Source organism: Elephas maximus, chromosome 6 (assembly GCF_024166365.1).
Source record: "Elephas maximus indicus isolate mEleMax1 chromosome 6, mEleMax1 primary haplotype, whole genome shotgun sequence".
Lineage (NCBI taxonomy): Eukaryota > Metazoa > Chordata > Mammalia > Proboscidea > Elephantidae > Elephas > Elephas maximus.
This window is the reverse complement of record NC_064824.1, coordinates 135,169,241-135,457,598: the sequence shown is the minus strand read 5'-3', so window position 1 is coordinate 135,457,598 and position 288,358 is coordinate 135,169,241. Positions and strand designations below refer to the sequence as shown.

At 47.7% G+C, this 288,358-nt stretch overlaps 4 protein-coding genes and 2 non-coding genes across 15 annotated transcripts in view; all 6 read right to left on the bottom strand.

Moving 5' to 3' along the window:
- The window catches only part of SAG (S-antigen visual arrestin), a 40,947-nt gene extending 11,438 nt beyond the window's left edge, over nucleotides 1–29,509 (bottom strand). For all 4 annotated transcript variants that reach the window (XM_049889028.1, XM_049889030.1, XM_049889029.1 and 1 more), the window contains exons 1-11: nucleotides 29,208–29,509; nucleotides 25,797–25,899; nucleotides 22,870–22,930; nucleotides 17,632–17,676; nucleotides 15,207–15,400; nucleotides 12,860–12,919; nucleotides 10,944–11,020; nucleotides 9,839–9,974; nucleotides 7,645–7,729; nucleotides 4,511–4,583; nucleotides 58–195 (exon numbers count right to left, since the gene is read on the bottom strand). In XM_049889028.1, coding sequence (XP_049744985.1) covers nucleotides 58–195; nucleotides 4,511–4,583; nucleotides 7,645–7,729; nucleotides 9,839–9,974; nucleotides 10,944–11,020; nucleotides 12,860–12,919; nucleotides 15,207–15,400; nucleotides 17,632–17,676; nucleotides 22,870–22,930; nucleotides 25,797–25,871 — 944 coding nt within the window. In that variant the 5' untranslated portion in view covers nucleotides 25,872–25,899; nucleotides 29,208–29,509. The remainder of the gene's footprint in view (nucleotides 1–57; nucleotides 196–4,510; nucleotides 4,584–7,644; nucleotides 7,730–9,838; nucleotides 9,975–10,943; nucleotides 11,021–12,859; nucleotides 12,920–15,206; nucleotides 15,401–17,631; nucleotides 17,677–22,869; nucleotides 22,931–25,796; nucleotides 25,900–29,207) is intronic.
- A 14,775-nt stretch (nucleotides 29,510–44,284) lies between these two features.
- Nucleotides 44,285–82,768, bottom strand: ATG16L1 (autophagy related 16 like 1). Of its 4 annotated transcripts, none has more exons than XM_049888473.1 (18): nucleotides 82,500–82,768; nucleotides 78,854–78,947; nucleotides 73,396–73,501; nucleotides 72,317–72,390; nucleotides 71,163–71,414; nucleotides 65,713–65,778; nucleotides 62,422–62,508; nucleotides 61,262–61,318; nucleotides 60,303–60,405; nucleotides 58,098–58,203; nucleotides 56,251–56,321; nucleotides 55,064–55,135; nucleotides 48,831–48,951; nucleotides 48,462–48,567; nucleotides 47,543–47,692; nucleotides 47,388–47,435; nucleotides 46,614–46,715; nucleotides 44,285–45,724 (listed from the first exon to the last, which is right to left on the bottom strand). In XM_049888473.1, the coding sequence occupies exons 1-18, from the start codon at nucleotides 82,612–82,614 to the stop codon at nucleotides 45,631–45,633; spliced, it is 1,824 nt and encodes a 607-aa protein (XP_049744430.1). In that variant the 5' UTR covers nucleotides 82,615–82,768; the 3' UTR covers nucleotides 44,285–45,630. The 4 variants fall into 4 exon arrangements, 2 of the variants coding, with proteins under 2 accessions (XP_049744430.1, XP_049744431.1); XR_007517994.1 differs by having other exon boundaries at nucleotides 45,643–45,724; nucleotides 45,833–46,715; XM_049888474.1 differs by lacking the exon at nucleotides 61,262–61,318.
- LOC126078645 (small Cajal body-specific RNA 6) lies at nucleotides 49,479–49,737 on the bottom strand. Its single transcript, XR_007518125.1, has one exon. It is a non-coding gene; the product is annotated as a small Cajal body-specific RNA 6 (non-coding RNA).
- LOC126078646 (small Cajal body-specific RNA 6) lies at nucleotides 59,140–59,409 on the bottom strand. The gene has a single exon (XR_007518126.1). It is a non-coding gene; the product is annotated as a small Cajal body-specific RNA 6 (non-coding RNA).
- Nucleotides 82,769–121,804: 39,036 nt separating the features above from the next.
- Nucleotides 121,805–258,689, bottom strand: INPP5D (inositol polyphosphate-5-phosphatase D). 4 transcript variants are annotated; one of them, XM_049888468.1, is made up of 27 exons: nucleotides 258,412–258,689; nucleotides 238,043–238,106; nucleotides 201,359–201,635; nucleotides 198,120–198,291; nucleotides 190,707–190,847; nucleotides 181,214–181,301; nucleotides 174,483–174,563; nucleotides 174,244–174,315; nucleotides 173,166–173,289; nucleotides 164,325–164,431; nucleotides 163,326–163,428; nucleotides 160,363–160,559; nucleotides 159,825–159,942; nucleotides 157,089–157,185; nucleotides 156,456–156,594; nucleotides 153,893–154,001; nucleotides 153,029–153,117; nucleotides 152,210–152,291; nucleotides 145,943–146,032; nucleotides 143,805–143,918; nucleotides 142,429–142,511; nucleotides 140,225–140,312; nucleotides 135,907–136,056; nucleotides 133,700–133,796; nucleotides 131,207–131,488; nucleotides 124,034–124,635; nucleotides 121,805–123,058 (listed from the first exon to the last, which is right to left on the bottom strand). In XM_049888468.1, the coding sequence occupies exons 1-27, from the start codon at nucleotides 258,543–258,545 to the stop codon at nucleotides 123,009–123,011; spliced, it is 3,750 nt and encodes a 1,249-aa protein (XP_049744425.1). In that variant the 5' UTR covers nucleotides 258,546–258,689; the 3' UTR covers nucleotides 121,805–123,008. The 4 variants fall into 4 exon arrangements, with proteins under 4 accessions (XP_049744425.1, XP_049744426.1, XP_049744427.1 ...); XM_049888469.1 differs by having other exon boundaries at nucleotides 124,044–124,635; XM_049888470.1 differs by having other exon boundaries at nucleotides 124,091–124,635.
- Nucleotides 258,690–285,404: 26,715 nt separating this feature from the next.
- Nucleotides 285,405–288,229, bottom strand: NEU2 (neuraminidase 2). The gene is made up of 2 exons (XM_049888854.1): nucleotides 288,029–288,229; nucleotides 285,405–286,334 (listed from the first exon to the last, which is right to left on the bottom strand). The coding sequence occupies exons 1-2, from the start codon at nucleotides 288,227–288,229 to the stop codon at nucleotides 285,405–285,407; spliced, it is 1,131 nt and encodes a 376-aa protein (XP_049744811.1).
- Between the last annotated feature and the right edge of the window lie 129 nt (nucleotides 288,230–288,358).

The following is a 288,358-nucleotide window of genomic DNA, read 5'->3' as shown; positions in this document are numbered from 1 at the left end:
ACAAGAAGGGGGAGCAGGCCACTGCCACTCCCAGCCCCGGGCCAGCCCCACACTCACATGGTGCTGGAGGCCAGGTTGGTGTCCTCGTGTTTGATTTTCCCGTCCAGGGCGATGCCCCGCCTCTCGCGGTTGTTGGCCAGCAAGGGCACCAGGGTCAGCGTCTTGGTCAAAGTGCTGTTTGGGGGCACTTTCTCTCTGGAGGGAGAAAAGCAGAGCAGAGAGTTAGTTCATTGCCTCTCAGAACCACAAAAGCTGCCATCAACCCCACAAGGCCCTATTCGTCATCAAGCATTTTTCCCAAAGCTCCCAGAAAAGGTGAGCTCAGGTGCTTGTGAATCTGCCTTACAAGAAAAACAAAAAAACAAAAACCATTGCTGTTGAGTTGATTCCAATTCATAGAGACCCTCTGAGGCCCTACAGGAAGTTTCTAGACCATCACTAGTGAAATTTCAGAGCTGGCTGGCAGCAACCCTGGGACATTTCCTTAAGCTCCGAGTGTGTCCAGGTTCTGCAGCAGCGTCTGGGGCTGGAGAATGGGTGCTACCACTCACACATGTGCCTCTGACCTCTTTCTCCTCCACCCCGTGACGGGTAGGGCTCTCGGGTCCCCATTTACAGACATGAGTCATGCCCGTGGCTGCTCAGCCACAAGGGCAGGCCCAGGTCTCTCTGCCCGCAGAGCCCAGTGTTGCAGCCCAGGCCAGTGCTCTCTGGTGTACCGTCTCCTGCCCTTGGCCAGAAAGGAGGACGAGGTCCTGAAGACTGCCCCGGGGTCTGCACCAGGGCCATTCCTTCATCTGTTCCCAGGCAGGCTGCAAGTCTGAAATGCCATCTCAGGAGCCAGTTGCTGGAGTAGACCTTGATTCATGGTGCCCGTGTGTGTCAGAGTAGAACTGTGCTTCGTAGGGTTTTCATGCCCATTTTTTGGAACTAGATTGCCAGGCCTTTCTTCCAAGGCTTCTGGGACCTGGGACTGGATGGTGGACGGTGGCTGGGAGTCAGGTCTGACCTGATTTTGTGAAGTGTGCCCACCAGAGCCTGGGGTAGCCATGGGGTTCTGGGGCCTGGCTCCTGCTTTGTAGCCTTCTGAGGGGCCTCTAGTTTGGGACCCCTTACCTGATCCAGAGCTGCTTCCACTCTCTCCCCCACCCTTGGGGGACCCTACAATGGCTCCCAGTTTCCTGGAAACACTTTGGTTCAAAATGCCTCTGAGAATTGGAAAGAAGACCAGATAATGAGGTGTATGTTAGGGGGGAAAAAATGTCCCTGGGTGGCGCAAAGGGTTTGTACTCGAGTATTAACCTAAAGTTTGGCCGTTCAAAACCACCCAGTGGTGCCAGGAAAAAAGGCCTGGCAATCTGCTGTCATAAAGATTACCGCCAAGAAAACCCCTATGGTGTTGGAGTCAACTCAAAGGCAATGGTTTATCAGGGGGAAACCTGCCCAGAGACCGTCTGCTTGTCACTGCTGAGCATATGCAGAAAGGGGAGCAGGGCCAAGACCAGCCGGGCACCAGGGTGAGCAAGGGTGCACCCTAGAGGAGGACAGACCCACGCCTGGCACGAAGGAGCCAGTCAACATGTTTGGTTTCCTTCTGTCTTCCCTCCCCTGTAGACCTGGACTTAAACTTAGGTCTGAATCTGCTGAGTAATACCTCATCCCAATGTTGCCTTTTAAATGTTAGCTTGTCTCTCCTGATGCCCACCTTCCCCTAATTCTGGCCACAGGAGTGGGTTCACCACGGAAATAGAGGTGAAACAGGTAAGTCAGAGAAGGAGAAAAGAGCATGGTGGTTCACGGATTGAATTGTGTCCCCCCAGAATAAGTGGCATAAATCCTAACCTCTATACCTGTGGTTAAGGAGCTCTGGTGGTGTGATGATTAAAGTGATTGACTGCTAACCAAAAGGTCGGCAGTTCGAAACCACCAGGGGCTCCACAGGAGAAAGACACGGCAGTCTGCGTCCATAGAGATTTACAGCCTTGGAAACCCTATGGGGCCTATGTGAGCCGGAATGGACTCAAAGGCAGTTGGGTTTGGGTGTTTTTGCCTGTGGTTATAATCCCATTTGGGAATGGGTTGTCTTTGTTATGTTACTGAGGCAGGATTAGTGGAGGGTGTGTCTTTTGAGATAAATAAAAGAGGTTAAACAAGCCATCAAGCAGAGATGGGGGAAGAGAGATGCCAAGACACATGGAGATCTCCAAGGAACCAAGAAGCAGAAGTTGAAGAGACGAGGCCCTTCCTCCAGAGCCGACAGAGAGAAAGGCTTCCCCTAGAGCTGGCGCCCTGAATTTGGACGTCTAGACTTCTAAACAGTGAGAAAATGAATTTCTGTTTGTTAAAGCCACCCACTTGTAGTATTTCTGTTATAGCAGCACTAGATGACTTAGACAGGTGGTATTTTTAATCTCGAGGCTTTTACTGAATTCTTCATCCTAATCCCTTTACCTGGGATTTTTTTTTCCCCATGTAACAGTGTCTAGAATATGCCAGCTTTACAAAGAGGGGGAAAGTGTACAAGGTTTCCTTCTGAGTTGATGAAAATGTTCTAAAACTGCCTGTGATGACGGTTGTACACAACTGAATGGTACACTTTTTAAATGGGCAACTTGTGTGGTATGTGAATTATAAGTCAATAAAGCTGTTTAGAAAAAAATAAAAACAAACAGCTTCCAGAATTCTCCTCTGAAGGTGAAGGTGGATGGGTGGGGGGTGCATAATACCCAGAAGCCTGTATATTCAATGAACCTATCTGACCCATGGAAGCAGCAGTCAAAAAATCAAACGATGCATTGCATTGGGCAAATTTGCTGCAAAAGACCTCTTTAAAGTGTTCAAAAGCAAAGACGTCACTTTGAAGACTAAGGTGCATGGGAAAGCTGGACAATGGATAAGAAAGACGGAAAAAGAATTGACACCTTTGAATTATGGTGTTGGTGAAGAATACTGAATATACCACAGACTGCCAAAAGAATGAACAAATCTGTCCTAGAAGAAGTACAATCAGAATGCCCCGTGGAAGTAAGGGTGGCAAGACTTCATCTCACATACTTTGGACACTAACATTATCAGAAGGGACCAGTTCCTGGAGAAGGACATCACCCTTGGTAAAGTAGAGGGTCAGCAAAAAAGAGGAAGACCCTCAACAAGATGGATTGACACAGTGGCTGCAACAGTGGTCTCAAACATAGCAATGACTGTGAGGATGGTGCAGGTCCAGGCAGGGTTTGTACATAAGGTTGCTACGAGTTGGAACTGACCCTACGGCACCTAACAACAACATCTGACCATCTTGCGCAAAGTATAATGGAGCAGGTCTCTCAGTACAATCCGAAGGAGCCATCACAGTATTCTCATTTGCTTTTTATTCTAATCAAGGGAGAAGAGCCATTCCTGACAAGGGGCTAAAAATGCATACATCCTTCTGATCCAGTTGCCATTGGTACAAGAGGTTCACATTGATGAGAAGATCAAAAGACAGAGAACCCTTGCCTGGGCTGGCGGGTGCTTTGGTGATCTGCCAGGGCAAAAGTCGTATCTAATTCCTAACAACTCCAGATTGACAACCTCAACTTCAAAGGCTACACAGGAAGCTTAGGGAGAAGTGAGTTTATGTCAACAGAGGAGGAACATCTCTGAAAAGGAGGGTGTTGTGGATTGAATTGTGCCCCCCGCAAAATATGTGTTGTAAATCTTAACCCCAATCCCTGTGGTTATAATCCCATTGGGCAATGGGTTTTCTGTGTTATGTTAATGAAACAGGAATAGTATAGGGTGTGTCTTAAGTGAATCTCTTCTGAGATATAAAAGAGATTAAACAAGCAAGTGAGCAGGCAGAGATGCAGGAAGACACATGCCAAGCCACAGGAAGATCACCCAGGAGCAGAAACTCAAAGAGACAAGGACTTCTTCCAGAGCTGACAGAGACAGAGAGCCTTCCCCTATAGCCAGCGCTCTGAATTCGGACTTCTAACCTCCTAAACCGTGAGAAAATAAATTACTGTTTGTTAAAGCCATCCACTTGCAGTACTTCTGTTATAGCAGCACTAGATGACCAAGACAGAGGGTGAGAATGGGTGCACAACTCAAAGAATGTAATCAACGTCACTGAGTTGTACATGTAGAAACTGAATTGTTGTACATTCTGTTGTGTATATTCTCAACAACAAACAAAATAAATTAAAAAAAGGATTTCAACGACAACTCATTCCAAGGCTAAACAGTAAGGCACAGCTGTTCCCACACGTGACGTTTCCATCTTTACTTCTCTCACCTCTGTCCGTTGGGCTGATTTCTCAGAACTCTGAGGAGATGGGTGAGGCAGGGTAAAGTGAAGACGGGGTTAAGATGCTAAGATTTTTGGCAGCCCCTGAGGTGGGACAAGGGAAGACCATGCAGAGCTGGTGAGCCAGCTGAGCATTTGAGTTCCCTCATCAGCGATCAGCAAAAGGGGAACCTGACCGGAAGGAAGGGCAGACCAGGATGCAGAAGTGCGACCGCTACTCACTGCGTTTCCTCCGTGGCCACCGGCTTGACGTAATAGTCACTGGAGTAGAGGACCACATTTGCCACTTGTTCCACTGCAGAGAAGGAAGGGGTGGGGTGAATTAGCACGGGACCCTCCACACCACACTCGAGCTGTGTGCCTTCATGGGACACTGTCCTCATGGGTCACCATTCTCATCTGCCTCCCAGGTTTGTCTTTCTCAGCCCACAGCTTAAATGCAGCGACTTCCAGGTTCAGTCCTCAGGTTGTTTCTGTTCACCAGTAACTCCCACCCATGAGCCAGAGCCCCCTTCTCTCCTCCGAGCTCACCTATTTCCAGCTGCCCATGAGACATCCCTGGGTATCCTTCAAAGGTACACAGTCTTCCAGCACTGGATCTTTCTCCAAACCCCACCTTCTTCCAACACCCTCTGTCTTATTTACTGAGCAGCCTCCTTCTGGTTCTCCACACTAGAAACCATCTGGAGGCAGCACAGGATTGATTCCTGGGGGTAGCAAGGTGGCTAGGAAGATGGGGTCTGAAGCCAGACTACCAGGAAAACCTGTTACTGTGGAGTTGACTCCAACTCATGGTGCCTCTATGTGTGTCTGAACAGAACTGTGCTCCATAGGATTTCCAATGGCTGTTTTTTCAGAAGTAGATATCCAGGCCTTTCTTCGGAGGTGCCTCTGGGCGGATTCAAACCTCCGCCTTTCAGTTAGCAGCCAAGCGCATTCATCAATACTAGAAAATCCTAAATTTTAGTGTTTACATTATGGTGACTCAAGGTCTATTTGTGCCAACCAGGGACTCCAGAGCCAGACTTGTTGTTGTGGGCCATTGAATCAATTTTGACTCATAGAGACCTTAGTTTAGTTGTTAACTGTGGGGTGAGTTATTTAGCTCCTCTGAGCCTCAGTTTCCCACCAGTAAAATGGCAATGGTAACTGCATCTAACTAACCCTATGGAGCCCTGGCAGCATAGCGGTTAAGAGCTTAGCTGCTAACCAAAAGGCCAGCAGTTCAAATCCATCAGCCACTCCTTGGAAACCGTATGGGGCAGTCCTATAGGGCTGCTATGAGTCAGAAAAGACTTGACAGCACCCAACAACAATAATAACGACCCTACAGGATCTTTGAAAGGATGAAAAAGATGACCTTAAACCTTTAAAATCAAGTTTGAGGATTGAAAGAAACAACGGATTCGATGCACTTAGCACATTGCCAGGCCTATGGAAACCTATCACCGCTTCATTTCGGAAATTCGACAGCTTCTTTCCCGAGTTAGGGGCTTTGATGTTAGGACTCACTAAACTCTCAGAAATCATTTTATACCATAACGATACCTTACCAATCCCCCTACTTTGTGGAACATGGTATTGAACACCACAGACAGTGTGCCAAATAACTCCAGGTCCTGCAAAGCCCTAACGGTGTATGAATTAAATCAACAGAAAACAAAACCAAAATGTTCAAATTAAGCATTCCTGTGAGGAACCTGGATAGCCTGAACGGTTTGCATTTGGCTGGTAACTGAAGGTTGTTGGTTCAAACCAACCTTCGGAAGAAAGACCTAGAGATCTGCTTTTGTAAAGATTATGGCCAAGAAAACCTTATGGAGCAGTTCTACTTGGTAGTACGTAGGGTTGCCATGAGTTAAACAGACTTGATGGCAACGGGTTTGGTTTTTCCGTTTTTATCAGCAACACAAAATCTAGGATTTTCTGGTATGCATACATCTAAATTCCTGCACCTCATCTATGATGGGTAGAGAGGAAAAAGAGGAAAGTGGTGTATGATATCATGGTGACCGATCATCCTGGTACACCTGGGACTATCGCCATTTTAGCACCGAAAGTCCCACTTCTTGGAAAATCTCTGTCCTGGGCAAATAGGGACAGTTGGTTCCCTAAGACACTATGACATTGTCTTGGCCATTAAACGTTTAAGTTAGAAGTGAACCTAGAGGTCACCCTCCTAGGCCATCCCCTTGCATCTTTTTATGCAGCCCATTCTTTGGTTTCTGTTCAATCAGTTTTAAAAAAACACTTCATTTAAGACTGTCCCCTGCACTTTGATGCCCTTCCAGCCCTGCTGGTGCAGTGGTTAAACACTGAGCTGCTTAACCGAACACTTGGTGGTTGGAACCCACCAGCCGCTCCTTGGGAGAAAGCTGTGGTAACCTGCTTCCAGGACGATTACAGCCTAGGAAAACCTATGGGGCAGTTCTACTCTGTCACATGGAGTCACTATGAGTCGGAATCGACTCGACAGCACCCAGGAACCACAAGGGCATTTTGATGCCCTTCAGGCTGAGGAAACATGTAGCAAAAGCCTGCAGGAGGCGCCTTTCCTGCAGTCCCACAGCCCTGAAGGCGAGGCTCGGCCATTACACCATGGTGACTCAAGGCCCGACAAGAGCATTTTACCTTGCACAAAGCACATTCCCTTAGAGGTTTACAAACCTGAGAAAGTAGACAGGGAGCCGCTCCTGGGGGCAGGAGTTAGGACTTACACTTTCCATGCCCACAGTTAGGCCCAGGGGTTTCAAATCCAGTGCTTTTCCCCACTATGTGGTGCATTGGCAAACAAAATTAACCACTGATCACAGAAGGAAAAGTCCCCCTGTGACTTCCCCCACCACCATCTGGCAGGGTAAGGCCCTTCCAGGAAGGCATGACCATGGGAAGACAGGAAGACAACCTGGCAGGGATGTTGTCCTAAGACAGAAGTCAGTCCTAAGCTGGGAAGGTCCTGGGTGGTGTAAACGTTTAACACACTCAGCTGCTAAACCAGAGGTGGGAGGTTCAAGTCTACCCAGAGGCACCTGGAAGAAAGGACTGGTGATGTACTTCCAAAAAATCAGCCTTAAAAATCCTATGGAGCATAATTTATTCTGACATGCATGGGGTCGCCATGAGTTGGAGTCAACTCCAAAGCAGTTGGTAAACTGGTGATAAACTGGGCAGGGTGTTGACTGAGATGACATTTATAAGGCCTTTCCTCCATCTAAGATCCTGCTGACTACGACAGTCGAGACACATAAGCAATCCAAGGGCCCAGAAAAGCTGACGAGAGGACGGACCCTTAGGAAACGGGACAATATTGAGAAAACCTAGATGACTGCTCTCCACTTTTGAAAGGAAGGTCTTACCTGAGGCTTTAATCTTCTTCACTGTTTTCTCTGTGTTATTGGTCACAGTCACTGTCACAGGAATGGGCTCCCCATGGTAATAGATCTGAAAGGTTAGCAGATCAGTCAGAAGGGGAGTAGGGGAGAAAAGACTCATGGCTTTCTAAATTCTTCATCTTCATACCTTTACCTATTGGGAAAGTGACTGATTTCCCACACTGATAAGAAAGGTAAAGTGATAGTGACGTGTTTCCTTTAGAGAAGGACCCAGAACATGCTCTGCCCAGTAAAAGCTGGCAGGATGCTGACAAGGATTTAAGGGTGAACAAGGTGGGGCAAGGGTGTTCTCTGCCTGGAACACTGAGTTCTGAGAAAGTTGTGCCAGGGTAAGCCAGGGGGTCTTAAGTAGAATTCTAAGGTTATTTGAGGCAGAATGAGCAAAATGAAAGGAGGCCATTAGAAAGCCCGGTGACAAAGGTCTCCTCAGCAGAGTGCTCTAGGCCCAGGGGGCATACCTTTGTACATGTACGCACACACAAACACATACACATGCCCATATGGTACACTGAGTTTTGACCAACATGTGTGTACCACTGTTGGTAGCCAAAGGGATCAGAGACAGCCTTGGCCAGTGGTTCTTCCCCTTCTTCCACCATGACACATCACATACATAACATTCACACGTAATGCACCAGCCCTGTGTGCTTTTTGTGAGACCTAACGTTTTCAGGAAACTAAGTAATTTTTAATAATCACACCTATTGATCAGGAAAGGTATACATCCAGGTTGTAGCCTTTCACCAAGCTTATTCAACCTGTATGCTGAGCAGATAATCCGAGAAGGTGGACTATATGAAGAAGGACACGGCATCAGGATTGGAGGAAGGCTCATTAACAACCTGCAATATGCAGATGACACAACCTTGCTTGCTGAAAGGGAAGAGGACTTGAAGCACTTACTGATAAAGATCAAAGACTACAGCCTTCGGTATGGATTACACCTCACCATAAAGAAAACAAAAATTCTCACAACTGGACCAATAAGCGCCATTGTGATAAGCAGAGAAAATATTGAAGTTGTCAAGGATTTCATTTTACTTGGATCCACAATCAATGCCCATGGAAGCAGAAGTCAAGAAATTAAATGATATATTGCATTGGGCAAATCTGCTGAAAAAAAGCAAAGATGTCACTTTGAGGACTAAGGTGCGCCTGACCCAGGTCATGGTATTTTCAATTGTCTTATATGCATGTGAAAGCTGGACAATGAACAAGGAAGACCAAAGAAGAATTGATGCCTTTGAATTATAGTTTTGGTGAAGAATATTGAATGTACCATGGACTGCTAGAAGAATGAACAAGTCTGTCTTGGAAGAAATACAGCCAGAGTGCTCCTTAGAAGTGAGCAAGGTGAGACTTTGTCTCACACACTTTGGACATGTTATCAGGAGGGGCCAGTCCCTAGAGAATAACATCAGGCTTAGTAAAGTAGAAGGTCATCAAAAAAGAGAATAGAAAGACCCTCAACAAGATGGATTGACTCAGTGGCTGCAATGATAGGCTCAAACATGGCAACAATTGTGAGGATGGCACAGGACCAGACAGTGTCTTGTTCTGTTGTACACGGGGTCACTATGAGTCAGAACCAAGTCGACAGCACCTAACAACAACAACAACATTGATGCTACAACGTCCGTGGGTGGGGCAAACGGTTAACATGCTCAGCTGGTAACCAAAAGGTTAGAAGTTCAAGTCCACCCAGAGACACCTTGAAAGAAAGGCCTGTAATCTACTTCTGATAAACCAGACATTGAAAACCCTGTGGAGCACCATTCTACTCTGACACACATGGTGTCACCATGAGTTGGATTCGGCTCGACAGCAACCAGTTTTATTGATGCTACGTTAGTAAACGAGTCTCCCGGGTTGCAGAGAGGGCAAAGGTGGGGGGATACGCCAGGGGAGCTATGTGACAATGCCACCCTTTCTCTCCTCCAGGCAATCAGGCTGCCAGTGAGTAAGATGCAGGTAAGGTTGACGCTATCGTAAGGATCACACAGAGCAGGTGCAGATTAAGACGGGCAGCCCATTGTTCACCAGCTTGGGGCTTGAACTACCGCTAGAAACAAGATTGACTGCAACCAGCAGAGGCTGGTGACGTGAAGGGGCACCAGTCACAGTGATGCCTGGGCTGCCTCCCCCGGCCCGAGGTTACCTCTTTGCTGAGGGAGACTGCAAGGTGCAGGGGCTTGTCCGACATGAAGAACTGCCAGGCCGACTCAGCTTGGGGCTGAGGGCCCATCTCCGTCGGAGCATGCTGTACTTTACGGATCAGCAGACGCACAGAGCTCCTGTGGACGGAAAGCCACGGACATGTCCTGGGATTAGCACCCAGACGCCTCAGGACGGCCTTCCCCATCTCTCTCCCCATGTTCATGCTGGTATCCTTCCAGGAGGCTCCCAATGGAGACTGGGCGAACTAAAGAGCACTTGGACAATGGTCTGATTCTGAGGCGGCCCTGTAAGCGGAAGAACCTGGAGGGCTTGGTTCCGGGCCCTTCCACTGTGGTTTCATGGGCTGTGGGGCGTGAGCCGCCAGCTCCCCTAACTGGCCGTTCTGTCCTGTCAAGAGTCGGCTCTGCCTCATCCTGGTGTGCAGTTGATGTGTGAGTGGGTTCTGTGTCTTACGTGAACATGCTTCAAACGCATTGCCATCCAGACATTTCCAACTCATAGTTACCTTACAGGACAGAGTAGAGCTGCCTCGCAGGGGTCCCTAGGGTGGAATCTTTACACAAGCAGATTGCCAGGTCTTTTCTCCCGTGGAGCAGCTGGTGGGTTAGAACCACCAACCTTTCCATTAGCGGGTGAGTGCATAACCACTGCGCCACCGGGCTCCTTGAACATACTCAAAGCCCCGTGTAATGTGACTTGTTTACTATCATTTATTATTATAATTGTGTGCGGAGAAGATGTTGAGGGCGTAGCTCAAAACCTTGTTTGGGTGCAAGAAGGAAACTGAAGAAAAAGGGCATCTGGGAGCTGGTGGGGGCTGACGGGAACCCCTAAGTTACTAACTGCTCGACAACGTTTTCTTTTGCTTTTGTTTTTTTTTCTCCCCAAATGATCAGCCACTTGACCACATCCTGTTTGCAGAAGGTTCCGTCCTTAATTACCCTGACCTGGGTGACTCCGCTACCTTGGGCCAGGCTGGCCCTGTAAGGAGAGCCCTGTCACACTGAGGCAAAGTGAGCGGCAGTTTCTCACCCCACCTCCTTGCCCCCAAGCCCCCACATCTATGCCCACAACCACGCTCTTACTTTTTGGGAATTTTGTCCTCTTCACCATCTGTGTTATCTGCGGCAAATGCTTTGACCTCAAAATCGACCCCACAGGACTGTTAAGGGCAAGAGAACAGACAGGACAGCGGTCAATGGCTCTCTTCTCAGCAGAGACTTGAGGCAACAGGATGGAGGTTTAAACCTCAGGGGTGGGGGGTGTTAGGAGTCACGATCTTTGTTTTAACCATATCCTTTTTAGGATCTGAAACGAGAGTCTGAGTGAACTAACAATGAAATGATGACATTAGCGTGAGGAGAGGCTCTCAGTCCAAAGCCCCCAGAGAAGGGGACTCAGCATGGTGGACTCGTCCCCTGCACGACCCACAAAGCCTGGCTCGCCACTGGTCCTCTCCTCCCACCATCTCCTTTCGTGTCCGGCCCCCTCAAACACGACCCTTGTGGACATTTTACTGACTTCTCACTGCCCACAGCAGGGGTGACAGACCCTCACAGGGGTGGCAGCGGGAGGGGCGGACAGGCATCCATGAGGGTCCCATACTGGGGCGCCAATGCCTTGATCCCCATGGGCAGCTGCTGTCCAGCTGCAGCAACCATAGGATGGTAAGAGGGGATCCCGGTGCTGAGGAATCCCCCATTTTTAAAAAGAAGTTGAAAATGGGACTTGAGGTGAAATATCCTGATTTTTAAATTAACTAAATAAAAAACAATGTAAACATGGCATGGGCCCAACAAAGGCAACTGCGGGCCCTGTCTCCTGCCCTCAGCCCCAGGGCACGCTTCCCTCAGCCTTGAGCGCCAAGCCCCCCATCACCTCCTGGTGTCTCCCTGGTAACGCACACATGGGGAACACAGGAGGTAAGGCACCAACTGACTGGATGGAAAAGGTATAATTGGCAAAAGGCCACAGAATCATCTGGGTCAACGGTGGCAGAGAAGCCACAGTTTTCTGTGTTCTGCTGCCATGGAACTGCAGAAATTCTGAAATTTAGATGGAAATTTGTATACACATCATTACCCACCATCATGCTGACATCGTTTAGCGAAGCTCCACCTCTGTTCACCCATCTCATTTCTGCCCTCCCCCACCACTTTATGTTCCAGTATATTCCAGTATGTTCTGGTATGTTCCGGGCAAACTTGCTCCCTGAACATGCCATGCACTTCACCATTCTACCCTGGGTATGTGCTGCTCCTTCTACCTGAGACACTTGTCCCCTTTCTCCCCACTTGACAAACTCCATCATAGTCCTTTGGAAACCCGTCACTTCTTTGCTCAGAAGCCACCAACGGCTTCTAGCTCAGAAAATACACCAAGTCCCTACAGTGGTCTACTAGGTCTCCTGGCTGCCTGTCCCCAGACCACTCTGACCTCAGCTTCTACCATTCAGCCCTTGTTCCTTCCCACTCAACACACCGGCCTCCTTGCTGCCCCAGAACATGCCAAGCACAGCACTAGTGTTCCCTCTGCCTGGGGGGCTCTTCCCAGGTAGAGTATGGCTTTCCCCCTCTCTTCCTGTGGGTCTCTACTCAGCGTCAGGGCATGAGAGAGACCTGCCTGGAACGTCCTGGACAAACATCCCCCCGGGTCTCTCTGAGCCCCTCACAAGCCTTTGTCCCCTAGAGCACCCATTCGCATCTGCTGTACTACATTGTTACTCGTGTGTTTTTGTCTGTTGCTCTACATTAATGTGTGAGATCCATGAGAGTGGGGAGCCTAGTGTTTTGTTCCCTAGGCTGGTCACAGTTAAGAATGATAAAGACAAGTGATAGCTTCACGATGCTTCATCATACTGGCCTCTCTACTGCTGTGTATGTGTGAAATTTTCTTTGATAAAAAGCTATTTTTAAAAGTTTATTGAAGGAAGGAAGGGAGGGAGGGAAGGAGGGAGGAACAGAGGAAGGAAGGAGTCCATTCCATTTCAACTTTAACTAACCTTTCCCACATCTTGTGGAGCTGGCTGCAACATCACTGAGCAGGGCAAATAGTCAGGAAACTGTGGGAAGAAACAAAAACAAACAAAAAATTTCTTTCAGAGGGGGTTGTTCCGTGTGTGATATATATCCATTGCACAAAAATTAGGAAATGGAGATGACAAACAAGCAAAAGAAAGACATTCATCCAACATCCAGGGTAACGCTGTTAACATAACCTTCCAAATTTTCTCATGTGCACATACACACACAAAAATGTATATATGTGTGTGTGTTCCAGAAAAGGGATCACATGATAAACATGTGCTGGTTTAATCATTTCACCAGCCTTAACCCTCTTCAGGGGACCCTGGTGGTGCAGTGGTTAAGCGTTTGGCCACTAACCAAAAGGCCGGCAGTTCAAATCCACCAGCCGCTCTTTGGAAACCCTATGGGGCAGTTCTACTCTGTCCTTCAGGGTTGCTATGAGTGAGAATCAACTCGAAGGCAACAGGTTTGGTTTGACTTTTTGGTTTAACCCTCTTCAGAGGAGCCCTGGTGACACACTGGTTAAACGCTTGGCTGCTAACTGAAAGGTCAGCGGTTCGAACCTACCAGCTGCTCTGTAGGAGAAAGATGTGGCGGTCAGGTTTCATAAAGATTACAGCCTTGGAAACGCTATGGGGCAGTTCTACTCCGTCCTACAGGGTCACTATGAGTGAGGATTGACTCGATGGCAGCAGGTTTGGTTTGCTCTTGAGTGATCCTCTTCATCGTGCATTCTGAACATTTTTCCAAGTCATAAAACAGAGTTCCGCACCATCACTTTTGGGACTTCTAGACCACCAGCTTCAAGTTAACCAGTCCTCTGTGTTGGCTACTTATATGGTTTTTACTTTTCCAGCTGTTCTAGGCACTGCTGCAATGGATATCTTTCTTTGTATACTTTTGTACCCTTTTGTCCAATTAGTTCCATAAGATAAATTCCTGGAGATGGAACTGCCAAGTCAAGTGTACATCCTAAGATTTTGGGGGCATGTTAACATGCTGCCTCCAAAAGCTTACATCAGTTTACACCCCAGCACCAGCACAGGGGGGACCCCAGGACTGGAGAACTGTTTTTCTTTTCTTGCAAGATTATTTTTATTTTCCCTTTCAGTAGAGTAACACACCCTTTTGTATAACTATGGAAACTGTGGTGGCGTAGTGACTAAGAACTATGGCTGCTAACCAAATGTCGGCAGCTTGAATCCACCAGGCGCTCCTTGGAAACCCTATGGGGCAGCTTTACTCTGTCCTATAGGGTCACTATGAGTTAAAATTGACTCGACGGCAAAGGGTTGGGTTGGGTTGGGTTGTACAACTATACAAGTTGTTGTAGTTGCTGTTGAATTGGTGCCGACTCATGGAGGCCTTATGTGTAACAGAACAAAACATTGCCTGGTCCCGTGCACCATCCAGAGAAGTAACACAGCTTTCATGCCCCATCAACCATTGAGAAGCTCCCCTTTCTCATTAATTCTTCTTTGAAAATTATTTTTCAGAACCGTACCACTTTTGTTGCCGTCATTAGTTGCCAATGAGTTGACGCTGCGTCATGACGACCGCATGCGTGCAGAGCGAGAACTCTGGGCCACAGGCTTTCCAAGGCTGCGACCTTTCAGGAGCAGATCACCAGGCCTGTCTTCTGAGGGGCCTCTGGGTGGGTTCAAAGCGCCCACCTTTTGGCTAGCAGTTTAGCGCTTAGCCAGTTGCACACCCAGGGACTCCATGTAACATTTAAGGAGAATAGAATTTTGAGACAAAAAAAAAAAATACTAGGAAAGAGGGTAGCAGTAGCTTTCTCCATATCGAGTTCATGCTTAAGACTTCAAAGAGCATGCGTTCTGGCACTATTGGTAGCCAGGGTTCCCCAGGGGAGACTTGGGTCTCGAGAGAGATGAAGTGATTTATCTACCCTGATCCTCCGAGCGTTGACAACCAGCTTTCCTGTCCCGCAGGGTGCACTTTCTGTTCAGAGCTCCTCAGAGCCAACCGAGGGGTATGTCTGTGTGCTTCCTTTTTATAGTTGAGTAAGCAAAGGAATAACACGTGTGCATATAATTAGGAGGTCGGATCAGGGGAAATATTTAAACAGTCGGTTGAAATGGTGCCTTCAAAGACTGAGAGGCTATTTTCAAGGACTTAAAAAAAGACAATCATGGACCATGCAATCTAGAATTTCCTTCAAGCGTGCAATTTAAAAGCCCACAAATGTGAAGTGATTACCCCATCCCCTTTCCTCTGCTCCCGCTCACATTATAAGGGGCTGTGGGCCGGGGAAGGAGGGCTGGAGAGGTGAGGGGGCGGGGAAGAGGGATGCACACCCACCGTGAGTAGAAAGGGGTAGGTGTTGGCCCCCAGCTTCTTGAGCAGACTCTCCTGCAGTTTTGTGGGGGCGTTCGCAGCCCCCACAGGAGGGTACACCTGCACCCGAGAGAAATACAGGTCCCTGCGGAAGCTCAGGCCAATCACGTCGATGTCTTCCTGGCCGTAGCGGAAGGCGCAGGTCAGAGAGACATAAACTGAGAAGAAGACAAGAGAAGGTTAAGCCTTAAAATGTCAGACTCTCCTCCCTGACCGTTGTCATGATGCCTGTTGCCACTAGACTGAGTGTGCAGAAGGCAACTCACTCACACCCTCACTCAGGGGCTTCCAACCTTTAGCATCTGGAAGAGATGGGGTTTGAGAGAGTCATCCTACCCAGCTGGGCTACACATATTTGGAAATAGGCACTTTCCCTAGGGCTTGTGTTAATTCCTCTAAAGGGGTGTATCAGAGGAGTGGGAAGTATCTTCCTTCTAACCACCTTATTTGGGCAGAGTGGTGGGCATATCTGTGGACAGAAAACATGGTACCTGCCCCTTGGTGCACCGTTTCCTCCATCCTACCCTCCTTTCTCTTGGCCAACCAGCTCAGGGATTTGGAGAAGGCTTTGAAACAGTACTGGGCCCTGGGGGGAGGCTTTCTGGATGGAGATGAGGGTGACGGTAAGGAACAGAGGAAACATTGCTTAGAAGCAAAATAGATCTAGAAGAAAGCTGGATGTGGGGCTAAGAGTGGAGCTAGGATGAGGTTGAAGTCCCTGGGTGGTACAAACTATTAATGCGTTTGATTGCTAGCCCAAAGGTTGGCAGTTCAAGTCCACCCAGAGGTGTCTTGGAAGAAAGACCCGGAGAACTACTTCCAAAAAATCAACTACTGAAAACCCTATGGAGCACAGTTCTACTCTGACACACATGGGACCATCATGAGCCGGAATCGACTTAAGAGCAATGATTACTGGTACTGGTAAGAGGGGGTTATGGACCATAGGAGAGAGATGAAATCAAATCAGGGAAGGTTGGAGTTATGTCCTTCTTTTCACATTGCTCTGAGACATAGTAGATGTTCTCTAACTCACCACTTCTGAAAACTCAATTAAAATAAACAGATTTAAATTGTGCCCTAAGTGAACCAAAGGAATTACGGAAAAGTTCAGCATGTGTCTTGGGGTGATGGACTGTGCATAACTAACTCTCTTTAATGTTGGAGTCCCTGAGTGGAGCAAACAATTAACATGCACTACTGATAATTGAAAGGTTGGAGGTTTGAGTCCACCCAGAGGTGCCTTGGGAGAAAGGCCTGGCAATCTACTTCCAAAAGACCAGTCACGGAACCTATGGAGCCCAGTTCTACTCTGACGCACATGGGGTCGCCATGAGTTGGCGTCAGCAACTGGTTTGCTTCGGTTTCTCTTCAATGTTGTAAATGTAACAATATGAAGCATGTTATTCGTGAATGTAAAGCATGCTGGAAGTGGCCCCTCCGAGTAGTTGGTACTGTTGGTTGAGGACTTCATCTATATCTGCCCCACAGCCCTGAGCTCAGAAGAACCTGCGGTCACTTACCCACATCCTCACTGGTGTTAGAAAGAGGAAGACGCCCAGAGGACCTGGTCTTACGTTTGCCCTCGCCAGGAGTGGTGCCCCTAAGAGCCTAAGAGGAGGTGACTTCTCTAGCCAAGGGCGGGGATTTCAGGGCTCAAATCACTCTCTTCTTGGTGCTAGAGAGGAGCAGTTACTAAGTGGGAGACCACGGAAGGGGCGATTTCGGCCCCACGTCTGCCCCGAACCCCTCGGAGCTGACGCCCACACCTGATGCTTGCCCTTGGGCGTGTCCAGGGTTATGAACAATTCTTTGTGGTTGCCAGTAGCAACCACTCAAAAAAGCATCTTTAGCACGGGACTGAGTCACAGTGACATTCTCATCAGGACAACTTCAGTCGGCTCTGATTTTGTTTACCTAACTGTTATTAGTAACGGATTGTTTGCCATACACATGGCGACTGCCAGCAATCTCCCAGGATGCTGTGACACTGTGGTTCAGAACCACCGCAGGAAGCATAAAAATACATTCTGGTTTTTACTTGCCCTGCCTCCCCACAGGCTCTATTTCCCCCTTTTAGGAGACCTCCTTCTGGATTTGCCCCCTGTGAGGCACTGTGTAACAAAGAGGCAAGGACCCAGTCCCCGTGCATTGGTTACTTATCCTGCCACTTTGGACAAACACTTCTCAGTCTGAAAATGGGACAGTGAGCTCGGGCGTGAACAGGACCGTGTGGCGAGGCTTATCTGAGGGAACGTGGGTGAATGTGTAACAAGACGCCAGCTGCCCTCCCTTCCCTCTGGACCAAGTGCTTCCGCTTCCGAAGCCTCAGTCCAGGACCAGCGGTGGACTAGAGGTTACTCCACCAGTACGAGAAGCTCCGCCTCACCTTTCTTCCCCTTGACCAGCTCGGGATCAACCAACACAACTCCATCTGAAACCAGAAGAGGGAGAGAACGATGAGCCGGGAGCTGCCTCCTGAAGACACTGTATATATTTAATTGCATGTGTAGCCCATGTTCATTATAGGAACATTAGAAAGTCAAGTTAAGCAAAGAGAAAACAAAGTCACCCAAATTTATGCTACTCAGAGATAGCCCTTGTCAAGATATTGGTGCAGAATAATTACATAAATGTTTTATACCCCAAAATGAGATTCTACTGTACATACTATTCACATAGCTGCCTCTATCACACAACTAAATATTGCCAGGAGGCTCTGGGTGGTGTAAACGCCTAGTGTGCTTGGCCGCTAACTGAAAGGTTGGATGTTCTAGCCCCACCCAGAGGGGCGTTGGAAGAAAGGCCTGGTGATCTACTTCTGAAAAAACAGCCATTGAAAACCCTAAGGATCACAAAAGGACAAATACGGCGTGCCAGCACTTTTATAAAACATCAAGAATTGGTACAGACACAGAAAGCATCGTTCTTGGAAGGTTACCAGAAATGGGGGGCGGGGGCGGGAGGGGAAATCACTTTCCAGATAGTAGACACTTGTTATTTTGGTGATGGGAAAGGCAATACCCAACAAAGGTGAAGTCTGCACAGGTGGTCCAAGGTAAACGAAGACACGAAGAAGTAGGTAGGCGCTAAGGGACAATTTGGTAAATGCGGTAACAGACAAGTTGGCAACAACTAAAATAACAACCAATAAAATGTATGTGTGGTCACAAAGGTAGACATGTATGCAGGTACAGGTGTATGCGTGTACAGGTTACCTGGAGGCATGTGTGCACACGGCTATGTGTGCTGCATGTGTGTATATTCACGTATGGAATAGAACGCATAGGGGCACAGTTAAGGAAAGTTCTAGACGCAGCCCATCATCTCGTGCGACTGAGTAATTGGGTTTGAAGGCGCAGGACCAGAGTCTTGGGGGACATCTAGGACAAATGGCAGAACACAGTTCACAATGTTCTGCACCCTAGATTCGTGAGTATCATCTGGGGTCTTAAAAGCTTGGGAGTGGCCATCTAAGACACAGCTATGGGATTCTCTGGGAGCAAAGGAGATTGAAGGAAACCAAATACTCAAGGAAGAAATGAGTCCCCAGGACTGATGGCCCGAGAGAACCACAGCCTCTTCTAGCCTGAGGCCAGAACTAGATGGTGCCTGGCTACCACTACCGACCGTTCTGACCAGGGACACAGTAGAAGGTCCCGGTTAGAAGGGGAGAAAATTGTAGAACAAGGTCCTGGTTAGAATGGGAAAAAAAAAAAAATGTAGACCAAAACTCAAATTCCTGAAAAAAGGCCAGGCTTAAAGGATCAATAGAGACTAAAGGAACCCCTGAGACTATCACCCTAAGATACCCTTTGAACTTGGAACTGAAGCCACTCTTGGAAGTCACCTTTCATCCAAGTAATAGATTGGCTCATAAAATAAACACTGTGACTACCGTGTTTCCTTAAATTAATCAACCACAAGAGACCAAATGGTCAACATTTACTCTAAAACAAAGACAAGGAGCTAAGGAGGGGCAGGGAAGCCAGATTAGAGGAAACAGAACAGAGAGAATGGAAATAATGAGAATGTTGACACCTGCAAAAAATGTAATCAATGTCATGGAACAAGTTGTGTAAAAATTGTTAAATGGGAACCTAATTTGCTATGTAAACTTTCACCTAAAATACTAAAAAATAAATAAATAAAACACCAGGTTGACACAGAAGCAGAAACAAACAAACCCTATGGAGCCTAGTTCGTTTCTGAGACACATGGGGTCTCCATGAATCAGAGTCGACTTGAATGAGTATGTATTGCAAACACATATAGACGCGTATACACAGACACATACACACATATTTATGCACATGAATATATAACAATAAAACAATAGTATATACTAATCATTTTAATGGCTACATATTATTCCATCGCGTGGATGTAACATAAATTATTTAATCAATCTCTCATTGTTAGGGTACTTAGGTTGTTCCCAATTTTTTCCCATTATAATTAACATTCAGTGAACATCTTTATAGATAGAGCTTTACATCTATCCATTTTTTTTATTGTGGAAAAATATATATAGCATAAAATTGGCCATTTCAATAAGTGATAACTTTGGTGAAGGGTAAGACAGTACACCATACTGGGGAAGCCAGCACAACCTGTACAAGGCAAGGTCATGGAAGCTCCATAGACACACCCAAACTCCCTGAGGGACCGAATTGCTGGGCTGAGGGCTGTGGGGACCATGGTCTCAGGGAATGTCTACCTCAACTGGCATAACACAGTTTATAAAGGAAATGTTCTATGTTCTACTTTGGTGAGTAGCTTCTGGGGTCTTAAAAGTCGGTGAGCAGCCATCTAAGATATTCCGGTAGTCTCACCCCTTCAGGAGCCAGGGAGAATGAAGAAAACTAAAGATACAAGGGAAAGATTAGTCCAAAGGACTAATGGACCACATCTACCACAGCCTCCACCAGACTGGGTCCAGTACAACTAGATGGTGCCCGGCTACCACCACCGACTTCTCTGACAGGGATCACAATAGAAGGTCCCAGACAGAGCTGAAGAAAAATGTAGAATAAAATTCTAACTCACAAAAAAAGACCAGACTTACTGGCCTGACAGAGACTGGAGAAACCCCTAGAGTATGGCCCCGGGACACCTTTTCAGCTGAGTACTGAAGTCACTGTCGAGGCTCACCCTTCAGCCAAAGATTAGACAGGCCTATAAAACAAAATGAGACTAAAAGGTCACACCAGCCCAGGGGCGAGGACTAGAAGGCAGGAAGGGTTGAGAAGAGAGAGTGTTGATATGTTGTGGGGTTGTTAACTAATGTCATAAAACAATATGTACTCATTAAACTGTGTACTGACTGTTTAATGAGAAGCTAGTTTGTTCTGTAAACCTTCATTTAAAGCACAGTAAAAAAAAAAAAAAATCAACCATTTTTATGTGTACAATTCAGTGACATCAATTGCGTCCACCACGTGTGACAATCACCACTGTCTATTTCCAGAATTTTTTCATCACCCCAAACAGAAACTCAGGCCCTACCTACTAAGCAATGACAATCCATGAGTTTTAGAAAATATAGAATTGGATTTGGCGTTTGAGAACGTGCTGCCGAATGACCTTCTAGAAAGGGCTTTGCCAAGGAACACGCTCATCCTCAGTGCCTAAGAGTGCCAGGATTTCCTCATTCCTTTTATTGTTTAACTTTTTATGTTGAAATAGTTGTTACAGATTTACAAGAAGCCACAAAGATAGCACAGAGAGGTGCCATGTGGCCTTCACCCAGCTTCTTCCGATGGTTACATTTTACAATTTGTAGCACAATATCTAAACCAGGAGGCTGACATTGGGACAAAGTGTAGTTCTCTGTGGTTTTATGGCATGTGTAGACTTTATCACCACCAGCACAATCAAGACACAGAATTAGTCTGTCAGCACTAAGCTCTCACTCAGGCCACCTCGTGTGGTCACACCCACTGTCCCCAGCACCTGGCAACCACTAATCGGTTTTCCACCTCCATAATTTTCGTAAATGGAATCATAGAGTATGCGACCTTTTCAGATTGGTTTTTACTACTCAGCATAACCCCCACGTGTCTGTCAGTTTGTCGTCCTGTGGGGGCTTGATTGTTGCTGTGATGCTGGAAGCTATGCCACCGGTATTCAGATACCAGCAGGGTCACCCATGGAGGACAGGTTTCAGCTGAGCTTCCAGACTAAGACAGACTTGGAAGAAGGACCCGGCAGTCTACTTCTGAAAAGCATTAGCCAGTGAAAACCTTATGAAGAGCAGCAGAACATTGTCTGATATAGTGCTGGAAGATGAGCCCCCCAGGTTGGAAGGCACTCGCAATACAACTGGGGAGAGAGTGGCGGCAACAAGGAGCTCAGGAATAACAACGATTGTGAGGGTGGTGCCGGACTGGGCAGTGTTTCGTTCTGTTGTACATAGGGTCGCTATGAGTCAGAACCAACTCGACCGCACCTAACAACAGCTCAGCATAAGGTCCTTGACATCCATACATTTTTGCATATATCAATAACTGAGTACTACTCCATGATAACATGAGACATTGGTGGTTCAATGGCAGAATTCTTGCCTCCTGTGCGGGGGACCGGGGTTTGATTCCCAGCCAAACTACCTCATGTGCAACCACCATCCATCCGTCAGTGGAGGTTTGGGTGTTGCTATGATGCTGAATGAGCTTCAGAGAAGCTTCCAGACTGAGACAAGGAAGAAACGCCTGGCAATCTACTTCTGAAAATCAGCCAGTGAAAACCCTATGGATCACTATGGTCCTATCTGCAACTCATCACGGGGATGGTGCAGGACCGGGCAGCGTTTTGTTTAGTTGCACGTGGGGTTACCATGAGTCAAGGGTCTACTTGACAGCAGCTAACAACAACCACCAATTCCATGGCGTGGATGTACACTGTTTAACCTTTCGCTCTTTGAGGGACATTTTGGTTGTTTTCAGTTTGAGGCTGTTATAAATAAAGCTGCTGTAAACAATGGTGTAGAGTGTTTTGTATGTGAACGTAAGCCTTCATTTCTCTGAGATAAATGCCCAGGAGTGCAATTGCTGGGAGGTATGGCAGTTGCATGCTTAATTTTTTTGAGAAACTGCCAAACTAATTTCCAGAACGGCTGTACCGTTTTACATTTCTCCCAGCAATGTATGAGTGATCCAGTCTCTCCGCATCTTTACCAGCATTTGGTGTTGTCACTTTTTTTTTTTTTAATTTTAGCCGTCCTGATAACACGTGTCGTGATATCTCATGGTGGTTTTAATCTGCATTTTCCTGACGTCTAATGACATGAAACATCTCTTCATGTGCTTATTTGCCATCTGTAGATCCTCTTCAATGAAATGTCTCGTCATATCTGTTGCTCATTTTCTAACTGAACTGTGGGCTTTATTTTACTGCTGAGTTTTGAGAGTTCTTTATATACCCAGATACTTATCCCTTGTCTCCCTCACACTCTTTAAAATTGTTTCAAATCAGCTGGGGCACCTCCCTGATGTTTTAATTTGTATTTCTTTGATTAGATTATTTGTGAGGGCAGTTTTTAAAAACACAAAACTAACAGACAGGTGCCTAATGAATTAAAACAATAACAACAAGTTGGCATTAAAGTTTCAGTCCATACTCAACTTACCCACAGGTTCTACTTGGTTGACATGGTCTATGTAGTCTCTCTTCCCCAGGTAGATCGTTACCTGTGGAGACAGCAGGTGTGAATTCTAGATGATCCAAGAACTCTTAGCTAAACTGTTCGTGTTAAAAATCAGCAACAACCCAAATATCTTGGTTAGTCCGGAGGAGAGGGGCCACCTGGCTCTGCAGCCACTCTATCACTTCCTTCTCTCCCGCTCGGCTGTAGGTGGAGAGCATAGATTCTAACAAGGCATGCTCCATCCTCGGCTTCATAGCTGTCTTTCTTGTCCCCTTACCTCTCCCCTGCCCCCAGTGAATTCTCCCTCCCTTTGGGATGGTCAGAGGCTTCCTGTCCACCCCACCCTCCCCTGTGGAGCCCAGGTCTTATATCAACCAGGTACATTTGTTAAATTAACTGATGATACATTAGTGGAAGCAGCAGTCAAGAAATCAAACAACACATTGCATTGGGCAAATCTGCTGCAAAGGACCTCTTTAAAGTGTTGAAAAGCAAAGATGTCACCTTGAAGACTAAGGTGCACCTGACCCAAGCCATGGTATTTTCAGTCGCATCATATGCATGTGAAAGCTGGACAATGAATAAGGAAGACCCAAGAAGAACTGATGCCTTTGAATTGTGGTGTTGGCAAAGAATATTGAATATACCTTGGACTGCCAAAAGAATGAACAAATCTGTCTTGGAAGCAGTGCGGCCCGAATGCTCCTTAGAAGCAAGGATGGTGAGACTGTGTCTTACATACTTTGGACATGTTGTCAGGAGGGATCAGTCCCCGGAGAAGGACGTCATGCTTGGCAAAGTACAGGGTCAGCGGAAAAGAGAAAGAACTTCAACGAGGTAGATTGACACAGTGGCTGCAACAATGAGCTCAAGCATAACAACAATTGTAAGGATGACGCAGGACCAGGCAGTGTTACGTTCTGTTGTGCACAGGGTTGCTATGAGTTGGAACCAATTCGGTGGCACCTAACAACATTAGTGGAAAGTTATACCTATGAAAACGAGGCTTCTACCACCCATTTGCAAGTTAAGCCTTTTCTTCCTGGCTATGGAATGAAAGGTTTCCCCCTTTGTTAAAAGAATACTGGACTGAGCAAATAGGTGGGAATTCTGGAGGAGTCCCTGAAATCCCACCAGGTGTACTTCCACACAGGTAAACCTGCATCCATGCTCTGAGGAAGTCCGAGGAGCGTGATAAAGCAAGGGTCAGTGCTGGATACCAGTGGGCCATATCGGTTGCAGCTGAGTCGACCCCAACTCATGGCGACCCCACGTATGTCAGAGTAGAACTGGCTCCATAGGGTTCTCATTGGCCAATTTTTCAGAAGATCACCAGGCCTTTCTTCTGAGGTGCCTCTGGGTAGCCTCGAGCCTCCAACCTTTTGGTTAGCAGCTGAGTGAGTGTGCTGACCGTTTGCACCCCCCAGGGATAAATATCAAACAAGTCACAACACAGCATTGGCTCTCGAAGTTCTTACTGTTTTGCTGGGAGCCAGGCAAGTGAACTGATGGTCATGAACCCGTCAGGTAAATTCCAGGGCAGAGGCTGGCTGGACCCAGACTCTTGGGATGATGGTGAGGAGGGGAGGAGAGGGGAAGGCTGTTGGAGGAGTCTCTACCTGGGCTGAGACCTGAAGGACAGAGTAGCCAGGTGATGGGGATGGTCGAGGAGGATGTGGGCAAAGAAAAAAAAAAAAAACACAAGAGCAGCGTATGCAAAGCTTAGAGCCAAGAAAATGCTCCATCTGCAGGTGAACGGCCAGTAAATGGAGATGTAGGCTAAAGCCAGAAAGGGTCTTGTGGAACCTGACCCTAAAGATCTAAGCAGACATTGAAGACCTGACCCTAAAGATCTAGGCAGAATGAAAGACCTGCAGTTACATAGTATTTGGAGCACCTCTCATGCACCAGGGGCCAAGCTAAGGACCGTAACTGCATTATTCTATTTAATCCTCACACGACTCCATGGAACAGGAATTAACCCCATTGTACAGAGGAGAAAACTGAGACTTTGATCACGTCAGCAGCAAAGTGGAGAATGGATGGGCTAAGGGAAGCCAGTTAGGCAGCTGGATTGGAGGAGGGAGGATTGAAGAGTGAATGGGAGGGGTGTTTTCTTCTCCTTCAAGAAGGCTTGGCTGTGAACGATGGAGAACGATAAGGAGGTTAACAGAAGTGGAATAGGGTTAAGGGAAGCTTTTGCTGTTGTCCTTTTTAAGATGCACGAGGCTGGCACTTGTGTTTATGCTCAGGGAAAGCACGGGTACAGAGGAAGAGGTTAAAGATGCAGCCAGGGAGGGCCTGATGGTTGAGAACCTGAAGAGGCGGTGAACCCTGAGATCCAGGTGGATGTACAGTGGTGAGTCTCCGATGGGAGCCAGGGCACCTCTCTCCTGCAACTGGAAAGGAAGTGTTATGGGTTGAACTGTGTCCGGCAAAATGATATGTTCAAGTCTTAACCCCCAAAACTGTGAATGTGACCTTATTTGGAAATAACATCTTTGCAGATGTAATTGGTTAAGTTAACGTGAGGTCATTCTGGAGTAGGGTAGGCCCTAATCCAACATGATGTCCTTATATGACAAGGAGACACAGAGAGACGCAGAGTGAAGATGGCTGTGTGGAGATGGAGGCGGAGATTGGAGCGATGCGGCCACAAGCCAAGGAATGCCTGGAGCCACAGAGGCTGGAAGGGTGAAGGAAGCATCCTCCACTAGGGCCTTCAGAGAGAAAATGGCCCTGCTGACACCTTGATTTCTGACTTTCAGCCTCCAGAACTGCAAGAGAATAAACTCCTATTGTTGTAAGCTACCCAGTTTGTGGTATTTGTTATGGTGGCCCGAGGAAACTAATAAGAATATATCTTTTTCACACCCTTCCATTAAGCCACTCACTCCTGTGCCACTTACCGACTTGTCCCGGGAGACCTTCTTGAAGATGACATGGTTTTGGGTAGACTTACTTGTCTTCCCACTGGCTGCCATGTTTTCTGTCCCTGGCAACTTCTTTCACCTTGGGATGCACAACAGGGAAAAGGTAAAAAGATCCTAAATATAAAGCCAAGAACATGCTGGGTGTAAAACCCAGTCAGGGGATGCTATATATCCATTGATCTTTTCCTTCTACCTGCTCAGCTCCCATGTTTGACTAAATAAGGTCTTTGTTTAGTTTGTATTTTGCTGTGGTGTGCTTTTATTTTTTTAATTGTACTTTAAGTGAAAGTTTACAAATCAAGGCAGCCTCGCATACAAAAAGCTATACACACCTTGCTGTGTCCTCCTAGCTGCTCTCCCCGCAGTGAGACAGCACACTCCTCCTCTCCACCCTGTATCCCCGTGTCCATTCAGCCAGCTCCTGTCCCCTCCGACCTCTCACCCCGCCTCCAGACAGGAGCTGCCCGCATAGTCTAATGTGTCTACTTGAGCCAAGAAGCTCGCTCCTCACCAGGATCGCTTTCTGTCTTATAGTCCAGGCTAATCCTTGTGTGGAGAGCTAGTTGGCTTCAGGAACGGTTTTGGTTTTGGGCTGACAGAGAGTCTTGGGGCCATGACCGCCGGGGTCCCTCTGGTCTCAGTCAGACCGTTAGGTCTGATCTTTTTACAAGAGTTTGAGGTCTGCACCCCACTTTTCTCCTGCTCCATCAGGGATTCTCTGTTGTGCCCCCTGTCAGGGAGGTCACTGGCGATGGTGTGCTTTAAAAAAAATACGTATATATTCTTTCTTTTTCTTGGTAAGCCTCAAATACGTCTTAATCAACATCCTCAAAAAGCCCAGCTAGATTCAAGCGAGAGGGTTTTACTTCCTGACGACCCTCCGACGAATTCACGTTTGTTGTTGTTAGTTGCCATCGAGTCAGCTCGTGCCTCACGGCGACCCCATTCACAACAGAATAAAACGCTACCTGGACCTGTGCCGTCCCCATGATTGGTTTCGGATCCAACCTCTGTGATCCATAGGGTTTTCTTTGGCTGATTTTTGGAAGTAGGTCACCAGACCTTACCTCCTAGTCTTTCTTAGTCTAGCAGCTCTGCTGAAAGCTGTTTAACATCATAACAACACACAAGCTTCTACTGACGGATGGGTGGTGGCCGTGCATGGGGAGTGTTGGCCGGGAAATCGAACGTGCGCCTCCCGAGTGGAAGGCAAGAATTCCACCCTTATACTAGCACTACCCTCCACTTCACACTTAGCCAGGTTGAATTTAAAATTCTATCATTACAGTGTCTTATGGCAAGTAAATAGAAAAAGTTGCTGAAAACCACAAGACAACTACTTCAAAATATATTACATCCCCAGGCGTTCTGTTCCACCATTCCCACTAAGCAACGCTTTCCTTTTCTTGCACTCTCTTTTGTCACTCCCCAGCTGCGCAGACAACTGGGAGACCGTCTTAGCTGTCTGGAATTAAATGCTTTCAGATCAGAGATTCCTTAACAAGCAAAGTCCCGTACACAGAAGGGTGACACAGAACAGACCGATTACCCGGAAAAGCCCATTAGGCTGTCTACTCGCTTTTTTTTAGGTTTACAAAAAAAAAGAAAACACAAAGAAAAGAAGAAAGCACAGAGGTTCCCATATACACCTTTCCCATCACCCTCCCCAGCTCTCTCCTCCTATTGACATCTTGCATTCCTGTGGTACATTTATTACAACAAATGAACATTTACTGATAGTTTATTACTAACTAGAGTCCCTGGGTGGGACAGCTCAGCTGCTAACCAAAAGGTTGGAGATTCCAGTCCACCCAGAGGTACCTTGAAAAAAAGACCTGGTGATCTACTTCCAAAAAATCAGCCACCGAAACCCTGTGGAACACAGTTCTACTCGGACACAGATGGGATCACTGTGAGTCGGAGTCAACTCAACACCCACTGGTTTACTATTAACTACCAAAAAAGAAAAACCCTAATTGCCATTAAATCGACCCTGACTCATTGCAACCTCAGAGTAGAACTGTGCTCTGTAGAGTTTTCTTTGGTTGTGGTCTTTCAGAGACGATCACCAGGCCTTTCTTCCAAGGCAACTCTGGGTGGATTCGAACCACCATATCTTTTGGTTAGCAGCTGAGCACGTTAACCATTTACACCATTCGGGGACTCCTTAAGGTCCATAGTTTACCTTGGGGTTCACTCTTTGTGTTTTGCAGGTCTACGGGTTTTCACAAACGCATAATGTCATGGACTCCCTGCTACAGTATCACACAGAATAATTTCACTGCCCTAAAAAACCTCTTTAAAGTGTTGAAAAGCAAACATGTCACCTTGAGGACTAAGGTGTGCCTGACCCAAGCCATGGAGTTTTCAGTTGCCTCCTGTGCATGCAAAAGCTGGACAATGAACAAGGAAGACCTAAGAATTGATGCCTTTGAATTATGGTGTTTGCGAAGGATACTGAGTATACCGTGGACTGCCAGAAGAACAGACAAATTTGTCTCGGAAGAAGTACAACCAGAATGCTCCTTAGAAGTGAGGATGGCAAGGCTTCATCTCATGTATCTTGGACAAGGACATCATGCTTAGTAGATGGTCGGTGAAAAAGAGGAAGACCCTTAACAAGACAGATTGACACAGTGGCTGCAACAGTGGGTTTAAGCATAACAACGATTGTGAGGATGGCACAGGACCATGCAGTGTTTCGTTCCGTTGTGCATAGGGTCCCTGTGAGTCGGAAGCGACTGGACGGCACCTAACAACAACAACAACAACAAAATGCCAGTGCTTCACCAGTTCGTCCCTCCCTTCTACCCACAAGCTCCTGGCAACCACTGATCTTTTTACTGTGTCTACAGTTTTGCCTTTTCCAGGATACCATATAGTTGGAACCTGCAATACGCAGCCTTTCAGCCTGACTCGTTCCACGCAGCTATATGCGTTTTGCTGTGAGTCGGAATCAAATGGACAGCAACCAGTTTGGGTTTATATGCGCTTAAGGCTCTCCCATGTCTTTCCCCGGCTCGAGAAGTGCTTTCTTCTCTCTAACATTCCACTGTCTGGCTGCACTGGTTGGCCTGTCCGTTCGCCTACTGAGGGATCACCAGTTAACCGGTTGCCGTCAAGTCAGTTCCGACTCGTGGCGACCCCACGTGTGTCAGAACAGAGCCATACTCCACAGGGCTTTCAGTGGCTGACTTTTCGGAAGTAGAATGTCAGGCCATTCTTCTGAGGTGCCTCTGGGTGGGCTTGAACCTCCAACCTTTCAAGTAGCAGAGCAGCTGAGCACCCTAACCGTTTGCACCACCCAGGGCTCTTGTTGAAGGATGCTCTGTTTTTCCCCGGGCCCCCGCCAGAGTTTCTGAGAGGCCTAGGCTGGCTGTCACATACCTTGTGATTTCTGAGCACCTGCCAACCGGCCCAGGCAGTGAGGACAGGTCTCCGCGGGCTCCAAGGATGAGGGGCTAGCAGCTGCCTCCGCACGAGCCGGGCCTGACGGCGACCCCCAGGCACAGCGATGTGTGTGGGGATTTGTAGTGGGTCTGAGAGGAGGCCAGGCACCCCGCTCGCAGTGTCTAGAAGCCAAATCCCACTTACAGAGCTGGATGGAAATTGGATTAGTGCGGAGGTGGGCAAACTGGCCGTTTCAGCAATTCTGAGCATTAGGCAGGGGTCACACCCGTCGCCTCAGATTGGGGCCGCACAGACGCAGGGGCTGCCATACCAGCCTGGGGAAGTTGGGGGCGGGGGGGCGGACGACAGTTAGATGGAAGCTCCTTTTGATCCTAAACCTCTTTGGGTTCTGAAAATAGACTGATTATCCCTTCCTCCCCCCCAGTATCACCAGGACAGGGGATTTTCAAGTGCTCAACAAACTTGATTAAACACAGCTGGCAGCTAATTCAACCTTGAGGATGGGAACGTAAACAAAAAGGTCAAGGAGAAATAGCAACCTCAAGAGCAGCCCTGGAGCCCTGGCTTTACACAAGCCCTGCTGGGGAGGCCCCTCTCCTTCCCCCTCAAGCCCCGTCTGTCAGGATCGCTGTCAGTTTCTCCCCCATGGCTCCAGAGTCAGTCTACTGCTTCCCACCTCTACCACCTTATCTTCTCTCTTTCTCTCTTCCTTCCTTCCTTCCCTTCTCTGTGTTCTTTTTTAGGGGGAGGGGGTGTGGGGAGAAAATATGTGTTTTTATATTATCGTCTCTGTATTATTCAATTTTTTTTTTTTTCTATACATGTATTGGAAACTCTGGTGACGTAGTGGTTAAGTGCTATGGCTGCTAACCAAAAGGCCGGCATTTCAAATCCACCAGGCACTCCCTGGGAACCCTATAGGGCAGAACTGCTCTGTCCTACAGGGTCGTTATGAGTTGGAATCGACTCCAGGGCAACGCGTTCGGTTTTTATACACGTATTGGCCTTGGTGGTGTACTGGTAAAGAACTCGGCTGCTAACCAAAAGGTCAGCAGCTCGAATCCACCAGGCACTCTGTCTGCTAGGGTCGCTATGAGTCGGAATCCAGCCACGGGTATACCTGTATTAGGGTCCCCGGGTCTTGCAAACTGTTAAGCCCTCGGCTGCTAACTGAAAGGTTAGTGGTTCAAGTCTACCCAGAGGCTCCTCGGAAGAAAGGCCTGGCAATCTACTTCTGAAAAATCAGCCACTGAGAGCCCTACGGAGCGTAGTTCCACTCTGGCAACTCAAGGAGTTGCCATGAGTCAGTCGACTCGACGGCACCTGGTTTGTATACACATATGACATTTTTTTATTATGATAAAATGTAGGTAATGAAACAGCTGCCATTTCCATCATTTCTCTGTGTACAATTCAGTGACGTTAATTGCATTCACCATGATGTGCGACCACCACAGGTTCCAATTTTTTTTCTCACCCCTAGCAGAAGTTCTGTGCCTTTTCGGCAATCGCTTTTCCCTCCTGCCCACCCCTGGTAATAAACTCTGTGCTCTGCACATTTGTCTACTCTACATGTTCATATAAAACCAAACCAAACCCACTGCTGTCGAGTCGATTCCAACTCGTAGTGACCCCATAGGACAGAGTAGAACTGCCCCCTAGGGTTTCCAAGGAGCGGCTGATGGATTCCAACTGCCGACCCTTTGGTGAGCAGCCAAGCTCTTAACCACTGTGCCACCAGGGCTCCAGTGTCTGACCTGTTTCACTCAGCTTGTTTCCAAGGTTCATCCACATTGTAGTAGGTATTACGACTTCATTTCTCTTTATGGCTGAGGAATATTCCACTGTAGGGATGGACCACATTTTGCTTTGTCCATTCTTCTGTTGATGGGCACTTGGGTTGTTACCACCTTTTTTGGCAACTGTGAATAATGCTGCTGTGAACATTGGTGTGCAAATATCTGTTTGTGCCCCTCTTTCAAGCCTCCTGGGTATGTATCTAGGAGTTAAATTGCTAAGTCATATGGTAATTGTGTGTTTAACTCTTTGAGGAAACACCAAACTACTTTCCACAGTAACTGCACCATTTTATCTTCCCACCAGCAAGGGACGTGGGTTCTAATTTCTCCACATCCTTATTGTTTTCCATTTTTCTGACGATAGCCATCCTAGCTAGTGTGAAGTATATCTCACTGAGCTTTTCATTTGCATTTCCCTAATGACTAATGACATTGGGCATCTTTTCCTGTGCTTATTGGCCATTTGTAGATCTTTGCTGAAGTGTTTAGTCATATTCTTTGCCCATTCTTGGATTGGGTTTTTTGTCTTTTTGTTCTTGAGTTGCAGTACCACATCCTCTTGAGTCCATGTATCCGTCATGGTTTTCCTAAACCATAACTTCCTGGCTGTCTGACAGCACCCATCTCACCCTCCAGTCTGGTCCATGTCGCAGCAGGGAGACCTGCCAAGCCCGGATCCATCGCCCTCCTGCTCACAGCGCCCTTTGCTCTCAGTTTACAGCAAAGAGATCACAGTGCTTGCCTCTCCATACTGAGCTGCACCACGCTCCCCTGCTCCCTCCCCACTTGCCTGGAAGGACCTGTCTCTCTCTTTACCTCCGTGCCTCTTCTTTGCCCTAAGATGTCCGCTCCGGAGCCACTTCTTCAGGGGAGCCTTCCCCAACCTCCCAGATGAGGCTGGAGGCACGGCTGCATGTTACTCTTACTTGGGAACTATTTTACGGTCTCTGTCACCTGGTGCTGCTGTAACAGGAATACCACAGGCAGTGGCGTTAAGGAGCAGAAATTTATTTTCTCACAGTTAGGAGGCTAGCAGTCCAAATTCAGGGTGCCGGCTCTAAGGGAAGCCTTTCTCTCTCTGTTGGCCCTGAGGGAACTGCCTTGTCTCTTCAGCTACTGCTCCTTGGCTCCTTGGCAATCTTCATGTGGCATCACTCTTTCTCCATTTGTGCTGCCTTCTCTGTGCCTGAGCGGCCCTTTTTATATCTCAAAGGTGATTGGTTTAGACACACCCTATGTGGCTATTGCCTCATTAACATAATAAAGAAAACCCTATTCCCAAATGGGATTGCCTCCACAAGTATAAGGGTTAGGATTGACAACACAGGCTTTTGGGAACACAGCTCAAGCCGTCACAGCAAACCTGGCTCTGGACGGTGCTCAGGGTTAAGTGGCTGGGATGCTGTGGCCACTGGTATATTGGCGACCAGAGCCAGTCTAAGCCAAAAGCCTGGTCTCGTCGTCGGCATGCCAGCACCTGCTGGAAACACTCTGCTGCTTCCATCTAGTCTACATGCTGCCGGCGAGTTGCCGCGTGATCTGGCTCTCCTGTTGTTGTTAGGTGCCATTGAGTTGATTTCAATTCATATCGACCGTGTGCACAACAGAACAAAACACTGTCCAGTCCTACACCATTTTCACAATCGTTGCTATGCTTGAGCACATTGCTGCCGCCATTGTGTCAATCCGTATCATTGAGGGTCTTCCTCTTTTCCACTGACCCTGTACTTTGCCAAGCATGATGTCCTTCTCCATGGACTGATCCCTCCTGACAACAGGTCCAAAGTATGTGAGATGCAGTCTTGCTATCCTTGCTTCTAAGGAGCATTCTGGCTGTACTTCTTTCAAGACAGATTTGTTCGTTCTTTTGGCAGTCCATGGTGTATTCAATATTCTTCGACAACACCACAATTCAAAGGCACCAATTCTTTCTCGGCCTTCCTTATTCATTGTCCAACTTTCACATGCATATGTGGTGATTGAAAACACCATGGCTTGGGTCAGGCACACGTTAGTCCTCAAGGTGACATCATTGCTTTTCAACACTTTAAAGAGTTCCTTTGCAGCAGATTTGCCCAATGCAATGCGTCTTTTGATTTCTTGACTGCTGCCTTCATGGGTGTTGCCTGTGGATTCAAGTAAAATGAAATCCTTGACAACCTCAATCTATTCTCCGTTTGTCATGATGTTACTTATTGGTCCAGTTGTGAGGATTTTTGTTTTCTTTATGTTGAGGTGCAATCCGCACTGAAGGCTGTGGTCTTTGATCTTCATTAGTAAGTGCTTCAAAGCCTCTTCACTTTCAGCAAGCAAGGTTGCGTCATCTGCATAAAGCAGGTTGTTAATGAGTCTTCCTCCAATCCTGATGCCCCGTTCTTCTTCATATAGTCCAGCTTCTTAGATTATTTGCTCAGCATACAGATTGAATAGATATGGTGAAAGGATAAAACCCTGATGCACACCTTTCCTGACTAAACCATGCAGTATCCCTTTGTTCTGTTCAAAGGACTGCCTTTTGATCCATGTACAGATTCTTCAGGAGCATGATTAAGTGTTCTGGAATTCCCACTCTTCACAATGCTATCCCTAACTTGTTAGGATCCACACAGTCGGATGCCTCTGCATAGCCAATAAAACACAGGTAAACATCCTTCTGGTATTCTCTGCTTTCAGCCAGGATCCATCTGACATCAGCAATGATATCCCTGGTTCCAAGTCCTCTTCTGAATCCAGCCTGAATTTCTGGCAGTTCCCTGTTGATACACTGCTGCAGCTGCTTTTGAATGATTTTCAGCAAAATTTTGCTTGTGTGTGATATTAATGATATTGTTCGATAATGTCTGCATCAAATATGGATCTTTTCCTGTCATTTGGCCAGGAAGCTGTCTTCCATATTTCTTGGCATAGACGAGTGAGCACTTCCAGAGCTGCATCTGTTTGCTGAAACCTCTCAATTGATATCCCATCAATTCCTGGAGCCTTGTTTTTCGCCAAGGCCTTCAGTGCAGCTCGGACTTCTTCCTTCAGTACCATCGGTTCCTGATTAGATGTTACCTCCTGAAATTGTTGAACATCAACCAATTCTTTTTGGAATAGTGACTCTAAGTATTCTTTCCATGTTATTTTGATGCTTCCTGCATCATTTAATATTTTCCCTGTAGAATCCCTCAGTACGGCAAGTCTAGGCTTGAATATTTTCTTCAGTTCTTTCAGCTCGAGTAATGCTGAGCGTGTTCTTCCATTTTGGCTTTCTATCTCCAGCTCTTTGCACATGTCATCATAATGTCTTACTTTGTTGTTGTTAAAAATTAGGTGCCCTCAAATCAGCTCCGACTCACAGTGACATAATATATATCAACACTCATCTGTCAGTTTGTCATACTGTGGCTGCTTGAGTGTTGCTATGATGCTAGAAGCTATGCCATTAGTATTTCAAATACCAGCAAGGTCACCCATGGTGGACAGGTTTCAGCGAAGCTTCCAGACTAAGACAGGTTGGAAGTAAGGCCTGGCAATCTACTTTCAAAAATCAGCCAGTGAAAACCTCATGGCTCTCCTGTTACCTCTGACCTTATTTCTGATCACTGTTCCCTTCCCCCTCTTTGCTCCAGGGCACCGGTCAATTGGCTTTTCTTTAATGCTAGGCACCACCCTGCCCCAGGGCCTTTGCAGTTGCTGTTCCCTCTTCTGGATTATTCTTCCCACACAGAGCTACATGGCCCACTCCCTTACTGCCTTCAGGTCTTTACTTCAGTGTCACGTTTCCACTGAGGTCGTCTCTGGTCAACCTGCCCATCCTATTGTTAATCACCCCTCCCAACACTTCTATTGCCCTTTCCTGCCTTCTTTTCTTTCATGGTACTTATCACCATCTAGCATACAAGGTAGTCAGCTTCTCTGGGTTACTGCCTGCCCCTCCTTCCTAGACTGTAAGTTCCAGGAGTGCAGAGAATTTCACCTGTTTTATAGCTCTTCCCTCCCCAGCATGTAAAATGGGGACTTCATAAAAACGATGAGTCAATCAATGAGTCGTTGGGTTGCAACAACACCACAGCTGGTGCTTGTTCTTTAGTTTTAGCTAAAATTGGGGGAAACTTTTTTTTTTTAATTAATTTCTAAGAGAGAATGCTTTTCCTTAAAGAGGGTGGCCGGCTAATAATTGCAAAAGGAATAGTGCCAAACAAACAAAAAAAACTCACCGCCGTCAAGTCAATTCTGACTCATAACAACCCTACAGAACAGAGCAGAACTGTCCCATAGAGTTTCCAAGGAGCAGCTGGTGGATTTGAACTGCTGACCTTTTCGTTAGCAGCCGAGCTCTTTACCACTGCGCCACCAGGGCTCCAAAAGGAAGAATAGAATTGGAAAAACATCACTGGACAAACCCCAATGATGTTATTGACTCAAACAAGGATGACTGATTGGTGCTAAAGCCAGTAGATGAAGAGTGGATGGGGAAATGGCTGTCCCTAGAGCACCAAGGTGGCGCCATGTGGATTTCATTCTTGTCACAAGGTGGAAACCCAGCCACACAATGGAGGGCCAGTTGGTGCCAGTGGCCAATCTTAGCATTGCAGAGAGCGTGTCTACCAGATGTGATGTGTCACCTCTGTTACCTCAAGCCCACTAAGCCTTTAGACATGGGTTCTCGTTTATGGGGAATAGAGAGGCTAGAGAACAAGCTAAACGACACCACAAGAGAGGTACTGGACAAATCTAGAAAGTGGCTGGCGTCTTCCACAAGTCAATGTCACAAAAGGGAGCGTGCTGGCTTAAAGCACACTTAAGGGACTTAGCAGAGCCCTGGTGGCACAGTGGTTAAGAGCTTGGCTGCTAGCCAAAAGGTCGACAGTTTGAACCCATCAGGCATTCCTTGGAAACCCTATGGGGGAGTTCTACTTTGTCTTATAGGGTTGCTATGAGTTGGAATCCTCTTGACAGCTGTCAGACTGGTTTTGGTTTGGTGAGGAACTCAGCATCCAGATGCAATGCGTGGGGTCCGGGTGGATGTCTACTCGTTGGGTTCAACTGGGAACATCTGAATATGGTCTGGGTAACTGGCCAGAACAGAAACCCTGGTGACACAATGGTTAAGTGCTCAGCAGCTAATCAAAAGGTTGGCAGGTTGAACCCACCCAGCAGCTCCAGGACAGAAAGATATGGAATTCTGCTTCTGTAAGGATTACAGCCTTGGAAACCCACGGAGTAGTTCTACTCTGTCGCATAGGGTCGCTATGAGTCGGAATCGACTTGACAGCACACGACGATAACAAAGGGTAAGATGAAAATTACCAGAAGAGAGATTGCGACTGAAAAAAGAAGGCTGTAGAATGTACAACTTTTCTAGACCTCTCAGTGGTAATATGATCGCATTTTGCAAACACACACACTATGTGTGTATACATGTGTATAATATATACATATACGCATATCCATGTATAGTTACATATATATGCATACTTATATACTTGGGCATCATCTGTACGCACTAAGGACCTAATGTCGGAGATTGCTATGTGGTGGGAATGTAAAGTTTTAATTGTTTTAAAATTTTTTCCTTGTCTATAATTTTCAAATTTTCTTTACTAATCATGTACTGCACCTATGATAATAAATCAAAAACTAAACCCATTGTCAACTCGTGGTGAGCCCATGTGTTACAGAATAGAACTGCTGCTCCATAGGGCTTTCTTGGTTGTCATCTTTACAGAAGCAGATTGCCAGGCCTTTCTTCTGCAGTGCCACTCACTGGGTGGGTTCATACTACCAAACTTAAGGTTAGCGTCTTCTCTAGTGCTGCTGTAACAGAAATACCACAAGTGGATGGCTTTAACAAACCAAAAACACACATTGCTGTTGATTTGATTTGGTCTCATAGTGACCCCACAGAACAGAGTAGAACTACGCCATAAGGTTTCCAAGGAGCAGTTGGTGGGTTCAAACTGCTAACTTTTTGGTTAGCAGAGAAGCTCTTAAGCACTGTGCCACCAGATCTCCAGCTTTAACAAAGAGAAGTTTATTCTCTCACAGTCCAGGAGGCTAGAAGCTCGAATTCAGGGTGCTGGCTCCAGGGAAAGGCTTTCTCATGCTGTCAGTTCTGGGGGAAGGTCCTTGTCATCAATCTTCCCCTGGTCTAGGAGATTCTCAGCACAGCGACCCTGGGTCCAAAGGATGCGCTAATCTCCTGGCTTTTGTTTCTTGATGGTATGAGGTCCCCACTTCTCTGCTTCCTTCTGTCTTTTACATCTCAAAAGAGATAGACTTAAAATACAGCCTAATCTTGTAGATTGAGTCTCGCCTCATGAACAAAACGGCTGCTAATCTCATGTCATTAACATCATAAAGGTAGAATTTACAACACATAAGAAAATCACATCAGATGACAAAATAGTGAGCAACCACACAACACAGGGAATCATGGCCTAGCCAAGTTGACACTGGGTGGGAACCCCAGATTTTATTTTATTTTTTTGACCCCCTTTGGCCAATAAATGAGAGACTGAGGTGGGAGAACAGGAAAGACACCTTTATTTCGTTGTACAAGGAAAAGGAATCGGTTGGAGCTACTGCTGCCAAGACTGCTTGCCAAGGGCGGGCTGGCAGGTTACTCCTAAAGGGGTTTACAAGTAGCGAGTTCATACAAGTTACGTCAGCAACACTCTTAATCGTACTACACAGGCGCAGTGGGGTTTACATATAACCTTAAATGCAAAGCTGAGGGGAGGGGAGCCCAGCGAAGGAAAGGGCTTTTCAACACAACACTGTAGGGGATGAAGCCAGGTAAAGAATACAGCACTGTGGGGGCTCTGTCTCATTGGGGGACACGATTCAGTCTGACAGTTAGACAAGTGTAAACCGCTTGCGCCACCCAGGGACCTAAGGTTAAAATATAAAATTGTTATAAATCCAAAAGAACATTTGTTTTCCCTTAAGAAATCCAAAATTTGGAAGAAGAAAAATGACGAGGGCTTTGAGCGTCACCATCAGAGGGCTGAGGTTCCAGGACCAGTCTGTGGAGTGGCAGGGACTCTGGGGGTGCCCTGTCTTCATGTCCCATTGGCCCCCAGGCCCCGGGAAGAGGGGGGTCTCAGCCACCAACTGCCAGTGCCTTGGGGGCAGGGAAATCAGGGTGGCCTGGGTCCGAGGTGTCCCTCTTTTTGGAGACAGTCTCTGGCAGTCATTCGCAAACCTGGCCTGTGCTGAATTTTTCCCCGTTTTGTGGAGAAATGAGAGAAATAGACATTGCTGTGAAGTGTTTCAGAGAGCCAAACTTCTTCAACATAAAGGCTCGCCCTTTATACTAAGATTTTGAGTTTGTCTGGTTTTGGTTATTAAAATGTCCTTTTTCTTCGCTGGCTTTATTGAGGTATACTTCATATACAAGGAAACCCTGGTGGCGTGGTGGTTAAGTGCTGCGGCTGCTAACGAAAGGGTCAGCAGTGTGAATCTACCCGGTGCTCCTTGGAAACTCTATGGGGCAGTTCTACTCTGTCCTGCAGGGTCGCTAGGAGTCGGAATTGACTTGAAGGCAATGGTTGGTTGGTTGGTTGGTTTTTATATACAAGGAAACTCGCCCCTTTTAAGTGTACAGTTTGGTGGGTTTTTGGCAATGGCATACAGTTGTGTAACGACCACCTCACTAAAGTCATAAAACACTTCCATCACCCCGGAATCTCCCTGGTACCAATTTCATTCACCCTTGGCCCTGACCACCCCCCACCGCCCCACCCAGCACCAGGCAACCACTCATCTGCCCTGTGTTCACTATGGTTTTGCCTTTTCTAGAATTTTACTATGAAAATTCAAAATACAGAGAAAAGTAGGTGTTCCTGGGTGGCGCAAACGGTTAAGCACTCTACTACTAGCCTGAAGGTTGATGGTTCAAACCCACCCAGAGGTACCTCAGAAGACAGGCCTGGCAATCTACTTCACAGCCTTGAAAACCCTGTGGAGCACTGTTCTACTCTGCACACATGGGGTCCCCACGACTCAGAATTGACTCGACAGCAGCTGACAACAATATAATAGACACCCACACACTCACTGCCAAGCTTTGGCCACTAACATTTTGCTCCCTGCTTGTATCATTTATATTTATCATTTTTCCCTTTTGAAACATTGGAAGTAAATTGTAGATTTTATAACACTTATACCCATAAATGGAGTTCCTGGGTGGTGCCCACAGTTAACATGCTTGGCTGCTAACCAAAAGGTCAGTGGTTTGAATCCACCCAAAAGCACCTCGGAAGAAAGGTCTGGCTATCTACTTCTGAAAAATCAGCCATGAAAACCGTATGGAGCGCAGTTCTACTCTGACACAGATGGGGTCGCCGAAAGTCCAATTCAGCTTGACAGCAACTGGTACCGGTTTTCCCCCGTAAATACTGAAGAATGCAGCTCCCCCACCTAAGAGCAAACATGTCCCTTATTTTATAAAGATGAAAGTAGATGGTAGTTTTCTTTTTAAAAGAAGTCCTTACCTGGCAAAAATAAAGAGTTGGCAACCTCCCCCTACCTTTCTTTTGGAAATGTACTGCCCTATGGATTCTGGGAGCCACCGGGTATGGCAAGACTTGTTCTCTGGAGTTGGCCTCCAGCGGGTTGGCTACAAGCCCTGTGTTCCCTTTCTAAATGCTAAACACACCAGCCAGCTCTCAGGAGGTGGGGGTGTGGTGGGGGCCTGCAGTAAGGAGCTTATGGGCTTTGGGGTTAGATGAGCATCTTAAGGGTTTATGAGGGCACATGCTTGAGGAAAACCAGCCCACCGGGCCAGGCATCAACTACAGTGCAGAAACTTGGGGTCCTCATCACGGACACAGAGCAGACTTGAGATGTTTGAGGTGACTGGTATTTATGAAGAGCGACGGGCAACAGGGCTTTTTTGTTTGTTCTATTTTATATGTTTTGTTGTTGAGAATATACAGAGCAGAACATACACCAACTTGACGATTCCTGCGTGTACTATTCAGTGACGTTGACTCCGGTCTTCAGGTTGGGCAGCCGTTCTCGCCCTCCTTTTCTGAGCTGTTCCTCCCCGTGAGCGTACTCTTACTGCCCCCTGAGTTTCTTCTCTGAACTTTCAGAGTTGTGGTTGTCCGTTTGCTCCCAAATAGATAGTTCTTTAAAACTACCAAGGCAAACATTCTTTACTGATTAAGCTCAACTATGGTTTGGTCTAAAGACGACTTCGGGGGATATTTTTGGCTTTGGCTTAAGCTTTAAAGTTTATTATCACAGGGTGATAGTTTTGGGGGGCTGTAATCTTTGGGGAAGCTGCTGCTTGGGTTTGAACCACCAACTTTCCAGTTAGAAGCCAAGTACAAACTGTACCACCCAGGGAGGGACCTGACAACACGTTTAGAACATGATTAGAACATTCCTCGCAGGTACTGAAATCCTCTCAGCACTCGACATGGGCTCCTGCCCCTAGACGTATTTCAAGACGTCTGACTCGAAGCACCGAGCCCCAGGAATGGTACTTAACGCCCTAGGTTTTCACGTACAGGGGCACGTTGTTCACGTGGCCCCAGCCTGGAGTCCTGGGTTCCGGGGCACTGATGAAGCCACCACCATCTTGAGAAAGCAGCTTGGCCTCCATGCCATTTGCTTTTCTTCATCTGTAGAAGGCCTCCCCCCGTCCCACCTGCCTTGTCTTGCAAAATTGGGAAGATTAATCGAATGTGCATATAAATCCTTTAAAGATTTCAAAGTGGAAGGTGAAGGATCCCAACCAAGACTAACCCTTGTCCTCCCCAGTGGGGACCCGGATGTCTGATGTGGGTGCTTCATCACCCACCAGTCATGGTCCTCATGTAAACAAACCAAGGATAAAAAGACACATCTTGGAAATAACCAGGAACACCTGACTGCGACCTGGGTCGTGGATGACAATGGACGACTGTCAATTCTGCCAGGTGTAATAATCAGAGCTTCAAACCGGTTCATTCCAGTTTGATCTCCGCTGAGAATTTGCACTTCCACCCCAGACATACAGAATCAGAGTCTACAATTTAACAAGATCTCCAGGTGATTCTCACGTATAATAAATCTTGAGAACCACTACTGTACTAGTGGTTCTCGGAATTGGTCCCTAATCAGCACCATTAGCATCGCCTGGGAATCTGTTAGGAATGCAAATTCTCAGCAGGGGTTCGAACTGGAATGAACAGGTTTGGAAGCCCTGGTGGTAATGGCCCTCAGTCCTTGCCAATTTGGGATCTGTCCTTATTTACAGGCAAAATGACATGCTTAAAACACTGGGGGAGAGCACAGGGTGCGGGACAGCGAGGACGAGACTGGCACAGTTGTTGAGGGACAAAAACGCAGGCGTTCACCACACCCCGTTGGGGGCTCTGGGTCTACCCTGCTTCTTGTGTTCTCACTATGCCCGGCAGTCCATCAGCGGCTAAAATGTGAAGGCTGTGAAACCCAGGGGAAGACTCGCGAACAGGGGTGGGGGCGTTCAGGGAGCACAGGCTGACTTGAGCACGCAGACAATGGGAGAAGCATCTGGACTCAGAGGCACAGGTGGGAAGAGCTGGGGCCAGGTAAGATGGGGAGGTGGGGAAGATCACTGGCTTGAACTAATAATAATAAAAAAAAAAAAACGTGCAATACCCACACGCTTTTACACAATCTCTGCAAGTGTAGGTATACTTCTCTTTACTCAAGATTTCCCAAGTGTATTGGACTTTGGGGTGTGAACCGAAAAAACCAAACCCGGTGCTGTCGATTCTAACCCACAGCGACCCTACAGGACAGGGCAGAGCTGCCCCGGTATTTCCCAGGAGCGGCTGGTGGATTAGCAGCCAAACACTTATCCACTGTGCCACCAGGGCCCCTTCAAGTCTTAGTGGGACTTATTAACTCTGTAGATGTGTCCTCATCTCTCCAGAAGACATGACATGTACTTTTGGATCTTGCTTTTTGGGAAATTACCCAGTAAGCAAGGTAAGCACAGGCTGACTTGTGCTTACTAATCTGTACTGATCAATTTCACTTTTTTTTTTTACCATAGGTAAGTACGGAAGCCCATATGAAATTGTTCACTACAGATTAGGAAGTAAGCACAAGTCAGCCTGTGCTTACCTTGCTTACTGGGTTACCCGCCTGTCAGCAATTGTAAATTTGAAAAGAGGCTTTGATTCTGTAGCAAGGTGCTATGGAGTTGGGAGAGAGACAGATGCCAGCCACACCTAGCAGCACAATCTTTGAAGTGGTGAAAAAATGTGAAATTGTTCACTACAGATGACCTGGTAAGCAAGGTAAGCATTGTGCTTACCTTATCTATTGGGTAATCCACCCCTGGGCAGCCCCCCATCAGGGGGGCCAGGGTTCTAGGGCGAGGCCATTAACCTTTTTAGCTGTGAAATTCTTCCCTACTTGTGGAGTCGGGTCACCCAGATGATTACAGAATTTGAGGGCTGCACCTCATTACCACCCAAGCATGTCATAAAATAAGCTTGTTGCTTCTGCGTGGCTGCCATCAGCCTCGGTACGTGACGTGATCCTTGCTTCACTTGGCTCCTAGTGCCTACTCCTGGGGTTATAGTGAGAAGTCCACATCTCAACATGCCCATTCGACTCAGGAAATCTTGGTGGCGTAGTGGTTAAAAGCTACATCTGCTTACCAAGATGCCAGCAGTTCGAATCCACCAGGCGCTCCTTGGAAACTCCATGGGGCAGTTCTACTCTGTCCTAGAGAGTCAGTATGAGTCAAAATCGACTCGGAAGTTAATGGGTTTACTCAAGTCAGCTGAACAACTCCATCCATTTATTCAGTGTCCCTCCAAAACAGCCTGCACGCCATGATGTGGGAAACGCAGGCTTCATAAAACACCTGTGAGTATGCACAGGGGCTTTAAGAACACACCTACACCATTAGGTGCTGTCGGGTGGGCGCTGACTCAGGGCGACCCCGTGTGTAAACACGATGCCGCCAGGTCCTGGGCCATCCTCCCAACAGTAGGTGTTTGAGCCCAGTGTCACAGCCACTACTGTGGGAAATGACCCAGGGAATCTAAGCTCATTGAAAAAATTTTTAATTCTGTTCACGCCTGGATCAAATTGAGTCTGACAGCAGACGTTTAGGAGGGGTCATACCACCTCAACACCTACCTGGAGGCAGCTCATCAGTCTGAGCGCTGGCCACAGAGAATCACCTGGGAAATTTAGAGCACACCTGTGCCTGGCTCCCGGCCCACCAGCTCAGTCAGCAGCACTGGGGCAGCCCCAGGTGGTCTGATGGACAGGGTCAAGGGCCACGTGTCCGATGGAAGTCACACTCCACCGTGGGGTGACCCTTCCAGCCCAATTCCGCCAGGTATGCAATCCTCCCACCATTGGGAGGATCACACTGGATCATCTTCTGTGTTAAAGCAGCTGGGCTCCCTCCGAGGTCTGGGAGCAGGATTACCCAAGCCTACTGGAAGGCTCATTTGGGGCTCACTGTAAAGGGGTTCATTCACTTTTCCGAGATCTCTGGTGGGTCCGACCTTTCAAACCACGAAGGACTCCTGACTCAAGCTGGCAGGCTAAGCTGATACTGAATCCCCGCGGTAAACACAGGGCGGCAACGAGCCTGTACAGCTGGGGTCATTTCTGGGGGGCTCCTGGGGGGCCTCATTTGTTCTGGCATGAGGCTGCTGCTTAAGTATCAGCCACTCCTCCACGAGGTAATTCATGCCTCGTCAGCAAGGACGACACCTGGAGGCCACAGGCGACATGTGTAGTTCAAACGAGTTCTGTGAGCCGCCTCCACTGCGGGACCAAGAACACGTCTGTGGTCAACCTGGGGCGGCTGCAGGAGTGAGACCGGCATGTCGGGCTAGACTTACGCCTGTCGGTCACCACTGAATCGATGCCAACTCACGGCAACCCCACCTGGCAGGATGTGAAGAGGCACTTTCCGCGCGGGACCAAGAACACGTCTGTGGTCAACCTGGGGCGGCTGCAGGAGTGAGACCGGCATGTCGGGCTAGACTTACGCCTGTCGGTCACCACTGAATCGATGCCAACTCACGGCAACCCCACCTGGCAGGATGTGAAGAGGCACTTTCCGAGTTTAGTGAAGACGTGATGTGATGTGTGAAGGCTGCTGTTTAGGGGGAGTGGTAATTCCTGGAAAGGGGCCGAAATGAGTAAGGAGAAAAGACACTGAGCAGAGCTATTTACAAATAAACGAATGCTAGGAGAACAAGATAAGGAAACGGGCTTCCCCCCACTTACAGAGGAGAATCAAATGACAATCGAGAGCACGGAGTTGGAAAAGTATATAGCAGATTTGCTTTGTTTTTTATTTACAATCAAGTTCATTGGGTGACATAATTAAATAAATAAAAGACATGGCCCTGGCCTGTGAATTTCAGCTCCCCCCAAACAAGTCCTCTGAAGAGCAAACCGCAGAGGGGGTGGAAGAAGAGGAAGAAGGAACGAGACCCCACCCTCGTCAGAGGAGGCGCCCTGGCATCTGTCCCCTTCCACCCGCCCCTCCAGAAACAGGTGTGGAAGGAAAAAAATAAAGTGCAAATTAAGAAGTGATAAAACCACTGGTGCTCTCCACACCCAAACAAGGAACCAGAATTTTATACACAGGCCAAACGGTGAAGATGAAAACCCAGGGCCAATTTAACCCCGGCCTCGATCTCAACCCCCATCCCCTGAAGCCGTCACACCAGGGGCACTGCACACCCACCTGGCAAAGGGGCACCAGCCCTGCCCGGCCTGACCAGCTCGAGTAATACTTCACAGGCCTGCAACTGCCTGTCGCCACGGCTGTGACCTAGACACACCTGGACGGAACGGGGTGTGCACCCCTCCCGGGAACCTACAGGTTTGCCTGAACATTCTTTATCTCTGCAGTAGCCCCACTGCTCAGGCACAACGTTCTACACTTCCTCCCTGACCATAACTTTTGTTTTAAATCAAATTGAGATTTACTTCCATATCCAAAAACAAATATGCAGGATGGTTTGCGTGGACAAGAGTCAGGAGCTCTGAAGAGGTTTTTCCAAAAAAAGTGGGAAAACCCCAAAGAAATTTCAGCAGTAACGAGGCAGAGCAGAACCAGAGCCCCAAGAGGGAGACGCAGACCACCGAGACGGCCACGGCCCCACCTCCTTTGAGAGGGAAACATTCCTGTGCTTTGGGTTTCCGAACAGTGACCCCGAGGTCACTCAGACAAAGGGAACAACCAGAACAAGGGGGTGAGGATGCGACATGCGTGAGGCCAGAACCGGCTGCGGGCGGACGGGAGGAAGCACGGGAGGACAGACTCCCAGCCCATGGGCGTGTTGGCACCGTGGGCCAGCGGTGCCTGGCTGCCGCCCGCTGAGGTATGGAAGAACCAGTAGTGTTTCCCAGCAGCCACAGGCAAGGGCCTGCCCCTGTGGACACGCCTGCAGGTCACACGCCTCAGTGTGGCTCTCAGGCGGTGGAGCCATCGTCACCATCCTCAGCAATCTTCTCAGGGCAAGGCCCCTTGGGCATGCTGTGTGGACGTGCACCCCGCAGTCCAGACAGCACCCCAGATTGCAGCCCCACAGCCACGCGAGCCTGGCTCCCCTCCTTCAACCAGGGTGCCCGTGCTCCCAGCACCGCTGTCAATAGTCCGACCACAGCACAGCTTTGCTTCCTTTGTCCACGCTGACGACGTGCGAGCCGGAGGGGGACCAGGCCACGGCGTTGATGGACGAGCTTCAAGAGAAGAAATCGGAACAATGGCAGTGAGAGCTGAGATGCTGAACGCCAAGCTCCCTGCCCTTGGCCTTCCCCACCTTTCCACCCAGTAAAGCGCACGCTCACAGGCTTGTCAAGGAGCTTGGGAGCAGCCTGCATTCCGTTTCATGAAGCAGTTCCGGAATGAGAGGGGTCGGGCTCCTTTGGCAGCCAGGCCTCACTGAGTTTACCCTACAGGACCAGCTCTGAGTGTGGGAAAGAGCATAGTGACACTGTGTGTATACCTTTAATGGGCAGCACCAGGTGAGGGGCTGAGTGAGGGTCAGGAGGACCTGGACCAGGTCTAAGAGGGACCCTGCTGCTGGTGGGCACACGGAGCTCAAATACCGAGAAGGAAGCTGAGAGGACCTGGTGTCTGCATTCTAACCAGCAGCTGGGCCTGGATGGGCAGGACACAGCTAAGGACAAAAGGGACCTGGGGGCTATCTACTAGGTGGCAGGTAAAAAAAGGTGTATAAAAATCAGTGCTTACGAGAAGGCAACTTCCTGCCAAAAGCAGCTCACCAGGGTGAGGCGGCGGGCAGAGGGAGGACAGAAGGGAGGGGTGGGGGCACGTGCTAGACAAGAGAAGGGGGACGGAGAACGTTTCTCTGGTCTCTTCTCCAGTAGCCACCATCGCTCTAGCTGGAATAGTTCGTGGAATACCTAAGCAGAAAACTGCTGTCTGAACAGAAAATCCTACAAGAGTACCATGCGGACGGCCTTGGCTCCTCTCAACCAGCCAGTGAGTAAGCTCAGGGGCTAACAGGTCACTGGAGGTAGGCCCCAGCCCGACCAGGACAGGGCTCCTGGGAAGACATCAATAGGCCCATCCCCAGGCTCTGAAGGGCTGGTGGGATTCGCATACCTGTGCTGCTTGGAAAGGACCTTCTCCACCTTCCCTGTGACCACACTCCAGACGTACAGAGAGCCCTCGGCCGAGCCTGCAGTCACGAAGCTGCCGTCAGGGCTAGAGAAGACAGTAAAAGAAGTTGTCAACCTCAAACCAGCATCCCCACAGCCTCCTCCTGAGAAGTAACGCTGTGTCTTCACTTCTGAGTCAAACATGGAACCATCCTCCCTGTGCCCAGAAATCAGAACACGCTGATTTCAGACTCAGGGTTTGAGGGATGCACTTCTATGGCCACCCTTGCCGTGGCTAAGTGCTTCCATACACGGGTGCCTTGTTACATGGCTCCACGAATGGAGGACAGGAAAGCAGAAAGGAAGATTGACTGTGGAGAAGTGTCTCCACAACACAGGGACCGACAGTGGACACACGCTCGGGAGGCGCGCCACCTGTGGAAGAAGGACGTGTGGACTGCCCTGGAACACCCCACGAAGTCCAGCCCCGGCACTCCGCAGCCTGCCCCACCCATCACGTGGTTTCTACGGAAATGGGTGAAGAGAGAGAACTGGCTGTGCTCACCAGAACCAAGCAACTAGCCAAAGGCTGCTTTTCTGTACAACGTACTCATCTTCACGTCAGAGGACACGAGAGGAGAGGCACAGAGAGCGCCTCCGGTGGAGCACCAGTTTGTGGACAGTCGGGCTGGGGCACTGCACACCCTGAGCTCCAGGTCCCCATGGCCAGTGCCCTCGCTCCCACCTGGAGATGAGCCCAGACGGGGCCCCTACTCACCTGAACACGGCTCTGGTCCAGTCGGAGCTGCACTTGAAGCCAGGGGCGCTGCAACAGACAACAGGCACCATGACCCAGACAGCCCACACACCTGGGCCCCTGCGCTTCAGAAACCAGACGTAAAGGACGCCCAAACCAGCACGTCTTTTCGTCACCTGAACGACTGCCTGACAGCGTTTTTTCGTAGATCGATAATTTTCAGCAGGTCGTCACGGGAGCAGCTTAGCAGCTCCGTGCGATCTGGGTTTAAGTCCAGGGCGGTCACTTTTCCCAGCAGCTCCATCTCTCGGACGATAGTCTCAGATCTAAGAGAGTATGAGGAAAAGTAACATAGGAGGGGTCAGAACTTCTGTTTCAACCAGGATGTCACGTCACAGGGGAAAAAGGCCCGACCTCTCCCAGGGCAGTGAATGTGCTCCCGACTGTAGGAAGACACCCGGGAGAGGGCTCCTATTACCTTCCCTCAAAAGAGCCAATGGCAGCTTTGAGTCCTACGAGTCTGAATTTCCTAGTCCGTTTTTGGACAAAGTAAGTGCCAACCAGAGCCTCTGATCGGCACGAGGTAACCAGGACTGTTACCCAACTGGTACCACTTTTACCCACCCTACTAGTTTCACCGGCTCGTCGCCTGCCCCCGCGCCCCCGCCCCAGGTTCCAGCCCCACCGGCCTGCTCTGCTCTCTGCAGCGAGTGCTTTTCTGTTGTGCAGCCTTCTCCCCTCTCAGGACTGGCCCTGAGAGCTGTGCTCTAACCCGCCTGATCAAAGGCACCAATCCCCAGTCAGCACCCTGTCCCCCATGATTTCTCTGTCTAGGTTCCCTGCTAAAGTTTCAGCTACCGAACGACAGGATCTTGTTTGTCTGTTTTCCGTGCAACTGGTAAAGCGCCTTATATATGACACGTGCTTCATAACTGATCGCTGAAGAGTCTACCTGGTGGTCAGGAATATCTACTGGAGCTCATTCCTGCCATTTCCAGAGATTTGAAAAAACACACCCCACACACCAAACGTCGCCACAGCTCCACCACGCACAGACCCGCCCACCTGCCCCCACCAAGCTCTCAGGTGCTGTACCGGATGTCCCAGAAACGAATTTTCTTGTCAAAGTGTCCGCTCATGACACACTGCTCTGTGCAGACAATATCGTTACAGCTGGAACCTGCAAACACCGTCTTTATGCCTGGAGAAAAGTAAACGAGCAAATCAAGCAGAGGCGCCCACATGGCTATACGTATAACACTGCTGCCCCCTAACCACTACGTGATCAGGGTTACTAACGTGACTGAAGCCTCAGACGTGAAAGCTGTCGCTACCTCAGCCCCGCTCTGAATACACGACTGGACTGGAAACCCACAGTGTGTCACACTAAATGCTGGCATCGCCATGGCAAGCGGACGCACCCCCAGAGAATTGTCTAACACTATACAGAGGGGGTCTCCTCACAGACTTTGCTGCGGAGGTCCCAGAGTTTCAGGGTGCGGTCGTGGCTTCCTGAGACGATGCGAGCGTTGTCCAGCAGGAACTTGGCGGACAGCACTTTCCCGCTGTGTCCCGTGAGTGTGTGCTAGGAGAGAACACAGCCACAGCGTCAGCCACGGGGGTGCCACGTGCTCGCCGTTCTGCGGGAGTGAGTCAGGTCCCCAGACACGAGGACAGTCAGGAAAGGTCAGGACACACCGATGAGAAGGCACGGGGAAATGATTCCAGGCACGGCCTCCGAAGCTGGCTCTGGAACCACAGAAGCCGTGTGCTAACACGAAGCAGTTCCTAGCTAGCTGAGCAGTGGGGGGAAGTCCCAGAGATCCTAATTTTGGGTGCTGCCCAAGTATGGTATCAAGACCAAGAGGATAAATCTCCCACTAAAAATAACATTTACAAAATCTAACCAAACTTCACTGTCCTCTCCTTACAAAAGAAAAAACAAGGGGCGTGAGGGGACCCTTCAGGACCTTCTTGAAATAAGCTCTCACAGACCTGCCTGTAGTGTTTTTTAAAGCCTGGATTTCTGCCACAGTACCAGGATGGGCAGAGTCGCCGCGGAATCACTCCTTACGTGAACAATTAAGGCCTGCAAAGGGGTTTGCGGTCAGAGGCCTCAGCTTGGAAACGTCAGATCATCACCTCAGGCCCCGGCACTCCCAGGGTCCAAATTCCTTTGTCACTGTGCTGTTGGGTGCCAACCACGGCGTCTCCCCAAGCTCGCCAGGGACACAGGACGGGGCACCACCGGGTGTCAGCTGCCCTGTGGCCATCACGGCACGACTGGAGCCTGACGGGAGAGGGGCGGCTGGGGACCGGCAGGGTGCCGGGGGATCTGGGTGGTCAGACCTTTTACCAGTCATCACGGGCCTCTTCTTACACATGGGCAAAATCGTTCTGTCTGTAAAACCTCGAAGGCTCAGAAAGTATCCTCTGATGTTTTCTAATTTTAAAAAATGCCTTAAAAAACCCTAATAATACTGCTTACAACTCCTAACTTACTGGGTTCCAACCCCAACTCCCAAAGATGAGACCCCATGGGTTAGTATTAAAATTTAAAAATCAATCTCTCCTCTATTCTTAGTGGATCAACTTCACTTTAGCCCAGGATAGGACACATGGGCCTATGTACGCCTCATGCCCTCAAAGGAAGGCATTTTCACGGATTCTAAGACTTAGCCTCTTACAACTGCTGTCACCAGGTGGCAGCCACGCTGTCGTTGGGTGAAAACCTCCCACTGATCCTTTTGGAAGAATCAAGGAAGCTCCCAGCAACAGCGCATTTTAGATTACATCAAATATGGTACACTCAGTATAAAATCATCCCATCTGCGTAAATCGCTGGGAGAGACAGAGAACTCCAGTAGGCGACCTCTCATGTTACATAAATTCTTAACAAATCACTATTTCATCAAAATTTAAAAAGCCGTATGTTCACTGCTGTCTTTCTCACTATAGAAGTAAAGTCACATTTCACAACTGAAGGGAAAAGACATCACTCAGTAACTGGGCTATGCTAATATGCTCTTTTGCATACAGGCTGTCCCTGGGTTACTTAGGGATAAGTGGTAAGAACGACTGCCACAAAGCCTACCGTATTAAAAATTTCAGTTAAGATACAATGGTTTGTACGTGTGTTCAGTTTGAATTGTGATCTTTTTTTTCCCTACCTAAACTGTTTCAAGAACCGTTCCTTTAATTTTTGATAGCACTGCACTGCGTGTCTACACACACACACAGCTTCTCTCTCTTCAGCGCGGTACTGCATGTAGTCGCTTTGGTTGTGACCGTATTATAATGATGGTATTTTTTGATATTTTAGTGTGCTTGAAGTGTGTAAGTGTTTTACATGCACAGAGAGGTAAAATGCATGCTATATACTATGACAAACGTTCGACTAACTGACGCTAAAGGAGAACCATACACCTGTTCTGACTTAACTACCAATTCGACTTAAGACAGACTTACGAACGCGCCTTGTTCATAACCTGGGATGGCCTGTACTTTGAGTGCACATTTTAATTATTTTCCCAATTACACTCTTCCAAAAACTTATCCACCGCTCTTTGAATGTTGCAGCACAAGCAGCTGTTTGTGTGGCAGCTTTGGGGTCACACTGGGTGGTTTTGGGTATCTGGGCTCCGTGAAACAGGCCCACCTCTCCTCACACAGCTGCAGTAAGGAAGGGCTCAACACAGGAGCACAGTGTGCAGGGCACAGCTGACGGCGCCCACTTCTGCCATTTGCACCCCCTTCTTTAAGCGTCTTCATAATTACTCAATGGCTAAATAATCTCAGACAGCGAGACCACAAGTCAGTGAAAGCCCCCCTGGCCAGCAGACACCTCGGTAATTTTACGAGTCACTGTCACAAATGAGGCTGCAATGGACGTCCCTGGGCACAGAGCTTTTGTCTCTTGAACCGGTCCCAGGAATGATATTGTTGACTCGTGGAATAAAGGAAAGAGCCGTTTTTATTTTCTGACCCCTCGTACCGATGCCCCTGCGTTTTTTCAGCTGGACTCTCCTCCTCTTGCTCTTGGTAGAAAGCTGGGTGACCCGTCGGGGCGGCCCAGACCCCTGCACTCTCCATGCCGCGGAACTGGGCTCCCACTGAGTGTTCACTTTCCTCACTTAGACAGCCCTTGTTGTAAGTGGAACACACTGATTTAAAATCCTTTACTCATTTAGTGTTTTTTTTTTTTTTAATCTTTATTATTTATCACTACTTTTGGATTTTATTGTCCACTTTTAAACAGGGGTGAGGTAAGGTGAAGCAAGGGGTTCAGATGTCACAGCAGCCCAAGCCCCAAAACAGGGAGGTGCAAAGATTTCTGGCATGGGCTCTGCCCAGCTTTTCCTGCGCCTCACGACAGGCCCTATGTGCCAGCCACCAACTCTAAACTTAAGTTCCGGCAATCTAAGGAGTTCCGCTGGCCTGAATCATACAGCTAATATTAACACCAACCAAAGACGAGCGATTCCGGGAGACTGCAGACATTGATGAGGAAGTTTCTGAATAAAAGCAACCCTCTGAATCCAGTCCTCAGCGTGGCCACTTCTGCAGGCAGGAGTGACAGCTAGGGCCTTCCACACCGTCCTCAGCTTGGATCGTACACAACCACCAGGCGGCTTTCAATGGACCTCTTAGACTTTATGGGAGGCCTTCCCTGCAATACGGGCTGCTTCTAGGATAAATTTACAAAAAAGGACTTTAAAGCCAACACTCAGACAAGGCTTCTTGCCTTTTGGTTGCTCTCTATACCACCTGCCTGGCATAAAAGCCAAGGAGATGTGACCAGGGCTTGGATTACGTCCATGAAACTTTCAGGACAGACACAACAGTCCCCTCATGTCCTCCACCATCACCTGTTAACTGGGGCCAAGGTAGAATCCAGAGCCCTAACCAGGGCACCTGTCTCATATACTGAACCCTGGTTCAGTTCTCCTGGGTATGGAGAACCCATTGGAGAGGGCTCCTGAACTTCACGCATTACTTCAGGAGGAACAGGACAGGGGATGGGCAGGCCGGTGGCCCTACAAAGCCAACTCATCCAGCAATGGAGGCTGCGGCTCCAGCAGGCCACCGCCAGCCTCCTTAGCACTCGGCAATAGCAGCCCTGAAAGCTGGGTACCCCCGCACAGGGAGAGCACCGTCTCCAACGAGATGCTGGCCCGCCTTTGCAATCTAAACCTAGTGCACCCAAAAAGTTTCCTGACCTTGTGCCCTCTGTCTTCCAGGTCTGTTCCCTGCCTTGAGGTCCCTCTTGCTATTTTGACCCACAGTTGATGCCACCTGTACAGAACTCCTCAACCACTGGAAACATCACCTGCATGACTGGTGGACTCTCAGCTGGCTACTTTGCTCCCGAGAAGGACTGAGGTACAGAAGGGTGCACACCCCTCTTCAGTACCTGCTCAGCTTTGCTGCATCTCAGCCTAGAAGGTCCAGGCCCCTGGGGCCCAGAAAAGAGCACACGACCTGGGGTCTAGGCCTCAGCTCAAACCTGAATCTTATTACTAATGGTGTGACCGTAGGTTTCTTGGACCTCAGTTTCCTCACCTACCTACCTTAGCTGGTGTTATGGACTGAACTGTGTCCCCTCAAAGTATGAACTGTAAATCCTAACTCCCATACCTGTGCTTGTGCTGCGGTTAAGTGTTTGGCTGCTAACTGAAAGGTTGGTGGTGCAAACCTGCCAGCCACTCTGTGGGAGAAAAACCTGGTGATCTGCTCCTGTAAAGGTTAAAAAACCAAACCTATTGCTGTCAAGTTGATTCTGACTCCTAACTACCCTATAGGACAGAGCAGGAAGGCCCTGTAGGGTTTCCAAGGCTGCAATCTTCACGGAAATAGATTGCCAGGTCTTTCTCCCAAGGAATGGCTGATGGGTTTGAATCGCTGACCTTTCAGTTAGCAGCCGAGCAGAGCACTTAACCACTGCGCTGCCCGGGCTCCCTAAACTTGTTGCCGTTGAGTCAACTCTGAGTTGAGTCTCTGTCTACAGGACAGAGTTGAACTGCTCCATGGGGTTTCCAAGGCTATCATCTTTACAGATACAGACTGTCATGTCTTTCTCCCGTGGAGTAACTGGTGGGTTCTAACCGCAGACCTTTCGATTAGCAGCTGAGCGCTTAACCACTGTGCTACCAGAGAGTTCTTTTTCTGTAAAGATTACAGCCTAGGAAACTCAACAGGGCAGTTCTACTGTCCTATAGGGTTGCTTTGAGTCAGAATAGACTCTCCGGCACACGACAATGACACCTGGGTAAAGTAGAGGGTCAGGGAAAAAGAGGAAGACCATCAACAAGATGGACTGATACAGTGGCTGTAACAATGGGCTCAAGCAAAACAACGATTGTGATGATGGCGCAGGACCAGGCAGTTTGTTCTGTTGTACATAGCATTGCTCTGAGTCAGAACTGACTGGTGGGCACCTAACAACAACAATCCCATCTGGGAATGAGTTTTCTTTGTTAAGAGGCCATATCTATGTAGGGTGTGTTTTAAGCCAGTTACCTTTGAGATATGAGAGAGCAGATTAGAAGAGAGAAGAAAGCACCAAGGGGGGAAACATGCCAAGCCACATGAAGATCACCGAGGAACCAAGGAACACAAGTTGAGAAGAGACAAGGACCTTACCCCAGGGATGAGAGAGAACATCCTCCCCTAAAGCCTATTGCTATGAATTGACTCGATGCCATCAGGTTTGGTTTTTTTGGCTTAAAGCCTGACCCAAGGCACACCCTACACTAATCCTGCCTCATTCCCATTACAAAAAGACTACAATTTCCCAATGGAATTATAACCACAGGCATAGAAGCTAAGATTTACAACACTTATTTTTAGGAGTCCAATCTGTAACACCCACCTAACGGACCATTCTGCTGCAGCTCCCCCACCACCCTGGAGGCTGACCTGGAAGAAGTTCATCTTAATATTATACCCTATTTTTTAGCGGGCTGACACAAACAACTTGTACCAAGACTTTTTTTTTTTTTGTAAAATGCCTACCAGGGTCGAAGCTACTTCTCATTGTATCATTCACTCACCTCTATTTAATGAGATGATGATGTGAAAATTCCTTCAAGCCCAAGAGGAAGAAAGATCTCTCCAAATTAAGCTACATACTTTTCATTAGTACAAGAGCAGTATCACCACCAGGTCTGGTCTTTCTCTTGGGTTCAACATCAGGCCCCATCCTTTCACCTGCCCTTCCCAGGCTCCCAGGGTTTTCAGAACCTCTTTATCTCACAGCAGGCTGACCTTTGTTGAAAGCACACTCATTTGCGTGTCTATGTCCTACTTTTCAGCTAAATAACAAAGACTCTGTGAAGGAGCAATTAAGTTTTAGGATGCTGAAAAACCAAAACTCACATGCTGGTACTAAAATCTCTCAAGCTCAGCTAACCTCGCAATCTGTCAAAGCATCTAGTTATGACCTGCAGTACCCCAAGTCCTTCATGGAAATGCGAGGGGTCATGCCGCAGATATTTTGAAAAGGAATCTTGGGCAAAGCAGGAGTGCAAAGTGGAAACTTGCCACAGGAGGAAAGGAAACGGTGTGGTGAATCAAATGGGATTTCAGGAAGACACATGTGAGTCCCCTCACTAACCACCCTGCCGGCCTCCATGTTTTACGTCTCCATAACCTTGCACAGTCTGGAGATCAGGCTGGATTTCTGAAGGAGCACTCACCCGTAATCGATAATCATCCACGGTCCAGATCCTGCTTGCAAAATCATTTGAAGCTGCTAAGAGGTAAGATCCCTGTAGAAATCAAGCGGAAAATAACTTTTACCCAAAATAGAGGAACCTGGTTCACAACATAAACATTCTCCAATAATAAAATTCAAGAAGGTTTAGATGTCTAAAACGACACACTCAAGCCACGTACCAACTACTACAAGCTGGTAACTCACCAACTTCCTGTGAGTTCAGCTCTTTGTCCTGAGCTGGCTGAATCGCACCCGAACGTCACTCACACCGCCAGCTCAGGTGGATCCTCCACCCCTGCTAACCTTTCCCCTGGTGCCTTCATTAACAGTGAGTTCTCTAGGCCCTGTCCCTGCCAGGAACCCCAGGGGCACCCCTGCCTCATCCCCCAGTGCAATTCAAGGCCCTCTGCTGGGGCCGGGGGACCAAAGGTGACCAACACCCAGACCCTCGCTCTCCGTCCAGTATAAACAGCACTCACAGCAGCTACGCTTCGATGCCTCTGCACAGGATGCGCCAGGAGCCCAGGAGGACCCTCTCAACGAGGGGATGTGGAGAAGACCCCCCGAGATCACAATGGAGATGAGGACTCGTGAGAGGAGGCAGTTACCTTCCCCTGACCCGCTGTAGCCTCCGCTCCAGCCACCTCACAGGCCTAGCCAAACGCCGCCGTTCCCAGTGTCCTTCCCTCACACTCTGCGTCTGACCCTCAGTCACCTCAGTCGGCCTCAAATGCCCGATTTTGTTCCCTCACCCTCGCCCCGAATTCCTAACGTCCTCCTCAGGGCTCCTGTACTACTTCACACACAGCTCAGTCATAACTTCGCTACAGTGATTTACAGCTGAGCGTTCTCATTTAAGTGCCTCATTGTTTGTCATCAACTGGCTCCTATAGTTCAGCATCCAAATACCCGCAATTCAACAGAGTACAGAGCAACAAATAATACCACAAGCCTCATGCAGAAACCAAAATCCCAAGAATCAGAGTAGTCTAACCAATTAATTCTAGAATCTACCCGCATCCTTCTCATACATGGCTCTGACTGAAAATGTAGAGAATGGAAAGCCAAATCAGGTGAATTATTTTTCAATTTCAAGAACCAAATGTCTTACTTGTTTCTTAAAAAAAACTCTGAGATCAACTATTTGCACGAGTCTGAGATACTTACAGCACTATCAAATTCAATGCTTGTAATTCCTGCATTACTGCCAGAGAGGGAACCCTTGAACTCACACTTGTCTGCGTAAAAAGAAAAAAAGATTGAGGAAAAACGGAAGTTAAATAAAGCCAGCAAATAAGGTCAAACAGGACACGAGAAATACAGTGGGGGCTGATGACAGAGTCAAACACCACCTTCCTTCTGCTTTTGATAAAATGACCAAGTGTTCCTACTGAATAAAACTGTCTTCTGCTGATAATTTACAAGGGTAAAAAGACAGACCGCTGAACTATTTCAGAAAATGCCTTTTGGACTTGGGCTTTGCCAAGGAGGAAAAAACAGCAGACCGCAGTAAGCTGTTTGTGGATGACAGGCCCTGAATTCACCAGGACATGACTGATAGCTCTTTCCCAAAACCATAAGAAGTGCTGCCAAACGTTCCATTCGTGACTCTGGGGGCCCAGCACGGACTCCCGATTTTACGGACACAAATTACGCCTTGGTGTATGTCATGCCAACGTTAACTTTGATTAGCATTTATTTCCTCTTCAGCAGCAAAGAGATAACCTGCTAGAGAATAAAAGCCTGGCGGCGCCCATCTCCTACAGATGTTTCTAATGATCACGGAGTAAAACAGAGCTCTTGGGTTACTCCTGTGAAATCTCAAAACAAGCTCTTTGCTTAGATTAAAAAAACGGAACCTCACAAAATTCCTATTCCTTATACGGTTTTGTTATGGTTTTTCCAACAGTGTCAGCCATTATCATTCATAAGTTCATTTGGTGTTTCTGGACAAAACCAACATAAATATACACATATTTCATTGTTGTAAAAATTCAGATAACATGACATTTGCCAAGTCAACATTTGCCACGTACACGGTTCAGTTAGAACACTTACATCAGTCATACTGTGCTCCTATCACATACAGCCTTTGCCACATCACCCATTCCCCCGACACAAAGTCTCAGTGCTTCCTAAACAATAACCCCCTTCCTTCTCACCCCGGCAGCTGCTGTTAAACTTGGATCTCCACATGCCTGCCTGTTTTAGGTACTTCACATTAGTGAGATCACATGATACTTGTCCTTTGCATCTGACTGACTTCACTCAGTATGTTTTCACGGCTCACCCCATTGTGGCACGCATCAGGGCTTTTTCACTTATTGTTGCCCAGTGATACTGTACGCGCAGCAACGATGGAAACTTAACAGGTGGCTAAACCTCAATGCTGAAAATATGCATATATTTAACCAAAAAGAATTTCAAAAATCATCTTGACACTGGGCTCTGACCAGCTGCAGAGTCCTAACAGATGGCGCCACTAACTCCCATTTCCTGTTCTCACGCTGTTTCTGAAGGCAGAGAGCACTTCTAAACAGGCACCAGCCAGAGAGATTCGCTCTTAACCTAAGGGCCTGTCTGAAGAGTCATCTATTCGATGCATTTTTCCTAGGTGGTACACCCCCCTCTGCTTTTCTCTAGCTTAGACGTGACTGGTTGACTGCTTCCTCCAGGAGATGGCTACAGCCAGCACTAACTGCAGAAGCCACAGCCTCATGTATAGGTGGAATGACAGAACCCATGGCCTTGGGATCTTTCGTCTTCCTTTGAAAACTAGTATCATCTTGGAAGATTATCTGATTAGTGCGTACCTCAGGAAAATTATGAAATCTCACTAACACAAACACATGCACAATTTAACAGTATTTCCTAGTCATTACGTGAAAAATGGGAGCAAACATTCACCAGGTGGAAAGGAAACTGAAGTGGGAACAATGTTTTGTCAGCTGATTCCCCGCATAAAGTGACATCACCAACACAGGGCCTCTCTCTCCACTCAAGCGGGTTCTCACCTCCAAACACTTCCCAAAGTTTGACTCTGCGATCCATGCCGCCAGTGGCCAGCAGCCGGGAGCCAGGACTGAACTGCACGGCGTTCACCTCTCCGTCGTGTGCATCCTGCAAGACAAGTGTGTGTTCAAAGCAGCCAGGGTCATGACCGAGAAAGCTTACCATGCCCCATAAGGGTCAACACTCTGGGCTCCTCACTAAAGGTTTAAGCACACATCCTGAAACAAGGGCGGACACAATCCTGCTCGACACGTGAGTCATAGTTCTTTCTGGAAGCATTGTGGCGCTAGTGGTGTGACCTCTGCCCAGCTGAACTTCTCAAAGCCTCAGTTTGCTCACCTAGAAAAGGATTTCTATAGGCTTTTTGACCTGGAACTGTGCCTGACCTCTGACCTTAAGGAGGCCTCCAATAAAAGCGAGTTATTATTCTGTGAGAATTTAAAATCCTCCACAGGGAGATTCCAGAGGCTGGAATCAACGCTAAAATACACAACCTGGAAAGGGCACTTGTGTTCTGGATGAGAAAACGCATCCTATCCTACAATGGGGAGTGGGAACAACAGGAGACGTCACTCTAACCTGCCCTCTCGTGGGTAAAACAGGATGTCTGTGATTTGCTTCAAGCTGCTCCAGAAAGGGGTGTGTGTGTAGGGGGAGGACAGAGACTGGCAAATGTGGGTACCGGAAGCTGTGCGACAATTCTCTCTGCAGCAGACATTTGAAATTTCCCAAATAAAAAAGGGGGGAACAGACTTAGGAAATACAGGCTGTAAGTATTAGATCATTAGGCAGATCCCTAATCACGTGCCTAAAAGGTTATTTTGGGAAGACAAAATCTGATCTTCGCGTTTGTTTGGGACTAAAAAAACAAGCTGCTTGCTGTATGACGGACAGCAACTGTGAGATGACAGGGAAGGAAGCCCCATGCTGTCTGGACCTGCTTGCTGCCCTGATGTCTCACTGATGAGAATCTGCAGGACAGCTGGCCCAATCTCCCACTCCACACATTTCCCTCCTCTTCTCTCTTGTGGGCTGTCTGTAGGAGGTCTCAGATTGAAAACTTGAGATCACGCACCGTCGTGCCCGCCTGACCTCACGAGCCTCCTGCAGAACTGCCTGTTGGACACTTGTCAGCTGTGAACCTGCAGCTCTCAGGCACACACACCGACAGAGTCCCAGACTGTCAGCTGCACCATAACCCCACACACATGACTTAAATGTGACAGGAGGAAACGAAAGGGCTGCTGGGAGTCAAGGGCAAGGAAGGGCTGTGACGTTAAGTGCAGTCAGACCTTTTACCAATCATCACTGACCTCCGTGTGTGCCTGGCCAGGGGGTCATCCTAGCTGTGGGGTGGGGAGGGGCTGATAGTCCCCAGAACGTCTCACCCACAGGGGGACTCCCTTTCCACACCCAGGTGGTTCAGCTCTCGGCCAGTTCCTTTTGTGGAAATGCCTAATTGCTGCAGTTCCTCCTTATGCCTAGAACTGAAAGCTACCTGCACAGGATTTCCATCCTGGATATACAGCAGTCTTTCCCTCCCCTAAAGGCTCCTGCCCCTATTTCATACCAACCAGTTATGGGTCAATCCAGGAGCCTGCCCAACCTTCTGGGTTCTGCTCTCTGGGCTCTGCCTGCACCCAGCCACAGGGCTCCATTTCTGCTTCACTGCCCCATCTGGGATCTGAGTTACCCTTTAGCACTAGGGCCTGCTCTGAACTCCAGTTGGCAGCTCTGGTACTGCAGTGGCTTCTGCCCAGGACAGTGCCCTACTTCCAACCATATGCGCCTAATGGTCGGTGGTCATTCAGGTAAGGATGTAATTCAGGAGGCCAACAGCTGTCCTCCTGGTCTTCCACAACCAACCACTGACTAGACCCTCACTCCCCGGTGACAACAATTGCGTGAATTACTTCCAATTTCTCACCATCCCTAACCGGCCTTCCTTGGCCTCATCCCTGCTGCTATCTTCCTCTCTCTTAGCCAGGCCTGTGTTAACAAGGATGGCTGTCATAAATCCTGTCCTCTGAAGCTAGGCAAAATAGATTAACTCCTCCCATCAGAGGAGCCAACAGGTGGAAAGCTTGGTATAAACGAAGGCAGTGGGAAGTGCAGCAGCAGATGAAGGGCCTGTGAACAGGATCCTCCGACTGCCAGGCTCTGTCACCACAGCAAACTCGGCAGGGCCTGGGAGTGACCACACTTACGAAGACACACAGCGTGGTAGTTGGCACCCTCACGTCTTTACTAGAGCCAGGGTGAGCATCCGCGTTGTCCGGGGGCACTGGAGGGGACGAGACGGAGCGCCTCCTGAGGAATGACAGGAAGGAAAACATGAGACAGGGCTGCACAGGACTTAGCTTCATCCAACTGTCAGAAGGGAATTAAGGACAACCTGGCTTAAGCAGACTGCCCTTGCCAACAGCTTCTTTTCCCTTCTAGGTCCTTTACACCAGGATAATTCACAAGAATCAGAAGCGTCCTCAGTCACATGACAGTGGAAGGACCCCCAGACAAACCTGGGCTCACTGTCCCACTGACCGACTCCAGTACTCCTGAATGACAATGCTCACCTAAGTCCACACAAGTCATGTGACAGCCAGCTCTGGAGTGTCTGTGAAGACACTGAGGAGGTCTCTGCCCAGTCACACTCACTTCCCACCGTCCCCTCACAGTCCTGGCGGGGCCGAATGCATGCCAAAAAGCGCGCAGGCAGAGCATGACTGTCCACGGAGCTCAGCCCACGCCCGCTCCACCGGGCTCCCCACATTGCCAGGAACATGCAAAGCGTCCTGGTTAGCACATGTAGGTCTGGTGATGGGGCGGTGAAGCAGTGATCAGCACGACTGTCAACGACCCACACTCACATGCTGGGCTAAGACAGGAGAGCGGTTTTCACCTGGCAGCATCGGAAGAAGAGTGATGTCCCAAAAGGGGAGACTCGGACAGACTAAAGGGAAAGGCCAGAGGTCAGCAGGCAGCGAGATTAAGAGAAAGGAAGTCGAGGGAGAAAGAAGAAGCTAAACGAAAAGCGAAATTGAGGCATCCATGTACCCTGCCCCCAGAAATTCTGGTGTACTTTAAAAAATAATAATAAACTATGTACATTTACTTAGGTATAGTTACACAAACATCACAAAGGCAAGGCGAATGTTTTCTAACCTACCCAAAGATATTAGTGATAGAATCCAGAAGGCCTCCAGCAGGCTGCGAGAGTCGCTTACTAAAGAGGAGGGGAGGATAGGTTTAAACCTTTGAGACATTTTGCCCAAATCATCAATTAATAAAAACAGTCCACAAAATAGGTACCTGGGGCCTGCTTCCCCTTTATGTCCCAAAACCTGGATGAACGGAAACCCAGCACACTCCCAAAGCACCAAAAACAGTGCAGAGGGAGGGGAACCCAGCACACTCCCAAAGCACCAAAAACAGTGCGGACGGAGGGGAACCCAGCGCACTCCCAAAGCACCAAAAACAGTGCGGACGGAGGGGTACCCAGCACACTCCCAAAGCACCAAAAACAGTGCGGAGGAGGGGGTACCCAGCACACTCCCAAAGCACCAAAAACAGTGCGGACGGAGGGGTACCCAGCACACTCCCAAAGCACTAAAAACAGTGTGGAGGGAGGGGTACCCAGCACACTCCCAAAGCACCAGAAAACAGTGCGGCAGGAGGGGTACCCAGCACACTCCCAAAGCACCAGAAAACAGTGCGGAAGGAGGGGTACCCAGCACACTCCCAAAGCACCAGAAAACAGTGCGGAGCAAAGGGAACCCAGCACACTCCCAAAGCACCAGAAAACAGTGCAGAGGGAGAGGTATCCAGCACACTCCCAAAGCGTCAGAAAACAGCGCGGAGGGAGGGGAGACCCAGCCCAGGGGCTCCCAAGCATCCTTGTCCCTAGAGATACTGCTTTAGACAATGAAATTGTCTAGCTGACCAAATCGTTTGTTGTTGACAACCAACCTCCGCCCCTGTAGTACAGCCCTAGCAAATAAAAAACAATCCTTGAGTCTAAGGAAGGATTAAGCAGTATGTCTAAATGAGGTCCCGCTTTTAGGAGCCCACTATGTTTTACGTGTTCAGACACCCGGGGGGCACCTGGGACGTGCTTCCCTTCACCACTGCACATCAGCACTAAAGAAGTGGCTTCCCTTCCGCTAGGGGGAGTTGACCCAAGGAGGATGCGGCGGGGGGGACATTCAGGAGCCTGCTCATTTCCCACAAGGGACTCTGGCACACCGAATGATGTCCTCTGGTCAGCCCACACACGTGCTGTCAAAGTGCAGCCACAGCTCCTTTCCTGATCTGCCCTGTTCTACTTACGTGGCTGCTCTGCTGATGGCCCGTACCGGAGAAGTCTCTTCGGGATGCTCAGAGGTCTCGTCCAGGATAACTTCAATGTCATCGTCCCTGCAAAGGAAGGGGAAGAGGCCGAGGCTTTGATTCTGCTGACCAGAAGCTCTGCGATGACTCTAATCTGCCCATGCCAACATCACGTCCTGGTCACACACAAGCGATGTGACCTGGCTAGGGCAGAGATGGTTAACGGTTCTCATGAGAAAAAGCTCTGCCATGCTCTGGGCAATAGTAAAGGAAACACCTGTTCAGATGGAATCCAGAATTCCAACTGAAAATAACGTTCAAAGTGAGCTCTGGATCCTTTCAGGTATAAACACAGGGCTCCCGCTTGGAGAGCAATGAAATAAGGATTGTTTACATCTGCGAGTGCACACACAGCAACAGGGTAGAGTCTTCCCATCGGAAGCCAGGGTCCCAGCTGAAGGGCTCACACACATGAACAGCCTGGTTGTGGAGCTCACTAGTAAACTAGGCCCCATCAGACAGGGCCGAGTGGCACACAGGACAGTATCAAAACGGCAGCCATGGAGCACTAGAAAGCGACAGTGCAAGACAAGAATGAAGGTAAGAAAAGAGACCCATTGCCACTGAGTTGATTCCAACTCACAGGGACCCTACAGGACAGAGGAGAGCTGCCCCATAGGGTTTCCTAGGCTGTAATCTTTACAGAAACGGATTGTTAAGTCTCTCTCCTGAGGAGCGGCTGGTGGGTTCGAACCACTGACCTTTCAGTTCACAACTGAGTGCTTAACCGCTGTTTCACCAGGGATCCTTAAAAAAAGAGACTGCTAAAGAAAATGTTCTACATCCTACTTTGGTGAGTAACATCTGGGGTCTTAAAAGCTTGTGAGCGGCCATCTGAGATACTCCACTGGTCTCGCCCCACCTGGAGCTAGAGAAAATGAAGAAAACCAAAGACACATGGGAAAGATTAGTCCAAAGAACTAATGGACCACAGCTACTACAGCTTCCACCAGATTGAGACCAGTAGAACTAGATGGTGCCTGGCTACCACTACCAACTGCTCTGACAGGGATCACAATAGACGGTCCTGGACAGAACTGGAGAAAAATGCAGAACAAAATTCTAACTCCCAGAAAAAGACCAAACTTACTGGGCTGAAGAAACCCCAAGAGTATGGCCCCCCAGACACTCTTTTAGATGAGTACTGAAGTCACTTCTGAGGTTCACCCTTCAGCCAAAGATTAGACAGGCTCATAACAAAAAATAATACACACAGCTCAGCCATGTATATGAGACTAAGTAGCGTGCACACCAGCTCAGGGGCAAGGACGAGAAGGCAACCAGAAAGCTGGTAATAGGGAACCCACGGTCGAGAAGGGGAGAGTGTTGACATGTTGTGGGGTTGGCAACCAATGTCACAAAACACTAAGTGTATTAACTGTTTAACAGGAGATTAATTCGCTCTGTAAACCTTCATCTAAAGTACAATAAAAAAGAGGGCAGAACTGCTAAAAGGGTAACGGAATCCAAGGCTGCATTTACAGCCCGTTTTTAAATACCATTTTAAGAAAAACAAAACAAAACCCCAGAAAAGCAAAATCTCAATGCAGTTAGTTTGTTTTTAGCTCCAGGTATCTTATGCTCAAGTTTAAATGCCTGGAATTTCCAACCTCGGCAGAGATTGAACAATGAAACAGCCTGTTACAGATGAAACAATGATGTCAAGAAGAAGTGCGTGCTCATGAGTTTACCCACTTCTCAGAGGGACACCAGCCCACTTGGAATCCCCCCAGCCCCGTTCCTATGGCCACGTCCTTCCTGGTGAGGGGAAGGTAAGCAATTACTTTGGTCTTAATAACCTCCCACAGAGCCGTAATCTTCACGGAGAAGGAAAGTAATAAAACGTCTTAACCCAAGACTGTTGAGATTTGTAAGAACTTAAAAGCAAGACTTCCCCAGGATTAATTATCTGGATTAGGTAAATATATACCTAAGAACTCGTTACTGAGCAACTTTGACTGAGCTGAAGTGTGTTTATTTTCCTTGGCTACTCGTTCTAGGAGCGCGTGTACCCGGGGCCCAACCCGGGCCTGGACGTCCCGGAGCAAAGGCAGGCATCAGGAGGGCATTTGCCTTCTCCTCGGGTGGCTTTCCCGCAGTCTGGGGAGCCAGCTGCACTCACACAGGACCGCCGGGAACGCAGCGGTGGTGAGAGAGCAACTGGCGACCAGAAGGTGGGCAAATGACGTGTTTTAGGTGCTTATTTTTAAGAAACCTAATGTTTTTTCCAGGTCAATGATTTATTGACTTCGTGGTTTTGGGGAAAATAGGTCTGGTATTAATTTTCCACACCTGAGAGCACAGAAGATAAGCACACACCCTCCATCTAGGGCACAGGCTTGGCGTGAGGACTGTTGTTCTCTTGTAAAAGACAACCCTTGACTGGCGGATGATCCTAACTGAACTTTAAACCACTCCCCTCCACTGAAAAGGGAACAACCAGCACGATTTAAAATAGTGTATCATCACTCTAATACTATATTCTAAGGCTTGTTTCAAAAGAAGAGAAACACGCCCTGAACCACATCAAAGGGAAATTAGCCGTTAAACATCCACCCTCAAGCCAAAGCCCCAAATCTCAGGGGGCATTTCCCACTCCTGGGCAGACGAGAAAAAGCACCAAAACAAATTCCACTCCGTTTGTTCCAAGAGATCCTACTATTCACTTTTGCTTCCAAGGTCTGGCCGGACTTCCACTTAAGTTCACGAACCAAGAGAGAACAAGAGGAAGTGCCCCAGCCCAGCGTTACACGGCGACGGCCCCGATGAGGGGTAGAAAACGGATGATTCTAAGGGTCAGCAGGGAAAGAGCGAGGCCGTAATTCGTGAAGGGCACGGGATGTTAGAATTCACCCTTACAACTAACAAGGAGTGTCAACCGGAACACCTTTCTGGAAGGTAATCTGGCAACATGCCCCAAGAACTCTGACCCTCAGAATTTTATTTCAAGAACGTGTCTCAAAGAACTAATCAGGAGTGTGGCCAGAGACCATATTCAGAGCACTATTTCCAACAGTGAGAATTCAGAAGCCACCGAAACACAACGAAAATGATACATGGATGTACCTCGAGGGGACAGAATTATAGGTGCTTTTTACTTTCTTCTTTAAGCTTTTCCGTTTTCTTTTTGAAAAGCCTGTACAAGTGTTTTAGACAGATAGAAGCATATAAAACTACTTTCAAAGGACCAGTCAAAGGAAGAGCAGTTCCAGCTCGTGGATCTCCACTTACTGTCCGACAGGCAGCGGCTCCTTTGCAGCTTCCGCAAGCTCTTTCTGCAGCCGGGCTTGCCGCCTCCTGGGAAAAAAAGCCCAACGTTTATGTCTGCTTAGGGGAAGTGTGGGGTCTGCATCCTCAGCAACCTACTAGTTCTAACAGCACATTTGAATATTCTGTGCGTTTAAAACAATTACCCTGGGCAAAGATACTCCAAGTCCCAAACCCCTCAGTAAAGGTTTCCACTATAAAGGGTTTCAGAGTGAAGTCTAGGAGAAAGCAGTGAACCAACAAGGGAGAAGGCCCACCTGCGGGGACCCAGGGCCTCTCAGGTAGACAGGTGCACCGGGCCTACTGAGGGCTAGTTGTGGTAGTGACCCGGTTTTCCACAGCAAACAGTTTTACACTGACATACCCAGAGCACAGATAATAATAAAGACTTACTTAGGAGTTACTTGTGCCTGGCCCTGTCTTATGATTTTTAACAGTTTTTAATTCATTTAATCCTTAAGACAATGCTTTGAGCTAAGTACTATTATTTCCATTTTACAGATGAGGAAACTGAGGCACAGTTAAGATTCTGAAACTGTCAGCTCTTACATATCTTCGACTTACTAACGTGAGACAGAAAAGGAGCTCTGGTGGTGCTGTGGTTAAGTGCTCGGCTGCTAACCTACAGGCTGGCAGTTTGAACCCACCCAGTAGTTCCACAGGAGAAAAGACTTGGCAATCTGCTCCTGTACAGGTTACAGCCCAGAAAACCCTATGGGGCAGTTTTACTCTGTCCGTAGGCTCTCTGAGGTGGAATGAGCCCGACAGCACACGAGAGACGGAGAAGTCTTGGCTGTGGCGAGACTGGAACGTGGTCGGGACGGCATCCACTTCCTCCCTCTCAGCACCACCTCTCTCTCCTTCCCAAGTCCCACGCTCAGGAGGCCCCCCGGTTTTTAGTCTGGGCCTCATTCTCTCTTCCTTGACAACGTCACCCCTAATTATGGCTGCACCTGTATGTGGAGGCCACCCAATACCGGCCCCTGACACTGCTGAGCTCATCGAGAATTCTGCCGACGTTTGCTCTTGCGTGGATGCCCCACTGGACCTTCACGCGACATGTCCGCAGAGCAAGGGTACAGGCTCTCGTCCCACATCCCTACTGCTGTTAAGGCACTGCTCCACTGTTACCTTCTCTGGCATGTGACCTCCAAAGGTGGCACCTGGGATGGTCCTTCCTGGCATCCAGCATCGAGGCCTTTGCTCTCTTTCCGTGATTTCTAGATGCTGCTTCCAAGGCCTGCTGACTGTGCCTCTGCAGACCATGCCTACATCACATCCTCCCCTGACTGCTCCCGTCCTCACCACTCCCGGCCCCTGCAAAGGCCTTTCTAACTGCTTCCGTTTAGCGCTGTGTCTGAGATGAAAATGGAAAACAGCGCAAGGACTTCTGAACGTTGCAGACATCTGCAGAGCAAATGAATAAATCATTGCTTTTAGGAAAATCTCTCACTGATCCATCAACGCTTCTCTTCTACAAAACCCCTCCTGGAGGTGCATTCAGCAATCGGCCCTTCTGCCCTCTTTACGGGGAACGTCTGGCAGTGCCACCTTAGGGCACAACGGTGGGGAAGGCTGCCATTGCACGCACCCTCGGCCACGTGTGCCTTGTGATTCCTAAGTGCTTCTCATTAGCTTGGCTTTTGCAGAGAATCTGAATGAATATATATATACCTCTGCCATAATGATGAGTTCTCAAAAACAGGGAGTCCTGGCGCTCTCTAAGCGGTGTATCAGAAGCCTGGGCGGGGCCAAGGGCAAGGCTGATGAAGCGTATTACTCTTAATTTAAATTATGCCTGGAAGGTGAAAACAATTTCACAGGACAAACTACAAGAGGTAGTTTAACAAAATCTTCTTAGCTGGAACATGGAATAGACAACCTTTGAACCACCTCTGAGGGAAAACCAGACTCGGGTGTGGGGTTAAGGGCGTAGGCGACACTTCTCTACAGGAAAGCCACTCACTGACTGACCGCGCAACAATCCCCTCCGTTACATGACCCTGGGTCCACACGCTGCAAAGTGGGGATAAAAGACTGACCCGGGGTCACAGGGAGAAGAATCCAACCCCGGCAGCCAGGCCTTCATCAGCACAGCTGGAAGAAGAGGCTGTTTGGTTGTTTCAACAGTCACCGAGTGCCCCTTCCTCACAGCCGCTGTGCTTGACCGTGGGGATACAGCACACCCCAGCCTAGCGACAGAGGCCGGACACGAAGTGCTGGGTCAGAACGGCAGGCTACCTTCCGATCCAGGTACACAAAAGCTGTTCAATGCCCAAAGAGGACAATGAGCTAACCTGGGGGACTGGCAGGAAGGGGGAATGTGGAGGGAAGGCTTCTGGGAGAGGAACTAACCGAGCAAAGTAATGAAAAGGATTCCCAGGCCTTGCGTCTTTAATCAAATAAAAAACCTCCAAGTCCATCTTCCTGGGAAAACATGGTAAAAAAAAAAAAGAAAGAAACCAGGGAACAGGGCAGATGTGTGAAGTGCCTCACGCGCCACCTTCATCAGAAAGTCTGTGTTAGCCTCCTGGCCTGCTGCGATGCTTAACCACGTGCCTCTGCGCCTCCCCGCCGGCAGGTCCTCGGCCAGCGGTAACATGCCACCTAACTACTTCCAGGTACCCTGGGGTCCTCACCACACTGAAACTGCTGAAGACGTCCACGGCGTAAGCCAAGCTGTTCTACTTACAGGAAACGCGAGACAGAAAGAAGGGGCGCAGGTCAATTTTTCTTAACAGAGCCACAGACCCACTCGAGGAGCCATGAAAATACAGAAAAGCACAAAAGGAGAAAACAAAACCACAATCTCACCACCCAGAAATTATCACTAGTACCAGGTTGATACAGTTCCTTCTGGTTATTTTCCTTTTGTTAATTCACACAAAATTGGGATCATGTTGGATCACTTTTATCTCTCCCAATTTTCAATCATGCTAATTTTATGCATCTTCTCAAGTCATTAGGTATTCTAAAACACATAGTTTTAAATGGCTTTATAAAATCTCACTGTAGGAGTACAATGCAACTTAATTATTCCCCAAGGGATACAGTTTCTCGTCTTTCGCTACGGAATATACGGAATAATGCTACGATAAAATACGTGTGAACATGTCTTGTCATGCAGTTCAGTGAATTACTTGATATGCCCTTCTAGCAGCAGTCTTTGTGACTGCCACAAAAGGACTGGGTGAGACCCTGCAAATACGGTGCTAGTGGCCCACCAAGGTGATTGGACAGCTTGCTAATAATGCAAATAAGGTGCACGGAACCCTGCGGGGCTGGGACCACACAAATCAGGTGTATGGAACCCTAATGAGGAGATTGGTCAGTTTTGACATCCTGTTAGGCTTAAAAGAGAGCCAATTCCAGAGCAGAGGAGGGGGGACCTGACTACCATCAAGAAGAAGAGACGGGAGCAGAGCGTGTCCTTTGGACCCAGGATCCCTGTGCCAAGACCCTCCTAGATCCAGGAGGCACAGAGAGAGAGCTGCAACACCACAGATGGCGAGATGCAGAGGTACAGAGATGGTGGCAGCAGAACCAGGAGACTGGCAGGAGACGGTGTGGTGAGTTTCCTACCCCATGGAGCAAGAAAGCTGAGTGCCATCAGGCAGGAGCCTTGCTGGCAGAGTGCAGTGCCTCTGGGCACTTGGCAGCAAAGCTAGGCTCATCAACCCACTAAGTAGAGAGCTGAGCGCCTTCAGGCACTTATCAGCAGAGTCAAAACAGCTTTGTTAACATTTGCCCCAACAGGGCAGAGGTCCAGGGGCCAAAGAGAGGCATGCCTGCCTTAGGGCTGAAGAGAGGCTGTCCTGTTGGGGGAACTCTATCCTGAGTGTTCCTGAGCCTGAACTGTATTCTGTTACTTCCCTAATAAGCACCACAACCATGAGTATCGTTGGTGCATTCTGCGTGGCCCCTGCAACCAATTATCGAACCCAGTAGAGAAGTGGAGTGCCAAGGGAGGGATGGTAGACGTCAGAACTAGTAAAAAGGTTGTAGGGTGAAGGCACATCTGACTCCACCTCATAGGAATCAGCCTGGGGCTGTTGGTTCTCCTTCCCCCTCCTGATACCAGAGGATGTGAGGCGGCTGCCGCCACACCATCCTCACACGTCACTTCCTTAGGATAAATTCCCAATCAGGGGGAACGTTTTTAAGGCTCATGGGCATCCTCAGTGCCCACAAACGTGCCTACCTGTGACGCGTGAAGACGCTCTTTTCATCTTTTTCCTGATGACCCTTCCTGCCCTGTCCTCCGACCGTGTCTATTTCTGCCTTTATGAACTACCTGTGCTTTGTATCCGTTTGTCTGAATGCCCATCTTTTCCTTATTGACTCTACATTAAGGATATTAACTTTAAAACAGCATTCCTAGTTTGTTGTTCAGAGCTCTGATGTTAAAAAACCTAAAAATCCTACAGTCAACTACTTCCATTATCTTTATGTTTAGAAAGCCGACACTCCTATTTATGAATGTGTTCATAAACAAACAGTAACAAAACCTATTTAAGTAGCTTACCTGGCAGGGCTGGTCCTATGAGTCGGAATCGACTTAACGGTACTGGGTTTGGTTTGATTTTGGTTTTGGTCCTCATCACTGCTCTTGAAGAGTTTCCTATTTTCATTTACTTGTTTTTTTTGGTTAACAGGAGTCATCTAAATTCTAAACTACAGACATGGGGATTTTTAAAAATATGATGTAATCATGTTGAACCCTGGGTGAGTTTTTCAGTTGATTTTCTTAGGTTTTTTAGGTGGATAACCATGACTCTCTCTTCTTTCCAACACTGGTCCTTCCTTCTTTGGTTCTTGGTTTTAAGGGGAGTTTACGTGGGACACTGACCTTTACCCACAAGACTATTAGGCTCTCTGGGAGGTTCTAAACATCTACATTTCCCACCACTGAGACACTGATTCCCAACACCTAGGTGGGAGCTTTCCCTGCTAAGAACCCTACTGGCTATCAATCGGAGATGGGTATTTTTATTAAGTTTGATTCAGGAATTTCACGTCTGTGTTCCTGTGAGACTGGACTGCACTACCAAAATCAGAATTTTTGCTACGGGTCTGAATAGCTTCATAAAATTACTGGGGTTAGGGAGGGGAGCTTTTTTTCTTTTCCTGTATTATGGTTTAATTTATATAGTTCAGGAATTCACTTTCCTCCTCAAAACACTGAAAGAATTCCCTGGCAAGACGATGGGCCAAAGCCCGTCTGGCAGGGTAATCTTTTGCTCAGCTGTGTAAGTGTCTCTATATGTGCACGCCTTTCTTCTACCTACTCTTGATCCCTCCAACTTTGTGTTTTTCTCATTTTCCCCTGTGGCTGGAACTGCCAAGCTTCTCTGCTTTCAAAGAACAAGTTCTACTTCACTAAGAATGGAGACCCCCAGCAGTGGCTAGCTTACCTTGAGTCCTTCTCGTTCTCTGCATTTAAGCGGTTGGCTTCCTGGGCTTTCTCGGCCATCCACCTGGTGACCAGCTCCTGGTTTTCCTCAGTAGTCTTCCTCAGTTTCTCCTCCAGGGCTGTAAACGTGATCTGCAGAGCATCATATTCATCCTTCAGGGTCTGGTTGACTCTCTCGAGGTCCTGAAGCTTACTGCGCAGCTCTTGGCACTCCGTCTCCAAGTCCGAGATGGTCTGCAGACATTCTGCGATTCTGAAAGCAGGACATGCAGGAGCGGGACGGCTAAGAGCCCTGCACTGGGGCCAGGGGACTGGGTGCGTGCTCCAGCTGGGGAGCCTGGCCAAGCACACCTGCCACCCCGGGCACACGCGAGACACTTCATGCTCATGACATCGCCGTTCGCCACCCCAACCCTAGCGTTTCCCATGAAAATCCCATGAGGAGAGGAAACACCTAGGATGAATCCATCCTAAGAAAGGCCTGGCAGTCTACTTCTGAAAAATCAGCCACTGAAAACCCTGTGGAGCAGGGGTCATGGTGAGTCGGAGTTGACTTGATGACAATGGGTGGTGGTTCATCAGTAACTAGTAAAAGCTCCTTTCAGAAAAGCCTGAGTTTTGGTAGAAGGGGTTTGAAGGAGAGGCTGGGAATACTGCATATTTCACCAGCTATTCCATGAACTGAGTGAGAATGTCTGAGCAGGCCCTCCGCCTGCCGAGGCCTCTAGGTCCCTCTCTGAACACTGAAGAAAAAGGCAGATGAAACCCAAGCCTCCCTCCAGCCCTACATCCTAGGCTCTGAGCCTCTGTTCACCATGTCTACCAGGCTTCTCCCCATGCAGAACAAACTCCCACCCCTGCTCCCAAGGCCACAACCTCAGACAGCTTGGCCTGTCATCCATCACGGGCTCCCCACGCAGCGGCCCCGGGGAGAGCAGTGACTGCTTCTGGGACACGTGCCCGGGGCAAGCTTACCTCTCCCATGAGTCTGCTGAGAACCTGGGAGGGGACCCGAGACTATGCAGTCGCTGAAATAAAGCCCATGTTTTACGGTGCCCAGTGGCTTCTGCTCACACTGGTCACTGCTGTCTCTCACAGGGCTGGAGAGCCCAGCACAGCAGGATGTGGGAACCATGACCCATCACTGCTACTCACTTGGCTTCATTCGTCTGTATCTCCCTGTCCTTCTGTTGCATTTGGTTATTCAGGTCAATCACCAGCTGAGCTAGCTGGGGACAAAGAACACGTTCACATATAAGAGATATCAGGACCCCACTTGGAAACAAAATAACAACGCAACTATTACTTTATTAAAGGAGCAGTGGTGGTGCACTGGTTAAAGAGCTCAGCCTCTGAGAGGTTGGTAGTTTAAATCCCCCAGCCACTCTGCCAGAGACGGATGTGGCAGTCTGCTTTGGTAAAGATTACAGCCTTGGAAACCCTGTAGGGTAGTTCTGCTCTGTCCAATTAAAAAAAAAAAGCCCATTGCCATAGAGTTGATTCTGACTCATAGCCGCCCTATAAGACACAGAATTGCCCCATAGTTTTCCAGGAGCAGCTGGTGGATCTGAACCATTGATCTTTTGGTTAGGAGCCACAGCTCTTAAGCACTGCACCACCACGGCTCCACAGGGTTGTTATGAGTCGGAATCGACTCGACGGCAATGAATGGAATAGCTTTTATTAAAAATAAAGGGAGGAAGCTTCTAGTTGACCACCACGTGCATGCTAAAGAGGCCTTTCCAGCCCTGACCTCAGCCACCTGTTGGGAGGCCGACTTCAGCCGATCACTGACAGCAAGTGGAATTTTTTCAACAAGAGTTCTGCCTGAAGACTACCATCCAGGGTAAACACAGCCTTGATTCTAACGAATTTTTCTGACATTTCAGGGTCCAAATTCAACAGCTTTATGAGAACCTCCTTCAAATAATCCCCCATTCATGTGGCCTGGGGTGTTAGTAAGACCTCCAGCACATCGTGCAGCAGCTTTTCTCCACGTATACCTTCCATGCCCTCTTTGGGGCACGGTGACAGGGGGTTATGTCACTGGCGTTTCCCCACTGTTTGATTCCTGGAGGCCCAGCTTGTGATGGGAATTTATTAGGACTGCTGCAACTTCTAGGGGCAGGACCCATCCCTCCTCCTCCTCACAGCACATGCAGAGACAGCAGCTCCAGCTGTCAAATGTGTCCCCTCAGGACCCCCACACAGGCGAGGAAAGTGACTCTCCTTACCTCCCCACGCTTCTTGTGTAATTCCGTCAGCTCTTCCTGGTGCTTAATCCTCAGCTGGGCCATTTCCTGCAGCTGACCATCGTTCCAGGTGCCATCATGTCCAGGACTAAATCCCAACCAGGCAGAGGAAGAAAACAGCAAAAAGGGTGGGTGGGGGCGGCAGATAATCAGACCCCAGGCCTCATCAGTCAGGCAGGGGAACACAGGTCAGCATTTCAAACGTGGACATGACTACACAGCCAGCTGAGCAATTCCGTCTGTCTGGGCAACTGCAGACATCGGCCCCGACAGACCCAAAGTGGAAACTATGAGGTGTCAGACGCATGATAAAAACAACCCCGTGATGTCAGGAAGGAAGGATGGGTTCTGGAATGAAGTTCAGGCAAAGCCAGAGGGCAGCGAGGCTCTCTCTGGAGGGGTGTGTCTCTGCCTGCTCTGCACCGGGCACTGTTCTCAGTACTGGGCGCAGAGTCAGTTCCAACACACAGTGACCCTGTAGGGCTGGGGGTGTGGCACGAACACAGCTCTGCTCTCAGGCACCTTTCAGTGCCTCAGGGAAGATGGGCCATCAATAGACAGAGAGATGATCCCAGGTGGCCCTGTGTGCCATGAGGAGAAACAAAGCAGGGAAAGGAAGGGAAGAGAGTGACAGGGATTGAGGAAGCCTTCTCCGAGAAGCTAACTGAGACCTGAAAGAAGTGAGAAATGAGCCATGTGGACACCTGTGAGTGGACCCTTCTAAGCAGAGGGAACGGTGGGACAAAGGCCTGGAGAGGCACATGGCCATGTGTTCGGGGGAACGCGTGACTGGAGCCCCAGCATGAGGTTGCGGGTTTCTGAGCAGAGAAACAGCTTACGTGCTAGAAGGATCATCATGGTCGCCAGATGGAGAACGGGCTGCAGTGGGCAAGGCCAGAGAGGGAAGACAGGTCAGCAGCCACCACAGTCCATATAGGAGATGGTGTGGCCCAGGCTAAGGTGGGAACAGTGGAGGTGGGGAGGTGTGGTCAGCACTAGACACGTTTTAAGAGAGGGTTGGCAGAACTTGCTTTTGAACTGGATGTGGATATGAAAGAAAGACAGGAGTCGAGGATGACTCCAAGGCTTCCACCTGTTCAACCCATAAAACGCAGGTGTCACCTGCTGGACTGGGGAAGACTGGGGGGTAGTGGGTTTTGGGGAAGACTTGAGAGTTTAGTGTCAAAACATCCAGTTGGACACGCTGAGTACGTATGGGCTACATTGAGCAGAAGTTGGCCTTTAGAGTCTGAGCTTCAAGAAGTCCAGGTTCGAGGCTTATAGGCAGACGTTGTCAGCAGAGATGACTGAAGCCACGGGACTGAGTTAAGAGCACCTCAAGGGTCCCTGCAGTTTTGGAAGCTTAGCAGGCGTTCATATAGCATCTCAGACATAGCAGCAGGTGACAAGAAATGTGGGCCTAAGGTTCAGGAGAGGGGCCTTGACCAGAGCTACAGAGGAGAATTATCAGGTTGTAGTGAGCAGCAAAAACCAGCACCTGGGGAGAGCGCAGATGGAGAAGAGGGGGAGGCTGGAAGACTGAGACCCAACACCTGCAGGGAGGGGGGACAGCGCCTACCCAGTGTGGCCAAGAATGAACCACACAAAGAGTGGCAGCACAATATTCTCTCCTAATTCTGCCCTCCGTCTCTACAGGCATTTTTATTACACGCTCTAAACGCATACTAATACATCATTCTCTGAAGCCACCTGGTACTTCCCCATCTTAACCCACAAAGTAGAAGTAACAGGCTGGAAAGTGGAACAGTTACATGAGAGCACCCACAATTAGGCAGCGTGACTAGAAAGCCTCGGATGTCCTCAATTTAGCACAACATGATGAACACAATTACCATCACTACACCGTACACAAGAATGTTGAAATGGCAAAGGGTTTCTTACAGCCACATTTACCACAACAGAAGAAAATCGGGAAATAACTTTAGAAACCGTCAATTTCATGCACAGCAGTGTGGAACAGGCGAAGGACAGGAAGAGGGCTCTTCTCCCGGGAGGCTGTGTTCTAGACAAGCGAGGCACGAAAACACAAAGAAAAACAAATGGGTATCAGGGATGAATAGAGACAGAAAAAGTCACTGCGTTCAGAAGCAGGAGAGATTTCCCTGGGCACGGATGTTTGGGGTTGGTAAGGGTTTTAGAGAAGTGGCAGTGGAGCTGGGTCTCCCAGGAGGGTGGGATTTAGGTAAGAAGAGGGGCCAAAGGAAGAATCGTTCAAACCCCAAGGTACAATCAGGACTAAGACTCATATCAGAATGGCCAGGAGGACTCCAGAGGTCACTCCACTGCTCAAAATCTACAACTTCCTATTTTACTCATAATAAAAGTCAAACTGCGCTGGGCAAGGCTGGACAAAAGAATTCCCCAGAGAGCTTGGTAAAGCCCAGATTGCTGGGCCTTACCCCCAGACTTGGATTCAACAGGTGTAGGGCAGGGCTGGTGATCTGCTTTTCTGGCAAGGCCCGGTAATCTGCATTTCTAACAAGCTCTCAGGTGAAGCGAACGCTGCTCGTTCACAAGGACTCTGGAATAGCGAAGGACTAAGGTTCTCAGGGGCACTCTGGTGGCAGAGTAGTCGAGTTCGGTTGCTAACCAAAAGATTGGCTGTATGACTCCAACAGCCACTCCTTGGAAACCTTATAGGGCAGTTCTACTCTGCCATATAGGGTCACTATGTGTTGGAACTGACTCTGCATCAACGATTTTCAAGTTCTCCAACTTTGTGGTCATCAGAGTCACCTGGAGGGCTTGTTAAACCCAGAGTGCTGGCCCCATCCCCTGAGGTTCTCAGTCAGCAGGTCTGGAACGGGGCCCAAGGATTTACATTTCTAACGAGCTCTCAGAGGTCAGAAGGAGGAGGAGGAGGAGGAAGGAAACCGATGAGGTGCCTGTCTTCTGTGAGCACACCGGCACATTCTCTAGCAAACACCCACAGAAGTCCTTGGGTGGGGAAAACGGTTAAGCTCTCGACTACTTAGCTGAAAGGAGCCTGGGGAGACAGGCCTGGCGATCTGCTTCCAAAAGGTCACAGCCTTGAAAACCCTGTGGAGCAGTTCTACTCTGCACACATGGGGTCACTACAAGCCAGAACTGACTTGGTGGCAACTAACAACAGCAGCAAACACCCACCAGACAGGGTTCCCTGAGGGCAGGGACTCTATATTCCTAATGTCTAGACCAGACAGCAGTCACGAAATAGCTACTGATGACGGAGACTCCGCCACAGTCCAGGAACCAAAGGACCCGTAGTAAACGACGGGGCGGCTGCAGGAGACCGTAGGTGAAGAGCTGGCAGGTCTGGGAGATGGAATGCACATGGGTAGGGGTGGGCCACTGAGGGAAAAGCAATCAGACGGCATTTGGAAAAGGAGGACAAAATGAGGATACCATGAACAGAAACAAGGAAGTCAGGCAGAGGAGGCTTGACTGCAGACAGGCGTTAGTGGGGAAGGAAAGGCCGCCTATGAAGTGACTATCCCAGCGAAATTCACTCAGAAGGGTCGTTCCATTTATTTACAGCACCCTTCCAAGCAAATGAGTTTGGGTGAAAAATAAGGGGTCTGGGAATACTGTCACCAGGAGTCTAACCAGATAGAAACAGAATGTTTGAGTTTTCAATTGACTGAATTTAGATGAAAGGGTATTACCTATGGCCAACACCAGCCAAAGCACTGCAACTAGTATCTCAGATACCACAGAGGCCTTCCTCCCAGGGCTCCAGCCAAGCCAACTGTCACTCCAAAAGAATAAAACCTGGTCACACCAGCCCTTCTCTGACCTTTCCCATTCTGTCCTCTTCCTTGAAACCATCTTGCCAGATGAGAAAACACAGGGGGCAGGCAATTACATAGCAGATTACGCTACCTAAATATATAAACTTAGTCAAGCCTAACATTTGTTTTTTAAACCTTAAATTACTATCAGCTTTAACAACTGCTAAATGCAAACCAACGTGCAAAAGTATGCATAGGGCTTTAGAGCAATAATAGGTACCAGTCTAACATGCAAACGTGATGAACGTTACTTTAAATATTGACAAGAGAACAGTAAGACCCCCAGAATGACTCCCTGGAAGCTGCTCAGACAACATATGGCTTTCAGATTTTTCTGACCATGATTCTCAATAAGAAACAGTTTACAGCCACCCTTCTACCACAAACACCTGTTACTTAATAAACCAAAACTTGCCCTTCCTGTCAAAACGCACTGTCATAGATTGAATTGTGTCCCCCTCCCCACCCCCCAAAATATGTACCAACTTGGTTAGGCCATGATTCCCAGGATTGTGTGGTTGTCCTCCATCTTGTGAATGTAACTTTATGTTAAGAGGGTCAGAGTGGGATTGTAACATCCGTACTCAGGTCACATCCTTGATCCAATGTAACAGGAGTTTTCCTGGGGTGTGCCTGCACCACCTTTTCTCTCTCAAGAGATAAAAGGAAAGTGAAGCAAGCAGAGAGCTGGCGACCTCATACCACCAAGAAAGCAGCACCAGGAGCAGAGCGTGTCCTTTGGACCCGGGTTACTGTGCCTGAGAAGCTCTTCGACCAGGGGAAGATTAAGGACAAGGACCTTCCTCCAGAGCCGATAGAGAAAGGCTTCCCCTGGAGAACCAAGAGATGATGCCCTAAATTTAGGCTTTTAGTCTACTTTACTGTGAGGAAATAAACTTCTCATTGTTAAAGCCATCCACCTGTGGTATTTCTGTTGTAGCAGCACTAGGTGACTAAGACATGCATGTAAATTTTTCTAGCCTGTTTCTTAAAAATGACAAAAAGCTTGATGCAAACTGTTAATTTGATTTCACAAGCTATTAATGTGTTGAAAACAGTGAGCTAAGAAAGAATGAAATAGACTTCTATTGTATAAAAAGTGGAAACCCTACTGGCGTACCAGTTAAGTGCTACGGCTGCTAACCAAGAGTTTGGCAGTTCGGACCCGCCAGGCTCCTTGGATACTCTATGGGGCAGTTCTACTCTGTCCTATAGGGTCTCTATGAGTCGGAATAGACTCGACAGCAATGGGCTTGTATAAAAAGTTATTTGTTTATATGCCAGTCAATCTTGTATTAACAAGATCTGGGTAAAACTGCTCAGAAATAGCTACTTGTCTCTGTTTTTTTTTTTTTTTTTTAAGTGAACCCTGGCAGGCCTGAGAGTTACCACCAAACCTGCTTTAAGACATCCCTCAAACTGAAAGCACTACACTAATGATGCCTTGGATTAATGAAGGCGTCTGGGTATGCACATACCTTTAAAAAAATTATTTTAATTACTGGGCTTCAGTAGTTCTTATCTGAAAGGAGATGGCAAAAACCCGAGCACACAAACAGTACTTGGTTTACTTCTAAATTAGAGAAGTAGCAACTGAACTAGACAAATTTCCACAGAAACACAGATCACAGAGGCCAGTTCCAACGCACCTTATCTCGTGCCTGTTTGCCACGTCATGCTTTTCAGCTTGTAGTTTATGGGCCAGCACTGAATGAAGATCTGACTTTTCCAACAACTTGTTATCTATTAAAAAAGAGAGAGAGATAAGTTATTTATTATAACTTACGTACACTTTCTTACTACTTTACATCTTAAAAACTTTAGACTAAAAGAATAATCAGTAGGCAATTGGACAGGTTTCACCTTTATCAGGGATCAAAGTACCTGGTCCTGCTCTGCTACCTATTGTAGCTATGCTCCAAAATCCACCAACATACATTGCTAGATGCTTCCCGGCTAAGCGGGGACAGCCCAACCAGAGTAATCCACAGGTGCATACCTGCAAAAGGGTCCCCTCTACTAAAAAAAAGGGCAGGTACAATCACCTACTCCTCAAAGTACCGGTTTTTCACTCAGGAGTTTAAAACACACACCTGTGTGCACACACACACCCACGAAACACAATGGAAAAGTGAAATGTTATGCGCCTTCAAGAAACACAGAAGAGCTTTACTGTAATTTGGTAAATTTAACTACTTAAAAAAAAAATTGATAAACGTGACAGTTTCCAAACACAAGGAGCTCAAATATAACGAGGGCCAACCATAAACAGGTGCCAAGAAGAGTGATTCTTTACTCATTTTCATAGTCGTTTCACAGGTGGTCACATCTGAGGTTTTTGAGGAAAACGACAGCCCAGGCAGAAAGCGCAGAGTTGTGTGGTAAGTGGCTGAGAATAAAGGCTGGTGCCAACATATAAAAGGAAGAGCCGAAGAGATATTTTGCCTTTTTCTTACCAGCGCTGGTGAGATGCCAGACTTGAAGAGCAAGCAGTTACATGAACAGACTGTACTGGGAGGGCATCACAGGCTACTGTGACCTTCCCTGCCCAGGCTAGTGGGCAGAGGATGCTACCGTGTCGGACAGACAGCACAGGCGGCAAAGCTTCGGGAAGAAAATCAGTTCACTTTTGGAATGTACATTTGACAGGAGACATTAGTACAGGGAATTTTTCAAAAGAAAAGTCAGGGCTGGAGGGAACAGGGAGTTAGACATGACAGACACACAGCGAGATCAGATGTGGGGAGGGGAGGCACAGAGCAAAAGGAGACATTGACCACAGGGAGCTTGGAGAACAGCTACGCTGGAAGGGGGCTGCTGTGTGTCAGAATCGACTCGACATACAATGGGTGTGTGTGCCACGGATCCTAAAAGTCTGAGATTACAACTGCTTCTACAACAACCTTTTGATAGGGTTTACGGTAGTGACTACTCCTGTCAGAGGCACTCACTCTGAATCCCACTTCTCCTTGATACCTGAAAACAGAACTCCCGGGCAGAAACCGAAAGACCTTCTTTACCAACAGGGAACAGAAAACGAGCTGTCCCAACCTTGGCTCTCGTGACCAAGGGCAAGTTTAAAATTCACCAGGGTCAAAGGCCTATAATAATTCTTCAAAACGCTCCACCAACGCTGGGTGCCTCGTGATAACTTTAGATCTTTCAAAGACATGAGGTATTCAAGGGGGATGCTTCCCAAAGGTTCCTCTCACTAAAGGAGGGTGGAGTTGGGGGGAAGCACCCACACAGCCTCTTCATCTTTCTCTTCAGGCTCAGAGGCAGGGACTGAACAGGGAGACTGAGCTGATGAAGGGTCAGAACTTGATGGGCCTGGGAAGGCAAGAATCAGAGGAATGCAGGTGTCCCACAGGCAGACATGAAGTGATCTCCCCAAAGTTGACCCTCAGCCTAGACAGAAGTATAAAACAGGCGAAGGTGGTCTTGATCTCCTGCCCCCTAACTGTCCTTCACCCCTGTCTCTCTTCCTCTTCCCTCTACTCATGGCCCTAGAGTTGTTCAGCGTCACCGTTTCTCCTCCATCCTGCCCCAACAACAGGTCCATTTCCTAAGTGCAGAGAAGCCTTCAGTTTGTGCCAATGAGATTAAAGGCACTTGACATTTATACACTATTATGTAGATGGCTTTCAAAGCACTTATCAGCACAGCATTGTTCTATGAAGCAGGCAGGGCAGGCTTCATTCCCATTTTATAGATGCAGCAAACAAGACACAGAAAGGAAAAATGGAAAAGCTAGTAAGGGGTGGGGCCAGGCCTCCAACACAACTTGGCTTTCAATGTGGATTATCTTTTAAGGACTAAGCAGCCAGTAAATGGGCTTATTCCTGAGGAACTTAATGGAAATGAGGGTATCATGGATGAGCGGGAAGGGCTTCCTGTGCCTCTGGCCTTCTGAAACAGCACTGGGCACACGGGCCTTCACGAGAACCAGGAACGAGCACAAAGGCAGCACAGCGTCACCTTGTTCTTCCTATTTTTAAGAGGACGAGTTCAGTGAATGCAAGGGCCGCTTCTTGGGGGATCCAGTGAGAAAAGCAAATACAAAAGGTCAGAGCCATCAAAGCCTGAGTTCAAATCCCGCCCCGAATGTTACTTAACTTCTGTCAGCCTCAGTTTCCTTGTGTGTAAAACAGCAATAACAGCTCGTGCTTCATGGAATTCGGAGGAAAACGATACAAAATAACCCATGCCGAATACTCAGCACAGTACTCAAACTGGTCTGTACCTTAGAATCACTTGGGGGAGCATCAGAGATACCCATGCCTGTGTCCCACCCCAGATACTGTGATTTGGTTGGTCTGGGGTGTGACCTGGGCTCCAGAATTTTTTAAAGCTCCCCAGGCCATTCTAATGCACAGAGATGACTGGGAAGCATTGATTTAGCCACTTCTTCCCCTAAATGTGTCATCAGTTATGGTAAAACTGGGGGGAAATGCCCATTACAACGTATCTGAGAGTACGAACACTTTCTACAGAAAAACAACTGCCCTTAAGGGTGAAGGCTGAGGGGTCACTATGAGTTGGAATCGACTTGATGGCAACTAATTTGGTTTTTTTTTAAGGGCAAAGGAAGAAAACCATATCTTTCGTACTGAAGATTTCCGATAACGATAAAGTCTGTGACGTCCCAGCCAAAAAGGACGTTAAAACTCAAGATGTGTTAAGAGTCAAGAACACCACGATGGAGTGCCTGAAGCAAGAATCATAGGCCAAACTTCCTGGAACTTACACTGGAACCTACGGCCGTGGAGTTGATTCTGACTTACAGTGACCCCACAGGGCAGAGTAAAACTGCCCCACAGGGTTTCCAGGCTGTAATCTTTACCGAAGAAGAGCGCCAGGTCTTTTCTCTCGCGGATCGGCTGGTGGGTTGGAACCGCCGATCTTTCTGTTAGCAGCCCAGCGCTCCCTGCTCCGTTCCTACACTGAGAAGACGGTGTTAATTCTGCGACTTAGCTCTTGGAACCAGGACCCACTTCGCTAACACAGTCGCCTAAACGGGAGGCCTGCCTATCTAAGTGCTTGCGCAGTGTGAGCGGCTGCGATTTACAGACAAACACGTGCGGTGTCGCCCGTAAGGAACACACAGCTCAGCCGGGAGACCCCCCAGCCGCCTCCAAGGATAAAGCCGAAGAGCGGGGGAAAGAGCTACAGAGGCGCGGGGCGGTCGGCGGCGCGGGGACCCCGGCGGCCTCCGTGGGCGCCGGAGCGCCGGGGCTCGGCCGCCCGCCCCGCTCTCCCACCCGGCCCGCGCCCGGGCCCGCAGCTGCCGCTCACACTGCAGGATGATCTCCTCAAACGCCTGCCTCTGCAGCCGGTCCCGGCGCCGCAGCTCCTCGGAGATGTGGCGCTTCCAACGGGGGAAGTCGGCGGCGCGGAGGCCCGACGACATGTCGCGCGCTGCTCGGGCGCCTCAGCGCCGCCGGTCCGAGCGGGGGCTGGCGGCCGCGGCCCGCAGCATGGGGCGAGCAGCGCGCGCGGGAGGGCCGGCTGCCCTCGATCTCAGCTCCGAGCACAGGCCGCCCCTGACGCCATCCGGGACGGTCTTCCGGCTCCGGCCGGATATGGTTTTGGCGCGGGACCGGAAGACCCGCCTCCTCGCCGACGCCTTACGCCACATGCACACGAGCGGCGGGACTCAAGGCGCCCACTAGTGACGCCCGCCCGAGGCAGGAAGCGTCGGGGCAGAGAGGCTGCCGCTGGGGGGGGTCCAGGGATCCGTCCGCCTGCCTGCTTAGGGTTTTTTGTTTTTTGGTTTTTTTTTTGCTGCTTTTCTCCGTTTTGTATTTTCTTTCTTGACATCTCTTCAGTTTACAAACAGAAGTGGGGTCGGTCCCTGCATAGTAGCTGTATCATCACGGACGGGTGACAACCTCCCTAAGGCTCAGATTGCTCCTCTGTAAGATGGGGGCAATGATAATACCTACTTCATAGTGTCCTCCTGTTGAGACAGGGCTAGGCTGGAGCGGGGCCGGTTGGACCCCTGGCACATAGGCTGTGAAAAGGTCAAATGGGACATAACCCAATCCTCTCTCAGAAATCTCCGCCGTTCCTTTCCCACTCCCCGCACAAAAAAAAAAAAAACCCCTCATGAATAAACATCAAGACCCCTCTGTCGAAACCTGGGAGACAGTCTCTCTGAAGGTTTTAGCCCTATACTGTCTCCTCTTGCTAGCTGCTGGCAAAATAAATTTGCTTATGTGACTCCAGGCTGCTTTAATGGTCTTATTGGGCGGCGTGTATCCGGTTGGGTTCAACCGAGGTAGGGGCCCTTGGTTACACTGTGATTTAAAGGAATAACCCATGTTAATTAGCACTGTGCTTGGCCCATGGTAAATGGTTGTTGTTAGGTGCCCTGGAGTCAGTTAGGACTCATAATGACCCCATGTAAAAACTGAAGGAAACACCACCTGGTTCTTCGCTATCATCACAATAGTTGCTATGTTTGAGCCCATTATTGCAGTGACTGTCAATCTATCTCATTGAGGGTCTTCCTTTTACTTGCTGACTCTCTGTTTTGCCAAGCCTGATGATTTAGGAAATGATACTGGAGTCGTTATTCCCTGTCCTTGAGTATAGAGAATGTGACCAAGCTGGAGCTGGACTCACAACCATACATCAACCGGGCCCTGAGATATAAACACAATAGGTAGGACAATCTTGGAAAATAATCTTAGGGAAATTTTCACATAAACAAACCAACAAAATAACACAAAAGAGTTTCCACTATTATTTTTTTTCTATTAGCATTTAGCGAATAGAAAATCTGTTGAACCAGTGAAGACCCTCCTGACTGTCTTTATTGAAACCTGTACCAATGATCATTAAGAAAGACAATTAAAAATGTAGGATCACAGTTTCTAGCCAATCTGTGAAAAGGTGAAATTTTCAATGGTTTTGCCTATTTTTAATGTTAATATATACCAATGACTCTGTAATGTTCCTTGGACTCAAGCAGACATAGCTCTAGCAGATACTTGTCCGTTTTTCCATTCTTGCTTATTCTGTAATCCTTGGACTCGGGCAGATGTGTCTGTGGCAGCATGGTTGTCTGTTCTCCCACTCTTTTCTGTAATATTCCTTGGATTTGGGCAGACATGGCTCTGGCAGCATGCTTCTTCGTTTGCAACGTTGGTCTTCTTGAGTATATGCCAAATATAACTTCCTTTTGTTTTACTAAATTTTGTGGTGTTTTTATCCTACAACGATGTCCTCCTCCAGAGACTGGTCCCTCCCGATTACATGTCCAAAGCACGTGAGATGAAGTCTTGCCATCCTCGCTTCTAAGGAGTGATTTAGAAGGTAATATTGGAGCCGTTGATCTGTACATAGATGAAGAGGCAGTCATTCAAACAGAACAAGGGGATAGTGCGTGGTTTAAAATCAGGAAAGCAGTGTGTCAGTTTTGTATCCTTTCACGATACTCAATCTGTATGTTGTGCAAATAATACGAGAAGCTGGACTATATGAAGAAGAACGGGTCAGCAGGATTAGAGGAACACTCATTAACAACCAGTGTAAACCCTGTTGGTGTAGTAGTTAAGAGCTACAGCTGGTAACCAAAAGGTCAGCAGTTCAAATCCACCGAGTGCTCCTTGGAAACTCTACGGGGGCAGTTCTATCATGTTCTATAGGGTCTCTATGAGTCGGAATCAACTCGATTGTAATGGCCTTTTTTTGTTTGGTTATGCAGCTGACACAACCTTGCTTGCTGAAAGAGAAGATGGCTTGAAGCACTTATCGAAGAAGATGAAAAACCACAGCCTTCAATATGGGTTACATCTCAACCTAAAGAAAACAAAAATCCTCACAACTGGACTAATGAGCAACATCATGATTAACGGAGAAAAGATCAAAGTTGTCAAGGATTTCATTTTACTTGGATCCACAATCAACACCCATGGAAGCAGCAGTCAAGAACTCAAACAACAAATTGCATTGGGCAAATCTGCTGCAGAAGGACCTCTTTAAGGTATTGAAAAGCAAAGATATCACCTTGAAGACTAAGGTGTACCTGACCCAAGCCATGGTATTTTCAGTCGCCTCATATGCATGCGAAAATTGGACAACGAATAAGGAAGACTGAAGAAGAATTGATGCCTTTGAATTACAGTATTGGCAAAGAATATCGAATATACAATGGACTGCCAAAAGAATGAACAAATCTCTCTTGGAAGAAGTATAGCCAGAATGCTCCTGAGAAGCAAGGATGGTGAGATTTTGTCTCACATGCTTTGGACATGTTATCAGGAGGGATCAGTCCTAGAGAAGGACATTATACTTGATAAAGTAGGTGACGGTCCTAGAAAAAAGGAAGTCCCCAATTAGATGGATTGACACAGTGGCTGCAACAATGAGCTCAAGGATAGCAACAATTGTAAGGATGGCACAGGACTGGGCAGTGTTTCACTCTGTGGTATGTAGGTTCACTATGAGTTGGAACTGACTTGATGGCACCTAACAACAACAACATTGGAGCCATTATTTCCTGTCTTTGAGTATAAAGAGTGTGACCCAGCTGGAGCTGGACTCACAAGCACCCACAAGGACTCACAAGGACACAGCAACCAGGCCCTGAGGTATAAAGACAATAGCTAGCACGATGATCTTGGAAAATATCTTTTAGGGAACCTTTCACATAAACTAATTAAACAGAGCATAAAAGACCCACTATTTTCTACTCTTATCCCAGTCTATCACATTTAGTGAATAGTAAGATTTGTTGGAACAATGAGGACCCTCCTGACTGTTGTACTGAAATCTGTACCAATGATTATTAAGAAAGACAATTCAAAGTGTAGAATCTCAGTGATTTGGCAGTTTTTAGCCAATCTGTGAAAAGGTGAAGCTTTCAGTGATTTTACCCATCTGTAATGTCACTATTTACTGATCATTCTGTAATGTTCCTTGGACTTGGGCGGAGATGGCTCTTGCAGCAGGCTTGTCTGTTTCCCACTTTTGCCTCTTTGAACATATGCTGAAGAAAACCTTTCTTTTTGCTTTACTATAACTTGGTGGTGTTCTTACCCTAGAACAGGAGCATTCTGACTGTACTTCTTTGAAGATACGGCAAACTAACTTTACCTAAATACTCAGTATCCTTCCAAGGCCTAGCCAAAGTCTGGATGTTGCCCTTTCCCCCAACTAGGAAATAGATTTGTTTTAGGGGAAGTGGAATTCAAGCAGGAACTTATGAAGGATGTGAAGAGCATGTCAGGAATGAGACTCGGGCTACGTTAATCATAACCAGCAGCAGCTGACGTCCAGTTGACTCCGGCTCGTGGTAACTCTGTGTGTCAGAGTAGGTGCTCTATATGATTTTCAATGGCTGATTTTTCAGAAGCAGATTGCCAGGCCTCTCTTCTGAGGAGGCTTTGGATGGACTTGAACCTTCAATCTTTTGGCTAGAAGCCAAGTATCTTATATTTGCTCTACCCAAGGACTCCATGTTAATCATTAAAAGCCCAGACATTATCTACGACCTAACACGCAATGAGTCTTTAGAAGGTGGGATACAAACAGAACTTTGAGAGGGTAAGAGGACAGCTGGCCAATAGATGTGGGAAGAGGGAGATGAGAGACATTGACTTCTGAGAAGATGGTGATGCTACCAAGCTCAGTGGAAAGGAAAACATGGAACAGAGTCATCTCGGCTCCATCTGCCTTTAAAAGATTAGTGAATTTACCGCAAGAAAATGGAACAGGACAAAGTAGGAGGCCAGAGAGAGGAAAGGAATTTCCAAAACTGCCTTCACTTCCATTGTGTCTCAAGTCCAGAGGAAGATCCTTTGGAGACAGATAAGGAAGCCCTTCCTCTCCCATGGAGCCCAGGAGGAGCACAGGCAGGCCTCTAGAGTGTAAAAAAAAAAGAGTGTAGCTAAAGATATTTCACGGCAGGCAATACAGAGTGACCTGAAGTTGTGGGAAGACCCGTGGGATCAGAAATAGTAGTTTCTGAAGAAAATGGCTCTGAAGGTCAGCAAGTATGCCTCCAAACGCAACAGTGGCACCAACCTCAAAAGACCGTTGCCATCACATAGCGTCAAGTCTTGACAGTTGAGCTTGCAATTTTCCAGACAAGATTGTTAGGAAATATGTTAACAAATTTGCAGAACCAGCAATTCCACTTGTAGGAATTTATGCCCAGAAATACTTAGACAAGTGTCCAAATGCAAAAAAAAAGTTTGTCACAGAATTATTAATGTTGTTGTTAGGTGCCGTTGAGTCAGTTCTGACTCATAGCGACCCTGTGTACAACGGAATGAAACACTACGCAGTCCTGCACCATCCTCACAATTGTGCTTAAGCCCATTGTTGCAGCCACTGTGTCAATCCATCTAATTGAAGGTCTTCCTCTTTTTCGCTGACCCTCTACTCAACCAAGCATGATATCTTTCTCCAGGGTTCCTCCTGATAACATGTCCAAAGTAGGTGAGACAAAGCCTCACTTCTAAGTAGAATTCTGGCTGTACTTCTTCCAAGACAGACTTGTTCATTCTTCTGGTAGTCCGTGGTATAGTCAATATTCTTAGCCAACGTTATAATTCAAAGGCGGCAGTTCTTCATCGGTCTTCCTTATTCATTCTCCCATTTTCCCATGCATATGAGGTGGTTGAAAATACCATGGCTTGGGTCAGGTACACCTTAGTCTTCAAGGTGACATCTTTGCTTCTACATACTTTAAAGAGGTCTTTTGCAGCAGACTTGCCCGATGTGCCACCAGGGCTCCTCTGGCTTCTCACGGACACTCAATAATTATTTGTCAAATGAAAAATATAATTTCTAAACCAAAGATACTAAGCTCTCCCTGGCCAGTCTCTCCCTGACACACCAGCTTTACCTAGCACACTCTTCAGGGACACTAAAACCCATTGCCATAGAGTCAATTCTTACTAATAGTGACCCTATAGGACAGAGTAGAACTACCACGTAGGGTTTCCACAGAGCAACTGGTGGGTTTGAACCACCAACCTTTTGGTCAGCAGCTGAGGGCTTGTCTATTTCCCTTCCTCTCACCAGGCTTCCCCCCATGGCAGGGCCTTTGGATATACCGTGCTTTTGTGGAGCACACTCTTCCCTTCTGACTTCTCCGAGTTAATCCTCAGCTCAGTAGTCGGTTCCTCAGGGATTCCCTCCTTGCCCTTCACAGCTAGGTCGGATCTCCCGATTGCACTGTACCTTTCCTTCATAGCACTCACCACCGTTGCAGCTTTGCATGTATTTGTGTCATTACCTCAGGTCTGTTCCCCCACCCCCTGCAGACTGTCAACCTTATGAAGTTCTGTGTCTGGTTTTGCTCATCATTATATCCAGCAAGAGCAGGAAGGCCTTCAGGTATTAGGTGCTCAGTAAATGTCATTTAAATGAGTGAAAATACTGATAGTTTTATCTCTGGGTGGTGGCATTACTGGTATGGGTTTATTTTTCTTATATATTTTCTATTATCTTAAAAATCGTTGCCATCGAGTTAATTCTGACTCATAGCGACCCTATAGGACAGAGTAGATCTGTCCTATAGAGTTTCCAAGGAGCGGCTGGTGGATCGGAACAGCTGAACTTTTGGTTAACAGTCAAGCTTTTAACCACTGTGCCAGCATTATCTTATGTGCATTTTTAAACTTTTATACTTTATACATGTCCCTGAGTGGTGCAAACAGTTAAGCGCTCAACGAGTAAACAAAAGGCTGGCTGTTGGAACCCACCCAGAGGTGCCTGGGGAGACAGGCCTGGAGCTCTGCTTCCGAAAGGTCACAGCCTTGAAAACTCTATGGAGCAGTTCTGCTCTGCACACATGAGGCTGCCATGAGTCGGAATGGACCTGACACAACTGAGAACAGCAACAACATACGTATATTACTTATGCAGGAAAACGTTATAGAAATCAACACGAATTTCCTGATAAAGCCATTAAAACAGCAAGATGTTAGGCTTTCTGGGAGATAACTAGTGAGTGCAATCACTCCTACAGCATACAGGCCATGTGCTCTGCTGAGAATTTCACCCACACTAACTCGCCTAATCCACACAATGACCCTACTCAGTTCTAAACCCCGTTAGCATCTTCATCCCCATTTTACAGGTGAGGACTCTGAGGCACAGAGATGTTAAATAACTTGTCTGAGGACGTCTGTCTAGTGAGAGGTAGGACCGGGGTTCCAACACTGGTGGTTTGACTCTAGCATCTGTGCCCTTAACCACTGCACCCCATTGCTAATTTCTGTTCCAGCCGACATTGCGGTTTGACCTGACTAGCTAGTACCAACCATTTGCTGTCAAGTCTATTCCAACTCATGGTGAACCCATGTGTGTTAGAGTGGAACTGTGCTCCATAGGGTTTTCAGTGACTGACTTTTCAGAAGATGACCAGGCCTTTCTTCCAAGGCACCTCTGGGTAGACTCTATTTTCCAACCTTTCAGTTGGCTGCCAGGTTCGTTAGCCATTTGCACCACCCAGGGACTCCTTGACCTGACTAGCCTATGAAAAACAGAAAACAATTTGAAATGATCTGTAATTAATTCTTAATTAGTAAGACAGAAGTCCTGGTGAAAAGCTAAGTCATTGATAGGGAGGGGGCTGGAGTATTCATAGGACCTTGAGGAGAATGACTGACGTGGGGATGTATAACTGGAAGGAGCAGGAAATAAGATTGTCTGAATATCCCGGTGACAGATTGAAGATCCTAAAAAAAGCATTTGTTATTTGTTCTGGTAAATAACAAGTGCCTGAGGGATTCAGCCTGCTTTGCTGGAAAGAAACATCTATGAAATGAATTCTGACTGCCTGTAAGTGATATAAGATAAATGTACAATACCCCAAGGTTCTTGTAGCAATATGTTAAGTGTCCCAGATTTGCTCACAGAAGAGTGGATGAGGCATTGCTTATCAAAGAACTTTCTTTGTGGAAAATCTGTTGCTGCTAGGTGCCACCAAGTCAGCTCCAGCTCATGGCAACTTTACGTACAGAAGGAAATGTTGGTCAGTCCTGTGTCATCTTCACGATAGCTGGTATGTTTGAGCTCAATTGTTGTATCTATTGTGTTAATCCATCTCCTTTCCTCATTTTCACTGACCCTCCACTTTACCAAACATGATGTCCTTTTCTAGCAATTGGTCTTTCCTGATGACATGTCCAAAGTAAGCGAGACAAAGACTCACCATCCACAATTCTAAGGAACATTCTGTTTGTATTTCTTCTAAGACTGTATCTTGGTTATCCAGTGCTCCTATAACAGAAATACCACAAGAGGCTGGCTTTAACAAACAGACATTTATTCTCTCACAGCCTAGGAGGCTAGAAGTCCGAATTCAGGGAGCCAGCTGCAGGAGAAGCCTTTCTCTGTCTGTCGGTTCTCGTCATCAATCTTCCCTTGGTCTAGGAGCTTCTTAGTGCAGGGACCCCAGGTCCAAAACACATGCTCTGCTCTCAGCTTTTCCTTCTTGGTGGTATGAGGTCCCTCTCCTCTCTGCTCAATTCTCTCTTTCATATCTCAAAAGAGATTGACTCAAAAATACAACCTAATCCTGTAGATTAAATCCTGCCTCATTAATTTAACTGCCTCTAATCCTGCCTCGGAAACCCTGGTGGTATAGTGGTTAAGTGCTACCCTGCTAACCAAAAGGTCAGCAGTTCAAATCTACCAGGCGCTCCTAGGAACCTCTATGGGGCAGTTCTATTCTGTCCTATAGAGTTGCTATGAGTTGGAATTGACCCGACAGCAAAAGATTTGGTTTTGGTTTTTTTGAATCCTGCCTTATTAATATCATAAAAATATATATATCATAGAGGTTAGGATTTACAACACATACCATAATCACATCAGATCACAAAATGGTGGACAACCGCACAGTTCTGAAGTCATGGCCTAGCCAAGTTGATACACATTTTGGAGGAACACGATCCAACCCATAACAGACTAATTTGTTTGTTCTTCTGGCAGTCCATGGTATATTCAGTATTCTTCGCCAACACCACAGTTTGAATACATCAATTCTTCTTCTGTCTTCCCTTTTCATTGTCCAACTTTCACACACATATGAGGTAGTTGAAAAGATCCTGGTTTGGGTTGGGCGCATCTTAGTCATCAAAGTGACATTTTTGTCTTTTCGAACTTTAAGGAGCCAAGACCAGCCAGCTGTCACACCACAGCATTTCCATGGGTTACCTCACCCAAGGCCCACATGTCTCATCTTTGAGCAGCCTCTAGTTATGCTCCAATTCTGAGGAATTCAAGGTCCAACCATCAGACAATTATCCTATTGACTCTTTTCCTTTCCCTTTTGATCTGATTTCCTTTACCTTTCAGTCAGTACCTAAAAACTGAGTTGTCTCCCACCATGGGTCAGGCACCTGGGTAAGCACCACAAGTAAGACAAAAATGGCCTTCGCTTGGATCCTGTCCTCCAGGGCCTCTCCCTCTAGAAAGGGAGATCTGATACATGTTACTTATGGAGGGAAGGAATATAAAGAAGACAACGGGCTGCCCATAAGGCAATACCAAGGGGGTTTGATCCTCTCCTGTTCTTTTCCCTCTTGCTTTTATTCTTTTCTGAAAGTACAATTTCCTGTGTTTTATAAATTGCTCTTAATTTTTAATTCTTTATTTCTACTTCTTTTTAGCTCTCCCTAGAATTTTATCATCAAAATTAAAAGTAAGCTAAGTTGACCTGTGACTGTGTTGGTTGTGTCTAGTGTATAAGCCTAGTAGCCGCCAGAGGAAACCAAAAAACCCACTGCCGTCAATTCTGACTCATCACGACCCTATTGGACAGTAGAACTGCCCCATAGAGTTTCCAAGGAGTGCCTGGTGGATTTGAACTGCCGATCTTTTGGTTAGCAGCTGTAGCACTTAACCACTATGCCACCAGGGTTTTCAGAGTAAATCAAAGGATTTGAATTTTTTTTTTTTTTTATCCAGAGTAAACCAAAGGATAATTAAAAAAAAAAATCACCCAAGAAAGCAAGTATTGCACGCGGGTTTTCAGGCACAATGATCATTCCTCCGTAGATGGCTTTTTTAAAAAAATAATATATGTTTGTTGTTGTTGTTAGATCTGCACTGTCCAACATTGCAGCCACGGGCTACACGTGACTCTGGGGCACTTGAAATGTTGTTGTTGTGTGCCCTTGAGTTGGTTCCGACTCTCAGCTATCCTACGTACAATAGAACGAAATACTGCCCAGTTCTGCGCCATCCTCACTATATATATATATATATATATATCTTTTTTTAAAATAATATTTTGTTGTGTTTTCGGTGAGGATTTACACAGCAGTTTAGGCTCCCATACAACAATGTCTACACAACTTGTTCAGTGACATTGGTTACATTCTTCACAATGTGTGAACATTCTCATTATTTTCATTCCGGTTGTTCAGTTTCCAGCAACCTAGTTTTGCCACCCCTTACATTCTCATATATGTTCCAAAGTAATTGTTGACCCCATACGTGGCTTTTTAAGACGACCACCATGATGTTCCCTTACAGGCATATGTTGTTTGACTTTTTTACCTCTTGGCTTTTCCTTGTTTTCTTTAATGTTTTTGCTTTTGTGTATGTGTGAACGCTACAGCAGAATTTCATTATGAAGAATCTCCGTGCATGTAGATTAAACCACGTCATCCTCTCTCTCCATAAATCTCTGTATCCGTCTATATTACATATGTATGTAATGTACATGTGCATATAGTACATTTAGATATTATGTATTACCATATGGGTTTGGTGGTACTTCATTTTTTTTTCAGTCCATATATATTCTGACAATGAGACTTCATGTTTTAAAAAATGACAGTGTCTGGGGTGGGCATTATCCTTGTGCCCCAGTACAAGCATTAAAGTTCAACTTTCTTAGAGGAGGTCCTTGTTATCCCTCCAATACGTTGGCAGCCAAGTGTCTGGAATACTGGCCAACATGGCACATCTGCCAAGCTGGGAATATGGTCCCTGATTAGGGAGTGCGGGGACCTTATCTCCCTTGGTTGGTTTCTTTGATGTTTAATGATATCATAAAATATCTCCCCACCACTGCTACCTCCTCCTACTGTGGAATATCATCAAATGTTTGTTGAATTTACATGCCCGGCACTGAGCTCTATGGGGATAAAGCTTATTTAATTCTAACAACAACCCTCCAATGTAGGTACTATTAGCATTTCCTTTTTACAGACAGGAGGAGCCCTGGTGGTGCATGGATTAAAGCACTCAGCTGCCAACCAAAAGGTAGGCAGTTCAAGCCCACACAGCACTCTGTGGGAGAAAGATGTGGCCTTCTGCTTCTGTAAAGATTTACAGCCTTAGACACCCTACGGGGTAGTTCTAACCTGTCCTTTAGGGTCGCTGTGAGTTGGGATTGACTCAGTGGTGATGGGTTTTCACAGACACGGAAACTGATGTTCAGGGGTCAAGGAACTTGTCGGATGTCACAGAGTGACACCCCTGTGGCCATACCACTGTGCTGTGTCAGGTTATGAGGACTGTGGCTGGTCTTTTAGGTTGAGAGAGTATATCTGTTAGAACGCTTTTGCAAATTGAATCCAACATTGTATAAAAAGAAGTATACACCATGATCAAGGGAAATTTATCCCTGGTATGCAAGGCTGGTTCCGTATTAAAAAAAAATCAATTAATGTAATCCATCACATCAACAAGCTAAAGAAGGAAAAACATATGATCATAACAGATATGCAGAAATGCCAAAAGAATATTCGACAAAATTCAACACTCATTCACGATAAAAAAAAAAAAAAAAAACCTCAAAAACTCTAAGCAAACTAGGAGTAGAAGGGAATTTTCTCAACCTGACAAGAACATCTACCAAAAAAACCTACAGCTAACGTTATACTTAATGGTGAGAAATTAGATGCCTCCACCACTGAAATCAGGAACAAGGCAAGGGTGTCCCCTGTCACTACCTATTCAACATTGCACTGGAAGTCCTAGCTGATGCAAAAAGGCAAGAAAAGGAAATAAAGTGTGTACAGACTGGGAAAGAAGAAACGAAACCATCTCTGCTCACAGATGACATAACTGTCCAAGTGGAAAATCCCAAAGAGTTGACCATTAAAATGCAAGCAATAAAAGTGCAATTTGTGCTACTTTAAGGGAAAAGGGGAGACTGTCTTGATATGGGGTATTGCCCAGAGCTTGCAGCAGGGATGTGGCTGGACGCCAGGAGTCACTGGAACCAGGACCCAGATCCCGTCAGACTTTTGCATCTGGGGGTGGGTAAATGGCTGCTTCCTTTTCCTCTTGCCTTGCGAGCCAGCTCTTTTTGTTTTCCAAGCCTCACCTCTTCATGGTGAGGAAATGGCTCCTGAGTACAAGCAAACAGCCAGACTGAGTAGACCTCTTTGAGCCCCAGTTCTAAATTCCTGGTTGAGGACTGTGATGGACAAGCTGGTGCCCATGCCTCACCAATTGTTATCAATTAAATTGTGTCCCCCGAAATATGTGTTGTAAATCCTAACCCCTACACCTGTGGCTATAATCCCATTTGGGAGTGGGTATTCTTTGTTATGTTAATGAGACAGCACTCAGGTAGAGTGTTTTTAAATCAATCTCTTTTGAGAGATAAAGAGTAGATACAACAAGGAAGGAAGAAGGGGAGATGAGGGAAGATAGATGCAAAGCCACAGGAAGATCGCTGAGGAACCAGGAATGAGAAACTGAAAAGAGACAAGGACCTTCCTCCAGAGCCAACACACAGAGAGAGAAAGCTTTCCCCTAGAGCCAGCGCCCTGAATTCAGACTTAAAGCCACCCACGTGTGGTATTTCTGTTACAGCAGTACTAAGACACCAATCAACGTGGCAGAGGGGTGGGGTCTTGTCTTTGAGAATGCCTTCCTTGGTAGCCATTTTGGGCAGAAGGGAAGAGACTGTTCCCAGAAGAAGGGAGTCATAGAGCACATCCCTTCGGACTGCATAGCACCCTTTCCCCATTCTTTTGGTAACAGATACCGTGGTTAGGTAACCATGGCTACGCTCATGGTATCTCTTCACCCCTTTGTGCAGCACATTGACTGAAGGGGTGAGGCTAGGAACGCTCACCAATCACAGTCCTCCAGAGGAATTTGAAAACTGAATTTAGGAGAGAGAGAGAGGTCCCTTTTCCCTTTGGTTATAAAGTCTGAGGATATGAAGGTGGATCTGTTACTGGCCATAGACCCTGTGTCATGGATTGAGTTGTGTCCTCCAAAAATATGTGTATCAATTTGGCTAGGCCATGATTTCCAGTATTGTGTGATTGTCCACCTTTTTGTCATCTGATGTGATTTTCCTATGCATCATAAATCCTATCGCTGTGATGTTAAAGAGATGGGATTAGTGACAGTTATGTTAATGAGACGGGACTCAATCTACCAGATTAGATTGTGTCTTAAACCAATCTCATTTGAGATATAAAAGAGAGAAGCAGGCAGAGTGACACAGGGACCTCATACTACCAAGAAAGCAGTGCTCAAGCAGAGCGTGTCCTTTGAACCCAGGGTTCCTGTGCAGAGAATCTCCTAGACCAGAAGAAGATTGATGACAAGGACCTTCCTCCATTGCTGACAGAGAGAAAACCTTCCCCTGGAGTTGATGCCTTGTATTTGGACTTCTAGCCTACTGGACTGTGAGAGAATAAACTGCTTACTGAAGCTATCTATTTGTGGCATTTCTGTGATAGCAGCATTAGATAACCAAGACACCCCATCTCATGAAAAAGTCAGCAAAAAATGGAGCAGTCCCACAAGAAGAAGCAGAGATGAGAGAACAAGAGCCCTGATGGCGTTAGAGCCCCTGGTACCAGGTGTTCCAGAAACAAGCCCTATTCTCCCAGTCTGGATACTTGAGCCAATACATTCCCACATTTCAGCAAAGCTGGTTTTCATTGGGTTTCTTTCACTTGCTACCCTAGAATCCTGACTAAGACAAGCAGACAAGCCCAAGAAAAGAGTAGGGTGGGTGGACAAAATGGTAGTGTCCCCGCAAATGGTCACCAAGTTCCAACTTTTCTGCTTTAAAATTATGACAAAAGGGTGAAGGTCAACCCTGTTGTTCTTCTCACCCTGCAATTTTTGAATCACCTAATGATCTGTTTCCTTGGGAAAAGCTTCTGGATCTGAGACCTCAAGAATTTCTAAGCAATTTAAGCTCTGTTCTAAACAATGGTATCTGTTGGTGAGAGAAAAAAAAAAATTTAAGTTTTAAAATTTGTAACTTGAGTGTTACCACTAGAGATGTGCCACCCAAGGACACAGTGTCCTGCAGAGTCAGGGCTCCAGGTCTGGCCATTCTGTATGGTATGGGACTACACCAGCCCTGCCCTACAGCTTGCAGTTCCAAGCTTCTTCTTTGCCATCAGGAAATTCTCCTGTCCCAAAGTACACACTGACTCTCTTAAGCTGTCTGTCTTAGTCTCCTGAATCAAATACCACAAGTGGGCAGCTTTAAAGAACCCGCTGCCCTCTAGTTGATTCCGACTCACAGCGACCCTATAGGACAGAGTAGAACTCCCCATAGGGTTTCCAAGGCTGTGACTTTTGCAGAAGCAGACCGCCACATCTTTCTCCTGCAGAGGAGCTGATGGGTTGGAACCACTGACCTTTCAGTTAGCAACTGAAGGCTTTCATCACTGTGTCACCGGGACATTTATTTTCTCACCTCTCAGGAGGCTAGAAGTCTGAACTCAGGGTACCGGATGTAGGTGAAGGCTCTCCATAAGTCGGCTGTGGGGGAAGGTCCTTGTCTCAGCTTCTACGGCCTCAGAGTTACTCGGTTCCTTGACGATCTCCACGTGGCATCTATTTCCTGAGACAGATGTGTGTGCTTGCTCGTCTCTGTGTCTAATCTGCTCTTTGGCGAAGTAATGTCTCGAAAGTAACTGAGTTTAAAACTCACCCTATACTATTATGGCCTCAGTAATATAACAAAGAAAACCTTTTTCCAAGATGGGATTCCTCCACACGTATAGGGGATTCCAACACGTATTTTGGGGGGATACAATTCGATCCACAGCCCTGCCTGATGGCTAAGTTTCCTTAGCAATCTCTGCAGACCTCTTTATTTTGTCAGAGTGCATGTGAATCAGTGGCATTTCCAGTGACCAGGGCCACCCCAGCACAACACTTACTCCAGGGCAAAAGGGCCTAGGCTGTGACACACATGTAGGGCTGTGGAGAATGCTTAGTTGGTCCTTCCCTTCAGGTTCCACAATCTAGTCCAGCCCTTGCCTCGTCCACGCTGAGGTGGAGATTCAGGAGTGGCTTCTCTGGGCTCTGACTTGCTGCTCTGCTCTACCCACAGGCCTGGGCCCTGCCTTAGACCCTGGAGTGACCACTCGATCACACCTTGGTTGGCAGTACTGTGAGCCACACCACACCAATTGTTATGGGTTGAATTGTAATACTTCCCCTGGTTTGCAACGTATCCTGCCACACCTATCATACCCTGTCCCTTACACAATTCATCTTTCTCCCTCCTTCCAATTCTTTTAATTCTTCTTACATCTCTTCCCTCAAGACCCCATTTCCTTGTGCCTAACAAGTCCATTCCCACCCACCTCCAGCCTTGAAGCAGAGAAGATGTCAACTGTTCTCTGCTCCATCTGTGTCCTCCTTAAAGGGTATGTGTGGTGTGTGAGTGGGGTGTGTGGGTGTGTGGTGTGAGTATGTGATGTGTGTGGTGTGTATGTGGTGTGTGAGTGGGGTGCGTGGTGGTGTGAGTATGTGGTGTGTGTGGTATGTATGTGGTGTGTGAGTGGGGTGTGTGGGTGTGTGGTGTGAGTATGTGGTGTGTCTGTGTGTCTATCATGTGTGAATGTGTGTGTGGTGTGTGAATATATGTGTGTGTGAGTGTGTCATGCACGTGTTTGTGATTCTTGCTAGTGCATCTCCTCTTCCCTATTCCTTGCAGGTCTTGGCTCTATTACAGAGGCCCATCCCTGCCCACACCCACTACTTTAACCTCCAAAGTGACCAGTTTCAGGAAGTTGGAGGCCACGCTTGGCAAAGGGTTGCATTCATCTCCTTAGCAAAGCAATAGTTACAGTAAGTCCCAGCCTGCTGATGTGCCAGCCTGAGCATCAGTGGGTTAACTTACAACAGGAATTAGAAGGACAAGCAGACTGTAGTGGCATTTTGTGTCAGCAGCACTTACTCCTCGCAGAAGCTGGGATGATTTCAGCCACAAAAACAGAATCCTCAACTTGTAGTCTAAACCAGAGGTCAGTAAAATGTGGCCCGGGGGCCAAAACCAAGATGCCGCCTGTTTTTGTGGCTCTGTTTTCTCAAGCTAAGGTGAGTTTTAACGTTTTTAAATGTAAAAAATATACTATTACATTTGTGTTAATAACCAAACCCCCTGCCATCTAGTTGATTCCAACTCACAACAACCCTGTAGGAAAGAGTAGGACTGCCCCATACAGTTTCCAAGGAGCGGCTGGTGGATTCAAAAAGCCAACCTTTTGGTTAGCAGCCATAGCTCTTAACCACTGTGCGACCAGGGTCCCTTTTTGTGTTAATAGATATAATAAATTAATAAATAATGTATTAATAAATGGAATAAATTAATACATGTCACGACACATTATTACATTTATTATCATTGCATTACATAGTAATGTGCAACATAATAATGTTATAATACAGTAATAATATATTATTATGTTTACCAAATGACTATTAGCCTTTTTGGGAGAACAGTTGCTCAATTTTGCCACCTAGTTTGCACAACCTTAAATATTTAAAATCTGACCCTTTATAGAAAATGTTTGCCAACTTCTGGTTTAAACGGTGAGGATATTTTCTATTTCTGGTACCAGGGAGTCCCAAGGTAGGGTGGGCTGCAGGACTGGTCGATTCAGTAGATAGACTAATTGTGCCGTCAAGGACTCCAGTTCTTTCCATCTCTCGATCATCCTTTTTTAGTGTTGATGACATCCTTGGGCTGATAGCAAATGGCTGTAGCAGTTTCAGGCATCAAGTCCAAATCTGAAAATGGCCTGAGGAAGTACAGTTTTGTGACTCTTTAAGAAACAACAACAACAACAAAAAAACAAACCCATTGTTGTCAAGTTGATTCCAACTCATAGCGACCCTAAAGGACAAAGTAGAACGGCCCCATGGGGTTTCCAAGGAGCACCTGGTGGATTCAAACTGCTGACCTTTTGGTTAGCAGCTGTAGTGCTTAACCACTACACCACCAGGGTTTCCTTGTGACTCTTAGGGATGTGAAAAAATTCCCAGCAGATGTCTTTTCACATCTCTTTAGCCAATATTGGATCACATGCACATTCTTGGCAAGTGAGGAGGGGTCACTTTTAGACCAATGTGATTCGTCCTTGGGCTGGTGGTGAGGTTAGCTTTCCTTGAGGCATGTGGTTGAGTGGGAGAGGGGTGGGTACCAGTGGTAGATAGGCTCCATGGATTCTCTCTCCTTCCTCTCCCCTGTGAGCCATGCCAGGCCTTGTGATATTCACACCCTTGTGTAGCCCTTTCCTGTAGTAAATCCAGGCTGGTCTATGTAACTAATAAAAGTGGTGGAAGTGTCACTGTCTAACTTTTCAAGGCTAGGTTATAAGAATCCTGCAGCTTCTGTTTTGGTCTCTTGGAATGCTTGTCGTGTGGGAACCCAACCACCAAATACAGAGCCCAAGTACTTAGAGACCGCCATGTTGTGAGGAAGCCCAAGCTAGTCATGTGGAAAGGCTGTGTGAAGAGAGAAAGAGAGATGCCTGGGCAGTTCTCAGCAGTTCCAGCCATCTCGGCCGAAGCACCAGACTTGTGAATGTAGAGGCAGTCTGGGATGTCCATCTCAGTTGAGGCTTCAGGTGAACCCCATCACAGCTACCATGTGACTGCAAACTCATAAGAGACCCCAAGTAAGAACCACCCAGTCACCACAGAATTGTGAGGCAGCATAATAAATTGTTTTAGGTTTGAAATTGTTTGTAATATAACAACATATAGCTAGAATGCTATTTAAACGGAGTGGGGAACATTGGTGCTGTTATGGGTTGAATTATGTCTCCCAAAATTTATGTTCAAGTCCAAACCCCTGTGTAAAATGGTGAGAGTGCCAAACTACTGAGAATCATGGTTTAGCCAAGTTGACACAAAACCTTAATAGTGAGAGTACTAATGTTAGCAGTGTCAGAACGTGTCCAACTTCATGGAGGATAATGAGACCCAAGATCAGCCACCCAAGGCTGATCCCCATGAGGTGGAAGTCAGATGTACCTCCATCCTTCAACCTTTTACCAATTCTGACACCAGCCATCCCTCCCATGGTGGTCCCTACTTCTCCTCTGGGTTTGCTAATCCGTTGCAGTGACCACACAGAACTTACAGACCATACTTACAGTTAAGTGGTTTATTAAGGAACAGGGTACAACTCAGGATCAGGATCAACAGGTGTCTTAGGCTATATGCATATATATAAACTCACTGCCCTTGAGTCGGTTCTGACTCATAGCGACTCTGTAGGCTAGAGAGGAACTGCCCTGTGGGGTTCCCAAGGCTGTAAATCTTTATGGAGGCAGACTGCCATGTTTTTCCCCCACAGAGCAGCTGGTGGGTTTGAACCACTGACCTTTGGGTTAGCAGCTGATTGCTTTAAACCCTGTGCCACTTTCTGGGGCTCCTTAAATATATATACGTAGAGATTTATTTCAAGGAAATGGCTCACGCAGTTGTCAAGGCTGGCAAGTCCCAAATCTGTACATCGGACATCAGGCTGGAGGCTTCTCCTGACTCGTGTGATTGCAGGTGCTGAGGAACCCAAAATAGGCAGGTCAGATGGCAGGCTGCTAACTCATGTCCCAAGAACCAGGGGTCAGAGGATGATGAATTGGATGCAGGATTGAGAGAGAATTTTGCCAGAACATCCATTTATATTGGGTGCAGTCCACACCCCAAGGAAATGGCCCTTCAACTGATTGGCTGCTCACGTCAGATCACAAATAGAGGATGATCACATAATGTCTCCCAAAATACTGAGAATCATGGCCTAGCCAAGTTGACACATAACCGTAACCATCACAACAGGCTACAACTCAGGAATCAGGATCACGAAGCACATAGGCAGAGTCTCCCTTCTTCAGTGCAGCGTAGCTCTCTCAGGTCCCCTCAGCCCCCTGAGGACAGGTTGTAGGCCCTGCCAAAGGGCCCCTTTTTTAGAGTTGTTTCCGCAAATCCCGGATTCAAGCTGCCTGTCGCAAAGCCAATACTGAGACAGGAGGAGGTAAGCAGCAAGAGGGCTTTATTGAACGCCGGTATTCAAGAGATGGAGGGGGTTAAATTTCTCCCAAATCCTGTCTAATTCTAAAGAGCTAGTGGAAGGGTTTTATAGGGGGAAGTTCAGGGTTACCTAATGTTTTTAAGCACGTAGCCCACAGATGGTCTTACAGATCACAAAATAACTACAAGAAACTATTAAACTAAAGATATGCATGTCAGACATCTGGACTCTAACCTGTATGTTTGTAATTTACATAAGAAAAAAATTTACATAAGAATCTCTTGGCTAGTGGAACTGTTCTGCCAAGTCCACTCTGGCTGAGATGGGCAGCAAGAAAGTTGCAGATCAAAAAGTGTCAGGCAGCTGAAGGTCATTTCTCAAGAGAACAAAGAAGAGAAGGCGGGGCCAAGATGGCGGAATAGACAGACGCTTCAGGTGAGCCCTCTTACAACAAAGACCCAAAAAAACAAGTGAAACGAGTATGTTTATAACAAGCTAGGAGCCCTGAGGAAACCCTGGCGGTGTAGTGGTTAAGTGCTACAGCTGCTAACCAAAGGGTCAGCAGTTTGAATCCACCAGGCGCTCCTTGGAAACTCTATGGGGCAGTTCTACTCTGTCCTATAGGGTCGCTATGAGTTGGAATCGGCTCGATGGCACTGGGTCTGGGTAGGAGCCCTGAACATCAAAGGCAAGCTTAGAAAACGAACTGAGGGGCAAAGGGAGGAAGAGACGGTTCAGAAGCGGAGAGGAGTTACTGCACCTGAGTCACGGGGAACCCTCAGGCACCATTTCTGGGAGCAGCTGTTGCAGGCTGGTACTAGAATTCAGCTGCAGTTTCCTCAGGGAGAAGCAGCCAGCCACACAGCCTACTCACACCTCTGGAACCAGAGAAGAATGGCGCTCTCAATAAAAGCTAAGTACTTGCGTGCATTTTACTGCATCCCCTGCTCCCCAAGTCAGCTACAGTGGCTGATTTCCCTGGGCCTGAGATAGGCCCTGCTGAGCCCTAGAGCCATCCTCCCGGCCTTGGAGAAGGAACAAATTTGCAATTGGGGGAAAAGATAATTTGCCAGCTCCACTATCCAGGGGAGCTCAGGACAGAAGTGGCTCCTGTCCAGGCATAAACGGTTCATGGACTTTGAGTACCTTTCCCCCCTGTATGGACCTGTGTGGGCCTATTTCAGGAGAATAGGCCCTTCTTGACAGACTACAGCTGTTTCAGCTGTGTGGTAGAAAGGCAGGTGTTTGATGTTTGACACCTCTTTGCCTATTAAGCGGGGCCCTCACCTATCCACATCAGGGGCCTGAGGACTGGTGGCTTCACTCAGGTCACCCAGCCACCTGTGACAGAGGTCCAAGGATAACTGGTACCTCCCAGTCCTTACAACCAAAAACATTGGGCGCCCATGGTCCATCTGCAGAACCCACCCACCTGTACACTCTAGGGGACAGGGACACGCTTTCTTCAGAGACACGTGGGGGACGATTCTCAGCCCCCTGCCTTGTTTAGAGTGTGACCCACTGCTGCAACCAGATACCAGTACCTACACGAATCACCCCTGCCCCTTTAAAATAGTAGGACAGAGCCTGTACCACACACTTGATGATCAGCTACCTGGACACCTGAGCTGAATTCATACAAGAAAAGTGACTGGACTCCTAGACTGGCATACATGATAACAGCTCTAGCCACCTGGGGACAGAATGTCAGAGCTCCAAAGGCAAAAATAATCAAGCTAGCTCACTCAAGCAACCCATTTGGGCATATCAAAACAAAACAAAGCAAGAAGCTAGGATACAGTACCCCAAAAAAACCAGTGCCGTTGGATACATTAAGCAAACATAAAATAAATTAATACAATAACTTATAGATGGCTCAGAGACAACAATTGATACCAAGTCACATAAAGAAACAGACTATGATCGCCAGAACAAGCTCTCAGAACAAAGAATCCAGGGATCTTCTAGATGAAAGTGCCTTCCTGGAATTACCAGAGGCAGAATACAAAAGATTAATATACAGAAGCCTTCAAGACATCGGGAAGGAAATCTGGCAATATGCAGGATAAGCCAAAGAACACACAGATAAAGCAGTTGAAGAAATTAAAAAGGTTATTCAGGAACATAATGAAAAATTTAATAAGCTGGAAAAATCCATAGACAGACAGCAATCAGAAATTCAGAAGATTAACAATAAAATTACAGAAGTAGACAACTCAATAGAAAGTCAGAGGAGCAGAACTAAGCAAGTGGAAGGCAGAATTTCTGAACTAGAAGATAAAGCACTTGTTACCAATATATTTGAAGAAAAATCACATAAAAGAATAAAAAAAATGAAGAAACCTTAAGAATCATGTGGGACTCTATCAAGAGAAGTAACCTACAAGTGATTGGAGTACCAGAACAGGGAGAAAAAAAACCAGAACAGGGAGGGATAACAGAAAATAGAGAGAATTGTTGAAGAGTTGGCAGAAAACTTCTCGGATATCGTGAAAGATGAGAAGATACCTATCCAAGATGCTCATCAAACTCCACATAAGGTAGATTTGAAAAGAGAACAAAGAAGAGAAGAGAGACCAAGGCCACAGGAGCTGAGAGAGTCCCGCACCCCTTTGGAAGAGACTGGTGCAGCTGGTGCGATAAAAAATGTTTAGAGATTACTTAGAGCATCATTATGGCGTTAATCAGGTCAAGCTCTCGATCACCCTTTGTGAATAGGAGAAAACATGTTGTAAGGTATTAGGGCGTTTGTTATGTTTAAGAGTGGAACAGGCTGCTCAGCTATATCTTGAACAGAGCCTACGCCATTTTCCAAAGACTAGAGATTAATTTCAGCTTATACAGCTACACTAAAACAAACTAGAAAATATATTCCCTCTACTTTAATATTAAAACACTAGTGAAAATGTGTTTTCTCTACTTCAGTGTTACAGCCCTTGACCAGCGTTACAGCTCTTTTCGGAGATTCCTTGCTTCTTCTCTCTTGCCTTTCTTCCTTCTGCTTCTTCCTGCTGCCTTCTCTTCTTGCTTCTGTCTCATCTCTGCGGGCTGGCTACACAGACACAGAGGCACAGGTGCATACACACAACTTCTTGTTAATTTCAAGGCACAGTCCCTCCCAACAGGAGCCACAAACTGACCAATCCTCTCTCAGTAAGCCATAGACAATTTATTTGCATAGTAGGTGTGGCTGAGCTACAACTCACCTCATTTGCATAGTCTATTGACCAATCCCTGCAAAGTGCATACCAATCACAGGGAAGGCTGCAGCCCACAGTCGGACAAAAAGTATCAAACCTTCAAGTTGTTTACAGCTTGCCCAGGAAATGTCCATCAACCTGGCAAAAATAAAAAACCTCTCTGTAATAGAAAACTAGGGCAAAGGTAACTCCTCATGGCTTAGGGGAAAAGTCTCCCAAGCTGTTTTTTCAAAGAACAAAGGCAAAAGGCCACTATAATGGGGTTTGTTTCATCTCACCCTAGTACCTGTGACTGTGAACTTATTTGGAAATAGCATCTTTGCAGATGTAATTAAGATGATATCATACCGGATCAGGGTGGACTCTCAATCTAATCACTTGTATCCTTACAAGAAGAGAAAAGGCACAAACGAGACAGGCAGACAAGAGACAGGCAGACAGACACAGAAGAACTCCATGTAAAGATGAAGGTGGAGATTGCAGTATGTGTCTACAATGCCAAAGATTGTTGGTAACCCCTAGAAGCCAGGAAGAGACAAGCAAGGGTTCTTCTCTAGAGCCTTGAGAGTGAGCCCAGCCCTGCCACACCCTGAATTTAGGCTTCTAGCCTCCAGAACTGTGGGACAGTGAGTTCTTGTTGTTTCAAGTCACCCACTTAGTGGTACTTTGTTACAGCAGCCCCAAGGAAACACATACAGGTGCTCAGTGCCCTTGCCTCTGTGGACAATCTCTGCGATCTAATTTACGTTCCAGAGCTTCCCATGTGACCAGGCTGAGGCTAGATGTCTCCTGAAGCTACAGCTTTGCCCAGCTTCTTCCCCTCTCCTCTGCAGCTTGCCTCACTCCTAGCCTGATGCCTGGGTGGAGAGCATTTCTTTAGTAATTCCCTTGTACAAAAATCCCAGAGTCAGGCTCTGCTTCCTGGGGACCCATCTAACTCAGCCCTAAGGCCAGAGCTTGCCTGATATGTTCAGAGAACAGCAGGGCAACTGAAGTGCTGGAGCACAGCTCCCCAGGAAAGGCCCCACCTACCCACAATCCTCCATGCACCGTTCTACATCAGGCTGTATGGAGCCGGGTTCCGCAGCCACAGCGTCTCCCACCCATCATCCCACAAGCTGACTTTTCAAAAAATCATCCATTTCTCCACAAAAGCGTTGGGAGGGTATATTCTCACATAGAATTTTCTATCTTTAATTAAGAAAAGTTGCCTATTTGCACCAGGCCTTCTGCTTGCCTGAAAAATTACCAAATTCATCAAAACCACAAACATCAGTCTTAAAAATTCTAGAGTTAGGTTTGTGAAGATCACTTTTCTGACTCCTTTGGGAAACAGTTCCTGCAGTGGTCGCTGCCCAGCTCCAAGGAAGCTAAGGTATCCTTGGGCCACCAACAGAGGGTGTGAGAACCATGGAAAATCAGAACTCAAGCTTCCTTGTCTACTTTCAAACCTAACCATAAGATGGAAGCATTGTAAAAGGTCTGATGGTAAAGATTTACAGAGACTGTTCTTAGAATTTTAATCGTATCCTGTGTAACTGCTGTTTTATGAATACAGGAGAATCTCTTGCACAGAAAAGTAATTCTGAGAGGTAATTGGTTTATTTTTTTATGTAAAATGCTTAAGCCACCTCCGCATAACCTGGTAATACACGCGAAATCTTGACAAGGAACTGAAAAAAACTGGTTTGGAGACTAGGGCATGGCTTGGAAACTTAGTTCTCCTTTCTTGTGTGACCTTGCCAGTGACCCACCCTCCCTGTACCTCAGTTTCCTCTTCTGTAGAATATGGATAAGACCCACCCTACAGAATAGTGGAAGTCCCTGGGAGGGGTAAATGATTAACATGCTGGGTTGTTAACAGAAATGTTGGAGGTTCGAGTCCACCCAGAAGTGCCTCGGAGGAAAGGCCTGGAGATCTACTTCTGAAAAACCAGCCACTGAAGACCCTATGAAACACTGTTCTACTATAACACACAGGGGGCCACTGGGAGTTGGAATCGACTCCGTGACAACTGGTTTTGGTTTTACAGAGTAGTGAGAATGGATGTGACCAGTATTTTCATTTGGCCCAAAGGGCTCCCTTCAACCACGAACCTGCTGGATTTTGAGTGAACTCACCTGGCTTGTGATTAGAATGTCATGTGGCCAAAACCACAAACGAGTTGCAGTCAAGTGGATTCCGACTCACGGCCAAGAGAAATTCAAGGGCTAGAAGAACATTCCTTAATCCTGGATACACACCTGCCTCTGGGTGTGCTCGGGTGGTGTAGGCTCCCAGGTGAGGGAATGGGCAGGTACAAATGAGGGAGAAAGAGCACCACCAGCTTGTTGCTCAACTTTGACTCGTAGGAAAAGTGAATGCCAAGCGCTCAATTAGATGAGTTCATTTCCAAACAACTACATCGGTATTACCTGAGGAGCTTATTTAGAAGGCATGTTCCCAAGTTCCAGTGCCCCCTCCCATGACACACATACTCGTCTATTACCAGTTGCCCCTGAGTTGACTCCTACTCATACTGACCCTATAAAACAAAGTAGAACTGCCCCATAGGGTTTCTAAGAGTGCCTGGTGGATTTGAACTGCCAACGTTTCAGTTAGCAGCCGTAGCTTGCCATAGCTCTTAACCACTGTGCCACCAGGGCTCCTCACACATACTAGAGCTACTGAATCAATATCTCCGTGGGTGGCCCCAGAACCTGCATTCTCCAAATGGGCTCCTCAGGTGATCTTTCTGTATGTCTGTCTTGGGGTGATAAGCAGAGGTGTAGTAGTGAGATCAGATTTCATGCCATTAACAGGCTGCTGTAGATTCCGCACCCAAGTTGTAAGTGCGGGTTTTGAGTGTCTTCCTTGGAACAGCTTGCAGTAAACATTTATACCCCATAACGAGCAGTATTCATATGCTATTTATTGATACACAGGAAGATTTGGAACCTTATTATAAGCCATCTAGGATTAATAATTACATTATGTACAATATTCCTCAAGTCACGTATTTTCACGTATTCCTATGTCCAACTAAGGAGCCCTGGTGGCACAGTGTTTAAGCGCTTAACTGCTAAATGAAACCGGTGGTTTGACTCCACCAGCCGCTCCTTGGGAGAAAGATGTGGCCGTCTGTTTTGGAAACCCTACAGGGCAATTCTCCGCTGTCTCATAGGGCTGTTATGAGTCAGAATCAGTTCAACGGCGATGGGTGTTGTTATGTCCAAATAAGGAGAGGTATGAGGATGTGGGAAACCCTGGTGGCGTAGTGGTTAAGTGCTATAGCTGCTAACCAGGAGGTCGGCAGTTCAAATCCACCAGGCGCTCCTTGGAAACTCTATGCGACAGTTCTACTTTGTCCTATAGGGTCGCTATGAGTTGGAATTGACTCGACGGTAGTGGGTTTTTTAGTGGGTTATGAGGATGTGAACCCATGTGAAACTGTTCACTACGGATTAGTAACTAAGCACAAGTCAGCCTGTGCTTACCTTGCTTACTGGGTCATCTGCCCCTGTCAGGGGTTGTAAATTTGTAAAAGAGGCTTTGATTCTGTAGGAAGGTGCTGTGGGGTTGGGAGAGAGACAGATGCCAGCCATACTTAGTAGCAGAACATTTGAGGTGCTGAAAAAATGTGAAATTGTTCACTGTGCTTACTTTGCCTAGCGGATAACCCAGCCCTGTGCAAAACGGTCCTCAGGATCTGGGGATAATCAAGGCAATTGTATTATGAGATATGAGTTCTGTTTTGCTGCTTGAGGGGTCTGGTGCCAAGATGCACAGCAAATTAAATGGCAATAAAATACATTTTGCAATGAGCAAGGAGCAGAGGTTCACTTAAATTTAGCATTCTGACTTCATTAAAATTTTTTATTCCAGCCCATAGAACACACTGTGAAAAAGAAATCATAGAATGACATAAAACAAGCCCTCTGTCATCTGGGAGTCTATATTTAGAATCATTTCTAAATGCTTCTGCACCGCTGGGATTATGGGAAAGATTTTCTTTTCATTATGCAACATCAGGAACCAGACCCAAAAGCTGAAGACAGCTTGCTCTAATATTTTTCATTAACGCCATAGTGTTGAATGGTGTAACGCCAATGGCGGGAGAAAATGGGGGGGGGGGGTGGGAACCTGCCGTCTGTCTGCTGCAAGGTGAATAATCATTTGATGAGTAGAAACACGAAATCAGAAATCTATGAAATGTAATATTCCGAGTGGTGCTCCGTGATGAAAAGGGAACCATTCTAATGCTGTCAGACTAGACGACCAGTGTACAGGTGCCTGTCCTCATTGGTCCTTGAAGTAGGACTCTCTGGGATCAACCACCTTGAGAAAGCCTTGCTCGAGACGCTTCTGGGTACAAAGAGTAAGAGCCCCAAACAAACAAACAAAAATATTACACCCTTGGCCATCCAATAGATTCCGTCCAATTCATGGCAACCCATGTGTTACCGAATAGAACTGCTCTTTAAGGTTTTCTTCTGCGGTAATCTTTACAGAAGCAGATCGCCAGACTTTTCTTCCATGGTACTGCTAGGTAGCTTCGAACCATTAGCCTTTTGGTTAGTAGTCGAGCGCAAACCACCCAGAGACCTTTCACTTTTCATGTTTTATCTCCAATATTCCCAACAACCCTGACGTACATTTATTACCCTTCTTACAAATAAGAATCAGAGAGGGTAACTTGCCTAAACTAATGGCGAAGTTGAGATTTGAACCCAGCTCTGACTCCAAGTCATTCCCCTACAGTGCCTCCTTTGAGTATAATTGTACGTCCAACACTTTGATCAGCTTTTCTCCAAGTATGATGTCCTGACCACCGGCATCAGAATTGTCTGGGTTGCTGGTTGAAATTCTGATTCCTAGGCACCACCCAGACCAACGGAATCAACCCTCCTGGCAGAGCTCAGGAATTGGCATTGTAACCAGTTCCCCAGGTGATTGTTATGCACAGCAAAATTCGAGTGTCCTTGTTTCTGAGGATTCCAGGAGCAGGAGGAGATGAAGTATCATCCTTAATAATTTTACAAACAAGCTGGACAGAGCAGGCCTCGTGAAACAAGAGCAAAAACTTGCATTGACTTTGCCCCCCATGTAGCCAATTGTGAAATCCCAGTCTGGCTTCCACCTGCCGCTCAGTGTATTTTGAACCTTCCTGCTTTGTGATCAGGTGGTATTTTCCTTGGAGAACCAGATCCTCATATTAACATAAGCAAAACATAATTAGAAAAATCTGTTATAAAAACCGTTCTGCTTTCTGAGCCAAATATAAATTACTTTGGGGTAACCATGCCAGGAATCCCATTTTGTTAGCTCACGTAATTAAGAATGGTGGTCGTGCCAACTGTCGTCACTATTTTTCTGTATTGTTTAGACATGTGGGCCCCCAACATACATAAACGGCGGCTATACGCATGGAAGATCGAAGGAGAATTGATGCCTTTGAATTATGGTGTTGGTAAAGAATACTGAATACACCACAGACTGCCAAAGGAAAAAGCTAATCTGTCTTGGAAGAAGCACAACCAGAATGCTCCTTAGCAGCAAGGATGGTGAGACTATGTTTCACATACTTTGGACATGTTATCAGGTGGGATCAGTCCCTGGAGAAGGACATCATGCTAGGTAAAGTGGAAGGTCATCGAAAAACAGGAAGACCCTCAATGAGATGGATTGACACAGTGGCTGCAACAACAGGTTCGAGCATAATAATGATTGTGAGGACAGCGCAGTGTTTTGTTCTGTTGTACGTAGGGTTGCTATGAGTTGGAGCTCACTTGATGGCACCTGAGAACAACATCTTTTACTCCCGGAGACTGCATATGTGTAATTGAAGAGAGTGACCTGACTCGTTTTTGTGACAAGTTGGGTTGGTTCATCTCCCTTTGTCCACCCTCCTCCCCGTCCATTTTTCTGTCCTTCTGATGGGTTGTGTGTCCCAGGGCACTGACCTCTAAGGACAGTATCACCACCTGGGCTCCCTTGCCCTCTGGCCTCTGTTTGGGTTTGGCCAATGGGAGCAACCAGCAGGAGATAAGAGGGCAGGAGAAGAGAGGGGTCCAAGTATCTCTGACCCACACACTTCCTGCCTCCCTGCAGTTCTGCATTTCTTTTATGGCGGTAGCCTCTAGCAGGAGCCCCTCTTCCTGGGCTCCAGCTCTCCCAGCCTCTGGTAACACCACTCCTCCCCACCCCTGTCCCTTCAGATCCAAGGGAGGTTATAGCTTCCTGCTGTCGTCAGTCCCTGAATGCCTCAACATCTTTTGCTGGTTCTCCTAACTCTGCCTAAGCCTGTTGCCATGGAGTTGCTTCTGACTCATGGCAACCCCATGTGTGTCAGAGTAGAACTTTGCTCCATAGGGTTTCAGTGGCCTTTCTTGTGAGGCACTTCTTAGTGGACTCTCACTTCCAGCCTTTCGGTTAGCAACCAAGTACATTCACTGTTTGCATCTGCACCTTTGTCAATAGTCCCTTCGTTTTATTTTCTACAGTTAAACACTTTTGAGTGTTTTCTATTTCCTGCACATTCAGGTGTATCGTTGGGTTCTCTATATTCATGGGTAGTGTACCTATGAATATGTTAGTCTATCCAAATTTCTGGGTTAATTTTCAAATGTAAAAACCCATTGTTGTTGAGTTGATTACCTTTTCAAATATAATTACTGAGTTAAAAATGATTACATTTATTTTCAAATATGTGTGTATACACATACACACACATATGCCTACATATATGTGTACACACATATACATGTGTACACACATATACGTTTGTGCATATACACACACACACATATACATGAAAAATATTACAGAGTGACAATGCCTGCCTCCCCCCTTCTGAGAAGGGAAGACTGTCGCATTGATTTAGGAAGTTGAGGGAGACAGACCGTGGGGAAGGGAACCAGTGAGACTAAATTTAACTTTGTAAAGAAGGGATGCATGGCCTAGGCAGAGAGAGGACAGTGGGGGGGGAGGTGGTGGAGGGATGGGTGGAGGTTGAGGCAGAGCCAGAGAGGAGCAGCTGTGCTGCCATGAATGTGGCCGCCATAGTGCTGGGGAGAGAAGGGGGGAGTGAGGGTTTGAAAGACGCCTTCCAGTGGATTATGCATAAGGTTGCTCTCCTTGCTGCCCATCGAAACACTTTCATCTATGATCGGCATTTCTCTCCAAGGCTGTGGGGGTTAAAAATACACCTTGGCCCAGCTACCACCACTGACTGCTCTGACGGGGATCACATTAGAGGGTCCCAGACAAAGCTGGAGAAAAATGTAGAACGAAATTCTAACTCACAAAAAAGACAGACTTACTGGCCTGACAGAGACTGGAGAAACCCTGGGCATGTGGCCCCCGGACACCTTTTCAGCTCAGTAATGAAGTCGCTCCTGAGGTTCACCCTTCAGCCAAAGATTAGACAGGCCCATAAAACAAAATGAGACTAAAGGGGCACACCAGCCCAAGGGCAAGGACTAGAAGGCAGGAGGGGACAGAAATGCTGGTAACAGGGAACCCAAGGTTGAGGAGAGAGTGTTGACATGTCATGGGGTAGTTAACCAACGTCATAAAACAATATGTGTACTAACTGTGTAATGAGAAGCTAGTTTGTTCCGTAAACCTTCATATAAAGTACAATTAAAATAAAAAAGGGAAAAAATATGCCTTGGATGGGAAGCCTAGGGGGCAGTGAGTTTAGGATAATGGTGGAAGAATGATGTGAAAAAGAATAGTGAGAATGGCTGCACAACTTGAAGAATGTAACCAACATCACCGAATTGTCCATGGAAAAATTGTTGAAATGGTATATCCTTGGCTGTGTACACTTTCACCCAAATAAAAAAAGCTTTAAAAATGTATGCCTGCAAATTCTTTGAGACTCCTTCCACCAAAACGTGAAGTCCGATGCCCTTCCCCTTGGATGTGGGCTCCCTTCAACAGAGAGAGGCTAGGACAGAAAAGACGAGACAGCTTCCACCTGGCTGTCTCTCTCTCTCTCTCAGTCTCTCTCAAGGTACCAGCGCTTGGGGCCCAGCCAGTGTGGGGAGACCACGTAGAGTTGCTCCAGCCTCAGCCCAACCTCCAGCTGAGGACCCAGTTGACAGCCAGCATCAACCCCCAGACCTATGGATGGACCGACCTGGAGATGGTTGCAACCCCAGCTTCAAGCCGCCCCAGCCGATTCTGAACAGAGCTGAGACAAGCTGTCCCCAAGCTCTGCTCAAATTGCAGATTTGTGAGCAAAATAGATGTGGTTCTGGGGTAGTTTGTTACGCAGAAATAGATCATTGGAACAGACGTTTTACAATTAGATTTGGGTTTCTTAAACTGGTTTTAAGGTGGCCCAGCATTTATGAGCAACAGGATGATATAGAGAGGATATTTTCTGTCCTTTTATCAGCCTTCGGAAAAATCTTTCTTAGGGAGAGTGATATATGTAATATTGTGACTTGCGTTATGTACCTTGTACAAGTTGCTCTTAGTTGCTGCAGAGTCAATTCTGACTCATGGCGACCCCATTTGTGCAGAGTAGAATTGCTCCATAGGGTTTTCAAGGCTGCGACCTTTCAGAAGCAGATCACCAGGCTTGACTTCCAAGGCGTATCTGGGTGGCTTTGAACTGCCAATCTTTTGGTTAGTAGTCTAGCGCTAAACCCTTTGTGCCACCTAGGGACTTCAGGAGGTGCTTAATAAATACATATTTTAAATGAACAAATAAGCCACTTGCGTGGAAGTGAGACCCACCAGGTATACTTAAATAACAATAGCCACTAAGGGTGGGTTTTGATAGGAAGAAGGACCTGATGGTCTACCTCTGAAAAGAATTAGCCGCTGAAAACCTTACGAATATCCGTGGAACATTGATATAGTGCCAGAAGATGAGAGCCCCAGGTTGGAAGGCACTCAAAATATGACTCTACTCAAAGTAGAGTCGACCTTAATGACGTGGATGGAGTCAAGCTTTCAGGGCCTTCATTTGCTGATGTGCCACAACTCATAATGAGAAGAAACAGCTGCAAACACACATTAATAATCAGAACCTGGAATGTAGGAAGTATGAATCTAGGAAAATTGGAAATCATAAAAAATGAAATGGAATGCATTAAGATCGATACTCTAGGCATTAGTGAGCTGAAATGGACTGGTATTGGCCATTTTCAATCAGATGATCATATGGTCTACTATGCTGGGAATGACAAATTGAAGAGGAATGGCATTTCATTCATTGTCAAAAAGAACATTTCAAGATCTGTCCTGAAGTACAACGCTGTCAGTGACAGGATAATATCCATATGCCTATAAGGAAGACCAGTTAATATGACTTCTATTTAAAATTACCCACCAACCACTAAGGCCAAAGATGAAGAAACTGAAGATTTTGACCAACTTCTGCAGTCTGAAATTGATTGAACATGCAATCAGGATGCACCGATAATTACTGGTGACTGGAATGCGAAACTTGGACACAAAGAAGAAAGATCTGTAGGTGGAAAATATGACCTTGATGATAGAAACAATGCCAGAATTCACATGACTGAATTTTGCAAGACCAAAGACTTCTTCATTGCAAATACCTTTTTTCACCAACACGAATTGTGACTATAAACATGGAATACACAGGAATCAAATTGACTATGTCCGTGGAAAGAGACGATGGAAAAGCTCAGTGTCATTAGTCCGGACAAGGCCAGGGGTCAACTGCAGATCAGACCATCAATTACTCATATGCAAGTTCAAGTTGAAACTGAAGAAAATTAGAACAAGTCCATGAGAGCCGAAGTACGACCTTGATTATATCCCACCTGAATTTAGAAACCATCTCAAGAATAGATGTGATGCGTTAAATATTAAGGACCAAAGACCAGACGAGCTGTGGAATGACATGAAGGAGATCATACATGAAGAAAGCAAGAGGTCATTAAAAAGCCAGGAGAGAAAGAAAAGACCTAAATGGATGTCAGCAGAGACTCTGAAAGTTGCTCTTGAACATTGAGTAGCTAAAGCAAAAGGAAAAAATGATGAAGTCAAAGAGCTGAACAGAAGATTTCAAAGGCGGCTCGAGTAGACAAAGTAAAGTATTATGATGCCATGTGCAAAGACCTGGAGATGATAGAAAACCAAAAGGAAAGAACACGCTCAGCATTTCTCAAGCTTAAAGAACTGAAGAAAAAATTCAAGCCTCAGAGTTGCAATACTGAAGGATTCTACAGGGAAAATATTAAATGATGCAGGAAGCATCAAAAGAAAATGGAAGGAATACAGAGCGTCATTATACCAAAAAGAATTGTTTGAAGTTCAACCCTTTCAGGAGGTAGCATAGATCAGGAACCGATGGTACCGAAGTCTAAGCTGCACCGAAAGCATTGGCGGAAAACAAGGCTCCAGGAATTGATGGACTACCAATTGAGATATTTCAACAAATGGATGCAGCACTGGAAGTGCTCACTCTTCTATGCAAAGCAATTTGGAAGACAGCTACCTGGCCAACTGACTGGAAGAGATCCATATTTATGCCTATTTCCAAAAGAGGTGATACAACCAAATTTAGAAATTATCAAACAATATCATTAATATCACATGCCAGCAAATTTTGCTGAAGGTCATTCAAAAGTGGCTGCAGCAGTATATCTGCAGGGAATGGCCAGAAATTCAAGCTTGATTTAGAAGAGGACGTGGAACCAGGGGTATCATTGCTGATGTCAGATGGATTCTGGCTGAAAGCAGACAATACCAGAAAGATGTTTACTTGTGTTTTATTGACTATGCTCAGGCATTCAAATGTGTGGGTCATAACAAATTATGGATAACTTTGTGAAGAATGGGAATTATAGGACACTTAATTGTGCTTATGAGGAACGTGTACATAGACCAAGAGGCAGTCAGTCATTTGAACAAGGGGACACTACGTGGTTTAAAGTCAGGAAAAGCATGCGTCAAGGGTTGTATCCTTTCACCATACCTATTCAATCTATGCTGAGCAAATAATCAAAAAAGCTGGACTATACGAAGAAGAACAGGGCATCAGGATTGGAGGAAGACTCCCTAACAGCCTGCATTATGCAGATGACACAGACTTCCTTGCTGAAAGTGAAGAGGGCTTGAAACACTTACTGATGAAGATCTGAGACCCCAGCCTTCATTACGGATTACATCTCAACATAAAGAAAACAAAAATCCTCATGACTGGACCAAGAAGCAACATCACGATAAACGGAGAAAAGATTGAGGTTGTCAAGGATTTCACTTTCCTTGGCTCCACAATCAACATCCATGGAAGAAGCAGTCAAGAAATCAAAAGACTCATTGCATTGGGCAAATCTGCTACAAAAGACCTCTTTAAAGTGTTGAAAAGCAAAGCTGTCACCCTGAGGACTAAGGTGTACTTGATCCATGCTATGGTATTTTCAATCATATGCATTTGAAAGGTAGACAATGAATAAGGAAGACCCAAGAAGAATTGATGCCTTTGAATTGTGGTGTTGGCAAAGGATATTGAATACACATGGACTTCCAAAAGAATGAACAAATCTGTCTTTGAAGAAGTACAACCAGAATGCTCCTTAGAAGCAAGGATTGCAAGACTATGTCTCACATACCTTGGATATGTTATCAGGAGAGATCAGTCCCTGGAGAAGGTCATCATGCTTGATAAAATAGATGGTCAGCGAAAAAGAGGAAGACCCTCAAAGAGATGGGTTGACACAGTGGCTGTGACAATGGGCTCGAGCATGGCAACTGTTGTGGAGATGGCGCAGGACTGGGCATTGTTTCGTTTTGTTGTACTTAGGGTCGTTATGAGTCGGAACTGACTCGATGGCACCTAACAACAACAACAAAGCCTCTTGTTTCGCTAAGTACCTAGATGAATAAATAATGCAAGTTTACGGTCAGAGCTGAATTGCTCTGTTTAATACAGCAGACGGGAGGCAGGAAACAGCTTGATGGTATAGCTACGTATGTTGGTATTTTTGTTAGGTGCAGTTAAGTAGGTTCCGATTCATAGCAACCCTATGTACAACAGAAGGAAACGCTGCCCAGTCCTGTACCATCCTCATGGTGGTTGTTGTTTGAGCTCCTTGTTGCAGCCACTGTGTCAACCCATCTCATTGAGGGTCTTCCTCTTTTTCGATGACCCTCTACTTTACCAAGCATGATGCCCTTCTCCAGGGACTGGTTTCTTCTGATAACATGTCCAAAGTATGTGAGACGTAGTCTCACCATTGTTGCTTCTAAGGAGCATTCTGTTTGCACTTCTTCCAAGACTGATCTGTTCGTTCTTTTGGCAGTCCATGAATATTCAATATTCTTCGCCATTACCACAGTTCAAAGGCTTCAATTCTTCTTTGGTCTTTCTTATTCATTGTCCAGCTTTCGAATGCATATGAGATGATTGAAAACACCATGGCTTGGGTCAGGTACACCTCAACTAGCCCTGGCTTCAATTAACCCCTACCCTCAACTAGCCCCCTATCCTCAACTAGTCCCTGGCCTCAACTAGCCCTTGGCTTCAGCTAGCCCCTGACCTCAACTAGCCTCTGATCATGAATGCTTTCCTCCTCAACCTGCCCCCTTGACTTCCTGCCACACTATTATTTACGCCCTTGCTCACCTGGGAGGCCTTTAACCTGCCTCCTTCTGAGACATCCCCACAGTCCCTGAAGGCCCGGCTCAAATGCTCCCTGTGGACAACACTTTTCCTTCATGGCTGCCTGGAGGAGAACTTGCTCTCCGGCTGTCTTGTGGATGATCGCCCGGTGCCTCCCTCCCACACTATCTTGCCTCCCCCAGGAAAGGAAAGAAGGTTAACATTCAAAGATACCTGCAGTGTGCAGGGCCTGAGTCAGGGCTTTGCAGAGAGGATTTCATGGACCTTTGAAACCACCCGTACAGAAGGCTTCCTTCTACCCATTTTACATAGGAGGAGACTGAGGCTCAGGAAAGCTATGTAACCTGCACAAGATCTTATTTTTAGGAAATAAAAGATGAGATATTCAAACCCCAGTCAGTCTGACTTGACAACCTGAGATAGGGAAGAAACAGGGACTGAGCCCCTAGGCAAGGAGTCCTGCAACACCTGCAACTTGCAACTTCAATACACTGTGCTTGGCTAATGACATAAAACCTGCACCCTGGAATGTGTGATAAAGAACAAGCAATGTACTCCCTTGTAAGATGTTTTTCAGAAGGACCACCCGATCTGGTCCCTGAAGCATTCGCAGACATTGGCAGGGTGACCGACGGATGACTTCCGCCTGATGCAAGTACCCGCGACAGGAATCGAAGTGGTGCTGCATGGGGACTGCACAGGCTCAACACCCTGTAATAAGTAATGCCACCCAGTGCCAGGAGCCTTTGCTACAGGTTCCATCTTGGATTCCAGATGTGTGCACAGCCTAATTTAGTATGCGCCGCCATTCTGAGAAGTACCCATCCCTTGAAAGAAACCTACTAAATATTCATTACTTTATTACCCTCGTGAAATCCATATAAGCCCAAGAAAAACCTTTGTTCGGGGGAACAGAGGCTAGCGTTGCTTGGTACCTTTCTGTTCCCTGCTTGCAAACCTTTACTCTCTTTCTGTCACTAATAAACCTTTGTTTGTGCGGAACCTCTAAGCCTCTCCTGGTCATTCCTGGTCAGTAGACCCAAGCTGGGAAGCCTTGCCCTGCAACAAGCCCAGGACACAACCACTCCCCACCCAGGGCCCCGTTACTAAATGTGGTGAACTCCCAGGCCCAGCACACATTGTGGACACATGTGTGATCAACAGATGTTTGCTGAGTGAATGAAGGGAGAAGCTGAGCTGGCTACACCTGACATACGATGACTTACGATGAGTCCCTTGGTTTGGGCAGCTGTGGGCTGAGAGAGAAGGAAGGGACCAGTGTGGACCACACACCCAACAGAAAATGGAGAAAGTGGATCGTGGTAAGGAGCCCTGGTGGTGCAGTTGTTAAGCGTTCGGCTGCTAACTGAAAGGTTGGTGGTTCGAACCCACCAGCTGCTCTGTGGGAGAAAGATGTGGCAGTCTACTTCCTTAAAGATTTCAGCCTATGGGGCAGTTCTACTGTGTCCTATAGGGTCGCTGTGAGTCAGAATCAACTCAATGGCAGTGTTTTTTTAAATTAAAAAAAAAATTCTGGATTGTGGAGCCTGGACTCTACCTTGTCATGGTTGTGGATTCCCAAACTGGGGAATTGGGGGGGCAGGCCTGTGGGGCTGAGACCAGACATTTGCATTATAAAGAGTCTTTCTGTTGCTATGATGGCTGGGAGCTGAGCTTGCTCAAGCTTTGCAGGGAGCTTCTAGGCCTCCAGATAGCTGTATCTCCATGGAAATTAGCTTTTGGAGAGAAAGGAGCTATTTTAAGGACATGCACAGAAGAGAACCTGGCAGGCTGGGGTGAGGGAGAGGAGCTGTGGGAGAGCTTTTCTGAATTACTCATTCATTTTCCTCCTATTGGGGTGAAAAAGATGGCATGGAAAAATCACCGACCCTGGGGAGGAGGGGAGACGGCAAGGCCGACCTGCCCCTGGCAGCACTGGGCTGCAGCGACCACCTTCTGTGGGAGGTGGAGCCACCAAGGGTGGGTAGCTATTAGAGAATGTCTATTGTGATAATAGCACCTTCCTGTTGTCAGAAAATTCTGCTGATCTTGTCCACCAGCTTGCATCTAAACATGGAGAGAAGAAAAAAAAATTGCTTCTTAAAAAAAAGCAACCATACCATTATCGAACATTTTGATCAAAGATTCTATAGATGATTCCTGATTAAAAGGGGGAAAATGCAGCACGGAATTTCAAATTATCATGGACTCCAGACTTTCCGGAGCCATGGAGGCTGGATGAGCTCCAAACTATTGCCCTGAGATAATGTTTAAAACTTAAACCAAAAATGCTCCCTGAAGTCTTCTTAAAACCAAACAATAGTTTAGCTTGTTGTTGTTGGTTGCTATCGAGTTGGTTCCGACTCATAGTGACCTTATGTACAACAGAATGAAACACTGCCCAGTCCTGTGCCATCCTCACAGTCGTCGCTATGTTTGAGCCCATTGTTTAGCTTAATTAGTAAAAAATGTTTGCATTGAGCACTATACCTTTTCAAGAACTATCTATATGGGATTGGGAGAGACCAGTCCCTGGAGAAGAACATCATGCTTGGTGAAGTAGAGGGTCAGTGAAAAAGAGGAAGCCACTCAACGAGATGGACTGACACTGTGACTTCAACAACGGGCTCAAGCATAACATTGATTGTGAGGATGGTGCAGGACCGGGCACTGTTTCATTCTGTTGTACACAGGGTGGCTCTGAGTTGGAACCTACTTGATGGCATCCAACAACTAAGGCAGGTAATGAAGACAGTGCTTGTGTGCCCACTGTGCTTGGTCCATGCCCAGTTTCAAACTGAGTCTCTGTAGTCCCATCTGGCTGGGAGCAATGCATTTTCATCATACCACCATAACACTCAATGGACCATGTGTCTGCCCCCTGCTTTCTTGGGGGTTGGTGGTGAATGAGGGTCCTGCGCATTGGAGGGAGTCCTTGACCAAGAAGATGGGTTGGACAGGGGTCTGGCAGTGCCTCAGGCAGAACTCTCTCTCCAGAGCTAGACAATGAGCAATGACAGGTTGACACCAATTGGTGGCCCTCCTTGGATGGCAGGAGCAGGAACTCGGTGCCTGCAGGGCTTTCAGAGCCCTCACCCCCACAGGAGCACACGGTGGCCCTGGCTCTCAGTTCTCTCATGGCCCCTCCCTCTTTTCCTTTCCTAACTGCAGCGTCCATTGATGCAGCCTCATGAAGTGGGACCAGTTCCTTCTGCAGACGTACATCCTTATCCTCACACATCAATCTGAAACCATCGACATTTCAGCCAGCCCGCATATTCTGTGCCATATCTGCCACCCTCCATGATGGCCTCCACTCTACCTTCAGTTGAACCAGGCAGCGTGGTGATCTCTCAGGGGGCATCTTTGTGAATCCTGGTCAGAAGAGACCCCCCTGCATTATATTAAAGTATTAAGAGGAGTACTTATACTTGCTATTTGGAGATGAGTGAGGGTCAGTGGCTGTGGAAGGCAGCTTCTAAGATGGCTCCCAAGAATCCCCACCTTTGAGTATGCAAACTCTTGTGTAGTCCCCGTCTGCATAGTACCAGGGTTGGTCTGGGTGACCAAGAGTGCACGACAGAAGTGATGGTGTGTCACTTCCCAGATTAGGTTATAAAAGACATGCAGCTTCCATCTGAGGTCTCTGTCTTAGATCACCTGCTCTGCAGAAGGTAGTCACCACGTTGTGAACAACCCAGGAGAGGCCCACGTGGGAGGGACTGAGACCTCCAACCAACAGCCGTCAAGAAACCTCTGAGGCCTCAACCCACAGCCACATGAATGAGCCCTTGGAAGAGGACCTTCTGCTCCAGTCAAGCCTTCAGATGACTGTAGCACTGGCCAATGTCTTGACTGCAACCTCATACAAGACTCTGAGCCAGAACCACCCAGCCAAGCTGCCCCTAGATTCCTACCAATAGGAGCAGTGAGATAATAAATGTTCGTTGTTGGAAACTGCTAAATTTTGCTGCATTTGTTACAGCAATAGCCAGCTGATATACCGGCATAGCTAACAGCAGAGACAACAACTTCTTTACCTCGAGCATATTCTTCCCATTTGGTGTCTTTTCAGACCATGAGACACCAAGGACAGAAGTACAAGGATGATGATGTCTTTATTATATGGTCACACCCTTGGACTGCAGAAGCTGTCTGTGCTTCTGTTGAGTGCTCATGTGTGCTGTGGAGTGGGGTGAGGTGGGCAGGGAGAGACCAGGAGACTGGGGGACATTCAAGAAGTGGGTAGGGATTGAGTCCAGTAGCCATCAGCAAGCCCTGAATGTGTGCTCCACGCTGGTAACCTTGGAAGAGAGGACTGAGAACAGAGGGCGGTGAAGGACCACAGCAGTTGGCTTCCTGTTCTACTGGGAGACCCCCAACTGCTGCAGGGGAGTCCCTAACCACAGCCCCCACAGCGAGCACCTGTAGGGTGGGAGGATAAAGGACCTACCTTCTCAGGACCCAAGACTGTAATGGAACAGTGGGGTCCAGATACCTCCAGACTTTCCGGAAGCCCTCAGAAGGAAAGCCTGTGGCTCATACCTCTCAATGGGAGATCATCTCTGGATAGAGAGAGGTGCTACTGAGCTCCAGACCCGACATCCTAGAAACATGCTTGTGGCTCTGAATATCAGCAGAAAAACACCACACGGGTGGGCGCCGAGTAAAGAAAGGTACAATTTATTGGTTACACAGACTGACACCTGTGGGAATATGGCGCCTTGTTCTCCTGCACACCCACACACCCAGGTTCTGTTTCTTACAATAAGTCTGTTACTTTAAAAAACAAAACAAGAAAACACATCTCCAGTCTATTCTCTTAATAACCGAGGAAGCAGGGCCAAAAGACGGATTTCGGGAAGAAGAAAAGGCTGCCCTGTTTCTAGAGCCTGGAACCGAGCGGCCCACCCTCCCTGGCAGCCAGGCTGGAGAACACAGCTTTCGGGAACAACAGCTAAGACTCCTCCATTAGCACTCAGACATCTGTGTAGGAGGCCCTGGGCCAATCCATGCCACCAAGTGGGCCTGGGATCTCTAGCCCCGGGCCAAGGCTGGACCTTTCCACAGAAGTGTAGATGCTGACTGAGTTTCTTTCTCCTCTGGCTGATGAACTGAGGGAAGCCAGGGAGATGCCTGCTCTAGGCTTCTGCTGAGCCGGAGCTGCTGAGGCTTTAGGCAAAGCAGTTTGCATTGCTGACGCTAGCCTGGCCAGCTTCACTGAACCTGAAATGAACCACTGAGACTCTTCAGCTCCCCAAAGGTCAGGACCTTGCCTCACTCCCAAAGGACAATGGCCCTTTTAATGCTTTGTCCAAACCACTCTGGATAGACACCCATTTTGAAATGATGGGTTTGGAAATTTGGGTTTAGTTGATGAGGGAGACACAACGCTGAGGCTGTCCTGACAAAATGTTCAAAAAGCACTTAGCGTGGTACTGGCACAGAGTGGGTGCTCAGTACATGCAGCCATTATTATTATTATTAATATTATTATTATTAGGTATCGATGCCCCAACCTTCGAATCTGCACTCTAGATTCTTGCTTCGAAATGGCGACCAGGATAGCGCTCCTGGGTCCCAAGTACCGAGGTCAAGCTGGAACCCAGGGTGCTCGCTCCCTTCCAGCCTAGACCTCACGCCACACTTCACAGCCAGCGGTTCCATGGGCCACAGGGAAAGAAGCTAGTCCCGCTCTGGACAACCAGGAAGCCTTGTGATGAAGCAGTAGGAGCAGCTGGCAGAAGGTCCCGGCAGGGGTCTGCTGGGCTGCTTACTGCTCCTCTGGGCTCCCTGTCTTGCTGGCGGCTCCCAAGGGCTTCACTGCGGGGACAAGAACGGACGGTATCAGGGCCATATTCAACCACAGATTACCCCAGTTCCCTACATGCTGAGAGCTTGACCAGGCTTCCTCTAACACATAGCTTAACAGGGCCAGCTTGGACTTTATGCATATTCTAATATATATTAAAAAAATGTAAACATAATAAAGATATAATATAGTAATGATATAGATATAATATAGTATATATGTAAATGAATATATATATTATACACACACCTGAACCCCTTGCCATCGAGTTGATTCTGACTCATAGCGAACCTATAGGACAGAGTAGAACTGCCCCATAGAATTTCCAAGGAGCGCCTGGTGGATTTGAACTGCCAATATTTTGGTTTTTTTTAGCCATAGCACTTAACCACGACGCCACCAGGGTTTCCATAGTAATTCTCCCTATAAATCTACAAGGCAGGCAGCATTCATAAAAAAAAAAAAAAAAAATTAATAGCCCCCTTTTTTTAAAGATGAGTAAACTGAGGCAGGGGACCAGGATTTGGGAGAGCTGGGATTCCAATCCGAGACAGTCTGGCTCCAGAGTCCATTCTAAACCACTACATTTCTGCACAAAGAAAAGAGTTATAGGAAGGAAGGGGACGTTGTGCTTGAGGTCTCTAAAATGCTGGGCAAATTTTAAGTAGTAACGATGATGATAATGGAATATAAATTATATTGGCTCCATTCCCCGACGGAGCCTGATTCCTACTGTCCTGATGCAAGGCTATGTCTTTATACACAGCCCCTCCTGTAAGCCTTTCAGAGAGGCGAGGTAGGATGTTGGATTTGGGGGGCAGGCAGCCCTGGGTTCCAATCCTGCCTCTCTGTGCCTTCCTCATGAAGCAGCCCCTCCCCGGCCCCAGGACCACTGTCTCTGGGAGCCCAGCCCTGGGCACAGCCCTATGCGCACACACAGACGCGCACACACCGCGCACACACACAGGCGCGCCCGGCCCGCGCACCTGCGCGCACCTGCATGGCGGTCCTGCCGAGCGGCCCCTCCTCGGGCCGGTGCTTGCCTTGGTGCGGGAGCTCGGCGCTGTCGCGGTAGTCGCGGCCCTTGGAGTGCTGCAGCTGCAGCACGGCCGGGCTTTTGACGGGCAGGGGCGGGCGTTGCTGCGTGGGCGCGGGCGGGATCTGCTGGCTTATCTCCGACCTGGACGGCTTCACGGGCCTCTTGGCCGGCACGGGCGCCAGGGAGCTGGCCGCGGGCTTGGGCTTCCCTTGGTTCTTTTCCCCGCCGGCTGCCGCTCCGCCCTCTGTGGTGGAGGACGTGCAGGTGAAGGAGCGGAGCCGGGGCGTGGGGACCTGTTTGCTAGTCCCCTTGGAGCTGTCGGCCTCCTGGGCTTTGGTGAGCAGGATGGCGGGTGAGGAGATACCGGGGTCCGGGCAGGGTGGGGGCTCCTTCCTCAGCATCTTGGGGGATTCCTGCTCTTTCCTGGGCACCGGCTTAGGGAAAGAGCTCACAGACCCATACAGCGGGTTCTCAAACATCTCCGGCTTCTTCAGCTGCAGGTTCTCCTGGAGCGGGGGCTCGGCCATGTTCTTCCCCAAATCGCTGGGCCTAGAGCCGCGGGGAAGAGGACAGAAGACGGGGAAGAAACACGCGTTAGGACGAGAAGATGCTGTGTTGTTTATCTGTTGATGTTCTCCTAGGCATTCTCTGTTCTTGCCTGTGAACTTTTCCTCCATGAAAACTGTTTACACCAGAGCATGAGTGAGCAAGGGGCACTCTACTGAAGGTTTTGTGAAAGAAATACCCGCAAACCCATTGCCCAGTCGATTCCAACACACAATGACCCTATAAGAGAGAGTAGAACTGCCCCATAGGGTTTACAAGGCTGTAATCTATGGAAGCAGAGTGCCACCTCTTTCTCCTGCAGAGTGGCTGGTGGGTACCTTTTGGTTAGCAGCTGAGCGCTTAACTACTGCACCACCAGGGCTCCTCTTGGGAGAAATGGAAGAGAGTTTACGTTGCCTGTCCAGTAGCATTAGGGAAATGCAAATCAAAACCACAATGAGATACCACCTCACACCCACTATGGGGGTTCTAATTAAAAACCCAAAACAACCAACAACCCCAAAATGGAAAATAACAAGTGTTGGCGAGGATGTGGAAAAATTGGAAGCCTCCGCCATTCCTGGTGGGAATGTAAAACAGTATAGCTGCTGTGGAAAACAGTTTGTCAGTTTCTCAAATGCTAAAAATAGAAACACCATAAAAACAAAAACAACCATTGCCATTGAGTTGATTCTGACTCATAGTGACCCTATAGGACAGAGTAGAACTGCCCCACAGAGTTTCCAAGGAGTGCCTGGTGGATCTGAACTGCTGACTTTTTGGTTAGCAGCCGTAGCACTTAACCACTACACCACCAGGGTTTCCAGCAATTCCACTCCTAGGTGTATGCTGAAAAGACTTGAAAGCAGAAACTCAAACAGATACTTGGACATGAATGTTCACAGCATTATTCACAATAACAAAAAGGTAAAAAAAAAAAAAAAAGCCCCCAAATGTCCATCAATGGACGAATGGATAAACAAAATGTGGTAATATATACCATGGTACATTATCCAGCTATAAGGAGAAATGAAGTCCTGATGCATGCTACTACATGGATGAACCTTGAAAATATTATGCTGAGTGAACTAAGCCAGACACAAAAGGACAAATATTGCATAATCCCATTTATATGAAATATTGAGAATAGGCAGGGGCATACAGGCAGGAAACAGATTAAATGGGGAGTGATTGCTTACTGGGTCAGAATTTCTGTATAAGGTGATAAAAAAAAAAGTTTTGGAAAGGAAAAATGGTGATAGTTGCAAAAAAAAAAAATTCTGTACCTTTAGGATTAGTGCACTTTACCGTTTGCAAGTTAAACCTCAAATAAAACACCTTTGAGGACATTGAAAAAAGCTCCACTCTCCCAAATATAACAAGCCTGCTCCTCCCAGTCTGTTCTTCCCATACCAATAGGCCTCCTTTCCTGACTCCCTTTCTTCCCTGCCAAAAATCCCACAACCCCTCCTCTGCTGTTTCCAGCAATTCTGCTCTGACCCTCATTTGCATGCCTGCTCAATAGCACTCCTCCTCAGAAGGGAGTTCAGTGCCAGTTGGGTTACTTGAGGGTCTCAGGTCAAGAAGCTTCACTTAACAACCATTTGCAAGGCCTACAACCACGACTACATGTGAGATGCTGTTCCAGGCACAGGGACGGAGATGTGAACAAAACAGCCAAAATATCCTGGTTTCAGGCACCAGTGTTCCAGAAGAACACATGCTCTTCCCAACTGCATCAAGTCCTCTCCCTGGAGAGCTTCCGGTGAGTGTGGTTCCTTCACCTCACAACTCGTAAATGAGAGGAACAAGATGGCGGCCGTGGGGAGAGGTTCGTGTAGGGTCGTAAAGTAGCCAAAGATCAGGAGCCAGAAAACACGACTGTTTACTTATGGGCAGAGACAGAACTCCAAGGTAGGCAAGAGCTGTCTTTTCTTTGCTGTTCTTGTTTTCTGATTTATCACTGCTCTTACCTGAGGTAACTTCCTGCTGAGCAAATTGCAAGGAGGAGGAATGGGAACACATTTTGCTTTCTGACCAAAAGGGTAATCTCCCAGGAGAGTGTTCCAGATCCTGTTTTCTACAACAGGAAGCTGTTGTGAAGAAAATGTGGGCACCGTGGAACCCACTGAGCTGTTCAGGCCGTGACACCTGCTACAGGTAGAACATCTGCTGAGATGCTGCCTAAAGGTTGCTGAGCGGCCGAGTCTAGTAGACTCTTTGGGGAGTAGGCGTGGGCTCAGGGAACAGAGAAGAGATGTCATCCTCACACAGTGCCAATGATCAGAGATGATGTGGGGTTTCAGGCCACGCTAGCCTCAGGGATGTGCCAAAGGGGGCTTGACTGTAGACTTGAGGTTTTTGCTCATTACTTTTGGGAAAGATCTGGAAGCAGTTGCATAACTAGACATGTTTGGGACTTAAAGAAATACTTCAGAAAGCCATTCCTCTACCCCTATCTGGATCCTCAGGGGCCTTAGCTATGAGTTAGGGGAAAAGGGTGTAAGAGGGTAGAAGCAGCAATGACCACAAGTTTCAGATGAAGGAGTAAGAGGGAGAGTGAAAATGAAATGCATGACCCAACGCCCAACCACCCCACTTCCAATGGCTGAAAAGTGAGGAGGGGGCTTGCCTGAGAGAGTTAGGGGGCAGAGCCAGGAAGCGCTGCCCCAGAGGCAAGCATTTTTGTGATTCCAAAACCTGAAACCCCAGGAAAGTGCGGGGGGTGGGGGTGGAGACAAGTGCAGTCTTCCCTCTAGGAAGAAGCTTCCATCAGGTTTGAGAAACAGACTGAGGGGAACCTGACCAAAGGTAACAGGAAATGGGTGCTCATAGGAGGCCCAGGTTGTTGAATAAGGGAACCAATGTCCCAAGGACAGTTAACTCTGTGGCAAAATGACTTTGCTTCTCAGATTCAAGAGACCCTGAATCTGTCTGCTGTTCTAAGGAAGCTAAGCACTGGATCAGGATCTGAGAAAAGTTCTGTTTCTAACCCAATGGCTTCAGTTGAGGGTGACCAACCATCTCAGTTTGTCCAGAATTCAGGGGCTTCCAGGGATGTGGGATCTTCAGTGCTAAACCAGGGACAGTCTTGGGCAGATGAGGATGATCGGTCACCCTACTTGTATCTGGGGCAATAGCAGGAAGACATGGAAGGTGCTGGTTTTCGCTCAGGTGGAACCAGGGTCTGGAGCTGCAGAGAGGGCTGCAGGCAGGTGTGGGAGCTGCCAGGTTCTTGCCTCAAACAGCACCTTGGTGGGAACTGAGCTTGGAGAACCCCAGCCCTACAGATGCCCCCATTCTGAAGCTGTTGGCTCTGGGGCTAGAGGGGACACATTCCACTCCCAGTACAAGCTGCATTCAAATTGTTAAGCACAAAGATATATTGACTTAGGGAACTTAAGAACAGTTCACTTAAATAATTAAGCTCCTTGTTCTTTTTAGTTGTTGATACCTCCATTTTCTGGGGTCACCAAAGAATGACCCTTACTGAACAGGCACCTCGATACCCACAGTGCTATGGATTGAATGGTGTCCTTCAAAAAGCTGTGTTGAAGTCCTAATCCTTGGTACCTGTGAACATGATTTTGTTTGGAAATAGGATCTTTGAAGATGTCATCAGTTAACATGAGGTCATACTGGAGTAGGGTGGGCCATAGTCACATTTGAATAGTACCCTTATAAAAGAGGAGAACAGACAGATACACAGAAGAAAGACAGCTGTGATGCATCTACACACCAGGGAATGCCTGGGGTTGCCAGAAGCTGAGAGAGACAAGGATCCTCCCCAGAGCCTTCGGAGAGAACACGGCCCTGTCAACACTCTGAATCCGAACTTCCAGCCTCCAGAACTATGAGACAATGAATTTCTGTTGTTTGAGCCGCCCACTTCGTGGTATTTTGTTATGGCAGCCCTCGGAAACCAATACACACCATATGCTAGCTTTTGTCCTCATTTTTACAGAGAAGGAAATTGAGGCTGTTTGTCCTTCTAGATTTATTAGGGAATGACCAAAGATTAAAATGCTGAAAACCAAAGGTGTGGAGATAGACACAGCTGAGCTCAGGGGTAATCATCTACCCTGTTTCTTCATCTCCTTCCTCCCTGTCTCCCTCCCTGCCCTCCTTCACTCCCTTCCATCTTCCCATTTCCTGGAGAAAAAGCTTAAGGAACAGAACTGTAAGCTGCCCCTCATTCTGGAGGAATTCCAGGTGGGCCATGCAGAGAAAGGCTGGAATTGGAGGGAGAACAGTGTTACTGACAACCTCGCATGACAGACAACCTCACTGAGGAACTAAGGCCTCGTGGAGAAAAGAATAAAAACCATGTTAGGGAAGGAGAGGTGGAGAGTGAACCTCTGAAGTCATTATAAGTAGTTTATCCTTACCGAAAAGAAACTGTAAAGACGGCCCCCCAAGGGAAGACAATGGCGGTGCCATTTTGCACATCTGAAGTCACTGTTAACTGGGGTCAGTGATTTTAATTTCCATTTATCATCCTGTGGCTTCTAGACACTTGCAGGGCTCCATGTTTCCTCAAGATGCTCATGACATGCCTTGCTGTTACGGCTGCATCATGGGAAGCAGCCGTGGCTTTGGGATTTGTGACTCCAAGTGTGACGTCATTCCCAGGCTGCTTGGCCCAGTCTCCTCTCCTGCTCCCAGCTTTCTCTAACCTCTCCTGGTCTTCCCCAAAGCTCATGGCCAAACCCTTCTCCTTCTGCCGGGCCACCTCCCTTCTGAGCACCCAATCCCAGTTCCTTCTTTTTCTAATTGTCCTCCACCGAGGGACTAAAAAACCAAGGCCAAACCCATTGCTATCAAGTGGATTCCAACTCAGAGTGACCCTACAGGACAGGGTAGAACTGCCCCGTAGGGTTTCCAAGGAGTGCCTGGTGGATTTGAACTGCTGGCCTTTTGGTTAACAGGCAACACTTAACCACTGGACCACCAGGGACTGGGAAACTGCACATAGAACAGGGGAGCCTGAGGTCGGGGTGGGACTTCTCCAGGGGACTTTCCACTACTGCTCCACGGCCTCCCCCCCGACCCCCACAAGGACTGGGAGATGGCCCGAGGGTGCACTGGTATAGAGCTGAACTCTTCAGCAAGTGTAAAAAAAAGAAAAGGAGGGTATTTTTCTTGGCCATAAAACCAAAACCAAACCCACTGCCATTGAGTTGATGCTGACTCATAACAACCCTGTAGGACACAGTAGTACTGCTCCATAGGGTCTCCTGGGCTGTAATCTCAAAGAAAACAAAGATCCTCACAACTGGACCAATAAGCAACATCATGATAAACAGAGAAAATATTGAAGTTGTCAAGGATTTCAGTTTACTTGAATCCACAATCAATGCCCTTGGAAGCAGCAGTCAAGAAATCAAACAATGCATTGTGTTGGGAAAATTTGTTGCAAACGATCTCTTTAAGGTGTTAGAAAGCCAAGATGTTACTTTGAGGACTAAGGCACACCTCACCCAAGCCATGGTATTTTCAGTCGCCTCATACGCATGCGAAAGCTGGACAATGAATGAAGAAGAACTGATGCGCTGTGAGAAGAGCGAACACATCTGTCTTGGAAGAAGTACAGCCAGAATGTTCCTTAGAGGCAAGGATGGTGAGACTTTGTCTCACGTGCTTTGGACATGTCATCAGGAGGGACCAGTCCCTGAAGAAGGACATCATGCTTGGTAGAGGGTCAGTGAAAAAGAGGAAGACCCTCAGTGAGATGGACTGACACAGTGGCTACAACAGTGCCCAAGCATTGGGAGGATGGCACAAGACTGAGCAGTGTTTTGTTCTGTTACACGTAGGGTCACTGTGAGTTGTAACCAATTTGACGGCACCTAACAACAACCACATCTTTCTCCTGCAGAGTGGCTGGTGGGTTTGAACCGCTGACCTTTCAGTTAGCAGCTGAGCGCTTAACCACTGCACCACCAGGGCTCCTTCTTTTTGGCCGTATCTTTATCATTTTCTACCCTATTTTTTTTTTTAACATTTAAAGTTTGCACCAATAGGTCAGGAACTGGAGATGCAGCAAACATTTACTGAGTGCCTACTATGTTCCACCAACAGAGGCAGTGGTGGTTCAGTGGTAGAACTTGCGCCTTCCATGCTCGATACCGGGGTTCGATCCTCGCCCAATGCCCCTCCCGTGCAGCCACCACCCATCTGTCAGTGGACGCTTGTGTGTTGCTATGATGCTGAGCAGGTTTCAGTGGAGCTTCCAGACTAAGACAGACTAGGAAGAAAGGCCTGGCCATCTACTTCTGAAAACCCTGTGGATCACAACAGTCTGAACCACCATTGATCTTAGGGATGGCGCAGGGATACTGGACAGCGTTACATTTCAGTGTGCGTGGTGTCACTGTGAGTTGGGGGTCGACTCGGCAGCAGCTAACAACAACAACCCTAAGCCCCAGGCTCTGAGGACAATCAGTGAGGAGAGTGGACGCACATCCTAGCCCGCATGCAGCTGCCACTCTCAGGGGCACGAGCTTCCCAGGCAGTTAAGACCCAGTGACTCCCATTTGCAGAAAAGGGAGGTGCCCTGGTAGAGAGAACTCACCTTGACTCCTGTGTCCTGAGGCAGGGGCCCCAACCGGCTGGAGAGGATGAAAACTTCTTGGGTGATACGGGCTGTTGCGAGGGTGGTGTTGGAGGACTCTCCCCCTTTCCGGGCCCAAGGGAGGCGTCCTTGGGCAGTGGGTCGTAGTTCCAGGCTGTGGGCTGCTGCTCAGGGGAGATGGCCTGCTTCCCATGCAGGGACATCGGTGGTCCAAAGGGCCCCACACCCATGTAGTTGGGGTTAATGATCTCGGTGATGCTGGGGCCACTGCACAGTGGGGCCCTGTGGGGGAGACACACAGTCACACCCAGAACCCCCTTCCTTTCTCAGGGTGAAGACACACCAAGCAGGATCAGAGGACTATCCTCTGATGTCCCTTGGGGCCCCTCAGGTTTCTCCTCACCTCCTTCACTTCTTTGTGGGCAGTGGACTGTCCATTCATTAATTCACTCATTCATGCAACAAAGTAGTTACTGAGGGTCTGGTAAGTTCCAGGCCCTGGGCCAAGGGGGAATATGGCTGGAAATGAGATAGCCACGGATAAGCACAGTGACAGAGAGACACGGTGTTTATGCATTGCTGAAGCCTAATGAAAGAAACAAGAGAGACAGACAGGCAAACAGGAGGGCAGGCACCGCTAGGGAACTGGGTGGCCAGGCAAGGTCTATGTGACAAGTCCTGTGTGATAAGAAGAAGGGAGGGGGGATGTTCGCGGCAGCAGTATGAGAAAAGAGCAAAGGCCTTGAGGAGAGAAGGGGCTTGGCTCTTCCAGGAAGTATGAAGGCCAGTGAGCCAGTAGGGACAGAGGTGAGCAGTTGGCAAGGGCAGCAGGGCCCAGTGACAGTGGAGGTGAGCAGGGCAGGGCAGGGGGCTAGGAAGGAGTCATGAGGCAGGGCCGGTGGGGGGTGAGTGGAGAGTCCATGAGGGACCAATCAGCGTGCATGTCTGGTCTGAGACATCAGGATGGAGCTGGCTAAGCAGGTGGAGCTCCCAGAGAACAGAGCTGGGGCCTCGCCTGTCGGGGGGTTGGTTCTAAGCTGTCGGAGCACAGCCTAGGCCTGGGAGAGGTGACCCAAACAACACACACCGCACACTCAAACACACTGGGCAGCACCTCAGTGACGCCAGTGCCGTCTGTCTTTGACAACCATCTCTTTAGAACTAAGGAATGGAATTCTGATGGTGTATGCGATACTGTACGCTATCATGAATGCTGCCTGACTCCAATCTGCTCAGCCAGCCTCCTTCTGAGCCACATCTCGCTGCCACCTGGTGAGCATGCTTCAGAAGGAAACATAGTTCTCATGCTGCTCAGGATGGAACATCTTTGTTTCCCGACCCTTGTCCTGATTCTGGGACCAAGCAGATGCGTTAGCGCTAGGACGCATTTGTGGACAGGGTACCCATGGGATGACTGGGTCAACTCTTCAGTGGCCATAGCTGTGATCATCAGAGGAGTTGGGAGTGGACTCGGAGTGGGCTAGAGAGGGGAGTTCCTGGGTGCAAAGGGGCGGGGGCAGGGTGAGGGTGAGGGCTGGAGGGAGGAGTAGCGAGCGAAGGGACAGAAGGGAAGAAGGAGGAAGCTGTGCTGTGCAGCCTGCTATCGGAGTACCAACTCCGGCGAGCTCTGGCACAGCTTTGCCCCCTCAGCAGGTACCCTGACCCTGAGAGCCTCGCTGGCTTGATTCTGGAACTTGAGACCAGCCCCATCCGTGAGCTGAAGAGACCTCGCTTTCGGGGACTGCTGTCCCTAATAGGAGTCCCTGGGTGGTGCAAATGGTTAGTGCACTCTACTGCTAACCAAAAGGTTAGAGGTTCAAGTCTACCCAGAGGTCTCTCAGAAGAAAGGCCTGGTGATCTACATCTGAAAAATCAACCACTGAAAACCCTGTGGAGCACAGTTCTACTCTGGCAGACGTGAGGTCATCATAAATCGGAGTAGACTCAACTGCAGTTGTTCTCCCGGTCCCCTAGTAACGTGGGCTTCTAGGTCCTGGTTATTCCCAGTTCAGTCTCTGCCAAGAGCAGCTGGAATGGATTTCCCCGGCTGTTTTTCCCCCACTGACCCCACGGCTGCTGTTGTCCCCAGTCCCACGGAGACACAGTAGCCACTCCTCGACTATGAGTCCCTGCAGATATCTGCAGTGGCCTCTTTCCAGACTGCACACCTTTCTACTAGGCAGTGAGGCCCTAAGGCAGGGACAGCATCTGGTTTAGTTTCTCTAGAACCTGGCACATAGTAGGTGCTCAATAAATGTCTGCTGAATTGAACTGAATGTTCCTCCAGAGAAGGGTCTCCTAGGCCTGGTTGCGGTCACACCACTCTCCCAAGAAATGAGGTTTTGTTGTCAGAGACACTCAGAGCTTAAAGCAGGTGGCCTTCCCTCGGGACCTGTCCTGGTGTCTTTGGGCTCTACTTACCTCCTCCTGGGCCCTATGTACACAAAGCAACACTAGCTTTTAGTGGGTCCCTGGCAAACCCCACTGCTCTACCTGTTGGCAGGTTCCCACAGCTTCATGGGATCATGGCTGGTGAAGCTCTTCAGACCCTTGGGCCCAATGACCTCATCCCTCTCTGTCTTCACGAAGTCTGGAAGGCAAGGATTGGGAAAGAGGATTTGAGGGCCCAGCCTTCGGGTCTTAGATCAGGGATGGCAAAAAGGTTCCCATTTGCATGCTGAAGCTGTCCAATGAATAGTGGCTGCCTGAGGAGCTGGGCTAACCAAGATTCATAACCCTCATCTGGGCTCGTAAGAGTTTTGTAATTGGTTAGTTATGCCTGCCACTGGCTCAGAGGGGGGAGAGTTGGCACATGTGACCCAGAGCTGTCATTCCATTGTGACATTTCTAACTTGTTGGTCTTGGCAAAGTACAAACTGGCAACTATTTCTCACCAGATTAGATGAAAACAAACATAAAAGGTGTCCCCACAAGAGCATTTGGCACCCAAAGCCAACCTGTTTGTGGGGCTTAAACGGGAGACGGGACCTCCACCTCATTTTCTACTCTGATTTGCAGATGTGATGGCGTTGAGTCCCTATCATCTCACTCACTGCCCTTCTACAGAAAGGACCTTCCACAGGGCAGAAGGGGGGGCCTCGTTCCCTGGAGGCAGCACCCCTTGGTGGACCGAGCTGTGGCTGGTGTAGGGGTACCAGATGTCCAGACGTACTGAGTTCTGCTCTCTTGCTATTCATGTTATAGGCAGGAATGTTTAAGAATTCTGGCTTGATGAACGTGCACCATTCATCAACTGGATGAATGTTGGCTTAGCTGCTTACTGGTTATGTGACTTTCACCCATTCACTTAGCTGCTCTGTGCCTCAGTTTCCCCAACCATAAAACAAGGATGACAACACTGGCTCAGGGGCTGTTGTGAGAGATAAGTGAGATAACATTTATAGGGTGACCAGTTCACACATGGTCAGTTATACAGTTAAAGCCCAATTCATGGCAGGCAGTGTTGCTATTTGAGTGCTTCTGAGCAGGAATTAAAGTAAAGAGGAAATGGGGAAAAACTCACCTGTTGTCTGTGTGAAAAGGAAGAAATACTTGATTTACAAATCTTTGATCTGCTCCATACCTCTCAAACTTTCTATTATTTCAAGCAGAGAGGTTTTAACATAATGGACACCACTGAGAAATAGAAATGTAATTTCCAAGTTTCACAATTTTAGGTAGGATTAAGAGAACGTTCTAAATCCAAATCTAGACACTTCTTTGTGTTTGCACTGTTATTAGTGTTTCTTGGTCACATTTCAATATTCTCATAGCTGAGCAGTGATAATTCTGATCTAAGCGATAGGGCACCTGAACTATCCTAATAAGAATCAGAAAGGTCTCCTTTGGGGACAGGTAGAGGATGACCCTCTAAGGCTGGCCTTTCACTTGGGGCTAGGAAATGCCTGAGAAGAGTTTGTGTCCCCAAGCTCAGCTTCTGTGGTGTCCTTTCTGAGAGCCACGATAAATGGATTTCCCAGCCACCAACCAAAGTAAGCAAGTGGCGTGTGACAGAACAAAAAGGGTTCAGTTCAAGTTGAAATGGTGGGCTAGGAAACACTGCCATTTTGGAGAGTGGCTGGGGCGAGGGTAGGCACAAGCCTAGAGAAATGTACTAAGGATGAGGACTGGGGCTTCTACATGTATATGGTGGATGAAAGAGATGCAGAAGGTAGAGAACCGTGGGTGGGTACCATGAGGGATGAATGCATGTATGTATGAGGGCATGTATTTATCTATGAGTGCATATCATATGGCCACGGGGAAGAAGAGGGATTGCATGGGAAATCCTAAATCCCAGCTGTAGCCAGTAGCCTTAGTCTCCTCCCCCCAGCAGCCTGTAAATAGTTATTCAGTATTAGGTGGGTTATTCTGTAATCTTGGTCTCTAACAGAGAGTGACAAAACCTACAAGACTGGTACAAGGTGAGAGAAGGGAGCTGGAAAATTCATAAACTTCATGTCTTTAAAGATGCAAGCTGAGTGGAGTCGGGGAAGGGTGAGCTGTGGCTGCTGGGTGTTGGGGTTCTGTCGGGGAATTCTTGAATCAGGTGAGAGTTGGGCCAGATTGCCCTTAGAGCCTTTCCAATGCTGGAATTCTATCTCCAGGCCCCAGGAGAGAGAATATTCAGTATTTCACTAAGAGAAACCCCCTCCCTGTCCCACTGGGATGGAGAGGGACCTGAGGAAGAGCCGTCTTACCATAGAGCTTCTCTCTCGTCTTGCCTTGGGACGTCTGCAGCTTAATCTCCCCCTGGAAGTGTCCCGTCATCTCTCCGTGGTGGGTGAGAGGCGTGTAGATGGGGAACTGGGTTTCCTTAGCCTCTAACCGGAGGGCAACGCAGCCCTCGCCTGGTGGGGAAGGGAGACGACAGTGTGATGGTTAATTTTCTGTGTCAACTAAGCTAGGCCATGGTGCCCAGTGGTTTGGCCAAACACTAGCTGCTGTCATGGTGTAGTAGTTGTTGTGGCTAGTTGCCATTGTGTTGGCTCCAACTCGTGGCAACCTTAGGTATAACAGACCGAAGTGTTGCCCAGTCCAACGCCATTTTCATGATCATTGGTATGTTTGAACCCATTGTTACAGATATTACAGTTACATGTGATTAAATCAGTTGGCCTTTGGTAGCTCAGATGATTTTCCATAATGTAACCTAGTATGATGTCATCTACCAATCAGTTAAAAAAAGGTGTTCCTAACGTGTGTTCTACCTCCAGGCTATAAATAGATATTTTGGTAGCACTCCCAGAACTCTTTGCTTTGAACTCTTCCCCTCACCTGACCCATGGTTCTTGGATTTGCCAGCCCCTGCAATTGCATGAGCCAATTCCTTGCAGTCAGTCTCTATATCGATACAGCTCACTGCTTCTCCTTCTCTAGAGAACCCCAACTAAGACAATCACGTCAAGACCCTGTCACTTCACAGGAGAACTGCTGGGCATTTGGCCTGGAGATCTAGCTCTGAGACCCTAAGACAGTCCTCCGGAACAACAGCCAAAGCAAAGATTGTTTCGTAAAACTTTAGAACAAATCCTCAGCCATTTGGGGAAAACACCTTAAACCTTAGAGCAAAATGAACTCCACGTGGATTAGTCAATGTGAAAAAAAAAAAAAATTAAACTGCAGAAAATGCAGTAGAAAAGCAGAATTAAATGCTAATTTGATTGCCGTAGGGAATACCTTCCCAGGGTTTGAAGTGATGGAAGAAATGACAAAAGAAGACTGACAGATTTGACGATATGAAAGTTTAAAACCTCTGCACAGAGAAAAGAATGGAAATAAAAAAGGAAACTGGCAGGCAGCCGGCTCTGCAGCCAAGTGGGAATCTGATCTGAACTCAATGAGGAGCACCTCAAAGTCAAATCCCCAAGAGATAAACAGGCAGATGATATCAACAGACAGTTCACACAAAGAGACATGTAGCTGGTTAATTTCAGGAAATGAGAAATTGTCCAGCTTCTTCGACCATCGAAAACGCAAATTAAGAAAGCACCGAGGCACTCTTAGAGACATAAAACTAGCACAACATGGAAGGGGAAAAAAGATACTACCTATTATGAGAGTAAAATGATCAGTGGTTGCCAGGGGTTCAGGGGGAGGGAAAGGGCCGAATAGGTGGAGCACAGGGCATTTTTGGAGCAGTGAAACTATTTTCCGTGAATCTGTGATACTGGATACATGACAGTATGCATTTGTCAAAACCCATAATGTAAACTATGGACTTCGGTTAATAGTAAACCACTTGCCGTCACGTTGATTCCAACTCATAGTGACCCTATAGGACAGAGTAGAACTGCTTCATAGGGTTTCAAAGGAGCGGCTGGTGGACTCGAACTGCCAACCTTTTGGTTAGCAGCTAACCTCTTAACTGCTGTGCCACCAGGGCCCCTCAGTTAATAATAACGCACCAATACTACTTTATCATTTATAACAAATGTAAGATATTATCATTCTACATGGGATCAACAATCAATGTCCGTGGAAGTAGCAGTCAAGAAATCAAACCAAATATTGCGCTGGGCAAATCTGCTGCAAAAGATCTCTTTGAAGTTTTATAAAGCAAAGATGTCACTTTTATGACTGAGGTGTGCCTGACCCAAGCCATGATCTTTTCAATCACCTCATACACATGTGAAAGCTGGACAATGAAAAAGGAAGACAGGAGAAGAACTAACACATTTGAACTGCCGTGTTGTTGAAGAATACCGAATATGCCATGGACTACCAGAAGAATGAACAACACAGTCTTAGGAGAAATACAACAAGAATTCTCCTGAGAAGTGAGGACAGTGAGATTTTGGCTCGCTTACTTTGGACATATCATCAGGAAAGACCAATTACTAGAAGAGGACATCATGGTTGATAAAGTAGAGGGCCAACAAAAACGAGGGAAAGGCTCAATGAGATGGACTGACACAAGACCCACAACAATGAACTCAGACATACCAACGATCATGACGATGGCACAGGACTAGATAACGTTTTGTTCTGTTATTTACATAGAAGGTCGTCATGAGTTGGAGCCGACTCAACAGCAACCAGCAATAACAACAAAAAGATGTTAATGAGAGGAGGAACTGTGTGCGTGTGGGAAGGGGAAGGCGGGTATTTGGGAACTCTCTATACTTTCTGAGCAATTTTTCTGTAAACCTAAAATTGCTCTAAAAAAATTAAGTGTATTAAAAAAAAAAATACCCAATGCAAGCAAAGACATGGGGAAACCTATCCACACGGAGATGCAAGGTCAACTAATACAGCCTTTGTGGAAATCAAATTGATAAATGCTAAGAGTCACAATCATACTATGAGTCGGAATCGACTCGACGGCAGTGGGTTTGGTTTAGTGGGTTAAGAGTCACAAGGAGCCCTGGTGGCGCAGCAGGTAAGATCTCAACTGCTACCCAAAAGGTTGGCAGTTTGAATCCACCAGCTGCTCCTTGGAAACCCATGGGGCAGTTCTACTCTGTCCTATAGGGTCACTGTGAGTCGGAATCGACTTGATGGCAATGGTTTTTTTTTTTTTGTAAGAGTCACAAACATATTTATACCCTTTGATCCGACAAACATGAGAATATATCCTAAAGAAATAATTCAAGAGAAAAAAACAATGTAGCTGCAAAAGAATTAGCAATGTCCATGGAGAAGGTTCATCACAGCACTGTTGATAACATTAACAGCATAACTGGCAGAGACTCAGTAACAGTAATAAGCGAATACATTTGCAAATGAGGTTACGGGAAATTCGTGGACTATTACGCAGCCATTAAACCTGTCCATTATGAAGACTGTATGAGGAGCATGGAAAATGCTTATTATCTAAAACTAGGTGAAGAAAGAAAAATATAAAATAGTATCACTGTGTTGCTATTGTTAGGTCCCGTCAAGTCGATTCCAACTCATCGTGACCCCAAGTGACAGAGCAGAACTGCCCCATAGGGTTTTCTAGGCTGTAATCTTTGCAAGAGCGGATCACCAGATCCTTTTCCCTCGGAGCTGCTGGGCGTGTTCCAGCCGCCAGCCCTGTAGTGAGCAGCCGAGAGCTTCACCATTTTGCCATCAGGGCTCCCTTCTGTGATGTTATAAATATGAAAATACAGGTGTGCATATGTATGAGGATGGAAATATGAAACTAAAATAAAAATGGTTGCTGTATTTTCAGTTATCAGAGATAACTATATATATATAATATATATAATATATATAATATATATAATACAGATAATCTCTGTATTATCAGAGATTATCGATTGATTCTTTTACCTTTTTATTATGATGATGTACCGTTTGTGAGTATGAGTATCAAGAAGAGGAAACAAAGAAGGGATAAATATTTGAACAAGAAAGTGGAACCCATCAGACCTGTACTTCCTGTTTTCTGCCACCACACCTTCAAACATCCTTACATCCACGTGGATCCTTTTTCCTTACCCAACATGATGGATAAGATGCCTAAGCCACAGCCAGCATGCTCCTCAGGCCCTGGCTCAGGGACCTTAGCTTACCTGTGGTCTTTTCTCTCACCTGGGCTGCAGTGGAAGGGGGCTAAGGGCATGGATTCTGGGGCTTGGCTAGCTGGGTTCACACCCTAGGTAGTACAGTTACCTTAGACAAGTTGCTCTGTAGCTGTGTGACCTTGGGCAAGTCACTTCACTTTTCTGAGCCTCAGTTTCCTCATTAACTAATTGGGAGAGCAGTATCTATTTCGTTAGGTTGTTGTCAGGATTAAATAAATACCTGCAAAGCACTCAGCATAGAGTCTGACTCAGGAAAGGCTTAGGATGTGGGTGGCATGAGGCTGCTGAATAAGAACACCTACAATCCCAAGAGGGTGGGAGAGTGACCTATAGTACCTGTCACTCTGGCATCCCTGGATGGGTGATGAAAAGGTAGGGCAGGAGCAGGATGGGGAGTGGCAGGTGGGCTTTCCATGAAGGAGATGTCACGGCCTCCCTCACTTCAGAGGTCGCCTAAGGAACGAGTAGGAAATGCACCTGGAGGCACCTGTCCTAGGACCCTTACCGTAGGATTCGTCACTGTCAGAGGACTTAATGCTGATCAGGATATGCTGGTCCAGCAGGTACTCAGGGTCAGAGATAATGGGCTTCAGCTGCAGGGAAAAGGCCAGGATTAGGGTTGACAGGTGCGGGACAGGCAGGGAAACAGGTGGGTGGACAAGTGGATGAGGGTTGCCAGCCCAGATGTGGGGAATCCTGGAGAAAACAGGACTGGAGGTGTTCTTATTCACTTGATTGGAATCCCTGGTCTTGATGTCCATGACAGCGGGAGGAACCCATGTGTACATCTACCCAGCAAGGCAGGGGCTAACTTCCTTCCCTGTCCCCCGCCATCATACTGAACCCCAGGCCTCCTAAATTGGGCTCTAGGGGCCCAGGCTCCAGGGAGATGGCCTGACCCCAAATCTGCCCCCACCTCCATTGCCTCCCTCCTCCTCCTTTGCATATCCATAATTAATCAGGATGGTGGGGAGCAGGGACCAGCTGATATGCAAATGGTGGGATCAGGAGCCAGGTCATGGATGACCCCTGCAGAAGGATGGCTCAGCACCCTGCACCCTACTCCCTCCTTGGTCACTCCCCAGGACTGCTCCCCATCGGGGAAGGATAGTGGCTCTGTGCTCAATCCTCAGCAGAGCCCCCAGTTTGGCCTGGAGAGTTCTTTCTCTTTATCTGCTAGGAACCTCTGGCTCCTGCTCACCAGGCTTTGCATGCTGGTGGCTGAACCTGGAGCCTGGCCACTGCAGGGCTGTGTCTGTGCAGGCACCAGGGGAGCTGGTCGGCCATGCCAACGCTTTATCCTGCGCACTAGTGTCTACATGCTGGCTACAGTTTAGGATATTTTCACAGTCTAGGGCTTGTTATATATTGAATTATGTCCTCCCATACATGTGATGTAAATCCCAACCTCTATGCCTGTGGTTATAATCCCATTTGGGAATGGGTTGTCTTTGTTATGTTAATGAGGCAAGAATTAGTGTAGGGTGTGTCTTGAGTCAATCTCTTTTGAGATATAAAAGAGAAAAAAATTCAAGCTAGCAAGAGAGTTGGGGGAAGAGATGCCAAGACACATGGAGATCTCCAAGGCACCAGGAGGCAGAAGCTGAAGAGACAAGGACCTTTCTCTGGAGCCAACAGAGAAAGAAAGCCTTTCCTTCGAACTGCTGCTCTGAATTTGGACTTCTAGCCTCCTGAACTGTGAGAAAATAAATTTCTGTTTCTTAAAGCCAACCACTTGTCGTATTTCTGTTATAGAAGTGCTAGATAACTAAGACAGAGATGTTCTTCATGATGACTCCAAGGGAGCCTGATAAAAAGGCCAAACACTGCTCTAGGCCACCCCTTCCTTCCCTTCCAGATACCGGGAGGCCGCTCATGCTTTCTCCCTGGGCCCCATATCGACTAACAGGATGGACTCGCCATATTCCCATTCAGAAAGTTCCAGAACAAATGACTAGAAATTGCAGTGAGTGCTCTGGGGCATTCTGGGGTTCCAGGACCACACTGAGCACTCAGGTCATTGACAGATAGTGAGAGCCAGCTCCAAGTTAGAGCAGGGCCAGGGGCCAGGGGAGAAGCCTGCTCCCCCAGGTAGGAGTGGGTGGCAGCTATCTGAACAAAGTGTGCCTGTGACAGACTGGTCTGCCATGGTGGAGGCGGCAGGGAGGGAGACTCTGGGCCCCGGGGCAGAAAGAGGAGGTCGTCAGGGAACACAGGTTGGAGGGAGGGTCAGGAACAGATGGGGCTGGAGAGCAAGGTGGGGTCTGGGGGGCCAAGCTGAGGAGCTTGAGCTTGTCTCTCTTGGCACCAGGAACCTGACAGGACAAAAGGGGGGATGGCAGGATCAGATGAGCATTCCAGGAAGTTCAGCCAGGCTTCAGGACACCTTGCTGAAATGGGGTGTCTAGCTGATTGCAACTCATGGAGACCCCACGTGTGTCAGAATAGAACTGTGCTCCACTGGGTTTTCAATGGCTGATTTTTCAGAAGTGTATCATCAGGCCTTTCTTCTGCGATGCCTCTAGGTGGATTTGCATCTCCACCCTTGTGGTTAGCAGCTGAGCACCTTAACCATCTGCACCAACCAGGACTCCCTTGTCTGTGGGGTTCCCACTCCCTCTGGTTGGGGCCGGCCACCATTTACCATTGGTGGCGTGGTGGCCTGGTGAGCACGAGCTCTGCCTGCTGAACGTCCTGGTGGTGAGTTACCTTTGGAAGGGTCTCGCCAAACTTCACCAACAGCTCCCCTTCGCTGCCTTCTTCGTTTTCTCCTTCCTGACTCTTGACAAAGCCTGCCAGAGGACAAGAAGGCTGGTATTCAGAAAACTGAGCCAGAACGAGACGAAAAGGACCCCTGGGCCAATGAAGATACTCCCCCTGCCATTTGTATCTTTAGGGGCCTCAGCATCATTTAGGAAGTCAGGGTTGTGGGGGATTCTGCTTTTGTGTAGGGGACGGTCATCTGACAACACGCTCTAATTATTTTTAGGGAAACCAGAGAGATCCCACCCCCTCCCTTCCTGGCTCCTCTTTGTCACAAACCAGGCAACAAAGAAACCATCACATCCTAGGCAAGAGGATTAAGGGAACATGACAATCCATCCCACGCCACTCAACACAGCACCCTTTGAAATTCTAATTTAAGCTTCCTAATATGCTGTTTCCATAGAAATGTATGCAAATGTCTCGAGAGTTTATAAAAAACACCCGCACAAAACCCTCATCACTTCTGGAATGGCTTTGACCCTGCTCCATGGACTGGGACTCAGGGACTTTGTGGAGGGGGTGCTCTGCCATCAGGATAGAGGGAAGGCTCCATCTGACAGGCAAGGGCGGGGGCGGGGCGGCACACAGCTGGCAGTGCCCGCCATCTTCCTAATTTCTGGAAGCTTCCCAAAAGTCTCCTCAGGAAATGCCTCGTTTTGTGGAGTTGACTCCCCTCCCCCCCACTCTTTGGACCCTCTCAGCAAGGAGGACTAGAAACCACACAGATCTTCTCTTGCCATGAAACAGCTTTAGACAATATGCCTGAAATGTCACACAGAAAGGGTGTTTCCCAAACACAGTTTGTGCTGATGGCTGCTGGCTGAGAGGCGGCTGCCAATCTTCAGCTTGCTTTCGGAGGCTCCAGACCACCTGAGAAAGATGCCCGTGATGGTGGGAAAGAGCACAGGGAGCCAGGGGAGAATAAGCGGCTGCCAGCAGCAGTTCAGGCCCTAGTGCAGGCTTCTGGTTGAGTCAGAGCCTTGGCTTGGGGGAACTCTCAAGTGGGTTAAAGTCTGCCCAGAGGGATCAGGGAGAGGTTCTAGCTGGCTCCATCACCAACACGGTGCTGAAGGTCATTAGATCATGGCTAAATTAATGAGTGCCCCTGCCCCCAGGGCTAGAGCGGCAGCATCTGCAGGCCACAGTGGGACTGCCCCCTCACAATAAGCCGGTGTGTGTCCCCTTGTACACTCCATCTGTGACCCTATTGAGGTCCATGCTTGAGCATCTTACACAGAGATGAGAAATGGGGAAAATGACCATGGATGAGAAAGAGCATTGGCCCACCCCAACCAAAAGGTAGTTCAACAACCACTCACTCTCCAAGCAGCTGGAGTGGAACTCAAGGTAGAATTTGGTCTGGGACTTGGTCTTCAGTGTGGCGAAGCAGCTGAGAAACTCAATCTGCCCTTGGCTGTCCACAGTCCCAGGGCCTAGAACAGGTGAGAACAGGCATGCAACTCCACAACGTGCCTGGAGACGGCGCCCTTCACACCACCCTTCCAACTCTGAGCTTCTCAGGGCCCAAGGAAGGCCAGCATCTAGGTGGGAGGAGAGGTTTTCCTCAAGGCAAAGCTACGAGACCCTCCAACTTCACTGAATCCCTTGACAAGGGTTATGGCCTCTCTGATGACTCATGAGCTGGGCATGGTGGAAAGCAGAGCCAAAAGAGGGAGGAGTTCAAGGATTGAGAGACCTAGGGTTTAGTCTGAGCTTTGCCACTAAACTTCGTGGCCTCAGGCGATGCCCTTAGCCTCACTGCCTCAGTCTCCCCATTAGTTCCGCAAAGAGAATTCGTGTAGTGGCTCAGTTGCTCCATCTCCAAGTCTATTCAGATCTGAGTTAAGGTAATGAGAGATCACTCTTTCTTCCTCAGGCACAGTTTCCCCATCCCTTACTCTGGGCTCCTTACACTCATTTGTACTCAGTCAACTTGCTCATGATCTGCGTTAATTTAGGTAAAGCTTTTGTAGTTTTGAACACACGTTCTGTCCTTCCATATAAATTCTGAGCCACTGAGAGCAGGGACAAACATTTCCTTCCTTCCTCCCTACCATCCTGCCTTCTTTCTTTTCTTTTTTAAATCCCATGGCACCAAAGTTCTGCTTAGGTAGACATTCAAACAATGTTCAATTCAGGTAATTGGTATTTTTGAGTATCTACCTATGTATGGGAGCCCTGGTGGTGCAGTGGCTAAGCATTGGCTACTAATCAAAAGGTCAGCAGTTTGAATCCACCAGTACTCTTTGGAGACCCTATGGGACAGTTCTACTCTGTCCTTTGCTATGAGTAGGAATTGACTTGACGGCAATGGGTTTGGGTTTGGTTTTACTATGTATGAGTTCCAGTCCCACTGGAGGAAGCCAAACTTGATCCCAAGGACAATCTACCCAGTAACAGAGGGTAAGATGGTATGTTCTACCCATCATGCTACAGGAACTCAGAGAAAGGGGAGATGGTGGAACCTAAAGGCTAGGAAGTTTCCGGAAATGCACAGTGACCAGAACTAGGAGGGACACAGGATGGTAGGTCCAGGCCTGGCTGGAGAGGTGAGATCACACTGCCAGGCTCTTGGACATTCAACTTAGCAGTTGGAGAAGAATGTCCCAAGAGGACAGTGTTCCACTTCACCTATGTCCCTCCTGTCAGAGTGAAGGACACAGAGCGAGACCATCTTCCCACCTATGTTTGGTACCCTACACTCAGCCTTCCTCTGATCACAGAAGAGGGGGTAGGCAGAGGAGGAGGCAACATTGCCCCCATGTTAGCCAGGCCCAGGGCTGGACATGCTACAGAGAATGTTCCAGGCCCCTGCTGGGACAAGCGTGCCCTGGCTGCCAGGAACGGCCTGGATTATTTGAGAAATTACCTGCAAACCTGCATCTTATTTATCAAAATGTTTCCTACAACTCAGTCATCTGCTTCCCATCTTCACGATTTTTACCATTTCCACCTACCGTGCACCCAAACTAATATTTACTTAATGTTTTCTTTAAACAGACTCACTTTTTAAACTTAAATACATGTATTTAAATAAGAATGTATATCACAAAACTAAATGGAAAACCAGTGTTTCCCTTACACAGAAGAAACAAATTTAAAACATACAAAAATAAACGCATTACTTAAAAATGTTCATCCACCTCCCACCCAAAATTGTCTTTGGTGGTACATGTACCATATCCGGGAAAACACGGACTAATTCAATTCTCCAGACTATACGAAAACAGAGGCTCAAAAAGCTGACATATTTGCCACACAGAGCAATTAAGGCCTCTGAATAAAACTCGTGATATGGCTTGGACATGAAGAGGACCAGACTGACGGACTGTGGACTTGCCCTGAAGGATGAGACTTCATCTAAGGCAGACAACCAGTTCCTGCAGCCCAAAGTTTGAGTGCCCGAGGCCTCCTGTCTTTGTGGAGAAGAGGTAAACGGATCCTGCCAACAACTCACCATTCTTGGAGACAAACTGGGAGGTAACCCCTGCCTCAAATGTGGCAAAGACAGGGCTGTGGTCACTCGTCATGATGTCGCTGGTACTGCCTGCAGGGGAGGGAAGACATCTCTGAGCTGAGGATGGCAAAGCCATGGAAAAAATAAGTTTACATTTCTAGAACCCTCCAGTGGGGTCAGGGTTTCACACCAGCTATCTTATCAACTGTACAACATGGCTTAAAAGGCCCAGTGAAAGACAATGTGTGACCCTGTCTTCTCATGGGTAGAATGTGCTTGTGTCAGTTTTTCCTAAAGACTTGCAGAAATTTGAATAGATCACGGAGTACGAACCATGGGGAATTTTCTGGTCTAATCACTTTATTTGACTGATGAGAGCCCAAGGCCCAGAGTGCGAAGGAGACTTAAGGTCACTCAGCTCATCAGTGAGAGTTAGGGCACCTTCCCTCACTCCACAAGGCCTCGCAGGGTCAGAAGAGAGTGAGAGTGAGTGTAGACACCTTGGTTAAGGAGCTTGGAGCCCGGAGGAGAAGGGAAGGCAGCAGAGCAGGTCTGGGGGATAAGAGAAGGGCACCATTCTAGAAATCCTGAATTCTTCTGAGATAGCTGCGAGGAGCTTTCTGGCAGGAAACTGGGTATTCAGAGCTGGGGATAAAGATTTGAAGTCATGAAATTAGGTGGAAATTGAATCCAGGAGAATGTGTGGGATCCATGGGAAAGACAGGAAGGATGAGAAGGGATGAGGGCGGGGGATGAAATTCCAGGACACACCAGCCTTTAAAGGAAAAACAGCACAGGAAACGAAGAAAGCTCTAAAACAGAGCTGATATCCTTCTCTAGAAGGCTGTGACAAATCAGCAAGAAACGGACAAACACCCCACCCTACAGACAACCAAAGGATAGGAGCAGAACATTTACAAAAGAAATACATGAAAAAACGCTCATTGGCTAATGGCCACCAGAAAGCCCAATGGAATATCAATGAGATAGAATGGAGAAGAGACCGAGCCGAGAAGGAAGAGAGACAGGACACTGGTACTGGGAGAGAAGGAGGAAGGGGAGTCTGGGTCCAGTGAACAGATAAGCTAGGAAAAAGGGCAACCCTTCTGGGAGATAGGAGGGAAGGTGGAGAGGGTATCACCCTAAAAAGAGTTTGGAAGAAGGTAGGAAGAAGTCAGGGAGGGTTCAGTGCTATGTGAATCAGGATGAGCGGAGGCAAGGAGTCAGGCTGAGTGGAGGGTACAGGTTTGTGGTACCAATGGAAGAGGCTGTTCTATGTTATGGATTGAATTGTGTCCTCCCAAAATATATATTGAAATCCTGTCCCCTATACCTCTAACTCCACCACTCATCTGTCAGTTTGTCGTACTGTGGTGGCTTGCATATTCTTGTGATGTTGGAAGCTATGCCACTGGTATTTCAAATCCAGCAGGGTCACCCATGGTGCATAGGTTTCAGCAGAGCTTCCAGACTAAGACAGACTAGGAAGAAAGACCTGGCAGCCTACTTCTGGAAAAACTGGCCAGTGAAAACCCTGTGAATAGCAGCAGAAGATTGTCTGATATGGTGCCAGAAGACGAGCCCCTCAGATTGGAAGGCACTCAGAATATGACTGGGGGGAAGCTACCACCTCAAAGTAGGGTCGACCTATGACGTGGATGCAGTCGAGATTTTGGGACCTTCATTTGTTGGTGTGGCATGATTCAAAATGAGAAGAAACAGCTGCAGACATCCATTATTAATCAAAACATGGAATGTTCGAAGTATGAATCTGGGAAAATTGGAAGTTGTCAGAAATGAAGTGGAATGCATAAAAATCCACATCCCAGGCATTAGTGAGCTGAAGTAGACTGCTATTGGCCATTTTGAATCGGACAATCACATGGTCTACTATGCCAGGAATAACAAGTTGAAGAGGAATGTGTATTGCATTTATTGGCAAAAAGAACATTTCAAGATCTATTCTGAAGTACAATGCTGTCAGTGATAAGATAATAGCCATACGCCTACAAGGAAGACCAGTTAATACAACTACTATTCAAATTTATTCACCAACCACTAATGCCAAAGATGAAGAAATTGGAGATTTCTACCAACTTCTGCAGTCTGAAATTGATCAAACATGCAAACAGGATGCATTGATAATTACTGGTGAATGGAATGCAAAAGTTGGAAACAAAGGAAAAGGATCAGCAGTTGGAAAATACGGCCTTGGTGATAGAAACGATGCCAGAGATCGCATGATAGAATTTTGCGAGACCAATGACTTATCCATTGCAAATACCTTTTTTTAACAACATAAATGACAACTATACATGTGGATCTTGCCAGATGGAATAAACAGGAATCAAACTGACTACCTCTGTGGAAAGAGACGATGGAGAAGCTCATTATCATCAGTCAGAGCAAGGCCAGGGGCCAACAGTGGAACAGATCATCAATTGCTTAAATGCAAGTTCAAGTTGAAGCTGAAGAAAATTAAAATAAGTCCATGAGAGCTAAAGTATGAACTTGAGTACATCCCACCTGGACTTAGAGACCTTCTCAAGAATAGATTTGACGCATTTGTAACATTAAAGACTGAAGAAGACCAGGCAAGTTGTGGAATGACATTAGGGACTTCATGCATGAGGAAAGCAAAGGTCATTAAAAAGAAAGAAAAGAACAAAATGGATGTCAGAAGAGACTCTGAAATTGCTATTGAACATGGAGCAGCTAAAGCGAAAGGAATAGATGATGAAGTAAAAGAGCTGAACAGGAGATTTCAAAGAGTGGCTCAAGAAGACAAAGTAAAGGATTATGATGAGATGTACAAAGATCTGGAGATAGAAAACCAAAAGGGAAGAACGTGCTTGGCGCGTCTCAAGCTGAAAGAACTGAAGAAAAAATTCAAGGCTTGAGTTGCAATATCCAATATTGGATATAGAATATCCAATTCTATAGGGAAAATATTAAACATGCAGGGAGCATCAAAAGAAGATGGAAAGAATACACAAAGTCACTGTATCAAAAGGAATTGGTTAATGTGAGGTAGCATATGATCATGAACCAATGGTATTGAAGGAAGAAGTCCAAAGAATTGGTGGATGTTCAAACATTTCAGGAGGTAGTATACGATCAAGGACCGATGGTACTGAAGGAAGAAGTCCAAGCTGCACTGAAGGCATTGATGAAAAACAAGGCTCCAGGAATTGCCGGAATACCAACTGAGATGCTTCAATAAACGGATGCAACACTGGAAGTACTCACTCGTCTATGCCAAGAAATTTGAAGACAGCTACCTGACCAACCAACTGAAAGGGATCCATATTTGTGCCCATTCCAAAGAAAGATGATCCAACAGAATTCAGAAATTATCTAACAACGTCCTTACTATCACACTAAGTAAAATTTTGCTGAAGATCATTCAAAAACAGTTACAGTAGTACATAGCCAGAGAATTGCCAGAAATTCAAGCCAAATTCAGAAGAGAACGTTGAATGAGGGATATCACTGCTGATATGAGATGAATCCTGGCTGAAAGCAGAGACTACCAGAAAGATGTTTACCTGTGTTTTATTGACTATGCAAAGGCAGTCACTGTGTGGACCATAACAAATTATGGATAACATTGCAGAGAATGGGAATTCCAGAACACTTAATTCCAGAACAATTAACCTGTACATAGACCAAGCAGCAGTTGTTTGAATAGAACAGGTGTGCATCAGGGTTGTATCCTTTCACCATGCTTATTCAACTTACATGCTGAGAAAATAATCTGAGAAGCTAGACTATATGAAGAAGAACATGGCACCAGGCTTGGAGAAAGCCTACTTAACAACCTGAGATACGCAGAGGACACAACTTTTCTTGCTGAAAGTGAAGAAGACTTGAAGCACTCACTGTTGAAGATCAAAGACCACACCCTTCAGTATGGATCATGCCTCAACATAAACAAACAAAAATCCTCACAATTGGGCCAAGAAGCAGCATCGCGATAAACAGAGAAAAGATTAAAGTTGTCAAGGGTTTCATTTTACTTGGATCCACAATCAACAACCACGGAAGCAGCAGTCAAGAAGTCATACAATGTATTGCATTGAGCAAATCTGCTGCCAAAGACATCTTTAAAGTGTTGAAAAGCAAAGATGTCACTTTGAGGACTAGGGTGCACCTGACACAAGCCTTGGTATTTTCAACCACCTCATATGGATGTGAAAGCTGGACAGTGAATAAGGAAGACTGAGGAACTACTCATGCATTTGAATTACGGGGCTGTCCAAGAGTACAGAAAATACCACGGATTGCCAGAAGTAGGAGCACATGTCTTGGAAGAAGTGCAACCAGAATGCTCCTTAGAGGTGAGGATGGCAAGACTTCCTCTCACATACTTTGGACATGTTATCAGTAGGGATCAGTCCCTGGAGAAGGATATCATACTCGGTAAAGTAGAGGGTCAGTGAAAAAGAGAAAGATCCTCAATGAGGTGGATTTACATAGTGGTTGCAACAATGGACTCAAACATAACAATGATTGTGAGGATGGTGCAGGACTCGGCATTGTTTTGTGTTGTGCATGCAGTCACTATGAGTCAAAACTGACTCGATGGCACCTAACAACAACAACAACATACCTGTAAATATGATCCTGTTTGGAAATTGGGTTTTATGTTAATGAGGTCATCCCTGAGTAGGATGGGTTCTAAATCTAATCATTTCTGAGTTTTAAAAGACCAAAATAAACACACATAAGGAAAAGAGAAGACAGACAATGGAGACAGATACCATCTACAAGGATGGCTGCAGTTACCAGAAACAGAAAGAAGGAAGAGTCACCCCCTAGAGCTAGCTCCATTCTTAATTCACACTTTAGCCTCCTGAACTGTAAGGAAATAGATTCCTGTTCTTTAAAGCCACCCACTTGTGGTAACTAAGACACAGGGACAAGTTAAAGGGTTGGCAAGTTGCTTTTTAAAAATGTTCTCAGGATATTTTAGACCTTTATTGAACAATAAAGCTGTGCCCTTACGGCCTGGGAGGTGGCCCCAATGGACCCCGGCTCTGAGGGCATGGGGTGGGTTGGAGGGCTCAGCTGTGGGACTGGCCTGGGCTAGTGCTGTCCATCTAGGGCCCACCCGGACCTGTGATTTCATCAGGTGAGATGCATGCTGGGACCCAGGAGAGCAACCTCCATCCCCATTCGGATGCCACTGTCTAGAAATTTGTGATGTTTTAAAAACAGTAACATGATTCTCCGTCAGTAAGGTGTTCCAAGTAATTCCGCTCTGTGAATTTTTAAGGTCCTACTTCGCAAATTATGGGAACTAAGCAGTAGCTTTTAAGAACAAGCCCTCAAGCAATAATGAATACCTTCAGTGCACCTTCAACTTTCAGGGTTAACAATGACTTCTTAACTGTTTTGATACTGTATCTCATAACTATTTATTTTAATATTGCATGTTGTTATGGATTGAATTGTGTCCCCTAAAAATACATGTTGTAAATCCTAACCCTTATAACCTTATAACCTGTGGTCATAATCCTATTTGGGAATGTGTCTTCTTTGTTACGTTCAGAGGTTGTCATTGTAGAGTGAGTCTTAAGCAGATCACCTCCGAGATATAAAAAGAGCAGATTAGGACAGAGGAGAAAGCAGAGATGGGGGAAGGTAGATGCCACGCCACATAGAGATCACCAAGGAACCAAGGAATAGAAGCTGAAGAGCTGACAGAGAGAGAAAGCCTTCGCCTAGAGCTGGCACCCTGAATTCAGACTTCTAGCCTCCTGAGCTGTGAGAAAGTAAGTTTCTGGCTGTTAAAAAGCCACCCACTTGTGGTATTTCTGTTATAGCAGCACTATTACTAAGACACACATTATGCCTTCTTCATCACTTTCACTTCACCACCCCAAACCCATGTGTCTGCTTACGTGTTAGGCTGAACCACATGAACTTGCCAACGTTTCATCATGTTTGACCTACAGAAAGAGCACTTTCATGTTTCAAGCCTTATATGTTCTTTTCAAAAGAAACGAAATGGGATTTCTTTAGAAAAGCGTTCCATAATTCAGATGTCCCCCTAGCCAGGGGATATTAATTATGCTGCAGCCTCGGTGATGGGTGTGGGGCATCAACTCCTCGGGTGATGGCTAGGGTGGCCATGAGCGCACCCATCTTACAGACGGGCAGATGGCAGCTCTGAGTTGTGAGCCCTTCAGGTGATGGTGGTCAGCCCTCCCAGCTTGATGCAATCGTCCAGACCTGGTCTGTCTCTCCCTAGGTTCTACTCACCATAGGACTGACACACCACATGGACCAGTGGGTACGACTTCCAGAGGACCCGGTCACACCAGGATGGCAAGTTGTACTTCATCTGCAAGTCAGAGAGACAGGCGTTGCACAATGCCTGCTACTTCTTTTGTTTTAGACCAGTCAAAGGAAAGATTGACCAGCGGCCTCTGCGATCTTTGAACTAATTCATCTGCTGTTGGTTCCTTATAGAGTTTCCCCACGCTGTTGCTGCTGTTGTGTGCTGTCGAGTCAATTCTGACTCATGGTGGCCCTATAGGACAGAGTAGAGCTGCCCCATACAGTTTTCTAGGCTGTGATTTTTACAGGAGCAGATCGCCGGGTCTTTTCTCCCACGGAGCTGCTGGTAGGTTGGAACCACAACCTTTCGGTTAGCAGCTGAGTGCTTAACCATCGTGCCAACAGGGCTCCTTGGAAATTCCACATAGAAGGCTTTACACCCTTTCACTTGGGTCAGGTCCCCACCGACTCTACACCACGCCCCGCACTTTCAGGAGTCCTGGACTCCGCTTCAGAGATGAGATCAGCTCCTCTGGCCTGGCACCCTCACTCATTCTCCTCACGACTTCAGAATCTCTGGTACCTTCACCCCCTCTTTCTTTCTGACTCAGACAGACCCCTCTACCTGTACCCTGTGACAGTTTTTACTCTGCTGCACAAATCAACGTGCGATTTCTAACTATTATTATTACTGTTTTGCCATGTGGGTAAGGCTGCCCTTCCCTTTCTACCCACCCTCATGGGAACAGGGAGAAGGGGCGGGGATGAGGGCAGGGGCGATGCCTAGGAAACAGGACTCACCCCAGTTGCTTTCTGCTTAGTGTAGGCGTATCTGTCCCGAGTCAGTCTTTCAAAACGGTAGGTTGGCGCGAATGTGATCTCTTCCTCCTCTGAAACAGAGAGACTTTGGTTTCGGTTTTGTCTCCCGTTATGGATTGAGTTGTGTCCCCCCAAACTATGTCCTGGAATTCTAACCCCTGTATCTGTCGATGTAATCCCATTTGGGAACAGGGTTTTCTTTGCCGTGTTAATGAGGCTGTATCAGTGTAGAAAACCAAACAAAAACCAAACCTGTTGGCTTCCAGTCCGTTCCGACTCACAGCGACCCTACAGGCCAGAGCAGAACTGCCCCATAGAGTTTCCAAGGAGCGCCTGGTGGATCTGGACTGCCGGCCTTTCAGTTAGCGGCCGTAGCGCCTGACCACTATGCCACCAGGGTTTCCTATCAGTGTCGAGTATGTCTTAAACCTAACAATTTTTGAGATACAAAAAGAGCAGATAAAATACAGAGAGAAGTGAGGACAAACGGGAGAAAGACAGATGCCACTTGGAGATCTCCAAGGAATGCCCAGAATGATAAAGAAGCTGAGACAAGGACCTGCCCCTGGAGCAGGCAGAGAGAGCCTTCCCCTAGGGCTGGCGCCTGGAATTTGGACTTCTAGCCTCCTGAACCGTGAGAGAATAAATTTCTGTTGTTCAAAAAGCCGCCTGCTTGTGGTATTTCCGTTACACAGCACTGAGAGAGTAAGACATCTCCCCATGTATCGTGTCTGACCAAGCTTCCCTCTTCTCCAGGCATAATCCTTCCCCTGGTGAGGATGTCGGGGGACGGGGAGACCTGACGGTGGCTGGCGGGGCCCAAGGGAAGAGGTCTGCTGTGCTCACCAAAGTGCAGGAAAACCTTCTGCTCTTTTCGCTCCAGGAGCAGCTGGTCGTGGGCCAGGAGGTCTGCATACTGCTGCTGCTTGATTTTCTGGATGATGGTGTCTGCCTCCTGGAGACAAGACAGGCCCAGGCCACTGGTAAGGCACCCTTTTCTCACTGACATAACAATGAGCCATCGCCATCTGCCTGCTGGGCTACACTGGGCCCTGGAGTCCCAGATCTTGGAGTCCCTGACCCTGGAGTCCCAGATCTTGGAGTCCCAGACCCTGGAGTTCCTGACCCTGGAGTCCCTGAGACCTTGGAGTCCCTGAGACCCTGGAGTCCCTGAGATCCTGGAGTCCCTGAGATCCTGGAGTCCCTGACCCTGGAGTCCCTGAGACCCTGGAGTCCCTGAGATCCTGGAGTCCCTGATCCTGGAGTCCCTGAGACCCTGGAGTCCCTGACCCTGGAGTCCCTGAGATCCTGGAGTCCCTGACCCTGGAGTCCCTGAGACCCTGGAGTCCCTGAGACCCTGGAGTCCCTGACCCTGGAGTCCCTGAGATTCTGGAGTCCCTGACCCTGGAGTCCCTGAGATCCTGGAGTCCCTGAGACCCTGGAGTCCCTGAGACCCTGGAGTCCCTAACCCTGGAGTCCCTGACCCTGAAGTCCCTGAGACCCTGGAGTCCCTGAGACCCTGGAGTCCCTGACCCTGGAGTCCCTGAGACCCTGGAGTCCCTGAGACCCTGGAGTCCCTAACCCTAGAGTCCCTGACCCTGGAGTCCCTGACCCTGGAGTCCCTGACCCTGGAGTCCCAGATCCTGGATTCCCAGGGGTTGCTAGGCTGGTATCGCTTCTTAGCATTCAACTGTTTATTAGGAAGACCTGGCAGGAGTGGTGAGTGAACAATCATTCTGATAACATAAATTCTGGGCTATTCCAGGTTTGCATATGGACTTTCTACATTTGCATTTGGTTGTTTAAAATTTTTTATTTATTTTGTTATAGTCGGTAAAACATACACCAATTCAACCAATATTATATGTACAGCTCAGTGACATTGATTACATTCTTTGAGTTGGGCAACCATTCTCACCCTGCTTTTCCTGGTTGTTCCTCCCCCACTGACATAAACTCTCTGTCCCCTAAGATTCCTATCTAGTCTTTCGAGTAGTTGTCAATTTGATTCCATATAGGTCTTAAAAGAGCATAATGCTCAAGGTAGACTTTTTTTGTTTTTTTTACGAGTTAAGCTAAACTATTGTCTGATTTTAAGAAAACTTCAGGGGATATTTTTGGTAAAGGTTTAAAGATTATCTCAGGGCAATAGTTTTGGGGGTTCGTTCAGCCTCCATGGCTCTAGAATGCATGTTGATTTTTAGTATTATTTTTGTTAACACTTCACTAGACAGGCCTCGCCATCTCTGAGGGAATGGACACAGCCTGCTGTAAACCCAGGAGAAAATGGGAAACCCTGGCCCTAAATCTGTGGCCATCTGGGCCCCTGTTAAGGATTGAATTGTATCCCCAAAAATGTGTGTCAGCTTGGCTAGGCCATGATTCCCAGTATCGTGTGATTGCCCACTATTTTGTCATCTGATGTGATTTTCCTATGTATTGTAAATCCCACCCCTATGGTGTTAATGAGGTGGGATTAGCAGAAATTATGTTAATAAGGCAGGACTCAACCTTTAAGATTACGTTGTGTCTTAAGTCAATCTCTTCTGAGATATAAAAGAGAGAAGCGAGCATAGAGACATAGGGAACCTCATACCACCAAGAAATAAGAGCCAGCAGAACAGTGCGTCTTTGTGCTGAGAAGCTCCTAGACCAAGGAAAGATTGATGACAAGGACCTTCCCCCAGAGCTGACAGAGGGAGAAAAAGCCTTCCTCTGGAGCTGGTGACCTGAATTTGGACTTCTAGCCTCCTAGACTGTGAGAGAATAAATTTGTTTGTTAATGCCATCCACTTGTGGTATTTCTGTTATGGCAGCACTAGATGACTAAGACAGCAGGCATCATTTTGCTTGGGTGACAACTTTGCCTGTCCCATGCGCCATCTTTCAGGAGCACCAAAGAACCAAGCTCTGGTTCCAGCTGTGTCCTCTGGTACATGCCTGCCCACTCCCCCTTCTGAGGGAGCAAGGCTGTGTTCTGTGCCAAGTGGTCCACTGACCACTGCTGACTGGACAGTGGGTGGACATCCCACTCAAGGAATGGCTTCCTTAGGCTGAAGAGTGACCTACAATTTGGCGAGATAAGATGAACTGACTCCTCAGATGCCTTTCTTGGGGGATTTGGGACCACCAAGCTGAGGGGCTATTGCCAGCTAGCTGGATACCCAGAATGCAGAGTGATGGTGAGGAGGGGGGTGGGCATGACAGTTATGTGGGAACTAGCTGGGAGCAGAAGGAGCTGGAAAGAAAAGCTGAGGGTCCGTAACTGGAGAAGCATCGAGTCCCTGAGATGGGGAGGAGCTGCCTTGGCCCAGCTCAGCCCAATCCGCCTCACAATGACCTTCCACTCGGAGCTAACTCAAGGAAGCCCTGTCCTGTGGAACCACAGCCCCACTGAGCAGCTCCTTACCGAGACGGGCAGCTCCAAGCGGTAGTTGAGATCCCCAAGCCAGAAGAGGTGGGTGAAACGGTGAGTGATATTAAAGGGGCTCAGTTTCTTGTCTCCCAGGGCCAGAAACCGGAGAATGTTCATATAGTTTTGGTTTCGTCTATTTAAACAAAAAAGCAGTCATTTAGCATGGTGTCATCGGTTCCCCACTTTGCCACTGGTGGGTCTCAAAGAGGGTGTGGAATCAAGACCGAACTCCCCAGCTTCTGCTGCAGAGGGCAGAGCCTGGGAGCACAGCGTGATCCCCTTAGCCGGTAAGCAAACAGTGAACACTCTAGATGGCTGTCTTCACAACCCGGCCACCGACAGGCAAAATGGGCTTTGATCTGTAAGGATGCCCCAGACAGGGATTTTCCCTTTTGAAATGGAGTGGCATTTAGGTCTCTTGGGTTAATGAGATGAGGAAATGGCTTTTCTGTCCTCCAGATGAGGCTCATCCACGTGTGGAGGTCATGCCTGGGCTGCAGCTGCCTTTAATGAGACCACTCAGAGCCCCCCGAGGGTCCCAGCAGAGGGCTGTGTGGACTACTACGGTGCACAGATGTGTGTGTATGTGTGTTCCAAATACAGGCTCCCCAGCAGACGACTAGTTACCTGAGTTTCTTTTCGCTTCCTGAAGTCAAGTGGCTGTTAACGAATCCCAAGGAGGTGCCATTGAACATGAAGGACACCCCCACGGCTCCCTTGTTGCCTGTGGGGAGAGGGAGAAAGAAAAAGTCAAGATATCAAACAGCTTAAACATGTCAAAACAACAACAAAAAAACCACACCAATTTCCGTCGAGTCAATTCTAACTCCTGGCAACACCACATGCGTCAGAGTAAAACTGTCCACCACAAAGTTCTCGATGGCTGATTTTTTTTTAGCAGCCGAGTGCATTCATCATTTGCACCACTCAGGGACTCCAAACGGCGGGAAAATCAAGGTAAAGAAACGCTACTAGTAAAGACTGAGAGAAACAGTGAGGGAAAGAGGAGAAAAGAAAACAGATTCTTTTGGGGTGGGGGTCCATGGATGACCTGGATTGAGGAGAAAACACAGAATGCATTGCTGCTCCTCCCCCGGAAAACGTTTGAGGGAGCTCAGGCACTGGCCCGGCTCACTTGGGCAGGAATCAGGTGTGGGGTGAGAGTGAACGAACTTTGGGGTTCTTGGTGGGGTGGAAGGAGGAGGCTGCTGGTGTAATATCTTCTTGGCATCTCCTTCTAAGAGGGACCCTCGGATCCCCCTGTGCCTGGCAGAGCAGGGACAATTGCAATCAGAACAAGAGCTGAAAGCAGCCAGGAGGTCAAGAGGAAGATCTGGAAGGAGGCTCACCCCTGGACTGCTGCCCTGTGCCCTGCTCAGAGAGGCCTCTCAGGTAGCACCTGGCCCCTCTCTGCCCCTCCCACTACACATTCCTTTGCTGGCCTGGGTTTCTCTTGGAAACCATCTTGTTTCTGACTGCTCAGGTGCTGTCTGTGGGGTCCATGGGAGCAGGGCCCCTGTCACCAGCACAGCACAGTTCCTGACTCACAGTGGCTTCCTCATGGTAAAAGAGGACTGGGCAGAGCTGAGGGGAGGGCTGGTGAGGAGGTGCCTTGTGTTTTGCCCCCCAGGGGGCTGAGCATGTTAAACACTGTTCGGAAGAGGCCGCTGGAGGGTGTCGGAAACCCAGGCAAGATGGGAAACGGACTAGAAGGAGGTTCCTGGGCAGCAGAAGGGTGTGGGCTTCAGGACAGGGCCTCCTGGTGCCTCCACGGAGTCAGGAAGGAAGGAGGGAAAAGGGGGTGTGGATGCGGCAGTTTGTGGTTTGAGGGCAGAAAAGCTGAGAGAGCGTTTCACACTCCACTGCAGCACTTGTATTTCCTGTTACCTCAGAGACTCTGCATGGGCCTGGCTCCTGCCTGCCACCAGAGCTCACAGTCACCCTCAGCCCCCCCCCCCGCCTGCTGCCACACGCTCACACACAGGGACTCAAACACACACTCACACACACTCACACGCATGGACTCACACACAGGGACTCACACACACAGGGACTCACACTCATAGAGGGACTCACACACTAACACACGTGGACTCACACACACACAGGGACTCAAACACACACGCGCATGGACTCACACACACAGGGACTCACACTCACACGCAGGGACCCCCACACACACTCACACACAGGGACTCACACCCGCTTGTGATAGACTCACATTTGTGCCTCACACACTCACAGATACTCACTCACAGATGTGGGCCGACACACAGTCACACATGGACTCACACACATACTCACACACACTCATACATATGGACTCACACACATTCACACACACTTGTACACATGGACTCACACGGACTCACACTCACAGACTTACATCCACACATGGACTCACATCCATGCACATGGACTCACACCCACGCACATGGACTCACACCCACACACATGGACTCAAACACACATACACATGGACTCACACACACACAGGGACTCACACACACACAGGGACTCACACACATGGACTCATACATACACAGGGACTCACACACACACTCACACACATGGACTCACACACATACATGGACTCACACAGGCACCTGCACATAATTGACTCACACTCATGCCTCACACACACAGATGCTCACACACACTCACACGTATGAACTCACACACACACGGACTCACACACACAGATGCTCACATACACACTCACACATGGACTCACACATACACAGGGACTCACACACACACTCACATACACACTAACACACATGCATTCACACACGCACCTGCACATAATTGACTCACACTCATGCCTCACACACACAGATGCTCACACACACACTCACACGCATGAACTCACACACACACGGACTCACACACACAGATGCTTGCTCACATACACACTCACACACATGGACTCACACAGGCACCCACACATAATTGACTCACACTCATGCCTCCCACACACAGATGCTCACACACACACTCACACACATGGACTCACACATACACAGGGACTCACACACAGGGACTCACACACCCAGTCACATACACACTAACACACATGGACTCACACACACACCTGCACATAATTGACTCACTCATGCCTCACACACACTCATACACACGGACTCACACACATGGACTTGCACGGCAGAGGTTGAGAAGCGCTGGCACAGCCCCCAGGAGAGGTCAGGCTGGGAGACCAACATGCCAATTTGCCCAAGACTGCGGGGCTCCAGGTGGTGAGACTGTTGATGTTTAAAACCGGGAGCCCTGGTTTGCCCAGGACGAGCGGGTCGCCGTAGTTCGGGCACATGCGTGCTACGGGAGACCCACAGTCCCGCTCACCCAGCGTGTTGGCGATGCCCGTCTTGACGTTGTCGGTGCAGATGTGGCTGAAGCGGTTCTCGTGCTCCGGCTTGGCCAGCACCACGATACGGATGTTCCACAGGGTGTGGATGGCCATCTGGGGGGGGACAGCATGTGACACTGGGGCCCTGTGGCCGTGCGCTGTGAGCCCAGAAGGCGGCGGTCCACACCCACCCTAACCCCCCAGGGGTGGGGCACCCCAAACTTCGGGGGGCTCCTGACAGTGCCCTACAGGTAAGAGACAAGCAGAGGGACCAAGATGTGACAGTGTTTCGGTGAAGTAAAGATTTCCTCCTACAAGGAGGAACCCAGTGACTGCCAGCAACCTCCCAGGGACCCCACCAATCTTGGAGCACAACCCCTGGGTGCATCTCTCTGGCCCTGGAAAGTGAGGGGACACATGGGAGCCAGACAGCTTTGGAGGCTGGCAGCTACAGGCATGCCTGTGCCTGGGACGCCCCTGCTGAGCCCTGTCCTTTTCCCCGAGACTCCCACCTGGGGCGGCCAGGAGCCTCACCGTTTTAAAGGTCATGCTGGTGATCTCCTGCAGGGAGTGTTTGAGGATCTCCAGCCACTCTTTTTCTCCCAGGGGGTCCTCCTGGGTGCCGATCACATAGATGTCGTGGGGGATATAGTCTGCTGAGTCGTCCCGCGTCTTTCCCTGCCCCTTGGAGAGAAACCAGGACGTGATCTTCTTGGGAGGGGGGGCGTTACCTTCAACAGCAAAACCCAACACCAAGTGAGTCAAAGGCACAGTCAACAACATCAGGAGAATTACAAACAGAGTGTGGGAGAGGCACGGGGGCTGTTTTTAGTTGCCCTTAAGTTGAATCCGATTCGTGGTGGGCCCATGTGTGCAGAGGAGAACTGCTCCATAGGGTTTTCAAGGCTGTGACCTTTTGGAAGCAGAGTGCCAGGCGTGTCTTCTGAGGAGCTTTTGCTTGGGTTCGAACCTCCAACCTAGACCACACCAAATCATTCAGGCAGCCAAACTAGGTACCACTATCTCCCAGGATGTTGGGCAGGGTTGAATTCAGTGAAGTTTCTTTTTGAAGATAATCGAAACAGGTGGAGATTCCCTAGGGCAACGAATTATTTGAACAATATTCTAACACTGCCTGGGGCTCTGGGGCTAATGGTAGAAATTGAGACACACTTCTGGCCCTCAAGGAACTTACATTCTACTGGAGAGACAGCCAAGTAAGCTAAGTGTAGGACGAAGGCTTCTAACCAGTTGCCGCTGTGGTTAGCTGCCATCGACTCGGCCCCCAACGCATGCACAATGGAACGAAGCTACTGCCCGGTCCTCCGCCATCCCCACAATCAGTTGCGAATTGGATTGTTGTGATTCACAGGGTTTTCATGGTTGATTTTTGGAATTAAATCACCAGGCCTTTCTTCGTAGTCTGTTTTAGCCTGGAAGCTCTGTTGAAACCTGTTCAGCCTCATAGCAACATGCAAACCTCCGCTGACAGGCAGCAGTGGCTGCATATGAGGTGCATTGGGTGGGAGTCAAACCTGGGTCTTCCGCATGGAAGGTGAGAACTCTCCCGTGGCATCACCCCTGCCCCCGACCCATTGACGGGAGTCAGCAAAGCTGAGAACCAAAAGATGTGAGGGGTTAGCCTGAGAACAGAGTCCCTGTGTTGCAGACAGTTAAGGACTGGGCTGCTAACTGAAACGCTGGAGGTTCAAGGCCACCCCGAGGCACCTCAGAAGAAAGCCCTAGAGATCTGCTTCCTAAAAGTCAGCCAACGAAACCCCATGGAGCACAGCTCTACTGTGACACACGTGGGGCCGCCATGAGTCAGAGTCGACTCGACGGCACCTGGTGGAGGCAGGCGGCCTAAGAAATAAGAAGAGCATGGAAACCCCACCCCATTTCCATGTGGAAAAATGAGTTGAAACAGCTCATTTGATGAATGATGACAGGTCTTTTTCTCCTTGTAATACCCATGAAAGGTGAGTAAACTTTTTTTTTTTCCCCCAAAGAGGTAACCTTGGCTCCTGAGTGCCGAGATGCCAAGAATGTAAGTTAACTTGACCACCGCTGTATCCCGCACTCCCGGACAACCCCCAGAGCCCTCTGTGGCACAGCGCCAGCCAGGTCCATCCCCACTGTCTTCTGTGTGAAGGGCGCCCCCTGCAGTTGGGCAATGGGACCACAGGCACTCTGCCCAGCCAGGTAGAAGCTCTCCCTGCTCACAGAGGACCAAGCAGAAAGGGGCCACATGCCCTGTGCATGGACCCCCAAGGCGGGAGGGGAAGAAGTCACGCGGCCAATAAGAAGCATTAAAAAGGGCAGAAGAGGGCACAGAACCCCCCGGGACACCAGCCAGAGTGTGATGGGCTTGGACTGGTAAAGGTAGGAGTGGGGGAGGCAGGGGGTAGGAGGATGAGCTGGCGGGATCAGGAGCCACCAGGAGATGCTGAGACCCAGGAACGGCTCCCAGCCAACCTCCACTCAGGGGCTGGCCAGGGTTGGGTTTCATTTCCAGATCACCCCCACCCCTCTGTGAAGGGCCGATGCCCATCCCCTCCCCCCAGACAAGGCCGGCCAAGGCAACTACCTGCCCTGATGGGGAAGGGGGGCTGACTCTGCTCGAGACAAAGGGGAGGCGAGACTGGGAGGGCTGCTGGACAGGTTACAGGATGCCCAGGTTAATTTGAACTTCAGATAAACAACGGGGAATGAAGTATATCGCATGTATTATCTGCTTATCTGAAATCCACGCTTAACTGGACATCTGGTGTGCACACCTGCACGTATGTGTTTATTTCTAGTTGAAGACTTACACTAAAAAATCATTTGTCGTTTATAAGAAATTCAAATTTAATGGGGGGGGCTGTATTTATTTACTTATAAGAGAATATTTATACCTGAAAATTATTTGTTTATCTGAAACTCAAATTTAACTGTCTGTCTGCCTGTCTACTATCGTCTATTGCTAAATCCGGCAACCCTACTCAGAGGTGGGTTTTTTTTTTCCCTAGAGGGTGTGTGTGATCGGCCTTGGCAAGTTGCCCCAGGCTGGCAAAACACCCAAGAACCTCTTCACCTAGGTATTTGGATACTTTACCTAGAACTTTCCAATTTAGACCGAACTTGGGCTGCTCTGGAAACGCTGGTGACACAGTGGTTAAGACCTACGGCTACTAACCAAAAGGTTGGCAGTTCAAATGCCCCAGGCGCTCCTTGGAATCCCTATGGGGCAATTCTACTCAGTCCTATAGGGTTGCTATGAGTCAGAATCAACTTGACATCAGTGGGTTTGGTTTGGTTTTGGTTCGGACTGCTCTTGGGGTGTGAGCATCCCAGAGCTCATTTCTCTTACCCACCGCCTCAGGTAAAGGGTGCAATTATTTAGAGATGGGCTGGGGACTTGGGGGGGGGCAGTCATTGACCCCTGTTGAAGATGCCTGAGGGGAACGTGGAGCCAAGGAGGCAGGCTGGAAGGGTGGAGGTATAGGTGGACGTACCCATGTTCCAGGTGCCGATGAAAATGGTGATCATGTCGGGCTCGGGCTGCTCCGAGTGCTTGTTCTTCATCTGCTGGAGAAGCTGGCAGAAGCCTTCTCTCTTCTGGGGACGGAAGGGCAGACAGACTCAGGAAGGCCTCCGCCCCCCTCACCTTACCCTTTCCACAGACTCGGTCGGCATCAGGGAAACCGAGAGGCGGGTCTATCGGCACAAACTTCGAGGTGAGCCCTCTGGAAACATGCGCCTAGAGTCTTAAGAAGCTGCCTTCTCTTTGAGCCATAAGCCAAGTAAGGCCACCAGGATGGGTTTCAGCCCCTAGTTTGATTGTCAGAGACCCTGCCTGTGGCTGCGGAGAGCCCCTGGGTCCTAAGGGTTTTTCCTGTGGCCGGTACCACCTCCTGCTGCAGGAGCCAGCGCTGGCAGGGGCCTCTCCCTCCTGCAGGGTGGGGCAGAGGACAGAAATGGAAGTCTGTGGGACACAGCCCTGTGAGGGTTCAGACTGAAATCCAGGGGTGGCTCAGAGGGTCTTATGGCCCATCCCAGAGAAGCAAACACACAAAAAAACCAAACCCATTCTGACTCATGGTGACCCCATGTGACAGAATAGAACTGCCCTGTAGGGTTTTCTTGGCTATAATCTTTACGGAAGATCACCAGGCCTTTCTTCCGAGGTGCCGCTGGGTGGGTTCAAACCACCAACCTTTAGGTGAGTAGTTGCGTGCACACCGTTTGCACCAATCAGGTTGGGGCTGGGAGAGGTTCAGGTGATAGGGACGTGCCCTCTCTGCTGGAGGCAGCACACAGCACACAGACTCCGGAGTCACAGAGCTGTGACTGCTCAATCGCCACCGGCCCCTCTGAGCTCAGCTCTCCAGTGTGTGCAGCGGGGTGTCGTGAGAGCCCAGAGAGCTAACGGAGCTCACCCCCAGCACAGAGTGAGGTTCGAACACGTGTCCCCTGCTCCCCTCTCTGCCGTCTGAGAAGTTGCTCCCCCTTACTTTGGAGTCAGCAAACACGTATTCTTTCCGCACGGTCTTCTCCTTCTCTGTTTCCACCACAATCACCAGCTTGTTAAGAAACTTCTGAGACTTGACGAGCTGCAGGACTTAAGAGAAATTGAAGTTCATCTGTTCACTCATTCAACCAATTTGTGCAGGGTTCCCATGTGTCCTGGGCCCCGACCACCAACTCCCCCGATTTTCCTGCGCCCAGGCTGAGCACGGAATTCAGGTCTGGTCTCCTGTGCCCCTCTGCTCCTGACTGCTCTTCCCTGGAGGGGCTCAGCTTGGTGGATGCCATGATACTGCTGAAACGGGCAAGAGGGGGCCTGACCAGAGCAGAGCCAGTGTGTCTGACTGTCTGGCCTCCCTCCCTCCCTCCCTTCCTTTCTCCATCCATCCCTTCCTTCTTCCTCTCTCTTCCTCCCTCCCTAATCATGGATTGAATTGTGTCCCTCCCCTCCCCCCAACATATGTGTCAACTTGGCTAGGCCAGGATTCCCAGTATTGTGTGATTGTCCACCATTTTGTCATCTGATGTGATTTTCCTGTGTGTTGTAAATTCTACCTCTCTGATGTTAAAGAGACAGGATTAGAGGCAGTTACGTTAATGAGGCAGAACTCAATCTACAAGATTAGATTCTGTCTTAAGTCACTCTCTTTTGAGATATAAAAGAGAGCAGCAAGCAGAGAGACACAGGGACCTCATACCACCAAGAAAGTAGTGCCAGGAGCAGAGCGTGTCCTTTGGACCTGGGATCCCTGTGCTGAGAAGCTCCTAGTTCGGGGGAAGATTGATGATGAGGACCTTCCTCCAGAGCTGACAGAGAGGGAAAGCCTTCCCCTGGAACTGGGTGCCCTGAATTTGGGCTTCTAGCTTACTAGACTGACAGAATAAAATTCTCTTTGTGGAAGCTATCCACTTGTGGTATTTCAGTTACAGCAGCACTAGATAACTAAGACACTCCCTCTCTCCCTTCTTTCTCTCTCTTCCTCCTTTCCATCATCCATCCATCCATCCATCCATCCATCCATCCACCCACCCACCCACCCACCCATCCATCCATCCATCCATCCATCCATCCATCCATCCATCCATCCATCCATCCATCCATCCATCCATCCATCCATCATCCATCCATCCATACACCCACCCACCTACCCACCCATCCATCCATCCCTTCCCTCTTCCCTCCCTTCTTTCTTCCTCTCTCTTCTCCCCTCCCTCCCTCCCTCCTCTTCCTTCCTTCGTTTTGCTCTTAACGTATATGTAAATTTAATTGAAAAAATTTAACTTTTTATCAACAATTTAAAGTCAAATAGTTCTGGAGCGTTTCACCCCTCAGGCTAAATAATCTTGTCCCCATTTCCTCATTTTTTAAAAAAACATTTCTCAAGAGGGAGAGAAGGAGATGAGGGGCTACATAAATGGGAATTACACACATACACACAAAAGTGAAGTAGTTCTACGAGACTTTTACAAACAACATGACCCCCAGTCCCTCCGATGTCCCGCGCCCTAGAGGCAACCACCTTCAACTCTCTTAATGGCGTCTTGGGGAGTTTGACTCCATGTCTCTAGGTAACAGGCTTACATGGCTGCTTCCTGACGTTCCTGTTTCAGAGCCCTCCTATTACATGTTGAACCCCATTGCCGTAGAGTCGATTCCGACTCATCAGGAGCCCTGGTGGTGCAGTGGTTAAGAGCTCAGCTGCTAACCAAAAGGTTGGCAGTTTGAATCCACCAGCCACTCCTTGGAAGCCCTGTGGTGCAGTTCTACTCTGTCCTATAGGGTTGCTATGAGTTGGAATTGACTGGACGGCAACAGGTTTGATTTTGGGCTTATTACATATTGACGTCACACCGTGGACAGTGAGGGTTTAGCTCTCTTTCATTCATGCTTTTCTGGTTTGTGTATTTGTGCACATGTTTATTTCCTCCTTGGCCCTCACTACTTGGAACCTCCCTGAGAGCTAGTGCAGCACCTGGCTCGCTACCCATGGCGTTGCCAGTGCCCACCACATAGTAGGTGCACAGTGCATGAACACACTATGGTGTCGTCACACAGTGATCCTCTTTTCCTGTGCACACTACACCAAAGCCTTGAATGCACATGGTGACTGGGACAGGACAAGGAGCGCTGATGGCTGCAGCCCAAGACATCTTCCAGGCCAGTGACACTTAATAATAATAATAACCATGTTTGGACACTTAACAATAACCATGAGCCAGGCACTGTGCTAAGGACATGCCTTATCTCACCAACCTCGCAACAGCCCCAAGAGGGGCCTCCATGAATCCCCATTTTATGGATGAGCACAAGGAGGCTCCGAGTGGTTAAGTAACAAGGTCACAGTATTGTCAAGTTAATCCAGAGCCCTGCCCCCTGAGCCACACTGCCTGCCTTTCAATGCTGGTTGAAAACTACCTGGACACATGGTCATGTGTTCAGATTCATTCATTCATGCATGCTGCATTAACTCAGCACACATTTACTGATCACTTTGTGCCAAGCACTGTTCAAGGACACCTGGTGGAACAATGGTTAGGCGTTTGGCTGTTAACTGAAAGGCTGGCATTTTGAACCCACCCAGCAACTCCATGGGACAAAGTGTAACCAGTAAATTTCCATTAGAAAAGACGGCCTTAAACCAACCATAGTCAGATTTGGCCTGGCCCTGCATGTGTAGAAGGGGCAGCTGTGATCATTAGTTGACCACAACGGAGGACGCAGCAATAGTGGAAAAAATCAGAAGGAAAATCTTCACCTGGACCCCTTTCCGAAGCGAGAGGTCCAACAAGAACATCACCTCCTGTTTCCTGGCTGCCATAATTCCTGCAACATCTTCCCTATGTATTCCTTCTAGAATTTTCCCTCCCCAGTACGCCAGCTCGGCTGCCATCTTGTTGCCCAATTTGCCCTGTTTCCCCACCACTCAGGGAGTCAGATCTGAGGAACCTTCTCTCGGCTCCTTGCTCTGCACATTGCAGTAAAGTTACTTTCTCTTTCTCAAAGGCCGGTGTCTAGATTATTGGCAGGTCTGAGCACACCAGACAGAACCCACCTTCTAGGGTTTGGCAACAAAAGGCCTGGCAATCTGCTTTGTAAAGATCACACCCAAGAAAACCCTATGGGGGTAGTTCTACTCTGTCACATGGCTATGAGTCGGAATCGATTCGATGGCACCTAACAACAAGCATTGTTCTAAGCTCTGGGCATTTAGCAGTGAACGAAAAGGACCCTAATCCTTGCCTTCATGAAACCCATATTAATAGTTCATTAGCAATCTCTTAGTATGCACCTACTGAGTACCAGGTCCTGTGGTAGGCCCTGCTACTCTTGGGTGTATGAGATAAAGATCCTGCCCTGTTGGAAGAGAGGGGATTGTGAGCACGACTCCACTGTACCAACAGGGAGGACAGAATCCAGGTGGGTGTGGTCCCAGAAGGTCTGGACTGGCAGGCTCTGGGCATCAAGCTTCCCTTCCGAGGGCTCACAGACCAGCCCCATAAAGGTCCATTGAGTTGTGTTCGGTCCTCTGGGCCACGGATCTGCAGCTCGGTTCTTTTGCCCAGCACTGAACTGAGGGCAACTTTCCACCATCCACAATTCCACAAAGGTACAGGTTCAGACCTGTTGGTGCTCTTCAGCCCCAGAAAGTCTCCAGCCCTAACTTTGACACTCAGGGCTCTGCCCATATCTGAGACCCCATGCCTTTCTGCCCGTCCCTCAGGGCCACACTGGGCAGTGTGATTCCTGACCTCCTGCTCTATTGTCTGCACATGCAGGCCTCTCAGCCCAAGTGCCCTGCCCTCTGGCCTTGTGTGCTTGATGAACTCCTATTCACCCTTCAAAGCCCAGGTCAGTGCTGTCTCTGTGGTGTGATACCTCCCTGTACCCCCACAGCAGACTAATCAATGCTCCCTTGGGCTAAGTGGGCACTGGGCATGTAGACTAACCCCTGCCCAACTGTCAGCTGCAAACTCCTGGAGGAAGGGCTCATGACTTGGTGCTGGCACAAAGAAGATGCTTAAAGAATTAAACTGACAAGAGCCCATCAGCCTATTCACGGTGCTTCTCAGAACCCAGGCCAGAGACTGAGTTTTTTAGAGGCTCCTCTTGACAATGTCTCAGTCTCAGGTGTCTACTTCCTCCCATCAAAGTTGGGTGCACTCCTTCCCTTGATAGATGAGAAGGAAAGCAGAGTTCTAAGCTGCTCGGTTTCAGTATAGAGCTCTCCTGCTCAGACCATCACTACCTCCTCATTTCTCCAGCCCACTTGGCTCCTACAGAGGGGCCTGTCACACGCCAGTGTCAGGGGCGCGGGGGGCTTTATTTCCTGATCTGCCCCTCACTGCTTTCTGCCTTCCTCACAGCCTCTTTCAGCTTCAAATCTCAGCTTCCTCCCAGCCACTCTGTAAGGAAAACTATAATGATGATGGTGGTGGTGGGAGCCAACTTTATTATGCATCTACTAGACTAAGGTGCACCTGACCCAAGCCATGGTATTTTCAGTCGCATCATATGCATGTGAAAGCTGAACAATGAATATGGAAGACCGAAGAAGAACTGATGCCTTTGAATTGTGGTGTTGGCGAAGAATATTGAATATACCATGGACTGCCAAAAAAATGAACAAATCTGTCTTGGGAGAAGTACAACCAGAAGGCTCCTTAGAAGTAAGGATGACGAGACTGCATCTTACATACTTTGGACAAGCTGTCAGGAGGGATCAGTCCCTGGAGAAGGACATAATGCTTGGCAAAGTACAGGGTCAGCGGAAAGGAGGAAGACCCTAAATGAGGTGGATTGACACAGTGGCTGCAACACTGAGCTCAAGCATAATGATTGTAAGAATAGCGCAGGACCGGGCAGTGTTTTGTCCTGTTGTTCATAGGGTTGCTATGAGTTGGAACCAACTCGATGGCACCTAACAACAACAACAATAGGCAGGACCAGGCAGTGCTTCATTCTGTTGTTCATACAGTCATTATGAGTTGGAACCGACTGGAAGGCACCTAACAACAAGGTGTATATGGCACTTTGCACTTTGAAGTTTACTCATATAAGGTTCAGAATCCACCCCAGAACATTCCATTCGCACAAGTCAGCCTTCCACCATGATAAGAGCCCTCTGTTTCCAAACATCAGGGAAAGCCTCCAACCCAGGGCTTGCACCCTTCTATTCCTTTGCCTGTGACCCTCAGGAAGAAATATGTTTTACATGGTGACCTCATGCACACACATTTGTGTGTGTAAATACAACACAAGTTTGATGAAAAAAAATTCATCTTTACTCCCTACAAAACCGTTTTGATATTCACTACTTTATTCTATTTTGTTCTTTTCTATTCTCATACTACTTAATTAAGAGGAAAAAATGTTGACTGTGCCTAGGGTTAGGCACTACAGAGGCCCAGTTATATGTGAACTTCAGGAAAAACATTTTTTTTTTCAGTATAGGGATGTCCCAAATATTGCACGGGACATACTTATACTAAAAATGTATTCATTGTTTATCTGAAATTCAAATTTAACCAGGTCACCTGTATTTTCATTTGCTAAATGAAAATTCGCCTCATATGCATATGAAAGCAGGACGATGAATTAGGAAGACCGAAGAAGAATCGATGCCTTTGAATTGTGGTGTTGGCGAAGAATATTGAATATACCATGGACCGCCAAAAGAACGAAAAAAATCTGTCTTTCGAAGAAGTACAACCAGAATGGTCCTTAGAAACAAGGAGGGTGAGGCTTCATCTCACATACTTTGGACATATTACCAGGAGGAATCAGTCCCCGAAGAAGGACATTATGCTTGGTAAGTTAGAGGGTGAGCAAAAGAGAGGAAGACCCTCATTGAGATGAATTGACACAGCGGCTGCAACAATGGGCTCAAATACAACAATGACTGTGAGGATGGCGCAGGATCGGGCAGTGTTTCGTTCTGTTGTACCTTGGGTCACTATGAGTCAGAACCAACCTAACAACAACAACGAATGTAGCAACCTAAGCAGGTCTCACTAAGTGGGTTTTGAGACCCTGAAGACTGAAAACACTTTAGAGGACCAGGTGGCCTTTGGCTTCAGGGCGTCTGAAGACCTCCTGAGATGGAACACAAAACACTGAGTGGAGATGGGAATTTATTTGGGGGGAAGGGCCCACAGAATATATCAGGTTTCTCAGGCCCTAAGAGATCTGACCAAGGAGCCCTGGTGGCGCAGTGGTTAAGCACTTGGCTGCTAACCAAAAGGTGAGTGTTTGAACTCACTAGCCACTCCATGGGAGAAAGATGTGGCAGTCTACTTCCGTAAAGATTACACCCTTGGAAACCCTGTGGGACAGTTCTACTCTGTCTTAGGGGGTTGCTGTGAGTCTGAACTAACTTGACAGCAGCGGGTAATGGGTAAGCGATTTGACCATCCCCTGGACTCGAATGCCACGTGATCTTCATCCCCCCAGGCCCCTTTCTGCTCTTCCTCAGACATGCCCCACTTGCACCTATCTCAGGGGTCTGCACGTGCTGTTCCCTCAGACCCTCATTGGACTGGCCACTTCTCAATCTTGGGGTCTTGGCTACATACCCCTTCCTCAGGCCTTCTTTGCCTTCCCCATGGAAAGTACCCCCCCTCCCCCCTTATTTTCTGCCCTATTACTCAAACAAACCAAACTCACTGCCATCTAGTCAATTCCAATTCATGGCGGCCCTACAGGACAGAACAGAACTGCCCCATAGGGTTTCTAAGGCTGTAGTCCTTACAGAAGCAGACGGCCACATCTTTCTCCCATGGAGCAGACGGCAGATTCAAACCATCGTCCTTTAGGTTAGTAGCTGAGTACTTAACCACTGTGCCACCAGGCTCATTATTTGAGTGTTTACTGGCACCCAGTGCACGAGATTGTAATTTCTATGGGGGCAGGAGCTTCTCCGCCCTGCTTGCCCTGGACTCCAGTATCCTGCCCACAACAGCTTCTTCATAAACATTTACTGTATCAATATTTCCTGTTTTATTGATGAATTTATTCAGTGGTACAAAACTTGACCTCTTTAAAGTGTTAAAAAGCAAAGATGTCACTTTGAGGTTCGCCAGACACGAGCCATGGTATCTTCAATCGCCTTATATGCATGCAAAAGGTGGACAATGAATAAGGAAGACTGGAGAAGAATTGACGCCTTTGAATTATGGCGTTGGCAAAGAATACTGAATATGCCATGGACTAGCAGAAGAATGAACAAACCTGTCTTAGAAGAAGTACAGCCAGAATGCTCCTTGGAAGCAAGGATGGTGAGACTATGTCTTACACACTTTGGAAATGGTATCAGGAGGGATCAGTCCCTGGAGAAGGACATCATGCTTGGTAAAGTAGAGGGTCAGTGAAAAAGAAGACTCTCAGTGAGGTGGATTGACACAGTGGCTGTAACAATGGGCTCAAATGTAGCAGTGATTGCGAGGATGGTGCAGGGCTGGGCAGGGTTTTGTTCTGTTGTATGTAAGGTCGCTATAAGTCAGACCCGACTTGATGACACCTAACAACAACAACAAAAATGCGAAGTCTCGTTGCTCAGGACACACTGATAATGACAGCTGACCCTCAGAGTGCTACTATGTGCTGGCACGACCTTAAGTTGTTATTGTAGCCTCATCACATATATTATTCACTTAATCCTCATAGCCCCCATTTTACAGATGAGGAAACTGAGGCCCAGAGAGGTTAGGTGCCTTGTCCAAGGTCATACAGCTGCTAAGTGCCAGAGCTGGGGCGTGAATTTAGACAATTTAGTTGAAGAGTCCATGTACTTCAACACCACGCTAAGTTCAGTCAATTTCGACTCATGGCATGTCAGAGTAGAACTGTGCTCCACAGGGTTTTCAGTGGCTGTTTGTTTGAAAGTAGATCACCAAGCCTTTCTTCTAAGATGCCTCTGGGTAGACTCGAACCTCCAACCTTTTGGTTAGCAGCTGAGTATGTTCACCTTTTGTAAAAACACTGCCTGGAGCAGTCAATAAAACATCTTTTAGCACCTTATCTGTGCAGGGGCAGGGCCTGTACCAGGCAGTGTGTGGTGACAGGATGGGTCAGGCTGGCTGTTAGCGGGGAGGAAACACATACACACACACACACACGCACGCACACGCACACAGAGCTGCCATCACCGCAGGGCGTGCCAAGTGTAACAGAAGTGGTGTGAACCCATTTCCCCACAGGTCCCAAGGAGGAGGTGTGAGAGGGGAGCCTAGGGATGAACAGGAGTCCCACAGGCAGCAGCGAGGGGCGGGGGTACCCCAGGAGAGGGGCCAGCTTCACACAGGAGTGGAATGAATGTGCCTGGCAGGACTTGTGTTGTGGATTGAACTGTCTCCCCTAAAATATGTGTCAGAATCCTGACCCCTATACCTGTGGATGCGATCCTGTTTGGGAACCACGTGTTATTGTTATGTTTATGAGGTCAAATCAGCATAGAGTGTGCCCTACACCTAATCACGCTTGAGTTATAGAAAGAACAGATTAGACACGGAGACAAGCACAAACAGACGGGGCTAGGATCACCAAGGAACCAGGAACTCCAGGGCTACAAGAAGCTGAAAGGGACAGGGACCTTCCCCCAGAGCAGGCAGAGAGAGAGAGAGCATTCCCCTAGAGCTGACGCCTTGAATTCGGGCATCTAGCCTCCGGAACTGTGAGAAAATACATGTCTGGTCTTTAAAGCCACCCACCCACGTGTGGTATTTCTGTTGCAGCAATACTAGGTGACTAAGACATGTAGCTTCTGCTCTTGACCGCTCCCCAGCAAAGGCACGCACAGAGCAGGGTCGCGACGGGCAGGCGGGGGCCTTACTTTTCTTGTGGTTGTAGAACTTGTCCTCAGGGCCATCCTTGGACTTCTTAATGATCAGTTTCCCAGACTCAACGTCAACCTTGAGCTGCACTTTCTGAGGAATCCCCAAGGACTCTGATTTTACCTGCGGAGAGGAGGGGGCTGTTTGTCCTGTTTCTGTCTGGGGGTTTGCTGTACCAGCCTCTGAGCCCCTTGTCTGTTCTGGGCACAGCCCCTGGTCAGTCACGCCCTTGCTGTCTGTGTGGGGACCACCAGGATTTTATTTCTTAGCCACCCCTCGCTGAGGGCCACACGTCCACATTTCCAGAGTATCTCCAAGAATCGCTCGAGCGGGAAGGAGACCAGCTGTATGGATGGAGCTATTCTGCCAGTGGGTTTGGTGGAGGAGGAAACAGCTGAAATGATTGGAGAATGGTTCACTTACTGATTAATTTGACAACACTCATTCCTCCGATGTGTACCTGCTTCCAGAATGGATTTTAGGAACAGACTTAAACTCTCAGCCCCGTTACAACCCATGATTGCACACTGACTTGCAATAATTAGAAAAAAAGAAATTGCTTAGGCGTGCTCAGAAAATGGAAACGTATCTTAAGACAGAATTATCACCAGGGCTAGAGAGGACTCTGGGGGGTGGGGGTGGATTTCTGAACGTGGGACCAGCACTGGGCTGGCTGCATCAGAATCTCTGAGGAATTTTAAGAAAAAATTTTTCTTTAATTCAGTTACTCTCAGGGAAAGGACAAGAATTGTATTTTTTTTTCTTCTAAGTTTCCTCTTGGGGACTACTCTGCAGCCAGCTCCGGGGACCCCTGTTTAATGTCTCTCATCACCTCCATCTTGAGAAGGACAACGTTTATGGCACCTTGGACCAATGAGAAGCTCCTTCCCTAAGAGATTCGTCTGGACCCCCATCCTAACGTTTAATCATCTTCACAATGACGCAGCTCTTCCAGCCGCCATTCTCGGCCATCCAGCCCATTGCCCTTCTACAGCCCAAGCCCAAAACTCTCCTTCCACCGGGACCAGAATGCTCCCCATCTCCCAGCTGTGGGGCACAAGCCCAGGCTCCACTTACCTCGAAGGTGACCGGAGGGATGAGGGTGCGCCGGTGGGGACACTCATGACCCTCATGCAGCAGGGCCTTGACCTGTGAGCACAAGCACACAAGGCCCTTCAGGCTGAGAGGTGTGGGGAAGGCAGCAGTGTTGGGACTGAGGGTCAAAGGGCAGCTCAGAGCCTGCACACCTGTGCATTCTCTGAGCCAAGAGGGACCCAAAGAGAAGCCAAGAGAAGCTGCCAGAGCCCCACAAGTACCTTATCTTCAATAGAGGACAGCAGACTTGTCAGTTGGCTGAGCTTGGCCACCATGTTGATGGGACTGGCCTCACCAGACACCTGGGAGACGGAAGAGAACAGGAAGTGAGGGCAGCCTTGTGTCATTTCATCCTCCGATCGGCCTTATGAGCACGATCATTATCCCCCTTTTTGCAGACAAGGAAACCAAGGATATCTACAACCATCTCAAAATTATCATGGCCAAAAAACCATATTCATTTTTCATTCCCTTGAAAACTGCTTCCCCTGTGCGCCTCATCTCGCCTCACCATTCAGTTGCATAAGCCAAACTCTAGGATCGTCCTGGATTATGACCCTTTGTCTCTTTACCGCATAGGTATTCCAGCACTACGTCCAGAATACAGCCATCCCCACTGCTGCAAAGCCTCGTGGCTTCCCACTGCAGGGAGGAAGTTATCCAAACTCCTTTCCCTGTCCTCTTCGGCTCTGTGTGATCCAGTCCCTCACCCCCCAGGGGATCTTCCACTCATCCCTCACTCCTGATCTGCACATGGCCTCGAGCTTGGATTTCACCCAGGAAGGGCATCTGGTCTCAGATCCACAAGGAAGTCTTCCCTGGCCACTCTAGCTAAAATACCACTGAGCCACCCCTATCGCCATCACCCTGTTTTATTCCATGTCAGTCATTTCGAGTGAAAGTTATCCTTGTTAGCTGCCATCGAGTCAGTTCCCACTCATGGTGCCTCCATGAGTGCAGGGTAGAACTGTTCCTTATGGTTTTCAAGGCTGTGAGCTTTTTTGAATCCAGATGGTCAGGCCTGTGTCCCAAGGTGCCTCTGGGTGGGTTAGGAACACGAGCGGTCCATTTGTGCCACTCAAGGACTCAGCTAAAGTGGTCTCCTCTGTTTCTTTGTTCTTTGTCTGTTTCTCCCGCTAAAACAGAAGGTTCATGAGAGCTGGGCCAGTCTATCGTGTCTGGTGCTGCAGCCTTGGTGCCTAGATTAGCACCTGGCCAACAAAGGTTCTCAATGTATTTGCTCAATAGATATGTGAGGCCCAGGAGCTGAAGTTACTTGTCTGAAGCCACACAGCTAGTAAATGGCAGAGCTGGACTTGAACCCATATCTGTCTGGGACCAAGTCCACTGTCTCAATCATTCCTTCCCAAAACAAACCCTTACTAAGCACCTATTCTGCGCCAGACATGCTCCAAGGTGCTGGAGAAGTAGAGTTACTAAGACACCATTCCCGCCCTCCAGAAATAGGGCAAGAAGATCAGACACATGTATGTCTAACTCGATGCCAGGGAAAATGGGATGAAGGTGATCACCAACCAGGTGATGTATCTTTACCTCACACACCTTGCTCAATGTATCAGCCAGGCTATACTCGTTTTTTACTTCAGTTCTCCATCCAGTAGTGCACTACCTTCATCATCACATCCACCATCCCCACTGCCATCACCATCAACGTCATCACCACCACCCACAGCACCTCCACGATCACCTCCATCACCACCCACCACCAAATCATCTCCCCACCACCACTATCACCGTCTTCATACCCGAAAAACCACTGCTGTTGAGTCGGTTCCGACTCATACAGACCCTATAGGACAGAGTAGAACTGCTCCATAGGGTTTCCAAGGAGTGGCTGGTGGATTCAAACTGCTGACCTTTTGGTTAGCAGCCAAGCTCTTAACCACTGTCCACCATTATCATAACCAGTTAACATTTGCCTCTGCTGGGCACCAATGGTTGCCTTATCTCCTTAGGTGCTTCTCTCTCCTCTAATCCATGCATTCTTCCAAAAAACTACTTAAATTCTAGTGCCTGCAAGAGGTCCCTGTTTTGCCTAGGTTTGCTTCTACTTTCCTGGAAATTTGTCCATCATTCACTTGCTTTTTTAAAAAAAATGTTTATTGTGCGTTAGGTGAACGTTTACAGAGCAAATTAGCTTTCCTTTCGATAGCTTGTGGCATCATACACTTCTAGGAAAGCAAATTACTTCTCGTTTTCTGATTACTTTTTTGTTGTTGTTGTTGTTGTCGTGAGGTGCCTTCGAGTCAGTTCTGACTCACGGAGACCCTATAGACAACAGAACGAAACAGTGCCCAGTCCTGCGCCATCCTCACAGTTGTTGCTATGTTTGAGCCCATTGTTGCAGCCACTGTGTCAATCAATCTGATTAAAGGTCTTTCTCTCTTTCACTGACCCTTTCCTTTACCAAGCAGGATGTCCTTCTCCAGGGACTGATCCTTCCTGATAACATGTTCTAAGTATTTGAGATGTAGTCTTGCTACCCTTCCTTCTAAGGAGCATTCTGGTTGTACTTCTACACCATGGCTTGGGTCACGTGCACCTTAGTCCTCAAGGTGACATCTTTGCTTTACAACACTTTAAAGAGGTTTTTCTTGCAGTGGATTTGCACAACGCAATGCATCTTTTGATTTCTTGACCGCTGCTTCCATGGGTGCTGACTTTGAATCCAAGTAAGATGAAATCCTTGACAACTTCAATCTTTCCTCCATTTATCATGATGTTGCTTCTTGGTCCAGTTGTGAGGATTTTTGTTTTCTTTATGTTGAGGTGTAATCCATACTGAAGGCTATGGTCTTTGATTTTCATCAGTAAGTGCTTCAAGCCTCCTCACTTCCAGCAAGCAAGGCTCTGTCATCTGTGTAACAGGTTGTTAATGAGTCTTCCTCCAATCCTGATACCAGGTTCTTCTTCATAGAGTTCAGCTTCTCCAATTATTTACTCAGCATACAGATTGAATAGGTATGGTGAAAGGATACAACCCTGACGCATACCTGTCCTGATTTTAATCCATGCAGTATCCCTTTGTTCTGTTTGAACAACTGTCTCTTGATTCATGTACAGATTTCTCATGAGCACAATTAAGTGTTCAGAGTTCCCATCCTTCGCAATGTTATCCACAATTTGTTATAATCCACACAGTTGAATGCCTTTGCATAGTCAATAAAGCACAGGTAAACATCTTTCTGATATTCTCTGCTTTCACCAGGATCCATCTGACATCAGAAATGATACACCTTTTTCCACATCCTCTTCTAAATCCAGCTTGAATTTTTGGCAGTTCCCTGTCCATATACTGCTGCAGGCACTTTTGAATGATCCTCAGCAAAATTTTGCTTGCAGGTGATACTAATGATGTTTAATAATTTCCACATTCAGTTGGATTACCTTTCTTGGGAATAGGCATAAATACTGATCTCTTCCAGTCAGTTGGTCAGGTAGCTGTCTTCCAAATTTTTTGGCATAGACTAGTGAGGCTTTTCAGGGCTGCATCCAGGAATCTCAATTGGTATTCCATCGATTCCTGGGGACTTGTTTTTCACCAATGCCTTCAGTGCAGCTTGGGCTTCTTCCTTCAGTACCATCGGTTCCTGATCATATGTTACCTCCTGAAATGGTTGAACGTCGACCAATTCTTTTTGGCATAGTGACCATCTTCTGTGTATTCCTTCCATCTTCTTTTGATGCTTCCTGCATCGTTTAATATCTTCCCCACAGAATCCTTCAGTATTGCAACTCAAGCCTTGAATTTTTTCTTCAGTTCTTTCACCTTGAGAAATGCTAAGCATGTTCTTCCCTTTTGGTTTTCTAACTACAGGTCTTTGCTCATGTCATCATAACATACTTTGTCTTCTTGAGCTGCCCTTTGAAATCTTCTGTTCATCTCTTTTACTTCATCATTTTTTTCCTTTTGCTTTAATTACTAAACATTCAAGAGCAAGTATCAGGTCTCTTCCGACATCCATGTAGGCCTTTTCTTCCTCTCCTGTCTTCTTAATGATCTCCTGCTTTCTTCAAGTATGATGTCCTTGATGTCATTCCACAAATCGTCTGGTCTTTGGTCATTAGTGTTCAATGCATCAAATCTATTCTTGAGATGGTCTCTAAATTCAGGTGGGATATACTTAAGGTCATACTTTGGCTCTCGTGGACTTGTTCTAATTTTCTTCAATTTCACCTTGAATGTGCACATGAGTAATTGATGGTCTGACCCGCAGTCAGCCCCGGCCTTGTTCTGAGTGATGATATTGAGCTTTTCCATTGTCTCTTTCCACAGATGTAGTCGATCTGATTCCTGTGTATTCCATCTGGCAAGGTCCATGTGTATAGTCACTGTTTATGTTGGTGAAAAAGGTTATTTGCAGTGAAGAAGTCATTGGTCTTGCAAAATTCCATCATGCAATCTCTGGCATCGTTTCTATCACCAAGACCGTATTTTCCTACTACTGGTCCTTCTTTGTTTCCAACTTTCGCGCTCCAATCACCAGTAATTATCAGTGCATCCTGATTGCATGTTCAATCAATTTCAGACTGCAGAAGTTGGTAAAAATCTTCAGTTTCTTCATCTTTGGCCTTAGTGGTTGGTGTGTAAATTTGAATAATAGTCATATTAACTGGTCTTTCTTGTAGGCGTATGGATATTATCCTATTGCGGACAGCGTTGTGCTTCAGGATAGATCTTGAAATGTTCTTTTTGACAATGAATGCAACACCATTCCTCTTCAAGTTGTCATTCCCAGCATAGTACACTATATGATTGTCCAGTTGAAAGTGACCAATACCAGTCCATTTCAGCTCATTAATGCCTAGGATATCGATGTTAATGGGTTCCATTTCATTTTTGACGATTTTCAATTTTCCTAGATTCATACTTCGTACGTTCCAGGTTCCGATTATTAATGGATGTTTGCAGCTATTTCTTCTCATTTTGAGTTGTGCCACATCAGGAAATGAAGGTCCCGAAAGCTCGACTTCATCCACATCAATAAGGTCGACTCTACTTTAAGGAGGCAGCTCTTCCTCTGTCATCTTTTGCGTGCCTTCCTACCTGGGGGGGCTCATTTTCTGGCACTATATCAGACAATGTTCTGCTGCTATTCATAAGGTTTTCACTGGCTACATTCTTTCCAGAATTAGACTGCTGGGTCCTTCTTCCTAGTCTGTCTTAGTCTGGAAGCTCAGCTAAAACCTGTCCTCCACGGGTGACCCTGCTGGTATTTGAATACAAGTGGCATAGCTTCCAGCATCACAGCAACCCAAAAGCCTCCACAGTACAATAAACCGACAGGCATGTGGCGGGGTGGGGGTGGGGGGGGGCATGTCTTAATGTTTTAAACTGTGTAAATAGAACACAAATACATTTTCTCAGTAAAAAAAAAAGCCTCAAAGAATATGAGCAAACAAGAAGTCCCCCTTCACCCAGCCCCCTTCTCCCGAGATTCACCCCCTCCTTCCTAGGGACCAGAGTGGCCATTGGGTATAAATCCTTGCAGTGTAATTTCTATGAGTATACTTGTATCATATTTTAGATACTGTTCTGCCATTTGCTTTTTTCACCCAATAGTATGTCTTGGTGTGTGTGGGCAGGGTCTTTCATTATCTGTTCATAGACCTTACAGTAGTAGAACTCTGCAGCATACTTTAACCGTCTTTCCCCAGTGGTTTCCAATGTTTCTGCTTCTAGAGACATAGCTACCAGGAACACCTTCAGAAACACCTCTCTGCATGTGTAGTCCCTGAGACAGCTGCCTAGCATAGCGCTGCTCTCGCGAGGATTTGTACATTTGACATTTCCATACAAATGGCTAAACTGCCTCTCAGAAAACTCATTTCCACTCCTGATAGCACGAGGGTGCACTCTTGTAAGGACCCCTGCTTCCCTACACCCTTGCCAAACTGTGACTTTAGCAGTCTTTAGGCCAATCTGATAAAAAAAAAATCTGATAGGCAAGAAGAAATCCTTTTTTTTTTTTTTGAATGTCATTTTCCCGTTACTAAGAGTTCTCCTCTGTCCTATAGCGTTGCTATGAGTCAGAATTGAGTAGAAGGCAATGGGTTTTTTAAGGAGGTAAGGTTGAGCATCTTTTCACATGTGTATCACTCCTAGTCCCGCTTCTGTGAACCATCAATTTATGGCCTTTCCCCTTTTAAAAACCGAGTTGTTTTTACTCAATAACTTTTAGGAGTTTTTTTTTTTTTTTTTAATTTATCCTTTGTCCCTTATATCTGTTGCAAGAATTTTCTCTTGGGATATTGCTTCTGGCTTGCCCTTTACTCTGCTGTGATGCCTTTCGTTATACAGATCCTCTGTAATGACAACTTGGAGTCAGCCCCCTGCACCCTACGTGGCCCTGAGGAGGTGTGGGGGGCCCCCTTCACCTTGCTCTTCCTGGGGCAGGAGGTAAGATCAAGAAGAATTTAGACACCTATGTTTTTCTTTCCTTTCCGTTTCTGATGAGAAATCATGGGGAAAGGCCCTGTTCTGCCTGCTTGGTTGGCACTCAACATGTAGTTTAGCTGGTGTGCCCACAATTTGAAATCTTTATTCTTCAATAGAAGTCCAAATCCAAACCAAATCAAATCGTCGAGTTGATTCAGACTCATAGAGACCCTGCAGCACAGAGTAGAACTGCCCCATAGGGTTTCCAAGGCTCTAATCTTTACGGAAGCAGACTGCCACATCTTTCTCCTGCAGAGCAGCTGGTGGGTTCGAACTGCCAACCTTTTGGTTAACAGCCACCAGGGCCCCTCAATAGAAGTCAGGCAGGGGAAATGCCTTCCCTGGGAGTACAGGTTACAGTGGCGCTCACCCCTTGCCCCCCACACATACACTCTCCCTGCCTAGCAGGACACTGGCTAACTCCTCACACTTGTCCTCACATCCCCTTGCCTGGACTCTTAGTGTCATTTTTCCAACCCCATGGCCCTTTACCTGAGGACGTGGGCGGAGGCCAGGGGAGAGCTGCTGGTCGAACAGCCTCTGCAGAGACTCCAGAGAGGGAAGGGTCCGAACGACCTCGCTGGGGGTGGGGGGCAAGATGAAAGACAAGGGTTAGTGGGACCTCTCAGAGGTTTCCAAGGTGGTGCAGGCTCCGGCTGGTCAGGCTGGGTCTGGTTCAAGCAGGTATCCTTCCCACGAGAACAAGCCCAGGCAAAGACCCAGACCTCCCAGCACCTCCCACCACCTCCCTGTCTCCAGCATCCCGTACAGAACTGATTTCACCTAGGTCTCAGCTTAGAGATCCAAGATTACATAGCCTGTAGAAAATTCAAATCTAAAGTCACAAAATGGTTCTTGGAAGTCACCTAGTAATCCACAGTTCCCAACCTTTAGTGCATCAAAGAATAACCCCCCCCCAATTAAAAATGCAAATTCCTGGGCCCCAACCTGATTGAATTGGTCTGGAACCTACATTTTTATTTATTTTGGGGGCCTGAAATCTTTTTTTTTTTAATTGTACTTTAGATGAAGGTTTACAGAGGAAATCCGTTTCTCATCAAACAGTTAGTACACATATTGTTCTGTGACATCGGTCGCCAACCCCATAACATGTCAGTGTTCTCCCCTTCTCGACCTTAGGTTCCCCATTACCAGCTTTCCTGTCCCCTCCTGCCCTCCAGTCCTTGGCCTTGGGCTGGTGAGCCCCTTTATTCTCATTTTATTTTATGGGTCTGTCTAATCTTTGGCCGAAGGGTGAACCTCAGGTGTGACTCCATTACTGAGCTAAAAGGGTGTGGGATGTGGGGCATACTCTCAGGGCTTCTCCAGTCTCTGTTAGACCAGTAAGTCTGGTCTTTTTTTGTGAGTTAGACCTTTGTGCTCCACTTTGCTCTGGCTCTGTCCCGGGGAATTTGCATTGTTAAATACATGCCCCAGGGTTTCCCGATGACGGTGGTCTGTCAATGTTGGTTCACACTCCCATAGCCACTGAGATGGAGCCCTGGTGGTGCAGTGACTAAGCACTCGGCTGCGAATCAAAAGGTTGGCTGTTCAAACCCACGCAGCGCCTCAGCAGGGGAAAAAGACCTGGCGATATGCTCCCCTAAAGATTACAGCCTAGAAAAGCTATGAGGCAGTTCTATGCTGTCACATGGGCTCACAGTGGGTGGGAATTGTCTTGAGGCACCCAACAACAATCTCTGAGATGGAGGCCCAGAGGACTGGGATTTCAAATCTACCGACCTCCCCAATCACAGGCCATATTGACTCTCTTCCCTCCCATCTTCTTCTATTGTTTTTTTTCCACATTATTTTAAGCACGATGGGCAGACAACTTTGAGTTCTAATGTTCACTTGTTACCTCATCAAAAACTGTTCATGTTTTTACTTATTTAGCATTCTAATGGTTTCAAAATATTCTATCGAGTAAATGTGCCAAAATCAATTGCTAGATATTTGGGTTATTGGGACAGCTCTACTATTATAAATTAAGGCTGCTTTGTTCATACAGCTTTTCGCTTCTTGTTTTGAATTATAGTCTTAAGATAATAAGAGATTATGGCTCTTGACAAATATTGCCAAACCCTGGTAAATATTACCAATCACAGGACCACGGGAAGCGTTTGAACCAGTTCATGTAGCGTATGTCTGAATTCTTTCTGCTATTTGCTTTTTCTCTGACTCTTTTAGTGGGTATAATATTGCATTCCAATATTCGTGAATGGATCAGCATATTTTAAATTTCAAATGTTATTACAAAGAGCCATGGTAGCAACTGTGAAGTGCTTGGCTGCTAACTGAAAAGTTGGTGGTTCAAACGCGCCCAGCGGTTCTGAGGGAGAAAGACCTGACAATCTGTTCCTGTAATGATTTAAAAAAAAAAAAAAAAAAATGATTACAGCCTAGAAAACCTTATGGGGCTGTTCTACTCTGTTACATGGGTGGCTGTGAGTCCAAAGAGACTTGACATCATGTAACAATAACAACAGAACCCTGGTGGCACAGTGGTGAAGAGTTTTGTCGGTAGTTCGAATCTACCAGCCTTCCTTCAAAACCCTATGGGACAGTTCTACTCTGTCCTGAGTCACTATGAGTTGAAACCTACTCAATGGCAACGGTTTGGCTTTTTTGTTTAACAACAACGTTATTAAGCATTTTTCTACATGGTTGATTTCTCCTGGATTTCTCTTTGTCTAAACTGTTCACGACCTTTGTCAATTTTCTGTTGGGCGTTTTGTTAGTATTTTCATATATTGGTATAAATCTTTACATATTGCTTTGATTTTGACTTAATCTAGGTGTTGTAAGTATTTTTTCCAGTCTTTTATTTTCATCCTACATGGGCTGGATTTCATTAAAAAGTGATTTATAGTTTTTTGTTGTTCTATTTTTCATCCTGGTAAATTCTTTACTTACCTCAGTTAATAAATGTGAGCAATTATTTGCTCATTTTGAATTGGTTTCTTGTTTGCTCTTTTTAAATTATAACATATATATACCCCAAAAAACCAAACCCGTTGGTGTCAGGTCGATCCCGACTCACAGTGACCTTATAGGACAGAGTAGAACTGCCCCATACAGTTTCCAAGGAGCGCCTGGTGTATTCGAACTGCCAACCTTTTGGTCAGCAGCCGTAGCTCTTAGCCACTATGCTACCAGGGTTTCCAACATGTATATATTTAAAAAAAAATTTTTTTAATGTTGTTGTTGTTAGCTGCCATTGAGTTGGCCCCCAGCTCATGGCAACCCCATGCACAATGAAACAAATGCTGCCCAGTCCTGTGCCATCCCTCTGATTGGTTTCGGATCAGGTTGTTGTGAACCATAGGGCTTTCATTGATTTTTGAAAGTAGATTGCCAGGCCTTTCTTCCTACTCTGTCTAGAAGCTCTGCTGAACCCTGTTCAGCAACATGCAAACCTCCACTGACGGGTGGTGGTTGTGCCTGAGGTAGACGGGCCAGGAATCAAACCCTGGTCTCCCACATGGAAGGTGAGAATTCTACCACTGAGCCACGACTGCCCTCTCTTTTTTTAATGTTATCTATTTTTTTTTTTTTTTTTTATGTTTAGGAAACCCTGGTGGCGTAGTGGTTAAGAGCTATGACTGCTAATCAAAAAGTTGGCAGTTCAAATCCACCAAGCACTCCTTGGAAACTGCATGGGGCAGTTCTGCTCTGTCCTATAGGGTCGCTAGGAATCCAAATTGACTCTACGGCAACAGGTTTGTTTGTTTGTTTTTGTTTGTATCTATGTTTAATTCCTTGTCTCATCGGAAATTATTATGTTCTGAATAAGTGGGAAACTCAGGTGTTTTCCCTCCGAGTTGCTGTTCAGTTTCACTTAACAGCAGTCAGTCGTCCTTCCGTGGTTCTCTTGAGTTAATCCCTGCAAGCTCTTCTGGGGTTTGTTTCCAGGCTCCATTTCATACCTTCAACTAAAAATCCCACAGCTTCCGGACTAGGCAATGCCACTTTGTGAATCTGTGACATCTCATAGTTTCTGGGATGGTGTCTTAAATTTAAACTCACTGCTGTCAAGTCGATTCCAACTCATAGTGACCCCGTAGGACAGGGTAGAACTGCCCCATAGAGTTTCCAAGGCTGTAGTCTGTATGGAACAGACTCATGAAGCAGCTAGTGGGTTCAAACCTCCGACCTTTCAGTTAGCAGCCGGGTGTTTAACCACTGCGCCACCGCCAAGGCTGCTTCAGTGCACCACCAGGGCTCCTGTTGTAGATTACAAGGTTTTGAAACAGTCTTCCTTGGGACTCTCTCACGGGCCAAGGGTGAGGGTGGAGGAGCCTGGCCAGGGTGTGGGAGGGAAGCATAGGGCAGGCGTGGTTCACTGGTGTCCACTCCCAAATGCTAGCTCTTCTCTGTTCAGCTGCTGACATAGCGATATTCTCTTTAAACTGTCATATGATAAAAGAATTCCAGGTGAAAAGAAAAAGTTTTCAAAGCGGTACATATTGCATTGGGCCAAAATCAAACCCATTGCCATTGAGTCAATTCCAACTCATAGTGTCCCTATAGAACAAAGCAGAACTACCCCCATAGGGTTTCCAAGGAGCAGCTGGTGGATTCGAACTGCTGACCTTTTGGTTCACAGCTGAGCTCTTAACCACTGAGCCACCAGGGCTCTCTTTAAAGGGTTAAAAAGCAAAGATATCACTCTGAAGGCTAAGGTGCACCTGACTCAAACCATGGTACCTTCAATGGCCTCATATACATGTGAAAGCTGGACAATGAATAAAGAAAACCGAAGAAGAATTGATGCCTTTGAATTATGGTGTTGACGAAGAACGTTGAATATACCATGGACTGCCAGAAGAACAAACAAATCTGCCTTGAAAGAAGTACAGCCAGAATGCTTCTTAGAAGAGAGGATGGCAAGACTTCATCTCTCCTACTTTGGACATGGTATCAGGATGGACCAGACCCTGGAGGACATTCTGCTTGATAAAGCAGAGGGTCAGTGAGAGAAAGGAAGGCCCTCGACAAGATGGATTTACACAGTGGCTGCAACAATGGGCTCAAGCATAACAACAATTGTGAGGATGGCACAGGACCGGGCGGCGTTTCGTTCAATTGTACATCGGGTCACTATGAGTCAGAACCAGCTCAATGGCACCTAACAGCAACAACAATTCAGGGCACGTTTTAACATCAAACAGGTGTCCCTCATTGTTCTTTTTCAAAATGTTATCCTAAAACATACACCACACACACTGAATCTTGACTTTTCTAAGTATAAAATGTTTAATCCGGAAATGATGCTATTTTTCTCTATTTCTAACCATTTTATAATCTTGAGACATTTGACTGGCTCCCCTAGACACGTCTATTGGAGGTGTCAGTCAGGGTTACAATGCCCAAGGACACACTGGGGTTTCAGCTGGGAGACTTAGGAAGAGCCGGCCTTATGGTTCTAAAAGGATTTGTCATCCGGGTCCCAGGAAAGCTTGTCACCAGCTTTCAGGAACCTTCTGAAAGGCAGACGGATCTGGGTTCTGGGGGAGCAAAGACAAAGAGGGCTGTGGCCCCAGGCAGGTCAGGCCCCAGACACAGCTGGAAGGGGCTTGGGCCCCCTGCCTGGCCTATCCAGAGCCCTCCCAGAGGGAGCCGCCCACCCTGGTCCCCTGGAGTTCATGACTGCCACTCAGCCTCTGCCTAGCACGTCCCCTATTCCAAACTGCCAACTTCAGACTCAGAAAAGATGTTTGGATGCTTTGTGGTTCTCTTTATGTTTGCTTCCTTGAGTCCTTGCTTCTTTCTCACACAGTAGTAAATAATAAGATGATAAAGAGCATCTTCTTTTCTTTTATTTAAATGCTTAATGGCATGATTTGTTTCCCTGCCATACATAACCAAAAAAAAAAGAAAAAAACCTATTGCCGTCGAAGTTGATTCTGACTCACGGCGACCCCATACGTTGCAGAGTAGAACTGCTCCGTAGGGCTTTCTTGGCTGTCATCTTTTCGGAAAGGAGCCTTGGTGGGGCAATGGTTAAGCACTTGGCTGCTAACCGAAAAGTTAGAGGTTCAAGCCGATCCAGCAGCCCTGAGGAAGAAAGACCTGGCAATCGACTTGATGGCACCCAACAACAACAACAATCTTTACAGAAGCAGACGGCTAGACAGTTCTTCTGTGGCACTGCTGGGTTTTGAACCACCCGCTGAGTTAGCAGTTGAACGAAGACTGTTTGAACCACCTAGGGACCTATAATTGGTTTTAAATGGACACATATTGCGTTATTAAGAAAATATCCCCGTATTTCTTTTTTAATTATTTTTAAAAAATCAGAAATGAGTTTAAGATTTTATCACACTTCTATTACGATATCCATACAAACAATCCTTTTATTTTTTAAATCTACTGCTAAATTAGTGTTTTCTTTTTGTTGACTCATGTTTGGAGTGATTTCTTAGACACAGCGTAAGTTTTTCATATCACTGGATTATATTTGTAGAATGTTGCTGAACTTTTTTTTTAACACTTATATTAATAAATGAAACTGGATCCAGTTTTACTTCAGGCTATTATCTTGCTAAGGCATTTGTATTTGAATGATATTTTTCTTGAAGACTGAATTAGGTAATTTTTGTCATACAGGAAAAAATTTTGACTGTGGTCACTATTTGTTCCTTGAACATTCAAAGGAGGGTACTCATGGTAATTTTTGTGTTTCATATTTTATGTAAAACGTACTTTGCATTTTATTATAATTGGAAGGTTTGTAACCATGCTATTGTACATTGCATTTTTTTTTATTGATTTGTAAATCTTTAATGCAGACTCTTGTGTCTTCTACATTTCTAATTTTTTTAATTTTCTTAAATGACTTTGTTACTCTTTTTCCTAATTTATTTCTCTATTTTTTTTTTTTTTAAATATTTTCCTCCCACTTTTTTCCTGTCTGGTTGTTGTTATTGTTCCTTTGCTCAACAGGGAATTCTTGAAGACTCTGTGTCTTAGTCATCTAGTGCTGCTATAACAGAAATACCACAAGTGGATGGCTTTAAGAAGAGAAGTTTATTTTCTCACAGTCCAGTAGGCTAGAAGTACAAATTCAGAGTGCCAGCTCCAGAGTAAGGCTCTCTGTCAGCTCTGGAGGAAGGTCCTCGTCATCAATCTTCCATTGGTCTGGGAACCTCAGCTCCAAAAGACACGCTTTGCTCCCAGCGCTGCTTTCTTGGTGGTATGAGGTTCCCATGTCTCTCTGTTCACTTTCCTCTTTTATATCTCGAAAGAGATTGGCTTAATACTCTACCTAATCTTGTAGATCTCATCAATATGACTGCCGATAATCCATCTTATTACATTATAGTGATAAGATTTACAACATATAGGAAAATCACATAAAATGGTGGACAATCACACAATACTGAGAATCATGGCCCAGCTAAGTTGACAGATATTTTGGAAGACGCAATTCAATCCATGACACTCTGTTTTGTTCACTACTGTATCTCCAGCCCCTGGAACATTGCTTAGCAATGTTTTAATATTTCAATAAGTATTCATGAATGTTGGATAAATAAATGTTTCAGGTACTTTGCTGGATCTTAGAAATATCATGGTGACTAGGATGTGACCCTTAATCCCCACGAGAAACTTACAGCCTGAGTTCCCTTTCAGTTTGTGTGTTTGGCTTCTTATTCTACAACCCTTTTAATAATAGAGCATTTAAAGCTATGCCTTGTCCTCCAAGTAGTGCTTTGGCTGCATCATACAGAGCTCTGATATACAGTGGTTTGGTTACTTGGTTTCATTACTTTCATGCATGTCCCCTGCCTCCCACACCTCACATTTATCCCATGTAGGCTATTATTGTGTCAATGCTTTCCTTAATTCAGCTGTGATTTAGGAGACTTTTTAGATACATCTAGGTAGTTGGATGTTTGTGGCTTGTTTTGTTATTTGTTTCTGTTTCTATCATATCATCTTCTGGAAGTGTAGAATGAACACTTTCTGCTTTGAGTTTATTCATACCTAGCTGCTCAGAAAGTTGCTGGTTTCTTATTTTTAAGATCACTAACATGAAAATTTCTAGGAAAAAAGTATTGGGTCCTTTTTAAAGTGGAGCATGTGGTTAGAACATTTCTGAAAATTTAAAAAACCTGTAAAGACTCCCTGTGCTCTTGAATGACATCTAGGTTGAGTTCATCCTAGGTCAGTAGTCTTTTCCTTGGGGACATTGTTCCACAATTTTAATTGTATTGTCAAGGACTGTGAATGATATTAAATATTTATAATTTTTAAAGTTATGCAGCAGTTTTGATTTATCTACTTAGCAAATTCATCTTTCCTTATGGTTTAGAAACATTATAAAAAGAGGTTTAGGTGCTGCTGTTATAATAATTGGATCTTTATGAAACTTTTGAATACCTGGTTTCAGCTCTTTCGTAAGCCTGGAAATTGTTTTCTTTTATATACTTAATCATCAATTATGCATCATATTTTTTCCCTGCTTCTTTGAGGGTCCATCTTACCAGCTATAAATTAAATCTCTGTGCCTTCTCTCAAAGGCTATCAACTTTTTATCACAGATTCTTTGCATTTGCTTACCGTCCTCTCATGTTTTCTATACAGGCTTTCCTAAGTCTCTGCTGTTTTGTGATTTGATTTTCAGATTTGATATGGTAACTATTGGTTTATTTTCACAGCCTCCAATCAAACAGTTATAATTGTGGTGACGTATTTTTGGGTTTGTTTGTGATTTTAAAATCCTGACCCTGCTTGCAGGAGGGAAGCTTTCTTCGCTGGGTGCAATGAACCAGAGAGGTACACACGTTGGGGAAGCTACCATCATCGTAAAAATTTGACCAGATCCCAGGGAAAATCCAAGTCACAGAGTAGTGTTGGGAAAACCTGCTAGGGGGCAAAAGTGATTCAGGAAGTCTTACAGAAGGACTTAAAAATATATTTCCTTCTTGGCCAGAGAGCAACGAAGAATAAGTTCACAAATGAAGCTGAAATACAAGCCCGTCATCAATCATCAGGAAACTGTGTTTCTTACAAAGATGGCATTTCTGTGTTTTCTTCTGGTAGTAAGTGATTTATAACCACAGCAACAAATGGAACAAATCCCTCCATGGAAACCTATAAAAATGAGGGCATCTGGCCTGATTGGTAGAAACACCATTAGTTGAAAGTCAGTTCACTGAAATTAAACCTGACTGGCCAGTTTGATGAATGATCAATTTATCAAAGAAATCATTTGCTAAATTCACCAAATGTCTTGACTATGGTTTTAAAAGCCTTTTAGAAGGAAAGCCCAATTTGATCACCGATGTGGAAGGATTCTCTTCTGCATGGCAACTAGGCTAAAGTTGATATGGCATCAGAGGAACTGACAAGAGAATCTTGAAACTGCTACATGAATAATAAAACACAGAACCATATAGTTAGGAAAAAAACCTAGGGTTTGTTGTTTTTAGGTATCCTCGAGTCGGTTCCAACTCATATTGACCCCACATACAACAGAATGAAACCCTGCCTGGTCCTGTGCCAACCTCATGGTTGCTGTATCGGAGTTCATTGTTGCAGCCACTGTGTCAATCCATATCATGGAGGGTCTTCCTCATTTTCGCTGACCCTCTACTTTACCAAGCATGATGTCCTTCTACGGGGACTGAGGCCTCCTGATAACATGTCCAACTTACGGGACACGAAATCTTGCCATCCTTGCTTCTAAGGGGCCTTCTGGCTGTACTTCTTCCACCCCGAGCCATTGTGAAAGTCCTCAACCCCCACTCCATGCCCCAGAGCAAATGGCCTCAAATCAACTTTAGTTTTTTTAAAAAAAGCAAGCTAGGTTCAAGTATCACAAAAACAAAACCTGCAAACAGCCACAAGGACTTCTGAGCTCCGCCAACTGCCCGATCTTTCTGAATGCAGCAGAGGCATTGGATGACCAGGCCAACCCCGAGGTCACACTGTGAGCCAGCTCCCTGACCCCTCCGCCCCCACAGGCAGCCCTTACCCATAAAGCTCCTTGCATAGGAGCATGGTCAGTTTCTTCAGGTGAGGGAGACTGCTGGAGCCTGTCTTCATAAACTCAGCATCCAGGACAAGCTGCGTGCTTAAATAATCTTGGATGGCTTTAAGATACTCGTCTGGAAGCCTGAAAAAAACAACAAAGCACACTTTAAAAAAGAGAGAGAGGGATACCCGTGGAAAGGGTGGGAGGGTGTCAAACATTCAGACATACAATATTGCCAAATCAGCCCACAATATTAAGTTCTCACTGATATTTGCTTAAACATCATTTGGAATAAGATAACGGAATAAACAGACATCATTTCAGTAAAAACTATAGTGAAGACTCATTAAATGTGTTTTGAAAGAGACCAAATTGAAATACAAAAACAACAGCAGCAACAACAGAAAAGTATAGCCTGTTCCTTTTAGCCACCAACACCAACATTAACAACAGCAGCAGTAGCAGCAGCAAACCCTCCTTCTCAGAGGTCCGACTGAGACACCATCCTGGAGGACATCTGTAGGTTCCATAGGTCTGACTGAAGGGGTAGTACAGGTGAGAGCAAGGTGAAGGGGTCTAGCCAGGGAGGGGCCACTGGACTGACCCACAAAGCCAGCCCCACCTGCCTGCCCTGCTGGATGCTGCTGGAAGGAAGTGATGCTGCCCGGGAACTGGCAACGCAGGTTGCAGTCCAGTAGATTCTGACTCATGGCAAGCCCATATGTTACACAGTAGAACTGCCCCATAGGGTTTTCAAGAAAGTTGCTGTCTTAGTTATCCACTGCTGCTGTAACAGAAATACCACGAGTGGTTGGTTTTAACAAAGAGAAATTTATTTCTTCATAATAAAGCAGGATAAAATCCAAATTCAAGGTGTCAGCTCCAGGGGAAGTCTTTCTCTCTCTGTCAGCCTTCTCATCAATACTCCCCCAGACTAGGAACTTCTTCGCTCAGGGACCCCAGGTCCAAAGGACGCGCTCTGCTCCCAGCACTGCTTTCTTGGTGGTATGAGGTCACTCTCTCTGCTTGCTTCTTTCTTTTATATCTCAAGAGATTGCCTCACGACACAATCCAATCCTGTAGGTTGAGTCCTGCCTCACTAACACAACTGTTGCCCATCCTCCCTCATTAACATCATAGAAGCAGGGTTTACAACATACAGGAAAATCACACAATACCGGGAATCCTGGCCCAGGCAAATTGATACACATTTTTGGGGGGACATAATTCAATCCATGACAATTACCTTTCAGAAGCAGATCACCAAGACTGTCTTCTGGGGTGCCTCTCAGCAGGGTCAAATGGTCAACCTTTCAGCTAGTACTTGAGCACTTAACCTTTTGCGCCACCCAGGACCTGTTTCTTACATTATCCACTCACAGACAAGATCTGAGGGCTGGATGGATGATCTAGTTTGGAGATGGCAAATGGCTTTAGCTCACATGCGAACTCCAAGTTCACAACCAATGGCTACCTGGAAAGGCCAAAGGTGGCACAAATGATTATGATTGACTACTAATCTAAAGGCTGGCAGTTCAAACCCACCATGAAAGAAAGGCCTGGCGATCTACTTCTGTAAAGATTACAGCCAAGAAAACCCTATAGAGCAGTTCTACTCTGGAACACAGGGAGTAGCCATGAGTTGGAACTGACTCAATGGCAATGGGTTTGGTTTTTCGGTAGGTGACTTGGAGCGCTGTGTTGAGAGGGGCTCTGAGTCATCCTCGGCCCTGTGGGGGGTCGCAGGATTAGTGATGGGGGCTGCGAATGTGGGATGAGGTCGTTCTAGCAGCCCCCAGGTGCCATCTTTGATCTGGTCCAACCCCTTTAATTTACAGTGACACATGGGGGATCTGAAAGCGCAGGGGTTTGCTTGGCGCTCACACTGGCCCAGTGGAGCCCACCTGGGCCTGTCACCTAAGTCTAATCATGCCTCTACACCCTATCCCCTGGCACTTGTTTGTTCTGGATAACTCTGGAGGCTTTGTTCTTATAACAACAAAAATCATAGTAACAGCATGTATTTGCTGAGCAAAACTACCTACCAGACGCTATGCTAAACATTTTATGTACTTTTTCTCATTTGATCCCCAAACCAATTCTATGAGGCAGATATTCTTACCATTCCTACTTTACAAACAAGAAAACTAAGGCTCAAGGATGTTAATTGCTTCTGGGAAAAATTACCACAATTAAATACCTTCGCTCCAGGCTTAACTTATACTCAAGGAGAAACTGGAGGCCACAAGTTTTCTTCCTTCCTTCCTTGCTCCCTTCCTCTGTCCTCTTTCTTTTTTATTGCGGTAAGTATGTAGGTAATAGAACATTAGCCATTTCTACAATCTTCCCATGTACAGTTCAGTGAGATTAATTACATTCATCATGTTGTTCAACCATCACCATTAAGTGTTCAAGTTTTATTTCTTCCATTAGATCCTTGAAAGCATAAAAAGCTGTTGCTCTTTAGATTGGAAAGCACCTGGTCCGCCATTTTTACTTGTTTAGATTGAGAAGGGAAGTTATCAACTATTTACTTTACAAATAGCATACATTTGAGTGTAATCTATACTTATTCCAGGACCTGACGTCATTAAAAAAATCCAGTTTCTTCCTGTTTCTGTTTACTAAAAAGGACAAAGATCTCTCCTATAATATTAAAATATTTATTTTAATAGTTGTTTGCAATGTCTACTGGGAGTTCCTGGGTAGTGCAAACAATTATTGCACTCCTAACTAAAACGTTGGAGGTACAAGTCCACTGAGGCACCTCAGAAAAAAGGCCTGGTGATCTGCTGCTGAAAAATGAGCCATCGAAAACTCTATGGAGCACAGTTCTACTCTGACACACTTGGGGTCACCATGAATCAGAATCAACTCTATGGTAACTGGTTTAGCATCTATCCTCCCCATCTCGGCTTGCCTGCTTGCTTAAACCACTCTTTTTATACCTCAAAAGAAACTGATTTAAGAAACACCCTACATGAAAACTGCCTCATTAGCATAACAAAGAAAACCCCTTCCCAAATGGGGTTACATCTACAGGTATAATCAAACCCTAAACCCACCACCATCTAGTCAAATTCCTACTCATAGCAACCCTATAGGACAGAGTAGAACTGCCCATAGGGTTTCCAAGACTATAGAGGCTCAATGGTCAAGAGCTGGGCTGCTAACCAAAAGGTCAGGAGTTCAAATCCACCAGCTGCTCCTTGGAAACCTTATGGGGGTTAACAGCTGAGTGCTTAACCACTGCACCACAAGGGTTCCTTATCCACACGTATAGGGGTTAGGATTTATAACACATATTTTGGGAGGACACAATTCACTTCATAACAAGGAGTGATGAGATGTGGAGAGTTGGGAGGAGCGGGCAGATGGAGGGTCCCCCTTGACTGCTTCCCCAAGGACTTCTTTGCGTTTAGCATTTGAACCCGGGGAGAAATGGAAACTCAAGTGTATGGGTTGAATTCTGTTCTCCCAAAAGGTACGTTGATATCTACCCCCTGCATCTGTGAACGTGACCTTGTTTGGAAATAGGGGTTTTCTTCGAAGATGTTATCAGTTCGAGTGGATTCCAACTCATAGTCTGACTCATAGTGATCCTATAGGAAAGAGTAGAACTGTCCCCTAGAGTTTCCAAGGAGCACCTGGTGGATTCAAACTGCTGAGCTTTGGTTAGCAGCCATAGCTCTTAACCACTGCACCACTACGGTTTCCGTCAGTTAACAAAGTCATCCTAGAGTAGGATGAGTCACAATCCTAATCTCTCCTGAGTGGTGTTTTATAAAAAAGAAGGACAGACATGCAAACAGAGTCACACAGAGGGGGAAGACAGCCACCATGTGACAACAGAGGCCCTTAAAAAAAAAACCTGTTGCCACTGAGTCGATTCCGACTCATAGCAACCCTATAAGACAGAGTAGTTTCCAAGAAGCGCCTGGTGGATTTGAACTGCCGATCTTTTGGTTAGCAGACATAGCCCTTAACCACTACACCAGGGTTTCCACAACAGAGGCAGATGCATTTGTAAGAAGCAAAGAATGCCCAGGATTGCTGGCAGCCACCAGAAGTGAGGAGAGAAGCCAAGGACAGCTCCTCTCTCAAAGTCCTTAGAAGGAATTAACATGGCTGACACCCTAAATTTAGATTCCCAGCCTCCAGAACTGTAAGAAAATAAATTTCTTTCTTCAAAACCACTCACTTTGTGGTATTTTGTTATGGCAGCCCTATGAGACTAAGACACCAAGAAAACTAAACAATGGCTCCATGTCAAGTATTTCAACAAGCGTTTGTTATTTAGACACATGTATGGGAATGGCCATGACAATCTATGAACATATTCAAAACGCTGGGTATTTAGCTATTTGATAAATAGCACAAATAATTCTAAGGAATGTGTGAAGAAAATAATCTGGTGAGCCTGGAGGATATGTCAAGATGGATACAGAAAAACATCAGGTATCTTAGCAATCGGGGTGGCTTCATGTGCACCTTCAGGAATTCCCACCTGTATTTTGTCAGATCAGAGGATAGGAGACAGCCTTGGCATCCTCAAACTGATCTTTCGAGTTGGAGATGTTGCTTTAGCCCTGCCATTAACAATTCCTATGGGGGACCTTTTCTCACAAAGCAACAGCATGAACAAAAAAAAATTTTTTTTTAATTCTTTATCATGAAAGTGATTGTGTACTAACTTATTAATTCAGACAACGCATATCTAGAGAGTGCCTGCTCTATGCTGGACACCTTGCTAGGCACTGGGGATACATAAATCCTCTGGAGCTCCTGACTTGTTAAAGCTGATCCACCTGCCCTGTCTGGAAGACGACGCAGAGATCTCTGATTTGCAAAACCACAAGCACCCCTCCCAGGACATACTCCTTGTTATGGATTAAATCGTGTCTCCCCAAAATATGTATCATAAATCCTAACCCCATACCAGTCCATCATCTTTGTAAACATAAAGAAAACAAAAATCCTCACAACTTGACCAATAAACAACATCATGATAAATGAAGAAAAGATTGAGTTGTCAAGGATTTCATTTTACTTGGATCCACAATCAACGCCCATGGAAGCAGCAGTCAAAATCAAAAGATGCGTTGGGCAAATCTGCTGCAAAAGACCTCCTTAAAGTGTTAAAAAGCAAAGATGTCACCTTAAGAGCTAAGTTGTGCCTATCCCAAGGCAGGATGTTTTCAATCACCTCATATGCCTGGGAAAGCTGGACAACGAATATGGAAGATTGAAGAAAAATTGATGCCTTTGAATTATGGTGTTGGCGAAGAATATTGACTATACCACTGACTGCTAAAAGAACGAACAAATCCATCTTGGAAGAAGTACAGCCAGAATTCTCCTTAGAAGCAAGGATGGCCAGACTACGTCTCACATACTTTGAACATGTTGTCAGGAGGGACCATTCCCTAGAGAAGGACATCATGCTTGGTAAAGTAGTGGGTCAGTGAAAAAGAGGAAGATCCTCAACCAGATGGACTGACATAATGGCTTCAACAACGGGCTCAAGCATAACAATAACCATGAGGATGGGGCAGGACCGGGCACTGTTTCATTCTGTTGTACGTAGGATCACTCTGAGTCAGAAGAGACTCAATGACACCTAACAACAACAACATACTGGTAGTTATAATACCATTTGGGAATAGGTTTTCCGTGTTATGTTAATGAGACAGTATTAGTGTAGGGTGTGTCTTGAGTCCATCTCTTTGAGATACAAAAGGAGCAGATTAAGCAAACAGAGATGAGGGAAGAGAGATACCATGCCACATGAAGATCACCAAGGATCCAAGGAACGGAAGCTGAAAAGAGACAAGACCTTACCCCAGAGTAGACAGAGAGAGACAGCCTTCCCCAAGCACTGGTGCCCCGAATTCAGACTTCTAGCCTCCTAAACAGTGAGAAAATAAAATTCTGTTTGTTAAAGCCCCCAACTTGCGGTATTTCTGTTATAGCAGCAATAGATAACTAAGACAGCCCTGCCTCCCCTTCTGCCACCAGATAGCTCAGATCTCCCAGCTCTCGGGGGCCAACCCCTCACTTGGCGCTTTGTGGGGCTTCCCTACGTGTATTATATCTAGCCCCGTGTTCTCCACTACGAGACAGTAACTTTGTGGTCCTGGGGCCTGACAGGCACTGGGGTGTAACGTAGTGGTCAGGAGCCCAGACAATCACGGTGACTTCCTGGGCCTGACCTGGCACCTTGAACTAATGTTTCTGAGGCCCAGTGTCCCGTGTGTAAAATGAGAGGTAACTGGAAGAATGCCACACAGTCCTCAGCGTGGTGTGTGTGTACGGACGTTGGCGTTCATCATGGGTGGTGACGTGACTGCTGCCTGGAGAACGGCTTCTAAGTATAAACACCATTTTGCCACCACAAGGGAAAGGCTGATACTCCTACACAAAGATCTAAAACTTATTAACCTAAAGGCATCCTACAGCTTACAAAGTCAGCAATGAGCTAGGAGACAGAGTTTTTACAAAGATGATGGACCGGGGGTTAATAAGAAAAAGAGATCATAAAAGAAAACTTACAAAAACTTCCAGATCCAGTTGAAAAAATGGACAAAGAACAAGAGCAAACAATCTGAGGAGGAGATAATAGAATCTGGGCCAAGAAAATACACAAAAAGTATTCAACTTCACTAATAATAAAATAGAAGCCCCCAGTGGTGCAAATGGTTAGGTGCTCAGCTGCTAACTGAAAGGCTGGAGGTGTGAATACATCCAGAGGTGCCTTGGAAGAAATGCCTGGCAATCTACTTCTGAAAAAATTGCCACTGAACACCCTATGGAGCACAGTTCTACTCTGACACACGTGGGGTCACCATGAGTCCGAATCAACTAGACGGCACGAATAAGGAAGACCAAAGAATTGATGCCTTTGAATGATGGTATTGATGAAGAATATTGAATATACCATGGACTGCCAAAAGAATGAACAAATCTGTCTTGGAAGAAACACAGCCAGAATGCTCATTAGGAGCAAGGATGGCACGATTTCATCTCACATACTTTGCACATGTTATCAGAAGGGACCAGTCCCTGGAGAAGGACATCATGCTTGGTAAAGTTGAGGGTCCGTGAAAGAGAAGAAGACCCTCAACGAGATGGATTGACACAGTGGCTGCAACAATGGGCTCAAGCATAACAATGATTGTGAGGGTGGCACAAGATTGGGCAGTATTTAGTTCTGCCGTACATAGGGTTGCTATGAGTCAGAACCCATTAGACAGCACCTAGCAACAATAATAATGAAATAAATAAGAATTAGCAGAGATGTTGGCTGAAGGACTAAAGATGTCATTCCCTTCAGGGTGAAGGCCCACGTGTTCCCTGGAGCTTGGTGTAGGGAGCTGTGGGGGCCCGGGGGATGCCAGCCTGTGGGAGGCTTACCCGCTGGTGTCTATGCTCTGCAGCCGCTGAAGTAACGTTTCAGAGAGGGTTGGCTTGCTGACCTCAGGCACCCGGGAGCTGTCACATGCAGTAGGAACTTCCTTGGCTTCAAGGGGCCCGGCAGACAAAGGGATGTTCCTTGGGGGCAGCTCAGGCGGAGACTCGACACAGTCTACCCAAGAGAACAGCAGGAATGTAATTTCAGTTAATCACCAGCTTCTTCTGGGATCCTGGCTACAGAGAGGGTCTGGGGGCGATCCAGGTGGGAAGGGCGCCTTCTGTCTGCACCCTTCTGACACACTTTAACACAGTCCTGTGAGAGGTCCCTGGGTGGTGCAAACTGCTAATTGCAAGGCTGGAGGTTTGAGGGCACGCAGAGGCACTCAGAAGAAAGGCCTGGTGACCTATCCCGAAAAACCAGCCACTGAACACCCCAACGCAGCAGTTTTACTCTGACACAGGTGAGTCAGAATCAACTTGAGGGCACCTGGTTTTTTAACTGACAAGGTCGAAGGGACTGTGCCCACTGTATAGATCCCCATCTGAAAGGCTGGGGTCCCTTCCAAGCCTGTGGTTTCTATGGTTCCCGCCACTGCCTGCTTCCATGTCTCTCCCTGTCTAGACGGGAGGCCTCCTGAGGGTAGGTATCTGGTCCTAGTGATCTTTGGACCCCAGGGCCCAGCACGGTGCCTATATCTATGTTAGATACTTCAGGCTGCTGAGGCCAGCTGGAGTCCAGGGAGAGAGAGCTGGGTGGCCTCAGGGCTGGTGACTTTGGACAAGACCACCTGTAGCCTCAGGCCTCTGAGCAGTGTGGCTCAGGCTGATGCCCTCAGGTTTCATCCAGGAAAGGGCTGCCAGGACAGGGCCTCTCTGAGGAGGACCTGGGGCCACGGGCAGGTCAGCAGGACAGGCCGGGCTTTCAGGAACTGAGGCAGGGGCTCATGTAAGACAGAGCCCTGGAGGGGCAGAGCCCAGTTACAGATCGGGCCAGGGAGAGGGGCCGGAGGCAACCAGGCCCACATGGCTCTTCTCCTCCCACAGACCCTATCTCTGCACTCTCTCTCCTGCCTCTGCACTTTCTTCTCTCCCCTACTAGATCCTACGAGACAAAATGAGGTAGTGAGGGGTTGCCTTTACCTGGAGAACTGGAATCTGAGACAAATGACTTGAACCCTGCCCTGGGAGATGGGATCCCAGCCCATGGCTGCTTTAGGAGAATTTTCATCCTTTGAGGACCACAATGTCAGTGTGAAGGCTACTGGATGGTGAGTCCCTTGGGTCTCTAACCTCTGGTCTGAGCCCCTCTCACACCTCAGGCCAGCCCCAGATACCCCACTGCACTTTTTCTCTGCTTCCTCTCCTGTCCTGAGCCCCAGGGACTGTCAAGACCCGAGTTCAGTTAGACCCCCTTGGGGTGGGGGCCCCCATGCTGTTTCAACCTGACCACTGGGCCTCATATTGGGAAGTGAAGCCAAGAGACTTGGTTTCTCTTTCCAGTTCTTCTAGAGAGTGTCTCAGGGTCTTTGGCCAGACAGCCCAGCCTAGGGGGTCAGATCAAGCCGGGCAGGGGGCACAGGGAAGTGAGGGTGGTCAGTGTACGGAAGTGAGGGTGGTCAGTGTACAGACGGCATTTCTGCAGGACAACTTCTTAGCAGTTCTCCCAGGGGTGCAGCCCAGGGGGTGCCGCCTGGCGCGGCCCTGGGCACATGGGAGTGTGCAGTATGTGCAGCAAGGATACAGGGCTGGGGAGTGATCTCAGACTCTCAGCACTGGCGATTCCACAGCTGACCTTCTGGGTTCCCAAGGATACCTTGTACTTGGACGAGGGAGGCAGAAGAGACGTGACCCTGCCTGCATCCCTCTCAGCTTCTTTGGAGCCATAGTCCTTTCTGAAACACTCTTTGTCTGGTGCTCATCGTCTCCCCTAGAGCTGGCGAGGCTGCCGTCAGAGTCACCTCCCTGACAGGGAAGCCGGGGACGGTGCGACCCCTAAGAGGTGTTCTCCAAGAGGATGGAAGGAAGCAAAGGGTGCTGATAGCCCACAAGCCAGCCCCGTCAGAGTGTGATAAAGGGGTGCCAGCATGTGACAGGTAGCAGCACACCAGACCTGGGGCGGAGCCAGCCCAGGGGCCTCACATCGCTGGTCTCATCCTTCCTCTCTGTGGTGAGACGCTGCAGGGCCTGGTTGTCCCCAGGTGCAGTGATTAAGCAAGATCTGTGGCTTTTAGGTATCTTGTTGTTGTTAGCTGCCACCAAGTTGGCCCTCAACTCATGGTAACCCCATGCACAATGGGATTGGGCCGTTGTGAACCATAGGATTTTCACTGGCTGATTTTTGGAAGTAGGTTGCCAGGCCTTTCTTCCGAGTCCATCCTAATCTGGAAGCTCTGCTGAAACGTATTCAGCAACACAGCAACACGCAAGCCTCCACTGACAGGCAGGCAGTGGTTGCACATGAGACACACTGGCTGGAATCGAACCTGGGTCTCCTGCATGGAAGGCAAGGATTCTACCACTGAACCACCACTGCCCCCTCTATTAGGGCTCTAGGGGCTTTCTTTTAGGACATGAGCCTTTGCAGGGGAAAGAAGGGCTTGCCCAGGAGATCCTTCTGCATACCCATTCTCTCTCTGACTCCAGCTTTGCTTGTCTCTGTCCTACAGAGTTTAAAGGGCAAGCCTGATTCTAACATACTTTTTAGGGGCTAAAGATGATATAAAGAGACACCTTTATCATCCTTCCAGTTAGCTGTAAGGATTGCTTCCTTCATTCTGCTGACTCAGTTAGCTATAATGATGGTGGCAATAGCTACATTTATTGAGCGCTGTACCAAGCTCTGGCTTCACATTCATTGACTCATTTGATCCTCTTGACAACCTGAGAGGCAGTTGGCTGCAGTTCAGAGAGGTTAAGTAACTTACCCAAGCTCACACAGATAATAAGCTAAAAAAAACAAAAACAAAAAACCCACTGCCGTTGAGTTGATTCCGACTCATAGCGACCCTATAGGACAGAGTAGAACCGCCCTGTAGAGTTTCCAAGGAGCGCCTGGCGGATTTGAACTGCTGACCTTTTGGTTAGCAGCCGTAGCACTTACCCACTACGCCACCAGGGTTTCCAGCTAATAAGCTGGGGACCAGGAATTCTGACCCAGGTCTATCTGACCCTGAAGGCTGTGTTCTTTACCTGTCCTTAACCACCATGTTATACTCTCTTTCTCTGATATACAAACTCACCTTCTCCGCAAGCATTTGAGGTGAGAGAAACATCCAGGACTTCTCCACCATGTTCCTTGGAGGACGTGGTCCCTAAGGCACCTCCCTGCCGAGCCAGTTGCCCGGCCTCCTGACTTCCCTGCCTACCCGTCTCCTCCTCGGGCTCGTCACCGGTGTCCTCCTCCTCCAGGGGTACAGGGTACTGCAGGTGGGTCACCAGGCCCATGTTTTCCTTCTTGTAGAACTCAATGAGCTGGTCCAGCTTGGTGAAGAACCTCATGGGGACGCCCTCGGATGCCTGAGGACAGAACCCAAACAGAAGGACATTTTAAGCAGCTGGAGCGTCACCCAACCACAATGGCCATCTGCAGCAGAGACTAAGGAGGCCGAGGAAGTGGACGAGTTTCCAGAAAAAGCTCTGGTGTCTGCCCACCTCTGGCCCACCACACCCACACAGCACAGCCTGCAACCAGCAGCTTTGGAGAGCTAGCCTGTAGAAGTCACAAAAGAACCCTTTTAAAGATCTTGTTTTTCAGTTTTTTTTTTTAAAACTTTTATTTTATAAAGGTATTTTGTTTTATAAGTAATACACTTTCATTATTGCAAAATTAGAAAATAGAGACTTCTTTCAATAAGAAATCACCTGTAATCCCGTAACCCTGAGAGATCTATTTGCAATAGTTTAGAATATATTTTTCTAGACTTTATGTGTATGTGTTTGGGGGAGAGTTATTTTTTAATTTTTTTTTTCCCCACAAAGATTATTTTAAAACCAGGGCTTCCGACCAGTTCGGTCTGGAACCCCTGCTGAGAATTTGCATTGCTGGCAAGTTCCCAGACCATGCTAACGCTAGCGCAGCGGCTCAGAAAACGATTGTGCGATTGTGCGGAAGCATCACCTGAGGTCTCGTTAAAATGTAGCCTCTGATTCAGCAGATCTGGGTGGAAATGCAAATTCTCAGCAGGGGTTTGAACCTGTTCCAAGCCCTACGTCTTAAACACAGAAAAAAATCTATCCTAGCAATTGTTTTTAGTTTTATTGCTTTTCTTTTGCTATAATCTTGTTTTTTCAAAACTCAGAAAATGGTCGAGGTAGCACAGAAACCTTCCCAAGTTTGTATCTCTGGTCCTCACGACACAGGAGGCTGGGGTGATTCTATCCAACGGATGAAAGCCCTGAGGGAAGCTCTCTTTTTACTCCAACTGTGGCCCCGCAAGAAGTACTGGGTGGTCTCCAAGCAGCCAGCCTCGCCCCCATGGAGCCGCTATCTGCCAAGGCCCCGACCCTCCTGAGGCCCGTCCCACCAAGGCCCCACCCACTGAAGCCCCGCCTCCATCAAGGCTCCACCCCATCGAGGCCCCGCCCTTTCAGGGGCCCCTTTCCGACCAAGGCCCTGGGGTTTCACGCCTGGTCCTCCGTGGAGGAGTTTGTGTCTGAGGCAGCCAGGTAGGACATTTGCGTTCTCATCAATGCTGTACCCTTCAGCTCCTAACATCGCGTCTAAACTTGCTGTCCCTCCTCCTCGTCTAGTTCCCCACCTGCACCCTCCTTAGGGTCACCTGTGTAAAGGAATGGCGCCATCTCCCCCCTGGCCCAGCCAGGTACCCAGGGGCATCTCGGACTGAGGGGTGGACAGCAGGAGGTAGGGTTTCCTGATCCAGCCAAGATCCTGAGCTCTGGATGGAGGATGATGATGTAGCGGGCTCCAGGCAGGGGTAGCGAGCCTGGAGTCAGCCGGAATGGGGAGAGGCGAAGGCTGGTGGTCGGGTGCTCCATTTGAGGAGGACTTGCCTGGCCTCACAGGAACATAGCTCCCCTGGTTCCAACCACTAAGTGCCTGAGATTCACCCCAGTGGTCACAACAACCATCATGTCAATGACCTCTGTGTAATTAAAAATTTGTTGAGAAGATGTCATCTCTGGAGTTTGAGGTCAGGGATCCCACTCCTCCCCTGGGGGCTTCCAGCTGCCCTCATTGCACCTGGACAAAGAGGCTAATAGACCGATAGGGTGGGGGCAGAGGGAAGTCACCCCGGTTGGTGAGCGGGCAGGATCTAGGCTGAGCTGGCTGGACAACATCTGGATCCACACACCTCCAAATCAACACTGATTGCCGCCATCTTGGTTGGGATTGACTTGGGAGGCCAGGGACAGTGCCCCAGCCGAAGGTCTCTAGGGCCACAAGAGAGCAGACAAGCCTGGATGACCCAGAGAAAACAGACCCAGACATTCAGGAACAGGACCAGGATTCAGACCTGGCCCGGAGCCCTTGTTCCTGGGTGGTTAACTCCAAGCTGTAGTGAGAACGCGTTTGCCTTCAGTGAGAATACAGCTCTGTCATTCACCAGTGACTCAGGCCTCTTCTCTGTGTCCTTCTCTGTGTGTGTGTGTGTGTGCGTATGCACTGCTCGTTGTTGCTATTAGTTGCTGGTGAGTCAGTTCCAACTCACGGCAACCCCATGTGTTACAGAGTAGAACTGCTCCATAGGGTTTTTTTGGGCTCTAATCTTTATGGAAGTAGATTGCCAGGCCTTTCTTCCGTGGTGCTGCTGGGTGGGTTCAAACCTTCAACCTTTAGCAGTCGAGCACAAACCACCCATGCCATCTATATCTGTACTTGTGTGTGTGCCTTCAGCTATTTAAGAAATCCTTTGTAGAGTTTAACAAAAGAGTGTTGTCATGGACTGAATAGTGTCCCCCAAAAGTATGTGTCAACTTGGCTAGGCCACGATTCCCAGTATTGTGTGGTTGTCCTCTATTTTGTGATTTGATGTAGTTTTCCCATATGTTGTTAATCCTAGTCTCTGTCTGTGGTTAATGAGGCAAGATTAGGTTATATTAAAGAGGATTAGGGTGGGATGCAACACCCTTACTCAGGTCACAGCCCTGGTCTGATCTAAAGGGAATCTCTCCGGGGTATGGCCTGCATCACTTTTTATCTTACAAGAGATAAAAGGTCAGAGAATCGAGCAGAGAGATAGGGACCTCATACCACCAAACAAGAAGCGCTGGGAGCAGAGTTTGTCCTTTGGACCTGTGGTCCCTTCTCTGAAAAGCTTCTAGACCTGGGGAATTTGATGACAAGGACCTTGCCGCAGAACCAACAGGGAGAAAAAAGGCTTCCCCAGGAGCTGGCACCCTGAATTCAGACTCCTAGCCTCCTAGACTGTGAGAGAATAAATTTCTCTTTGTTAAAGCCATCTGCTTGTGGTATTTCTGTTATAGCAACACTAGATATCTAAGACAACTATTTGACTCTTTTCAGTAAATTCCCTTGTTTTCACAAAGCCCCAAGTTAAGCAACCTTGTTCAAGCGTTGTTGAGCCAGAAATATCTGAGCAGAGGCAGTCAGGTCTGCTAAAAAGTAACTTGAATAGGCTTCAAACCTAAAAGCAAGCAGAATAACAAAAATCATTTGACACGATGCCAAGATCTATGAACTTAACTCAGTTAACACAGCCGTGGTAACTGTCATCCTGTCAAAGAACTCACAGCGAATGGATGACAAGCCATGAAACGTGTGGAAGAGGGTATGGAAATATCAAAGGAAGTCAGGGTGCAGCAACCCCAGTGTGAATCTGGGGAAGGCTTCTCACCTGCAGGACATCTGGGGAAAGCGTGCTTGAGAGAGCCCCTGAGGCACGGGAATTTCAGATGCACCGATTATACGACCCTGGTACTTTACGTACCACTAAACCCTAAAACATAAATTATAATGCGCCATTGACTGGGGGCACATTCAACTTCAGATGTTAAAGTAGGAAATATCAGCATCTTAGGATTGATGGAATATGGTGTACCAAGCATGCAGAACAGGACAATCTAGAAGGAATCCTCAGGGACGCAGAGACGGGGAGAGGGGTGGGAGGGAGCTGTAAACCCATGTTATCTGCACGGTTGTTGGAGAGGCCAGCTTGCGGGACACAGCTGGTACTTGGACAGGTCACCAAAGTCAGGAGTCAGGGACTGGCAAGTCAAGGTTGTCGGCTGACCAGGTGGCCCCCAGATCCCCCAGGAAGCTAGAAAATGCAGGGTTGAGTCGAAGCCCAAAGGAGGGCAGAGCAGCCTGTCTGGAGGATGGGTGCACAAGCTGATGGGTGGCCTCTGAAAGCCGTGGTTGGGGAGGAGCACCTTCCTCCACCTCCGCAAGGCTTGTCAGAGGAAAGCACCCAGGAAACGCACCGGCCGTCATACAGGAAGCAGATGGTCGGCAGCAGATCCCGCCTGACATGTGCACACGTGTATCAGGCAGCACACAGACACTGCGGAAGTGGGGGGGGGGGGGGGCGAGGGCGCCAGTGAATCAAGGGTCAGGGTCTCGCCTCAAAAACTACAACAGAGAATTACCATGTGGTCCAGCAATTCCACTCCTGGCTATCTACGCAAGAGACTTGAAAGCAGGGACTCAAACAGACACTTGTACCCCAGTGTTCATTACAACATTACTCACAATAGCCAAAAGGTGGAAACAGCCCAAGTGTCCATGGACGGATGGCTAGATAAACAAATTGTGGTATATATTATACAATGGAATATTGTTGTTGTTGTTGTGTGCCTTCAAGTTGATTCAGACTCATGGCAACCCTATAGGACAGAGTAGAACTGCCCCATAGAGAGCAGACTGCCACACCTTTCTCCCATGGAACAGCTGATGGGTTCAAACCCCCAACCTTTTGGTTGGCAGCTGAGCGCTTAACCACTGTGCCACCAGGGCTCCTAGTGGAATATTGCTCCGCCTTAAAGAGAAGTGAAGTTCTAATACATGTTATGACATGGATGAACCTCAAAAACATTGTGCTGAGTGAAATAATTCAGACACAGAAGGACAAATAGTGTGTGATCTGACTTATAAAATATCTCGAACAGGCAAATGCATGGAGCCCAGAGCTTATTAGTGGGTACCAGGGGCCGGTGGGAGGGGGAGATGGGGACTCATTGCTGAGTTTCTGTTAAGGGTGAGGCGAAAATTAGAAATGGTCAGATGTGATGGTTCCACAACGTGATGAATGTAATGTCACTGAATTGTAAGTAGAAGAATGAGTGAAATGGTAAATGTTTTGAAAAAGTTAGGTTCTCCTTGGTGTTCCAAAGAGGTGTCCTCATAGGTCTTTTCTCTTGGCGCTAAGATCTGAAGGTGTGAATGGATACTTCTATGAGAACTTAGGTTCAAAGCACATTCTAGAATAGGAACAGGATGATAAACCATCAGAGTGCCAAGGAGGAATTTGAGAAGCCAGGAGAAGTAGCTTCTCCTCAGAAGTAGGAGAGCTGGCCCAGATGGGGGTGGGCTGAGGAGTACAGTCTAGACAGCGTGGGTGGAAGTCCCAACATTTACAGCACAGAAGGGAACTAGCCCGGCCACGGCGTTTGCACACTCAAGCCGGGCCGAGGAAGGCCCTGTGTGAAGGCAGAGTGGCCAGAAGGGCAGGGCATTGAGTCAACAAGAGGATGGGCATGACCTAACAAACCCTACCAAGGCAAGCCAAGAGCTGGAAGGGGCTTCCAGGTGGGCCACGTATTGGCCATTTGGGTCTCATGGGAATGGGCCTGGGGTCTTCTGCCCGCAGCACATGAAGCCAGCGTCCACCCGGCTGAGCACCCCATAGTCAGGAGCCAAACCCACATTGTTGCCGTTGGATCCCCAGCTCGTGTGTGGCTGTTGGAGGGGCCCGGCACTTAGTGGTTGGGTGGACTGGCTGCATGGAGGCCAGGATGACAGCCAAGAGCTTGGGGGCAGCAGGAGAGCAGGGCTCAGGGAGAGTATTACGTGAGTCTGGGAGCTGGGATTCAAAGGAATAAAGGGGAGAGGGGTGGCAGGGGCCAGCCCCTCCTCACACCTCCAAGTGCACCCATCAAAGGCCACTAGTGCCCTTTCAACAATTTTAAAGTGCAAAATGCCAACAAGAAGTTTGTCACGTGGCTCAGCCAGGGCCCTGGCAGGGAGCAGATGACATGTTACACTGGGTAACTGAAGGAGAACGTAGTGGACAGTGTGTACAGCCACTGGCATTGAGTTGACCCCAGCTCCTGGTGACCCCATGTGTGTCAGAGTACAGCTGTGCTCCATCGGGCTTTCAATGGCTGATTTTTAGGAAATGGATCACCAGGCCTTTCCTGCCAGGAGCCTCTGGATGGTTTCGAACCTCCAGCCTTTTGGTGAGCAGCCGAGTGCATCAAATGTTTGTACCACTCAGGGCTTCCAATAGCGGGGAGCAGTTACCATCCCTAGGACCAGCCACGGGGGTGGGGCAGGGGCTGGGGTCAGAGACGGCTGCCTGACGGGGCCTTGGCCTTCCACAGAGGGGCACAGCCCCCACCGCAACCTCGCAGGGAGGAGGCGGGGCAGTGAACCCTCTGCCCCACTCTCCTCTCACCCCCTCATCTCCCCCAAATCCTACCAGAAGCTGGGGGCCAGAGGCCTGCTACCCCCAGGCACAGAGCCGGGAGGAGAGGGCCAGGAATGGAAGGTGTGGGGGGTTAATAGAAGACACTCAGCACATCAAGTCTATGGTGCAAAGGGGTCTCAGGAAACGGCACGGAAGCAGTGCCAGCACGCTCCACGTGCAGCTTCCGGCAGACGGATTTGGGGGCTGAACCAGGCTCGGCTTCCGACCGAGGAAGGGCCTGCCCTTGGTTCTTAACAGTCAAGGCCCGAAACTTGGTTCCTCATTTTGCCCCACTGCCTTCCTAAAAAGATTTATCAAGTACTGTTGAAACAGAGAAGGAAGCCCTGAAGCCTGGTGTGTGCCCCTAACACCACCCCCTCACCCTTGCTGCCATCCTGGCTATGTTTCTGTCTGATGGCAATGCCACCACCTAACAGGGGCAGATTCCTTCCCTCTGTAGCAGATAACAGTATAGAACAGACCACCTGATTCTGAAAAAGCCCAGAGCCACATTTCATACGTTAGCAGCCTGTTAACACGTGGCATGCTGGGCACAGATCAGACATCCCTTTGGGGTTTGTTGCGTCAGCAGAATGTATGTGAATTTACATTCTTAAGCAAAAGTCACGCAGGAGAAAACGTGGCCGGGGTTAGTTCAGACTAAAACAAAACGCCTATCTCTTTTTCTTGCCTCCCATTAAAATCCCCAGGCCTATGGCTAGTTCCAAGGAGCCTCTGTGTGGTACAAACGGTTAAGTGACCGACTACCAGCCAAAAGGTTGGCAGTTTGAACCCACCCAGAGGTGTCTCAGAAGACAGGCCCGTCGATCTGCTTCTTAAAAGTCACAACCTTGGGAATCCTATGGAGCAGTTCTACTCTGCGTACACGGGGTTGCCGTGAGTGGGAATTGACTTCGCAGTAAGCAGCGACAAGAGGGAACAGTTCCAGGCGATTTCCAGTGAGATCATTTCCAGGAAGCCCCTGCTGACATGACAGCTCTCAGCTCAGCACCTACAGCTTCTTCTGCCTCGTGTCACAGTTTCTCTGCCTCCTCCACCACAAGACTGTGAATCCTTGGAGGAAAGGACTCTCTCCTCAGCCTTGCCAGCTCCCAGAGTCCCTGGATGTTGCAAATGATTATTGTGCTTGGCTGCTAACTGAAAGGTTAAAGATTTGAGTCCACCCAAAGGTGCCTGGGAAGAAAGGCCTGGCAATCTACTTCTGCGGGCAGGAGGAACAGCCATTGAAAACCATACGGAGCAGTTCCACTCTGACACTCATAAGGCCTCCATGAGTCGGCATCAACTTGAAAGCAACTTTTTTTGTTGTTCTCCGAAGCATCTTGCAGGGAGACAGGCCTGCCATTGCTCTGGGGGAAGCCCACATTGCATAAAACAGCCCTCTCAGTGGAAAAGTTGTGGAATAAAAAAGAGATGTGGGTACCAAAGCCTGGTCCTGCAGGAGAGGCCCGTTCTCCCTATTGCTTGGCCCCTGAGTTTGTCCAGGCAGCCACATGCTTCGGGAAGGCACAGAGCCAGGGGAGAGGGCTACCCACTGCCCAGGGTTCCAGGGAGCCAGCTCCAGGGCCATTAAAACAGAGGACTGCTGGTGTCCAGGCTGCTGGAGGATCAGGGATAAGCATTCTGAGAAATTGTTTCCTGAAACAGCTCTTGGGTCATGACTTTCAAACACCCTCAGTGGGGAGACAGGGAGGCTGGGGCACACTGGGCAGGCTGAAGTTTCCAAGGGGGTAATTTTAACTTCAGCATTGTCTGCCGTCTTCAAAATGGGGAACTGAAATAAGCCCAGGCTGCCCATGAGGAAGCTGGCCCCAGGTAGGGGCTGGCTGTGTGGCCCGGGGAGACACAGCTACTGTGTATTCTCTGTAGGGGTCTGCTGGCCCTTCATTTTTCATTAAAAAGCACGTGCAATCACTGTGGAAATTTTCCAGTTGATGGGGAAGCATTAAGAAGCGGTAAAAACAACAACCCTGCTCATTAGCTCACCAAAGCATTTCTTTAGGTACAATTAGGAAGCCACTAAAAAGGTCTTAAGGTCCCTAGGTGGTGCAAATGGTTTATTCTCGACTGCTAACCTGTGGGTTGACAGTTCAAACCCACCCAGTGGTGCCTCAGAAAAAAGGCCTGGCTATCTGGTTCCATAAAGATTTCAGTTTAGGAAACCCTATGGAACACTTCTGTTCTGTAACATTTGGGGATGGCATCGACTCAACTGCAATGTATTTGGTGATTTTTTTTTTTAGAAAGGCCTTAAGCAAAACAAGTGACAATACCATTTGGCTGCTGTGGAGAGAATGGCTTAGAGGGTTGTGGGATGACTATTTTATTATTATTTCTTTTTTCCCAGTGAGGAAACCCGAGGCCCATGGAGGTGGGGCAGGTTGTCTGGGCGCTCAGGGGCAGCAGGGGCTGAGCGGGATTCAGTTGACGCTCTCAGCCCTGGGTCCCCAGATCTGGCCCATATCCACAGATGCAGAGGGTAACACGGGCTGATATGATCAGACTTGCATTTTTAAAAGATCACATGGGCCATCCTGGGGGACGGAGTGGAAGCTGTGTCCCAGGCAGCCCCACTCAGGGCTCAAACTAGTTTTAGCATCTGTTGCTAATTCTTGCCTGAGGCAGTTACCGCTGTGAAGGCTGCCAAGTGGTGACTTTCTGATTTCATCATTTCTCCATCAGTTATTAATTGGCATTCACCTGTGAGGAAGAGTCTTCCTTTCTCATTTATTTATATCAATATAGACTCATTAATTCCTATTTTATTCAATAAATCGTAATTATTTTTATTCTTCATTTTGATGCTCAAATTGTCCTAGATTGGCTCCTGGTTCCTGCATCCTTTTGACAAGCCCCAACCTTTTTTGAGCATTTTCTTACTTTCAGGTCAACAGATACTCCAGGCCCACCTTAAAGGTTCTCTGTCCCAGCCCTAGCATCAGCCTGGTTCCTTTCAGTGGAAAATGGTACTTAGCAACCACAATCTGGGTTCTAGGTGTGCTCATGGCTACTGGGGTGTCATCGCTTCTAGGCCTTCCCTGTAGACAGAGCCAGGAAATGTAGGTGTGAAACTTTTCTATAAGTTTGAAATTATTTGCAAAATAAAAAGTTTTAAAAACAGACACACACATCAAGGGGAAAGGGGCTAAAAAGGCATCTTATCTAAAAGTTCAGATTTTGCAAAAACATTCCTGGTCTATATACTTCTAGGAGTTTCTGTACAAAAACTACAGACAACTTGGAAACATCCGTGATGCACAGATAGCTATAATGAATAGTGCACCAAGAATAAGACAGGCAGTCACAGGGAGTGGACAGCTTGAGTGGATGGAGGTGAGGTGGGTGCAACAGCTCCCAACAAGCAACATGGTGACTGCAGCCTTCTCTGGTCATGTGTGCACTCCGAGGACTGACCGGGGAGGACGGGTAACATGCAAGGCAGGTTTTGTGGGCTGAGGATGGAAAGTCAAGGTGCAATGGGCAAGTGGGCATGGCAGGGCTGGGCTCCTTGCATGAGGCAAGTTTTTCTGGGGGTACCAGGAGAGGGGGGTCGGCTTGGGAGAGGAAGGGCAGAGAAGTGGGAGGAGCTATCGACACAGCTTCTGTTCTCTCCAGGACCCCACTGACTTGATTTAAGCTTCTGGGAGGAACGAGCATTAATGGCATACACTTTTGGGGGAAGGTTTCTCCCCCTTTTGGCAGGACCTAGAGGAGTGGCTTTTGACGCCTGTGCAGGGGGGCAGGGCCATCGTTGTGCTTGTTATGCATGGGCCAGTGGGACACTTCCTGGAGTGGCCTTGCCTGCCAGAGACCAGCATGGGCAGGATTTGAGGGAGGAGCAAAGGTGATGCTCTCTGTCCACTCTGGACAGCGGGCACAGTGAAGGCCCCTCGGGATGATGATGCTCAGGCCCCGTTCACAGGACCTTCTCTGGCCAGAGTCTGCAGGGAGCTCAAGCTCCCATACTGGAGCACCCTGAACTCTGAATGGCACGTGGGGGTGGGGGGAAGGAGGGAGGAGCAGGTGGAGAAGGTGGACTCCCTGGGTCCCGGTGAGCAGGGTGTGCACTGCCTTTCCTTACTGCTTAGTTTGGTACAGTGTACGGCCCCATCCATCAACCACCCAGGGCAGAAAACAGGCTCGTGGTGGCAAGGACACAGTTCCCTGCTGGAAGCCCTTTCCTCTTCCCAGGTGGAGACCCCACCCCAAGTGGAAGATAAAGTGCAAGAGGTTGAATGTCCAGTAAGCAAAACAGACGAGGGAGGGAGGGAGGAAGAAATTGACATTGAATAACCACCTGCTGGACAGTGGTTGGAACCCTGGTGGTGCAGTGGTTAAGCATTCAGCTGCTAACCAAAAGGTTGGCAGTTCGAATCCACCAGCTGCTCCTCGGAAACCCTACAGGGCAATACTACTCTGTCCTATAGGGCTGCTACGAGTCAGAATAGACTTGACGGCAACGGCTTGGCTTTTTTTTTTTTTGGTAGTTCGGCTGCTAACCAAAAGGTCAGCAGTTGGAATCCACCAGCCGTTCCTCGGAAACCCTGTGGGGCAGTTCTACTCTGTTCCATAGGGTCGCCACGAGTTGGAATCAACTCGACAGCAGCGGGTTTTTTTTTTTTTTTGGGGGTGAACAGGTGAACAGCCCCCGGGTGGCACAAAGGGTTTGCACTCAACTGCTAACCTAAAGGTTGGTGGTTCAAACCCACCCAGCAGAGCTGTGGAAGAAAGTCCTGGTCATCTCCCCCATTAAGATTACAGAATATGGCATCTCCTGTCTGAGGGGGGATGGGAGGATAGAGAGAGAGGGAAGCTGGCAAAATTGTCACGAAAGGAGAGACTGAAAGGGCTGACTCATTAGGGGGAGAGCAAGTGGGAGTACGGAGTAAGATGTATGTAAACTTATGTGTGACTGACTGGATTAGTAAACGTTCACCTGAAGCTTAATAAAAGTTAATAAAAAAAAAAAAAAAGATTACAGAATAGAAAACTCTGTGGAGCACAGTTCTACTCTGAAACGTGTGGGGTCACCGTAAGTCAGAATCGACACCATGGCGACAGGTTTATGGTTTGGTGGACAGGTGTGTTTGTGAGTTATCTAATGTAATCTATGCCTTGGAGGGTACAACACCTGTCTTACAGATGAAGAAACTGAGTCTCAGAGAGGTGGAGCAACTTGTCTGGGTGGTCAGAGACGATGCCGGAAGAGCAGCCCTCCCCAGGGGACATTTCAAGATAAGAAACCGGATGGGTGGTGGTGGCTGGGGGATCCACCTACTCTTCTAGCTAGGCAGGAGTGAGGTCTTGGAGGAGGGTGGATACCAGGTGCAGAGAGGCACCAGCATCAGAGGAACAAGGTGCTCAGAGGTTCTTTGCAAGTTCAAGCCTCCAGAGGCTCAGACTCTCACCACGTTTGTGGGAGAGCTGAGTGGCATGAAGGCTGACATTTAGTCGATGGCGGTGGGTGTGGGCAGGCCTGTCCTCCATGCTGCGGTGGATGGTGGCAGTTGTGAGAGTCTAGCATTTGCTATTTTGGGGGCTCACCCTGTCTCCACTGACCTGCCCCATGGTAGTCTTCCAAAACCACGTGTCTGGGGCCTTGTCTATGGTGAAAGCCACCACGAGGCTCCATCAGAGTCTCTTACATGTGCAGAGGGTGAGATGTGGCAACTCTGGGGAGGAGGTGTGAAGCTTAAAGGATGGAAAGTGGAGACCGAGCGGCGGCCTGCCACAGTCCCACCCTCACTGTGGCTGTGGACATCACTGCTCCCAGACCAGACATCATGCTCCTCCCTAGCAGCCAGGAGTGCTCCAGGCTACCACCAGATCATCTCCCCAGGTCTGGTAGGCCCCGGTGCTGGGGCGGGGAGGGCCCTGTCTTGCACCAACCCAGCTGGCAGGGGTCCCTCATTACCTTGTTCCAGCCAGCCCTACTTCCTGAGCTCAGTTCCTTGGCGTTTCTCTTGCCTGGCTCTGGGCAGGCTTCCCGGAACGACTTGGTATGATTCTGCTCCCCACCAGTCTCTGCACACTCACTTTGAAACCCACACCCTCCCTGGTTCTCAGCCCATGCCCGGAACTGGCGTGACCTTTGCTCGTCTCTCTCTCTCCACTCCTCAACCTGCTGCCCGTCACCTCTCCTCCCAGGCTGGACTCCTCCACCTACTCACCTGCCCAGCAGAGCCAGCAGCCGCAGGCCTGCCTCCTGCCCTACCCTGCTGGGAAAGCCCCTAAAGCAAGGCCAGCTCTCAAACTGGGCTTGGCTTTGGCTTAGTTGGCTTTATCGCCTGGAAGCTGGGATCCTTGCTGGGATGAAGAGGCCATGAGCTTCCAAATCTCTGCCTTTGACTCCCCAAGATCTGTGCGGGGTGGAGTGAGCCCTGAGCGCTCATCGCAGACTTGAGGGTGAATGAAGGGCTTTGAACCTCTCACATCAAAGGAGGTGCAGGTTGAAGGGCTGGGGCATCGATGTATCTGGCTGGTACTGAAATGACAGTGCTGAGATGTGTTGTCTGTGGTCTCTGTCGGCGTCACCACAGTCGGATCTGGCTCTCCAGGAAGGGGGAGGGGATACTTAATTCTCTCTGTCTGCACCTGGTCTAGGTGTTTGAAGGGCAGGCCCCTCATCTGGGGACCTTAGACCGCAGTAAAGACCCTGGAAGAGGATGCCCCTGTGCCCATAGTTACAGTTAACAGCTAGACACCCTGTCTCACACCCAGCATCACAGTGAGGTGGTTAGGTAACGGTGGAAAAGGTCCCTCAATTTCCTGAGCCCCTGTAGACAGGAGAAGTATGATGATGAGGAAGGGGGCTGGGGAAGACTGGGCCGTGGCCGTCAGGTCTCTATTCCTGTCCTGCTGTTGGATTTTACACCCATGTCTTCATCACGGGGCTCTGCAACACACTGCACCAGAATAGAAAGGCTCCACTTCTTTGCCCCCTTGATGCTGGGCTTGATATATCACTTGCTTTGGCCAATACAATGTGGACAAAGGTGCCAGTTCTGATCTGAAGGCCTAAAGAACATGGCGACTCTCTCCTTGCTCCTCTTGGGCCCTGTGATCCACCATGAGAAGAGATGACCCAGGGAGGTGGGCTTTCAGTCTGGACTGTGAATGAAGACCTAAGAAGGCAGATTTGGACCCATCCAGGCTCCTGGCCCAGCCTGATCCAGCATGTGCAGGAGAGCCCAGCCTAGATCAGCTGGACCTCAGCCCATCTGCACACCCAGGAGGAGAAAGTAAATTCTGTAAGCTTCTGAGAGTTCTGAGGTTGTTTGATACCCAGTGAAACTGACAAATGCAAGCATGATGAGAAGAATGAGCTTTCCCTGAGGGTCGGCCTCTTATTTGAACCTGGATGACATAGTTATTTCCATTTTACCCCCAAGGAAGTGAAACGCTGTGAGATCAGGTGACTTCTCTCATATCACACAACTTGTTTTATCACCAGGACTTGCCACAAAGGACAATCTTAGAATTCCAAGGCTGCTCTCCAGCCCCCCAGAGGCTTCATCCTTCAATCTCATCTGTTGGGAAACCCTCCGGGTCCCTTTGAACCCACCGTCTTCCCAATGAGCCTGAACCCCACTGTGGCCTCGGAGCTGCTCTCTCCATGGCCCCTCCCACTCCCTGACAGTCGGTGTCCGTCAAAGCCACTAGCCAGAAGCAGGACCACAATCCACCTTCTGCACCTGAGCAAGACTGAATAGCCCAGAGCTTAGTGGATCGATAAGCCAGCAGGCGGCCCACATGCATTTACTAAGTTCTTACCATGTGCCCCGCCCAGGGCTTGACGCTGGTTATTCAGCAGGGACCAACACAATCCCAGGCCTTGCCCCACAGTCTAACGAAGAAGTGAGGCATTACAATTAAGTAAACAGTCACAAAGTGCAGAGGCCTGTGAGGAAGAAGGCAGAGCCTCGGGAGGATATTTCAGGCCTAGTGAAGCCAAAATGGGAAGGATGGATAAGAGCTGGCCAGGCATCAGTTGGTCCCAGCCCACTTGGAGCAAAGGAGAATGAAGAACACCAAAGACACAAGGAAAATCTTAGCCCAAGAGACAAAAGGGCCACATAAACCAGAGACTCCCTCAGCCTGAGACCAGAAGAACTAAATGGTGCCCAGCTACCATCAATGATCACCCTGACAGGGAACACAACAGAGAGTCCCTGACAGAGCAGAAGAAAAATGTGAAGCAGAGCTCAAAGTCACATAAAAAGACCAGACTTAATGGTCTGACTGAGACTGGAGTAACCCCGAAAGCCATGGCCCCCAGATGCTCTGTTAACCCAGAACTAAAACCATTCTTGAAGCCCACTCTTCAGACAAAGATTAGACTGGACTATAAAACATAAGATAATACTCGCGAAGAGTGTGCTTCTTAGTTCAAGTAGATACACAAGACCAAGTGGGCAGCTCCTGTCCTGAGGCAGGATGAGAAGGCAGGAAGGGACAGGAGCTGGTTGGTTGGACACAAGAAACCCATGGTGGAGAGGGGGGATGTGCTGTCGCATTATAGGGATTGTGGCTAGTGTCGCATAGCAATGTGTGTATAAGTTACTATATGAGACATTAACTTGAGCAGTAAACTTTCACCTAAAGCACAATTAAAAAAAAAAAAAGAAAGTTGGCCAGGCAAAGAGGGACAGAAACATCATAGTGGGAAGAAGGAATAACATACGCAAAGTACTGGCATTGATTTGAATTTACAACCAGCATGTGCTTTAGAAGCCACGATGGCGAGACTTCAGCTCACTTGCTTTGGACACCTCGTCAGGAAAGACCAATCGCTAGAAAAGGACATCATGTTTGGTAAAGCAGAGGGTCAGTGAAAATGAGGGAACCCTTCAATGAGATGGATTGACACAATAACCATGACAGTGGACTCAAACATGCCAATAATCCTGAAGATGGTGCAGGACCCAGCAATGTTTTGTTCTGTTATACATAGGGTCACTGTAAGCTGGAGCCAACTCGACAGGAACTAGCAACCACAACAATCATAGTTAGGACCTAATCTGGGACACTGTTGCTGCCCTGCCCAGACCCTGGGATCCCTTTACTAGCTCTGGTGCTTTGCTGCTAAAGGCTTGAACTTGCAACCTGAGACAGTGGCCTGTGGGCACCTGAGCTGCCTCACCCATATGGCGAGCCAGGGGTATCTGGGATTCTTGTGATCCCTGTCTCCACCAAAAGTAGCCGATGAGCAACTGGACTGTGCATGCAAAAGCCCAGCTCTTTGCCTCCATGAAGGATAAACTCCAAGGTGTCATTTATACTCCAGAGCGCTTGGTGGGATCAGGCTGGGTCTGAGGCTTCCCCTGAAATTCCAGCCTTGCTTGGTGTCTTCCCTTCCCTATCCTGCATCCCCCGCCCCCTCACTAGTTTCTCCTGGGAGGGCTTCCTTAGTGAATTTTTTAAGCTCAGAGTCTGCTTCTGGGAGAAATTGAACTGTGACAGTCAGTTCCCCAAATCAGTCCTTTTATTTGAGCCATCCTCTCAACTTTTTTCTAGGTCCTCTCAATAGCTGATCCAAGCTTCACCCTCAAGTCCTCAACCCAAGCTCCTCCCACTTTATGGAGCAAATTGAAGTTGATCAGGCATGAAACTTCCCCTTCCTCTTCCTCCTCCCAAAATGTGCCTACCAAGGGGACCACGACCATCCCTCCTGGTCCCTCCTGTCTGTGCCGCTCCGCTCCCTCTGCGGGCTGGGCACACCCCCAGCACACACCTTCCCTTGCCATCTGTTTGCGCTCAGCAGTCTAAATTCCTGCTCCCTAGCTGGGCGTCTGGGCCAGTGAGTCCTCGAGCCAGTAGAGGTGACACAGGGCACCCTGAATGTATCCCCCACTCTAGAAATTCTAGTGTTTAGGTGACAAAAACAAATCATGTGTTTAGTGGAGAATGAATGGATGAAAGGACCAATCTTTTTTGAGTAAGTTTCTGTTTGTTTTCCTATTTTACAAGTAAAGAAACAGAAGCCAGAAGGGTCAAATGACTTATCCTCAAACGTGATAAAAAGGAATGGGTAAAACTGAGCTAAAACAATTTATAAGTAAGGGTTTGGGGATTGGGGATTAAAAGGGCTCTTTTTTTAAGTAAAGCAGAGGAGCCCTGGTGGCTCAGTGGTTAAGAGCTTAGCTGCTAACCAAAAGGTTGGCAGTTCAAACCCACCAGCCTCTCCTTGGAAACCCTGCGGGGTAGTTCTACTCTGTCTTATAGGGTCACTACGAGTCAAAATCAACTCGATGGCAATGGGCTAAATAAAGCAGAAGTGATTATTAATACACCTGACCCCTAAGGAGCTACACGAATCTCATAAAGGCTTTTACAGTCTCAGAGGCAGGCAGACTGCACCAGGGTATTAGCACGTGTCAGTGTGTAACACACGTGGCCAGTGGTGTGCTGGAAACAGATCATACCAGAGGAGGGCCAATTTTTCAGGACCCCTGAGAGCCAGTTGTTAAACGCAACTACCATGGGAGCAGCCACGATGGGAGTGTTTACACCAGGGAAGCTGGCAAGCACTACAAGTCACGGCCTTGCTTTCTTCTCTGGAGAACTGACGGATAAACATTTTCTACTGCTTGTGGCCCAGTGATATCTACCGCTTTGGCAAAAATTGTCCCTTCATTCCTAAGGGCCCAGCCTCATGTATATACGTACTTCCCTTTCCCTCAGCAAGCCCCCAATCTCTAGAAAGCCACACTTGATCAGGAAATGGTATGGTTGACAAAGTAGGATGTGGAGGAGAATTAGTGTTCAGTGAGGAAAAACACTTTTTCACCTAAAGATGGCAAAGGCCCATATCAAAACAGGAAGCTTCAGGCCTCCTTTGCTGGGTACGTGGGATTGTCTGAAACTAAGAGAAGGTGGAGGGGACTATAACAGAGTGTTCTGGTTGGCAGGCCTGACACGTGTGAGTCCTCCAGTTGCCCAGTGGTGCATACCCTACGTTGCTGGGGGAAGGAGGTTCAGTTTAAGTAAGGGGAGCAAGCAGGCAGCTCAGGGTAAATATGGCGCCCGGTGGAGGAACTGAAAGTAGCCGTTTGAAGGCTCCTACTGGACTGAGGAACTGATAAAGGTGCCCCTACATCACGGGACCAAAGCCCGAGGCAGAAAAGGGCTGCAATTATTTCTGCTTCTACAAAATCCAAGCCTCGCCCCAGGGAAGGAAGAAAACTCTGGGTGAAGATTGCTCAAGTATAGGTGCTGAGGTATCAGGAGGAAAGAGTTAAGAGGAAGGGTCCAGATGCCCGGAGCAGCCAGGGAAGTTACGCTTTTCACAACTGGCAAGGCAGCTTATCCTTAGTGAGCTTTATGTGTTCCAAAGATCCCTTTAGGGAGGACAGACACCAGGCAGAGTACATCCATGGGAGGGGGATCCGGAGGTGCAGGGTCAGGGAGAGGGCATGGCTTATGAGGAATGATCGAAGTAACTCAGGGTTTGGCCTGAAGACACCTCAGGAGAGACATGATTGAATCTTTAAATAGGTGGGATTCAGCGTGCCTCCCAAATTGCTGAACTGAGATCAGTGGGTGGGCGTTACCAGGAGACAACCTGCCCTGTTTATGGAACAAGTCAGAGATGATCAGAACTGTCTAGAGATGGATGGGCTGTGGTCTGGGAGCTTCCTGGAGTCTGGCTGTGATCACTTACCTAGCATCAAACCTAACAAAGAGCCACAATGGACTCAGCTGGCTCAGGAGGCCTGGTGATGACCACCTGGCTCTACTTATCAGCCTCCCGCCCACTTCGCTGTTCCAGTTTAGGCCCCATTTACTTGGTGCCCTTCTCCAGCACTCCTGTTTGACCCCTTGTCTTTGCTTTGCGTCCTCCTTCCAGAGCAGAAGCATCCTCAGAAATCAGAAGCAAGACAACAAGTGCTGTTGCCTTTGATCTGCATCATTGCACGTCAGGTCCCAGCCAACGCAAAGCAGATCAAAACAACTCTCACCCCCAAGTAAGTTGTATTGAAAGGAAGAGAGACATCTGTCGTTATTTGCAGACAACAAGATCCTCTACCCAGAGAAGCCAAGAAATTAATTCAAAAACTATAAAATTATTGATATAATTTAGAAAGATGAATAACTGCACCCTACAAAAACTGTAATTTTCCTGGATACCAGTAAAACCCAATCAGGGAGTATCATGGAAAAGAATGATCCTGTTTGCAAAAGTTACTAAAATACAAACATCCAGTAGCAGGCAGGTGTAAGAACTGTATGGAGAAAATATAAAAGATATTTAAAAAACCTGAATAAATGGAAAGAGATGTCATGTTCTCAAATAGAACTCAATAACTCAAGGATACAAGTTATCTTTGAATTCATCTACAAATTCAACATAATTTCATAAAAACCCCAGCCTGATTTTTTAGGGTGCTTAAACAAGCTGGTTATAAAATTCACTTGGAAAAGAAAATGCATGGAAAACACCAAGGAATAAAGAGAAGAGCAACAAATGGGAAGGTAGTCTACCAGATAGAAAACATACAATAAAGCCACAGTAATTAAAACTATATAGTACTATGGTCAAGAATAGACTAATTCAAAGAGGCATTCAGGTGGCTAACAGATACATGAGGAAATGCTTACGGCCATTAGCCATTACAGAAATGCAAATCAAATCTACAATGAGATACCATCTCACCCCAACAAGGCTAGCATTAATCGACAAAACAGAATAATAAATGCTGGAGAGGTTGTGGAGAGACTGGAACACTTATACACTGCTGGTGGGAATGTAAAATAGTACAACCACTTTGGAAATTGATTTGGCGCTTCCTTAAAAAGCTAGAAATAGAAGTACCACTCCTTGGAATATATCCTAGAGAAATAAGAGCTGTCACACGAATAGATATATCCACACTCCTGTTCATTGCAGCAATGTTCACAATAGCAAAAAGATGGAAACAACCAAGGTGCCCATCGACAGATGAGTGGATAAACAGATTATGGGATAGTCACACAATGGAATACTATGCAACGATAAAGAACAATGATGAATCCACAAAACATCTCATAACATGGATGAATCTGGAAGGCATTATGCTGGGTGAAATTAGTCACAAAGGAACAAATATCGTGTGAGAACGGTATCATAAGAACTCAAGAAAAGTTTAAATACAGATGAAAACAATCTTTGATGGTTACTAGGGTGGGGAGGGCGAGAGAGGGGAATTCACTGCCCCGTAGCATTTCAAAGGAGTGCCTGGTAGATTTGAACTGCTGACCTTTTGGTTAGCAACTATAGCATTTAACCACTATGCCACCAGGCTTTCCAACTAGATAGTAGACAAGAATTATCTTAGGTGACGGGAATGACAACACACAATACAGGGGAAGTCAGCACAACTGGACTAAACCAAAAGCTAAGAAGTTTCCTGAACACAACCAAATACTTCAAGGGACTAAGTAGCAGGGGCGGGGGTCTGGGGACTATGGTTTTGGGGGACAGCTAGGTCAATTGGCATAACAAAGTTTATTAGGAAAATGTTCTGCATCCCACTTTGGTGAGTGGCACTTGGGTCTTAAAAGCTAGTGAGCAGCCGTCTAAGATGCATCAATGGGTCCCAACCCACCTGGAGCAAAGAAGAATGAAAAACACCAAAGACACAAGGAAAATATTAGCTCAAGAGTTAAAAGGGCCACATAACTAGAGACTCCATCAGCCCGAGACCAGAAGAGCTAGATGATGCCAGGCTACTACAAATGACCATCCTGACAGGGAACACAATAGAGTCCCTGACGGAGCAGGAGAAAAGTATGGAGCAGAACTCAAATTCATGTAAAAAGACCAGACTTAATGGTGTGACTGAGACTAGAGGAACCCCAGATGACTTGGCCCCCAGTCTCTGTTAGCCCAGAACTAAAACCATCCCCGAAGCTAACTCTTCAGACAAAGATTAGACTGTACTCTAAAACATAAAATAATACTCATGAAGAGTGTGCTTCTTAGTTCAAGTAGATTCATGAGACTAAATGGGCAGCTCTTGTCCGGAGGCGTGATAAGAAAGCAGAAAGGGTTAGGAGCTCATTGATTGGACACGGGAAACCCAGGGTAGAAAGGGGGAGTGTGCTGTTATATTATAGGGATTGCAACTAGGGTCACATAACAATATATGTATAATTTTTTTTGAGAAATTAGCTTGAATTATAAACATTCACCTAAAGCACAATTTAAAAAAAAAGGAATAGATTAATTAATCCATAGAATGGAACGAAAGACCCCCAAAATAAAATCTAGGTCTATATGGGAATTTAGCGTATGGTAGGGTAGCATTTTGAATCAGTGAGAAAATCGTGGACTGTTTATTTAATATATGGTGTTGGTGCTCTGTTTGGAGCATGGGATTATATCCTCTATTTTATGTCCTATGTAAAAATAAATCAAGTGTTAGAAGAAAATAACCTTTTCCCTGAATAAATAATATTGAGATGAGGGATTCACAAAACACAGAATCCATAAACGAAAACATTTGACTACATGAAAGTTTTAAACTTCCACATGACAAAATGTACCATAAACAAAGTTTTTTAAAAACTAGAATGACAGACTGGGAGAAAATATTTACAGCCTAACTAACCAAATATATATATATACAAAACACATGAAGAGCTTTTTTTAATCAGAAAGATTTTTTAAAAGGAAAAAATTAACAGAATATAAATAGGCAGTTCACAGGAAAAGAAATACAAATGGCCATTGCACATATGAAAATATCCTCTCCTCATTTCTAATGAGGGAAATGCAAAATAAAAATTGAGTTTGCATATTTCGCTCATTGGCGAAAATTACGGACTGATGATTCCCGGTATTGAGAAGATTTGGGCACATGGGTGGGTTCATGTGGTATCAGGGGGCGGGGTTATTGGAAGAGCCTTTAGGAAGATAATTTGACTGTGTCTACGAATTTCTTTCTCCACACAAATAGTTAACGTGCTCCACTGCTAACGGAAGGGTTGGCAGTTTGAGTCCACCTAGAGGCACCTTAGAAGAAAGCTCTCGTGATCTACTTCTGAAAACCCAGCCATTACAAACCCTATGGAGCACAGTTCTACTGTGACTTGGGGTCGCCTTGGGTCAGAGTTGACTCAACAGCAACTGGGTATCAATAAAAATACACATTCCATCAGCCCAGTAAGAAACCTTGCACGTGTGTCCAGAGGCAAGTACGAGCCTTGTTCAGTGTGGAACAGAACTCAAATTCACATAAAAAGACCAGACTTAATGGTGTGACTGAGACTAGCGGATCCCCAGGAGACATGCCCCCAGACTCTCTGTTATCCCAGAACTAAAACCATTCCCAAAGCTAACTCTTCAAACAAAGATTAGACTGTACTATAAAACATGAAATAATGCTCGTGAAGAGTGGGCTTCTTAGTTCAGGTAGATACACGAGAATAAATGGGAAGCATTTTTTTTTTTTTTGCAATAACAACAACAGCAAGGGTCTATTCTAGATGCCCATCTGAAGGAGGATGGGGAACTGCACTGTACAGCAGTTAGAAAGCACACAAGGTATGTGGACTGACTTGGATCAGTCTTAAAGACAGCTTGCTAAGAGAAGAAAGCACACTGCAGAATAATACGTACAGTAGAATCCCATTGATAAAACCAAACCAAACCTACACATCCGTATAGGCTCGTCTTTCTTTGTAAATGCACAGACAATGGCAGTGGTTTCCCCTGTGGAGGAGAGAGGGGTTTGGGGGCAGCTTTCACTTTTTACTCTCTGTGCTTCTGTTTTGTTTGAATGTTTTCAAAAGATATATCCACATTTCACTTGGGTTGAGAAAGAAAGCAAAACATGCACACACACACACAACCAAAAACCCACACTAACAGGAAAACAAGAAAGAAAGAAAACAAGAGCAACTATTGGTAAGTAGATCTGCCATTCTCCCTGATTCTGACTCAGTAGTCTGGGGTGGAGCCTTCTTCACTGCTTTCATAGCAAGCTCCCAGGTGATGCTGATACTGTGGTCTGTGGCCCACACTTGGAGTAGCAAGGTTCCAGAGCAATGCTGTCCAACAGAGGTATAATGTGCACCTCATATGTAATTTTAAATTTTCTAGTAGCCACAGCTATGGCTGCTAACCAAAAGGTTAGCTGTTTGAATACACCAGGTGTTCCTTGGGAACTGTATGGGACAGTTCTACTCTGTTCTATAGGGTCACTATGAGTTGGAATCCACTAGATGGCAATGGGTTGTTTTTTTTTTGTTTTGTTTTTAGTAGCCACAATAAAAAACAAAAAGAGACAGGTGAAATGAATTTGAGTAATATGTTTTGTTCAACCCAACGAATCCAGAATATTAGTAGTTCGCTATGTAATTACATGAAAAGTTGTTGTTGTTAGAGTGCCATGGTTTTGGTTCCAATTCATAGTGACCCTATGCACCACAGAATGAAACACTGCTTGGTTGTTATGCTTGAGCCCATTGTTGCAGCCACTGTGTCAATCCATCTCATTGAGGGTTTTCCTCTTTTTCGCTGACCTCTACTTTACCAAGCCATGAAAAGTTACTATGCATTATTTTACCTTCTTTTCTGTTTTCGGGTTAAATCTTTGAAATCAAAGTGTATTTTTCACTTCATACAGCCCAGTTGGGACTAGTCACATTTCAAGGGCTCAATGATTACACGGGGCTGATGGCTGCAACACTGGACAGTCTAGAGCTAGAGAACCTGTTATGGCTTACTGGGGTGGGGGCCAGGCAGTGTCTGTTCCTTAGACATCAGGGAGCCATGCCATGAAGGGAAAGGCTTAACAGGGTGGGAGACAGAAGAGAGTGCCGAGAAGGCACTAGGAAGAGCATGTTTCTCAAGAAAACGCAAGTGTGGCCAGAAGCTACCACTGGCCAAACAATAGAGGACAACACAAGCCAGGACCCAGCTCTGGACATCATAAGGACTTCAAGTAACGGCTGCTGTTATTATTATTACTACTGTCTGTTGCTAGGCAACATTCCCAATAACGTTTGAAGGGAATCCCAGTGCACTTAGTACTGTGGGGAGTTCCCTCTAGCTGACCAGGCCTGATAGTATCATTACCAAACTTGTGCAATTCTTTTCTTCCCCAAATATAGAAGAGTGTCAACATTTTAAAAAAATGCCTCCAAGTGCACTTTATGTTTAACATTAAGTCTTGAAGACTATTTTTAAGATGCCAAATATATTACAGATTGTGGAGTTGAACTTTATAGAAACATATTTACGGTGATATCTTCTTAAGAACTAAGGCATGCTTCCTCATCAGGGATTTTATTTCTTTTTTCTATTTTCGAGTTGAACTTCCTCACATTCACTTCTTAAGAGAAAAAGCAGAGACAGCAAATATTGATCTGTAGTTGGCCTTCTCAGCACACAGAAAAAGGAAAGTTAGGCAAGAGAGTAAGTTAGTGGTCCAAGTCGGGCTCGTAGAGGAGAACCAGACTCTGAAGCGACACTCAGATCAGAAGTCCAAGTCTCTTATACTTATTTCTCTGCTTCTCGTAGGACACGTTATTTATCTTTCTGGTTCCTCCAGTGTCAGCGTCACCTTGAAGTTGGAATTATGTCACCCACACTTCACTTAAGTCCCTGGGTGGAGCAAGTGGTTTGCAACCGCTGTTAACTTAAAGATTGGTGGGTCAAACCTGCCCAGCTGCACCACAAAAGAAAGGCCTGGCAATCTGCTTCATGAGGACTACACCCAAGAAAACCCTATGGAGCTCAGTTCTACTCTGTGACACATGGTGTTGCCATGAGTCAGAACCAACTCTGTGGTAATGATTTTTTTTTTTTTTTTCCCTTCACTTATCCAGCAGGAACATACTGAGGTTCTGGTAGGCACAAAGCATGGGGTAGGAGAGGGGCGGAGAGGCTGGGTACAGTGGAAGATGGCCTGGGCACTGGGAGGATGTGGGGGTCTGACCTCACTCAGTCTGTCTCAAGAGCGAAGAGCCAGGAAAGGTGACAGGGAAGGGACTGGAGTCTCCGAGTCCCTTCCCACCTCCAATATTCAGTATTCACCTTTAAAATAGCTGGTTCCCTCGGCCACTTGCAATTCCGGAAGCTCATCTTCTCACACACTACTTCCATTTCCCCTTTTTCCTCTTACCCCAAGTAAAGGTCAGTAGAGAGCTGCTTGGTGTAAGCTCCTCCCCTTCAAGAACTGAACCACACAGCCTGTCTCTGCTTGGCTATAAATGGCATTTATTTATAACCTGTTGCCAATGAGTCAATTCTGACTCATGGTGACCCCAGGTATTATAGAGTAGAACTGCTCCATGGGGTTTTCTTGGCTGTAATCTTAATGGAAGGAGATCGCCAGGCCTTTCTTCTGTGGTGGGTGGGTTGGAACTGCCAACTTTCAGTTAGCAAACTGCCCGCACCACCTGCTACAGGTATGTAATCACACAGGCTCATCAATATGAAAAGCCTGTACTCATCATTATGTTTCAGACACCTTCATTGCTTATCGGTCCCAGGAACATGTGCTATCTCTATCTCCCAGTGCTGGGAGCCTAGGAGGGATATTTTTGTACTTAATTACACATCCCTGAGACACTCTTCATTCTAGCCTGCTTTTTTTCCTTCTGTCAAACTCTTAGATGCTCAGAATGAGGCAGAAATGACAGCTGGCAAACAGGCCGGAAGTCAGCAGCAAAAGGACATGTCTCCAGAGATCCGAAGCCTGGGGCTACTCCCTAAGTGAGTCTGCAGCTGGATCCCCGAACTCTTTGGCTGCCCTGGCTCCACCCCAGGCCTGGCTCCTGCTGCACCCTCCTGAGCCCCATTACTGCAGAAACAGATTATGAAACACCTTTCCTAAATCCTCCCACCACCTGAACCTTTGTTATGTCATTGTTAGAGAACATGTCATAGATTTTTAGAGCAGAAAGGCTTTTTGAAGGCCTTCTAGTCCAATTTCCTCTTTTTTTTCCCCCAGTTGTCATCAAGTCAGCCTCAATTCATGGCAACCCCTGTGTGTCAGAGTAGAGCTGGGCTCCATAGGGTTTTCAATGGCTGAGTTTTTGCAAGGAGATTGCCAGGCCTTTCTCCTGAGGCACCTGTGGATGGACTGGAACCTCCAACCTTTTGGTTAGCAGCCAAGCACATTAACCATTCGTACCACCCAGGGACTCCTACTGGATTAGGGTGGGCCCTAAGTCCAATAAGTGGTATCTTTATAAACAGAGACTTGGATGCAGAGACACAGGGGAGAAAGCCATGCAAAGACAGAGGCGTCAATTAAAGGGATGTAGCTACAAGTCAAGGAACGCCAAGGATTGCCAGCAACCAGAAGCTAGGATTACACCTCAACATAAAGAAAACAAAAACCCTCACAACTGGACCAATAAGCCACATGACAATAAACAGGAAAAGATTGAAGTTGTCATGGATTTCATTTTACTTGGATCCACGATCAACACCAACGAAAGCAGCCGTCAAGAAATCAAAAGATGCACTGCATTAGGCAGATCGGCTACAGAGGACCTCTTCAAAGTGTTGAAAAGCAAAGATGTCACCTTGAAGACTAAGGTGCACCTGACCCAAGCCATGGTATTTTCAATCGCATCATATGCATGTGAAAGCTGGACAGTGAATAAGGAAGACCGAAGAAGAATTGACGCCTTTGAATTGTGGCATTGGTGAAGAATGTTGAGTATACCACAGACTGCCAAAAGAACGAACAAATCTGTCTTAGAAGAAGTACAACCAGAATGCTCCTTAGAAGCAAGGATGGCGAGACTGTGTCTTATATACTTTGGACATGTTGTCAGGAGGGATCAGTCCCTGGAGAAGGACATCATGCTTGGCAAAGTACAGGGTCAGCGGAAAAAAGGAAGACTCTCAGTGAGGTGTATTGACACAGTGGCTGCAACAATGAGCTCAAGCATAACAACGATTGTAAGGATGGCTCAGGACCGGGAAGTGTTTCTTTCTGTGGTTGCTATGAATCGGAACCAACTCGATGGCAGCTGACAACAACAACAACCTCAGAAGCTAGGCATACGCAAGGAAGGATCTTCCACTACAGCCTTCAGAGGGAACGTGGCCCTGCCGGCACCTTGATTTCAGACTTCTAGCTTCCAGAACTGTGAGAGAATAAATTCCTGTTGTTTTAAGACACCCAGTTTGTGATAATTTGTTATGACGGCCACAGGAAACTAATACAGACCCCACAGCAGTTTGGCATAAGGACAGGCCATTAGCAATGCGCAGGACGGGAGGAAAGTGTGTTCTGCCAACATGGTGCAGCCCGCAAGTAGGAGAGGGCAGAGTGAGGGACCACTATGTCAGACTACTAAGGCCTGTGGGCTTTCGGTGCAGTGAAACTTGATATTCAATTTAAAATTTTCATTCTCTGCCCCTAGGATAGCCCAAACCTTTGTATGTTAGGATGCTTTTGGCTGCAGGTTACAGAAAACCCTAACTCAGCTACTTGAACACAAAGGAACGACTTATCTCACAAAACAGGAAGTCTATAAGCAAGGTGGCTCCCAGGCTGGTTAATTCCGTTTAGTTAATTCAACACCATCATGAAGGGCCCAGGTTCATTTCATCTTTCTGCTCTGCTATCTGCATGTTGGCCTGACTCTCCAGCTATTTCCCCTTATGGCTGCAAAATGGTTGCAGCAGCTCTGGATATCACATCCTCTCACAGCTTCCAAAGGTAGAAAAGGGGGCATTTCATTCTTGTGTGTTTTTTTCAAGGCAAAGAAACTTACTAGAAGCCCTGTAGAAGACTTCTCTTCACATCTCATTGGTTAAACTTGCAACCTCTTCCTGTGTCTATACACATCAACCACATGGTACAAGCTGGTGTGGACCCTGTGTGAGCAATACTTTGGGCAACAAAGAGAAAAAATAGGCCCAGATCCTGGGGCATGGCGGACCAGAAGACTCTGGAATACAGAGAAACGGGGGCAAAATGTCCAGGGGGGATGGTGAGAAAATAGAGCCATTTGGAGGAAGGATGACCAATGGCATGAGTGCTCTTTCTAGAATTTCCAAAATCCTTGGGAAAGGATTGAATATCCTGCAGCCTCATAGGAGAAGAACTGGGCCTTTTTTTGGTCATGAAGGCATGTGGCCCTCAAACAAAAAACCTGCTGCCATCAAGTCGATTCCGATTCCTAGAGACCCTATACAACAGAGTAGAACTGCCACATCTTTCTCTGGAGGAGCCACTAGTAGGTTTGAACCGCCACCTTTCGGTTAGCAGCTGAGCGCTTTAACCACTTTGCCACCAGGGCTCCTAGTGGGCCTCAGAGGCTAGAAGGTGAGGGAGGTTTGGCTTTTTCAGGGGGCTCTGAAGAAGAAACTAGAAGAGCTGGGAGAAAAACTTACTCCAGCTCCCAGCAGAAGAGAAGGCTCTTGAAGCTAAGAAAGATCCGAGTTTGCAAAGGGAACGGTCTGGATGCATTCCAGGCACCATAATGAAAGGAAAATGACAAGGACTGAGAAGAACTCCAGCCAGCCTCAAAGCAGAAGGAGAAAAAAACCGGCTGCCTACACCGGGACTGGTAACGGTTTGGCCTTGGGTTTCACGTTTGTAACCCTAAATTCCTGAAGCCCTATGGAATTCTGAGGGAGAATGTGGTCCCTCAAGAATTTATATCCATCAAGTTCCCTCTTGAATGATGTTATGGATTGAATTGTGTCCCCTCAAAATTTGTATCAACTTGGCTAGGCCATGAGTCCCAGTGTTGTGTGGCTGTCCGCCATTTTGTCATCTGATGCGTTGTACATGCTAACCTCTGTGATGTTAACCAGGCAGGCTTAGAAACAGTTATGTTAAGGGAGGAGGGGCCCTGGTGGTGCAGTGGTTAAACATTTGGCTGCTAACCAAAAGGTCAGCAGTTCGAATCCTTGGAAATGTTATGGGGCAGTTTTATTCTCTGCCGTAGAGTTACTATGAGTTGGAATCAACTCAGTGACAATGGATATGTTAATGGAGCAGGACTCAATCTCCAGCATTAGACTGTATCTTGAGTCAATCTCTTTTGAGATATAAAAGAATCGAGCAGAGAGGAGGGTAACCTCGTGCTACCAAAGAAGAAGCTCTGCGAGCAAAGCACGTTCTTTGGACCTGGGGTCCCTGCGCTGAGAAGCTCCTAGACCAGGGGAAGATTGATGACAAGGACCTTCCCCCAGAGCCGAAAGAGAGACAAACCCTTCCCCGGAGCTGTTGCCCTGAATTCAGACTTCCAGCCTTCTAAACTGTGAAAGAATAAATTTCTGTTTGTTAAATCCATCCACTTGCAGTATTTCTGTTATAGCAGCACTAGATAACTAAGACAAAAATGTGAAAGCAACTGAAAGATATTTTGAGATATTCAGAGACTTGCAAAATAGACTTGTCCATGCACTACCCTGGGTGGTGCAAACGATTAAGTACTTGGCTGCTACCTGAAAGATTGGCGGTTCAAATCCACCCAGAGGCACTTTGGAAGAAAGGTCTGGCAATCTACTTCCAAAACATCAGCCACTGAAAATCCTACAGAGCACAGTTCTTCTCTGACACATGGAGTCACCATGAGCCGGAGTCAACTCGACAGCAACTGACTCGTTCCGTACTAAAGAAGACTAGAAATTAAAAATGATACAAAAGTGTAGGCTTCTTCGGTGTAAGGAGAACTGAAACGTGGAGAGACAGAATCAGGATGGATTTGAGCCCCTCCGTCAGCTTAATCCTGTCTGGATTGGACACGAGGCATGGTCGGTGGGGTCTGAGCAGGCCTGCTCCATCCTGTGCTGGCGCCTCTTTTGCTCCTTTTTGTTGTGCAACGTCAGGAAGTGTGTTTTGAGCCACATCCTTTGCCCCACGGCTCAGACGGCATCTTTCCCTTGCTCGGTGGTCACTCAGAACAATAGCAGCTGCCACCCGCTTCCTGAACTGAATAACAAGGGCTCAACCACTCACCTCCGTGGACACTTGTGACGGAAGGCTTTGAGAAAGTTGTTTTTGTTTCCTCTCTCCAAAATCTGCAGTGCCCAGAGCAACGAGACAGCCACCGCCAGGGACGTCGTCGTGAGTCTCTCCTCTTTACTCACTGCAGAGGCTGGAGCCCCTGGGTTTTTCTTCCGAACCAGGGAAGGATCACAGAAGATTCTATGTGGGGGATATTTCCTAATTCCCTTTTTTTTTTTTTCCCAATTCAACAATTTCTACTTGTATGATTCCGTGACATTGATTACATTCTTCAAGCTGTGCAAACATCATACTATCCTTTTATAAACGATTCCACCACCCTTAACATAAACTCCAAACAACCAAACCTGTTGCCGTCAAGTTGATTCCAACTCATGGTGACCCTATGGGATAAAGTATAGGGTTTGACACAGTGGTTAAGATCTCAGCTACTAACCAAAAGGTCAGCAGTAGGAATCCACCAGCCGCTCCTTGGAAACCCTATGGAGCGGTTCTACTCTGTCCTATAGGGTCGCTATGAGTCAACTTGACAGCAATGGGCTTGGATTTTTGGTTTAATCTTTATGGAAGCAGACTTCCACATCTTTTTCCCAGCGAGTAGCTGGTGGGTTCGAACTACTGACCTTTCGGTTAGCAGCCAGCTGGCAGCTGAGTTCTTTAACCACTGCGGCACCAGATTTCCCTAACATAAACTCCAAAACCCAAAAAACCAAGCCTGTTGCTGTCAAGTCGATTCCGACTCGGTGACCCTGGAGGACAGAATAGAACTGCCCCATAGGGTTTCCAAGGAGCGCCTGGTAGATTCGAACTGCCGATCTTTTGGTTAGCAGCTGTAAGACTTAACCACTATGCCACTGGGGTTTCCAAATGTAAACTCAGTGTCCCCTAATCTAAGTTCTTCTTCATATAAACTTGTGTTAAAACCAGCGTGTGTTCCTGTCTGCACTAAAACAATCCATATCCCGACTCATAATCTCAATGAAGAGAAAAGATGGGATACCACAGGAAGTTATCAATGAATTCTGAGGGTGATTGTGAGTGGGTTTTATATTCTTCTTTGTAATTATTTTTTTTTCTTTAATTTTTATTGAGCTTCCAGTGAACGTTTACAAACAAGTCAGTCTGTCACATATAAGTTTATATGCACCTAACTCCATACTCCCACTTGCTCTCCCCCAATGAGTCAGCCCTTCCAGTCTCTCCTTTTGTGACCCTTTTGCCAGTTTCTAACCCTCTCTACCCTCCCATCCCCCCTCCAGACAGGAGATGCCAACACAGTCTCAAGTGTCCACCTGATACAAATAGCTCACTCTTCATCAGCATCTCTCTCCTACCCACTGTCCAGTCCCTTCCATGTCTGATGAGTTGTCTTAGGGAATGGTTCCTGTCCTGGGCCAACAGAAGGTTTGGGGACCATGACCCCCGGGAATCTTCTTTGTAATTCTTGGTAGAAAGGATGTCAGAAAAGGAGTAGGGTCGCAGGGTTGCAGGAATGAAGCCGAAGAGCCCCACTTGCTTTGATTATGGCATTTGGGATCAGGCAGCCATCTATGTGACAAGTATGAAAGCCACTCAAGAGCCCCATGGGCTCCCTGCCCTCAGTCAGTCTCCTGCTGGCCCACCAGGATGGTTTGTACTACCACAGCGCTTCCTCAGTCTCCCGGGGAGCAGGGTGGCTTCAAAGCGCAGCAGGAGCCTAACATCTTACTCTGGACTCAGCTGCTCACAGAGGGCTGCTTCCCTCGGAGGAGAGGGTCGCTTCCCTTTCCCAGTCAGGAAAGGAGTTTGGGCTTTACAAGCAACCTGAGTTCCTGCCTCCCACTCAGGACCCATGTCCAGGCTCCATTCTAGAAGGTTCTCTGAGTTTGAAAGTCACAATCACCACTTGACAACTACTTAACAATTTTGATGCGTCCCTGGGTGGTGCAAATGTGCTAGGTTGCTAACCGAAAGGTTGGAGTCCACTCACAGGCACGTGAAAAGAAAGGCCTGATGATTCTAACCCTGTGCCTCTGGAAAACCAGCCGTTGGAAACCCTGTGGAGCCCAGTTCTGCTCTGAGACACATGGGGTCGCCATAAGTCAGAATCCATTTGGCAGCAACTGCTTTTTGTTTTGTCTTTTTGAAGAGCAATTCTGAAGACAGGGAAGCCCACGGCCCAAAGAGCAGAGTGCGAGAGACATGGTTCTCCACGAACCCCGGCCCCTACCCACGTAGGGTCTCCTCCAGCCCCCTTCTCTCCACCTCTCCTTCCCTATCAGCCGCTTTCTCTGCCCCACTGCTGGCTCCCTCTTTCTTATGTCAAAACGACCTCCAAGCCTGCAGCCTCCGCTTCTCTCACCTTTTTGGCTTTTCTTCCTCCCCCTTCTATCTTTCTCTCCGCCTACACAACTGTGTCTCTCACCTTATTCATTTGTTCTTTTCTTTCTTCCCTCCCTCTCCTCTCATTCTTTCTCCGTTCTCCTTTGTCTTTCTCCTGCTCCTTCCATCTCGTTTTCTTCTATTTTTCCTTTTCTCTCTCCCCTGAGTGTGAGGTGGGACAATTATGTTCTTTGGCAGATGTAATTTTTTGATTGGATTTGTGTTCCCTCTCACTATGAATGTGGAAACCCTGGTGGCATAATGGTTAAGTGCTATGGCTACTAACCAAAGGGTTGGCAGTTCAAATCCACCAGGTGCTCCTTGGAAACTCTATGGGGCAGTTCTACTCTGTCCTATAGGGTCGCTATGAGTTGGAATCTACTCGACGGCACTGGGTTTGGTTTTGGTTGTTTCTCACTATGAATAAAGACAGTAATGGCGGCCCTTCTCTGGGCTGACCACACACACTGAGTGAGGCTTTTACCTACTAATCTACTGGAATCCGTCCACAGCCCTGGGAGGTGAGGAAAGGAGGGCCAGAGGAGGTGAGGACTTGCCTGAGGCCACACAGCTGGCTGGACTGGGCTTGTTCCCAGCTCCTGGCCGACCACGGATTAGGCAACTGTTTTAGTTCCAGGTATGACTGATTTGCCAGTGGGACCAAAAGTCCTTTGTGATCAGACATTAGCTATAATCTTCCACCGAGAAGAGGCCAAGGTGCCTGTCAGTGACATTTCCTGCCTGGGGTCACCGAGTTCTAGGCTTGGGCTTCCCCAGGGCAGCCCAATGCCCACCAGACCAGGTTTGGAAAACCTTTCTGGAGTAGAAGAAAGCAGGCTTAGCTGGGGGAGTCTGAGACCTGGATGGGAGCTCTACCTTCTGCAAGCATCAGCAGTGCTCATGGCTTAAAACATGGCCGAGCAAAGTTACAGTCAGCACCCTGTCCTCCCGCCTCTGATTTGTAAGATGGAGAGAAAACGAAACATCATCGAGCACCAGGGCCATCCCTCCCCCTGACCGCAATGAGGCTGACCCAGGCTGGGATGCATGAACCGACTTCTGGAGGTGGCTCTGCAGAGAAGGAAGAACCCAGTGTCCCTTTTGTTTTGACAGAAAAAGAGAAGCCCCAGTGAGGAGAGTTCCAGCCAAGGCAAGCTGAGGTAATTCAAATAAGAAAGCAATTAAAGGCTTTGATGCTTCACTTGGCAACGGTTCAGGCCAAAGTCTTACTGTTTGGGGCCTCACACTCAGGTGCTAGGAGTGAGTTATTCAGAAACTGTGGCTGAGCTCAGAAAAGAGGGTGAGGTTTGGCCCCATCATGAAAAGAGGAACTTGAATTAGAATAAGTAACGATCAGGGTCTCTGGCCTCTTCTGACTGGGCATGTGCTCCAGTTTGTGCCTCAGGAGACATCTACATGCATTTTAGTAAGGTTTATTTTTATAGGAGTCCCTGGGTGATGCAAACGGTTAACATGCTCACTACTAACTGAAAGGTTGGCAGTTCGAGTCTACCCACACATGCCTTGGAAGAAAGCCCTGGCAATCTACTTTTGAAAAACCAGCCATTGAAAACCCTGTGGAGCACAGTTATACTCTGACACACACGGGGTCACCATGAGTTGGAATTGGCTCGATAGCAACTGGTTTGGATTTTTTTCTTTTTTTTTTTTTGTATATTTTTATAGAAGGCATATCCTCAAAGGTGGAAACTTCCACAGACTGCCAGGGCCCCACGACAACCTGGTTACCTAGTGTTGGCTACCGAGGTGGTCACAGGGCCAAGACACAGCAGACATCTCCAGCAGACACCTGTCAGGGCCACACCTCTTCTTCAGAACACTGCCTACCTGTCGCCTTGCTGAGTGTGGCCTTTGGTGACCATGCTCTGCCCCTGTGAGTCGGTCCCCATGGCTGAGTGGACAGGGGCAGGCACCTGCTCCAAGGACAGCTCATTCCCACCCAGGCCATGACCTCTTAGTGGCCATGTGGAGAAAGCTGTCATTGGCTGAGTCAATCAGATTCTCTCTTGGGGCTGGGGATGCAGGCATGAGCAGGTGGGAAGAGAAGGCAGACCTACAGAGAAGAACTGAGGGACAGAGGAGCTCAGAGAGTCCTCGAGCTGTGCCCTCCCTCCTGGCTGCGGGCATCCCCACAAAGGCCGCCCACCACTTACATGAGTTAGCCAAAATGAGTCCTGGCAAACCCTAAAGCTGGATGAGACGCCAGATATGGAAGCTGCCAGAGGACGGGCTGCAGTTCACAGGGACTTGGGACACCATGGCGGCCGCAGTGTCAAGATTTGAGGGGAACACACTCGAGACACAGTCTATATGCTTCTAAGTCCTGGGTACAAACGATATACGAGAAGTCTTCCCCGCTTAGGGCAGAGTCATACTTAAAGTTTTCTTGCCTTTGAAGGAGCAGAAGAAACCACAAGGGAAAAAAAGATCAAAAGCTTTGATCAAGCTTGAACTTGAGAGAGCTTAGACTCCTCTGAGCAAACCATCTATCAAAGATGCCAACCCAGCTGGTAAAGTTCACGAAGTTCTAGATTTGGAAATGTTTGTCAAAGCCTTCAAGGCCAATTGCCTGCCCAAAATAGTTCTCCCCTTGGCCACTGCGTCCCCAACAGGTGAGAGCCAGCATTTAAGCCAGCCATTCCAATGATCAAGAGCTGTCAGTTACCTGAAAGGGTGGTCTTACTGTAGGTGTGCCAACATCAGCTCCTGGTGATGGCTACTGAGGCTGAGACATATGGGCATCCCAGACTAGCCACAAACCTTCACATAGATGTCCTTTGCGTATTGGTGCTGGGTGCGCATGTGGGAAGTTGGAGAAGCCAGAGCAATGCTCAGCCTGACCTCTATCAGGCAGAGACATTCCACTGGAGGCCAAACTTGCATCCCCCACTGGAGCCCTGCAGCAAACAGACCCAGCCTGCTGAAAAGGCAGGTTTGTGACCACCTGGGTTGGCTTAAGCATGCCCCCTGGGCGTCTCACTCCCATCCCAAGTGGCTTCTTGAAATGATTCATTTGATCCCCATAAATAGCCTTACTGAAAGGCATTCTGCTAAACCTAGCTTCTCCCTCTTGATGCATTTCTGGTGATTTGTGCCCCAGGGACCTGCCTGTGGTCCTACCCTTGGGTCCACCTCTGCTTCTATTACTGTATGCTTGGTCTGCTGTCTGAACCCAGACAGAATGAATCATTCCCTTCAAGTATGAGAAGCCAGAGGCCATGCCCTGAAGGTCCCTGGTGGCACAAGAGGTTCCCAATTGGCTACTAACCTAAAGTCTGGAGGTTCGAACCCAACCAGCTGTGTCGCAGGAGAAAAGCTTGGCCATCTGATTCCGTTAAGATTACTGCCAAGAACACCCTGTGTGTGCCCAGCTATAACCGATGACTGCCCTGACAGGGAGCACAACAGAGAACCCCTGATGGAATGGGAGAAGAGGGGGATGCAGACCTCAAATTCTCGTAAAAAGAGCAGACTTGTTGGTCTGACCGAGACTAGAATGAACCTGGAGGTTATGGTCCCCGGACCTTTTGTTGGCCCAACACTGGAACCATTCCCAAAGCCAACTCTTCAGACAGGGATTGCACCGGACAATAGGACAGAAAATGTTACTGGTAATGAGTAAGCTTCTTGGCTCAAGTGGACCCATGAGACTATGTAGGCAGCTCCTGTCTGAAGGCGGAGATGAGAAGGCAGAGGGGAACAGAAGCTGGCTGAATAGACACGGGGGGAATACAGGGTGGAGAGGAGGAATGTGCTGTCTCATTGGGGGGAAAGCAGCTAGGAGTACATAGCAAGGTGTGTATAAGTTTTTGTATGAGAGACTGACTTGATTTGTAAACTTTCACTTAAATTACAATTAAAAAAAAAAAAAAAAGACCACCCTATGGGGCAGATCAACTCTGTGTGACATATAGGATTGCCATGAGTAGGAGCTGACTCGCAGGCAGTGGTTTTTTTTTTTTTTTTTAGGATCATGCCTCTACTTCCCCCTATACTTTCACTTTTTTTTCAACTAAGCCCCATAGAGCCTGTCTTTGCTTCTGCAAGACACACTTCCACACGCTTGTCCATCCCAATCGTCCTGCTTGTTGCTGTGCCTTGCACTGTCCCCTGAGGACCGGGCATGACCCACCACCCTTACCATGTACACACGTCTTTTGTGTTCCCCACCCCCATGTTCTCATCATGCAGACAGATAAAAATAGCTTCCTTGGCCTCCACGTCACCAAGTTGTCACACATTGTGGTCAAACGAAGCCCCGGGTACTTGTCACACGGACAGTGCTTACTTTGGGTGATCTTCCCCAGCTTGGTTTTCTCTTTAAAACTCAACTGAAAGTTTGCACATATAGACTGTGCCTGATGAAATCAGACTCCTTGAGCAGCAGTCTTTGACTGAACAGAACCCTGCAAACTGAAAGACCCTGTCTCATTCTAAAGGGCCCTGGGTGGTACAAATGGTTTGCGCTAAGCCACTAACCTAAAGGTTGGCAGTTTGAACCTACCCGACAACACTGTGGAAGAAAGGCAGTTCTGCTCCGTAACATATGGAGTCGCCATGAGTAGTCGGAATCAGCTCAACGGCAACAGGTTTTGTTTTTGTTTCTTTTGGTCTCGTTTGTAATCCATTTGGCAGTATTCTAGATCACAAAATATACTGTCTGGGCTTCCGCAAGCTCACCTCCCCTTCCTTCCCTCCTTGATTGCTTACTCCCATCCATTTGACAGCACTAAGAAAATCATCAACCAAGCCCATCCTTTTTCACCACCATTCCCCTCTCACACCCCACACCCATGGACACAAATATTCTTGCCATTCCTGCCCTGTCATGTCACAGAGGAAGGTCACTCTGGAGGGTCACAGTTGACCCGCTAAGCCACTCCTCACCCCACAGACTTCGGTTATGTTTTCTCTTCTTTTTTTTCACTTTCTCTGCCAATACAGGTCCAAGTCAGGCTCAGATGTCTGTGTCTAAAGGACTTACCTGAACAGTGAACTTATCGTCTTCGTTGGGCAGAATTCTGTAAGTGTAAACACAATTCCGATACCTGAAATAGATCAAAGGCTTCATTAGCACCTGTGCAGAAAAGTCCATTTTTCTCATTACCAAAAAAAAAAAAAAAGAGAGAGAGACAAGAATTGCTGACATAGCTAGAGGAAGCTGGGCAGGAAATATCTAAAGTTTGGAGCTGACTCTTCTCTGAGCTGGAGATCAGCCCTGATGTCAACCAATCCTGAACCAAGGTACTGCTTGCCTCCTGACCCCCACCTCCCTATTCAAGGAGCTTCAGGAAAAGGTCAGTGGGGCCATTTGAAAGTGGACATGTGGTCTACACCTGGCCTTGGCAGCTATTCCATCTGTTCTAAAGGAGTCCATCATCTGGGAGGGCTTCCTCAATCTCTCAGCTGTCCCACTGGCCAAAAGAATAGGAGCAGGAGTGTTTCAGGAGGAGATAAGACTCCGATGGGTCTGAGCAGAGTGGTAATGCTGAACGGATATTAGCCACAGCCACAGAGAGGGGCGCTCCGCTTTGCTTGGGCATATCCCTCCCTACGAGCTCCACCTGCCCCAGTGCCTTGCTTCCTTGGAGACTTTACCATATGGGTTCATTCTCCCAAAGGTTGGCCACCCCGTCAGAGACCCGGATTCCCCCAGCGGCTAGTAAGTGTGTCCTAGACTGGCTTCTAACAAGAAAGTGCTAGGAATCACAGCTTCTCTACTCCTTTTAGAAGCTCTACCTTGTTCTGGGTTAGGGGTCCCCAGTATGAGAAGGAGGAGCTCTTTTTTAAAAGTAGATTTTACTTTTTAAGAGCAGTTTTAGGTTTATAGAAAAATTGTGCAGACAGCTCGGAGAGTTCCCATGTATCTCCCTTTCCCCCTGCCCCACAGTTTCTCCTGTTATTAACACCTTGCATTCCTGCGATACATTTGTTACAACTGATGAACCAATTAGATACAATGTTGTTGTTGTTGGGTGCCTTCAAGTCGGTTCTGGCTCACAGCAACCCCATGTACAACAGAATGAAACACTGCCCGGTCCTGTGCCATCCTCACAATCTTTGTTATGTTTGAGCCCATTGTTGCAGCCACTGCGTCAATCCATCTCATTGAGGGTCTTCCTCTTTTTCATTGACCCTCTACTTTACCAAGCATGATGTCCTTCTCCAGGGACTGATTCCTCCTGATAACATGTCCAAAGTATGAGAGACGGAGTCTCATCATCCTTGCTTCTACTAAGGAGCATTCTGGCTGTATTTCTTTCAGGACAGATTTGTTCGTTCCTTTTGTAGTCCATGGTGTAGTCAGTATTCTTCACCAACGTCACAATGCAAAGGCATCAAGTCTTCTTCTGTCTTCCTTACTCACTGTCCAGCTTTGGCATGCATATGAGATGATCTAAAACACCATGGCTTGGGTCAGGCTCATCTTAGTCTTCAAGGTGACATCTTGATACATAATTAAAGTCCATAATTTACATTAGGGTTCACCGTTCCTGTTGTGTAGTCCTGTGGGTTTTGATAAATTCCTATTGTCATGTGCCCACCATTACAGCAGCAGACAGAATAGGTTCACTGCCCTAAATATGCCCTGCACTCCACCTGTTCATCCCTCCCCTCTCCCTCTGGCCCCTTGGCACCCATGGATTTTTTCATTGTCCCTATAGTTGTGCGTTTTCCAGAATGTGTTATAGTTGGAGTTATACAGGATGTAGCTTTTTCAGACTTAGCAGGATGCATTTAAGGTGAAGAGCGACTATTTCCTAAAACCTCCGAGAGGGAGGGCAGTTGTCGTTCTGAGCACCTCGGAAGAGGGACACATTGGTGGGTAGTCAGCCAGTCCACCGGGATCCTGGCAGGAGCAGCTACAGTCCTGAAGTCCATCTGCTTGGCTGCCAAGCCCAGGAGGCTAGCAGGAGCCTGGAGAGATGCTTGTTTGGGGTCTTATAGTCTTACTCGAAGCTGCAAGTTTATTCTTAACCACGACATCGTTATTGTCAGCTGCTGTTGAGACAGCTCCCAACTCATGGTGACCACAAAGGAGCGGGCTGCTGTGATCCCCAGGGTTTTCACTGGCTGCGTTTTGGAAGCAGATCACCAGGTATTTCTCCCTGGTCTGTCGTAGTCTGGAAGCTCCACTGACACCCGATCAGCATTGCAGCAACTCGCAAGCCTCCACTGACAGACGAGTGGTGACTGGGTGTGACGTACACTGGCCGGGAATAATGAAGATGAGAATTCTACCACTGAGTCGCCACTGCTCCCTGAACTGCCATAATCTCCCTTTATTCCCTCTGCTTGGGGTTCTCAAGAACCTGGAAAGCCTAGCCACCCAGCTGAACCCCTTAGGGCACAGATGGGCCACACTCTAGCTCAACAGATACTTGTTTTGTCTCTGAGATCAAGACAATGCTTTGTTATAAAAGTTTTATCTATTTAGCCCCTCCCATGTGCCAGGCACTTCACTAAGCATTTACATACGCTACTAACTAGTTTGCAGAAGCCCTAGTGGTGCAGTAGTTAAAGCGCTCAGCTGCTAACCAAAAAGTTGGTGGTTCAAACCCGCCAGCCACTCGGCAGGAGAAAGATGTGGCAGTCATCTGCCTCCGTAAAAGATTACAGCCTTGGAAACCCTCTGGGGCAGTTTTGCTCTGTCCTACAGGGTCGCTATGAGTTGGAATCAACTGGATGGCAACGGGTTTATTAACTAGATTTAAAAAATTATACACTAGTTTAAAAAAAATTAAACTGTACAAAATGATATAAAATGAAAAGTAGATGTCTCCTTCTTTCCTTCTCCGTAAGTTCCACTTCTTAGCTTTAATAGTCTTTTTTGTAAATTGTTCCAGAGCTCTTAAACATACACATACACTTATATATGTGTGTTTTTAAAAATCCAAATGATATCATACTACGTACCCTGGTGGCATAGCGGTTAAGAGCTACAGCTGCTAACCAAAAAGTCGGCAGTTCGAATCCATCAGGCGCTCCTTGGAAATCGTATGGGGCAGTTCTACTCTGTCCAGTAGGGTCGTTGTAAGTCGGAATCGACTCAGTGGCAATGGGGAGTCTCTGGTTTATATACATTGTTCTGAAATTTGCTTTTTTCATCCCCCCCCCCAAAAATCTTAGACATCCTCCCAAATCACCAAAAAACCAAGCCAGTTACTGTCCAGTTGACTCTGACTCATAGTTGTGTGAGACCCTATAGGGGTCCTACAGGACAGAGTAGAACTACCCCATAGGGTTTCCAAGGCTGTAATCTCTATGGAAGCAGATTGCCACATCCTCCCGTGGAGCCACTGGTGGGTTAGCAGCCAAGCTCTTACTCACTGCACCACCAGAGTTCCTCCTTTAAAAAAATCCATTTTTAAAAACTGCTGATTTGGGCGTTAGCAGCCAAGCTCTTAACCACCTTACCACCAGGGCTTCTTAATCAACCAGTAGAGATAGTTTATTGCCATTCAGTTTATGTTCCACCATGCAGATGCACAGTCGTTTATTTGACCAGACCCCTGATGATGGGCAAGTGGCGATTTTTAGCTCTTGGCTATTATAAATAATGCTGCAATGAACATCTTTGTGTCCATGGGTGAATTCATAGTTTTAGTTTCCTCATTAGTAAAAAGGAGCCCTGGTGGCCTAGTGGTTAAGAGCTCAGCTGCCAACCAAAAACTCAGCAGTTCAAATCCACCAGCCATTCCTTGGAAGCTCTGTGGGGCAGTTCTACTCTGTCCTGTAGGGTTGATGGCACTTAACAACACTAGTAAAACGGAGGTTATAATAACACAACACCTACCTGTCATAGTGTGGGTTAGATGAGTTAATATATGAAAAGCATTTACAGCAGTGCCTGGCACACACTCAACATTCGCATGGTGACATCTATTAGGGGCTGTTGGTAAATCACTAGGAGAACAGCTGGGACATTTTGTATTTTAGTAGAGACTACCAATTGCCTTCCAACCCCATCATGCCATTTTTTTTTCTCCTGCTAACCGGATATGACAATGTTGTCTGTTTCCCCACACCCTGCCAACTGGGTGTTATCAGACTTCATAATCTTTGCAGATCTTCTAGGTAAAAGAAAAATGATAGCTGGCTTCAATTTGCCTTTATGAGAAAGGTTGAGCATTTTCTCATATGTATTTTTTAGCAATTTGTATTTCTTTTTCTGTGAGTTCCTTTCACTCATTATTATTATTATTATTATCATTCACCTTTTTCTTACTTATTTGTAAACATCTTCAGTATGGACTGAAACATTTTTGCAGCTATTCGATTTTTATTGATTTTTTTAAAAAAATCTATGTAGAAGTTGTTTTACAATTTTATATGGTCAAACATATCCATCTTTCATTTTATGCCCTTGACTCAATCCATATTTAAATACAATTTTGGATAATTTTTTAGGTAATTTCATTTCCACATGCATCTTCATTGCTCACAGAAAAGTTTCTTTTCTTCTCTTTCTCCCACTCCTTTTGTTCCCTGTCTTTCTGCTCCCTGACCTGTCCCCAGATCCGGAATTGACACCATAATTGGCTTGTATATGAGAAGGCAAGGATTAGTCACTAGTCCAGTTGTACTTGGCTACTAACTGAAAGGTAGGCAGTTTGAACCCACCCAGTCACTCTGTGGGAGAAAGGCCTGGTGACCTGCTTCTGTAAAGATCACAGGCCTAGGAAACCCTATGGGGCAGCTGTGTTCTGTCATATGGGCCGCTATAAGGAGCCTTGGAGCGTGGTGGCACAGTGGTTAAAACCTCGGCTGTTAACGAAATGTTCATCAGTTCAAATCCATCAGCCACTCCTTGGAAACCCTATGGGGCAATTCCACTGTGTCCTATGGGTCACCATGAGTCTGAATCAACTCCATAGCAATGGGTTTGGTTTGGTTTTGATAAGCTGTGGTGGCACAGTGGCTAAAGCAAGCAGCTGCTAACCGAAAGGTCTGCAGTTCAATACCCACCAGTGGCTCTGCAGGAAAAAAGATATGGCAGCCTGCTTCCATAAAGACTTACAGCTTTGGAAACCCTGTGGGGTTGCTACAAGTCGAAACCGACTCCAGAGCAGTGGGTATGAGTTGAAAACACTTAATGACACCTAACAACAAGGACAACCAGTGGCCCCTCCCCTCCCAGAGACAACTCAGAGAAGCAGCCACCACCAGCCTCAGCCGTGCCCGCCCCCCCCTTTGCAGAGCCCCTGTAGACGAATGCCAGAGCCCGTCCTGAACCTTGCTGTCCTTTTATCTTTCAACGCAGGGCTCTTGTGACACTTCCTCTTGTAGATATGCAAATGCAGTGAGGGTGAGAACAGGCTCTTATTTGGCTGAGGACAGCGAATTTATGGGAGGCCCCAAGCAGCCGGCCCAGAACGTCAGTTTGTCGACAGAAGGAAAGAACTGAGTCACAAGGAGAGAGAGAGACAACCATCAGCACAGGAAGGCCCTCTCGTTAATCAAGAGCGGCGGAGAAGCCTGCCTGGCTTTTTCAAAGAGGTCCAAGAAATATTTAGGAAAAAAACCCTCCATGTTACTAACACAGATGGGAATTCAGAGGCTAGTACAACAGGAAGACAGGCTTAGACAGTCTTTCTCCAAAGTCCTGTGTTTCCATGAGAGGCTCTCTGCAGATGGCAAGGACTCCCCATCGCCAGTGCCCTGGGGCAGAATTCATTCAGAAATTCCAGGGAAAATGTACAGCATCGCCACCCCTGCCCCTGCCACATACACCCAGAGTCCCAAACTGCCCTTTGTGGGGTGTGTGGGCTCTGCGGGGAGGTGGAGGAGGGCACCCCTCGGCCTGCCCACCCACCGGCAGCTGCAGTTCACTCTGGTCCTATATAAATACACACATACATCCACACTAAAACCAAAAACCAAACCCATTGCCGTCGAGTTGAGTCTGACTCACAGCCACCCTATAGGACAGAGTAGAACTAACTGCCCTGTAAGGGATTCTGAGGAGCAGCTGGGAGATTCGTACTGCCGACCTCTTGGTTAGCAGCCCAGCTCTTAACCACTATGCCACAAGGGCTCACATACATCCATATCCATGTGCATGTACATATACACATAATATACTCACACATCTGCAGTGAAGCCTGTGAGAACCGGAATTTGACAGGACTGCCTTATTTTTTCTAGGTCTTGAAAGTTTTCTGCCTTTGACAGGGCGCCGTCTTACCACTTTTCTATTGCTGTTTTTAGTGGAAAATATTTGAGTTTTCCTTCTCGGACAGGTTTCTGCCTTACACAGATTCTGGCTTTCAAAGGTCTTACTGTCTATACACATGCATACACACAACACACACAGTGCCTATATACACGCAGAACACACACGTGTGTGCATGCACATGTATATGCAAATATACATGACACATGCATATATATGGACAAACACATGCACATATATACATGAGCTATACATAGACACATGCGTACCCAAAAAAACCCAAACCCACTGCCATCAAGTCGATTTCGACTCATAGTGACCCTATAGGACAGAGTAGAACTGCCCTATAGTTTCCAAGGAGCGCCTGGTGGATTCGAACTGCTGACCTCTTGGTTAGCAGCCGTAGCACTTAACCACTACACCACCAGGGTTTCCTGTGTATGTACACACATGCATATATATATATACACGAGCTATACATATACACATACATATGTGTGAGTATGCATATATACACAGTATATGCATATACATAGGTATAAACACAATCTTACTTGTAAAATGTTGTTGAAGAAAAGATTCCAAAGCTAAATAGTGCTTGAAAACCACTAGGCTAGAACACAACCGCAACAGTGTGCTCATTGCTCCTTGTGGGCAGAGGGTCACGGCCAGCCTTCCCCTCTTACGATGATTTACAACAATTAGGGTGCCAACGCTGGCTGTCTGCTGCTACTCATTCCGTTGACCGGGTGCCACTTCAGGGTAATTACATTAAGAATATTCCCACTGGAGGCCCAGGTTGGGATCGCACTGGGCTGGACAGTACTTAACTCTGCCACCCAGGGAGAACTGTCCCATTATCAAATGAAGTGGGGCTTAGAAGGGATTTCCCAGGGGACTCAGGCCAGCTGCTGCTGCTGCTGCTGACAGGGTGCCTGCCCAGCCTGTGCGAAGCAAGGAGGAAAGAAGAAGGGGGTGCTTCCCCTGGGCAGGGCCTTTCCAGCTCAGCCCTAACATGGAATAGGACCTTTTACTCCAGTGTAAAAGGACAAACGGTTAGAAATAGGAAGAAACATCATGGTGTTTTATCTATCCTTTCGATAAATATTCCTATTTCTGCGTGAATATTGCTCCCTAGGTAAACGTTCCTGACCTGCTGAGAAATATCCTTTACCAGGTGAGCATCAGGGAGAGTGAGGCTCTCAAAGTAAGACCCTCGTTAGCGTTTCTGCTTTGCTCTGCTGGTCAGCTTAGAAGCCTCCTACAGTTTTTTTAAAACCCCTTTGTAACTCTGAAAACCCTGGTGGTGTAGTAGTTAAGTGCTCTGGCTGCTTACCAAAAGGTCAGAGGTTTGAATCCACCAGGTGCTCCTTGGAAACTCTATGGGGCAGTTCTACTCTGTCCTATAGGGTCTGACTATGAGTTGGAATCGACTCGACGGCAAAGGGTTTCCTTTTTTTGTAACTCTTGTTCAAAATCCTCTCTAATGTCTAACGTTGTTTGCACGTGTTTTCCTTGGTTAAGTGTTTCAGACTTCTGGACAAGATGGGGTGGGAGCACAGGGGCTGGAGCCATTTGGGTCAATGTAGAAATAACAGAGAACACAGGTCAGCATTAGGAGCCAAGACTGTTCATCCTTCACCACCCAAAACCTTGAAGAATTCCAAGCAAAGAGAGCACTAAACCCCCAAAACCCATTGACTCTGAGTTGATTCCGACTCTTAGACGCCCTATAGGACAGAGGAGAACTGTCCCATAGGGTTTCCAAGAACCGGTTGGTGGATTCAAACAGCCGACCTTTTGGTTAGCAGCCGAGCTCTTTAACCACCGCGCCACCATGGTTCCAAGAGACCACTACAGTTGATAAAGGAAGCCACTAAGGAGTCTCTGGGTGGCGTGAATGGTTAAGCACTCATGTGCTAGCTGAAAGGTCGGCAGTTCAAGCCCACCCAGAGGTGCGTTAGAGGACAGATGGGAACAGCCTTGACAACCCTATGGAGCACAGTTCTGCGCTACACACATGGGGTCACCATGAGTCTGAATTGATTCAGCAGCAACTAACAACAACAACAATCCGCAGAACCTAGTACAGAGCTTGGTGTATCATAAACCAAAAACCAAACCCGTTGCCGTCGAGTCGATTCCAACTCACAGCGACCCTATAGGACAGAGTATATCATGAGCACTCAATAAAAGAGACCACTACGAGCTAACTCCCTCCAGAAGAGAGAAATCCGGAGGTAGGAGGCCGAGGTGAGGCAGGTCAGAGAATTGAATTTGAACTTAACAGTGGTTAAGAGCTACGGCTGCCAACCCAAAGTGCAGCAGTTCGAATTCACCCGCCACTCCTTGGAAACCCCATGGGGCAGCTCAACCCTGTCCTATACTGCCGCTGTGAGTTGGAATCGACTGGATGGTAGTGGGTTTGATTTTAGGTATATCAAGAAAACTATAAAATTTAAAACAGTAGAGACAACCAGTATGTATTGTTGAGAAGACTGATTATTATTAAAATGTCAATTTTTCACAACTTATATTATGGATTTAATGCAATTTTGATCAAAATCCCAATAGTAGCTTTTTTTTTTTTTTCTAACTTAACAAAATTATTATCTGGTCCACCTGGAAGAATACTTGAGAAGAAGAATAGACATGGAAATCCTAAAATAAAATGTTTTGTATAGAACTATAGTAATTGGTATGGTATGATTTTGGTCTGAGAAAAGCATGGATCAGGGTAAGAGGGCAAGAAAGAGGTATCTAAGACTTAGCATAAGGCAAAAGAGGTATCATGGAGAGAAGGAATAAATGATCCAACAAAGGGTTTTGGGAAAGAAGATTAGTTGAGGAAAATACACATGCATCTTTATCTTATACCACCCATTCAATTAATTCCAGAGAGATTAAAGTGTCCAGTGTTAAAAAAAAATCAAACCATAATAGTTTTATTTGTTTTTGCCAGGTACTATGCTCAGTACTAAGGCCCTGGTGGCACAGCGATTAAGAGCTCAGCTGCTAACCAAAAGCTGCGCGGCTCAAACCCACCAGCTGTTCCTTGGAAACCCTATGGGACGGGTCTACTCTGTACTATAGGGTTGTTATGAGTTGGAATCAACTCAATGGCATCAGATACTTGGTAGACACTTTTCATTCAATCTATTCAATGACAATATCAAATAGGTGTTCTCATGCCTGGTTTTCAGATGAGGTATTCAGTAGAGTTACATAACCCGATTGAGTTGTTCCTTTAGCCTCTGCCCGTTAGCTCCAAAGGCCCTGTTCTAACCATCCTGCCTCCCACAGGAAGAGACAGAAGTGAATTTCTACCTGTGGAGTGACTCTGGACGCTGTAAATCAAATCACTTCAACTCAACGGCAACAGGTTTGGTTTTTCTTTTTGGAACCTCAAAAAAATAACGTCTAAACCACAGATAGTGAACATATTTGCAACAAGTGTGATAGTATGATATAAAGAACCAAAGCAAAAAAAAAAAAAAAGAGAAATACTACAACGTCAATAGAAATACGGGTAAAGAGAATTGATCGAACAGACCATTCACCAAGAGCAATTATGAAGGTCAATAAATCCTACCAAACAAGCTAGAAAAGAAACAAACAAACCAACCTGTTGCCGTCGAGTTGACCCCGACTCATAGCAGCCCTCTAGGATAGAGTAGAGCTGCCCCATAAGATTTCCAAGGAGTGGCTAGTGGATTCGAACTGCCGACTTTCTGGTTAGCAGCCAAACTCTTCAGCACTACACCACCAGGGTTAAAAATGCAAAGCAAACATGAATCACAACTCACCTTGCAACTGAATTTTTTAATGAAAATATTATAACGGGGAGATTGGAATAAGGTGGGCACTCTGTTTTACTGCTCACAGGAGTGGAAATTGAAACAAAATTTCTGGAAAGCAGTTTGTCATTCTGGATCAGGGCCTTAAAAATATTCCTACCCTTTGATCCAGTAATTCCACTCCTAGGGATCTATAACCAGAAACGTAAATACACATTTCTGCACAAAGGTCTTCACTGTCGTCATATTAAAAGAACAAAACACAGGCAAGAAGATAAATGTCTGATGATAGAAGACTCATTTCACAAATGGCGGCACGTCAGGTTATGGAGCTGTGCACGTCCATCGAATGTGATACTTGGGAGAACATTTTAATTAAATGGGGAAGTGCTAACACTGCTAAAAAAAAAAACCCACAGACTAAAATTATATAGTCATATTCTGGAAAATAGCTTGGTGATTCCTCAAGAAGTAAAATAGAGTTACCATATGACTCAGTAATTCCACTTCTAGGTATATATTCAAAAAGAATTGAAAGCAGGGACTCTACAGATACTTGTACATCAATGTTCATTGCAGTGTTATTCACAATAGTCCAAAGGTGGGAGCAACCCAAGTGTCTTATCAACTGAAGGAGGGGTTTCCAAGGAGCTCCTGGTGGATTCGAACTGCCAACCTTTTGGTTAGCAGCTGTAGTTCTTAACCCCTATGCTACCAGGGTTTGCATATATGTGTGTGTGTGTGTATGTATGTATATATACTACACTGGGCAAATCTGCTGCAAAAGACCTCTTTAAAGTTTTGAAAAGCAAAGATGCCACTTTGAGGACTGAGGTGTGCCTGACCTGCACCATGATATTTTCAATCGCCTCATATGCATGCCAAAGCTGGACAATGAAAAAGGAAGACCAAAGAAGAATTGATGCCAGTGAATTATGGTTTTGACGAAGAATATTGAATATACCATGGACTGCCAAAAAAACAAACAACTCTCTTCTGGAAGAAGTACAGCCAGAATGCTCCTTAGAAGTGAGAAGGACATCATGTTTGGCAAGGTAGAGGGTCAGTGAAAAAGAGGAAGACCCTCAATGAGAAAGATCGACACAGTGACTGCAACAATGGGTTCAAACAGCAATGGTCAGTGAGGATGACTCAGGACCAGGCAGTGTTCCTTCTGTTGTACATAGGGTCGCTGTGAGTTGGAACCGACTAGAAGGGAATTAACAACAACAATATACATATATATGTACATATATATGCACACACACACACATATATATATACATATATATACCAAACCGGTTGCCATCTAGTTGATTCTGACTCATGGTGACCCCATGTGTTTCACAGTAGAACTGTTGCTCCTTAGAGTTTTCAATGGCTGTGATTTTTTGGAAGCAGATCGCCAGGTCTTTCGTCTGAGGTGCCTCTGTGTGGATTCAAACCACCAACTGTTTGGTTAGTGGCTGAGCACTGCATTGTTTGCACTACCAAGGGACTCCATATATATACGTCTGTATATGTCTATATATATGTATATGGAAGCCCTGGTGGCGTAGTGGTTAAGTACTACGGCTGCTAACCAAAGGGTCAGCAGTTCAAATCTGCCAGGCGCTCCTTGGAAACTCTATGGGGCAGTTCTACACTGTCCTATAGGGTCACTGTGAGTCGGAATCGACTCGACGGCACTGGGTTTGGTTTGGTTTTGGTTTGTATATGTATATGTCTGTATACAGGGAAAGAGAGAGAGAATGAGAAGTTACCGACAATTAACAGGGCTCGTCTTAGTCCCTCACGATATGATGATTAATTTTCTTCTTTACAGTTGGCGCTCTTTGTACTGGATACTTCACACTGCTTTTTGAAGTTTCTGGAAAGAAAGCTGCACTCTTTGTCAGCAGAACTATTCCTGCACTCAGCTGGGCCTGGCCCCCCGTCCTCTTCAGACGGGGGTGGGTGGTTGCATGTGAGGGGCCTGGACCCCTGACTCTCCGCTGGCTTCAGAGCTAATGCTCCATGGTCTGTCAGCAATAAGTAACTGAACCCAAAAATGTTTGGGTTCTGGTACCTATTAATATCATGTTTTCTAATTACTGGGGACAAAGGACCTGGTTCCACCCATGCCATGGGCTTGTTCCCTACCTTCTCAGCCTCGTCTTCTCCTGGGGGTCTGTCCTGTGGCCGTTGTCAGCTATCTCAGCTGTAGAACTTTAGTCTTCTCAGTGTCTTCTCCTTAACTTCAACTTGACAATCTATCTTAACAAGGCCTCCATTTTCTCTTGACTATACCATCGTTCTCTCTGGTTTAACTGAGTGGCTCTCTCTTTCCTCTGTGTCCCAGATCTTTCTCTCCCTCAGACTTCCAGGCACTCGGCCTGGCCCCACAGCTACCGGCCACTCGTGCGTCACTCAAGTCTTCTTCCTGCCTCAATCTCTTTGAGCGCTTCCTCTGAGGAGGTGCCACGTGACAGCCCAGGGTCTCCCACAGCCTCCGGGAAGTTCCAGAAGTGACTCCCTCTGCATCTGTTCTGCGTTTTGGAATTTTCTCCCCCAGATTGGCCCTCTACTCCTCTGCTGCTGTGATGTCACTACTCACATTTTACCTCATAAAAAGAGTCTCCGTCACTCAGTGGGTGCTTGCCACGCACTAGCCTTGGGTAACCCTGTTGCCCACATTCTCCCATTGCATCCTCTCAATAAGCCAAAGACAGCAATACCAAAGACAAGTCTCCCAACTGAGCAGGAGGCAAACGTTCTGAATAGACATTTCTCCAGAGAAGATCCACGAAAGGTCAATCAGCACATGAAAAGATGCTCAACATCATTAGTCATCAGGGAAATGTAATTTGAAACCACAATGAGATGCCACTTCACACTCATTAAGATGGTTGTAATAACAATAAACAATAATAAGTGCTGGCGAAGATGTGGGGAAATTGGAAGCCTCGGACACTGCTGCTGGGCAGGTAAAGGATGTGGCCATCTTGGAAGACAGTCTAGCAGCTCCTCAAAAAGCTAAACATGGATCTACCACGTGATCCAGCAAGTCCGCGGGCGGGTGTGTATGTATACACACACATTCCAGAGAACTGAAAACACGTGTCTACACAAAAACTTGTACTCGAATGCTTGGACCAGCATTATTCATAACAGCCAAGAGTGGAAACACCCCAAATGTCCACTGACTGATGACTAGAAATAAAATTTTGTCTCTCCACGCAACAGAACGTTATTCAGCCATAAAAAGGAATGAGGTTCTGATTCCTGTAACAGCCTGGAGGAACCTCGAAAACATTCTTCTGAGTGAAAGAAGCCAGTCACAAAAGACCACATATTATCTGATCTCACTTCTGTGAAATGTCCAGAGTAGGTAAAACCATAGAGACGGAAAGGAGATTCGTGGTGGTTGCCAGGGGCAGAAAGAGGGAGACCTTCAACGAGGTGGATTGACACACCAGCTACAACAATGCGCTCAAGCATAACAATGGTTGTGAGGATGGCTCAGGACCGGACGGTGTTTCATTCTGTGGTACCTAGGGTTGCTAGGAGTTGGAACCGACTCAACGGCACCTAACAACAAGAACAACAGGGGCCAAAGGAGGAAAATGGAGAGTGACTGTACCAGGTTTCTTTTGGGGATGATGAAAACCTTCTAAAACTGACTGTGGTGTGGTTGCACAATTCCATGAACATACTACAAACACTGAATCACACACTTGGAAAAGGTGAAGTTACAGCCCGTGAATTGTATCTCAGCACAAAATAACAGCTCAAAGAGTGGGCGTCTTCGTCATTTCTCCAGTGAGGACACTGGGTGGGCACAGGGAGGCAGCACCTTGCAAATGCTACACTCCCATCAGACCTAGCCTTTTACAGAGGTCCTGCTCCTGAGGCCTGCATGGCCTGGCATGGATTAGGACGGGATGAGCAGACTGCCACAGACGCCATGTCTGAAGCAGGGAGCAAGGCCATGGATGCCCACTCCAGGGGATGGGGCCATTCAGCCAAGGACTGATGTCTTGTGCACAGTTGGATTTAGCCAGTCAGGGAGGCGAAACACGCCAAGGCCAGACCCTACAGGATTACTCTAGGCCATGGGCACAGAAGACCGGAGAGACTCGACGTTAACACAGTTGTTCTGAGTCACCTGACATGTGGCTGTTGTTAGTTGCCTTCAAGTTGATTCCAATTCATGGCGACCCCATGTGTGCAGAGTAGAACTGTTCCCTCAGGTTTTCAAGGCTGTGACCTCTCAGAAGCTGATCACCAGGCCTGTCTTATAAGGTGCCTCTGGGTGGGTTCAAACCGCCAACATTTTGGCTAGTAGTTGAGCGCTTAATGGTTTGGGTCACTCAGGGACCCCTCTTACGTATTTATACATACTTCACGTGTTGTTTTATTGTTGGGTGCTGTTGAGGCAATTCCGACTCATGGTGACCCTATAGGACAGAGTAGAACTGCCACATAGGGCTTCCAAAGCTGTAATCTTTATGGAAGCAGATTGCCACATCTTTCTTCCACAGAGCGGCGGTGGGTTTGAACTGATGAACCTTTCAGTTAGCAGCTGAGCCCTTAACCACTGAGCCACCAAGTCTCCTTACGCTTTACATTGCCCGAAGCCCATCAGCTGTCTTCTCATGTGAACCAGATCCCAGGTGCCCTTGGTCCCCCGGTTCCGGCTATTGTCTGCACCAACCCCCCCTCCACACACACACACTACTGTTAATCCCACATATGAAAAGCAGCACCTCTTTGCATTGCAAGAAAATAATGAACCTCAGGGAAGCTCTGTAAGGGACTAGAGGCAGGGGGACTGGATCATACCCACTCACACCCCAGTCAAGAGCTTCACACCGTTCCTGAACATTCCTGCCCTCCCCAGTTCCCCTCTGTGGCTCCCCTACCAGGGCTCCCCTGGCCAGCCCCTACCCGCCCTCCCCCCCTTCGCCACCTGCAGGCAGCCTGGCTGGCTCTCCTCTCTTTGCCCCTCCGTTCTTGCCACACCTCTTCCCTTTTCCTCCCAGGAAGAGAGTGAGTACCTGCTCTGGCTCTGCCTTTGTGGGTCCTGTAACTTGGCAAATGAGAGAACAGCTCTGTGCCTCGGTTTCACCATCTGCAACATGGGGATAATCACACTCCCTCCAAAGGTCATTGTAAACACTGAGTTAGCGGACACATATAAAGTGCCTATGACGGTACCTGGCAATGCAGTAAGCTCTTGGTAAATCTTGTCTTATTAGGTTTGCTACCTGGTAGTAGTTAAGTGCTACAGCTGCTAACCAAAAGGTCGGCAGTTCAAATCTACCAGGCACTCCTTGGAAATCCTATGGGGCAGTTCTACTCTGAGCTATAGGGTCACTATGAGTTGGAACTGACTCGACTGCAGTGGGCTTTTTTTATTAGGCAGAAGGACTGAGCAGTCACCCTCTGTTTGCTGAGCAAGTTTTAGGGTCTGTCCCCTCTGCCTGTCACAGTACTGCTCCCAAACAAACAGGATGCCTTCTCTGAGGAGAATTTGGTGAATAAATGGCTTCCTTCTTCCTGTGCTTTTTCATCTTTCTGGCTGTGTGGTGAGGCCACCGAGCCCACAGCCACCCAGCATACAGTCCTCTTGAGAGGAACCTGCCCCAAAATGTTAGGTGTGGCTAGGGCTGCTTTTGGAAGGCCACGTCCCTGAGGGAAACCAAAGCTGCTTTCTCGCCACTGCTGGCTGCAGGAGGGTTGGTTTCTGGGCCAAAGGCAGCTACACTCCTGCCTGGGGGAGGGACGCTGGCCCTCTCTGCAGTGGTTTGGTGAGATGGCAGCAAACAGACCCAACTACAGGCTCTCGTAGGCCTGGGCTGCCCTTACAGACAGGACAGGCTGCACCCCCAATGATGCTGGGCTACTGGTCCAGCTCCACCTGCACAGCCTGGGGAGGGGAGACTGGCCCCTGCTGACCCATCGGTCATTGCATTGCCCTTCTCCCACCTGACAGGTGTGCTGGCCCCTGAGTGGAAGTGCAGTCTTGGCAGGACAGGACAGCACAGGCCTGTTAATATCCTCCCATCTGAGAGGAGCCGGGGTCTCCCTCACAACGACCCCACAGGCTCTCAGAGCAGGGCAGACTCTGTGTGGTTTGGGGACCAGGTGAGGACAACATAGGCTGTGCCCAGGAAAAGCCTCCTGTCCTTGTGTTCACAAGCCCCTTGCCCAAGATGGCAGAGCTGGGCCCAAACCCCTGTGGTCATCAACCTCGGGCTCCCAGTTCTGCTCTCTGGGCCCGAGAAGGAGCTCCAGGCTCTCCCTGGTGCAGGGCTTTTCTTTTTCCACTGAAGAGAGATTGAGGAAATGGAGGGTTCACTGGGTCACGTGGGTGAGCCCTGAATTGCAGCCTTGTCTTTTGGTGTCCCTCACCCCCTCCTAGTGCCATTAGCTAGTCAAATCCATCCTCCTGCATGGCCACGAGGGCCTGCCCTCACACGGCTGTTCTCAGCTCCCGGAGCTCAGAATGCATCTGCCTGGTGCAAACGGTGGACACACTTGGCTGCTAACCAAAGCATTGGAGGGTCAAGTCTACCCAGAGATGCCTCAGAAGAAAGGCCTGGCAACCTACTTCCAAAAAATCAGCCACTGAAAACCCTATGGAGCACAGTCCTACTCTGACACACACGGGGTCACCAGGACTCAGAGTCGATTCCACGGCGACTTGGGTTACTGTCTACTGTTCACCAGAGGGGGCCTGGGAGGCAGCTCCAGGCCTCTCGGCCCAGGCAGGGTGAGGTCTGGGCACCCAGAGGCCGTGTGGCCCTGCTCCACAGGGACATTTTTAGAGCAGGAGAGTAAGTCTTTGCAATTTCCTTCTGCAACCCTGGGGCTCTGTTAAAGCGGCGTTTTCAGAGGTTCCACGCCCACAGCTTCCCCACCCAGGAGGACCACAGCACCACCTCTGGTTCCCGTACACTCTCAGCTGACTCCCAGAGAGACTGGGGGGCAAAATCTGTCCCTTCTGAAAGGGACAAGAGCCCAACTCTCTTTACCCACCTCTGCCCCACGACTGTATCACCAGGAAGTTGCAGAAACACCGCTTCTACCTTCTGGAGCCACAACACCAGCCTGTGGACCAGGATGGTTTGGGTGCGGTTTCCACCAGCCCATGGGGAAGAGAGAAAACCAAGGATGGGGTAGTTTGTTTCCCTGGGGTGTGGCCTGTACCACTTTTTATCTTAAACAAACAAAAAAAAAACCAAACCCACTGCTGTTGAGTTGATTCCGACTCATAGCGACCCTATAAGGACAGAGTAGAACTGCCCCGTAGAGTTCCCAAGGAGCACCTGGCAGATTCGAACTGCTGACCTTTTGGTTAGCAGCTGTAGCACTTAACCACTACCCCACCAGGGTTTCCACCTTTTATCTTAGAAGAGATAAAAGGAGAGGGAAGCAAGCAGAGAGTGGGGACATCCTACCACCAAGAAAGAAGCACCAGGAGCAGAGCGAGTCCTTTGGACCCAGGGTTCCTACAAGGAGAAGCTCCTAGTCCAGGGGAAGATTGATGATAAGGACCTTCCTTCAGAGCCGACAGACGGAGAAAGCCTCCCCCTGGAGCTGACGCCCTGAATTGGGACTTCTAGCCTACTAGACTAGGAGAGAATAACCTTCTCTTTGTTAAAGCCATCCATTTGTGGTATTTCTGTTATAGCAGCACTGGATGACCAAGACAGACTGGTTTTAATGTTTTTTTTTTTCTTGAGTACGTCTTTCCTACCCTTTTGGAGTTGAAGGGTACTCTCTTTCGTGAAATGAAGTGCTAGGGGATGGTGGTTGGTAGCCACCCATTTAGCTAGCTCTGAGTTTTCACATCTTGTTAATTGGCAGAATAGAGGGGTGGCGGCCTTATAGGGCTTGCAGGATTTTGGAATGTATGGTCCAGAATATTCCTATAGCCTATGGTAGACTCAAACATCCAACAATCATGAAGAAGCACAGGACTGGGTAATGTTTTGTTCTATTGAATGTAAGGTCACCATGAGTCGGAGCTGACTCAATGGCAACTAACAAGAACATGGTGGAGCCTGGCCCAGCAGGAAGAGAGGCTTCCCCCTGCAAAGGGGGGTGAGGGTCTAGCAGAGGGGCCCGGGCTCCCTGGTGAGGGACTGCAAGCCCTGGGGTTTGGAACTGAAAGGCTCTTGGGGTTAGAAGGTTGAGAAGTGAAGGCTTGGGCGAAGATGATGGTGCACATGTGTGGGTCCCAAGGACACCCTCCCTCAGGTGCAGACACTGCACTGTTCTTGGCTCTGAGCATGACTCTGTGTGGAGGAGGGGAGAGAAGATGAAGTGGAGGAGTTTTGTACCCAGCCAGCATGGTGGCCGTGGACAAATGCCTCAACCTCTCTGAGCTCTGTCTGCTTATTGGCAGTGAGAAGATGTGGATTAAAAGTTCTCCAAGGCCTCTCCCAGGAGTCCCTGGGTATTACAGACCTTTAATGAGCTTGCCTACTAACTGAAAGGTTGGAGGTTCAAGTCTACCTAGGGGCACCTCAAAAGAAAGTCCTGGCAAACTACTTCTGAAAAATCAGCTCTTGAAAACTGTATGGAGCACAGTTCTGCTCTGACACACACGGGGTCGCCATGAGTCAGAGTCAGCCAGTTTTGGTTAAGGCCTCTCCCAGCTCTGGCTCCGGCTCTCGGTGATCCTAGATGTTAAGATGCGTGAAGTTTGGAGTCAGAGAGACCCCAGTTCCGAGTGTGTAGACTGAGCACAACAGTAGCACCCCTGTCGGTAGGCCACTGTGAAGATCAGCGAGGTGGAACCGGACCTTGGCCAAGGTTCCACTGGGCAGGAGAGAAATCCCCTCGGGCCTGGAGAGTTTAGCCAGCTTGTGAGAGGCTGAAGAGGGCCTCTCCGCCCTTTCTAAGGCCCACGGGGGCCCCAGGGAGGCAGTGCCCACTGGGGAAGTCCGGGCAGCCTGCAGACCTTCCCTGAACGTGAGAAGGGGGCACAGGAAGCCAGCCTTTGCAGGTGGTGCCCCTGAATGAGTCAGGGCACAGGACGCGTCTGACAGCTTCAAGCCTGGATCATTTTCTAAATACTCCCAGATGACCCTTGTAAATACTCCGGCTTCCCTTGTGCCCACTCTAAATCTACATGCACACCCAACTTGACCAGGGACAGGAGTGGGGTGGTGAGACAGCCTGGTGGCTTCTACTGCAGTCTCTGGGGGTAGGCGGCCTTGAGCTTGACTGTCTCGAGTCACTAAATTGTCTAAGCCTCATCTGCAGCTGCGGGGGGCGGGGGGGTGGCGGGTATCCCAGGCCCTGCACCACAGGTCGGCATAAGGATTTAATGAGATAACCTGTGGACAAACACTTAGCAGAGCAGGTCAGGGCTTGTATTCTGAGCTGTTTCCCTCTGGCCTGGAGGGCAAGGCTAGCCCAGTGACACACCTGAGAGGCTCAGGTGGACACACTTCCCCCCCTCCCCCCACAGTGCTCTGCACTGCCCGAGGGTCGAGTAGGGAAATGCTTAGGCCGAGGGGCTGCAGGGCCCTCCTTCAAAACCAGCCAAGAAGGGTGTTTTAGAAAGGAACCTTCAGAAAGGGGCTAGTGTCTCTGTGGTTAGCACAAGTGGCACATTCGGGAACATTTCGGAGAAGCCAAGTGGGGGGTGACCTGATGGTGGGAGAGAGATCAGGGGAGGCAGGGAAGCAGCTGAAGGTGGAGGGAAGAGGGGATAGATGACATGAGAAGACTGGCTCGAACTCGAGATGGTGACTTCCTCTGCTCTCGGGCCCAGCTTCTGGGTGAATGAGAGCCCTTCCTTGATGGAACCACCCCATATCTGCGGCTCACCAACAATAGCTTTTACCAGGGCCCAGAAACCTGGGCCCAGGAAGGGTCCCCTCGGACCACATTAACTCTCCAGTAGGATTTCAGAACTGGCATCTTTGACCAGCACCTGGGCTAAGCAAGCTGCTTTTGAACACACCCACTTCATGGTGTCCTGAGCTTCTGCCCCTAAGCCTGGCCCCTAGAGGCCCCAGGAAAGCCCCCAGTACCACAGCTCAAGGTCAGCTGGGTTGTGGGACCAGGCCCTGAGTGGCTCCAGAAAAAACCTGCCACAGCCAGGCTCCCTCAACCCCACCATGGCCCAGCAGGTCAAAGGTGGGCCCCAGCTGGACCCACCACAAACCTGGGACCTGTGTGATCAGGCCACTCCATCCAGTGACATAAAAACAACTCGCCCAGCTCCAGGCCCCTTGCCAAGCCAGAAGCTGGGCCTCCCCTCTCCTAGTGGGCTGAGGTGAGTCCCACCTCTACCTTGGCTGCATCTGCCAGGGAGACGAGGACGCGCAGAGCAAAGGCCAGCCGGAGCAGCAGGCCCAGAGTGGGGGGTGTACTTACAGCACACAGAGGGCGTACGCCCGGGAGATGGACTCACTGGCACGCACGAGGAAGCTCCCATCCTTGCCCGTCCTGGAGAGCAGCTCCTCAGCCTTGGAGCGCGTGATGTTGCCATGGTTCCAGCAGGGCACCATGGTGGGCGGGGGTTTGCTCTGTGGGCCAGTGGCCACCCTCAGGACCTACACGCCACTGAGGGGCAGCTGAGGGCCCCTGCGCTGCGACCTAGTGTCTGCCCCCTCTGTGTTGCCTCGGCGGCTGCCACCAGCTTACTGACTGACTTCCTGTTTCAGCGCTCAGTGAGGGAAAGGAAACCAAGCTGCAGAGAACTTCCTCATTACAGAAACCGAGAGGGAGAGAGAGAGAGAGGTCTTGTCTGCCACCTTTCCTCCCGCCCACCACCCTCTTCCTTCCCTCCCTCTTGTTCTCCAGCTCTTTCTCTTTCCATTCAATGGGTCTCAGCCTCCTGTGAAAGTCCTGCCTGGTGGAATTACCTGTTTCTTTGGAGTCCAGGGTTCAGAACTAGCTTCTGAAGATGTGTGGCCCAGCAGGCTTGGATGGGCCAAAGTAGGGGCCTCCAAGGCTTGGGTAGTGCCCCATGGATGGTCACACCCTTGTCAGCAAATGCTTGTCAAAACCCAACATACCCAAGGAACGGGGCTCACAGGGCAAAGTTCTCAATGAGCCTGAGGCCTGCCCCAGGACAGAGCAACATTGAGGGGGTATAGCTGACCATGCACCCCCATACATTGTCCTAGTACCTGGAGAACCTTGGCCACCATCACCTGAGGCCTCAGATGGCCCAGGTGATGGCTCCAAGACACTGGTTCACTCATTCTAAGGTGCTAGGAGGTGCAAAGGAAACAGAGGGGTGACCTGTTTTCCATGTGCAGCACCATCCTGTTCCTTGTACCCCAAGGCATCATGTCCCAACTTACAAACAAACAAGGGGAGCCCTGGTGGCCGTGGGAAGTGGGTTGCTCATGGTACAGATGCAGGCTCGGCTTTCACTGCTGGACCTCTCCAGGACACTTGGGGAACAAGCTCCAAGAGGACACCCACACACCCCTACAGGGCAAGCTGGCCAGCTGGCGGAAGGCTTATGTTCACTCTTGAGTTCCATAGTTCAGAGAAGTTGGGCTTGGCCAGTTGGACCAGGCCTCTTCTGCTGGGCATGGTTCTGGGGCTGACTGGTCATACTAGGCCTCCTTCATTGGGCATGGCTCCAGGGTTGACCAGTTGGACCAGGCCTCCTCTGCTGGGCATGAATCTGAGGCTGGCCGGTCAGACTGGGCCTTCTCCATTGGGCATGGTTCTGGGGCTGACTGGTCAGACTAGGCCTCCTTCATTGGGCATGGCTCTAGGGTTGACCAGTTGGACCAGGCCTCCTCTGCTGGGTGTGACTCTGGGTTTGACCAGTTGGACCAGGCCTCCTCTGCTGGGCATGAATCTGGGGTTGACCAGTTGGACCAGACCTCCACTGGGCATGGCTCCAGGGGGGCTGCCTTGTAGGGGCACCACCTGCATCAGCAGATTTCCGAGGGCTCTAAAATCAACAGTGGTCCTTAGACCCCAGACTGAGCATCCTCAGTCCTCGAGTTGGACCCACCAAGGGTGAAGGGGCAAATGCTGACCTATGGCATGAATGATGGCTCCCCCAATCCCACACCTGGGCCTTGCTCTCCAGGACATGACATCAGAACTCCCCTAGGCCCACGCCGGCAGGGGAGGGCCTTCTCAAATCCAGCTCCCCACATTCGAGCTGTAGGACAGGGCAGAGTTTCTTCTCTCTGCCAGCCTCAGTTTCCTCTTCTGTAACGTGGGGAAGTCACACTGAAGGAGTTCATGTGTGTGGAGGGTATGAGCTGGGCTGGTGGTGTTCTAGGATGGGACCCCCCCCCCCCCCGCTGGCCCTCCTCACCTTCAGCAGTACCATGCAGGTGAGTTTAGTGCTAGGGGCTCAGAGATATGAGCTAAAGAAAGTGAAGAGGGAGCAAGGCTGTGTCATTTGGGGGAGGCAACTTTGGACTGGCCTTGCCTCTTCTCAGGGAGGAGTGACAGAGTGGGGCGTATGTGTGTGTGTAGGGGTGGGTGGGTGGGTGGGTGAGATGAAGGGAGGTGCTTAACTCAGACCCAAGGCTCAGAAATCATGCCCAGATAGAAGCCCCCTTCCTTAAGGGAGGCCCAGGGGTCAAGGCAGTCCAAGGTTCCGGGCTTCCCCTCCAGCACGTGGCTGTCATGGCCGAAGCAACTGCTCCCCAGTTCCAGCTCCACAGGGGAGCTTGACATCACCATGCTACAAATCTCCCTGGGCTGCAGAAGAAAGGTTATCCCCCCATCCTCACACCTACCTCCCTGAAGCCAGCCTGCTACGAGCATCCTGCCTCTTCCCACTGACCCCAAGGACTAGATAGATGCCTAAAACCATTAGCAAATTGCTAAGTGGAAGAAGCCTGTTTGAAAAAGCTATATCCTGTATAATTCTAACCATATGGCATTCTGGAAAAGGCAAAGCTAGAGACGGTAAAAAAATCAGTGATTGCCAGGGGCTCATGGGGGAGGGATGAACAGGTGGAACACAGGGCATTTTAGGGCAGTGAAGCTGTTCTGCATGACACTGTAGTGGTGGACACCTGACGTGACAGTGTCAAAACCCATAGGTCTATACTGCACAAAGAGTGATCCCTGTCAGTGTAGTTTCCATAGAAAATGTGGACTGCAGATTGCAGTTAATAACAATGTATCAAATTGGTCCATTAGCTGTAACAAATGTTGCACACGAATGCAAGATATTAACAATATGGGAAATTGTGTGGGGGGTAGAGGGGAAGAAGAGGTACATGAGAAGTCTGTACTTTCTGTGCGATTTTTCCGTAAACCTAAAAGTGCTCTAAAAGAAAACTATATTAATTATTAAAAAAATACAACCTGCACTAAAATTAAAAAAAAAAAAAAAACTTTAAGAAATAAAAAATAGAACGAAAGCCTTCAGCTAGCACATCTTGAGGGCCCTCTGGCTAGGCTCTGTGCTAGCCAAGGGGACACAGTGGTGATAAGAGCTAGCCTCCAGGTTCTGGCCTTCCTAAAGCCACCTCTGCCAGACAACCCCATCCCTGCAGCCCCAGCGAGAGAGGCCTTTCATTGCCTTACCCCCACCTCCCAGAAGGCCATGTCAACCCCCTCCTAAAGAAATCCTCTCCTATCAACACCTTGACCCTTCCCCCTCTTCCCTGCTGACCTCCACTTTGCTGCATTTTCAATCCTGGCCCCTTGGTTCCTTAATCAGCCCGTCTGTAGAGACCACCCCCAAGGCTGTTCCATTATGAATACCCCCACCCATGCCCTAGTTCTCCCTCCCTTCTCTCTCTCACCTCAAGTTCTACTGTCCCTGCCATGTGACCTCTGCCCTAGGGCTGCCTTGGCAAAGAACCACAAAACAACAGACACGTATTCACTCCCAGTTCCAGAGGCCTGAAGTCTAAGACTAAGGCGTCGGCAGGGCTATGCTCCCTCCAAAGGCTCTTGGAGAGAATCTTCCCTTGCTTCTTCTAGCTTCTGGTGGCTGCCAGCAATTCTTGTCTTCCTTGGTTTGTAGAGGCATCGCTCCAGTCTCTGCTCCATGGTCACGTGGCGTCTTCCCTGTGTCTGCCTGTCTGCGTCCAAATTTTACTCTTCAGGTGAGGACATCAGTCGTATTGGACTAGAGCCCACCCTAATCCCCTATGACTTCATTTTAAGGTTATACCACAAAGACTCTATTTTCAAATAAGTTCACATTCATAGGTTGCAGGTGGACATGAATTTGGTGGTGGAGGGAACACTATTCAACCCAGGATCCCCGGTGGCACAGTGGTTACCTTCAGTTGCTAACTAAAAGGTCAGCAGTCCTAACTCACCAGCTGCTCCTTGGGAGAAAAACATGGCAGTCTGATTCCATGAAGATTTACAGCCTTGGAAACCACATGGGGCAATTCTATCCTGTCCCGTAGGGTTGCCATGAGTCAGGATCCATTCAACAGCAATGGATTTTTTTTTGTTTTTTTTTTTTTTTACTCTCCAATCCAGTACAGACACCTACATGCTTTCCCAATTTTTAAGGCCCATCCCATCTTTACTTCAGTTGCCTGATCCATCCGGCATGGTCAGCTTCCTTGTCCCCCTGCCTTTCCGTGTTGAGGAAACCCCGTCATCTAGATCAGGGCAGCCCCTGTGATGTGTGGGCCCTGGTAATTTTTTGCAGGGCTCCTGTTTATATAAACAGTTTAATTAAAACACCTATTACAAAATTCAGAAACCCTGGTGCCATAGTGTTTAAGAGCTATGGCTGCTAACCGAAAGGTCCACCGGGCACTCTTTGGAAACTCTACGGGGCAGTTCTGCTGTGTGTCTTAGGGTCACTATGAGTCAGAATCGACTCGAAGGCAACAGGTCACAAAATCCATGGGCCCATGTGAGGCTTAGCGATTTATCGACAAAGATTTAGAACAATGGAGAGAGAGAGGGCAATTACATTTATGTCGGACGTCTAATCAGTACACCGGTGTTTCTTCGTTATGGCTCTTCATGATGCCCTGATTGTCTCTTCCTGCGCAGGTGCGGGAACCCCCTCTTCGTGTTCTTCATTGTCAGATGTGCCGTTCCTGGCTAATTTTGTATCTCACATAGTGAGACGAAAGTAGCAGTGCTGTTATCATTCACATGCCATGGCTCTCCTGAACACGTTCATACTGAGGCAACATAGGTCTGCTTGACTCTGCAGTTCCCTAATACCATGCATTTACTGCCGGCTGGAGTCCCTAACCCCAAAAACCAAACCCACTGCTGCTGAGTCAATTTCAACTCATAGTGACCCTATGGGACATAGTAGAATTGCCCCCATGGTATTTTCAAGGAGCGGGTGGTAGATTTGAACTGCCAACCTTTTGGTTAGCAGCTGAGTTCTTAACCATTATACCATTAGGGCTCCAGCTGGAGTCTTTAGGTGGTGCAAATGGTTAAGCACTCAACCCATAACTGGAGATATCCTGGATGAAAGGCCTGGTGATCTGCTTCTGAAAAGTCATAGCACTGAAAACCCCATGGAGCACGTCTGCTCTGCACACATGTGGTCACCACGAGTCAGAACTGGCTCAACGGTGACCAACAACAACGCTGCTGGTTATGTCATTGCCCGTGAAGCCCCCATGAATGCTGACTTCCAATGAGTCTCTCCATGGTGGCTCCTTTGCTTCTTGGATGACTACAAATGCATGTCTTACCCAGAACATGTAAGGGCATGTTAATAATAATTAGTTTTCTGGTCATATTAAATTCACTGTACAGTATTTGATAGGGTAAACAGAGAACAACCCATCCTCCAAACATCATCCCTTGAGCTTTCAAGACCATGATCACTGCATCTCTACATTGTGGTCTCTTTCGGTTAAGGCCTCAGCCCTGCCTTCCACATGGAGCCAGTGGCGGGGAGCATAGGTGAGGAGCCTATGGAGGAAGCCGGAACAGGAGGCTCATTCTCAAAGAATGTCTGTCTGGCATCTGGCACAACTAAGGATCAACCTGGAGATCGGGAGGTCACCACGTCAATGGGAGATGGGAGAGGACATTGGTCAGAAGGGCCCGTGGGTGTAGAGTGATGGTCTCGAAAGATGTCAGTGGACACAGCTGCCTGGCACCTGGCTTGGAGCCTCTGGAGGGGGTGTTATGCTTGCTGGGATCTTGTTGATGGAGGCGCAGAGTAAAGACCACCTACCGCCCCTTGCTGTCCTCAGTGTGGTTGTTCAGAGGCAGCGCTGTGGCAAGAACATGGCAGGTGAGAGCCGACGCATGGGTCCGCACATGGCTCAAGGTCAAGGATCGGCATGGACCAGACTCCTGAACTCGTTTTGTGTCCAACATGAATGAGAGTCCCCCAAAATCAGGGTGTCAGCACTATACTAGCAGCCTGATCTTGTACCATCCCACAAAAGAAATATCCCACCAGTCAGATGGAGTGATCTGCTCACCAGGCAGCCCTTGGGAGCCACGCCCACCCAGCCATGGGACTCCAGAATGAGCCCATAGGTATGAGTCCCAGGGCTCCTTGGGCCACCTGGTCAACCCCATGTGTGGGCAGAGGGTGGGAAAGCACCCTGGGGGAGAAATGGGGATGAGGCTCACAAGGTCCCAGGGGCACCACCAGCCAGGGCCAGTTCCAGGTGCTTGTGGGGGACTTGGAAAAATTTGAGGACCCCTGAAGCGTGGGGCCCAGGTAGAGGCCTCACTTGCCCTGCTCTGAGGGCAATGCTGATCTACAGCCATCCGAAAGGATCTTTCTTCTCTCCTGTCCGGGGCTGAGCAAAGTCCCCAGTGCCCACCTGCCCGCTTGCAGTTCTCCCACCCCCCACCCTCGGGACCCCTCACCTGTTCCCAGGGCTCCCCCAGTCTCACTACTAGCAAGCAAGTCCCTGCCGTCTTTCCCTCAAGGAAGAAGCAGCTATCAGGCAGGGATGCCTCCATCCCCACCTGGCAGCATCTCCGTGCCTGCACCCGTCCTTGTCCAGCACCTCTGCCACAGCCCAGGCCCACCTCCCTGCCCCTGAGCGCTGACCCCTCCAGCCACGTCTCTGCTTTCAGCCACCCTCTCTACTCTGCATTTTTTCTACTGCCATTTCCCATAGCACACAAGCAAGCTGCCATCTCTCCATCTGAAAAAAGCACCCACCCTCCCCCCTGCCACCTCCCAAATCCTAGCCCTCCTTGCTGGCCAAGTCTGTCTTCTTGAAACAGCCTTCTGCAGGCATTGTCTCCTCATCGTCATCCCGCTCCCTCCTTGATCTCAAGGCCCTCCTGCTTCCAACGTCACCTCCCACTGGATTCTGCTCTCCACAGTGTTAAAGGCAAAAGGTATTTCTCAGGACTTACTGCACCTGATCTTTCTGAGGCTTTCCCCATTTTTTTGTGTGTGTGGTGAAAATATACACGTGAAAACATTAACCAACACAACTTCCACATTGACAACTCAGTGACATTGATTACACTTTTCATGTTGTGCCACGACTGCCAACTGATTTCCCAAAACATTCCACCAACATTAACATAAACAAGTGCCCCCCCCGACAAAAACTTCCCCCCTCCCCCTTCCTCCTACCCCTGGCGATCATTAGTAATCTTTGGCTTCTACGTATTTGCTTATTTCATATACGTCAGATCCTATGGCATTTGTCCTTTTGTGTCTGGCTTCTGTCACTCAGCGCGGTATTTCCAAGGTTCATCCGTGTGGTGGCATACATCAGGACTTCATCTCTCTTTACGGCCGTGTAATATTCCCTTGTAAATATAGACCATGTTGGATTTATCCATTCTTCCGTTGGTGGACATTCCAGTTGCTTCCACCTTTTGGCTGTTGTGAACAGCACTGCAGTGAACGACTTTCAACATTTTCACCAGTGTTCTTCTTAAGCTCCTGCCACACGTCTCTCACTCTCTGGTACAGCCCCTTCCTCTTCCTCCTCTGTGAGAGGCGAGTGTCCCCTGTTTGGTCTGGCATCCTCTTCACTTCCCATATCCCCCCTCTCCCAGGTAATCTCAGCCATACCTGTGAGGTGGGCATGTGAACGCTTCCACGGTTTTATCCCCCTCCCCACCCAATCCTTTGAAGAACTCCAGATCCAGACACTCACATGTCTGGTGAGCATCTCCGCTTCGATGTCCTGCAGGTGGCTCATGCCCAACATACCTGAACTAGGATGCCTTTGAAGTTACAGTGGGGATGACATGAAGTCATTCTGATCAATTAAATGTAAGGCATTTGCTGGGGTGGAGCTCTGGGCTGGAATTTGTTTTCCGGATAAAGGAAGCAAAAGGAAAGGTCCCTGCTAGCCTTCTTCCCCTTTTTCCTGCCTGGAACTCAGTTATGATGCCTGGAGCTATGACAGCCAACTTGTGCCCATGAGGGAATAACACAGCAAGGATGGAAGAATGGAAGGACAGATGGAGCCTCAGTCTTTTGGTGACAGAGTCCCAGACTTCAGTTAACAATAAAATCTCCTTAGAATTTAAGTTACTCTGAGATATTCTGTTAATAACAGCCAAAAGTTTCCTTATCTGCTTCCTGCCCACCTCAGAATCCTCATCTCTCCACAGCCTCCAACTTATTGCCATTGAGTGGATTCTGACTCATAGTGACCCTGTAGGACAGAGTAGAAATGCCCCATAGGGTTTCCAAGGCTATAATCTTTATGGGAGCAGACTGCTACCTCTTTCTCCCTCGGGGCAGCTGTGGGTTTGAACCGCTGACCTTTTGGCTAGCAGCTGAGTGCTTAACCATTGTGTCACCAGGACTCCTTACCACAGCCCCCCGGCACTCTATATTTCAGCCACCCGCTGGTCCACCTCTCACTCATTGCCTCCTGTCTATTTCATGCTTTCCCTGTGTCCAGAACACATTTGCTCTCCTCTTTGTCTAACTTGCATCCATTAGGGAAAATCTCAATAAACGTTTGCTGACTGAAGGAAGGCCGAGTGAACCAGCTAGTTACATTCAATGTCACCTCCAGTGATTTACCCAGTTGGAAACTCTTTTCTGCCCACTGAGTTCTTTCTTAATTTTCAGTTGGCTCTCAGCCACTTTGCCTGCAGGACCTATTGTAAAAATTGTCTGCTTCTCTCGGACAAGTGGCACTTCTGTCCTCTTGAAAATGACCCAAACTTGGACTTTACTGAGGAGACTGAAGCCATTTGATGCAGGCTCCTTCAACTCCCTGTTGCCCCAGCGGTATTTCTCTCCCTTTTCATTTTCTCCAACTTTCCCTCTCTCTGCCCCCCACCTCAGACAGAGAGGTGAGTCTGAATTCACAGCACCCCCACCTCTCTGATCGCTCCACTTCTGATCTGTCAATCAGACCCTGAGTTGCACACCCAAGGAGTGAAGCCAGGCTGCCACTAACCTTCAGCATCTCTGAATCTTAGTTTGCATCTCTGTGAAGGGAGATACCCCCACGTGTCTGTCAGTTTGTTGTTCTGTGGGGGCTTGTGTGTTGCTGTGATGCTGGAAGCTATGCCACCGGTATTCAGATACCAGCAGGGTCACCCATGGAGGACAGGTTTCAGCTGAGCTTCCAGACTAGGACAGACTAGGAAGAAGGACCCGGCAGTCTACTTCTGAAAAGCATTAGCCAGTGAAAACCTTATGAATAGCAGTGGAACATTGTCTGATATAGTGCTGGAAGATGAGCCCCCCAGATTGGAAGGCACTCAAAAGATGACTGGGGAAGCGCTGCCTCCTCAAAGTAGAATTGATCTTAATGACGTGGATGGAGTAAAGCTTTCGGGACCTTCATTTGCTTATGTGGCACGACTGAAAATGAGAAGAAACAGCTGTAAACATCCATTAGTAATTGGAACCTGGAATGTATGAAGTACGGATCTAGGAAAACTGGAAATCGTCAAAAATGAAATGGAACACATAAACATCGATATCCTAGGCATTAGTGAGCTGAAATGGACTGGTATTGGCCATTTTGAATTGGACAATCTCACAGTCTTCTACGCAGGGAATGACAACTGGAAGAGGAATGGTGTTGCATTCATCGTCAAAAAGAACGTTTCAAGATCTATCCTGAAGTACAACGCTGTCAGTGATAGGATAACATCCATATGCCTACAAGGAAGACCGGTTAATACGACTATTATTCAAATTTACACACCAACCGCTAGGGCCAAAGATGAAGAAATAGAAGATTTTTATCAGCTGCTGCAGTCTGAAATTGATCGAACATGCAATCCAGATGCATTGATAATTACTGGTGATTGGAATGCAAAAGTTGGAAACAAAGAAGAAGGACCAGTACTTGGAAAATAAGGCCTTGGTGATAGAAACAATGCCCGAGATCAAATGATAGAATTTTGCAAGACCAACGACTTCTTCATTGCAAATACCTTCTTTTACCAACATAAACGGTGACTATACACATGGACCTCGCCAGATGGAACACACAGAAATCAAATTGACTACATCTATGGAAAGAGATGTTGGAAAAGCTCAATATTATCAGTCAGAACAAGGCCAGGGGCCGACTGTGGAACAGACCAGCAATTGCTCATACGCAAGTTCAAGCAGAAACAGAAGAAAATCAGAGCAAGTCCACGAGAGACAAAATATGACCTTGAGTATATTCCACCTGAATTTAGAGACCATCTGAAGAATAGATTTGACGCATTGAACACTAGTGACCAAAGACCAAACGAGTAGTGGAATGACATCAAGGACATCATCCATGAAGAAAGCAAGAGGTCACTGAAAAGACAGGAAAGAAAGAAAAGACCAAGATGGATGTCAGAGGAGACTCTGAAACTTGCTCTTGAGTGTCGAGCAGCTAAAGCAAAAGGAAGAATTGATGAAGTAAAAGAACTGAACAGAAGATTTCAAAGGGCGTCTCGAGAAGACAAAGTAAAGTATTATAATGACATGTGCAAAGAGCTGGAGATGGAAAACCAAAAGGGAAGAACACGCTCGGCGTTTCTCAAGCTGAAAGAACTGAAGAAAAAATTCAAGCCTCGAGTTGCAATAGTGAAGGATTCCATAGGGAAAATATTAAACGATGCAGGAAGCACCAAAAGAAGATGGAAGGAATACACAGAGTCATTATACCAAAAAGAATTAGTTGATGATCAACCATTTCAAGAGGTGGCATATGATCAGGAACCAATGCTACTGAAGGAAGAAGTCCAAGCTGCTCTGAAGGCATTGGCGAAAAACAAGGCTCCAGGAATTGATGGAATATCAATTGAAATGTTTCAACAAACAGATGCAGCGCTGGAGGTGCTCACTTGTCTATGCCAAGAAATATGGAAGACAGCTTCCTGGCCAACTAACTGGAAGAGATCCATATTTATGCCTATTCCCAAGAAAGGTGATCTAACTGAATGTGGGAATTATACAACAATATCATTAATATCACACGCAAGCAAAATTTTGTTGAAGATCATTCAAAAACAGGTACAGCAGTATATTGACAGGCAACTGCCAGAAATTCAGGCCGGTTTCAGAAGAGGACGTGGAACCAGGGATATCATTGCTGATGTCAGGTGGATCCTGGCTGAAAGCAGAGAATACCAGAAGGATGTTTACCTGTGTTTTATTGATTATGCAAAGGCATTCGACTGTGTGGATCATAACAAACTATGGATAACACTGCAAAGAATGGGAATTGCAGAACACTTAATTGTGCTCATGAGAAACCTTTACATAGATCAAGAGGCAGTTATTCAGACAGAACAAGGGGATACTGACTGGTTTAAAGTTAGGAAAGGTGTGCGTCAGGGTTGTGTTCTTTCACCATACCTATTTAATCTGTATGCTGAACAAATAATACGAGAAGCTGAACTATATGAAGAACAGGGCATCAAGATTGGAGGAAGACGCATTAACAACCTGCGTTATGCAGATGACACAACGTTGCTTGCTGAAAGCGAAGAGGACGTCAAGCACTTACTGATGAAGATCAAAGACCACAGCCTTCAGTATGGATTGTACCTCAACATAAAGAAAACAAAAATCCTCACAACAGGACCAATGAGCAACATCATGCTAAATGGAGAAAAGATTGAAGTTGTCAAGGATTTCATTTTCCTTGGATCCACAATCAACAGCCGTGGAAGCAGCAGTCAAGAAATCAAAAGACGCATTGCATTGGGAAAATCTGCTGCAAAGGACCTCTACAAAGCGTCGAAGAGCAAAGATGTCACCCTGAAGACTAAGGTGCACCTGACCCAAGCCATGGTATTTTCAATCTCATAATATGCATGTGAAAGCTGGACAATGAATAAGGAAGACTGAAGAAGAGTTGACGCCTTTGAATTGTGGTGTTAGCGAAGAATATTGAATATACCATGGACTGCCAGAAGAATGAACAGATCTGTCTGGGAAGAAGTACAACCAGAGTGCTCCTTAGAAGCAAGGATGGCGAGACTGGGTCTTACACACTTGGGACATGTTGTCAGGAGGGATCAGTCCCTGGAGAAGCACATCGTGCTTGGCAGAACACAGGGTCAGCGGAAAAGAGGAAGACCCTCAACGAGGTGGATTGACACAGTGGCTTCAACAATGAGCTCAAGCATAACAACGATGTAAGGATGGTGCAGGACTGGGCAGTGTTTCGTTCTGTTGTGCACAGGGTTGCTATGAGTCGGAACCGACTCGACGGCACCTGACAACAACAACAACAATAAAGGGAGATAACACAGTAAAACCTGAGAAAGCCGGAAATCCATCTAAGAAGGAAAACTCAAATATTTTCCGCTGAAAAGATCAATAGAAAAGGGGTAAGACTGCACACCGTCAAAGGCAGAAAAGGTGTGAGGTCCAGAAAATCGAGGCAGTGCCATCTCTGGAGAGCTGGGCTTGGGGAACGACTTCATCACTGGTTTCACAAATCTGATTGAAAGAGGACCAAAAAACTAAACTCATTGCCATCGGGTTGATTCCCACTGATAGTGTCCCTGTAGTATAGACTGCAACTGCCCCAGTTTCCGAGGAGCAGCTCGTAGATTCGAACTGCCAATTTTTTGGTGAGCAGCCGAGCTCTTAAGCACTGCGGCCACCGGGGCTCCTGAGAGAGGACTGAAAAAAACCGTTGTGGTGGAGTCTATTGCGACCCTATAGGACAGAGTAGAACTGCCCCATAGGGCTTCCAAGGGGTGGCTGGCGGATTTGAATTGCCGATCTTTTGGTTGAAGAGATCTTTTGGTTAGGAGCTGTAACTCTTAACCACTGGGCCACCAGGGCTCCAGGAGTGTATAAAGGCACTCTCCACCTGCGACTAAAAGTAACCTGAGTCAGGTTTTGAGCATTTCGATTCCCTGCCAGCAGGGGGAGCCGCGAACACCCAGCTGCATCCGTGGACTCAGAGCCCGGGTGTCTCTCTCCACCTCGGCTGGCCGCTTCCAAGAGCCCCACATTCTTATTCTCATAGTAACACCACCCACAGCAGTGGAGGGGACTTCTTAAGGGGTCCAAGGGCCCTTGCCGGCCATAATTGCGCTCAAGAGCCTTTCATGAATCTGGGAGGCACGGCAGTGAGCCGCTCTCGGCTTTCACTGAAAATGCTGGAAAATCAAATGGACTTGAACTTCCATGGGGAGGGAGACGGTCGACTTTGGAAAGAATTGGGAAAAGGAGAACAACACCCACAAAAATAATTTGTGTCTTTTGTCCACATTGTTAAAGACATGGAAACATATTCATACTAGAACGGTACATGAAAAAACAAAAGTCTGGAAATGATTGAAGATCATTTCTCTATCTCGAGAAAACACCAAATATGAGGTGTGGGGTTAAACCTGTGAGCAGGTTTATTTTTTCCTTCTACTTTCCCAGATTTTCTTTGGCGATGACATACTACTTTTATAATAATAATAATTAAAGAAATAAAAAGACAACTCTGGTTCTGGTTGGTTTGTGCAAAATCCTGCCAGAACAGCCTGAATTTACAAGCATGGCTGATTGGATCCCGGGAGGCTTCCCTACCAACATGCAGACCTCAGGATCCTGAGGGAAGGGAGTGACTTGTTCATTAACCTATTTATTTATTTTTACTTTTTTTTTTTTAATTGACAAATCATACATGCACATAGTAAAAATTCAACCAGCACAAAAGGGTTTCCAATGAAAAGTAAGCTTTCCTCCCAGCCCAGGCCCCTGGTTTAATTTTCCCAGGGACAGTATCTTAGGTATTCTTTTTTTTTTTTTTTTACTGTATTTTAGATGAAGGTTTACAGAACAAACTAGCTTCTCATTAAACAGTTATTACGCATATTGTTTTATGACGTTGGTTAACAACCCCACGACATGTCAACATTCTCCCTTCTCAGCCTTGGGTTCCCTATTACCAGCTTTCCTGTCCCCTCCTGCCTTCTAGTCCTTGCCCCTGGGCTGGTGTGCCCCTTTAGTCTTGTTTTGTTTTATAGGCCTGTCCAGTCTTTGGCTGAAGGGTGAACCTCAGAAGTGACTTCATTACTGAGCCGAAAGTGTGTCCTGGGGCCGTACTCTAGGGGTTTCTCCAGTCTCTGTCAGGCCAGCAAGTCTGGTCTTTCTTTTTGAGGTAGAATTTTGTTCTGCATTTTTCTACAGCTCTGTCTGGGACCCTCTATTGTGATCCCTGTCAGAGCAGTCAGTGGTGGTAGCTGGGCACCATCTAGTTGTACTGGATTCAGTCTGGTGGGGGCCGTGGTAGCTGTGGTCCATCAGTCCTTTGGACTAATCTTTTCCTTGTGTCTTTAGGTTTCTTCATTATTCCTTGTTCCCAAAGGGGTGAGACCAGTGGAATATCCTAGACTGCCACTCACAGGCTTTTAAGACCCAGACGCTCCTCACCAAAGTAGTATCTTAGGTATTCTTGAAAAACTTCCTGGGCATATACAGTTTTTTTGCACATTCTCGTTTCTTTTCTCACCCTGTTGTGCACCTGGCCTTTTTCACTTAGTAAAACCTCTCAGAGTTTCATGGAGCTTTTTAGTATCTGCCACATTCTTTATAAAGACAGCATACAGCTCTATACCAGGTTGCCGCCAAGTGCTGTTGAGTCCATTTTGACTCACAGCGGTGAACCCATGTGACAGAGTAAAACTGTCCCATAGGGTTTTTTTTTTTTAATCTTTGTGGAAGCAGAGCACTAGGTCTTTCTCCCGAGGAACTCCTGGATGGGCTCAAACCACCAACCTTTTGGTTACTAGCTTGAGCGCTTAACCGTTGTGCCTTAACACAATCTGTTGCAACAATCTTCTATTGATGGACACTTAGATTGCTGCCAGTTTTTGCTATCACGAACCACACCTAGATGCGCACACTCAGCCCTATACCTGGGGCACTGCACAGTCAGTCTAGTAAAAGACCAGCCCCCAGAAGAGCACGGAGGATTTGAAAGCTGTGTGCATTTTTAGTTTTGACTGATTATGCCAGATTATTTTCTAAAGTGGTTGCACCAATTTACATATCCACTGTGTTTTAGGATCAGACTTAATGTTTCCTTAAGCCCAGGGGGCCTATTCAGGAGGGTCCCATTTTAAGAAAGGAACATAGATGAAAATTCTTAGGGAACAGGTTATTTTAAATGGGCAACAAATTCTTGGCATTCGACACAGCATTCATTAAAGAATGAGCTATCAAACAGTTCCCTAGCATTCCCCAAACATGGTTTTCTTGTTTTGTTTTAATTCAACATTGCCTTTCAAGAAAGCTGCCTGGGTCTGTTTTCTGCCCTGAAGTATGAAGGGGCTGGCCCAGTGGCCATGGACCTGGCAGCTTTGCATCGTCAAAGCGAGAAGCCCACACCTGGCTTGTAAAGCAGGACTTGCCAGTGATCGCCCCACTTTGTGACCGTGTTGCTCTAGCAACCTGCCCTCCCTAGCACCCCGCCCTCAGGATCAGATTTGCCACCTGTAAAGAGAAGACGCTCAGAGCCTAGCACACACCTCCTCCAGGCCCCTAGCCCCTCCCAGCAAGGATCACCACACCTCCCCTTGGCAGGCAGCTACTGTGCTTCCTAAACGCAGTTTCTGCCAACAGCCACTCTCTCTGGGGTGATTCTTGCAAACTCCTTCCCAGCTTCCCATTCTGCCCCTCTTCCTCTTTGCTCAACAGCCAGCAGTCACTTCACTGAGGTGCCAAAAAGGAAAAGAGGAGAAGAATCTTTGGGTTCCAGCTTCATTCCCATCAAATCTTCCCCCCAGCACTGTCTTGGGACCTCCTTCCTCCTGTCCCCATCCTTCCCCAGAAGGCCCCTTCCTCTGTCCCAGTTCACAGACCCCCCCCATCCCCATGCCAGTATTTCAGGGTCATGCTGACCTTGCTGAGGACTTGGTGCTGCAGTTTCCTCAATCTCCTGGTCGCCCCTGGGCTCAGACAGCCATGTGTCTCCTGACTCCATCCCTGTGGGATTCTGCTCAAAAACTTACAGAACGTTACCTCTAAGATGCCTGTCCAGTCCAGCTCTCCTTTCCACCTTGCTGGCCACAGCCTCAGCCTTAGTGCAGCCACACCCCCCTCTACAGGCGTGCCCCACCTCCCAGCCTGCATCTCCTCCCAACTCCACCCATTATCACGTGCACCCCTTGGAACCTTTTTGACCCAACCTTGACCTCTGAGTCTTGCTCCAAACCTCAGACCAAGAGCTCCTTCCCTTCCATCTCTCACAAGCCCCAATTCCTGCCCCAAAGACTCTCTTCCCCACCTCACTCCCACACAGTCAGCCTCCATCACACACAGCATCCACAACGTCAGCTGTGCTCTCTAGGCCCCTTGGCTCCCTCACTGTCCCTCCTTCTCCTGCCACACCCCTTCTGAAGAGCTCCCATTCAGCCAGACACCTCCTCCCCCATGGGTCTGTTTGCCAGAGAAAACCCCAGAACCAGGCAGCTTAAACCAGCACAAGCCCGAGGTATCCAGCCACCATGCTCATAAATGTCTTCCAGACATTTCCTCCGCCTGCCTCCAGTGACCGCCGTACCAAAGCCTATGTTTTTCTAGGTCACCTGACTTCCCTTCTCCCAATTCCCCACTTTCCTCAAATTAACTTATTTCTAGAACCATGAAAAACTAAAATTCCTCCCTTTTCTGTCCACAAACAATAGATGGGTCTCCAAGGCCACCTACAAATGCATCCATACATGCCTTCACCCTTCCTACCTCATCCTTCTTAAGGTTCCCTCATCTCTGGGCTGAGACCTGCTCCAAAAGCCACCTCTGGCCCTCCTGCATTTGCCCCCTCTGTTCCCCACTCGCTCCTTCCTTGTCCTGTAAACCACCTTCCGATGTGCTCATCTTAAACAGAGACCCTTCCAGCCAATGGTACACACCAGGGAATTTAACTGGAATCTCTGGGCTGGGGCCCAGACCTGCCCAGGGCTTCCGATGGGCAGCCAAGATTGAGAACCACCTTTCCAGCTCCTTTTTTCTTCCCTGGGCATTTCCCATCTCTTCCCTTTAACCAACCACCTTTTTGAGTAAATTGTCTTCTGTCAGCGTCGCATGTCACCACCTCCCGCTGCAGACTGGCTCCACCCTGCTCCCTCATCCCCAGCCACTGGAAGCTTCTCATCAAGGTCTCCAACAACTTCCTTCTCCCACCCAGTGCCACTGTGGTCCTCGTCTCCGGGCCTCCTTCCTGAAGTCCTGTTTATTGCTTCCCCACTTCTCCATCTTCCTGTCTGACCATCCGTCTTATCCTCACTCTCTGATACTCTGGTGCGTCCAAAGGTTTTGTTCCTGGCTATTATGGATTAAATTATGTCCCCCCAAAATATGTGTTGTAAATCCTAACCTCCACGCCTGGGGTTATAAACCCATTCAGGAATAGGTTTTCTTTGTTATGTTAATAAAGCAGGGTTAGTGTAAGGTATATTTTGAATCAATCTATTTTGAGCTATAAAGAAGATTAAATAAGCAAGCAGAGGAGAGGTAGGGTAAGACAGATGCCAAGATACATGGAGATCTCCAAGGAACCAGGAAGCAGAAGCTGAAGAGACAAAGACCTTGTTGGAGAGATTCCACTCTCCAGGTGTAGATGAGTAGTGAAACAAAAAACAATCCCCTTCTCGTTGAGTCGATTCTGACTCATAGTGACCTTATAGAGGACAGAGAACTGTCCCATGGGGTTGCCTAGGAGCACCTGGTGGTAGTACACTGCAAGTTGGAGAAATCGAGGCACATTTAGAAAAAGCACAGAGCCAAAAACCTTTCTTTTTAATACTTTTACTTTGAGACATGATGGAAAAACCTTACCGGTACACATGGAAAAATAAGACATGATCATAGCTGATAGTGAAGAGAATGTAACAAGAAAGCTTTGTCGCCTAACATAGAAGCTTGATTCTAGAGCCAACAAAAAGAGAAAGCCTTCCCCAAGAGCCAGCACTCTAAATTCAGACTTCTAAACCTTCTAAACTGTGAGAAAATAAATTTTTGTTTGTTAAAGCCATCCATTTGTGGTATTCCTGTTATAGCATCACTAGGCAACTAAGACACTGGCCTTCTCTTTTGCCTCTTGCACGTTCTCCCTGGGCATCATCCCACGTTTGCCTTCCAAAATGCTATTTCTAGCCAAAATCTCATTTCTGAGCTCCGACCTACACTTGCCCTTGCCAATATGGATATTCTATATGGAGCCCTGGTGTTGAAGTTGTTAAGTGTTCAGCTGCTAACCAAAAGGTTGGCAGTTTGAATCCATCAGCTACTCCTTGTAAACCCTGTGGGGCAGTTCTACTCTGTCCTATAGGGCCGCTATGAGTCAGAATCTACTCGATGGCAATGGGTTTGGTTTGGTTTTTTGTTTTGGGGCTCTGAAACCCTACCTCATCTGAATTTTCCATCTTGGCACCAAAGGCCTCTTCTTCCAGATGCGTCATCTATCTAGATCACTGACACCCAACCACTCGGTCTCCCAAGCCAGAAACCAGATGACAGCTTCATCCTCCCCACCACCCCCCACTCTATCACCATCCACACTAGATGGTCACTGCGCTGTGGAACTCTGAAATCCACTCCCATTAATGGCTACTGCTTGGTTCATCCACTGGCCCTGACTTCACCGGGCCTTGCATCATTCGTGCCCTGGACTACTTGCAAGAGGGCCTTCACTAGCTCTTCCTGCTTCGGGCTCCTTTCCACTCCACCCACATCCCTGACTCTGCCCTTCCCATTGCTACCAAGGCTGTCTCTCCAAAAGGCGAATCTGAAGCTGCCACTCCTGGTGAACCCCTGGTGGCTTCCCTCTATCACAGGATGAGATCCAGGGGCCCTGGCCGGTCATCCAGGCTCTTCAAGACCAACGCCTTGCCTGCCCTTCCTGATCCTCTCCTCCCTCCCCTGCTCTGTGCTCCAGTATGACCAAATTATTGTTGTTGCTGTTGTTCGCTGCCCCCACGTTGGCCCCTGACTCATGGTGACCCCATGCACAGCAGAACAAGACGCTGCCCTGTCCTCCGCCATCCCCCACTGTGATCCTTAAGGTTCTCATTGGCTGATTTTTTGGAAGTAGATCACCAGGCCTTTCCTCCTAGTCTGTCTTAGTCTGGAGGCTCTGTTGAAACCTGCTCAGCATCACAGCAACACACAAGCCTCCACTGACAGATGGTGGTGGCCAAGCATGAGGTGCACTGGCTGGGAATCGAACTCGGGTCTCCCGCATCGAGGGCAAGAATTCTACCACTGAACCACCACTGCCCCTTGCAACCAAATTAGCAACTTGCATATTTCTACTCTTCATTCGTTCATTCATTTATTCAACAGATATATGTCCACACACTGTCTTAGACACTGAGGATGTAGCAGCAACCAAAATCCTCGCCCTCCTGGATCCTACTTTCTATGTAGAGACTGCTGGCCCTCCGCCATGATTACTTGTCCCCACGCTCAAGTCCTTCCCCAGCCAGAGAGCTGATCTCCTTCCCCTTTGACCAAGTAGGAGGAGGGCAGGCTCTGGCTCGGCCACTTCCATCTTGTATCATCAAGGGCAAGTGGTTTGATCTTTCCCTGCCTCAGTCTCTTCCTCTGTAAAATGGGAATGATAACAGTAATTAACCTCATTGGAAGGCTGTGAGGTTTAAATGCTCGAACACCCGCGAAGGGCTTAGAATAATGCCTGGAGCATAGTCAGCCTTTAGATGATGACTTTTTTTGGTTCCTAAATTTATTTTATATATATATATATATATTTTAATAATACTTTAGGTGAAGGTTTACAGAGCAAATTATTTTCTCATCAAACACTTCATACACACGTTGTTTTGTGACATTGGTTGCCAACCCCACGCATTTCAACACTCTGCCCTTCTCAACTTTGGATTCCCCATTACTAGCTTTCCTGTCCCCTCTTGCCTTCTCTAGACAATGAGTTTTGTTATATACCCTCGGCATAGTGCGTAACTCACAACGGGTCTTCAATAAATTTTTTCCGGTTGCAGCGATGGAGGAAAAGTGTAATTAGTTTGCGCATTGGAAGTACTCACTGAAAACCAAGAGGCCTTGATAACACTCAGAATGTCGCTGGGAAGAAAGGAAACACTCCACATATGGCAGCAATAAAGTGGTTCTGATAACAATAGCTGGCTGGGGACCTTTGACCTAAGACCTCCCTGGGGCAAAAAGGGGAACCTGACTGCTCCACCCAGGATCCTTTAGGTGTGAAGGAACAGGAAAGGAGGCAGCTAAGGAGGGGGTTCCACTTTCTTTCGCTGGGACCCCTGACTTCTGGTCCACAGGCAGAGTGCAAGAGTGGGCCTGAAGGTACCTGCTACAATCCAGGCCAGGCACTTGTGATGTTGGGCAAGCCACCAAGCCTCCCCAGGTCTCCGTTTTGACCCTCGTCAGATGAACACAGTTAGGCCGGGCGATATCCAGGCCCTTCTGACATCTGCGATTCTAGGACTCTGCATGTCTGTGCACCTCTGGCCTTTTACCTAGATTGCAAACCACATCAGGGAAGAAACAAGAACCATGACTTAGGAATTGAAGAACAAATGCCTAAATTCATCAGGTATTCTGGGAGTTCAGGGTTTAAAGCATACAAGAAGAAAGTCATTTCAGGATATTTTAACTCACACAGGAGAGTTGTGCTTTACGCCTCCAAGCAACTCATTCCAAGAGACGTCGAATGTTCCTTTTTGACTCAATAATTCCTTTTAGTGGGCTCAGTTGACTGAAATCATCACATGTGAGGGGCAAGCCTTGTTCACAAAGATGTTCATCTCAGTGTTATTTACAGCAGATACAAACGGAAGTAACTTCGAAGTAATTCAGGGTGTCTTTGACATATTGTCTTTGCCAGAGAGTAACCTGGAGGAAATGCTTACATTGTAATGTCAAGAGGGAAAGGAGGCCTGGCCCTAAATCGATTTTACAGCATGATCTCAGTTTCAGGGGTGGGGAAAGTTCACAGATAAAAGACCAGAAGAAAATGTGCCTCTGGTTTGTGAGCTTATATCCTTACAAATTTTTGGCATCCATTGGTTTGCACCCTCCCCTAAAAACAGTACAAAAACGGAATTTGAAAAAGTTATACCTTGCCAACAGTACAGTCAGCTTTCTCACCTCTCTTCTTCAAGCAGTGTGATTCAAGTCTTGCATTTAAATACCGGATTCCTTCCTCCCTTCTTTCTCCACACGTTGGGGATGAGATGTGGTTGGTAGCATGGTTCCTGCACTGAATTCTTGGTGGAGAATAGGTGCCTCTGATCACTGAGCTCCCCGCTGTCTCTGGCTATGCACGAAGCGCACCTTCTAGATGGTCAACAAGGGAGAAGGAAGCTTGTGTATCAGCTCTTAGTCCCCTTTCAGCCCAGGCCGCCCCAGGTAGCAAGGGCCACAGACAGAGGCTGTGGGCAGCACCTCCTGGTTACCCCACGTGGCCTCCTAGCTGGTTCACATGACAGCCTGAGCCGCCATCTTTGCTGTGTTCTGCTGAAGAGATGGAGTCCCCGAGAGTTCACTGGGTCCCACTTCCTCCGTGTGGGATCACTAGGGTCCACTGCCTCCCTGTGAGGTTACTAGGGGTCAAGCGCGCTGGGTGTAGAAAACATGAAGTCCCTGAGAAAGGTGGGGTTTCAAGCTCCCAGTGAGATGATCTGTATTAGTCTTCCATTGCTGCTGTAACAAATCACCATGAACCTGAGGGCTTAAAACAACCCACATTTATTCTCTCACAGTTCTGGAGGCCAGAAATCCAAGGTCAACTTCGCTGGGTTAGAGTCAAGTGTCGGCAGGGCTGCGCCCCCTCCAGACTCTAGGGGAGAATCCCACCTTGCCTTTTCCAGCTTCTGGAGCTGCGTCCTTGGCTCCTGACCCCTCCTTGCACCATTCCAGCCATTGCTTCTGTCCTCACGTCTCCTGTACTCGACTCTCCCTCTGCCTCCCTCTTCTAAGGACCATTGTGATTACATTTAGGGCCCACCCAGATAATTCAAAGGAGCCTTGGTGGTGCAACGGTTAAGTGCTCAGCTGTTAACCACAAGATCAGTGGGTCAAGCCAACCAGCAGCTCAGTGAGAGAAAGGCCTGGGGATCTGCTCTCATGAAGATTACAGCCTTGGAAGCCCTACGGGGTGGTTCTGCGCTGTCGTATAGCGTCGCTGTGAGTCAGAACCGACTCGATAGCACACAGCAGTGACAGATCACCCAGGATAATCTTCCCAGCTCAAGACCCTTAACTTGGTCGCATCTGCAAAGTCCCTGTCACCACGTAAGGCGGCACTTCATAGCTTCCAGGGATTTGGACATGGACATTCAGCTGACCACACAGACCTTCTCAGACCTGTCTCCCTCTCCTAGTATTGAATATGTCAGCTGCCATGTCCCCTCCCCAGCCTCAGGGCTTCTTCCTCATGGTCCTCAGAGCTTGTTCCCAGGCTCCAGGAGTCCAAGTCACTACCGCTGTCCCTGCCAGGCCAAGAAATAGACTTGGAGAGGCCTCTGTGACCACCACAGCCCAGAAGTCCACACCAGAGGGTATGGTGAAAGGCGGCGTCCAAAACAGGGGCTCAGAGGGACTAGCTGGGGGAGCTGCCCAGAGGGGCTAGCTGGGGTAGCTGCTCAGAGGGATTAGGTGGGGTAGCTGCTCAGAGGGATTAGCTGGGGTAGCTGCTCAGAGGGGCTAGCTGGGGTAGCTGCTCAGAGGGATTAGCTGGGGAGCTGCCCAGAGGGGCTAGCTGGGGTAGCTGCTCAGAGGGATTAGCTGGGGAGCTGCCCAGAGGGACTAGCTGGGGGAGCTGCCCAGAGGGATTAGCTGGGGTAGCTGCTCAGAGGGATTAGCTGGGGTAGCTGCTCAGAGGGGCTAGCTGGGGTAGCTGCTCAGAGGGATTAGCTGAGGAGCTGCCCAGAGGGGCTAGCTGGGGTAGCTGCTCAGAGGGATTAACTGGGGTAGCTGCTCAGAGGGGCTAGCTGGGGTAGCTGCTCAGAGGGATTAGCTGGGGTAGCTGCTCAGAGGGGCTAGCTGGGGTAGCTGCTCAGAGGGATTAACTGGGGTAGCTGCTCAGAGGGGCTAGCTGGGGTAGCTGCTCAGAGGGATTAGCTGGGGTAGCTGCCCAGAGGGATTAGCTGGGGTAGCTGCTCAGAGGGATTAGCTGGGGAGCTGCCCAGAGGGGCTAGCTGGGATAGATGCTCAGAGGGTATCTTAGTCATCCAGTGCTGCTATAACAGAAATAACACAAGTGGATGGCTTTACCAAAGAGAAATGTATTCTGTCACAGTCTAGTAAGTTGCAAGTTCAAATTCAGGGTGTCATCTCCAGGGGAAGGCTTTCTCTCTGTGTCGGCTCTGGAGAAAGAGTCCTTGTTATCAGTCTTCCTCTGGTCGAGGAGCTTCTCAGGCACAGGGACCCCAGGTCCAAAGGACACGCTCTGCTCCTGGTGCTGCTTTCTTGGTGGCATGAGGTCCCCAACTCTCTGTTTGCTTCCCTTTCATCTCTTGAGAGATAAAAGGCCACACCCTAGGGAAACACCTTTTACATTGGATAGGGGATATGACCTGGGTAAGGGTGGTGTTACAATTCCACCTCTTTAACATAAAATTACAATCACAAAATGGAGGACAACCACACAATACGGGGAATCAGGGCCCTGCCAAACTGATACATACATTTTGGGGGGGACATAATTTAGTCCATGACAGAGGGGCTAGGTGGCGTAGCTGCTCAGAGCGGGTAGCTGGGGGTAGCTGCTCAGAGGTGAGGTGGGTGGCAGCAGCCGAGTCCCATAACTACAAGAACCAGGATCAGGGGGCTCCCCCACCCAGAGCTCCAATCTCCCTGGGCTCTGTGCTGAGGTGTGCGTGGCTGGTGAGGCCCAGGCTTCCCTGACCCTGCTTGTGCCCGTACCCTGGTTGCCTGGTAACCAGGAGGAGTATTGAACAAGGGCTGGTCCACTCGACTCCAGCTTAGATGTGGCAGTGGAAGTACACTGACGGTGCGCACACACATGCACACACACTCACACATTCACGCATTCTCACGCACATACACACACACCCTCCCCACAGCCCCCAGTGGCTTTGTGCTCAGAAATGGCCAAGGTCTCACCTGGCAATTGCGGCAGAGCCTGGACCCGGAGCTCTGGTGCAATTGATTTTGGGGGGGGGGTTGCCTTCCTGAGCCTGCAGAGGCTGAACCCCTTCTTCCCACATTTTCACGCCAACACTTGGGGCCTGAAGAGCACATTCTTTGAGTTTGCTTGTTTGTTTATTGGTTTGGGGAGTAGACTTTAGGAGAAGGCGGGTGGAGGACTTGCCTGCGGGTGTATAATTTGTGTGCATGTGTGTGTTTCTAAGGATACAAACTTGTTACAGTAAAAATTCACTCTCGCTAAATGTACTAAATGTATCCTGGATTGGATCCTAGAACGGCAAAAAGGACGTTAGCAGAAAAACTGGTGAAATCCGAATAGAGCCCAGAGTTTAGTTAATAGCAAGGTAGAGATGTTAATCTCTCAATTTTGACGAATGTGCCACAGATATGAAAGATGTTAGCATGAGGGGTAAGCGGGTGTGTGGTCCACGGGAACTCTCGCTACTATCTTTGTGACTTTGCTGTTGATCTAAAGTTATTCCTATATAAATATATATAAAAACTTATTTAAAAGCTCTGTTGCAAAGTTTTAAAACCCAATACAATGCATCGCTTTGGAAGTTAAAATAGTAAATCCACTATTCAGTTCAACTTGTATTTTTTATTGAGATGTAACAGAATACAGTAATGTGCACAGATCTTACACGTAGAGCTCACTGAATTTCTGCATACGGCATTGCCCATGTAACCAGCACCAGGTCATAGGATATTCCAGCTTCCAGAAGTCTCCCGCTTGCTCGATCCAAGTCAACAGCTCTCCTTCGCCAGAAGGAACCACTCTCCACACTTAAACACCATGCTTTGGTTTTGCCTGGTCTTGAACTTCATGTAAATGGAATCACATAGTAGGTACTCTCTGGGGTCTGACTGCTTTCATTCATCATAATGTCTGCGAAAACCATCCATGCTATTCTGTGTAGCAGTGGTTTGTTCTTTTACTCTTGTCCATTGTATGGACATTCCCTAATTTAGTTACCCATTCTATTTTTGATCGACATTTGGGCGGTTGCCAGTTTGGGACTATGATGAATGAAGCTGCCATAAACATTGTTGTTTATACTCTTTTGTGGGTATATGCACTCATTTCCCTTTAACATGTACTTAGGAGTAGAATCACTGGATCACAGGGTATTTTGGTTTTAGTAGGTGCTGCCAAATAGCTTTCCAAAGTGGTGTACCCGTTACACTTCCTCCAGAAATATATGAATTCCAGTTGTTCCACATCCTTGCTGATACTTGGCATTGTCAGTCTTTTTTATTTTAGTCATTCTAGTGGGTAAGTATCTCATGGCTTTAATTCGTGCTTTCCTGATGAATGGTGATTTTGAGCATCTTTTCATGTGTTTAGTGGTGTTTAAAATATCCTCTTTTTGAAGTACCTGTTCAAGTCTTTTGCCCATTTTTATTGGATTGTTTGTGTCTTTCTCATTGATTTGTAGACTCTGTTTATATATTCTAGATGTTATCATTTATCACCCAGAGATGGGAGAGCCAATTAGAGGGGATCTGAGGGTGGGGAAGTGGCAAGTCCACCCTTCCACAGAACATGTGTGACAAAGACCCCTGAAGGTCCCTAGAGGTCAGAGAGCTCCCTCCAGCCAGCTGGGCTAACCTCTCAGGCTGTGACCCCTTTAGTCAACCTTCTCCAACTGTTTTCAGGTGGCAAGAACTACATGAGTCTAGCATTCTCTCCCATGCTCTCAACCTACACGTAGCCCTATCCATCACCACAAAGACCAGGTGCCCCAGAGCAGCCCCACACACAGATCCACACCCAAGAGCTCAGCCCCCTCCCACCCCCTTGGTTCCTCTGAGCTATCTGATTTGTCTGCATTAATTCCCACCTTTAGCCACCTCACCCATACAGAAATAACTGATGAAGACTGTCATGGGCTCAGTGGTGGTCCCCAAAATTTCTGTCTATGTCCTAACCCCCAGAATCTGTGAATGGGCTTTATTTGGAAAAATGGTCTTTGCAAATGTAATGAAGTTCAAGATCTTGAAAGAGACTATTCCAGATTATCCCGGTGGGCCCTAAATCCAATGGTAAGTGTCTGTCTAAGACCCAAGAGGAGAAGACGAAGGAGGGGAGGCAGGGTGAAGACAGGGGCAGAGATTGGAGTGAGGCAGCCACAAGCCAAGGCGCTCCTAGAGCCACCAGAAGCTGGAAAAGGCAAAGAACAGGTTCTCCCACACAGCCTTTGAAGAAAGCATGGCCCTACCAACACCTTAATTTCAGACTTCCAACCTCCAGAACCCTGAAAGGACAAATTCCTGTTGCCCTAAGCCACCAAGGTTGTTGTAATTTGTTTACAGCAGCCCTAAAAAAAACGAATGCAATGGTTTAAGCGAATCTCATTTTCCTAGACATTATTTTGCCTGCTTGAGAAGCTAGTCCCAACGCAGGCCAGCTCTGAAGCCTGAGCAAGAACACATCCATACATACACACACACGTGCACGCACACATGTGTACACACACACACACACACCTCTGCTCATTTACATCTCTTTGTCTCTGGCCTTTCCCCAGGAACATAATAGGTGATGTATTAAGACCCACACAGAAGCTGGGGGAGCGGGGGGGAGGCAGGTTGAGGTGCACAGAGCAGTCGCTGTGGAGAACTCTCAGCACCTTCCCTTTCAAGGGGCTACGAAAAGCCAGGTTCCTTCATTTCTGGGCTGAAAATAGAATCTTCTGGGAAAATTGAAGCAACGAAGGAGAAAAACAGCCAAGAGGCAGATCTCTCCACATACTTTTAATGAGGCGAACCAAAAGCTGGCATCCGGAGTCCGGAGGGCCCCCAAAGAAAAGGAAAATAATTAGCCTTTCAATTAGTGCGTAAAGAAGACAGGGGCTCTGGGCCAGCGGGAAGCCGTCCTTGGCTGGCCTGCAGCTGGCTCACAATGGAGTCAAAACTCAGCTGGGAAGGCTTGCTTCAGGGTGAATAGGAGGAAGATGATCTTGTCACAATTATTGGATTCATACAGACACCCAAATTGGGGGGACCCATCAGGCCCAACTCCCATACTCTGGAGGTCGGAATAGGCACAGCTGCCAGTGGCCAGCAGAAAAGGCTCTGACCAGGCCTCAGGGTCCAGGGGCCTCTTGTTGAGGTACACGCCCAGGTTGGACCTCTGGTTTGGGTCAGCTGGATGGATGTAGAGCAACCACGTGTCCGAGGAGGCTGACCCTGCGTGGGGGCTGGGGAAGCTGATGATGCTCCCATGGCAGCCATTGGGAGGCTCCACGAGCTTCTTCACTGGTTGGGGGTCCTTAAAGTCGAGCCCATCGTTGGTGCTCTTGGCCTGGACCCTGGCTCTCCGGAAGCTTCTGGCATTGAGGTACACCACACTCTGCTCTCCAACCCCAACTTCAGCCACTTGACACTCCACGGACTCCTGGGCCACAAAGTGCCCTCGTTCCCACGTGTCTCCATGGTCGTGACTGAGGAAGCAGAAAGCGAAGGGGGAAGGTACCCGGAGGGAACAAAGGTTCCGGTAAGCGTAGGCAGGCAGCACCAGACTACTGGTCTTGTTTTGCAGCTGCAGACAGTGGCCCGGGCCCAATGCAAAGGTGGCCCATTCCCTGTGGGCCGAGCCGATGGCGGTGTTGGTGAGGTCTCTGACTGGGCTCCAGGTCCTCCCGTGGTCGGTGCTGGTGACTTGGCACAGCCGCGTCACATTAACCCTTGTTTGGAGCTGGTGTTGCTCAGAAACCTGCCCCAAAATGGCGATGAAGAAGAGGAAAAGGGTTTCAGTCTTGTCATCGTACAAGGGGCACGGGTTCATGGACCGGTGATCCACCAGCTGGGCTTGGGTGACCACCTCCTGGTCTTGCCACTGAATGTGAGGAGAGAGAAAGAAAGACAAGCTCAACCTTGATACAGCCAGTGATAGTGACAGGAGCTATAATCTTGGGGTGTGTGTGACTCGGGGGGCTTAGAACTAAAGGTCATGTAGGAAAACTCTTCATCCTACAACTATATCCTCCGATGATATCTCCCCAGAGCAGTGGGAGCCAGGGCTCTGACTCCACTCCTGCCATGACAGCCTGCTCTTCATTTGAACTGCTCTAGGTATGCCCATTCCCATCAACATACGTTTGCAGAGCACCTATTAGACCCTCCCCTCATACAAAGATCTTAATCATGGGCCATTCTCAGCTTCATCCTGGTTCCTTCAACCTACAGACAAAGTCCCTCCTGCCATCTTGAAAAGCGAAGCCCTAGTAGTTACCACAACAGCCTGACCAATGTGAGAAAAATACAACTATCACCTCCCATCTCCCACACCATACTCTACTAATGCAGGTAGAAGGTGGCAATAGCTGTAACAATGGACTCAAACATACCAATGATCATGAAGATGGTGCAGAACTGGGCAACATTTTGTTCTGTTATACATAAGTTCCCTTAAGTCGGAGCTGACTCGGTGGCAAATAAAAAAAAACGACAACAAAAGGGGAAAGTCCTGCATCACCAAGGACTCATATTGAGCTTCTGTAACCCCTGAGCCTATGCATACATGTGCAGCTCATCCATCTGTCCCATTCTTTAACAGCTACCCCCCACCATGAGCAATCCTAAGCTTAGACGCTGTGCCAGGATTCTAGTGTCCCTGCCCTATCTAACCCCCAGCCTCTCAGCGACAGGTGTTATTACCTCCATCTGGAGAATGAGAGGCTTAGAAAGGGTAAATGAGTTGCCCAGGGTCCCACTGCTGGGAAGTGGTGGGGCCAGGACCTGAACCCAGGTTCACGTACTTCAAATTCACATGCTCTAAACAGCTACTAAGAAATAACTGCAATATAATAATAGTAATAATATTAAGCCCTTCAAATATGATAAACCACCCTTAGGTGTCCTCAGCAAATGAATTACTTGATATACCTGCTGGAACTTCGGGACACAATCACCTCAACCCCCCTCCCAGGTTAATTTTACGCAAAGAATATAACCACCCTCTCCCCCAGGTTGGTAATACTGAATAGTCTCCCGTCAGGTTCTCAGGGATGTAGGCAAACCTTTTTGGATGTTGGTTTCCCTACGTAGGTCATCTAGCAGAACTCTTCATCTAACACTTGTGTCCTCCTACTACATCTCTCCCCAGAGTGGTGGGAGCCAGAGCTCCAACTCTGCTTCCTCCTCAGCAGCCCACTCTTCATTTGAACTGCTCTAGGTATGGCCATTCTCGTTGACATACATTTACAGAGCACCTATGATGGGCTAGACCTCTGGGATACAAAGATGGACCAACTTGTCCAGTCATGCAGTAAGCAGATGTGTCCAAGCCAACTGGACTTGTTCAGGGTGAACCCACGTGAGGTCCAGGTGGTCACTGGATCTGCTCGTCCTGGAATGGTTCCCAGGGCCCTCCCGGGCTCTTCATGTGTCTTTTCCTTTCCCCTCCCCACACCTCGGCCATCTAATTGTCCTGCATTCCATTAGACTGAGGCCTGGCTCCCGAGCACACAGTAGCAAAAAGGAGTGTACAGAGAAACCCTGGAGGAGCGACTGTTGCCACATGGGCCTTACCTGGACCTGGTGGGTGGTCGAGTTGTAGCCCCCTCTGCGCAGGATGATCAGTTCGGCTTGCTCATCCACCTTGCTCACCCGCCTCTCTGCAAAGGCCAGCAGGGTCTTCTGCTGTGGCAGGTAGAGCAGAGCCGGGATTCTGTAGACGTAGTCACCTGTCTGGAACACACTTTCCCTCTGCAGCACGGGACAGGAAGCCATAGGGCTGTGGGCCGAAAGGGAGTTGAGTCACCTTCAGTCACATCCTGAAGCCACACTCGAGGGGAGCAAGTCTTCCACAAAGGCAGGTGTGCACATCCACTGGGTGTCCAGGGTGGCTTGTCCTCCTCC

Coding starts and splice junctions, on each gene's coding strand:
- ATG16L1 (XM_049888473.1), bottom strand. CDS start 82,614: ATGTCGTCGGGCCTCCGCGCCGCCGACTTCCCCCGTTGGAAGCGCCAC. Junction 47,436..47,542: donor GCTGTCAGGCAGTCGTTCAG/GTGACGAAAAGA, acceptor TGTCTGTTGCAG/CGCCCCTGGCTTCAAGTGCA. Junction 46,716..47,387: donor TGGACCAGAGCCGTGTTCAG/GTGAGTAGGGGC, acceptor TGTCTTCTCTAG/CCCTGACGGCAGCTTCGTGA.
- INPP5D (XM_049888468.1), bottom strand. CDS start 258,545: ATGGTGCCCTGCTGGAACCATGGCAACATCACGCGCTCCAAGGCTGAG. Junction 164,432..173,165: donor GTTCTACAACCACAAGAAAA/GTAAGGCCCCCG, acceptor ATTTCTCTTAAG/TCCTGCAGCTCGTCAAGTCT. Junction 133,797..135,906: donor GACGAGAGAGAAGCTCTATG/GTAAGACGGCTC, acceptor CTTGCCTTCCAG/ACTTCGTGAAGACAGAGAGG.
- NEU2 (XM_049888854.1), bottom strand. CDS start 288,229: ATGGCTTCCTGTCCCGTGCTGCAGAGGGAAAGTGTGTTCCAGACAGGT. Junction 286,335..288,028: donor CGACCACCCACCAGGTCCAG/GTAAGGCCCATG, acceptor CCTCACATTCAG/TGGCAAGACCAGGAGGTGGT.